The sequence below is a fragment of the Salvelinus alpinus genome, chromosome 3, assembly GCF_045679555.1.
Source record: "Salvelinus alpinus chromosome 3, SLU_Salpinus.1, whole genome shotgun sequence".
Taxonomy (NCBI): Eukaryota; Metazoa; Chordata; class Actinopteri; order Salmoniformes; family Salmonidae; genus Salvelinus; species Salvelinus alpinus.
This window is the reverse complement of record NC_092088.1, coordinates 109,709,179-109,915,778: the sequence shown is the minus strand read 5'-3', so window position 1 is coordinate 109,915,778 and position 206,600 is coordinate 109,709,179. Positions and strand designations below refer to the sequence as shown.

General features: G+C 39.0%; 1 protein-coding gene, 1 long non-coding RNA gene and 110 other non-coding genes across 114 annotated transcripts in view; 90 read left to right on the top strand and 22 right to left on the bottom strand.

The window, feature by feature from the left end:
* Window positions 1-10,200: 10,200 nt before the first annotated feature.
* On the bottom strand, window positions 10,201-10,273 carry trnag-ccc (transfer RNA glycine (anticodon CCC)). The gene has a single exon. It is a non-coding gene; the product is annotated as a tRNA-Gly (tRNA).
* A 4,395-nt stretch (window positions 10,274-14,668) lies between these two features.
* trnav-cac (transfer RNA valine (anticodon CAC)) lies at window positions 14,669-14,741 on the bottom strand. Its single transcript has one exon. It is a non-coding gene; the product is annotated as a tRNA-Val (tRNA).
* Window positions 14,742-15,295: 554 nt separating this feature from the next.
* Window positions 15,296-15,368, top strand: trnav-aac (transfer RNA valine (anticodon AAC)). Its single transcript has one exon. It is a non-coding gene; the product is annotated as a tRNA-Val (tRNA).
* A 928-nt stretch (window positions 15,369-16,296) lies between these two features.
* trnav-aac (transfer RNA valine (anticodon AAC)) lies at window positions 16,297-16,369 on the top strand. Its single transcript has one exon. It is a non-coding gene; the product is annotated as a tRNA-Val (tRNA).
* Window positions 16,370-19,343: 2,974 nt separating this feature from the next.
* Window positions 19,344-19,416, bottom strand: trnav-aac (transfer RNA valine (anticodon AAC)). The gene has a single exon. It is a non-coding gene; the product is annotated as a tRNA-Val (tRNA).
* Window positions 19,417-23,773: 4,357 nt separating this feature from the next.
* Window positions 23,774-23,846, bottom strand: trnav-cac (transfer RNA valine (anticodon CAC)). Its single transcript has one exon. It is a non-coding gene; the product is annotated as a tRNA-Val (tRNA).
* A 141-nt stretch (window positions 23,847-23,987) lies between these two features.
* trnag-acc (transfer RNA glycine (anticodon ACC)) lies at window positions 23,988-24,060 on the bottom strand. Its single transcript has one exon. It is a non-coding gene; the product is annotated as a tRNA-Gly (tRNA).
* Window positions 24,061-24,560: 500 nt separating this feature from the next.
* On the bottom strand, window positions 24,561-24,633 carry trnag-ccc (transfer RNA glycine (anticodon CCC)). The gene has a single exon. It is a non-coding gene; the product is annotated as a tRNA-Gly (tRNA).
* Window positions 24,634-24,774: 141 nt separating this feature from the next.
* Window positions 24,775-24,847, bottom strand: trnav-aac (transfer RNA valine (anticodon AAC)). Its single transcript has one exon. It is a non-coding gene; the product is annotated as a tRNA-Val (tRNA).
* Window positions 24,848-25,775: 928 nt separating this feature from the next.
* trnav-aac (transfer RNA valine (anticodon AAC)) lies at window positions 25,776-25,848 on the bottom strand. The gene has a single exon. It is a non-coding gene; the product is annotated as a tRNA-Val (tRNA).
* Window positions 25,849-28,625: 2,777 nt separating this feature from the next.
* On the bottom strand, window positions 28,626-28,698 carry trnav-aac (transfer RNA valine (anticodon AAC)). The gene has a single exon. It is a non-coding gene; the product is annotated as a tRNA-Val (tRNA).
* A 928-nt stretch (window positions 28,699-29,626) lies between these two features.
* Window positions 29,627-29,699, bottom strand: trnav-aac (transfer RNA valine (anticodon AAC)). Its single transcript has one exon. It is a non-coding gene; the product is annotated as a tRNA-Val (tRNA).
* A 4,357-nt stretch (window positions 29,700-34,056) lies between these two features.
* Window positions 34,057-34,129, bottom strand: trnav-cac (transfer RNA valine (anticodon CAC)). The gene has a single exon. It is a non-coding gene; the product is annotated as a tRNA-Val (tRNA).
* A 141-nt stretch (window positions 34,130-34,270) lies between these two features.
* trnav-aac (transfer RNA valine (anticodon AAC)) lies at window positions 34,271-34,343 on the bottom strand. The gene has a single exon. It is a non-coding gene; the product is annotated as a tRNA-Val (tRNA).
* A 1,616-nt stretch (window positions 34,344-35,959) lies between these two features.
* Window positions 35,960-36,032, bottom strand: trnav-aac (transfer RNA valine (anticodon AAC)). Its single transcript has one exon. It is a non-coding gene; the product is annotated as a tRNA-Val (tRNA).
* An 8,239-nt stretch (window positions 36,033-44,271) lies between these two features.
* On the bottom strand, window positions 44,272-44,344 carry trnav-cac (transfer RNA valine (anticodon CAC)). Its single transcript has one exon. It is a non-coding gene; the product is annotated as a tRNA-Val (tRNA).
* Window positions 44,345-44,868: 524 nt separating this feature from the next.
* Window positions 44,869-44,941, bottom strand: trnav-aac (transfer RNA valine (anticodon AAC)). The gene has a single exon. It is a non-coding gene; the product is annotated as a tRNA-Val (tRNA).
* A 1,321-nt stretch (window positions 44,942-46,262) lies between these two features.
* Window positions 46,263-46,335, bottom strand: trnav-aac (transfer RNA valine (anticodon AAC)). The gene has a single exon. It is a non-coding gene; the product is annotated as a tRNA-Val (tRNA).
* Window positions 46,336-49,155: 2,820 nt separating this feature from the next.
* Window positions 49,156-49,228, bottom strand: trnag-ucc (transfer RNA glycine (anticodon UCC)). Its single transcript has one exon. It is a non-coding gene; the product is annotated as a tRNA-Gly (tRNA).
* A 1,322-nt stretch (window positions 49,229-50,550) lies between these two features.
* Window positions 50,551-50,623, bottom strand: trnag-ucc (transfer RNA glycine (anticodon UCC)). The gene has a single exon. It is a non-coding gene; the product is annotated as a tRNA-Gly (tRNA).
* A 2,976-nt stretch (window positions 50,624-53,599) lies between these two features.
* trnag-ucc (transfer RNA glycine (anticodon UCC)) lies at window positions 53,600-53,672 on the bottom strand. Its single transcript has one exon. It is a non-coding gene; the product is annotated as a tRNA-Gly (tRNA).
* Window positions 53,673-59,847: 6,175 nt separating this feature from the next.
* trnav-aac (transfer RNA valine (anticodon AAC)) lies at window positions 59,848-59,920 on the bottom strand. The gene has a single exon. It is a non-coding gene; the product is annotated as a tRNA-Val (tRNA).
* Window positions 59,921-62,525: 2,605 nt separating this feature from the next.
* On the bottom strand, window positions 62,526-62,598 carry trnag-ucc (transfer RNA glycine (anticodon UCC)). Its single transcript has one exon. It is a non-coding gene; the product is annotated as a tRNA-Gly (tRNA).
* Window positions 62,599-63,810: 1,212 nt separating this feature from the next.
* LOC139571691 (uncharacterized) lies at window positions 63,811-64,203 on the top strand. The gene is made up of 2 exons (XR_011674332.1): window positions 63,811-63,939; window positions 64,052-64,203. It is a non-coding gene; the product is annotated as an uncharacterized lncRNA (long non-coding RNA).
* A 6,936-nt stretch (window positions 64,204-71,139) lies between these two features.
* On the bottom strand, window positions 71,140-71,212 carry trnav-aac (transfer RNA valine (anticodon AAC)). The gene has a single exon. It is a non-coding gene; the product is annotated as a tRNA-Val (tRNA).
* Window positions 71,213-75,298: 4,086 nt separating this feature from the next.
* On the top strand, window positions 75,299-75,371 carry trnav-uac (transfer RNA valine (anticodon UAC)). Its single transcript has one exon. It is a non-coding gene; the product is annotated as a tRNA-Val (tRNA).
* Window positions 75,372-76,324: 953 nt separating this feature from the next.
* Window positions 76,325-76,397, top strand: trnav-uac (transfer RNA valine (anticodon UAC)). Its single transcript has one exon. It is a non-coding gene; the product is annotated as a tRNA-Val (tRNA).
* Window positions 76,398-78,286: 1,889 nt separating this feature from the next.
* trnav-cac (transfer RNA valine (anticodon CAC)) lies at window positions 78,287-78,359 on the top strand. The gene has a single exon. It is a non-coding gene; the product is annotated as a tRNA-Val (tRNA).
* A 1,889-nt stretch (window positions 78,360-80,248) lies between these two features.
* Window positions 80,249-80,321, top strand: trnav-cac (transfer RNA valine (anticodon CAC)). The gene has a single exon. It is a non-coding gene; the product is annotated as a tRNA-Val (tRNA).
* Window positions 80,322-85,325: 5,004 nt separating this feature from the next.
* On the top strand, window positions 85,326-85,398 carry trnag-acc (transfer RNA glycine (anticodon ACC)). Its single transcript has one exon. It is a non-coding gene; the product is annotated as a tRNA-Gly (tRNA).
* A 2,072-nt stretch (window positions 85,399-87,470) lies between these two features.
* trnav-aac (transfer RNA valine (anticodon AAC)) lies at window positions 87,471-87,543 on the top strand. Its single transcript has one exon. It is a non-coding gene; the product is annotated as a tRNA-Val (tRNA).
* A 721-nt stretch (window positions 87,544-88,264) lies between these two features.
* trnav-uac (transfer RNA valine (anticodon UAC)) lies at window positions 88,265-88,337 on the top strand. Its single transcript has one exon. It is a non-coding gene; the product is annotated as a tRNA-Val (tRNA).
* A 1,099-nt stretch (window positions 88,338-89,436) lies between these two features.
* On the top strand, window positions 89,437-89,509 carry trnav-aac (transfer RNA valine (anticodon AAC)). The gene has a single exon. It is a non-coding gene; the product is annotated as a tRNA-Val (tRNA).
* A 141-nt stretch (window positions 89,510-89,650) lies between these two features.
* On the top strand, window positions 89,651-89,723 carry trnav-cac (transfer RNA valine (anticodon CAC)). The gene has a single exon. It is a non-coding gene; the product is annotated as a tRNA-Val (tRNA).
* Window positions 89,724-92,958: 3,235 nt separating this feature from the next.
* trnav-aac (transfer RNA valine (anticodon AAC)) lies at window positions 92,959-93,031 on the top strand. Its single transcript has one exon. It is a non-coding gene; the product is annotated as a tRNA-Val (tRNA).
* Window positions 93,032-95,726: 2,695 nt separating this feature from the next.
* Window positions 95,727-95,799, top strand: trnav-uac (transfer RNA valine (anticodon UAC)). The gene has a single exon. It is a non-coding gene; the product is annotated as a tRNA-Val (tRNA).
* A 116-nt stretch (window positions 95,800-95,915) lies between these two features.
* On the top strand, window positions 95,916-95,988 carry trnav-aac (transfer RNA valine (anticodon AAC)). The gene has a single exon. It is a non-coding gene; the product is annotated as a tRNA-Val (tRNA).
* Window positions 95,989-96,129: 141 nt separating this feature from the next.
* Window positions 96,130-96,202, top strand: trnav-cac (transfer RNA valine (anticodon CAC)). The gene has a single exon. It is a non-coding gene; the product is annotated as a tRNA-Val (tRNA).
* Window positions 96,203-97,735: 1,533 nt separating this feature from the next.
* On the top strand, window positions 97,736-97,808 carry trnag-ucc (transfer RNA glycine (anticodon UCC)). Its single transcript has one exon. It is a non-coding gene; the product is annotated as a tRNA-Gly (tRNA).
* Window positions 97,809-98,352: 544 nt separating this feature from the next.
* On the top strand, window positions 98,353-98,425 carry trnav-cac (transfer RNA valine (anticodon CAC)). Its single transcript has one exon. It is a non-coding gene; the product is annotated as a tRNA-Val (tRNA).
* A 355-nt stretch (window positions 98,426-98,780) lies between these two features.
* Window positions 98,781-98,853, top strand: trnav-cac (transfer RNA valine (anticodon CAC)). The gene has a single exon. It is a non-coding gene; the product is annotated as a tRNA-Val (tRNA).
* A 1,703-nt stretch (window positions 98,854-100,556) lies between these two features.
* On the top strand, window positions 100,557-100,629 carry trnav-uac (transfer RNA valine (anticodon UAC)). Its single transcript has one exon. It is a non-coding gene; the product is annotated as a tRNA-Val (tRNA).
* A 1,954-nt stretch (window positions 100,630-102,583) lies between these two features.
* trnav-cac (transfer RNA valine (anticodon CAC)) lies at window positions 102,584-102,656 on the top strand. Its single transcript has one exon. It is a non-coding gene; the product is annotated as a tRNA-Val (tRNA).
* A 2,973-nt stretch (window positions 102,657-105,629) lies between these two features.
* trnav-uac (transfer RNA valine (anticodon UAC)) lies at window positions 105,630-105,702 on the top strand. The gene has a single exon. It is a non-coding gene; the product is annotated as a tRNA-Val (tRNA).
* Window positions 105,703-106,826: 1,124 nt separating this feature from the next.
* trnav-uac (transfer RNA valine (anticodon UAC)) lies at window positions 106,827-106,899 on the top strand. The gene has a single exon. It is a non-coding gene; the product is annotated as a tRNA-Val (tRNA).
* A 141-nt stretch (window positions 106,900-107,040) lies between these two features.
* On the top strand, window positions 107,041-107,113 carry trnav-cac (transfer RNA valine (anticodon CAC)). The gene has a single exon. It is a non-coding gene; the product is annotated as a tRNA-Val (tRNA).
* A 330-nt stretch (window positions 107,114-107,443) lies between these two features.
* trnav-cac (transfer RNA valine (anticodon CAC)) lies at window positions 107,444-107,516 on the top strand. Its single transcript has one exon. It is a non-coding gene; the product is annotated as a tRNA-Val (tRNA).
* Window positions 107,517-108,060: 544 nt separating this feature from the next.
* Window positions 108,061-108,133, top strand: trnav-cac (transfer RNA valine (anticodon CAC)). The gene has a single exon. It is a non-coding gene; the product is annotated as a tRNA-Val (tRNA).
* Window positions 108,134-109,452: 1,319 nt separating this feature from the next.
* trnav-uac (transfer RNA valine (anticodon UAC)) lies at window positions 109,453-109,525 on the top strand. The gene has a single exon. It is a non-coding gene; the product is annotated as a tRNA-Val (tRNA).
* A 116-nt stretch (window positions 109,526-109,641) lies between these two features.
* On the top strand, window positions 109,642-109,714 carry trnav-aac (transfer RNA valine (anticodon AAC)). Its single transcript has one exon. It is a non-coding gene; the product is annotated as a tRNA-Val (tRNA).
* Window positions 109,715-110,051: 337 nt separating this feature from the next.
* trnav-uac (transfer RNA valine (anticodon UAC)) lies at window positions 110,052-110,124 on the top strand. The gene has a single exon. It is a non-coding gene; the product is annotated as a tRNA-Val (tRNA).
* A 482-nt stretch (window positions 110,125-110,606) lies between these two features.
* trnav-uac (transfer RNA valine (anticodon UAC)) lies at window positions 110,607-110,679 on the top strand. The gene has a single exon. It is a non-coding gene; the product is annotated as a tRNA-Val (tRNA).
* A 116-nt stretch (window positions 110,680-110,795) lies between these two features.
* trnav-aac (transfer RNA valine (anticodon AAC)) lies at window positions 110,796-110,868 on the top strand. Its single transcript has one exon. It is a non-coding gene; the product is annotated as a tRNA-Val (tRNA).
* A 141-nt stretch (window positions 110,869-111,009) lies between these two features.
* trnav-cac (transfer RNA valine (anticodon CAC)) lies at window positions 111,010-111,082 on the top strand. Its single transcript has one exon. It is a non-coding gene; the product is annotated as a tRNA-Val (tRNA).
* Window positions 111,083-111,803: 721 nt separating this feature from the next.
* Window positions 111,804-111,876, top strand: trnav-uac (transfer RNA valine (anticodon UAC)). The gene has a single exon. It is a non-coding gene; the product is annotated as a tRNA-Val (tRNA).
* A 116-nt stretch (window positions 111,877-111,992) lies between these two features.
* On the top strand, window positions 111,993-112,065 carry trnav-aac (transfer RNA valine (anticodon AAC)). The gene has a single exon. It is a non-coding gene; the product is annotated as a tRNA-Val (tRNA).
* Window positions 112,066-112,206: 141 nt separating this feature from the next.
* trnav-cac (transfer RNA valine (anticodon CAC)) lies at window positions 112,207-112,279 on the top strand. Its single transcript has one exon. It is a non-coding gene; the product is annotated as a tRNA-Val (tRNA).
* Window positions 112,280-112,609: 330 nt separating this feature from the next.
* trnav-aac (transfer RNA valine (anticodon AAC)) lies at window positions 112,610-112,682 on the top strand. The gene has a single exon. It is a non-coding gene; the product is annotated as a tRNA-Val (tRNA).
* Window positions 112,683-113,019: 337 nt separating this feature from the next.
* trnav-uac (transfer RNA valine (anticodon UAC)) lies at window positions 113,020-113,092 on the top strand. The gene has a single exon. It is a non-coding gene; the product is annotated as a tRNA-Val (tRNA).
* Window positions 113,093-114,027: 935 nt separating this feature from the next.
* trnav-uac (transfer RNA valine (anticodon UAC)) lies at window positions 114,028-114,100 on the top strand. The gene has a single exon. It is a non-coding gene; the product is annotated as a tRNA-Val (tRNA).
* A 116-nt stretch (window positions 114,101-114,216) lies between these two features.
* On the top strand, window positions 114,217-114,289 carry trnav-aac (transfer RNA valine (anticodon AAC)). Its single transcript has one exon. It is a non-coding gene; the product is annotated as a tRNA-Val (tRNA).
* Window positions 114,290-114,430: 141 nt separating this feature from the next.
* trnav-cac (transfer RNA valine (anticodon CAC)) lies at window positions 114,431-114,503 on the top strand. Its single transcript has one exon. It is a non-coding gene; the product is annotated as a tRNA-Val (tRNA).
* A 1,704-nt stretch (window positions 114,504-116,207) lies between these two features.
* trnav-uac (transfer RNA valine (anticodon UAC)) lies at window positions 116,208-116,280 on the top strand. The gene has a single exon. It is a non-coding gene; the product is annotated as a tRNA-Val (tRNA).
* A 1,715-nt stretch (window positions 116,281-117,995) lies between these two features.
* trnav-aac (transfer RNA valine (anticodon AAC)) lies at window positions 117,996-118,068 on the top strand. The gene has a single exon. It is a non-coding gene; the product is annotated as a tRNA-Val (tRNA).
* Window positions 118,069-118,379: 311 nt separating this feature from the next.
* On the top strand, window positions 118,380-118,452 carry trnav-cac (transfer RNA valine (anticodon CAC)). Its single transcript has one exon. It is a non-coding gene; the product is annotated as a tRNA-Val (tRNA).
* A 784-nt stretch (window positions 118,453-119,236) lies between these two features.
* Window positions 119,237-119,309, top strand: trnav-aac (transfer RNA valine (anticodon AAC)). The gene has a single exon. It is a non-coding gene; the product is annotated as a tRNA-Val (tRNA).
* A 526-nt stretch (window positions 119,310-119,835) lies between these two features.
* On the top strand, window positions 119,836-119,908 carry trnav-cac (transfer RNA valine (anticodon CAC)). The gene has a single exon. It is a non-coding gene; the product is annotated as a tRNA-Val (tRNA).
* Window positions 119,909-120,049: 141 nt separating this feature from the next.
* Window positions 120,050-120,122, top strand: trnav-cac (transfer RNA valine (anticodon CAC)). The gene has a single exon. It is a non-coding gene; the product is annotated as a tRNA-Val (tRNA).
* A 1,423-nt stretch (window positions 120,123-121,545) lies between these two features.
* trnav-uac (transfer RNA valine (anticodon UAC)) lies at window positions 121,546-121,618 on the top strand. Its single transcript has one exon. It is a non-coding gene; the product is annotated as a tRNA-Val (tRNA).
* A 141-nt stretch (window positions 121,619-121,759) lies between these two features.
* Window positions 121,760-121,832, top strand: trnav-aac (transfer RNA valine (anticodon AAC)). The gene has a single exon. It is a non-coding gene; the product is annotated as a tRNA-Val (tRNA).
* Window positions 121,833-123,448: 1,616 nt separating this feature from the next.
* trnav-cac (transfer RNA valine (anticodon CAC)) lies at window positions 123,449-123,521 on the top strand. The gene has a single exon. It is a non-coding gene; the product is annotated as a tRNA-Val (tRNA).
* Window positions 123,522-123,832: 311 nt separating this feature from the next.
* On the top strand, window positions 123,833-123,905 carry trnag-ccc (transfer RNA glycine (anticodon CCC)). Its single transcript has one exon. It is a non-coding gene; the product is annotated as a tRNA-Gly (tRNA).
* Window positions 123,906-124,644: 739 nt separating this feature from the next.
* Window positions 124,645-124,717, top strand: trnav-aac (transfer RNA valine (anticodon AAC)). The gene has a single exon. It is a non-coding gene; the product is annotated as a tRNA-Val (tRNA).
* A 1,446-nt stretch (window positions 124,718-126,163) lies between these two features.
* trnav-cac (transfer RNA valine (anticodon CAC)) lies at window positions 126,164-126,236 on the top strand. The gene has a single exon. It is a non-coding gene; the product is annotated as a tRNA-Val (tRNA).
* Window positions 126,237-127,489: 1,253 nt separating this feature from the next.
* On the top strand, window positions 127,490-127,562 carry trnav-uac (transfer RNA valine (anticodon UAC)). Its single transcript has one exon. It is a non-coding gene; the product is annotated as a tRNA-Val (tRNA).
* Window positions 127,563-128,667: 1,105 nt separating this feature from the next.
* trnav-cac (transfer RNA valine (anticodon CAC)) lies at window positions 128,668-128,740 on the top strand. The gene has a single exon. It is a non-coding gene; the product is annotated as a tRNA-Val (tRNA).
* Window positions 128,741-129,051: 311 nt separating this feature from the next.
* trnag-ccc (transfer RNA glycine (anticodon CCC)) lies at window positions 129,052-129,124 on the top strand. The gene has a single exon. It is a non-coding gene; the product is annotated as a tRNA-Gly (tRNA).
* A 3,743-nt stretch (window positions 129,125-132,867) lies between these two features.
* On the top strand, window positions 132,868-132,940 carry trnav-uac (transfer RNA valine (anticodon UAC)). Its single transcript has one exon. It is a non-coding gene; the product is annotated as a tRNA-Val (tRNA).
* Window positions 132,941-133,081: 141 nt separating this feature from the next.
* trnav-cac (transfer RNA valine (anticodon CAC)) lies at window positions 133,082-133,154 on the top strand. Its single transcript has one exon. It is a non-coding gene; the product is annotated as a tRNA-Val (tRNA).
* A 1,488-nt stretch (window positions 133,155-134,642) lies between these two features.
* trnav-cac (transfer RNA valine (anticodon CAC)) lies at window positions 134,643-134,715 on the top strand. Its single transcript has one exon. It is a non-coding gene; the product is annotated as a tRNA-Val (tRNA).
* Window positions 134,716-135,026: 311 nt separating this feature from the next.
* trnag-ccc (transfer RNA glycine (anticodon CCC)) lies at window positions 135,027-135,099 on the top strand. Its single transcript has one exon. It is a non-coding gene; the product is annotated as a tRNA-Gly (tRNA).
* A 696-nt stretch (window positions 135,100-135,795) lies between these two features.
* trnav-cac (transfer RNA valine (anticodon CAC)) lies at window positions 135,796-135,868 on the top strand. Its single transcript has one exon. It is a non-coding gene; the product is annotated as a tRNA-Val (tRNA).
* Window positions 135,869-136,179: 311 nt separating this feature from the next.
* trnag-ccc (transfer RNA glycine (anticodon CCC)) lies at window positions 136,180-136,252 on the top strand. The gene has a single exon. It is a non-coding gene; the product is annotated as a tRNA-Gly (tRNA).
* A 721-nt stretch (window positions 136,253-136,973) lies between these two features.
* trnav-cac (transfer RNA valine (anticodon CAC)) lies at window positions 136,974-137,046 on the top strand. Its single transcript has one exon. It is a non-coding gene; the product is annotated as a tRNA-Val (tRNA).
* A 1,478-nt stretch (window positions 137,047-138,524) lies between these two features.
* On the top strand, window positions 138,525-138,597 carry trnav-cac (transfer RNA valine (anticodon CAC)). Its single transcript has one exon. It is a non-coding gene; the product is annotated as a tRNA-Val (tRNA).
* Window positions 138,598-138,908: 311 nt separating this feature from the next.
* trnag-ccc (transfer RNA glycine (anticodon CCC)) lies at window positions 138,909-138,981 on the top strand. Its single transcript has one exon. It is a non-coding gene; the product is annotated as a tRNA-Gly (tRNA).
* Window positions 138,982-140,086: 1,105 nt separating this feature from the next.
* trnav-cac (transfer RNA valine (anticodon CAC)) lies at window positions 140,087-140,159 on the top strand. Its single transcript has one exon. It is a non-coding gene; the product is annotated as a tRNA-Val (tRNA).
* Window positions 140,160-140,282: 123 nt separating this feature from the next.
* On the top strand, window positions 140,283-140,355 carry trnav-uac (transfer RNA valine (anticodon UAC)). The gene has a single exon. It is a non-coding gene; the product is annotated as a tRNA-Val (tRNA).
* A 1,523-nt stretch (window positions 140,356-141,878) lies between these two features.
* On the top strand, window positions 141,879-141,951 carry trnav-uac (transfer RNA valine (anticodon UAC)). The gene has a single exon. It is a non-coding gene; the product is annotated as a tRNA-Val (tRNA).
* A 5,282-nt stretch (window positions 141,952-147,233) lies between these two features.
* Window positions 147,234-147,306, top strand: trnav-aac (transfer RNA valine (anticodon AAC)). The gene has a single exon. It is a non-coding gene; the product is annotated as a tRNA-Val (tRNA).
* Window positions 147,307-148,429: 1,123 nt separating this feature from the next.
* trnav-aac (transfer RNA valine (anticodon AAC)) lies at window positions 148,430-148,502 on the top strand. Its single transcript has one exon. It is a non-coding gene; the product is annotated as a tRNA-Val (tRNA).
* A 1,167-nt stretch (window positions 148,503-149,669) lies between these two features.
* Window positions 149,670-149,742, top strand: trnav-aac (transfer RNA valine (anticodon AAC)). The gene has a single exon. It is a non-coding gene; the product is annotated as a tRNA-Val (tRNA).
* A 1,551-nt stretch (window positions 149,743-151,293) lies between these two features.
* trnav-aac (transfer RNA valine (anticodon AAC)) lies at window positions 151,294-151,366 on the top strand. Its single transcript has one exon. It is a non-coding gene; the product is annotated as a tRNA-Val (tRNA).
* Window positions 151,367-151,891: 525 nt separating this feature from the next.
* On the top strand, window positions 151,892-151,964 carry trnav-aac (transfer RNA valine (anticodon AAC)). Its single transcript has one exon. It is a non-coding gene; the product is annotated as a tRNA-Val (tRNA).
* A 1,551-nt stretch (window positions 151,965-153,515) lies between these two features.
* On the top strand, window positions 153,516-153,588 carry trnav-aac (transfer RNA valine (anticodon AAC)). The gene has a single exon. It is a non-coding gene; the product is annotated as a tRNA-Val (tRNA).
* Window positions 153,589-154,113: 525 nt separating this feature from the next.
* On the top strand, window positions 154,114-154,186 carry trnav-aac (transfer RNA valine (anticodon AAC)). The gene has a single exon. It is a non-coding gene; the product is annotated as a tRNA-Val (tRNA).
* Window positions 154,187-156,042: 1,856 nt separating this feature from the next.
* On the top strand, window positions 156,043-156,115 carry trnav-cac (transfer RNA valine (anticodon CAC)). Its single transcript has one exon. It is a non-coding gene; the product is annotated as a tRNA-Val (tRNA).
* Window positions 156,116-157,564: 1,449 nt separating this feature from the next.
* On the top strand, window positions 157,565-157,637 carry trnav-cac (transfer RNA valine (anticodon CAC)). Its single transcript has one exon. It is a non-coding gene; the product is annotated as a tRNA-Val (tRNA).
* Window positions 157,638-158,746: 1,109 nt separating this feature from the next.
* Window positions 158,747-158,819, top strand: trnav-aac (transfer RNA valine (anticodon AAC)). Its single transcript has one exon. It is a non-coding gene; the product is annotated as a tRNA-Val (tRNA).
* A 2,259-nt stretch (window positions 158,820-161,078) lies between these two features.
* trnav-cac (transfer RNA valine (anticodon CAC)) lies at window positions 161,079-161,151 on the top strand. Its single transcript has one exon. It is a non-coding gene; the product is annotated as a tRNA-Val (tRNA).
* Window positions 161,152-162,443: 1,292 nt separating this feature from the next.
* Window positions 162,444-162,516, top strand: trnav-cac (transfer RNA valine (anticodon CAC)). Its single transcript has one exon. It is a non-coding gene; the product is annotated as a tRNA-Val (tRNA).
* Window positions 162,517-163,453: 937 nt separating this feature from the next.
* On the top strand, window positions 163,454-163,526 carry trnav-cac (transfer RNA valine (anticodon CAC)). Its single transcript has one exon. It is a non-coding gene; the product is annotated as a tRNA-Val (tRNA).
* A 1,292-nt stretch (window positions 163,527-164,818) lies between these two features.
* trnav-cac (transfer RNA valine (anticodon CAC)) lies at window positions 164,819-164,891 on the top strand. The gene has a single exon. It is a non-coding gene; the product is annotated as a tRNA-Val (tRNA).
* A 2,200-nt stretch (window positions 164,892-167,091) lies between these two features.
* Window positions 167,092-167,164, top strand: trnav-cac (transfer RNA valine (anticodon CAC)). Its single transcript has one exon. It is a non-coding gene; the product is annotated as a tRNA-Val (tRNA).
* Window positions 167,165-167,829: 665 nt separating this feature from the next.
* trnav-cac (transfer RNA valine (anticodon CAC)) lies at window positions 167,830-167,902 on the top strand. Its single transcript has one exon. It is a non-coding gene; the product is annotated as a tRNA-Val (tRNA).
* Window positions 167,903-169,194: 1,292 nt separating this feature from the next.
* Window positions 169,195-169,267, top strand: trnav-cac (transfer RNA valine (anticodon CAC)). The gene has a single exon. It is a non-coding gene; the product is annotated as a tRNA-Val (tRNA).
* Window positions 169,268-170,928: 1,661 nt separating this feature from the next.
* On the top strand, window positions 170,929-171,001 carry trnav-cac (transfer RNA valine (anticodon CAC)). Its single transcript has one exon. It is a non-coding gene; the product is annotated as a tRNA-Val (tRNA).
* A 1,277-nt stretch (window positions 171,002-172,278) lies between these two features.
* trnav-aac (transfer RNA valine (anticodon AAC)) lies at window positions 172,279-172,351 on the top strand. Its single transcript has one exon. It is a non-coding gene; the product is annotated as a tRNA-Val (tRNA).
* Window positions 172,352-172,448: 97 nt separating this feature from the next.
* trnav-aac (transfer RNA valine (anticodon AAC)) lies at window positions 172,449-172,521 on the top strand. The gene has a single exon. It is a non-coding gene; the product is annotated as a tRNA-Val (tRNA).
* Window positions 172,522-173,983: 1,462 nt separating this feature from the next.
* On the top strand, window positions 173,984-174,056 carry trnav-cac (transfer RNA valine (anticodon CAC)). Its single transcript has one exon. It is a non-coding gene; the product is annotated as a tRNA-Val (tRNA).
* A 724-nt stretch (window positions 174,057-174,780) lies between these two features.
* trnav-cac (transfer RNA valine (anticodon CAC)) lies at window positions 174,781-174,853 on the top strand. Its single transcript has one exon. It is a non-coding gene; the product is annotated as a tRNA-Val (tRNA).
* Window positions 174,854-197,380: 22,527 nt separating this feature from the next.
* Window positions 197,381-206,600, top strand: part of entpd1 (ectonucleoside triphosphate diphosphohydrolase 1) — a 96,057-nt gene continuing 86,837 nt past the window's right edge. For all 3 annotated transcript variants that reach the window (XM_071394836.1, XM_071394838.1, XM_071394837.1), the window contains exon 1: window positions 197,381-197,925. In XM_071394836.1, coding sequence (XP_071250937.1) covers window positions 197,910-197,925 — 16 coding nt within the window. In that variant the 5' untranslated portion in view covers window positions 197,381-197,909. The remainder of the gene's footprint in view (window positions 197,926-206,600) is intronic.

Below are 206,600 nucleotides of genomic sequence, written 5' to 3'. Positions count from 1 at the left end.
AAGCGAATGTGATGATCACTACATTACAGAAATCGCTGCATGTGGTTTTTGCAAGGACTAAACCAAATTTTACTGATATTCACTGCATGTATTTGAATTTCCAATATAAGGCATTTATGAAAGAAAGCACTTTTACCACCCGGTTTCAAACCAGGGACCTTTCGCGTGTTAAGCGAACGTGATAACCACTACACTACAGAAACTGCCGCATGTGATTTTTGCAAGGACTAAACCAAATTTTACTGATATTCACATCATTTATTTGAATTTCCAAAATAAGGCATTTATGAAAGCAACTATTCACTGTTATAAATACAGTTCTTACTGAATGTGTCAAAGAGCACTGTTTCCACCCGGTTTCGAACCGGGGACCTTTCGCGTGTGAAGCAAATGTGATAACCACTACACTACAGAAACTGCTTCGTGTGGTTTTTGCAAGGACTAAACCAAATTTTACTGATATTCACTGCATGTATTTGAATTTCCAAAATATTATTATCTGTTATAAATACAGTTCTTACTGAATGTGTCAAAGAGCACTGTTTCCACCCGGTTTCGAACCGGGGACCTTTCGCGTGTGAAGCGAATGTGATAACCACTACACTACAGAAACTGCCGCATGTGATTTTTGCAAGGACTAAACCAAATTTTACTGCTATTCACTGCATGTATTTGAATTTCCAAAATATTATTATCTGTTATAAATACAGTTCTTACTGAATGTGTCAAAGAGCACTGTTTCCACCCGGTTTCGAACCGGGGACCTTTCGCGTGTGAAGCGAATGTGATAACCACTACACTACAGAAACTGCTTCATGTGGTTTTTGCAAGGACTAAACCAAATTTTACTGATATTCACTGCATGTATTTGAATTTCCAAAATAAGGCATTTATGAAAGAAAGCACTTTTTCCACCCGGTTTCAAACCAGGTACCTTTCGCGTGTTAAGCGAACGTGGAAACCACTACACTACAGAAACTGCTGCATGTGATTTTTGCAAGGACTAAACCAAATTTTACTGATATTCACATCATTTATTTGAATTTCCAAAATAAGGCATTTATGAAAGCAACTATTCACTGTTATAAATTCAGTTCTTACTGAATGTGTCAAAGAGCACTGTTTCCACCCGGTTTCGAACCGGGGACCTTTCGCGTGTAAAGCGAACGTGATAACCACTACACTACAGAAACTGCCGCATGTGATTTTTGCAAGGACTAAACCAAATTTTACTGCTATTCACTGCATGTATTTGAATTTCCAAAATATTATTATCTGTTATAAATACAGTTCTTACTGAATGTGTCAAAGAGCACTGTTTCCACCCGGTTTCGAACCGGGGACCTTTCGCGTGTGAAGCAAATGTGATAACCACTACACTACAGAAACTGCTTCATGTGATTTTTGCAAGGACTAAACCAAATTTTACTGATATTCACTGCATGTATTTGAATTTCCAAAATAAGGCATTTATGAAAGAATGCACTGTTTCCACCCTATTTCGAACCGGGGACCTTTCGCGTGTTAAGCGAACGTGATAACCACTACACTACAGAAACTGCTGCATGTGGTTTTTGCAAGGTCTAAACCAAATTTTACTGATATTCACTGCATGTCTTTGAATTTCCAAAATAAGGCATTTATGAAAGCAACTATTCACTGTTATAAATACAGTTCTTACTGAATGTGTCAAAGAGCACTGTTTCCACCCGGTTTCAAACCGGGGACCTTTCGCGTGTGAAGCGAATGTGATAACCACTACACTACAGAAACTGCTGCATGCGGTTTTTGCAAGTACTAAACCAAATTTTACTGATATTCACATCATTTATTTGAATTTCCAAAATAAGGCATTTATGAAAGAATGCACTGTTTCCAACCGGTTTCGAACCGGGGACCTTTCGCATGTTAAGCGAACGTGATAACCACTACACTACAGAAACTGCTGCATGTGATTTTTGCAAGGACTAAACCAAATTTTACTGATATTCACTGCATGTCTTTGAATTTCCAAAATAAGGCATTTATGAAAGCAACTATTCACTGTTATAAATACAGTTCTTACTGAATGTGTCAAAGAGCACTGTTTCCACCCGGTTTCGAACCGGGGACCTTTCGCGTGTAAAGCGAACGTGATAACCACTACACTACAGAAACTGCCGCATGTGATTTTTGCAAGTACTAAACCAAATTTTACTGCTATTCACTGCATGTATTTGAATTTCCAAAATATTATTATCTGTTATAAATACAGTTCTTACTGAATGTGTCAAAGAGCACTGTTTCCACCCGGTTTCGAACCGGGGACCTTTCGCGTGTGAAGCGAATGTGATAACCACTACATTACAGAAATCGCTGCATGTGGTTTTTGCAAGGTATTTGAATTTCCAAAATAAGGCATTTATGAAAGAAAGCACGTTTTCCACCCGGTTTCAAACCAGGGACCTTTTGCGTGTTAAGCGAACGTGATAACCACTTCACTACAGAAACTGCTGCATGTGATTTTTGCAAGGACTAAACCAAATTTTACTGATATTCACTGCATGTCTTTGAATTTCCAAAATACGGCATTTATGAAAGCATCTATTCACTGTTATAAATACAGTTCTTACTGAATGTGTCAATGAGCACTGTTTCCACCCTGTTTTGAACCGAGGACCTTTCGCGTGTGAAGCAAATGTGATAACCACTACACTACAGAAACTGCTGCATGTAGTTTTTGCAAGGTCTAAACCAAATTTTACTGATATTCACTGCATGTCTTTGAGTTTCCAAAATAAGGCATTTATGAAAGCAACTATTCACTGTTATAAATACAGTTCTTACTGAATGTGTCAAAGAGCACTGTTTCCACCCGTTTTTGAACCGGGGACCTTTCGCGTGTTAAGCGAACGTGATAACCACTACACTACAGAAACTGCTGCATGTGGTTTTTGCAAGGACTAAACCAAATTTTACTGATATTCACATCATTTATTTGAATTTCCAAAATAAGGCATTTATGAAAGCAACTATTCACTGTTATAAATACAGTTCTTACTGAATGTGTCAAAGAGCACTGTTTCCACCCGGTTTCGAACCGGGGACCTTTTGCGTGTGAAGCGAATGTGATAACCACTACACTATAGAAACTGCTGCATGTGGTTTTTGCAAGGACTAAACCAAATTTTACTGATATTCACTGCATGTATTTGAATTTCCAAAATAAGGTATTTATGAAAGAATGCACTGTTTCCACCCTATTTCAAACCGGGGACCTTTCGCGTGTTAAGCGAACGTGATAACCACTACACTATAGAAACTGCCGCATGTGATTTTTGCAAGGACTGAACCAAATTTTACTGATATTCACTGCATGTCTTTGAATTTCCAAAATAAGGCATTTATGAAAGCAACTATTCACTGTTATAAATACAGTTCTTACTGAATGTGTCAAAGAGCACTGTTTCCACGCGGTTTCAAACCGGGGACCTTTCGCGTGTGAAGCAAAAGTGATAACCACTACACTACAGAAACTGCTGCATGTGGTTTTTGCAAGGACTAAACCAAATTTTACTGATATTCACATCATTTATTTGAATTTCCAAAATAAGGCATTTATGAAAGCAACTATTTACTGTTATAAATACAGTTCTTACTGAATGTGTCAAAGAGCACTGTTTCCACCCGGTTTCTAACCGGGGACCTTTCGCGTGTAAAGCGAACGTGATAACCACTACACTACAGAAACTGCCGCATGTGATTTTTGCAAGGACTAAACCAAATTTTACTGCTATTCACTGCATGTATTTGAATTTCCAAAATATTATTATCTGTTATAAATACAGTTCTTACTGAATGTGTCAAAGAGCACTGTTTCCACCCGGTTTCGAACCGGGGACCTTTCGCGTGTGAAGCAAATGTGATAACCACTACACTACAGAAACTGCTTCATGTGTTTTTTGCAAGGACTAAACCAAATTTTACTGATATTCACTGCATGTATTTGAATTTCCAAAATAAGGCATTTATGAAAGAATGCACTGTTTCCACCCTATTTCGAACCGGGGACCTTTCGCGTGTTAAGCGAACGTGATAACCACTACACTACAGAAACTGCTGCATGTGGTTTTTGCAAGGTCTAAACCAAATTTTACTGATATTCACTGCATGTCTTTGAATTTCCAAAATAAGGCATTTATGAAAGCAACTATTCACTGTTATAAATACAGTTCTTACTGAATGTGTCAAAGAGCACTGTTTCCACCCGGTTTCGAACCGGGGACCTTTCGCGTGTGAAGCGAATGTGATAACCACTACACTACAGAAACTGCTGCATGCGGTTTTTGCAAGTACTAAACCAAATTTTACTGATATTCACATCATTTATTTGAATTTCCAAAATAAGGCATTTATGAAAGAATGCAATGTTTCCAACCGGTTTCGAACCGGGGACCTTTCGCATGTTAAGCGAACGTGATAACCACTACACTACAGAAACTGCTGCATGTGATTTTTGCAAGGACTAAACCAAATTTTACTGATATTCACTGCATGTCTTTGAATTTCCAAAATAAGGCATTTATGAAAGCAACTATTCACTGTTATAAATACAGTTCTTACTGAATGTGTCAAAGAGCACTGTTTCCACCCGGTTTCGAACCGGGGACCTTTCGCGTGTAAAGCGAACGTGATAACCACTACACTACAGAAACTGCCGCATGTGATTTTTGCAAGTACTAAACCAAATTTTACTGCTATTCACTGCATGTATTTGAATTTCCAAAATATTATTATCTGTTATAAATACAGTTCTTACTGAATGTGTCAAAGAGCACTGTTTCCACCCGGTTTCGAACCGGGGACCTTTCGCGTGTGAAGCGAATGTGATAACCACTACATTACAGAAATCGCTGCATGTGGTTTTTGCAAGGTATTTGAATTTCCAAAATAAGGCATTTATGAAAGAAAGCACGTTTTCCACCCGGTTTCAAACCAGGGACCTTTTGCGTGTTAAGCGAACGTGATAACCACTTCACTACAGAAACTGCTGCATGTAATTTTGCAAGGACTAAACCAAATTTTACTGATATTCACTGCTTGTCTTTGAATTTCCAAAATACGGCATTTATGAAAGCATCTATTCACTGTTATAAATACAGTTCTTACTGAATGTGTCAATGAGCACTGTTTCCACCCTGTTTTGAACCGAGGACCTTTCGCGTGTGAAGCAAATGTGATAACCACTACACTACAGAAACTGCTGCATGTAATTTTTGCAAGGTCTAAACAAAATTTTACTGATATTCACTGCATGTCTTTGAGTTTCCAAAATAAGGCATTTATGAAAGCAACTATTCACTGTTATAAATACAGTTCTTACTGAATGTGTCAAAGAGCACTGTTTCCACCCGTTTTTGAACCGGGGACCTTTCGCGTGTTAAGCGAACGTGATAACCACTACACTACAGAAACTGCTGCATGTGGTTTTTGCAAGGACTAAACCAAATTTTACTGATATTCACATCATTTATTTGAATTTCCAAAATAAGGCATTTATGAAAGCAACTATTCACTGTTATAAATACAGTTCTTACTGAATGTGTCAAAGAGCACTGTTTCCACCCGGTTTCGAACCGGGGACCTTTTGCGTGTGAAGCGAATGTGATAACCACTACACTATAGAAACTGCTGCATGTGGTTTTTGCAAGGACTAAACCAAATTTTACTGATATTCACTGCATGTATTTGAATTTCCAAAATAAGGTATTTATGAAAGAATGCACTGTTTCCACCCTATTTCAAACCGGGGACCTTTCGCGTGTTAAGCGAACGTGATAACCACTATACTACAGAAACTGCCGCATGTGATTTTTGCAAGGACTGAACCAAATTTTACTGATATTCACTGCATGTCTTTGAATTTCCAAAATAAGGCATTTATGAAAGCAACTATTCACTGTTATAAATACAGTTCTTACTGAATGTGTCAAAGAGCACTGTTTCCACGCGGTTTCAAACCGGGGACCTTTCGCGTGTGAAGCAAATGTGATAACCACTACACTACAGAAACTGCTGCATGTGGTTTTTGCAAGGACTAAACCAAATTTTACTGATATTCACATCATTTATTTGAATTTCCAAAATAAGGCATTTATGAAAGCAACTATTTACTGTTATAAATACAGTTCTTACTGAATGTGTCAAAGAGCACTGTTTCCACCCGGTTTCTAACCGGGGACCTTTCGCCTGTGAAGCGAACGTGATAACCACTACACTACAGAAACTGCTGCATGTGGTTTTTGCAAGGACTAAACCAAATTTTACTGATATTCACTGCATGTCTTTGAATTTCCAAAATAAGGCATTTATGAAAGCAACTATTCACTGTTATAAATACAGTTCTTACTGAATGTGTCAATGAGCACTGTTTCCACCCTGTTTTGAACCGAGGACCTTTCGCGTGTGAAGCAAATGTGATAACCACTACACTACAGAAACTGCTGCATGTAGGTTTTGCAAGGTCTAAACCAAATTTTACTGATATTCACTGCATGTCTTTGAATTTCCAAAATAAGGCATTTATGAAAGCAACTATTCACTGTTATAAATACAGTTCTTACTGAATGTGTGAAAGAGCACTGTTTCCACCCGTTTTTGAACCAGGGACCTTTCGCGTGTTAAGCGAACGTGATAACCACTACACTACAAAAACTGCTGCATGTGGTTTTTGCAAGGACTAAACCAAATTTTACTGATATTCACATCATTTATTTGACTTTCCAAAATAAGGCATTTATGAAAGCAACTATTCACTGTTATAAATACAGTTCTTACTGAATGTGTCAAAGAGCACTGTTTCCACCCGGTTTCGAACCGGGGACCTTTTGCGTGTGAAGCGAATGTGATAACCACTACACTACAGAAATCGCTGCATTTGGTTTTTGCAAGGACTAAACCAAATTTTACTGATATTCACTGCATGTATTTGAATTTCCAAAATAAGGCATTTATGAAAGAAAGCACTTTTTCCACCCTGTTTCAAACCAGGGACCTTTTGCGTGTTAAGCGAACGTGATAACCACTACACTACAGAAACTGCTGCATGTGATTTTTGCAAGGACTAAACCAAATTTTACTGATATTCACTGCATGTCTTTGAATTTCCAAAATAAGGCATTTATGAAAGCAACTATTCACTGTTATAAATACAGTTCTTACTGAATGTGTCAAAGAGCACTGTTTCCACCCGGGGACCTTTCGCGTGTGAAGCGAATGTGATAACCACTACACTACAGAAACTGCTGCATGTGGTTTTTGCAAGGACTAAACCAAATTTTACTGATATTCACATCATTTATTTGAATTTCCAAAATAAGGCATTTATGAAAGCAACTATTCACTGTTATAAATACAGTTCTTACTGAATGTGTCAAAGAGCACTGTTTCCACCAAGTTTCGAACCGGGGACCTTTCGCATGTAAAGCGAATGTGATAACCAATACACTACAGAAACTACTGCATGTGGTTTTTGCAAGGACTAAACCAAATTTTACTGATATTCACTGCATGTCTTTGAATTTCCAAAATAAGGCATTTATGAAAGCAACTATTCTCTGTTATAAATACAGTTCTTACTGAATGTGTCAAAGAGCACTGTTTCCACCCGGTTTCGAAACGGGGATCTTTCGCGTGTTAAGCGAACGTGATAACCACTACACTACAGAAACTGCTGCTTGTGATTTTCGCAAGGACTAAACCAAATTTTACTGATATTCACTGCATGAATTTGAATTTCCAAAATAAGGCATTTATGAAAGAATGCACTGTTTCCACCCGGTTTCGAACCGGGGACCTTTCGCGTGTAAAGCAAACGTAATAACCACTACACTACAGAAACTGCCGCATGTGATTTTTGCAAGGACTAAACCAAATTTTATTGCTATTCACTGCATGTATTTGAATTTCCAAAATATTATTATTCTCTGTTATAAATACAGTTCTTACTGAATGTGTCAAAGAGCACTGTTTCCACCCGGTTTCGAACCGGGGACCTTTAGCGTGTGAAGCAAATGTGATAACCACTACACTACAGAAACTGCTGCATGTGGTTTTTGCAAGGACTAAACCAAATTTTACTGATATTGACTGCATGTATTTGAATTTCCAAAATAAGGCATTTATGAAAGCAACTATTCACTGTTATAAATACAGTTCTTACTGAATATGTCAAAGAGCAGTGTTTCCACCCAGTTTCGAACCGGGGACCTTTCGCATGTAAAGCGAATGTGATAACCAATACACTACAGAAACTACTGCATGTGGTTTTTGCAAGGACTAAACCAAATTTTACTGATATTCACTGCATGTATTTGAATTTCCAAAATATTATTATCTGTTATAAATACAGTTCTTACTGAATGTGTCAAAGAGCACTGTTTCCACCCGGTTTCTAACCGGGGACCTTTCGCGTGTGAAGCGAATGTGATAACCACTACACTACAGAAACTGCTTCATGTGGTTTTTGCAAGGACTAAACCAAATTTTACTGATATTCACTGCATGTCTTTGAATTTCCAAAATAAGGCATTTATGAAAGCAAGTATTCACTGTTATAAATACAGTTCTTACTGAATGTGTCAAAGAGCATTGTTTCCACACGGTTTCGAACCGGGGACCTTTCGCGTGTAAAGCGAACGTGATAACCACTACACTACAGAAACTGCCGCATGTGATTTTTGCAAGGACTAAACCAAATTTTACTGATATTCACATCATTTATTTGAATTTCCAAAATAAGGCATTTATGAAAGCAACTATTCACTGTTATAAATACAGTTCTTACTGAATGTGTCAAAGGGCACTGTTTCCACCCAGGTTTCGAACCGGGGACCTTTCGCGTGTGAAGCGAATGTGATGATCACTACATTACAGAAATCGCTGCATGTGGTTTTTGCAAGGACTAAACCAAATTTTACTGATATTCACTGCATGTATTTGAATTTCCAATATAAGGCATTTAGGAAAGAAAGCACTTTTACCACCCGGTTTCAAACCAGGGACCTTTCGCGTGTTAAGCGAACGTGATAACCACTACACTACAGAAACTGCCGCATGTGATTTTTGCAAGGACTAAACCAAATTTTACTGATATTCACATCATTTATTTGAATTTCCAAAATAAGGCATTTATGAAAGCAACTATTCACTGTTATAAATACAGTTCTTACTGAATGTGTCAAAGAGCACTGTTTCCACCCGGTTTCGAACCGGGGACCTTTCGCGTGTGAAGCAAATGTGATAACCACTACACTACAGAAACTGCTTCGTGTGGTTTTTGCAAGGACTAAACCAAATTTTACTGATATTCACTGCATGTATTTGAATTTCCAAAATATTATTATCTGTTATAAATACAGTTCTTACTGAATGTGTCAAAGAGCACTGTTTCCACCCGGTTTCGAACCGGGGACCTTTCGCGTGTGAAGCGAATGTGATAACCACTACACTACAGAAACTGCCGCATGTGATTTTTGCAAGGACTAAACCAAATTTTACTGCTATTCACTGCATGTATTTGAATTTCCAAAATATTATTATCTGTTATAAATACAGTTCTTACTGAATGTGTCAAAGAGCACTGTTTCCACCCGGTTTCGAACCGGGGACCTTTCGCGTGTGAAGCGAATGTGATAACCACTACACTACAGAAACTGCGTCATGTGGTTTTTGCAAGGACTAAACCAAATTTTACTGATATTCACTGCATGTATTTGAATTTCCAAAATAAGGCATTTATGAAAGAAAGCACTTTTTCCACCCGGTTTCAAACCAGGTACCTTTCGCGTGTTAAGCGAACGTGGAAACCACTACACTACAGAAACTGCTGCATGTGATTTTTGCAAGGACTAAACCAAATTTTACTGATATTCACATCATTTATTTGAATTTCCAAAATAAGGCATTTATGAAAGCAACTATTCACTGTTATAAATTCAGTTCTTACTGAATGTGTCAAAGAGCACTGTTTCCACCCGGTTTCAAACCGGGGACCTTTCGCGTGTAAAGCGAACGTGATAACCACTACACTACAGAAACTGCCGCATGTGATTTTTGCAAGGACTAAACCAAATTTTACTGCTATTCACTGCATGTATTTGAATTTCCAAAATATTATTATCTGTTATAAATACAGTTCTTACTGAATGTGTCAAAGAGCACTGTTTCCACCCGGTTTCAAACCGGGGACCTTTCGCGTGGGAAGCAAATGTGATAACCACTACACTACAGAAACTGCTTCATGTGATTTTTGCAAGGACTAAACCAAATTTTACTGATATTCACTGCATGTATTTGAATTTCCAAAATAAGGCATTTATGAAAGAATGCACTGTTTCCACCCTATTTCGAACCAGGGACCTTTCGCGTGTTAAGCGAACGTGATAACCACTACACTACAGAAACTGCTGCATGTGGTTTTTGCAAGGCCTAAACCAAATTTTACTGATATTCACTGCATGTCTTTGAATTTCCAAAATAAGGCATTTATGAAAGCAACTATTCACTGTTATAAATACAGTTCTTACTGAATGTGTCAAAGAGCACTGTTTCCACCCGGTTTCGAACCGGGGACCTTTCGCGTGTGAAGCGAATGTGATAACCACTACACTACAGAAACTGCTGCATGCGGTTTTTGCAAGTACTAAACCAAATTTTACTGATATTCACATCATTTATTTGAATTTCCAAAATAAGGCATTTATGAAAGAATGCACTGTTTCCAACCGGTTTCGAACCGGGGACCTTTCGCATGTTAAGCGAACGTGATAACCACTACACTACAGAAACTGCTGCATGTGATTTTTGCAAGGACTAAACCAAATTTTACTGATATTCACTGCATGTCTTTGAATTTCCAAAATAAGGCATTTATGAAAGCAACTATTCACTGTTATAAATACAGTTCTTACTGAATGTGTCAAAGAGCACTGTTTCCACCCGGTTTCGAACCGGGGACCTTTCGCGTGTGAAGCGAATGTGATAACCACTACATTACAGAAATCGCTGCATGTGGTTTTTGCAAGGTATTTGAATTTCCAAAATAAGGCATTTATGAAAGAAAGCACGTTTTCCACCCGGTTTCAAACCAGGGACCTTTTGCGTGTTAAGCGAACGTGATAACCACTTCACTACAGAAACTGCTGCATGTGATTTTTGCAAGGACTAAACCAAATTTTACTGATATTCACTGCATGTCTTTGAATTTCCAAAATACGGCATTTATGAAAGCATCTATTCACTGTTATAAATACAGTTCTTACTGAATGTGTCAATGAGCACTGTTTCCACCCTGTTTTGAACCGAGGACCTTTCGCGTGTGAAGCAAATGTGATAACCACTACACTACAGAAACTGCTGCATGTAGTTTTTGCAAGGTCTAAACCAAATTTTACTGATATTCACTGCATGTCTTTGAGTTTCCAAAATAAGGCATTTATGAAAGCAACTATTCACTGTTATAAATACAGTTCTTACTGAATGTGTCAAAGAGCACTGTTTCCACCCGTTTTTGAACCGGGGACCTTTCGCGTGTTAAGCGAACGTGATAACCACTACACTACAGAAACTGCTGCATGTGGTTTTTGCAAGGACTAAACCAAATTTTACTGATATTCACATCATTTATTTGAATTTCCAAAATAAGGCATTTATGAAAGCAACTATTCACTGTTATAAATACAGTTCTTACTGAATGTGTCAAAGAGCACTGTTTCCACCCGGTTTCGAACCGGGGACCTTTTGCGTGTGAAGCGAATGTGATAACCACTACACTATAGAAACTGCTGCATGTGGTTTTTGCAAGGACTAAACCAAATTTTACTGATATTCACTGCATGTATTTGAATTTCCAAAATAAGGTATTTATGAAAGAATGCACTGTTTCCACCCTATTTCAAACCGGGGACCTTTCGCGTGTTAAGCGAACGTGATAACCACTACACTATAGAAACTGCCGCATGTGATTTTTGCAAGGACTGAACCAAATTTTACTGATATTCACTGCATGTCTTTGAATTTCCAAAATAAGGCATTTATGAAAGCAACTATTCACTGTTATAAATACAGTTCTTACTGAATGTGTCAAAGAGCACTGTTTCCACGCGGTTTCAAACCGGGGACCTTTCGCGTGTGAAGCAAATGTGATAACCACTACACTACAGAAACTGCTGCATGTGGTTTTTGCAAGGACTAAACCAAATTTTACTGATATTCACTGCATGTATTTGAATTTCCAAAATATTATTATCTGTTATAAATACAGTTCTTACTGAATGTGTCAAAGAGCACTGTTTCCACCCGGTTTCAAACCGGGGACCTTTCGCGTGTGAAGCAAATGTGATAACCACTACACTACAGAAACTGCTTCATGTGATTTTTGCAAGGACTAAACCAAATTTTACTGATATTCACTGCATGTATTTGAATTTCCAAAATAAGGCATTTATGAAAGAATGCACTGTTTCCACCCTATTTCGAACCGGGGACCTTTCGCGTGTTAAGCGAACGTGATAACCACTACACTACAGAAACTGCTGCATGTGGTTTTTGCAAGGTCTAAACCAAATTTTACTGATATTCACTGCATGTCTTTGAATTTCCAAAATAAGGCATTTATGAAAGCAACTATTCACTGTTATAAATACAGTTCTTACTGAATGTGTCAAAGAGCACTGTTTCCACCCGGTTTCGAACCGGGGACCTTTCGCGTGTGAAGCGAATGTGATAACCACTACACTACAGAAACTGCTGCATGCGGTTTTTGCAAGTACTAAACCAAATTTTACTGATATTCACATCATTTATTTGAATTTCCAAAATAAGGCATTTATGAAAGAATGCACTGTTTCCAACCGGTTTCGAACCGGGGACCTTTCGCATGTTAAGCGAACGTGATAACCACTACACTACAGAAACTGCTGCATGTAATTTTTGCAAGGACTAAACCAAATTTTACTGATATTCACTGCATGTCTTTGAATTTCCAAAATAAGGCATTTATGAAAGCAACTATTCACTGTTATAAATACAGTTCTTACTGAATGTGTCAAAGAGCACTGTTTCCACCCGGTTTCGAACCGGGGACCTTTCGTGTGTAAAGCGAACGTGATAACCACTACACTACAGAAACTGCCGCATGTGATTTTTGCAAGTACTAAACCAAATTTTACTGCTATTCACTGCATGTATTTGAATTTCCAAAATATTATTATCTGTTATAAATACAGTTCTTACTGAATGTGTCAAAGAGCACTGTTTCCACCCGGTTTCGAACCGGGGACCTTTCGCGTGTGAAGCGAATGTGATAACCACTACATTACAGAAATCGCTGCATGTGGTTTTTGCAAGGTATTTGAATTTCCAAAATAAGGCATTTATGAAAGAAAGCACGTTTTCCACCCGGTTTCAAACCAGGGACCTTTTGCGTGTTAAGCGAACGTGATAACCACTTCACTACAGAAACTGCTGCATGTGATTTTTGCAAGGACTAAACCAAATTTTACTGATATTCACTGCATGTCTTTGAATTTCCAAAATACGGCATTTATGAAAGCATCTATTCACTGTTATAAATACAGTTCTTACTGAATGTGTCAATGAGCACTGTTTCCACCCTGTTTTGAACCGAGGACCTTTCGCGTGTGAAGCAAATGTGATAACCACTACACTACAGAAACTGCTGCATGTATTTTTTGCAAGGTCTAAACAAAATTTTACTGATATTCACTGCATGTCTTTGAGTTTCCAAAATAAGGCATTTATGAAAGCAACTATTCACTGTTATAAATACAGTTCTTACTGAATGTGTCAAAGAGCACTGTTTCCACCCGTTTTTGAACCGGGGACCTTTCGCGTGTGAAGCGAATGTGATAACCACTACACTACAGAAACTGCTGCATGTGGTTTTTGCAAGGACTAAACCAAATTTTACTGATATTCACATCATTTATTTGAATTTCCAAAATAAGGCATTTATGAAAGCAACTATTCACTGTTATAAATACAGTTCTTACTGAATGTGTCAAAGAGCACTGTTTCCACCCGGTTTCGAACCGGGGACCTTTTGCGTGTGAAGCGAATGTGATAACCACTACACTATAGAAACTGCTGCATGTGGTTTTTGCAAGGACTAAACCAAATTTTACTGATATTCACTGCATGTATTTGAATTTCCAAAATAAGGTATTTATGAAAGAATGCACTGTTTCCACCCTATTTCAAACCGGGGACCTTTCGCGTGTTAAGCGAACGTGATAACCACTATACTACAGAAACTGCCGCATGTGATTTTTGCAAGGACTGAACCAAATTTTACTGATATTCACTGCATGTCTTTGAATTTCCAAAATAAGGCATTTATGAAAGCAACTATTCACTGTTATAAATACAGTTCTTACTGAATGTGTCAAAGAGCACTGTTTCCACGCGGTTTCAAACCGGGGACCTTTCGCGTGTGAAGCAAATGTGATAACCACTACACTACAGAAACTGCTGCATGTGGTTTTTGCAAGGACTAAACCAAATTTTACTGATATTCACATCATTTATTTGAATTTCCAAAATAAGGCATTTATGAAAGCAACTATTTACTGTTATAAATACAGTTCTTACTGAATGTGTCAAAGAGCACTGTTTCCACCCGGTTTCGAACCGGGGACCTTTCGCTTGTGAAGCGAATGTGATAACCACTACACTACAGAAACTACTGCATGTGATTTTTGCAAGGACTAAACCAAATTTTACTGATATTCACATCATTTATTTGAATTTCCAAAATAAGGCATTTATGAAAGCAACTATTTACTGTTATAAAAACAGTTCTTACTGAATGTGTCAAAGAGCACTGTTTCCACCCGGTTTCGAACCGGGGACCTTTCGCCTGTGAAGCGAATGTGATAACCACTACACTACTGAAACTGCTGCATGTTGTTTTTGCAAGGACTAAACCAAATTTTACTGATATTCACTGCATGTATTTGAATTTCCAAAATAAGGCATTTATGAAAGAATGCACTGTTTCCACCCGGTTTCGAACCGGGGAATATCAGTAAAATTTGGTTTAGTCCTTGCAAAAATCACATGCAGCAGTTTCTGTAGTGTAGTGGTTATCACGTTCGCTTAACACGCGAAAGGTCCCTGGTTTGAAACCGGGTGGAAAAAGTGCTTTCTTTCATAAATGCCTTATTTTGGAAATTCAAATACATGCAGTGAATATCAGTAAAATTTGGTTTAGTCCTTGCAAAAACCACATGAAGCAGTTTCTGTAGTGTAGTGGTTATCACGTTCGCTTAACACGCGAAAGGTCCCCGGTTCGAAACCGGGTGGAAACAGTGCTCTTTCACACATTCAGTAAAAACTGTATTTATAACAGTAAATAGTTGCTTTCATAAATGCCTTATTTTGGAAATTCAAATAAATGATGTGAATATCAGTAAAATTTGGTTTAGTCCTTGCAAAAATCACATGCAGTAGTTTCTGTAGTGTAGTGGTTATCACATTCGCTTCACACGCGAAAGGTCCCCGGTTTGAAACCGGGTGGAAACAGTACTCTTTGACACATTCAGTAAGAACTGTATTTATAACAGTGAATAGTTGCTTTCATAATTGCCTTATTTTGGAAATTCAAAGACATGCAGTGAATATCAGTAAAATTTGGTTTAGTCCTTGCAAAAATCACATGCAGCAGTTTCTGTAGTGTAGTGGTTATCACGTTCGCTTAACACGCGAAAGGTCCCGGTTTCGAAACCGGGTGGAAACAGTGCATTCTTTCGTAAATGCCTTATTTTGGAAATTCAAATACATGCAGTGAATACCAGTAAAATTTGGTTTAGTCCTTGCAAAAATCACATGCAGCAGTTTCTGTAGTGTAGTGGTTATCACGTTCGCTTAACACGCGAAAGGTCCCCGCTTCGAAAACGGGTGGAAACAGTGCTCTTTGACACATTCAGTAAGAACTGTATTTATAACAGTGAATAGTTGCTTTCATAAATGCCTTATTTTGGAAATTCAAAGACATGCAGTGAATATCAGTGAAATTTGGTTTAGTCCTTGCAAAAATCACATGCAGCAGTTTCTGTAGTGTAGTGGTTATCACGTTTGCTTCACACGCGAAAGGTCCCCGGTTCGAAACCGGGTGGAAACAGTGCTCTTTGACACATTCAGCAAGAACTGTATTTATAACAGTAAATAGTTGCTTTCATAAATGCCGTATTTTGGAAATTCAAATAAATGATGTGAATATCAGTAAAACATGCAGCAGTTTCTGTAGTGTAGTGGTTATCACGTTCGCTTAACACGCGAAAGGTCCCCGGTTCGAAACCGGGTGGAAACAGTGCTCTTTGACACATTCAGTAAGAACTTTATTTATAACAGTAAATAGTTGCTTTCATAAATGCCTAATTTTGGAAATTCAAATAAATGATGTGAATATCAGTAAAATTTGGTTTAGTCCTTGCAAAAATCACATGCAGTAGTTTCTGTAGTGTAGTGGTTATCACGTTCGCTTCACAGGCGAAAGGTCCCCGGTTCGAAACCGGGTGGAAACAGTGCTCTTTGACACATTCAGTAAGAACTGTATTTATAACAGTAAATAGTTGCTTTCATAAATGCCTTATTTTGGAAATTCAAATAAATGATGTGAATATCAGTAAAATTTGGTTTAGTCCTTGCAAAAACCACATGCAGCAGTTTCTGTAGTGTAGTGGTTATCACATTCGCTTCACACGCGAAAGGTCCCCGGTTCGAAACCGGATGGAAACAGTGCTCTTTGACACATTCAGTAAGAACTGTATTTATAACAGTGAATAGTTGCTTTCATAAATGCCTTATTTTGGAAATTCAAAGACATGCAGTGAATATCAGTAAAATTTGGTTTAGTCCTTGCAAAAACCACATGAAGCAGTTTCTGTAGTGTAGTGGTTATCACGTTCGCTTAACTTCTTGCAACTATAGGGGGTGCTGTTCCGCATTAGCATATTTGGGTCTCCAAATTAAACTGCCTCGTGCTAAATTCTTGATCGTACAATATGCATATTATTGTTATTATTGGATAGAAAACACCTTCTAGTTTCTATAGAAGTTGGAATTTTGTCTCTGAGTGGTACAGAACAATATCTACAGCACTTTTCATGACAGGGGTCAGATTTCAGAATTTTTTACCCCTGATCTGGAGTCTGTTTTTAAGGCGACAGTGAATGCTATGAAGAAACCGACACTGCCTACGTCTTCCTCTGGGTGTCTGTACGTCATCACGTTTTGAATGGAGTCTATTGCACAATCCCAGCCCATATAAAACCACAAAACGTGGGACTACCTTTCTCTCTCTCGCGCGCCACAAGCAAGATGGGCATCGGACCTGCCTCATTCCAAATCGTTGTTTAACTAGTTAGATTTCTCCGGTCATGTTTTCAGTCGTTATAGTTGTTAAAAACATCATAATGTAGTTAATTTGAACCGTTTTATAGCAATTTATATCCGTTTAGTGCGATTTTGAGGAATTTCTTTGTCGTGCCCTTTTTAGCTTTGGAAACGTTTCGGGGTGTCGGTCGTTGGTGGTGGACATTTCGAAGGACAGAGGACATCTATCGACCAAAAGACGTTTATAACATAGAAAGGATACATTGCCCAAGAATCTGATGGAAGAACAGCTCAAAGTAACCAATATTTAATATGATAAATCGTTGTTCTGTCGAAATATTTTAAACGCATATTTCGCCATTTTGTTTGTTATCGCGTCACTTGGCGAACCCTGTATTGAAAAGTAAGGATAATTTTAAAAATGTAAGTCAGCGGTTGCATTAAGAACTAATTTGTCTTTCGATTCCTGTCAACCCTGTATTTTTTTGTCAAGTATATGATTAGCTTTCAATTAAACTAGATCACTCTGATAGATGACGTCAGACATATTGAGGCTTGATTTCCTAGTATTTTTATTGTGTAACCACGGTTTTGTATGGCTAAATATGCACCTTTTCGAACAAACTGTATATGTATGTTGTAAAATGATGTTACAGGAGTGTCATCTGAAGAATTCTGAGAAGGTTAGTGAAAAAATTAATATATTTTGGCGGTGATTACGTTATAGCGCTCTTTGGCTGGAATCGATGCTCTGGTAACGTTTGCACATGTGGTATGCTAACTTATCGATTTATTGTGTTTTCGCTGAAAAACGCTTAGAAAATCTGAAATATGATCTGAAATCACAAGAACTGGGTCTTTCCATTGCTATGCTTTGTCTATTTTTATGAAATGTTTTATGATGAGTAAATTGGTCATACACGTTGCTCTATCTAGTAATTCTAGTCGATTTGTGATGGTCGGTGCAATTGTAAACTGTGATTTCTACCTGAAATATGCACTTTTTTTCTAACAACACCTATCCTATACCATAAATATGTTATCAGACTGTCATCTGAAGAGGTTTTTTATAGGTTATTGGCTATCAATATCTTAGTTTAGCCGAATTGGTGATAGCACCTGAAGGAGTAAGAAACTGATGGAGTTAGAAAAGTGGTGTATTTTGCTAACGTGTTTAGCTAATAGATTTACATATTGTGTCTTCCCTGTAAAACATTTTAAAAATCTGAAATGGTGGCTTTATTCACAAGATCTGTATCTTTCATCTGGTGTCTTGGACTTGTGATTTAATGATATTTAGATGCTACTATCTACTTGTGAAGCTATGCTAGCTATGCTAATCAGTGTGTGGGGGGGGTGGGGGGTGATCCCGGACCCGGGGTAGAGGCTCGTGAAAGGTTAACACGCGAAAGGTCCCTGGTTCGAAACCGGGTGTTTACTGGTGTTTACTGTTTACTATTTTACTGGTATTCACTGCATGTATTTGAATTTCCAAAATAAGGCATTTACGAAAGAATGCACTGTTTCCACCCGGTTTCGAAACCGGGACCTTTCGCGTGTTAAGCGAACGTGATAACCACTACACTACAGAAACTGCTGCATGTGATTTTTGCAAGGACTAAACCAAATTTTACTGATATTCACTGCATGTCTTTGAATTTCCAAAATAAGGCAATTATGAAAGCAACTATTCACTGTTAGAAATACAGTTCTGACTGAATGTGGCAAAGAGTACTGTTTCCACCCGGTTTCAAACCGGGGACCTTTCGCGTGTGAAGCGAATGTGATAACCACTACACTACAGAAACTACTGCATGTGATTTTTGCAAGGACTAAACCAAATTTTACTGATATTCACATCATTTATTTGAATTTCCAAAATAAGGCATTTATGAAAGCAACTATTTACTGTTATAAATACAGTTTTTACTGAATGTGTGAAAGAGCACTGTTTCCACCCGGTTTCGAACCGGGGACCTTTCGCGTGTTAAGCGAACGTGATAACCACTACACTACAGAAACTGCTTCATGTGGTTTTTGCAAGGACTAAACCAAATTTTACTGATATTCACTGCATGTATTTGAATTTCCAAAATAAGGCATTTATGAAAGAAAGCACTTTTTCCACCCGGTTTCAAACCAGGGACCTTTCGCGTGTTAAGCGAACGTGATAACCACTACACTACAGAAACTGCTGCATGTGATTTTTGCAAGGACTAAACCAAATTTTACTGATATTCACATCATTTATTTGAATTTCCAAAATAAGGCATTTATGAAAGCAACTATTTACTGTTATAAATACAGTTCTTACTGAATGTGTCAAAGAGCACTGTTTCCACCCGGTTTCGAACCAGGGACCTTTCGCGTGTTAACCTTTCACGAGCCTCTACCCCGGGTCCGGGATCACCCCCCACCCCCCCCACACACTGATTAGCATAGCTAGCATAGCTTCACAAGTAGATAGTAGCATCTAAATATCATTAAATCACAAGTCCAAGACACCAGATGAAAGATACAGATCTTGTGAATAAAGCCACCATTTCAGATTTTTAAAATGTTTTACAGGGAAGACACAATATGTAAATCTATTAGCTAAACACGTTAGCAAAATACACCACTTTTCTAACTCCATCAGTTTCTTACTCCTTCAGGTGCTATCACCAATTCGGCTAAACTAAGATATTGATAGCCAATAACCTATAAAAAAACTCTTCAGATGACAGTCTGATAACATATTTATGGTATAGGATAGGTGTTGTTAGAAAAAAGTGCATATTTCAGGTAGAAATCACAGTTTACAATTGCACCGACCATCACAAATCGACTAGAATTACTAGATAGAGCAACGTGTATGACCAATTTACTCATCATAAAACATTTCATAAAAATAGACAAAGCATAGCAATGGAAAGACCCAGTTTTTGTGATTTCAGACCATATTTCAGATTTTCTAAGCGTTTTTCAGCGAAAACACAATAAATCGATAAGTTAGCATACCACATGTGCAAACGTTACCAGAGCATCGATTCCAGCCAAAGAGCGCTATAACGTAATCACCGCCAAAATATATTAATTTTTTCACTAACCTTCTCAGAATTCTTCAGATGACACTCCTGTAACATCATTTTACAACATACATATACAGTTTGTTCGAAAAGGTGCATATTTAGCCATACAAAACCGTGGTTACACAATAAAAATACTAGGAAATCAAGCCTCAATATGTCTGACGTCATCTATCAGAGTGATCTAGTTTAATTGAAAGCTAATCATATACTTGACAAAAAAATACAGGGTTGACAGGAATCGAAAGACAAATTAGTTCTTAATGCAACCGCTGACTTACATTTTTAAAATTATCCTTACTTTTCAATACAGGGTTCGCCAAGTGACGCGATAACAAACAAAATGGCGAAATATGCGTTTAAAATATTTCGACAGAACAACGATTTATCATATTAAATATTGGTTACTTTGAGCTGTTCTTCCATCAGATTCTTGGGCAATGTATCCTTTCTATGTTATAAACGTCTTTTGGTCGATAGATGTCCTCTGTCCTTCGAAATGTCCACCACCAACGACCGACACCCCGAAACGTTTCCAAAGCTAAAAAGGGCACGACAAAGAAATTCCTCAAAATCGCACTAAACGGATATAAATTGCTATAAAACGGTTCAAATTAACTACATTATGATGTTTTTAACAACTATAACGACTGAAAACATGACCGGAGAAATCTAACTAGTTAAACAACGATTTGGAATGAGGCAGGTCCGATGCCCATCTTGCTTGTGGCGCGCGGAGAGAGAGAAAGGTAGTCCCACGTTTTGTGGTTTTATATGGGCTGGGATTGTGCAATAGACTCCATTCAAAACGTGATGACGTACAGACACCCAGAGGAAGACGTAGGCAGTGTCGGTTTCTTCATAGCATTCACTGTCGCCTTAAAAACAGACTCCAGATCAGGGGTAAAAAATTCTGAAATCTGACCCCTGTCATGAAAAGTGCTGTAGATATTGTTCTGTACCACTCAGAGACAAAATTCCAACTTCTATAGAAACTAGAAGGTGTTTTCTATCCAATAATAACAATAATATGCATATTGTACGATCAAGAATTTAGCACGAGGCAGTTTAATTTGGAGACCCAAATATGCTAATGCGGAACAGCACCCCCTATAGTTGCAAGAAGTTAAGCGAACGTGATAACCACTACACTACAGAAACTGCTTCATGTGGTTTTTGCAAGGACTAAACCAAATTTTACTGATATTCACTGCATGTCTTTGAATTTCCAAAATAAGGCATTTATGAAAGCAACTATTCACTGTTATAAATACAGTTCTTACTGAATGTGTCAAAGAGCACTGTTTCCATCCGGTTTCGAACCGGGGACCTTTCGCGTGTGAAGCGAATGTGATAACCACTACACTACAGAAACTGCTGCATGTGGTTTTTGCAAGGACTAAACCAAATTTTACTGATATTCACATCATTTATTTGAATTTCCAAAATAAGGCATTTATGAAAGCAACTATTTACTGTTATAAATACAGTTCTTGCTGAATGTGTCAAAGAGCACTGTTTCCACCCGGTTTCGAACCGGGGACCTTTCGCGTGTGAAGCAAACGTGATAACCACTACACTACAGAAACTGCTGCATGTGATTTTTGCAAGGACTAAACCAAATTTTACTGATATTCACTGCATGTCTTTGAATTTCCAAAATAAGGCATTTATGAAAGCAACTATTCACTGTTATAAATACAGTTCTTACTGAATGTGTCAAAGAGCACTGTTTCCACCCGTTTTCGAAGCGGGGACCTTTCGCGTGTTAAGCGAACGTGATAACCACTACACTACAGAAACTGCTGCATGTGATTTTTGCAAGGACTAAACCAAATTTTACTGGTATTCACTGCATGTATTTGAATTTCCAAAATAAGGCATTTACGAAAGAATGCACTGTTTCCACCCGGTTTCGAACCCGGGACCTTTCGCGTGTTAAGCGAACGTGATAACCACTACACTACAGAAACTGCTGCATGTGATTTTTGCAAGGACTAAACCAAATTTTACTGATATTCACTGCATGTCTTTGAATTTCCAAAATAAGGCAATTATGAAAGCAACTATTCACTGTTATAAATACAGTTCTTACTGAATGTGTCAAAGAGCACTGTTTCCACCCGGTTTCAAACCGGGGACCTTTCGCGTGTGAAGCGAATGTGATAACCACTACACTACAGAAACTACTGCATGTGATTTTTGCAAGGACTAAACCAAATTTTACTGATATTCACATAATTTATTTGAATTTCCAAAATAAGGCATTTATGAAAGCAACTATTTACTGTTATAAATACAGTTCTTAATGAATGTGTCAAAGTGCACTGTTTCCACCCGGTTTCGAACCGCGGACCTTTCGCATGTTAAGCGAACTTGATAACCACTACACTACAGAAACTGCTGCATGTTTTACTGATATTCACATCATTTATTTGAATTTCCAAAATAAGGCATTTATGAAAGCAACTATTCACTGTTATAAATACAGTTCTTACTGAATGTGTCAAAGAGCACTGTTTCCACCCGGTTTCGAACCGGGGACCTTTCGCGTGTAAAGCGAACGTGATAACCACAACCCTACAGAAACTGCCGCATGTGATTTTTGCAAGTACTAAACCAAATTTTACTGCTATTCACTGCATGTATTTGAATTTCCAAAATATTATTATCTGTTATAAATACAGTTCTTACTGAATGTGTCAAAGAGCACTGTTCCCACCCGGTTTCGAACCGGGGACCTTTCGCGTGTGAAGCGAATGTGATAACCACTACACTACAGAAACTACTGCATGTGATTTTTGCAAGGACTAAACCAAATTTTACTGATATTCACATCATTTATTTGAATTTCCAAAATAAGGCATTTATGAAAGCAACTATTTACTGTTATAAATACAGTTCTTACTGAATGTGTCAAAGAGCACTGTTTCCACCCGGTTTCGAACCGGGGACCTTTCACGTGTTAAGCGAACGTGATAACCACTACACTACAGAAACTGCTTCATGTGGTTTTTGCAAGGACTAAACCAAATTTTACTGATATTCACTGCATGTATTTGAATTTCCAAAATAAGGCATTTATGAAAGAAAGCACTTTTTCCACCCGGTTTCAAACCAGGGACCTTTCGCGTGTTAAGCGAACGTGATAACCACTACACTACAGAAACTGCTGCATGTGTTTTTTGCAAGGACTAAACCAAATTTTACTGATATTCACTGCATGTCTTTGAATTTCCAAAATAAGGCATTTATGAAAGCAACTATTCACTGTTATAAATACAGTTCTTACTGAATGTGTCAAAGAGCACTGTTTCCACCCGGTTTCGAACCGGGGACCTTTCGCGTGTGAGGCGAACGTGATAACCACTACACTACAGAAACTACTGCATGTGATTTTTGCAAGGACTAAACCAAATTTTACTGATATTCACATCATTTATTTGAATTTCCAAAATAAGGCATTTATGAAAGCAACTATTTACTGTTATAAATACAGTTCTTACTGAATGTGTCAAAGAGCACTGTTTCCACCCGGTTTCGAACCGGGGACCTTTCGCGTGGTAAGCGAACGTGATAACCACTACACTACAGAAACTGCTGCATGTTTTACTGATATTCACATCATTTATTTGAATTTCCAAAATAAGGCATTTATGAAAGCAACTATTCACTGTTATAAATACAGTTCTTACTGAATGTGTCAAAGAGCACTGTTTCCACCCGGTTTCGAACCGGGGACCTTTCGCGTGTAAAGCGAACGTGATAACCACTACACTACAGAAACTGCCGCATGTGATTTTTGCAAGTACTAAACCAAATTTTACTGATATTCACTGCATGTATTTGAATTTCCAAAATAAGGCATTTATGAAAGAATGCACTGTTTCCACCCGGTTTCGAACCGGGGACCTTTCGCGTGTAAAGCGAACGTGATAACCACTACACTACAGAAACTGCTGCATGTGGTTTTTGCAAGGACTAAACCAAATTTTACTGATATTCACATCATTTATTTGAATTTCCAAAATAAGGCATTTATGAAAGCAACTATTTACTGTTATAAATACAGTTCTTACTGAATGTGTCAAAGAGCACTGTTTCCACCCGGTTTCGAACCGGGGACCTTTCGCTTGGGAAGCGAACGTGATAACCACTACACTACAGAAACTACTGCATGTGATTTTTGCAAGGACTAAACCAAATTTTACTGATATTCACATCATTTATTTGAATTTCCAAAATAAGGCATTTATGAAAGCAACTATTTACTGTTATAAATACAGTTCTTACTGAATGTGTCAAAGAGCACTGTTTCCACCCGGTTTCGAACCGGGGACCTTTCGCGTGTTAAGCGAACGTGATAACCACTACACTACAGAAACTGCTGCATGTTTTACTGATATTCACATCATTTATTTGAATTTCCAAAATACGGCATTTATGAAAGCAACTATTTACTGTTATAAATACAGTTCTTGCTGAATGTGTCAAAGAGCACTGTTTACACCCGGTTTCGAACCGGGGACCTTTCGCGTGTGAAGCAAACGTGATAACCACTACACTACAGAAACTGCTGCATGTGATTTTTGCAAGGACTAAACCAAATTTTACTGATATTCACTGCATGTCTTTGAATTTCCAAAATAAGGCATTTATGAAAGCAACTATTCACTGTTATAAATACAGTTCTTACTGAATGTGTCAAAGAGCACTGTTTCCACCCGTTTTCGAAGCGGGGACCTTTCGCGTGTGAAGCGAACGTGATAACCACTACACTACAGAAACTGCTGCATGTGATTTTTGCAAGGACTAAACCAAATTTTACTGGTATTCACTGCATGTATTTGAATTTCCAAAATAAGGCATTTACGAAAGAATGCACTGTTTCCACCCGGTTTCGAAACCGGGACCTTTCGCGTGTTAAGCGAACGTGATAACCACTACACTACAGAAACTGCTGCATGTGATTTTTGCAAGGACTAAACCAAATTTTACTGATATTCACTGCATGTCTTTGAATTTCCAAAATAAGGCAATTATGAAAGCAACTATTCACTGTTATAAATACAGTTCTTACTGAATGTGTCAAAGAGTACTGTTTCCACCCGGTTTCAAACCGGGGACCTTTCGCGTGTGAAGCGAATGTGATAACCACTACACTACAGAAACTACTGCATGTGATTTTTGCAAGGACTAAACCAAATTTTACTGATATTCACATCATTTATTTGAATTTCCAAAATAAGGCATTTATGAAAGCAACTATTTACTGTTATAAATACAGTTTTTACTGAATGTGTGAAAGAGCACTGTTTCCACCCGGTTTCGAACCGGGGACCTTTCGCGTGTTAAGCGAACGTGATAACCACTACACTACAGAAACTGCTTCATGTGGTTTTTGCAAGGACTAAACCAAATTTTACTGATATTCACTGCATGTATTTGAATTTCCAAAATAAGGCATTTATGAAAGAAAGCACTTTTTCCACCCGGTTTCAAACCAGGGACCTTTCGCGTGTTAAGCGAACGTGATAACCACTACACTACAGAAACTGCTGCATGTGATTTTTGCAAGGACTAAACCAAATTTTACTGATATTCACATCATTTATTTGAATTTCCAAAATAAGGCATTTATGAAAGCAACTATTTACTGTTATAAATACAGTTCTTACTGAATGTGTCAAAGAGCACTGTTTCCACCCGGTTTCGAACCAGGGACCTTTCGCGTGTTAACCTTTCACGAGCCTCTACCCCGGGTCCGGGATCACCCCCCACCCCCCCCACACACTGATTAGCATAGCTAGCATAGCTTCACAAGTAGATAGTAGCATCTAAATATCATTAAATCACAAGTCCAAGACACCAGATGAAAGATACAGATCTTGTGAATAAAGCCACCATTTCAGATTTTTAAAATGTTTTACAGGGAAGACACAATATGTAAATCTATTAGCTAAACACGTTAGCAAAATACACCACTTTTCTAACTCCATCAGTTTCTTACTCCTTCAGGTGCTATCACCAATTCGGCTAAACTAAGATATTGATAGCCAATAACCTATAAAAAACCTCTTCAGATGACAGTCTGATAACATATTTATGGTATAGGATAGGTGTTGTTAGAAAAAAAGTGCATATTTCAGGTAGAAATCACAGTTTACAATTGCACCGACCATCACAAATCGACTAGAATTACTAGATAGAGCAACGTGTATGACCAATTTACTCATCATAAAACATTTCATAAAAATAGACAAAGCATAGCAATGGAAAGACCCAGTTCTTGTGATTTCAGATCATATTTCAGATTTTCTAAGCGTTTTTCAGCGAAAACACAATAAATCGATAAGTTAGCATACCACATGTGCAAACGTTACCAGAGCATCGATTCCAGCCAAAGAGCGCTATAACGTAATCACCGCCAAAATATATTAATTTTTTCACTAACCTTCTCAGAATTCTTCAGATGACACTCCTGTAACATCATTTTACAACATACATATACAGTTTGTTCGAAAAGGTGCATATTTAGCCATACAAAACCGTGGTTACACAATAAAAATACTAGGAAATCAAGCCTCAATATGTCTGACGTCATCTATCAGAGTGATCTAGTTTAATTGAAAGCTAATCATATACTTGACAAAAAAATACAGGGTTGACAGGAATCGAAAGACAAATTAGTTCTTAATGCAACCGCTGACTTACATTTTTAAAATTATCCTTACTTTTCAATACAGGGTTCGCCAAGTGACGCGATAACAAACAAAATGGCGAAATATGCGTTTAAAATATTTCGACAGAACAACGATTTATCATATTAAATATTGGTTACTTTGAGCTGTTCTTCCATCAGATTCTTGGGCAATGTATCCTTTCTATGTTATAAACGTCTTTTGGTCGATAGATGTCCTCTGTCCTTCGAAATGTCCACCACCAACGACCGACACCCCGAAACGTTTCCAAAGCTAAAAAGGGCACGACAAAGAAATTCCTCAAAATCGCACTAAACGGATATAAATTGCTATAAAACGGTTCAAATTAACTACATTATGATGTTTTTAACAACTATAACGACTGAAAACATGACCGGAGAAATCTAACTAGTTAAACAACGATTTGGAATGAGGCAGGTCCGATGCCCATCTTGCTTGTGGCGCGCGGAGAGAGAGAAAGGTAGTCCCACGTTTTGTGGTTTTATATGGGCTGGGATTGTGCAATAGACTCCATTCAAAACGTGATGACGTACAGACACCCAGAGGAAGACGTAGGCAGTGTCGGTTTCTTCATAGCATTCACTGTCGCCTTAAAAACAGACTCCAGATCAGGGGTAAAAAATTCTGAAATCTGACCCCTGTCATGAAAAGTGCTGTAGATATTGTTCTGTACCACTCAGAGACAAAATTCCAACTTCTATAGAAACTAGAAGGTGTTTTCTATCCAATAATAACAATAATATGCATATTGTACGATCAAGAATTTAGCACGAGGCAGTTTAATTTGGAGACCCAAATATGCTAATGCGGAACAGCACCCCCTATAGTTGCAAGAAGTTAAGCGAACGTGATAACCACTACACTACAGAAACTGCTTCATGTGGTTTTTGCAAGGACTAAACCAAATTTTACTGATATTCACTGCATGTCTTTGAATTTCCAAAATAAGGCATTTATGAAAGCAACTATTCACTGTTATAAATACAGTTCTTACTGAATGTGTCAAAGAGCACTGTTTCCATCCGGTTTCGAACCGGGGACCTTTCGCGTGTGAAGCGAATGTGATAACCACTACACTACAGAAACTGCTGCATGTGGTTTTTGCAAGGACTAAACCAAATTTTACTGATATTCACATCATTTATTTGAATTTCCAAAATAAGGCATTTATGAAAGCAACTATTTACTGTTATAAATACAGTTCTTACTGAATGTGTCAAAGAGCACTGTTTCCACCCGGTTTCGAACCGGGGACCTTTCGCCTGTGAAGCGAACGTGATAACCACTACACTACAGAAACTACTGCATGTGATTTTTGCAAGGACTAAACCAAATTTTACTGATATTCACATCATTTATTTGAATTTCCAAAATTAGGCATTTATGAAAGCAACTATTTACTGTTATAAATAAAGTTCTTACTGAATGTGTCAAAGAGCACTGTTTCCACCCGGTTTCGAACCGGGGACCTTTCGCGTGTTAAGCGAACGTGATAACCACTACACTACAGAAACTGCTGCATGTTTTACTGATATTCACATCATTTATTTGAATTTCCAAAATACGGCATTTATGAAAGCAACTATTTACTGTTATAAATACAGTTCTTGCTGAATGTGTCAAAGAGCACTGTTCACACCCGGTTTCGAACCGGGGACCTTTCGCGTGTGAAGCAAACGTGATAACCACTACACTACAGAAACTGCTGCATGTGATTTTTGCAAGGACTAAACCAAATTTCACTGATATTCACTGCATGTCTTTGAATTTCCAAAATAAGGCATTTATGAAAGCAACTATTCACTGTTATAAATACAGTTCTTACTGAATGTGTCAAAGAGCACTGTTTCCACCCGTTTTCGAAGCGGGGACCTTTCGCGTGTGAAGCGAACGTGATAACCACTACACTACAGAAACTGCTGCATGTGATTTTTGCAAGGACTAAACCAAATTTTACTGGTATTCACTGCATGTATTTGAATTTCCAAAATAAGGCATTTACGAAAGAATGCACTGTTTCCACCCGGTTTCGAAACCGGGACCTTTCGCGTGTTAAGCGAACGTGATAACCACTACACTACAGAAACTGCTGCATGTGATTTTTGCAAGGACTAAACCAAATTTTACTGATATTCACTGCATGTCTTTGAATTTCCAAAATAAGGCAATTATGAAAGCAACTATTCACTGTTATAAATACAGTTCTTACTGAATGTGTCAAAGAGTACTGTTTCCACCCGGTTTCAAACCGGGGACCTTTCGCGTGTGAAGCGAATGTGATAACCACTACACTACAGAAACTACTGCATGTGATTTTTGCAAGGACTAAACCAAATTTTACTGATATTCACATCATTTATTTGAATTTCCAAAATAAGGCATTTATGAAAGCAACTATTTACTGTTATAAATACAGTTTTTACTGAATGTGTGAAAGAGCACTGTTTCCACCCGGTTTCGAACCGGGGACCTTTCGCGTGTTAAGCGAACGTGATAACCACTACACTACAGAAACTGCTTCATGTGGTTTTTGCAAGGACTAAACCAAATTTTACTGATATTCACTGCATGTATTTGAATTTCCAAAATAAGGCATTTATGAAAGAAAGCACTTTTTCCACCCGGTTTCAAACCAGGGACCTTTCGCGTGTTAAGCGAACGTGATAACCACTACACTACAGAAACTGCTGCATGTGATTTTTGCAAGGACTAAACCAAATTTTACTGATATTCACATCATTTATTTGAATTTCCAAAATAAGGCATTTATGAAAGCAACTATTTACTGTTATAAATACAGTTCTTACTGAATGTGTCAAAGAGCACTGTTTCCACCCGGTTTCGAACCAGGGACCTTTCGCGTGTTAACCTTTCACGAGCCTCTACCCCGGGTCCGGGATCACCCCCCACCCCCCCCACACACTGATTAGCATAGCTAGCATAGCTTCACAAGTAGATAGTAGCATCTAAATATCATTAAATCACAAGTCCAAGACACCAGATGAAAGATACAGATCTTGTGAATAAAGCCACCATTTCAGATTTTTAAAATGTTTTACAGGGAAGACACAATATGTAAATCTATTAGCTAAACACGTTAGCAAAATACACCACTTTTCTAACTCCATCAGTTTCTTACTCCTTCAGGTGCTATCACCAATTCGGCTAAACTAAGATATTGATAGCCAATAACCTATAAAAAAACTCTTCAGATGACAGTCTGATAACATATTTATGGTATAGGATAGGTGTTGTTAGAAAAAAGTGCATATTTCAGGTAGAAATCACAGTTTACAATTGCACCGACCATCACAAATCGACTAGAATTACTAGATAGAGCAACGTGTATGACCAATTTACTCATCATAAAACATTTCATAAAAATAGACAAAGCATAGCAATGGAAAGACCCAGTTTTTGTGATTTCAGACCATATTTCAGATTTTCTAAGCGTTTTTCAGCGAAAACACAATAAATCGATAAGTTAGCATACCACATGTGCAAACGTTACCAGAGCATCGATTCCAGCCAAAGAGCGCTATAACGTAATCACCGCCAAAATATATTAATTTTTTCACTAACCTTCTCAGAATTCTTCAGATGACACTCCTGTAACATCATTTTACAACATACATATACAGTTTGTTCGAAAAGGTGCATATTTAGCCATACAAAACCGTGGTTACACAATAAAAATACTAGGAAATCAAGCCTCAATATGTCTGACGTCATCTATCAGAGTGATCTAGTTTAATTGAAAGCTAATCATATACTTGACAAAAAAATACAGGGTTGACAGGAATCGAAAGACAAATTAGTTCTTAATGCAACCGCTGACTTACATTTTTAAAATTATCCTTACTTTTCAATACAGGGTTCGCCAAGTGACGCGATAACAAACAAAATGGCGAAATATGCGTTTAAAATATTTCGACAGAACAACGATTTATCATATTAAATATTGGTTACTTTGAGCTGTTCTTCCATCAGATTCTTGGGCAATGTATCCTTTCTATGTTATAAACGTCTTTTGGTCGATAGATGTCCTCTGTCCTTCGAAATGTCCACCACCAACGACCGACACCCCGAAACGTTTCCAAAGCTAAAAAGGGCACGACAAAGAAATTCCTCAAAATCGCACTAAACGGATATAAATTGCTATAAAACGGTTCAAATTAACTACATTATGATGTTTTTAACAACTATAACGACTGAAAACATGACCGGAGAAATCTAACTAGTTAAACAACGATTTGGAATGAGGCAGGTCCGATGCCCATCTTGCTTGTGGCGCGCGGAGAGAGAGAAAGGTAGTCCCACGTTTTGTGGTTTTATATGGGCTGGGATTGTGCAATAGACTCCATTCAAAACGTGATGACGTACAGACACCCAGAGGAAGACGTAGGCAGTGTCGGTTTCTTCATAGCATTCACTGTCGCCTTAAAAACAGACTCCAGATCAGGGGTAAAAAATTCTGAAATCTGACCCCTGTCATGAAAAGTGCTGTAGATATTGTTCTGTACCACTCAGAGACAAAATTCCAACTTCTATAGAAACTAGAAGGTGTTTTCTATCCAATAATAACAATAATATGCATATTGTACGATCAAGAATTTAGCACGAGGCAGTTTAATTTGGAGACCCAAATATGCTAATGCGGAACAGCACCCCCTATAGTTGCAAGAAGTTAAGCGAACGTGATAACCACTACACTACAGAAACTGCTTCATGTGGTTTTTGCAAGGACTAAACCAAATTTTACTGATATTCACTGCATGTCTTTGAATTTCCAAAATAAGGCATTTATGAAAGCAACTATTCACTGTTATAAATACAGTTCTTACTGAATGTGTCAAAGAGCACTGTTTCCATCCGGTTTCGAACCGGGGACCTTTCGCGTGTGAAGCGAATGTGATAACCACTACACTACAGAAACTGCTGCATGTGGTTTTTGCAAGGACTAAACCAAATTTTACTGATATTCACATCATTTATTTGAATTTCCAAAATAAGGCATTTATGAAAGCAACTATTTACTGTTATAAATACAGTTCTTGCTGAATGTGTCAAAGAGCACTGTTTCCACCCGGTTTCGAACCGGGGACCTTTCGCGTGTGAAGCAAACGTGATAACCACTACACTACAGAAACTGCTGCATGTGATTTTTGCAAGGACTAAACCAAATTTTACTGATATTCACTGCATGTCTTTGAATTTCCAAAATAAGGCATTTATGAAAGCAACTATTCACTGTTATAAATACAGTTCTTACTGAATGTGTCAAAGAGCACTGTTTCCACCCGTTTTCGAAGCGGGGACCTTTCGCGTGTTAAGCGAACGTGATAACCACTACACTACAGAAACTGCTGCATGTGATTTTTGCAAGGACTAAACCAAATTTTACTGGTATTCACTGCATGTATTTGAATTTCCAAAATAAGGCATTTACGAAAGAATGCACTGTTTCCACCCGGTTTCGAACCCGGGACCTTTCGCGTGTTAAGCGAACGTGATAACCACTACACTACAGAAACTGCTGCATGTGATTTTTGCAAGGACTAAACCAAATTTTACTGATATTCACTGCATGTCTTTGAATTTCCAAAATAAGGCAATTATGAAAGCAACTATTCACTGTTATAAATACAGTTCTTACTGAATGTGTCAAAGAGCACTGTTTCCACCCGGTTTCAAACCGGGGACCTTTCGCGTGTGAAGCGAATGTGATAACCACTACACTACAGAAACTACTGCATGTGATTTTTGCAAGGACTAAACCAAATTTTACTGATATTCACATAATTTATTTGAATTTCCAAAATAAGGCATTTATGAAAGCAACTATTTACTGTTATAAATACAGTTCTTAATGAATGTGTCAAAGAGCACTGTTTCCACCCGGTTTCGAACCGCGGACCTTTCGCATGTTAAGCGAACTTGATAACCACTACACTACAGAAACAGCTGCATGTTTTACTGATATTCACATCATTTATTTGAATTTCCAAAATAAGGCATTTATGAAAGCAACTATTCACTGTTATAAATACAGTTCTTACTGAATGTGTCAAAGAGCACTGTTTCCACCCGGTTTCGAACCGGGGACCTTTCGCGTGTAAAGCGAACGTGATAACCACAACCCTACAGAAACTGCCGCATGTGATTTTTGCAAGTACTAAACCAAATTTTACTGCTATTCACTGCATGTATTTGAATTTCCAAAATATTATTATCTGTTATAAATACAGTTCTTACTGAATGTGTCAAAGAGCACTGTTCCCACCCGGTTTCGAACCGGGGACCTTTCGCGTGTGAAGCGAATGTGATAACCACTACACTACAGAAACTACTGCATGTGATTTTTGCAAGGACTAAACCAAATTTTACTGATATTCACATCATTTATTTGAATTTCCAAAATAAGGCATTTATGAAAGCAACTATTTACTGTTATAAATACAGTTCTTACTGAATGTGTCAAAGAGCACTGTTTCCACCCGGTTTCGAACCGGGGACCTTTCACGTGTTAAGCGAACGTGATAACCACTACACTACAGAAACTGCTTCATGTGGTTTTTGCAAGGACTAAACCAAATTTTACTGATATTCACTGCATGTATTTGAATTTCCAAAATAAGGCATTTATGAAAGAAAGCACTTTTTCCACCCGGTTTCAAACCAGGGACCTTTCGCGTGTTAAGCGAACGTGATAACCACTACACTACAGAAACTGCTGCATGTGTTTTTTGCAAGGACTAAACCAAATTTTACTGATATTCACTGCATGTCTTTGAATTTCCAAAATAAGGCATTTATGAAAGCAACTATTCACTGTTATAAATACAGTTCTTACTGAATGTGTCAAAGAGCACTGTTTCCACCCGGTTTCGAACCGGGGACCTTTCGCGTGTGAGGCGAACGTGATAACCACTACACTACAGAAACTACTGCATGTGATTTTTGCAAGGACTAAACCAAATTTTACTGATATTCACATCATTTATTTGAATTTCCAAAATAAGGCATTTATGAAAGCAACTATTTACTGTTATAAATACAGTTCTTACTGAATGTGTCAAAGAGCACTGTTTCCACCCGGTTTCGAACCGGGGACCTTTCGCGTGTTAAGCGAACGTGATAACCACTACACTACAGAAACTGCTGCATGTTTTACTGATATTCACATCATTTATTTGAATTTCCAAAATAAGGCATTTATGAAAGCAACTATTCACTGTTATAAATACAGTTCTTACTGAATGTGTCAAAGAGCACTGTTTCCACCCGGTTTCGAACCGGGGACCTTTCGCGTGTAAAGCGAACGTGATAACCACTACACTACAGAAACTGCCGCATGTGATTTTTGCAAGTACTAAACCAAATTTTACTGATATTCACTGCATGTATTTGAATTTCCAAAATAAGGCATTTATGAAAGAATGCACTGTTTCCACCCGGTTTCGAACCGGGGACCTTTCGCGTGTAAAGCGAACGTGATAACCACTACACTACAGAAACTGCCGCATGTGAATTTTGCAAGGACTAAACCAAATTTTACTGCTATTCACTGCATGTATTTGAATTTCCAAAATATTATTATCTGTTATAAATACAGTTCTTACTGAATGTGTCAAAGAGCACTGTTTCCACCCGGTTTCGAACCGCGGACCTTTCGCGTGTGAAGCGAATGTGATAACCACTACATTACAGAAATCGCTGCATGTGGTTTTTGCAAGGACTAAACCAAATTTTACTGATATTCTCTGCATGTATTTGAATTTCCAATATAAGGCATTTATGAAAGAAAGCACTTTTTCCACCCGGTTTCAAACCAGGGACCTTTCGCGTGTTAAGCGAACGTGATAACCACTACACTACAGAAACTGCCGCATGTGATTTTTGCAAGGACTAAACCAAATTTTACTGATATTCACATCATTTATTTGAATTTCCAAAATAAGGCATTTATGAAAGCAACTATTTACTGTTATAATTACAGTTCTTACTGAATGTGTCAAAGAGCACTGTTTCCACCCGGTTTCGAACCGGGGACCTTTTGCGTGTTAAGCGAACGTGATAACCACTACACTACAGAAACTGCTTCATGTGGTTTTTGCAAGGACTAAACCAAATTTTACTGATATTCACTGCATGTATTTGAATTTCCAAAATAAGGCATTTATGAAAGAAAGCACTTTTTCCACCCGGTTTCAAACCAGGGACCTTTCGCGTGTTAAGCGAACGTGATAACCACTACACTACAGAAACTGCTGCATGTGATTTTTGCAAGGACTAAACCAAATTTTACTGATATTCACTGCATGTCTTTGAATTTCCAAAATAAGGCATTTATGAAAGCAACTATTCACTGTTATAAATACAGTTCTTACTGAATGTGTCAAAGAGCACTGTTTCCACCCGGTTTCGAACCGGGGACCTTTCGCGTGTGAAGCAAATGTGATAACCACTTCACTACAGAAACTGCTGCATGTGGTTTTTGCAAGGACTAAACCAAATTTTACTGCTATTCACTGCATGTATTTGAATTTCCAAAATATTATTATCTGTTATAAATACAGTTCTTACTGAATGTGTCAAAGAGCACTGTTTCCACCCGGTTTCGAACCAGGGACCTTTCGCGTGTGAAGAGAATGTGATAACCACTACACTACCGAAACTGCTGCATGTGATTTTTGCAAGGACTAAACCAAATTTTACTGATATTCACATCATTTATTTGAATTTCCAAAATAAGGCATTTATGAAAGAATTCACTGTTTCCACCCGGTTTCGAACCGGGGACCTTTCGCGTGTTAAGCGAACGTGATAACCACTACACTACAGAAACTGCTGCATGTGATTTTTGCAAGGACTAAACCAAATTTTACTGATATTCACATCATTTATTTGAATTTCCAAAATAAGGCATTTATGAAAGCAACTATTCACTGTTATAAATACAGTTCTTACTGAATGTGTCAAAGAGCACTGTTTCCACCCGGTTTCGAACCGGGGACCTTTCGCGTGTGAAGCAAATGTGATAACCACTACACTACAGAAACTGCTGCATGTGGTTTTTGCAAGGACTAAACCAAATTTTACTGCTATTCACTGCATGTATTTGAATTTCCAAAATATTATTATCTGTTATAAATACAGTTCTTACTGAATGTGTCAAAGAGCACTGTTTCCACCCGGTTTCGAACCGGGGACCTTTCGCGTGTGAAGCGAATGTGATAACCACTACATTACAGAAATCGCTGCATGTGGTTTTTGCAAGGACTAAACCAAATTTTACTGATATTCACTGCATGTATTTGAATTTCCAATATAAGGCATTTATGAAAGAAAGCACTTTTCCCACCAGGTTTCAAACCAGGGACCTTTCGCGTGTTAAGCGAACGTGATAACCACTACACTACAGAAACTGCCGCATGTGATTTTTGCAAGGACTAAACCAAATTTTACTGATATTCACATCATTTATTTGAATTTCAAAATAAAGCATTTATGAAAGCAACTATTCACTGTTATAAATACAGTTCTTACTGAATGTGTCAAAGAGCACTGTTTCCACCCGGTTTTGAACCGGGGACCTTTCGCATGTTAAGCGAACGTGATAACCACTACACTACAGAAACTGCTGCATGCGATTTCTGCAAGGACTAAACCAAATTTTACTGATATTCACTGCATGTCTTTGAATTTCCAAAATAAGGCATTTATGAAAGCAACTATTCACTGTTATAAATACAGTTCTTACTGAATGTGTCAAAGAGCACTGTTTCCACCCGGTTTCGAACCGGGGACCTTTCGCGTGTAAAGCGAACGTGAAAACCACTACACTACAGAAACTGCCGCATGTGCTTTTTGCAAGGACTAAACCAAATTTTACTGCTATTCACTGCATGTATTTGAATTTCCAAAATATTATTATTCTCTGTTATAAATACAGTTCTTACTGAATGTGTCAAAGAGCACTGTTTCCACCCGGTTTCGAACCGGGGACCTTTCGCGTGTGAAGCGAATGTGATAACCACTACACTACAGAAACTGCTGCATGTGGTTTTTGCAAGGACTAAACCAAATTTTACTGATATTCACTGCATGTTTTTGAATTTCCAAAATAAGGCATTTATGAAAGCAACTATTCACTGTTATAAATACAGTTCTTACTGAATGTGTCAAAGAGCACTGTTTCCACACGGTTTCGAACCGGGGACCTTTCGCGTGTAAAGCGAACGTGAAAACCACTACACTACAGAAACTGCCGCATGTGCTTTTTGCAAGGACTAAACCAAATTTTACTGCTATTCACTGCATGTATTTGAATTTCCAAAATATTATTATTCTCTGTTATAAATACAGTCCTTACTGAATGTGTCAAAGAGCACTGTTTCCACCCGGTTTCGAACCGGGGACCTTTCGCGTGTTAAGCGAAAGTGATAACCACTACACTACAGAAACTGCCGCATGTGATTTTTGCAAGGACTAAACCAAATTTTACTGATATTCACTGCATGTCTTTGAATTTCCAAAATAAGGCATTTATGAAAGCAACTATTCACTGTTATGAATACAGTTCTTACTGAATGTGTCAAAGAGCACTGTTTCCACCCGGGGACCTTTCGCGTGTAAAGCGAACGTGATAACCACTACACTACAGAAACTGCCGCATGTGATTTTTGCAAGGACTAAACCAAATTTTACTGATATTCACTGCATGTCTTTGAATTTCCAAAATAAGGCATTTATGAAAGCAACTATTCACTGTTATAAATACAGTTCTTACTGAATGTGTCAAAGAGCACTGTTTCCACCCGGGGACCTTTCGCGTGTAAAGCGAACGTGATAACCACTACACTACAGAAACTGCCGCATGTGATTTTTGCAAGGACTAAACCAAATTTTACTGATATTCACTGCATGTCTTTGAATTTCCAAAATAAGGCATTTATGAAAGCAACTATTCACTGTTATAAATACAGTTCTTACTGAATGTGTCAAAGAGCACTGTTTCCACCCGGTTTTGAACCGGGGACCTTTCACGTGTTAAGCGAACGTGATAACCACTACACTACAGAAACTGCTGCATGAGTTTTCTGCAAGGACTAAACCAAATTTGACTGATATTCACTGCATGTCTTTGAATTTCCAAAATAAGGCATTTATGAAAGCAACTATTCACTGTTATAAATACAGTTCTTACTGAATGTGTCAAAGAGTACTGTTTCCACCCGGTTTCGAACCGGGGACCTTTCGCGTGTAAAGCGAACGTGAAAACCACTACACTACAGAAACTGCCGTATGTGCTGTTTGCAAGGACTAAACCAAATTTTACTGCTATTCACTGCATGTATTTGAATTTCCAAAATATTATTATTCTCTGTTATAAATACAGTTCTTACTGAATGTGTCAAAGAGCACTGTTTCCACCCGGTTTCGAACCGGGGACCTTTCGCGTGTGAAGCGAATGTGATAACCACTACACTACAGAAACTGCAGCATGTGGTTTTTGCAAGGACTAAACCAAATTTTACTGATATTCACTGCATGTTTTTGAATTTCCAAAATAAGGCATTTATGAAAGAATGCACTGTTTCCACCCGGTTTTGAACCGGGGACCTTTCGCGTGTTAAGCGAACGTGATAACCACTACACTACAGAAACTGCCGCATGTGATTTTTGCAAGGACTAAACCAAATTTTACTGATATTCACTGCATGTCTTTGAATTTCCAAAATAAGGCATTTATGAAAGCAACTATTCACTGTTATGAATACAGTTCTTACTGAATGTGTCAAAGAGCACTGTTTCCACCCGGGGACCTTTCGCGTGTAAAGCGAACGTGATAACCACTACACTACAGAAACTGCCGCATGTGATTTTTGCAAGGACTAAACCAAATTTTACTGATATTCACTGCATGTCTTTGAATTTCCAAAATAAGGCATTTATGAAAGCAACTATTCACTGTTATGAATACAGTTCTTACTGAATGTGTCAAAGAGCACTGTTTCCACCCGGTGACCTTTCGCGTGTAAAGCGAACGTGATAACCACTACACTACAGAAACTGCCGCATGTGATTTTTGCAAGGACTAAACCAAATTTTACTGATATTCACTGCATGTCTTTGAATTTCCAAAATAAGGCATTTATGAAAGCAACTATTCACTGTTATAAATACAGTTCTTACTGAATGTGTCAAAGAGCACTGTTTCTACCCGGTTTCGAACCGGGGACCTTTCGCGTGTGAAGCGAATGTGATAACCACTACATTACAGAAATCGCTGCATGTGGTTTTTGCAAGGACTAAACCAAATTTTACTGATATTCACTGCATGTATTTGAATTTCCAATATAAGGCATTTATGAAAGAAAGCACTTTTTCCACCCGGTTTCAAACCAGGGACCTTTCGCGTGTTAAGCGAACGTGATAACCACTACACTACAGAAACTGCCGCATGTGATTTTTGCAAGGACTAAACCAAATTTGACTGATATTCACTGCATGTCTTTGAATTTCCAAAATAAGGCATTTATGAAAGCAACTATTCACTGTTATAAATACAGTTCTTACTGAATGTGTCAAAGAGCACTGTTTCCACCCGGTTTCGAACCGGGGACCTTTCGCGTGTAAAGCGAACGTGAAAACCACTACACTACAGAAACTGCCGTATGTGCTTTTTGCAAGGACTAAACCAAATTTTACTGCTATTCACTGCATGTATTTGAATTTCCAAAATATTATTATTCTCTGTTATAAATACAGTTCTTACTGAATGTGTCAAAGAGCACTGTTTCCACCCGGTTTCGAACCGGGGACCTTTCGCGTGTGAAGCGAATGTGATAACCACTACACTACAGAAACTGCTGCATGTGGTTTTTGCAAGGACTAAACCAAATTTTACTGATATTCACTGCATGTTTTTGAATTTCCAAAATAAGGCATTTATGAAAGAATGCACTGTTTCCACCCGGTTTTGAACCGGGGACCTTTCGCGTGTTAAGCGAACGTGATAACCACTACACTACAGAAACTGCCGCATGTGATTTTTGCAAGGACTAAACCAAATTTGACTGATATTCACTGCATGTCTTTGAATTTCCAAAATAAGGCATTTATGAAAGCAACTATTCACTGTTATGAATACAGTTCTTACTGAATGTGTCAAAGAGCACTGTTTCCACCCGGGGACCTTTCGCGTGTAAAGCGAACGTGATAACCACTACACTACAGAAACTGCCGCATGTGATTTTTGCAAGGACTAAACCAAATTTTACTGATATTCACTGCATGTCTTTGAATTTCCAAAATAAGGCATTTATGAAAGCAACTATTCACTGTTATGAATACAGTTCTTACTGAATGTGTCAAAGAGCACTGTTTCCACCCGGTGACCTTTCGCGTGTAAAGCGAACGTGATAACCACTACACTACAGAAACTGCCGCATGTGATTTTTGCAAGGACTAAACCAAATTTTACTGATATTCACTGCATGTCTTTGAATTTCCAAAATAAGGCATTTATGAAAGCAACTATTCACTGTTATAAATACAGTTCTTACTGAATGTGTCAAAGAGCACTGTTTCTACCCGGTTTCGAACCGGGGACCTTTCGCGTGTGAAGCGAATGTGATAACCACTACATTACAGAAATCGCTGCATGTGGTTTTTGCAAGGACTAAACCAAATTTTACTGATATTCACTGCATGTATTTGAATTTCCAATATAAGGCATTTATGAAAGAAAGCACTTTTTCCACCCGGTTTCAAACCAGGGACCTTTCGCGTGTTAAGCGAACGTGATAACCACTACACTACAGAAACTGCCGCATGTGATTTTTGCAAGGACTAAACCAAATTTTACTGATATTCACATCATTTATTTGAATTTCAAAATAAAGCATTTATGAAAGCAACTATTCACTGTTATAAATACAGTTCTTACTGAATGTGTCAAAGAGCACTGTTTCCACCCGGTTTCGAACCGGGGACCTTTCGCGTGTAAAGCGAACGTGAAAACCACTACACTACAGAAACTGCCGTATGTGCTGTTTGCAAGGACTAAACCAAATTTTACTGCTATTCACTGCATGTATTTGAATTTCCAAAATATTATTATTCTCTGTTATAAATACAGTTCTTACTGAATGTGTCAAAGAGCACTGTTTCCACCCGGTTTCGAACCGGGGACCTTTCGCGTGTGAAGCAAATGTGATAACCACTACACTACAGAAACTGCAGCATGTGGTTTTTGCAAGGACTAAACCAAATTTTACTGATATTCACTGCATGTTTTTGAATTTCCAAAATAAGGCATTTATGAAAGAATGCACTGTTTCCACCCGGTTTTGAACTGGGGACCTTTCGCGTGTTAAGCGAATGTGATAACCACTACACTACAGAAACTGCCGCATGTGATTTTTGCAAGGACTAAACCAAATTTTACTGATATTCACTGCATGTCTTTGAATTTCCAAAATAAGGCATTTATGAAAGCAACTATTCACTGTTATGAATACAGTTCTTACTGAATGTGTCAAAGAGCACTGTTTCCACCCGGGGACCTTTCGCGTGTAAAGCGAACGTGATAACCACTACACTACAGAAACTGCCGCATGTGATTTTTGCAAGGACTAAACCAAATTTTACTGATATTCACTGCATGTCTTTGAATTTCCAAAATAAGGCATTTATGAAAGCAACTATTCACTGTTATGAATACAGTTCTTACTGAATGTGTCAAAGAGCACTGTTTCCACCCGGTGACCTTTCGCGTGTAAAGCGAACGTGATAACCACTACACTACAGAAACTGCCGCATGTGATTTTTGCAAGGACTAAACCAAATTTTACTGATATTCACTGCATGTCTTTGAATTTCCAAAATAAGGCATTTATGAAAGCAACTATTCACTGTTATAAATACAGTTCTTACTGAATGTGTCAAAGAGCACTGTTTCTACCCGGTTTCGAACCGGGGACCTTTCGCGTGTGAAGCGAATGTGATAACCACTACATTACAGAAATCGCTGCATGTGGTTTTTGCAAGGACTAAACCAAATTTTACTGATATTCACTGCATGTATTTGAATTTCCAATATAAGGCATTTATGAAAGAAAGCACTTTTTCCACCCGGTTTCAAACCAGGGACCTTTCGCGTGTTAAGCGAACGTGATAACCACTACACTACAGAAACTGCCGCATGTGATTTTTGCAAGGACTAAACCAAATTTGACTGATATTCACTGCATGTCTTTGAATTTCCAAAATAAGGCATTTATGAAAGCAACTATTCACTGTTATAAATACAGTTCTTACTGAATGTGTCAAAGAGCACTGTTTCCACCCGGTTTCGAACCGGGGACCTTTCGCGTGTAAAGCGAACGTGAAAACCACTACACTACAGAAACTGCCGTATGTGCTTTTTGCAAGGACTAAACCAAATTTTACTGCTATTCACTGCATGTATTTGAATTTCCAAAATATTATTATTCTCTGTTATAAATACAGTTCTTACTGAATGTGTCAAAGAGCACTGTTTCCACCCGGTTTCGAACCGGGGACCTTTCGCGTGTGAAGCGAATGTGATAACCACTACACTACAGAAACTGCTGCATGTGGTTTTTGCAAGGACTAAACCAAATTTGACTGATATTCACTGCATGTTTTTGAATTTCCAAAATAAGGCATTTATGAAAGAATGCACTGTTTCCACCCGGTTTTGAACCGGGGACCTTTCGCGTGTTAAGCGAACGTGATAACCACTACACTACAGAAACTGCCGCATGTGATTTTTGCAAGGACTAAACCAAATTTGACTGATATTCACTGCATGTCTTTGAATTTCCAAAATAAGGCATTTATGAAAGCAACTATTCACTGTTATGAATACAGTTCTTACTGAATGTGTCAAAGAGCACTGTTTCCACCCGGGGACCTTTCGCGTGTAAAGCGAACGTGATAACCACTACACTACAGAAACTGCCGCATGTGATTTTTGCAAGGACTAAACCAAATTTTACTGATATTCACTGCATGTCTTTGAATTTCCAAAATAAGGCATTTATGAAAGCAACTATTCACTGTTATGAATACAGTTCTTACTGAATGTGTCAAAGAGCACTGTTTCCACCCGGTGACCTTTCGCGTGTAAAGCGAACGTGATAACCACTACACTACAGAAACTGCCGCATGTGATTTTTGCAAGGACTAAACCAAATTTTACTGATATTCACTGCATGTCTTTGAATTTCCAAAATAAGGCATTTATGAAAGCAACTATTCACTGTTATAAATACAGTTCTTACTGAATGTGTCAAAGAGCACTGTTTCTACCCGGTTTCGAACCGGGGACCTTTCGCGTGTGAAGCGAATGTGATAACCACTACATTACAGAAATCGCTGCATGTGGTTTTTGCAAGGACTAAACCAAATTTTACTGATATTCACTGCATGTATTTGAATTTCCAATATAAGGCATTTATGAAAGAAAGCACTTTTTCCACCCGGTTTCAAACCAGGGACCTTTCGCGTGTTAAGCGAACGTGATAACCACTACACTACAGAAACTGCCGCATGTGATTTTTGCAAGGACTAAACCAAATTTTACTGATATTCACATCATTTATTTGAATTTCAAAATAAAGCATTTATGAAAGCAACTATTCACTGTTATAAATACAGTTCTTACTGAATGTGTCAAAGAGCACTGTTTCCACCCGGTTTCGAACCGGGGACCTTTCGCATGTAAAGCGAACGTGAAAACCACTACACTACAGAAACTGCCGCATGTGCTTTTTGCAAGGACTAAACCAAATTTTACTGCTATTCACTGCATGTATTTGAATTTCCAAAATATTATTATTCTCTGTTATAAATACAGTTCTTACTGAATGTGTCAAAGAGCACTGTTTCCACCCGGTTTCGAACCGGGGACCTTTCGCGTGTGAAGCAAATGTGATAACCACTACACTACAGAAACTGCTGCATGTGGTTTTTGCAAGGACTAAACCAAATTTTACTGATATTCACTGCATGTTTTTGAATTTCCTAAATAAGGCATTTATGAAAGAATGCACTGTTTCCACCCGGTTTTGAACCGGGGACCTTTCGCGTGTGAAGCGAACGTGATAACCACTACACTACAGAAACTGCTGCATGTGGTTTTTGCAAGGACTAAACCAAATTTTACTGATATTCACTGCATGTATTTGAATTTCCAAAATAAGGCATTTATGAAAGAAAGCACTGTTTCCACCCGGTTTTGACCGGGGACCTTTCGCGTGTGAAGCAAACGTGATAACCACTACACTACAGAAACTGCTGCATGTGATTTTTGCAAGGACTAAACCAAATTTTACTGATATTCACATCATTTATTTGAATTTCCAAAATAAGGCATTTATGAAAGCAACTATTCACTGTTATAAATACAGTTCGTACTGAATGTGCCAAAGATCACTGTTTCCACCCGGTTTCGAACCGGGGACCTTTCGCGTGTGAAGCGAATGTGATAACCACTACACTACAGAAACTGCTGCATGTGGTTTTTGCAAGGACTAAACCAAATTTTACTGATATTCACATCATTTATTTGAATTTCCAAAATAAGGCATTTATGAAAGCAACTATTCACTGTTATAAATACAGTTCTTACTGAATGTGTCAAAGAGCACTGTTTCCACCCGGTTTCGAACCGGGGACCTTTCGCGTGTTAAGCGAACGTGATAACCACTACACTACAGAAACTGCTGCATGTGATTTTTGCAAGGACTAAACCAAATTTTACTGATATTCACTGCATGTCTTTGAATTTCCTAAATAAGGCACTTATGAAAGCAACTATTCACTGTTATAAATACAGTTCTTACTGAATGTGTCAAAGAGCACTGTTTCCACCCGGTTTCGAACTGGGGACCTTTCGTGTGTAAAGCGAACATGATAACCACTACACTACAGAAACTGCCACGTATTATTTTTGCAAGGACTAAACCAAATTTTACTGATATTCACTGCATGTCTTTGAATTTCCAAAATAAGGCATTTATGAAAGCAACTATTCACTGTTATAAATACAGTTCGTACTGAATGTGTCAAAGAGCACTGTTTCCACCCGGTTTCGAACCGGGGACCTTTCGCGTGTAAAGCGAACGTGATAACCACTACACTACAGAAACTGCCGCATGTGCTTTTTGCAAGGACTAAACCAAATTTTACTGCTATTCACTGCATGTATTTGAATTTCCAAAATATTATTATTCTCTGTTATAAATACAGTTCTTACTGAATGTGTCAAAGAGCACTGTTTCCACCCGGTTTCGAACCGGGGACCTTTCGCGTGTGAAGCAAATGTGATAACCACTACACTACAGAAACTGCTGCATGTGGTTTTTGCAAGGACTAAACCAAATTTTACTGATATTCACTGCATGTTTTTGAATTTCCAAAATAAGGCATTTATGAAAGAATGCACTGTTTCCACCCGGTTTTGAACCGGGGACCTTCCGCGTGTGAAGCGAACGTGATAACCACTACACTACAGAAACTGCTGCATGTGGTTTTTGCAAGGACTAAACCAAATTTTACTGATATTCACTGCATGTATTTGAATTTCCAAAATAAGGCATTTATGAAAGAAAGCACTGTTTCCACCCGGTTTTGACCGGGGACCTTTCGCGTGTTAAGCAAACGTGATAACCACTACACTACAGAAACTGCTGCATGTGATTTTTGCAAGGACTAAACCAAATTTTACTGATATTCACATCATTTATTTGAATTTCCAAAATAAGGCATTTATGAAAGCAACTATTCACTGTTATAAATACAGTTCTTACTGAATGTGTCAAAGATCACTGTTTCCACCCGGTTTCGAACCGGTGACCTTTCGCGTGTGAAGCGAATGTGATAACCACTACACTACAGAAACTGCTGCATGTGGTTTTTGCAAGGACTAAACCAAATTTTACTGATATTCACATCATTTATTTGAATTTCCAAAATAAGGCATTTATGAAAGCAACTATTCACTGTTATAAATACAGTTCTTACTGAATGTGTCAAAGAACACTGTTTCCACCCGGTTTCGAACCGGGGACCTTTCGCGTGTTAAGCGAACGTGATAACCACTACACTACAGAAACTGCTGCATGTGATTTTTGCAAGGACTAAACCAAATTTTACTGATATTCACTGCATGTCTTTGAATTTCCTAAATAAGGCACTTATGAAAGCAACTATTCACTGTTATAAATACAGTTCTTACTGAATGTGTCAAAGAGCACTGTTTCCAACCGGTTTCGAACTGGGGACCTTTCGTGTGTAAAGCGAACATGATAACCACTACACTACAGAAACTGCCGCGTATTATTTTTGCAAGGACTAAACCAAATTTTACTGATATTCACTGCATGTCTTTGAATTTCCAAAATAAGGCATTTATGAAAGCAACTATTCACTGTTATAAATACAGTTCTTACTGAATGTGTCAAAGAGCACTGTTTCCACCCGGTTTCGAACCGGGGACCTTTCGCGTGTAAAGCGAACGCGATAACCACTACACTACAGAAACTGCCACATGTGATTTTTGCAAGGACTAAACCAAATTTTACTGCTATTCACTGCATGTATTTGAATTTCCAAAATATTATTATTCTCTGTTATAAATACAGTTCTTACTGAATGTGTCAAAGAGCACTGTTTCCACCCGGTTTCGAACCGGGGACCTTTCGCGTGTGAAGCAAATGAGATAACCACTACACTACAGAAACTGCTGCATGTGGTTTTTGCAAGGACTAAACCAAATTTTACTGATATTCACTGCATGTTTTTGAATTTCCAAAATAAGGCATTTATGAAAGAATGCACTGTTTCCACCCGGTTTTGAACCGGGGGACCTTTCGCGTGTGAAGCGAACGTGATAACCACTACACTACAGAAACTGCTGCATGTGATTTTTGCAAGGACTAAACCAAATTTTACTGATATTCACATCATTTATTTGAATTTCCAAAATAAGGCATTTATGAAAGCAACTATTCACTGTTATAAATACAGTTCTTACTGAATGTGTCAAAGAGCACTGTTTCCACCCGGTTTCGAACCGGTGACCTTTCGCGTGTTAAGCGAACGTGATAACCACTACACTACAGAAAATGCTGCATGTGATTTTTGCAAGGACTAAACCAAATTTTACTGATATTCACTGCATGTCTTTGAATTTCCAAAATCAGGCATTTATGAAAGCAACTATTCACTGTTATAAATACAGTTCTTACTGAATGTGTCAAAGAGCACTGTTTCCACCCGGTTTCGAACCGGGGACCTTTCGCGTGTAAAGCGAACGTGATAAACACTACACTACAGAAACTGCCGCATATGATTTTTGCAAGGACTAAACCAAATTTTACTGATATTCACTGCATGTCTTTGAATTTCCAAAATAAGGCATTTATGAAAGCAACTATTCACTGTTATAAATACAGTTCTTACTGAATGTGTCAAAGAGCACTGTTTCCACCCGGTTTCGAACCAGGGACCTTTCGCGTGTAAAGCGAACGTGATAACCACTACACTACAGAAACTGCCGCACGTGATTTTTGCAAGGACTAAACCAAATTTTACTGCTATTCACTGCATGTATTTGAATTTCCAAAATAAGGCATTTATGAAAGCAACTATTCACTGTTATAAATACAGTTCTTACTGAATGTGTCAAAGAGCACTGTTTCCACCCGGTTTCGAACCTGTGACCTTTCGCGTGTAAAGCGAACGTGATAACCACTACACTACAGAAACTGCCTCATATGATTTTTGCAAGGACTAAACCAAATTTTACTGATATTCACTGCATGTCTTTGAATTTCCAAAATAAGGCATTTAAGAAAGCAACTATTCACTGTTATAAATACAGTTCTTACTGAATGTGTCAAAGAGCACTGTTTCCACCCGGTTTCGAACCGGGGACTTTTCGCGTGTGAAGCGAATGTGATAACCACTACACTACAGAAACTGCTGCTTGTGGTTTTTCAAGGACTAAACCAAATTTTACTGATATTCACATCATTTATTTGAATTTCCAAAATAAGGCATTTATGAAAGCAACTATTCACTGTGATAAATACAGTTCTTACTGAATGTGTTAAACAGCACTGTTTACACCCGGTTTCGAACCGGGGACCTTTCGCGTGTTAAGCAAACGTGATAACCACTACACTACAGAAACTGCTGCATGTGATTCTTGCAAGGACTAAACCAAATTTTACTGATATTCAATTCATGTCTTTGAATTTCCAAAATAAGGCATTTATGAAAGCAACTATTCACTGTTATGAATAGAGTTCTTACTGAATGTGTCAAAGAGCACTGTTTCCACCCGGTTTCGAACCTGGGACCTTTCGCGTGTGAAGCGAATGTGATAACCACTACTCTACAAAAACTGCTTCATGTGGTTTTTGCAAGGACTAAACCAAATTTTACTGATATTCACTGCATGTATTTGAATTTCCAAAATAAGGCATTTATGAAAGAAAGCACTTTTTCCACCCGGTTTCAAACCAGGGACCTTTCGCGTGTTAAGCGAACGTGATAACCACTACACTACAGAAACTGCTGCATGTGATTTTTGCAAGGACTAAACCAAATTTTACTGATATTCACTGCATGTCTTTGAATTTCCAAAATAAGGCTTTTATGAAAGCAACTATTCACTGTTATAAATACAGTTCTTACTGAATGTGTCAAAGAGCACTGTTTCCACCCGGTTTCAAACCGGGGACCTTTCGCGTGTAAAGCGAAAGTGATAACCACTACACTACAGAAACTGCCGCATGTGATTTTTGCAAGGACTAAACCAAATTTTACTGATATTCACTGCATGTCTTTGAATTTCCAAAATAAGGCATTTATGAAAGCAACTATTCACTGTTAGAAATACAGTTCTTTCTGAATGTGGAAAAGAGCACTGTTTCCACCCGGTTTCGAACCGGGGACCTTTCGCGTGGAAAGCGAACGTGATAACCACTACACTACAGAAACTGCTGCATGTGGTTTTTGCAAGGACTAAACCAAATTTTACTGATATTCACTGCATGTATTTGAATTTCCAAAATAAGGCATTTATGAAAGAAAGCACTGTTTCCACCCGGTTTTGACCGGGGACCTTTCGCGTGTTAAGCAAACGTGATAACCACTACACTACAGAAACTGCCGCATGTGATTTTTGCAAGGACTAAACCAAATTTTACTGATATTCACTGCATGTCTTTGAATTTCCTAAATAAGGCACTTATGAAAGCAACTATTCACTGTTATAAATACAGTTCTTACTGAATGTGTCAAAGAGCACTGTTTCCAACCGGTTTCGAACTGGGGACCTTTCGTGTGTAAAGCGAACATGATAACCACTACACTACAGAAACTGCCGCGTATTATTTTTGCAAGGACTAAACCAAATTTTACTGATATTCACTGCATGTCTTTGAATTTCCAAAACAAGGCATTTATGAAAGCAACTATTCACTGTTATAAATACAGTTCTTACTGAATGTGTCAAAGAGCACTGTTTCCACCCGGTTTCGAACCGGGGACCTTTCGCGTGTAAAGCGAACGTGATAACCACTACACTACAGAAACTGCCACATGTGATTTTTGCAAGGACTAAACCAAATTTTACTGCTATTCACTGCATGTATTTGAATTTCCAAAATATTATTATTCTCTGTTATAAATACAGTTCTTACTGAATGTGTCAAAGAGCACTGTTTCCACCCGGTTTCGAACCGGGGACCTTTCGCGTGTAAAGCGAACGTGATAACCACTACACTACAGAAACTGCCACATGTGATTTTTGCAAGGACTAAACCAAATTTTACTGATATTCACTGCATGTTTTTGAATTTCCAAAATAAGGCATTTATGAAAGAATGCACTGTTTCCACCCGGTTTTGAACCGGGGGACCTTTCGCGTGTTAAGCGAACATGATAACCACTACACTACAGAAACTGCTGCATGTGATTTTTGCAAGGACTAAACCAAATTTTACTGATATTCACTGCATGTCTTTGAATTTCCAAAATAAGGCTTTTATGAAAGCAACTATTCACTGTTATAAATACAGTTCTTACTGAATGTGTCAAAGAGCACTGTTTCCACCCGGTTTCAAACCGGGGACCTTTCGCGTGTAAAGCGAAAGTGATAACCACTACACTACAGAAACTGCCGCATGTGATTTTTGCAAGGACTAAACCAAATTTTACTGATATTCACTGCATGTCTTTGAATTTCCAAAATAAGGCATTTATGAAAGCAACTATTCACTGTTATAAATACAGTTCTTACTGAATGTGTCAAAGAGCACTGTTTCCACCCGGTTTTGAACCGGGGACCTTTCGCGTGGAAAGCGAACGTGATAACCACTACACTACAGAAACTGCTGCATGTGGTTTTTGCAAGGACTAAACCAAATTTTACTGATATTCACTGCATGTATTTGAATTTCCAAAATAAGGCATTTATGAAAGAAAGCACTGTTTCCACCCGGTTTTGACCGGGGACCTTTCGCGTGTTAAGCAAACGTGATAACCACTACACTACAGAAACTGCCGCATGTGATTTTTGCAAGGACTAAACCAAATTTTACTGATATTCACTGCATGTCTTTGAATTTCCTAAATAAGGCACTTATGAAAGCAACTATTCACTGTTATAAATACAGTTCTTACTGAATGTGTCAAAGAGCACTGTTTCCAACCGGTTTCGAACTGGGGACCTTTCGTGTGTAAAGCGAACATGATAACCACTACACTACAGAAACTGCCGCGTATTATTTTTGCAAGGACTAAACCAAATTTTACTGATATTCACTGCATGTCTTTGAATTTCCAAAACAAGGCATTTATGAAAGCAACTATTCACTGTTATAAATACAGTTCTTACTGAATGTGTCAAAGAGCACTGTTTCCACCCGGTTTCGAACCGGGGACCTTTCGCGTGTAAAGCGAACGTGATAACCACTACACTACAGAAACTGCCACATGTGATTTTTGCAAGGACTAAACCAAATTTTACTGCTATTCACTGCATGTATTTGAATTTCCAAAATATTATTATTCTCTGTTATAAATACAGTTCTTACTGAATGTGTCAAAGAGCACTGTTTCCACCCGGTTTCGAACCGGGGACCTTTCGCGTGTAAAGCGAACGTGATAACCACTACACTACAGAAACTGCCACATGTGATTTTTGCAAGGACTAAACCAAATTTTACTGATATTCACTGCATGTTTTTGAATTTCCAAAATAAGGCATTTATGAAAGAATGCACTGTTTCCACCCGGTTTTGAACCGGGGGACCTTTCGCGTGTTAAGCGAACATGATAACCACTACACTACAGAAACTGCTGCATGTGATTTTTGCAAGGACTAAACCAAATTTTACTGATATTCACATCATTTATTTGAATTTCCAAAATAAGGCATTTATGAAAGCAACTATTCACTGTTATAAATACAGTTCTTACTGAATGTGTCAAACAGCACTGTTTCCACCCGGTTTCGAACCGGTGACCTTTCGCGTGTTAAGCGAACGTGATAACCACTACACTACAGAAAATGCTGCATGTGATTTTTGCAAGGACTAAACCAAATTTTACTGATATTCACTGCATGTCTTTGAATTTCCAAAATCAGGCATTTATGAAAGCAACTATTCACTGTTATAAATACAGTTCTTACTGAATGTGTCAAAGAGCACTGTTTCCACCCGGTTTCGAACCGGGGACCTTTCGCGTGTAAAGCGAACGTGATAAACACTACACTACAGAAACTGCCGCATATGATTTTTGCAAGGACTAAACCAAATTTTACTGATATTCACTGCATGTCTTTGAATTTCCAAAATAAGGCATTTATGAAAGCAACTATTCACTGTTATAAATACAGTTCTTACTGAATGTGTCAAAGAGCACTGTTTCCACCCGGTTTCGAACCAGGGACCTTTCGCGTGTAAAGCGAACGTGATAACCACTACACTACAGAAACTAACGCACGTGATTTTTGCAAGGACTAAACCAAATTTTACTGCTATTCACTGCATGTATTTGAATTTCCAAAATAAGGCATTTATGAAAGCAACTATTCACTGTTATAAATACAGTTCTTACTGAATGTGTCAAAGAGCACTGTTTCCACCCGGTTTCGAACCGGTGACCTTTCGCGTGTTAAGCGAACGTGATAACCACTACACTACAGAAACTGCTGCATGTGATTCTTGCAAGGACTAAACCAAATTTTACTGATATTCAATTCATGTCTTTGAATTTCCAAAATAAGGCATTTATGAAAGCAACTATTCACTGTTATGAATAGAGTTCTTACTGAATGTGTCAAAGAGCACTGTTTTCACCCGGTTTCGAACCTGGGACCTTTCGCGTGTGAAGCGAATGTGATAACCACTACTCTACAAAAACTGCTTCATGTGGTTTTTGCAAGGACTAAACCAAATTTTACTGATATTCACTGCATGTCTTTGAATTTCCAAAACAAGGCATTTATGAAAGCAACTATTCACTGTTATAAATACAGTTCTTACTGAATGTGTCAAAGAGCACTGTTTCCACCCGGTTTCGAACCGGGGACCTTTCGCGTGTAAAGCGAACGTGATAACCACTACACTACAGAAACTGCCACATGTGATTTTTGCAAGGACTAAACCAAATTTTACTGCTATTCACTGCATGTATTTGAATTTCCAAAATATTATTATTCTCTGTTATAAATACAGTTCTTACTGAATGTGTCAAAGAGCACTGTTTCCACCCGGTTTCGAACCGGGGACCTTTCGCGTGTAAAGCGAACGTGATAACCACTACACTACAGAAACTGCCACATGTGATTTTTGCAAGGACTAAACCAAATTTTACTGATATTCACTGCATGTTTTTGAATTTCCAAAATAAGGCATTTATGAAAGAATGCACTGTTTCCACCCGGTTTTGAACCGGGGGACCTTTCGCGTGTTAAGCGAACATGATAACCACTACACTACAGAAACTGCTGCATGTGATTTTTGCAAGGACTAAACCAAATTTTACTGATATTCACTGCATGTCTTTGAATTTCCAAAATAAGGCTTTTATGAAAGCAACTATTCACTGTTATAAATACAGTTCTTACTGAATGTGTCAAAGAGCACTGTTTCCACCCGGTTTCAAACCGGGGACCTTTCGCGTGTAAAGCGAAAGTGATAACCACTACACTACAGAAACTGCCGCATGTGATTTTTGCAAGGACTAAACCAAATTTTACTGATATTCACTGCATGTCTTTGAATTTCCAAAATAAGGCATTTATGAAAGCAACTATTCACTGTTATAAATACAGTTCTTACTGAATGTGTCAAAGAGCACTGTTTCCACCCGGTTTTGAACCGGGGACCTTTCGCGTGGAAAGCGAACGTGATAACCACTACACTACAGAAACTGCTGCATGTGGTTTTTGCAAGGACTAAACCAAATTTTACTGATATTCACTGCATGTATTTGAATTTCCAAAATAAGGCATTTATGAAAGAAAGCACTGTTTCCACCCGGTTTTGACCGGGGACCTTTCGCGTGTTAAGCAAACGTGATAACCACTACACTACAGAAACTGCCGCATGTGATTTTTGCAAGGACTAAACCAAATTTTACTGATATTCACTGCATGTCTTTGAATTTCCTAAATAAGGCACTTATGAAAGCAACTATTCACTGTTATAAATACAGTTCTTACTGAATGTGTCAAAGAGCACTGTTTCCAACCGGTTTCGAACTGGGGACCTTTCGTGTGTAAAGCGAACATGATAACCACTACACTACAGAAACTGCCGCGTATTATTTTTGCAAGGACTAAACCAAATTTTACTGATATTCACTGCATGTCTTTGAATTTCCAAAACAAGGCATTTATGAAAGCAACTATTCACTGTTATAAATACAGTTCTTACTGAATGTGTCAAAGAGCACTGTTTCCACCCGGTTTCGAACCGGGGACCTTTCGCGTGTAAAGCGAACGTGATAACCACTACACTACAGAAACTGCCACATGTGATTTTTGCAAGGACTAAACCAAATTTTACTGCTATTCACTGCATGTATTTGAATTTCCAAAATATTATTATTCTCTGTTATAAATACAGTTCTTACTGAATGTGTCAAAGAGCACTGTTTCCACCCGGTTTCGAACCGGGGACCTTTCGCGTGTAAAGCGAACGTGATAACCACTACACTACAGAAACTGCCACATGTGATTTTTGCAAGGACTAAACCAAATTTTACTGATATTCACTGCATGTTTTTGAATTTCCAAAATAAGGCATTTATGAAAGAATGCACTGTTTCCACCCGGTTTTGAACCGGGGGACCTTTCGCGTGTTAAGCGAACATGATAACCACTACACTACAGAAACTGCTGCATGTGATTTTTGCAAGGACTAAACCAAATTTTACTGATATTCACATCATTTATTTGAATTTCCAAAATAAGGCATTTATGAAAGCAACTATTCACTGTTATAAATACAGTTCTTACTGAATGTGTCAAACAGCACTGTTTCCACCCGGTTTCGAACCGGTGACCTTTCGCGTGTTAAGCGAACGTGATAACCACTACACTACAGAAAATGCTGCATGTGATTTTTGCAAGGACTAAACCAAATTTTACTGATATTCACTGCATGTCTTTGAATTTCCAAAATCAGGCATTTATGAAAGCAACTATTCACTGTTATAAATACAGTTCTTACTGAATGTGTCAAAGAGCACTGTTTCCACCCGGTTTCGAACCGGGGACCTTTCGCGTGTAAAGCGAACGTGATAAACACTACACTACAGAAACTGCCGCATATGATTTTTGCAAGGACTAAACCAAATTTTACTGATATTCACTGCATGTCTTTGAATTTCCAAAATAAGGCATTTATGAAAGCAACTATTCACTGTTATAAATACAGTTCTTACTGAATGTGTCAAAGAGCACTGTTTCCACCCGGTTTCGAACCAGGGACCTTTCGCGTGTAAAGCGAACGTGATAACCACTACACTACAGAAACTAACGCACGTGATTTTTGCAAGGACTAAACCAAATTTTACTGCTATTCACTGCATGTATTTGAATTTCCAAAATAAGGCATTTATGAAAGCAACTATTCACTGTTATAAATACAGTTCTTACTGAATGTGTCAAAGAGCACTGTTTCCACCCGGTTTCGAACCGGTGACCTTTCGCGTGTTAAGCGAACGTGATAACCACTACACTACAGAAACTGCTGCATGTGATTCTTGCAAGGACTAAACCAAATTTTACTGATATTCAATTCATGTCTTTGAATTTCCAAAATAAGGCATTTATGAAAGCAACTATTCACTGTTATGAATAGAGTTCTTACTGAATGTGTCAAAGAGCACTGTTTTCACCCGGTTTCGAACCTGGGACCTTTCGCGTGTGAAGCGAATGTGATAACCACTACTCTACAAAAACTGCTTCATGTGGTTTTTGCAAGGACTAAACCAAATTTTACTGATATTCACTGCATGTATTTGAATTTCCAAAATAAGGCATTTATGAAAGAAAGCACTTTTTCCACCCGGTTTCAAACCAGGGACCTTTCGCGTGTTAAGCGAACGTGATAACCACTACACTACAGAAACTGCTGCATGTGATTTTTGCAAGGACTAAACCAAATTTTACTGATATTCACTGCATGTCTTTGAATTTCCAAAATAAGGCTTTTATGAAAGCAACTATTCACTGTTATAAATACAGTTCTTACTGAATGTGTCAAAGAGCACTGTTTCCACCCGGTTTCAAACCGGGGACCTTTCGCGTGTAAAGCGAAAGTGATAACCACTACACTACAGAAACTGCCGCATGTGATTTTTGCAAGGACTAAACCAAATTTTACTGATATTCACTGCATGTCTTTGAATTTCCAAAATAAGGCATTTATGAAAGCAACTATTCACTGTTATAAATACAGTTCTTACTGAATGTGTCAAAGAGCACTGTTTCCACCCGGTTTTGAACCGGGGACCTTTCGCGTGTTAAGCGAACGTGATAACCACTACATGACAGAAACTGCCGCATGTGATTTTTGCAAGGACTAAACCAAATTTTACTGCTATTCACTGCATGTATTTGAATATCCAAAATATTATTATTCTCTGTTATAAATACAGTTCTTACTGAATGTGTCAAAGAGCACTGTTTCCACCCGGTTTCGAACCGGGGACCTTTCGCGTGTGAAGCAAATGTGATAACCACTACACTACAGAAACAGCTGCATGTGGTTTTTAGAAGGACTAAACCAAATTTTACTGATATTCACTGCATGTATTTGAATTTCCAAAATAAGGCATTTATGAAAGAAAGCACTGTTTCCACCCGGTTTTGACCGGGGACCTTTCGCGTGTTAAGCAAACGTGATAACCACTACACTACAGAAACTGCCGCATGTGATTTTTGCAAGGACTAAACGAAATTTTACTGCTATTCACTGCATGTATTTGAATTTCCAAAATATTATTATTCTCTGTTATAAATACAGTTCTTACTGAATGTGTCAAAGAGCACTGTTTCCACCCGGTTTCAAACCGGGGACCTTTCGCGTGTGAAGCGAATGTGAGAACCACTACACTACAGAAACTGCTGCATGTGGTTTTTGCAAGGACTAAACCAAATTTTACTGATATTCACTGCATGTTTTTGAATTTCCAAAATAAGGCATTTATGAAAGAATGCACTGTTTCCACCCGGTTTTGAACCGGGGACCTTTCACGTGTTAAGCGAACGTGATAACCACTACACTACAGAAACTGCCGCATGTGATTTTTGCAAGGACTAAACCAAATTTTACTGCTATTCACTGCATGTATTTGAATATCCAAAATATTATTATTCTCTGTTATAAATACAGTTCTTACTGAATGTGTCAAAGAGCACTGTTTCCACCCGGTTTCGAACCGGGGACCTTTCGCGTGTGAAGCAAATGTGATAACCACTACACTACAGAAACTGCTGCATGTGGTTTTTGCAAGTACTAAACCAAATTTTACTGATATTCACTGCATGTATTTGAAATTCCAAAATAAGGCATTTATGAAAGAAAGCACTGTTTCCACCCGGTTTTGACCGGGGACCTTTCGCGTGTTAAGCAAACGTGATAACCACTACACTACAGAAACTGCCGCGTATTATTTTTGCAAGGACTAAACCAAATTTTACTGATATTCACTGCATGTCTTTGAATTTCCAAAATAAGGCATTTATGAAAGCAACTATTCACTGTTATAAATACAGTTCTTACTGAATGTGTCAAAGAGCACTGTTTCCACCCGGTTTCGAACCGGGGACCTTTCGCGTGTAAAGCGAACGTGATAACCACTACACTACAGAAACTGCCGCATGTGATTTTTGCAAGGACTAAACCAAATTTTACTGCTATTCACTGCATGTATTTGAATTTCCAAAATATTATTATTCTCTGTTATAAATACAGTTCTTACTGAATGTGTCAAAGAGCACTGTTTCCACCCGGTTTCGAACCGGGGACCTTTCGCGTGTGAAGCAAATGTGATAACCACTACACTACAGAAACTGCTGCATGTGGTTTTTGCAAGGACTAAACCAAATTTTACTGATATTCACATCATTTATTTGAATTTCCAAAATAAGGCATTTATGAAAGCAACTATTCACTGTTATAAATACAGTTCTTACTGAATGTGTCAAAGAGCACTGTTTCCACCCGGTTTCGAACCGGTGACCTTTCGCGTGTTAAGCGAACGTGATAACCACTACACTACAGAAAATGCTGCATGTGATTTTTGCAAGGACTAAACCAAATTTTACTGATATTCACTGCATGTCTTTGAATTTCCAAAATCAGGCATTTATGAAAGCAACTATTCACTGTTATAAATACAGTTCTTACTGAATGTGTCAAAGAGCACTGTTTCCACCCGGTTTCGAACCGGTGACCTTTCGCGTGTTAAGCGAACGTGATAACCACTACACTACAGAAAATGCTGCATGTGATTTTTGCAAGGACTAAACCAAATTTTACTGATATTCACTGCATGTTTTTGAATTTCCAAAATAAGGCATTTATGAAAGAATGCACTGTTTCCACCCGGTTTTGAACCGGGGACCTTTCGCGTGTTAAGCGAACGTGATAACCACTACACTACAGAAACTGCTGCATGTGATTTTTGCAAGGACTAAACCAAATTTTACTGATATTCACATCATTTATTTGAATTTCCAAAATAAGGCATTTATGAAAGCAACTATTCACTGTTATAAATACAGTTCTTACTGAATGTGTCAAAGAGCACTGTTTCCACCCGGTTTCGAACCGGTGACCTTTCGCGTGTTAAGCGAACGTGATAACCACTACACTACAGAAAATGCTGCATGTGATTTTTGCAAGGACTAAACCAAATTTTACTGATATTCACTGCATGTCTTTGAATTTCCAAAATCAGGCATTTATGAAAGCAACTATTCACTGTTATAAATACAGTTCTTACTGAATGTGTCAAAGAGCACTGTTTCCACCCGGTTTCGAACCGGGGACCTTTCGCGTGTAAAGCGAACGTGATAAACACTACACTACAGAAACTGCCGCATATGATTTTTGCAAGGACTAAACCAAATTTTACTGATATTCACTGCATGTCTTTGAATTTCCAAAATAAGGCATTTATGAAAGCAACTATTCACTGTTATAAATACAGTTCTTACTGAATGTGTCAAAGAGCACTGTTTCCACCCGGTTTCGAACCAGGGACCTTTCGCGTGTAAAGCGAACGTGATAACCACTACACTACAGAAACTGCCGCATGTGATTTTTGCAAGGACTAAACCAAATTTTACTGCTATTCACTGCATGTATTTGAATTTCCAAAATAAGGCATTTATGAAAGCAACTATTCACTGTTATAAATACCGTTCTTACTGAATGTGTCAAAGAGCACTGTTTCCACCCGGTTTCGAACCGGTGACCTTTCGCGTGTTAAGCGAACGTGATAACCACTACACTACAGAAACTGCTGCATGTGATTTTTGCAAGGACTAAACCAAATTTTACTGATATTCACTACATGTCTTTGAATTTCCAAAATAAGGCATTTATGAAAGCAACTATTCACTGTTATAAATACAGTTCTTACTGAATGTGTCAAAGAGCACTGTTTCCACCCGGTTTCGAACCGGGGACTTTTCGCGTGTGAAGCGAATGTGATAACCACTACACTACAGAAACTGCTGCTTGTGGTTTTTCAAGGACTAAACCAAATTTTACTGATATTCACATCATTTATTTGAATTTCCAAAATAAGGCATTTATGAAAGCAACTATTCACTGTGATAAATACAGTTCTTACTGAATGTGTTAAACAGCACTGTTTACACCCGGTTTCGAACCGGGGACCTTTCGCGTGTTAAGCAAACGTGATAACCACTACACTACAGAAACTGCTGCATGTGATTCTTGCAAGGACTAAACCAAATTTTACTGATATTCAATTCATGTCTTTGAATTTCCAAAATAAGGCATTTATGAAAGCAACTATTCACTGTTATGAATAGAGTTCTTACTGAATGTGTCAAAGAGCACTGTTTCCACCCGGTTTCGAACCGGGGACCTTTCGCGTGTTAAGCGAACGTGATAACCACTACACTACAGAAACTGCTGCATGTGATTTTTGCAAGGACTAAACCAAATTTTACTGATATTCACTGCATGTCTTTGAATTTCCTAAATAAGGCACTTATGAAAGCAGCTATTCACTGTTATAAATACAGTTCTTACTGAATGTGTCAAAGAGCACTGTTTCCACCCGGTTTCGAACTGGGGACCTTTCGTGTGTAAAGCGAACATGATAACCACTACACTACAGAAACTGCCGCGTATTATTTTTGCAAGGACTAAACCAAATTTTACTGATATTCACTGCATGTCTTTGAATTTCCAAAATAAGGCATTTATGAAAGCAACTATTCACTGTTATAAATACAGTTCTTACTGAATGTGTCAAAGAGCACTGTTTCCACCCGGTTTCGAACCGGGGACCTTTCACGTGTAAAGCGAACGTGATAACCACTACACTACAGAAACTGCCGCATGTGATTTTTGCAAGGACTAAACCAAATTTTACTGCTATTCACTGCATGTATTTGAATTTCCAAAATATTATTATTCTCTGTTATAAACACAGTTCTTACTGAATGTGTCAAAGAACACTGTTTCCACCCGGTTTCGAACCGGGGACCTTTCGCGTGTGAAGCGAATGTGATAACCACTACACTACAGAAACTGCTGCATGTGGTTTTTGCAAGGACTAAACCAAATTTTACTGATATTCACTGCATGTTTTTGAATTTCCAAAATAAGGCATTTATGAAAGAATGCACTGTTTCCACCCGGTTTTGAACCGGGGACCTTTCGCGTGTTAAGCGAACGTGATAACCACTACACTACAGAAACTGCTGCATGTGATTTTTGCAAGGACTAAACCAAATTTTACTGATATTCACATCATTTATTTGAATTTCCAAAATAAGGCATTTATGAAAGCAACTATTCACTGTTATAAATACAGTTCTTACTGAATGTGTCAAAGAGCACTGTTTCCACCCGGTTTCGAACCGGTGACCTTTCGCGTGTTAAGCGAACGTGATAACCACTACACTACAGAAAATGCTGCATGTGGTTTTTGCAAGGACTAAACCAAATTTTACTGATATTCACTGCATGTCTTTGAATTTCCAAAATCAGGCATTTATGAAAGCAACTATTCACTGTTATAAATACAGTTCTTACTGAATGTGTCAAAGAGCACTGTTTCCACCCGGTTTCGAACCGGGGACCTTTCGCGTGTAAAGCGAACGTGATAAACACTACACTACAGAAACTGCCGCATATGATTTTTGCAAGGACTAAACCAAATTTTACTGATATTCACTGCATGTCTTTGAATTTCCAAAATAAGGCATTTATGAAAGCAACTATTCACTGTTATAAATACAGTTCTTACTGAATGTGTCAAACAGCACTGTTTCCACCCGGTTTCGAACCAGGGACCTTTCGCGTGTAAAGCGAACATGATAACCACTACACTACAGAAACTGCCGCATGTGATTTTTGCAAGGACTAAACCAAATTTTACTGCTATTCACTGCATGTATTTGAATTTCCAAAATAAGGCATTTATGAAAGCAACTATTCACTGTTATAAATACAGTTCTTACTGAATGTGTCAAAGAGCACTGTTTCCACCCGGTTTCGAACCGGTGACCTTTCGCGTGTTAAGCAAACGTGATAACCACTACACTACAGAAACTGCTGCTTGTGGTTTTTCAAGGACTAAACCAAATTTTACTGATATTCACATCATTTATTTGAATTTCCAAAATAAGGCATTTATGAAAGCAACTATTCACTGTGATAAATAGAGTTCTTACTGAATGTGTTAAACAGCACTGTTTACACCCGGTTTCGAACCGGGGACCTTTCGCGTGTTAAGCAAACGTGATAACCACTACACTACAGAAACTGCTGCATGTGATTCTTGCAAGGACTAAACCAAATTTTACTGATATTCAATTCATGTCTTTGAATTTCCAAAATAAGGCATTTATGAAAGCAACTATTCACTGTTATGAATAGAGTTCTTACTGAATGTGTCAAAGAGCACTGTTTTCACCCGGTTTCGAACCTGGGACCTTTCGCGTGTGAAGCGAATGTGATAACCACTACTCTACAAAAACTGCTTCATGTGGTTTTTGCAAGGACTAAACCAAATTTTACTGATATTCACTGCATGTATTTGAATTTCCAAAATAAGGCATTTATGAAAGAAAGCACTTTTTCCACCCGGTTTCAAACCAGGGACCTTTCGCGTGTTAAGCGAACGGGATAACCACTACACTACAGAAACTGCTGCATGTGATTTTTGCAAGGACTAAACCAAATTTTACTGATATTCACTGCATGTCTTTGAATTTCCAAAATAAGGCATTTATGAAAGCAACTATTCACTGTTATAAATACAGTTCTTACTGAATGTGTCAAAGAGCACTGTTTCCACCCGGTTTCAAACCGGGGACCTTTCGCGTGTAAAGCGAAAGTGATAACCACTACACTACAGAAACTGCCGCATGTGATTTTTGCAAGGACTAAACCAAATTTTACTGATATTCACTGCATGTCTTTGAATTTCCAAAATAAGGCATTTATGAAAGCAACTATTCACTGTTATAAATACAGTTCTTACTGAATGTGTCAAAGAGCACTGTTTCCACCCGGTTTTGAACCGGGGACCTTTCGCGTGGAAAGCGAACGTGAAAACCACTACATTACAGAAACTGCCGCATGTGATTTTTGCAAGGACTAAACAAAATTTTACTGATATTCACTGCATGTTTTTGAATTTCCAAAATAAGGCATTTATGAAAGAATGCACTGTTTCCACCCGGTTTTGAACCGGGGACCTTTCGCGTGTTAAGCGAACGTGATAACCACTACACTACAGAAACTGCCGCATGTGATTTTTGCAAGGACTAAACCAAATTTTACTGCTATTCACTGCATGTATTTGAATATCCAAAATATTATTATTCTCTGTTATAAATACAGTTCTTACTGAATGTGTCAAAGAGCACTGTTTCCACCCGGTTTCGAACCGGGGACCTTTCGCGTGTGAAGCGAATGTGATAACCACTACATTACAGAAATCGCTGCATGTGGTTTTTGCAAGGACTAAACCAAATTTTACTGATATTCACTGCATGTATTTGAATTTCCAATATAAGGCATTTATGAAAGAAAGCACTTTTTCCACCCGGTTTCAAACCAGGGACCTTTCGCATGTTAAGCGAACGTGATAACCACTACACTACAGAAACTGCCGCATGTGATTTTTGCAAGGACTAAACCAAATTTTACTGATATTCACTGCATGTATTTGAATTTCCAATATAAGGCATTTATGAATTAAAGCACTTTTTCCACCCGGTTTCAAACCAGGGACCTTTCGCGTGTTAAGCGAACGTGATAACCACTACACTACAGAAACTGCCGCATGTGATTTTTGCAAGGACTAAACCAAATTTTACCGATATTCACATCATTTATTTGAATTTCCAAAATAAAGCATTTATGAAAGCAACTATTCACTGTTATAAATACAGTTCTTACTGAATGTGTCAAAGAGCACTGTTTCCACCCGGTTTTGAACCGGGGACCTTTCGCGTGTTAACCTCTTATGGCTCAAAAATCAGCAGTAAGTATAAGCAGTGGAAAGAGGTGGCCATTTCAAACGGCCTCGTACTCAATTCTTGCTCGTACAATATGCATATTATTTATTACCTTTGGATAGAAAACACCTTCTAGTTTCTAAAACAGGTTTAATTATTTCTCTAAGTGAAACATAACTCTTTTTACAGCCCATTTTCTGTAAAAAGTGACATTTCCAAGAAGCTATGTCTCTCTTCAAGATACTCTCTATAAAAGGCCTTGGCACTTAGGACTGTACAAACACGTCACACATCTTCCCCTGGTTGTCATGCGGAAGTGAGAGAAAAAATGACTTGATTATCTCTGTCAGGGACTGAAAAGAACCTCTTTGAGTGATAAGTGCGCACTTTATATTTTTTTCTGGGCGCGAAGTAGGAACTGGACTGCGCTCCTGGAAAACACTCGTTATAGGTGAATATGACCTCCAGCTTCGATTTTCTTTGATACATGTCACAAAATCATCCTAAAGTATGTTTTTTCAATATACTTTAATTATATTATTGAAATTTATTCTGGACTTTAGACGTGATGCGACGCAAGAATTTTGTCAAGACGGAGAGGTTAGCACGGCATGGCCAGTGTGTCATGCTAATTCAACAGGGACATCGTTCGTTCTAGGTCCAAATGAACACGGTTCTGAACAAAGGACCCTTTGGAGAACATTCTGATGGAAAATCAACAAAGATAAGGACCCAATTTGGGATGCTTTTTCATATATCTGTCGAACTGTGCTATCGCTAGCGTTTGACTAGAATCAATGCTGCTGTGTGTTAGCTATTGTAGTAAGCTAATATAACGATATATTGTGTTTTCGCTGTAAAACACTTCAGAAATCGGAAATATTGTCTGTATTCACAAGATCTTTCTCTTTCATTAGCGATCCACCATATATTTTTCTGAAATCTTTTCTGATGTGAAATTAGTAGTTGACGTTGGTGTCTGTTTTCTCTGGCTACTGCCGTGCGATTTCTGACTGTAGCTATGATGGTGGCTAAGATGGTAGCAGTAATGTAAAACTGATTTATAGCTAAAATATTCAACTTTTTCGAACAAAACATAGATTTATTGTGTAACATGTTATAGGACTGTCATCTGAGGGAGTTTTTTCTAGGTTATTTAGGTTAGTTCTAGGTTAGTTAGGTTGGCTTTGCATGCTAGCTGCATGCTAGCTGCATGCTACCGGTGCTGTGAAAAATATCTGTCTCTCTTTTTGTATTTGGTGGTGAGCTAACATGAATATATGTGGTGTTTTCGCTGTAAAACATTTAAAGAATCTGAAATATTGTCTGTATTCACAAGATCTTTCTCTTTCATTAGCTATCCACCATATATTTCTCTGAAATCTTTTCTGATGTGAAATTAGTAGTTGACGTTGGTGTCTGTTTTCTCTGGCTACTGCCGTGCGATTTCTGACTGTAGCTATGATGGTGGCTAAGATGGTAGCAGTAATGTAAAACTGATTTATAGCTAAAATATGCATTTTTTTTGAACAAAACATAGATTTATTGTGTAACATGTTATAGGACTGTCATCTGAGGTAGTTTTTTCTAGGTTATTTAGGTTGGTTTTAGGTTAGTTAGGTTGGCTTGTGCATGCTACTTCATCCTACTTGTGCTGTGAAAAATGTCTGTCCTCTTTTTTATTTGGTGGTGAGCTAACATAAATATATGTGGTGTTTTCTCTGTAAAACATTTAAAAAATCGGACATGTTGGCTGGATTGACAAGATGTTTATCTTTCAAATGCTGTATTGGACTTGTTAATGTGTGAAAGTTAAATATTTTACAAAAATAGATTTTGAATTTCGCGCCCTGCACTTGCAGTGGCTGTTGTCATATTAATCCCGATGTCGGGCTTGCAGCCTGAAGAAGTTTTTAAGCAAACGTGATAACCACTACACTACAGAAACTGCTGCATGTGATTTCTGCAAGGACTAAACCAAATTTTACTGATATTCACTGCATGTCTTTGAATTTCCAAAATAAGGCATTTATGAAAGCAACTATTCACTGTTATGAATACAGTTCTTACTGAATGTGTCAAAGAGCACTCTTTCCACCCGGGGACCTTTCGCGTGTAAAGCGAACGTGATAACCACTACACTACAGAAACTGCCGCATGTGATTTTTGCAAGGACTAAACCAAATTTTACTGATATTCACTGCATGTCTTTGAATTTCCAAAATAAGGCATTTATGAAAGCAACTATTCACTGTTATAAATACAGTTCTTACTGAATGTGTCAAAGAGCACTGTTTCCACCCGGTTTCGAACCGGGGACCTTTCGCGTGTGAAGCGAATGTGATAACCACTACATTACAGAAATCGCTGCATGTGGTTTTTGCAAGGACTAAACCAAATTTTACTGATATTCACTGCATGTATTTGAATTTCCAATATAAGGCATTTATGAAAGAAAGCACTTTTTCCACCCGGTTTCAAACCAGGGACCTTTCGCGTGTTAAGCGAACGTGATAACCACTACACTACAGAAACTGCTGCATGTGATTTTTGCAAGGACTAAACCAAATTTTACTGATATTCACATCATTTATTTGAATTTCAAAATAAAGCATTTATGAAAGCAACTATTCACTGTTATAAATACAGTTCTTACTGAATGTGTCAAAGAGCACTGTTTCCACCCGGTTTCGAACCGGGGACCTTTCGCGTGTGAAGCGAATGTGATAACCACTACACTACAGAAACTGCTGCATGCAAATTCTGCAAGGACTAAACCAAATTTTACTGATATTCACTGCATGTCTTTGAATTTCCAAAATAAGGCATTTATGAAAGCAACTATTCACTGTTATAAATACAGTTCTTACTGAATGTGTCAAAGAGCACTGTTTCCACCCGGTTTCGAACCGGGGACCTTTCGCGTGTAAAGCGAAAGTGATAACCACTACACTACAGAAACTGCCGCATGTGATTTTTGCAAGGACTAAACCAAATTTTACTGATATTCACTGCATGTCTTTGAATTTCCAAAATAAGGCATTTATGAAAGCAACTATTCACTGTTATGAATACAGTTCTTACTGAATGTGTCAAAGAGCACTGTTTCCACCCGGGGACCTTTCGCGTGTAAAGCGAACGTGATAACCACTACACTACAGAAACTGCCGCATGTGATTTTTGCAAGGACTAAACCAAATTTTAATGATATTCACTGCATGTCTTTGAATTTCCAAAATAAGGCATTTATGAAAGCAACTATTCACTGTTATAAATACAGTTCTTACTGAATGTGTCAAAGAGCACTGTTTCCACCCGGGGACCTTTCGCGTGTAAAGCGAAAGTGATAACCACTACACTACAGAAACTGCCGCATGTGATTTTTGCAAGGACTAAACCAAATTTTACTGATATTCACTGCATGTCTTTGAATTTCCAAAATAAGGCATTTATGAAAGCAACTATTCACTGTTATGAATACAGTTCTTACTGAATGTGTCAAAGAGCACTGTTTCCACCCGGGGACCTTTCGCGTGTAAAGCGAACGTGATAACCACTACACTACAGAAACTGCCGCATGTGATTTTTGCAAGGACTAAACCAAATTTTACTGATATTCACTGCATGTCTTTGAATTTCCAAAATAAGGCATTTATGAAAGCAACTATTCACTGTTATAAATACAGTTCTTACTGAATGTGTCAAAGAGCACTGTTTCCACCCGGTTTCGAACCGGGGACCTTTCGCGTGTGAAGCGAATGTGATAACCACTACATTACAGAAATCGCTGCATGTGGTTTTTGCAAGGACTAAACCAAATTTTACTGATATTCACTGCATGTATTTGAATTTCCAATATAAGGCATTTATGAAAGAAAGCACTTTTTCCACCCGGTTTCAAACCAGGGACCTTTCGCGTGTTAAGCGAACGTGATAACCACTACACTACAGAAACTGCCGCATGTGATTTTTGCAAGGACTAAACCAAATTTTACTGATATTCACATCATTTATTTGAATTTCAAAATAAAGCATTTATGAAAGCAACTATTCACTGTTATAAATACAGTTCTTACTGAATGTGTCAAAGAGCACTGTTTCCACCCGGTTTTGAACCGGGGACCTTTCGCATGTTAAGCGAACGTGATAACCACTACACTACAGAAACTGCTGCATGCGATTTCTGCAAGGACTAAACCAAATTTTACTGATATTCACTGCATGTTTTTGAATTTCCAAAATAAGGCATTTATGAAAGAATGCACTGTTTCCACCCGGTTTTGAACCGGGGACCTTTCGCGTGTTAAGCGAACGTGATAACCACTACACTACAGAAACTGCCGCATGTGATTTTTGCAAGGACTAAACCAAATTTTACTGATATTCACTGCATGTCTTTGAATTTCCAAAATAAGGCATTTATGAAAGCAACTATTCACTGTTATAAATACAGTTCTTACTGAATGTGTCAAAGAGCACTGTTTCCACACGGTTTCGAACCGGGGACCTTTCGCGTGTAAAGCGAACGTGAAAACCACTACACTACAGAAACTGCCGCATGTGCTTTTTGCAAGGACTAAACCAAATTTTACTGCTATTCACTGCATGTATTTGAATTTCCAAAATATTATTATTCTCTGTTATAAATACAGTCCTTACTGAATGTGTCAAAGAGCACTGTTTCCACCCGGTTTTGAACCGGGGACCTTTCGCGTGTGAAGCGAATGTGATAACCACTACACTACAGAAACTGCTGCATGTGGTTTTTGCAAGGACTAAACCAAATTTTACTGATATTCACTGCATGTTTTTGAATTTCCAAAATAAGGCATTTATGAAAGAATGCACTGTTTCCACCCGGTTTTGAACCGGAGGACCTTTCGCGTGTTAAGCGAACGTGATAACCACTACACTACAGAAACTGCCGCATGTGATTTTTGCAAGGACTAAACCAAATTTTACTGATATTCACTGCATGTCTTTGAATTTCCAAAATAAGGCATTTATGAAAGCAACTATTCACTGTTATGAATACAGTTCTTACTGAATGTGTCAAAGAGCACTGTTTCCACCCGGGGACCTTTCGCGTGTAAAGCGAACGTGATAACCACTACACTACAGAAACTGCCGCATGTGATTTTTGCAAGGACTAAACCAAATTTTACTGATATTCACTGCATGTCTTTGAATTTCCAAAATAAGGCATTTATGAAAGCAACTATTCACTGTTATAAATACAGTTCTTACTGAATGTGTCAAAGAGCACTGTTTCCACCCGGGGACCTTTCGCGTGTAAAGCGAACGTGATAACCACTACACTACAGAAACTGCCGCATGTGATTTTTGCAAGGACTAAACCAAATTTTACTGATATTCACTGCATGTCTTTGAATTTCCAAAATAAGGCATTTATGAAAGCAACTATTCACTGTTATAAATACAGTTCTTACTGAATGTGTCAAAGAGCACTGTTTCCACACGGTTTCGAACCGGGGACCTTTCGCGTGTAAAGCGAACGTGAAAACCACTACACTACAGAAACTGCCGCATGTGCTTTTTGCAAGGACTAAACCAAATTTTACTGCTATTCACTGCATGTATTTGAATTTCCAAGATATTATTATTCTCTGTTATAAATACAGTCCTTACTGAATGTGTCAAAGAGCACTGTTTCCACCCGGTTTTGAACCGGGGACCTTTCGCGTGTGAAGCGAATGTGATAACCACTACACTACAGAAACTGCTGCATGTGGTTTTTGCAAGGACTAAACCAAATTTTACTGATATTCACTGCATGTTTTTGAATTTCCAAAATAAGGCATTTATGAAAGAATGCACTGTTTCCACCCGGTTTTGAACCGGAGGACCTTTCGCGTGTTAAGCGAACGTGATAACCACTACACTACAGAAACTGCCGCATGTGATTTTTGCAAGGACTAAACCAAATTTTACTGATATTCACTGCATGTCTTTGAATTTCCAAAATAAGGCATTTATGAAAGCAACTATTCACTGTTATGAATACAGTTCTTACTGAATGTGTCAAAGAGCACTGTTTCCACCCGGGGACCTTTCGCGTGTAAAGCGAACGTGATAACCACTACACTACAGAAACTGCCGCATGTGATTTTTGCAAGGACTAAACCAAATTTTACTGATATTCACTGCATGTCTTTGAATTTCCAAAATAAGGCATTTATGAAAGCAACTATTCACTGTTATAAATACAGTTCTTACTGAATGTGTCAAAGACCACTGTTTCCACCCGGTTTTGAACCGGGGACCTTTCACGTGTTAAGCGAACGTGATAACCACTACACTACAGAAACTGCTGCATGCGTTTTCTGCAAGGACTAAACCAAATTTTACTGATATTCACTGCATGTCTTTGAATTTCCAAAATAAGGCATTTATGAAAGCAACTATTCACTGTTATAAATACAGTTCTTACTGAATGTGTCAAAGAGCACTGTTTCCACCCGGTTTCGAACCGGGGACCTTTCGCGTGTAAAGCGAACGTGAAAACCACTACACTACAGAAACTGCCGTATGTGCTTTTTGCAAGGACTAAACCAAATTTTACTGCTATTCGCTGCATGTATTTGAATTTCCAAAATATTATTATTCTCTGTTATAAATACAGTTCTTACTGAATGTGTCAAAGATCACTGTTTCCACCCGGTTTCGAACCGGGGACCTTTCGCGTGTGAAGCGAATGTGATATCCACTACACTACAGAAACTGCAGCATGTGGTTTTTGCAAGGACTAAACCAAATTTTACTGATATTCACTGCATGTTTTTGAATTTCCAAAATAAGGCATTTATGAAAGAATGCACTGTTTCCACCCGGTTTTGAACCGGGGACCTTTCGCGTGTTAAGCGAACGTGATAACCACTACACTACAGAAACTGCCGCATGTGATTTTTGCAAGGACTAAACCAAATTTTACTGATATTCACTGCATGTCTTTGAATTTCCAAAATAAGGCATTTATGAAAGCAACTATTCACTGTTATAAATACAGTTCTTACTGAATGTGTCAAAGAGCACTGTTTCTACCCGGTTTCGAACCGGGGACCTTTCGCGTGTGAAGCGAATGTGATAACCACTACATTACAGAAATCGCTGCATGTGGTTTTTGCAAGGACTAAACCAAATTTTACTGATATTCACTGCATGTATTTGAATTTCCAATATAAGGCATTTATGAAAGAAAGCACTTTTTCCACCCGGTTTCAAACCAGGGACCTTTCGCGTGTGAAGCGAACGTGATAACCACTACACTACAGAAACTGCTGCATGTGATTTTTGCAAGGACTAAACCAAATTTTACTGATATTCACATCATTTATTTGAATTTCCAAAATAAGGCATTTATGAAAGCAACTATTCACTGTTATAAATACAGTTCTTACTGAATGTGTCAAAGATCACTGTTTCCACCCGGTTTCGAACCGGTGACCTTTCGCGTGTGAAGCGAATGTGATAACCACTACACTACAGAAACTGCTGCATGTGGTTTTTGCAAGGACTAAACCAAATTTTACTGATATTCACATCATTTATTTGAATTTCCAAAATAAGGCATTTATGAAAGCAACTATTCACTGTTATAAATACAGTTCTTACTGAATGTGTCAAAGAGCACTGTTTCCACCCGGTTTCGAACCGGGGACCTTTCGCGTGTTAAGCGAACGTGATAACCACTACACTACAGAAACTGCTGCATGTGATTTTTGCAAGGACTAAACCAAATTTTACTGATATTCACTGCATGTCTTTGAATTTCCTAAATAAGGCACTTATGAAAGCAACTATTCACTGTTATAAATACAGTTCTTACTGAATGTGTCAAAGAGCACTGTTTCCACCCGGTATCGAACTGGGGACCTTTCGTGTGTAAAGCGAACATGATAACCACTACACTACAGAAACTGCCGCGTATTATTTTTGCAAGGACTAAACCAAATTTTACTGATATTCACTGCATGTCTTTGAATTTCCAAAATAAGGCATTTATGAAAGCAACTATTCACTTTTATAAATACAGTTCTTACTGAATGTGTCAAAGAGCACTGTTTCCACCCGGTTTCGAACCGGGGACCTTTCGCGTGTAAAGCGAACGTGATAACCACTACACTACAGAAACTGCCGCATGTGATTTTTGCAAGGACTAAACCAAATTTTACTGCTATTCACTGCATGTACTTGAATTTCCAAAATATTATTATTCTCTGTTATAAATACAGTTCTTACTGAATGTGTCAAAGAGCACTGTTTCCACTCGGTTTCGAACCGGGGACCTTTCGCGTGTGAAGCAAATGTGATAACCACTACACTACAGAAACTGCTGCATGTGGTTTTTGCAAGGACTAAACCAAATTTTACTGATATTCACTGCATGTTTTTGAATTTCCAAAATAAGGCATTTATGAAAGAATGCACTGTTTCCACCCGGTTTTGAACCGGGGACCTTTCGCATGTTAAGCGAACGTGATAACCACTACACTACAGAAACTGCTGCATGTGATTTTTGCAAGGACTAAACCAAATTTTACTGATATTCACATCATTTATTTGAATTTCCAAAATAAGGTATTTATGAAAGCAACTATTCACTGTTAGAAATACAGTTCTTACTGAATGTGTCAAAGAGCACTGTTTCCACCCGGTTTCGAACCGGTGACCTTTCGCGTGTTAAGCGAACGTGATAACCACTACACTACAGAAAATGCTGCATGTGATTTTTGCAAGGACTAAACCAAATTTTACTGATATTCACTGCATGTCTTTGAATTTCCAAAATCAGGCATTTATGAAAGCAACTATTCACTGTTATAAATACAGTTCTTACTGAATGTGTCAAAGAGCACTGTTTCCACCCGGTTTCGAACCGGGGACCTTTCGCGTGTAAAGCGAACGTGATAAACACTACACTACAGAAACTGCCGCATATGATTTTTGCAAGGACTAAACCAAATTTTACTGATATTCACTGCATGTCTTTGAATTTCCAAAATAAGGCATTTATGAAAGCAACTATTCACTGTTATAAATACAGTTCTTACTGAATGTGTCAAAGAGCACTGTTTCCACCCGGTTTCGAACCAGGGACCTTTCGCGTGTAATGCGAACGTGATAACCACTACACTACAGAAACTGCCGCATGTGATTTTTGCAAGGACTAAACCAAATTTTACTGCTATTCACTGCATGTATATGAATTTCCAAAATAAGGCATTTATGAAAGCAACTATTCACTGTTATAAATACAGTTCTTACTGAATGTGTCAAAGAGCAGTGTTTCCACCAGGTTTCGAACCGGTGACCTTTCGCGTGTTAAGCGAACGTGATAACCACTACACTACAGAAACTGCTGCATGTGATTTTTGCAAGGACTAAACCAAATTTTACTGATATTCACTACATGTCTTTGAATTTCCAAAATCAGCCAATTATGAAAGCAACTATTCACTGTTATAAATACAGTTCTTACTGAATGTGTCAAAGAGCACTGTTTCCACCCGGTTTCGAAACGGGGACCTTTCGCGTGTAAAGCGAACGTGATAACCACTACACTACAGAAACTGCCTCATATGATTTTTGCAAGGACTAAACCAAATTTTACTGATATTCACTGCATGTCTTTGAATTTCCAAAATAAGGCATTTAAGAAAGCAACTATTCACTGTTATAAATACAGTTCTTACTGAATGTGTCAAAGAGCACTGTTTCCACCCGGTTTCGAACCGGGGACTTTTCGCGTGTGAAGCGAATGTGATAACCACTACACTACAGAAACTGCTGCTTGTGGTTTTTCAAGGACTAAACCAAATTTTACTGATATTCACATCATTTATTTGAATTTCCAAAATAAGGCATTTATGAAAGCAACTATTCACTGTGATAAATACAGTTCTTACTGAATGTGTTAAACAGCACTGTTTACACCCGGTTTCGAACCGGGGACCTTTCGCGTGTTAAGCAAACGTGATAACCACTACACTACAGAAACTGCTGCATGTGATTCTTGCAAGGACTAAACCAAATTTTACTGATATTCAATTCATGTCTTTGAATTTCCAAAATAAGGCATTTATGAAAGCAACTATTCACTGTTATGAATAGAGTTCTTACTGAATGTGTCAAAGAGCACTGTTTTCACCCGGTTTCGAACCTGGGACCTTTCGCGTGTGAAGCAAATGTGATAACCACTACTCTACAAAAACTGCTTCATGTGGTTTTTGCAAGGACTAAACCAAATTTTACTGATATTCACTGCATGTATTTGAATTTCCAAAATAAGGCATTTATGAAAGAAAGCACTTTTTCCACCCGGTTTCAAACCAGGGACCTTTCGCGTGTTAAGCAAACGTGATAACCACTACACTACAGAAACTGCTGCATGTGATTTTTGCAAGGACTAAACCAAATTTTACTGATATTCACTGCATGTCTTTGAATTTCCAAAATAAGGCATTTATGAAAGCAACTATTCACTTCAAGATGGCGTGGCAGTCGGACGTGTGTTTTGTCTTGTCCCGTGTAAATAATCGTTTTCCTCGTTTTTTCCGTTTATATTTTAATCTCACTTTCCATCTACGGACTGAATATACTCTCCTGCAACCCCCAACACCCAATGTGGTACGGATCTGCTATTTTTATACTTTAGAACCGGAACCCCCATCAGAAGCTAGCCAGCTAACTAACTACTAGCTAGTTATCAGTTAGTCACTGCTAGTGGTCTTTACCGTTAACTCGGACACCAGCCAGCCTCAGCTTGGTCAATACATGCCAGCCTGCACAGCGCAAACCACATGCAGCAGTTTCTGTAGTGTAGTGGTTATCACGTTCGCTTAACACGCGAAAGGTCCCCGGTTCGAAGCCGGGTGGAAGCAGTGCTCTTTGACACATTCAGTAAGAACTGTATTTATAACAGTGAATAGTTGCTTTCATAAATGCCTTATTTTGGAAATTCAAATAAATGATGTGAATATCAGTAAAATTTGGTTTAGTCCTTGCAAAAACCAAATGCAGCAGTTTCTGTAGTGTAGTGGTTATCACGTTCGCTTAACACGCGAAAGGTCCCTGGTTTGAAACCGGGTGGAAAAAGTGCTTTCTTTCATAAATGCCTTATATTGGAAATTCAAATACATGCAGTGAATATCAATAAAATTTGGTTTAGTCCTTGCAAAAACCACATGCAGCAGTTTCTGTAGTGTAGTGGTTATCACATTCGCTTCACACGTGAAAGGTCCCTGGTTTGAAACCGGGTGGAAACAGTGCATTCTTTCATAAATGCCTTACTTTGGAAATTCAAAGACATGCAGTGAATATCAGTAAAATTTGGTTTAGTCCTTGCAAAAACCACATGCAGCAGTTTCTGTAGTGTAGTGGTTATCACGTTAGCTTAACATGCGAAAGGTCCCCGGTTCGAAACCGGGTGGAAGCAGTGCTCTTTGACACATTCAGTAAGAACTGTATTTATAACAGTGAATAGTTGCTTTCATAAATGCCTTATTTTGGAAATTCAAATAAATGATGTGAATATCAGTAAAATTTGGTTTAGTCCTTGCAAAAACCAAATGCAGCAGTTTCTGTAGTGTAGTGGTTATCACGTTCGCTTAACACGCGAAAGGTCCCCGGTTCGAAACAGGGTGGAAACAGTGCTCTTTGACACATTCAGTAAGAACTGTATTTATAACAGTGAATAGTTGCTTTCATAAATGCCTTATTTAGGAAATTCAAAGACATGCAGTGAATATCAGTAAAATTTGGTTTAGTCCTTGCAAAAATCACATGCAGCAGTTTCTGTAGTGTAGTGGTTATCACGTTCGCTTTACACGCGAAAGGTCCCCGGTTCGAAACCGGGTGGAAACAGTGCTCTTTGACACATTCAGTAAGAACTGTATTTATAACAGTGAATAGCTGCTTTCATAAATGCCTTATTTTGGAAATTCAAATAAATGATGTGAATATCAGTAAAATTTGGTTTAGTCCTTGCAAAAACCAAATGCAGCAGTTTCTGTAGTGTAGTAGTTATCACGTTCGCTTAACACGCGAAAGGTCCCCGGTTCGAAACCGGGTGGAAACAGTGCTCTTTGACACATTCAGTAAGAACTGTATTTATAACAGTGAATAGTTGCTTTCATAACTGCCTTATTTTGGAAATTCAAAGACATGCAGTGAATATCAGTAAAATTTGGTTTAGTCCTTGCAAAAATCACATGCAGCAGTTTCTGTAGTGTAGTGGTTATCACATTTGCTTCACACGCGAAAGGTCCCCGGTTCGAAACCGGGTGGAAACAGTGCTCTTTGACACATTCAGTAAGAACTGTATTTATAACAGTGAATAGTTGCTTTCATAAAAGCCTTATTTTGGAAATTCAAAGACATGCAGTGAATATCAGTAAAATTTGGTTTAGTCCTTGCAAAAACCACATGCTGCAGTTTCTGTAGTGTAGTGGTTATCACATTCGCTTCACACGCGAAAGGTCCCTGGTTTGAAACCGGGTGGAAACAGTGCATTCTTTCATAAATGCCTTATTTTGGAAATTCAAATACATGCAGTGAATAGCAGTAAAATTTGGTTTAGTTCTTGCAAAAACCACATGCAGCAGTTTCTGTAATGTAGTGGTTATCACATTCGCTTCACACGCGAATGGTCCCCGGTACGAAACCGTGTGGAAACAGTGCTCTTTGACACATTCAGTAAGAACTGTATTTATAACAGTGAATAGTTGCTTTCATAAATGCCTTATTTAGGAAATTCAAAGACATGCAGTGAATATCAGTAAAATTTGGTTTAGTCCTTGCAAAAATCACATGCAGCAGTTTCTGTAGTGTAGTGGTTATCACGTTCGCTTTACACGCGAAAGGTCCCCGGTTCGAAACCGGGTGGAAACAGTGCTCTTTGACACATTCAGTAAGAACTGTATTTATAACAGTGAATAGTTGCTTTCATAAATGCCTTATTTTGGAAATTCAAATAAATGATGTGAATATCAGTAAAATTTGGTTTAGTCCTTGCAAAAACCACATGCAGCAGTTTCTGTAGTGTAGTGGTTATCACGTTCGCTTAACACGCGAAAGGTCCCCGGTTCGAAACCGGGTGGAAGCAGTGCTCTTTGACACATTCAGTAAGAACTGTATTTATAACAGTGAATAGTTGCTTTCATAAATGCCTTATTTTGGAAATTCAAATAAATTATGTGAATATCAGTAAAATTTGGTTTAGTCCTTGCAAAAACCACATGCAGCAGTTTCTGTAGTGTAGTGGTTATCACATTCGCTTCACACGTGAAAGGTCCCTGGTTTGAAACCGGGTGGAAACAGTGCATTCTTTCATAAATGCCTTATTTTGGAAATTCAAATACATGCAGTGAATAGCAGTAAAATTTGGTTTAGTCCTTGCAAAAACCACATGCAGCAGTTTCTGTAGTGTAGTGGTTGTCACATTTGCTTCACACGCGAAAGGTCCCCGGTTCGAAACCGGGTGGAAACAGTGCTCTTTGACACATTCAGTAAGAACTGTATTTATAACAGTGAATAGTTGCTTTCATAAATGCCTTATTTTGGAAATTCAAAGACATGCAGTGAATATCAGTAAAATTTGGTTTAGTCCTTGCAAAAACCACATGCTGCAGTTTCTGTAGTGTAGTGGTTATCACGTTCGCTTAACACGCGAAAGGTCCCTGGTTTGAAACCGGGTGGAAAAAGTGCTTTCTTTCATAAATGCCTTATATTGGAAATTCAAATACATGCAGTGAATATCAGTAAAATTTGGTTTAGTCCTTGCAAAAACCACATGCAGCAGTTTCTGTAGTGTAGTGGTTATCACATTCGCTTCACACGTGAAAGGTCCCTGGTTTGAAACCGGTTGGAAACAGTGCATTCTTTCATAAATGCCTTATTTTGGAAATTCAAATACATGCAGTGAATAGCAGTAAAATTTGGTTTAGTCCTTGCAAAAACCACATGCAGCAGTTTCAGTAGTGTAGTGGTTGTCACATTTGCTTCACACGCGAAAGGTCCCCGGTTCGAAACCGGGTGGAAACAGTGCTCTTTGACACATTCAGTAAGAACTGTATTTATAACAGTGAATAGTTGCTTTCATAAATGCCTTATTTTGGAAATTCAAAGACATGCAGTGAATATCAGTAAAATTTGGTTTAGTCCTTGCAAAAATCACATGCAGCATTTTCTGTAGTGTAGTGGTTATCACATTCGCTTCACACGCGAAAGGTCCCCGGTTCGAAACCGGGTGGAAACAGTGCTCTTTGACACATTCAGTAAGAACTGTATTTATAACAGTGAATAGTTGCTTTCATAAAAGCCTTATTTTGGAAATTCAAAGACATGCAGTGAATATCAGTAAAATTTGGTTTAGTCCTTGCAAAAACCACATGCTGCAGTTTCTGTAGTGTAGTGGTTATCACATTCGCTTCACACGCGAAAGTCCCTGGTTTGAAACCGGGTGGAAACAGTGCATTCTTTCATAAATGCCTTATTTTGGAAATTCAAATACATGCAGTGAATATCAGTAAAATTTGGTTTAGTCCTTGCAAGAATCACATGCAGCAGTTTCTGTAGTGTAGTGGTTATCACGTTTGATTAACACGCGAAAGGTCCCCGTTTCGAAACCGGGTGGAAACAGTGCTCTTTAACACATTCAGTAAGAACTGTATTTATCACAGTGAATAGTTGCTTTCATAAATCCCTTATTTTGGAAATTCAAATAAATGATGTGAATATCAGTAAAATTTGGTTTAGTCCTTGAAAAACCACAAGCAGCAGTTTCTGTAGTGTAGTGGTTATCACATTCGCTTCACACGCGAAAGGTCCCCGGTTCGAAACCGGGTGGAAACAGTGCTCTTTGACACATTCAGTAAGAACTGTATTAATAACAGTGAATAGTTGCTTTCATAAATGCCTTATTTTGGAAATTCAAATAAATGATGTGAATATCAGTAAAATTTGGTTTAGTCCTTGCAAAAATCACATGCGGCAGTTTCTGTAGTGTAGTGGTTATCACGTTCGCTTAACACGCGAAAGGTCCCTGGTTTGAAACCGGGTGGAAAGAGTGCTTTCTTTCATAAATGCCTTATATTGGAAATTCAAATACATGCAGTGAATATCAGTAAAATTTGGTTTAGTCCTTGCAAAAACCACATGCGGCGATTTCTGTAGTGTAGTGGTTATCACGTTTGCTTTACACGCGAAAGGTCCCCGGTTCGAAACCGGGTGGAAGCAGTGCTCTTTGACACATTCAGTAAGAACTGTATTTATAACAGTGAATAGTTGCTTTCATAAATGCCTTATTTTGGAAATTCAAAGACATGCAGTGAATAGCAGTAAAATTTGGTTTAGTCCTTGCAAAAACCACATGCAGCAGTTTCTGTAGTGTAGTGGTTGTCACATTTGCTTCACACGCGAAAGGTCCCCGGTTCGAAACCGGGTGGAAACAGTGCTCTTTGACACATTCAGTAAGAACTGTATTTATAACAGTGAATAGTTGCTTTCATAAATGCCTTATTTTGGAAATTCAAAGACATGCAGTGAATATCAGTAAAATTTGGTTTAGTCCTTGCAAAAACCACATGCTGCAGTTTCTGTAGTGTAGTGGTTATCACGTTCGCTTAACACGCGAAAGGTCCCTGGTTTGAAACCGGGTGGAAAAAGTGCTTTCTTTCATAAATGCCTTATATTGGAAATTCAAATACATGCAGTGAATATCAGTAAAATTTGGTTTAGTCCTTGCAAAAACCACATGCAGCAGTTTCTGTAGTGTAGTGGTTATCACATTCGCTTCACACGTGAAAGGTCCCTGGTTTGAAACCGGTTGGAAACAGTGCATTCTTTCATAAATGCCTTATTTTGGAAATTCAAATACATGCAGTGAATAGCAGTAAAATTTGGTTTAGTCCTTGCAAAAACCACATGCAGCAGTTTCTGTAGTGTAGTGGTTGTCACATTTGCTTCACACGCGAAAGGTCCCCGGTTCGAAACCGGGTGGAAACAGTGCTCTTTGACACATTCAGTAAGAACTGTATTTATAACAGTGAATAGTTGCTTTCATAAATGCCTTATTTTGGAAATTCAAAGACATGCAGTGAATATCAGTAAAATTTGGTTTAGTCCTTGCAAAAATCACATGCAGCATTTTCTGTAGTGTAGTGGTTATCACATTCGCTTCACACGCGAAAGGTCCCCGGTTCGAAACCGGGTGGAAACAGTGCTCTTTGACACATTCAGTAAGAACTGTATTTATAACAGTGAATAGTTGCTTTCATAAAAGCCTTATTTTGGAAATTCAAAGACATGCAGTGAATATCAGTAAAATCTGGTTTAGTCCTTGCAAAAACCACATGCTGCAGTTTCTGTAGTGTAGTGGTTATCACATTCGCTTCACACGCGAAAGTCCCTGGTTTGAAACCGGGTGGAAACAGTGCATTCTTTCATAAATGCCTTATTTTGGAAATTCAAATACATGAATTGAATATCAGTAAAATTTGGTTTAGTCCTTGCAAGAATCACATGCAGCAGTTTCTGTAGTGTAGTGGTTATCACGTTTGATTAACACGCGAAAGGTCCCCGGTTCGAAACCGGGTGGAAACAGTGCTCTTTAACACATTCAGTAAGAACTGTATTTATCACAGTGAATAGTTGCTTTCATAAATCCCTTATTTTGGAAATTCAAATAAATGATGTGAATATCAGTAAAATTTGGTTTAGTCCTTGAAAAACCACAAGCAGCAGTTTCTGTAGTGTAGTGGTTATCACATTCGCTTCACACGCGAAAGGTCCCCGGTTCGAAACCGGGTGGAAACAGTGCTCTTTGACACATTCAGTAAGAACTGTATTAATAACAGTGAATAGTTGCTTTCATAAATGCCTTATTTTGGAAATTCAAATAAATGATGTGAATATCAGTAAAATTTGGTTTAGTCCTTGCAAAAATCACATGCGGCAGTTTCTGTAGTGTAGTGGTTATCACGTTCGCTTAACACGCGAAAGGTCCCTGGTTTGAAACCGGGTGGAAAAAGTGCTTTCTTTCATAAATGCCTTATATTGGAAATTCAAATACATGCAGTGAATATCAGTAAAATTTGGTTTAGTCCTTGCAAAAAACACATGCAGCGATTTCTGTAGTGTAGTGGTTATCACGTTCGCTTTACACGCGAAAGGTCCCCGGTTCGAAACCGGGTGGAAACAGTGCTCTTTGACACATTCAGTAAGAACTGTATTTATAACAGTGAATAGTTGCTTTCATAAATGCCTTATTTTGGAAATTCAAAGACATGCAGTGAATATCAGTAAAATTTGGTTTAGTCCTTGCAAAAATCACATGCGGCAGTTTCTGTAGTGTAGTGGTTATCACTTTCGCTTTACACGCGAAAGGTCCCCGGTTCGAAACCGGGTGGTAACAGTGCTCTTTGACACATTCAGTAAGAACTGTATTTATAACAGTGAATAGTTGCTTTCATAAATGCCTTATTTTGGAAATTCAAAGACATGCAGTGAATATCAGTAAAATTTGGTTTAGTCCTTGCAAAAATCACATGCGGCAGTTTCTGTAGTGTAGTGGTTATCACTTTCGCTTTACACGCGAAAGGTCCCCGGTTCGAAACCGGGTGGTAACAGTGCTCTTTGACACATTCAGTAAGAACTGTATTTATAACAGTGAATAGTTGCTTTCATAAATGCCTTATTTTGGAAATTCAAAGACATGCAGTGAATATCAGTGAAATTTGGTTTAGTCCTTGCAAAAATCACATGCAGCAGTTTCTGTAGTGAAGTGGTTATCACGTTCGCTTAACACGCGAAAGGTCCCTGGTTTGAAACCGGGTGGAAAAAGTGCTTTCTTTCATAAATGCCTTATTTTGGAAATTCAAATACATGCAGTGAATATCAGTAAAATTTGGTTTAGTCCTTGCAAAAATCACATGAAGCAGTTTCTGTAGTGTAGTGGTTATCACATTCGCTTCACACGCGAAAGGTCCCCGTTTCGAAACCGGGTGGGAACAGTGCTCTTTGACACATTCAGTAAGAACTGTATTTATAACAGATAATAATATTTTGGAAATTCAAATACATGCAGTGAATAGCAGTAAAATTTGGTTTAGTACTTGCAAAAATCACATGCGGCAGTTTCTGTAGTCTAGTGGTTATCACGTTCGCTTTACACGCGAAAGGTCCCAGGTTCGAAACCGGGTGGAAACAGTGCTCTTTGACACATTCAGTAAGAACTGTATTTATAACAGTGAATAGTTGCTTTCATAAATGCCTTATTTTGGAAATTCAAATAAATGATGTGAATATCAGTAAAATATGCAGCAGTTTCTGTAGTGTAGTGGTTATCACGTTCGCTTAACATGCGAAAGGTCCCCGGTTCGAAAACGGGTGGAAACAGTGCTCTTTGACACATTCAGTAAGAACTGTATTTATAACAGATAATAATATTTTGGAAATTCAAATACATGCAGTGAATAGCAGTAAAATTTGGTTTAGTCCTTGCAAAAATCACATGCGGAAGTTTCTGTAGTGTAGTGGTTATCACGTTTGCTTTACACACGAAAGGTCCCCGGTTCGGAACCGGGTGGAAACAGTGCATTCTTTCATAAATGCCTTATTTTGGAAATTCAAATACATGCAGTGAATATCAGTAAAATTTGGTTTAGTCCTTGCAAAAACGACATGCAGCAGTTTCAGTAGTGTAGTGGTTATCACATTCGCTTCACACGCGAAAGGTCCCCGGTTCGAAACCGGGTGGAAACAGTGCTCTTTGACACATTCAGTAAGAACTGTATTTATAACAGTGAATAGTTGCTTTCATAAATGCCTTATTTTGGAAATTCAAATAAATGATGTGAATATCAGTAAAATTTGGTTTAGTCCTTGCAAAAATCACATGCAGTAGTTTCTGTAGTGTAGTGGTTATCACATTCGCTTCACATGCGAAAGGTCCCCGGTTCGAAACCGGGTGGGAACAGTGCTCTTTGACACATTCAGTAAGAACTCTATTTATAACAGTGAATAGTTGCTTTCATAAATGCCTTATTTTGGAAATTCAAATAAATGATGTGAATATCAGTAAAATATGCAGCAGTTTCTGTAGTGTAGTGGTTATCACGTTCGCTTAACATGCGAAAGGTCCCCGGTTCGAAAACGGGTGGAAACAGTGCTCTTTGACACATTCAGTAAGAACTGTATTTATAACAGATAATAATATTTTGGAAATTCAAATACATGCAGTGAATAGCAGTAAAATTTGGTTTAGTCCTTGCAAAAATCACATGCGGAAGTTTCTGTAGTGTAGTGGTTATCACGTTTGCTTTACACACGAAAGGTCCCCGGTTCGGAACCGGGTGGAAACAGTGCATTCTTTCATAAATGCCTTATTTTGGAAATTCAAATACATGCAGTGAATATCAGTAAAATTTGGTTTAGTCCTTGCAAAAACGACATGCAGCAGTTTCAGTAGTGTAGTGGTTATCACATTCACTTCACACGCGAAAGGTCCCCGATTCGAAAACGGGTGGAAACAGTGCTCTTTGACACATTCAGTAAGAACTGTATTTATAACAGTGAATAGTTGCTTTCATAAATGCCTTATTTTGGAAATTCAAATAAATGATGTGAATATCAGTAAAATTTGGTTTAGTCCTTGCAAAAATCACATGCAGTAGTTTCTGTAGTGTAGTGGTTATCACATTCGCTTCACATGCGAAAGGTCCCCGGTTCGAAACCGGGTGGGAACAGTGCTCTTTGACACATTCAGTAAGAACTCTATTTATAACAGTGAATAGTTGCTTTCATAAATGCCTTATTTTGGAAATTCAAATAAATGATGTGAATATCAGTAAAATATGCAGCAGTTTCTGTAGTGTAGTGGTTATCACGTTCGCTTAACATGCGAAAGGTCCCCGGTTCGAAAACGGGTGGAAACAGTGCTCTTTGACACATTCAGTAAGAACTGTATTTATAACAGTGAATAGTTGCTTTCATAAATGCCTTATTTTGGAAATTCAAAGACATGCAGTGAATATCAGTAAAATTTGGTTTAGTCCTTGCAAAAATCACATGCAGCAGTTTCTGTAGTGTAGTGGTTATCACGTTTGCTTCACACGCGAAAGGTCCCCGGTTCGAAACCGGGTGGTAACAGTGCATTCTTTCATAAGAAAGAATACGCAAAAACGACATGCAGCAGTTTCAGTAGTGTAGTGGTTATCACATTCACTTCACACGCGAAAGGTCCCCGGTTCGAAACCGGGTGGAAACAGTGCTCTTTGACACATTCAGTAAGAACTGTATTTATAACAGTAAATAGTTGCTTTCATAAATGCCTTATTTTGGAAATTCAAATAAATGATGTGAATATCAGTAAAATTTGGTTTAGTCCTTGCAAAAATCACATGCGGAAGTTTCTGTAGTGTAGTGGTTATCACGTTTACTTTACACACGAAAGGTCCCCGGTTCGAAACCGGGTGGAAACAGTGCTCTTTGACACATTCAGAAAGAACTGTATTTATAACAGTGAATAGTTGCTTTCATAAATGCCTTATTTTGGAAATTCAAAGACATGCAGTGAATATCAGTAAAATTTGGTTTAGTCCTTGCAAAAACCACATGCAGCAGTTTCTGTAGTGTAGTGGTTATCACGTTCGCTTAACACGCGAAAGGTCCCCGGTTCGAAAACGGGTGGAAACAGTGCTCTTTGACACATTCAGTAAGAACTGTATTTATAACAGTGAATAGTTGCTTTCATAAATGCCTTATTTTGGAAATTCAAAGACATGCAGTGAATATCAGTAAAATTTGGTTTAGACCTTGCAAAAACTACATACAGCAGTTTCTGTAGTGTAGTGGTTATCACATATGCTTCACACGCGAAAGGTCCTCGGTTCAAAACAGGGTGGAAACAGTGCTCATTGACACATTCAGTAAGAACTGTATTTATAACAGTGAATAGTTGCTTTCATAAATGCCTTATTTTGGAAATTCAAAGACATGCAGTGAATATCAGTGAAATTTGGTTTAGTCCTTGCAAAAATCACATGCAGCAGTTTCTGTAGTGAAGTGGTTATCACGTTCGCTTAACACGCGAAAGGTCCCTGGTTTGAAACCGGGTGGAAAAAGTGCTTTCTTTCATAAATGCCTTATTTTGGAAATTCAAATACATGCAGTGAATATCAGTAAAATTTGGTTTAGTCCTTGCAAAAATCACATGAAGCAGTTTCTGTAGTGTAGTGGTTATCACATTCGCTTCACACGCGAAAGGTCCCCGTTTCGAAACCGGGTGGGAACAGTGCTCTTTGACACATTCAGTAAGAACTGTATTTATAACAGATAATAATATTTTGGAAATTCAAGTACATGCAGTGAATAGCAGTAAAATTTGGTTTAGTACTTGCAAAAATCACATGCGGCAGTTTCTGTAGTGTAGTGGTTATCACGTTCGCTTTACACGCGAAAGGTCCCCGGTTAGAAACCGGGTGGAAACAGTGCTCTTTGACACATTCAGTAAGAACTGTATTTATAACAGTAAATAGTTGCTTTCATAAATGCCTTACTTTTGGAAATTCAAATAAATGATGTGAATATCAGTAAAATTTGGTTTAGTCCTTGCAAAAATCACATGCAGTAGTTTCTGTAGTGTAGTGGTTATCACATTCGCTTCACACGCGAAAGGTCCCCGGTTCGAAACCGGGTGGGAACAGTTCTCTTTGACACATTCAGTAAGAACTGTATTTATAACAGTGAATAGTTGCTTTCATAAATGCCTTATTTTGGAAATTCAAATAAATGATGTGAATATCAGTAAAACATGCAGCAGTTTCTGTAGTGTAGTGGTTATCACGTTCGCTTACCACGCGAAAGGTCCCCGGTTCGAAACCGGGTGGAAACAGTGCTCTTTGACACATTCTGTAAGAACTGTATTTATAACAGTGAATAGTTGCTTTCATAATTGCTTTATTTTGGAAATTCAAAGACATGCAGTGAATATCAGTAAAATTTGGTTTAGTCCTTGCAAAAATCACATGCAGCAGTTTCTGTAGTGTAGTGGTTATCACGTTCGCTTAACACGCGAAAGGTCCCCGGTTCGAAAACGGGTGGAAACAGTGCATTCTTTCGTAAATGCCTTATTTTGGAAATTCAAATACATGCAGTGAATATCAGTAAAATTTGGTTTAGTCCTTGCAAAAAGCACATGCAGCAGTTTCTGTAGTGTAGTGGTTATCACGTTCGCTTAACATGCGAAAGGTCCCCGGTTCGAAAACGGGTGGAAACAGTGCTCTTTGACACATTCAGTAAGAACTGTATTTATAACAGTGAATAGTTGCTTTCATAAATGCCTTATTTTGGAAATTCAAAGACATGCAGTGAATATCAGTAAAATTTGGTTTAGTCCTTGCAAAAATAACATGCAGCAGTTTCTGTAGTGTAGTGGTTATCACGTTTGCTTCACACGCGAAAGGTCCCCGGTTCGAAACCGGGTGGAAACAGTGCATTCTTTCAAAAATGCCTTATTTTGGAAATTCAAATACATGCAGTGAATATCAGTAAAATTTGGTTTAGTCCTTGCAAAAACGACATGCAGCAGTTTCAGTAGTGTAGTGGTTATCACATTCACTTCACACGCGAAAGGTCCCCGATTCGAAACCGGGTGGAAACAGTGCTCTTTGACACATTCAGTAAGAACTGTATTTATAACAGTAAATAGTTGCTTTCATAAATGCCTTATTTTGGAAATTCAAATAAATGATGTGAATATCAGTAAAATTTGGTTTAGTCCTTGCAAAAATCACATGCAGTAGTTTCTGTAGTGTAGTGGTTATCACGTTCGCTTCACAGGCGAAAGGTCCCCGGTTCGAAACCGGGTGGAAACAGTACTCTTTGACACAGTAAATAGTTGCTTTCATAAATGCCTTATTTTGGAAATTCAAATAAATGATGTGAATATCAGTAAAATTTGGTTTAGTCCTTGCAAAAATCACATGCAGTAGTTTCTGTAGTGTAGTGGTTATCACGTTCGCTTAACACGCGAAAGGTCCCTGGTTTGAAACCGGGTGGAAAAAGTGCTTTCTTTCATAAATGCCTTATTATGGAAATTCAAATAAATGATGTGAATATCAGTAAAATTTGGTTTAGTCCTTGCAAAAATCACATGCAGTAGTTTCTGTAGTGTAGTGGTTATCACGTTCGCTTCACAGGCGAAAGGTCCCCGGTTCGAAACCGGGTGGAAACAGTGCTCTTTGACACATTCAGTAAGAACTGTATTTATAACAGTGAATAGTTGCTTTCATAAATATAACAGATAATAATATTTTGGAAATTCAAATACATGCAGTGAATAGCAGTAAAATTTGGTTTAGTACTTGCAAAAATCCCATGCGGTAGTTTCTGTAGTGTAGTGGTTATCACGTTTGCTTTACACTCGAAAGGTCCCCGGTTCGAAACCGGGTGGAAACAGTGCTCTTTGACACATTCAGAAAGAACTGTATTTATAACAGTGAATAGTTGCTTTCATAAATGCCTTATTTTGGAAATTCAAAGACATGCAGTGAATATCAGTAAAATTTGGTTTAGTCCTTGCAAAAATCACATGCAGCAGTTTCTGTAGTGAAGTGGTTATCACGTTCGCTTAACACGCGAAAGGTCCCTGGTTTGAAACCGGGTGGAAAAAGTGCTTTCTTTCATAAATGCCTTATTTTGGAAATTCAAATACATGCAGTGAATATCAGTAAAATTTGGTTTAGTCCTTGCAAAAATCACATGAAGCAGTTTCTGTAGTGTAGTGGTTATCACATTTGCTTCACACGCGAAAGGTCCCCGGTTCGAAACCGGGTGGGAACAGTGCTCTTTGACACATTCAGTAAGAACTGTATTTATAACAGATAATAATATTTTGGAAATTCAAATACATGCAGTGAATAGCAGTAAAATTTGGTTTAGTACTTGCAAAAATCACATGCGGCAGTTTCTGTAGTGTAGTGGTTATCACGTTCGCTTAACACGCGAAAGGTCCCCGGTTCGAAACCGGGTGGAAACAGTGCTCTTTGACACATTCAGTAAGAACTGTATTTATAACAGTAAATATTTGCTTTCATAAATGCCTTATTTTGGAAATTCAAAGACATGCAGTGAATATCAGTAAAATTTGGTTTAGACCTTGCAAAAACTACATGCAGCAGTTTCTGTAGTGTAGTGGTTATCACATATGCTTCACACGCGAAAGGTCCTCGGTTCAAAACAGGGTGGAAACAGTGCTCATTGACACATTCAGTAAGAACTGTATTTATAACAGTGAATAGTTGCTTTCATAAATGCCTTATTTTGGAAATTCAAAGACATGCAGTGAATATCAGTAAAATTTGGTTTAGTCCTTGCAAAAATCACATGCAGCAGTTTCTGTAGTGAAGTGGTTATCACGTTCGCTTAACACGCGAAAGGTCCCTGGTTTGAAACCGGGTGGAAAAAGTGCTTTCTTTCATAAATGCCTTATTTTGGAAATTCAAATACATGCAGTGAATATCAGTAAAATTTGGTTTAGTCCTTGCAAAAATCACATGAAGCAGTTTCTGTAGTGTAGTGGTTATCACATTCGCTTCACACGCGAAAGGTCCCCGGTTCGAAACCGGGTGGGAACAGTGCTCTTTGACACATTCAGTAAGAACTGTATTTATAACAGATAATAATATTTTGGAAATTCAAATACATGCAGTGAATAGCAGTAAAATTTGGTTTAGTACTTGCAAAAATCACATGCGGCAGTTTCTGTAGTGTAGTGGTTATCACGTTCGCTTTACACGCGAAAGGTCCCCGGTTCGAAACCGGGTGGAAACAGTGCTCTTTGACACATTCAGTAAGAACTGTATTTATAACAGTGAATAGTTGCTTTCATAAATGCCTTATTTTGGAAATTCAAATAAATGATGTGAATATCAGTAAAACATGCAGCAGTTTCTGTAGTGTAGTGGTTATCACGTTCACTTAACACGCGAAAGGTCCCCGGTTCGAAACCGGGTGGAAACAGTGCTCTTTGACACATTCAGTAAGAACTGTATTTATAACAGTAAATTTTTGCTTTCATAAATGCCTTATTTTGGAAATTCAAAGACATGCAGTGAATATCAGTAAAATTTGGTTTAGACCTTGCAAAAACTACATGCAGCAGTTTCTGTAGTGTAGTGGTTATCACATATGCTTCACACGCGAACGGTCCTCGGTTCAAAACAGGGTGGAAACAGTGCTCATTGACACATTCAGTAAGAACTGTATTTATAACAGTGAATAGTTGCTTTCATAAATGCCTTATTTTGGAAATTCAAAGACATGCAGTGAATATCAGTAAAATTTGGTTTAGTCCTTGCAAAAATCACATGCAGCAGTTTCTGTAGTGAAGTGGTTATCACGTTCGCTTAACACGCGAAAGGTCCCTGGTTTGAAACCGGGTGGAAAAAGTGCTTTCTTTCATAAATGCCTTATTTTGGAAATTCAAATACATGCAGTGAATATCAGTAAAATTTGGTTTAGTCCTTGCAAAAATCACATGAAGCAGTTTCTGTAGTGTAGTGGTTATCACATTTGCTTCACACGCGAAAGGTCCCCGGTTCAAAACCGGGTGGGAACAGTGCTCTTTGACACATTCAGTAAGAACTGTATTTATAACAGATAATAATATTTTGGAAATTCAAATACATGCAGTGAATAGCAGTAAAATTTGGTTTAGTACTTGCAAAAATCACATGCGGGAGTTTCTGTAGTGTTGTGGTTATCACGTTCGCTTTACACGCGAAAGGTCCCCGGTTCGAAACCGGGTGGAAACAGTGCTCTTTGACACATTCAGTAAGAACTGTATTTATAACAGTGAATAGTTGCTTTCATAAATGCCTTATTTTGGAAATTCAAATAAATGATGTGAATATCAGTAAAACATGCAGCAGTTTCTGTAGTGTAGTGGTTATCACGTTCGCTTAACACGCGAAAGGTCCCCGGTTCGAAACCGGGTGGAAACAGTGCTCTTTGACACATTCAGTAAGAACTGTATTTATAACAGTAAATAGTTGCTTTCATAAATGCCTTATTTTGGAAATTCAAATAAATTATGTGAATATCAGTAAAATTTGGTTTAGTCCTTGCAAAAATCACATGCAGTAGTTTCTGTAGTGTAGTGGTTATCACGTTCGCCTCACACGCGAAAGGTCCCCGGTTCGAAACCGGGTGGAAACAGTGCTCTTTGACACATTCAGTAAGAACTGTATGTATAACAGTAAATAGTTGCTTTCATAAATGCCTTATTATGGAAATTCAAATAAATGATGTGAATATCAGTAAAATTTGGTTTAGTCCTTGCAAAAACCACATGCAGCACTTTCTGTAGTGTAGTGGTTATCACATTCGCTTCACACGCGAAAGGTCCCCGGTTTGAAACCGGGTGGAAACAGTGCTCTTTGACACATTCAGTAAGAACTGTATTTATAACAGTAAATAGTTGCTTTCATAATTGCCTTATTTTGGAAATTCAAAGACATGCAGTGAATATCAGTAAAATTTGGTTTAGTCCTTGCAAAAATCACATGCAGGAGTTTCTGTAGTGTAGTGGTTATCACATTCGCTTAACACGCGAAAGGTCCCCGGTTCGAAACCGGGTGGAAACAGTGCATTCTTTCGTAAATGCCTTATTTTGGAAATTCAAATACATGCAGTGAATATCAGTAAAATTTGGTTTAGTCCTTGCAAAAATCACATGCAGCAGTTTCTGTAGTGTAGTGGTTATCACATTCGCTTCACACGCGAAAGGTCCTCGGTTCAAAACAGGGTGGAAACAGTGCTCATTGACACATTCAGTAAGAACTGTATTTATAACAGTGAATAGTTGCTTTCATAAATGCCTTATTTTGGAAATTCAAAGACATGCAGTGAATATCAGTAAAATTTGGTTTAGTCCTTGCAAAAATCACATGCAGCAGTTTCTGTAGTGAAGTGGTTATCACGTTCGCTTAATAACACGCGAAAGGTCCCTGGTTTGAAACCGGGTGGAAAAAGTGCTTTCTTTCATAAATGCCTTATTATGGAAATTCAAATAAATGATGTGAATATCAGTAAAATTTGGTTTAGTCCTTGCAAAAACCACATGCAGCAGTTTCTGTAGTGTAGTGGTTATCACATTCGCTTCACACGCGAAAGGTCCCCGGTTTGAAACCGGGTGGAAACAGTGCTCTTTGACACATTCAGTAAGAACTGTATTTATAACAGTGAATAGTTGCTTTCATAATTGCCTTATTTTTTAAATTCAAAGACATGCAGTGAATATCAGTAAAATTTGGTTTAGTCCTTGCAAAAATCACATGCAGCAGTTTCTGTAGTGAAGTGGTTATCACGTTCGCTTAACACGCGAAAGGTCCCTGGTTTGAAACCGGGTGGAAAACGTGCTTTCTTTCATAAATGCCTTATTTTGGAAATTCAAATACCTTGCAAAAACCACATGCAGCGATTTCTGTAATGTAGTGGTTATCACATTCGCTTCACACGCGAAAGGTCCCCGGTTCGAAACCGGGTGGAAACAGTGCTCTTTGACACATTCAGTAAGAACTGTATTTATAACAGATAATAATATTTTGGAAATTCAAATACATGCAGTGAATAGCAGTAAAATTTGGTTTAGTCCTTGCAAAAATCACATGCGGCAGTTTCTGTAGTGTAGTGGTTATCACGTTCGCTTTACACGCGAAAGGTCCCCGGTTCAAAACCGGGTGGAAACAGTGCTCTTTGACACATTCAGTAAGAACTGTATTTATAACAGTGAATAGTTGCTTTCATAAATGCCTTATTTTGGAAATTCAAAGACATGCAGTGAATATCAGTAAAATTTGGTTTAGTACTTGCAAAAATCACATGCAGCAGTTTCTGTAGTGTAGTGGTTATCACGTTCGCTTAACACGCGAAAGGTCCCCAGTTCGAAACCGGGTGGAAACAGTGCATTCTTTCATAAATGCCTTATTTTCGAAATTCAAATACATGCAGTGAATATCAGTCAAATTTGGTTTAGTCCTTGCAAAAATCACATGCAGCAGTTTCTGTAGTGTAGTGGTTATCACGTTCGCTTAACACGCGAAAGGTCCCCGGTTCGAAAACGGGTGGAAACAGTGCTCTTTGACACATTCAGTAAGAACTGTATTTATAACAGTGAATAGTTGCTTTCATAAATGCCTTATTTTGGAAATTCAAATAAATGATGTGAATATCAGTAAAATTTGGTTTAGTACTTGCAAAAACCGCATGCAGCAGTTTCTGTAGTGTAGTGGTTATCACATTCGCTTAACACGCGAAAGGTCCCCGGTTCGAAATAGGGTGGAAACAGTGCATTCTTTCATAAATGCCTTATTTTGGAAATTCAAATACATGCAGTGAATATCAGTAAAATTTGGTTTAGTCCTTGCAAAAATCACATGCAGCAGTTTCTGTAGTGTAGTGGTTATCACGTTCGCTTAACACGCGAAAGGTCCCCGGTTCAAAACCCGGTGGAAACAGTGCTCTTTGACACATTCAGTAAGAACTGTATTTATAACAGTGAATAGTTGCTTTCATAAATGCCTTATTTTGGAAATTCAAAGACATGCAGTGAATATCAGTAAAATTTGGTTTAGACCTTGCAAAAAACACATGCAGCAGTTTCTGTAGTGTAGTGGTTATCACGTTCGCTTAACACGCGAAAGGTCCCCGGTTCGAAATAGGGTGGAAACAGTGCATTCTTTCATAAATGCCTTATTTTGGAAATTCAAATACATGCAGTGAATATCAGTAAAATTTGGTTTAGTCCTTGCAAAAATCACATGAAGCAGTTTCTGTAGTGTAGTGGTTATCACATTTGCTTCACACGCGAAAGGTCCCCGGTTCGAAACCGGGTGGAAACAGTGCTCTTTGACACATTCAGTAAGAACTGTATTTATAACAGATAATAATATTTTGGAAATTCAAATACATGCAGTGAATAGCAGTAAAATTTGGTTTAGTCCTTGCAAAAATCACATGCGGCAGTTTCTGTAGTGTAGTGGTTATCAAGTTCGCTTTACACGCGAAAGGTCCCCGGTTCGAAACCGGGTGGAAACAGTGCTCTTTGACACATTCAGTAAGAACTGTATTTATAACAGTAAATAGTTGCTTTCATAAATGCCTTATTTTGGAAATTCAAATAAATGATGTGAATATCAGTAAAATTTGGTTTAGTCCTTGCAAAAACCACATGCAGCAGTTTCTGTAGTGTAGTGGTTATCACATTCGCTTCACACGCGAAAGGTCCCCGGTTCGAAACCGGATGGAAACAGTGCTCTTTGACACATTCAGTAAGAACTGTATTTATAACAGTGAATAGTTGCTTTCATAAATGCCTTATTTTGGAAATTCAAAGACATGCAGTGAATATCAGTAAAATTTGGTTTAGTCCTTGCAAAAACCACATGAAGCAGTTTCTGTAGTGTAGTGGTTATCACGTTCGCTTAACACGCGAAAGGTCCCCGGTTCGAAACCGGGTGGAAACAGTGCATTCTTTCATAAATGCCTTGTTTTGGAAATTCAAATACATGCAGTGAATATCAGTAAAATTTGGTTTAGTCCTTGCAAAAACAACATGCAGCAGTTTCAGTAGTGTAGTGGTTATCACATTCCCTTCACAGGCGAAAGGTCCCCGGTTCGAAACCGGGTGGAAACAGTGCTCTTTGACACATTCAGTAAGAACTGTTTTTATAACAGTAAATAGTTGCTTTCATAAATGCCTTATTTTGGAAATTCAAATAAATGATGTGAATATCAGTAAAATTTGGTTTAGTCCTTGCAAAAACAACATGCAGCAGTTTCTGTAGTGTAGTGGTTATCACATTCGCTTCACACGCGAAAGGTCCCCGGTTTGAAACCGGGAGGAAACAGTGCTCTTTGACACATTCAGTAAGAACTGTATTTATAACAGTGAATAGTTGCTTTCATAAATATAACAGATAATAATATTTTGGAAATTCAAATACATGCAGTGAATAGCAGTAAAATTTGGTTTAGTCCTTGCAAAAATCACATGCAGCAGTTTCTGTAGTGTAGTGGTTATCACGTTCGCTTAACACGCGAAAGGTCCCCGGTTCGAAAACGGGTGGAAACAGTGCATTCTTTCATAAATGCCTTATTTTGGAAATTCAAATACATGCAGTGAATATCAGTAAAATTTGGTTTAGTCCTTGCAAAAATCACATGCAGCAGTTTCTGTAGTGTAGTGGTTATCACGTTCGCTTAACACGCGAAAGGTCCCCGGTTCGAAAACGGGTGGAAACAGTGCTCTTTGACACATTCAGTAAGAACTGTATTTATAACAGTGAATAGTTGCTTTCATAAATGCCTTATTTTGGAAATTCAAATAAATGATGTGAATATCAGTAAAATTTGGTTTAGTCCTTGCAAAAATCACATGCAGCAGTTTCTGTAGTGTAGTGGTTATCACGTTCGCTTAACACGCGAAAGGTCCCTGGTTTGAAACCGGGTGGAAAAAGTGCTTTCTTTCATAAATGCCTTATTTTGGAAATTCAAATACATGCAGTGAATATCAGTAAAATTTGGTTTAGTCCTTGCAAAAATCACATTAAGCGGTTTCTGTAGTGTAGTGGTTATCACATTCGCTTCACACGCAAAAGGTCCCCGGTTCGAAACCGGGTGGAAACAGTGATCTTTGACACATTCAGTAAGAACTGTATTTATAACAGTAAATAGTTGCTTTCATAAATGCCTTATTTTGGAAATTCAAATAAATGATGTGAATATCAGTAAAATTTGGTTTAGTCCTTGCAAAAATCACATGCAGTAGTTTCTGTAGTGTAGTGGTTATCACGTTCGCCTCACACGCGAAAGGTCCCCGGTTCGAAACCGGGTGGAAATAGTGCTCTTTGACACATTCAGTAAGAACTGTATGTATAACAGTAAATAGTTGCTTTCATAAATGCCTTATTATGGAAATTCAAATAAATGATGTGAATATCAGTAAAATTTGGTTTAGTCCTTGCAAAAACCACATGCAGCAGTTTCTGTAGTGTAGTGGTTATCACATTTGCTTCACACGCGATAGGTCCCCGGTTTGAAACCGGGTGGAAACAGTGCTCTTTGACACATTCAGTAAGAACTGTATTTATAACAGTAAATAGTTGCTTTCATAATTGCCTTATTTTGGAAATTCAAAGACATGCAGTGAATATCAGTAAAATTTGGTTTAGTCCTTGCAAAAATCACATGCAGGAGTTTCTGTAGTGTAGTGGTTATCACATTCGCTTAACACGCGAAAGGTCCCCGGTTTGAAACCGGGTGGAAACAGTGCTCTTTGACACATTCAGTAAGAACTGTATTTATAACAGTAAATAGTTGCTTTCATAATTGCCTTATTTTGGAAATTCAAAGACATGCAGTGAATATCAGTAAAATTTGGTTTAGTCCTTGCAAAAATCACATGCAGGAGTTTCTGTAGTGTAGTGGTTATCACATTCGCTTAACACGCGAAAGGTCCCCGGTTCGAAACCGGGTGGAAACAGTGCATTCTTTCGTAAATGCCTTATTTTGGAAATTCAAATACATGCAGTGAATATCAGTAAAATTTGGTTTAGTCCTTGCAAAAATCACATGCAGCAGTTTCTGTAGTGTAGTGGTTATCACATTCGCTTCATACGCGAAAGGTCCCCGGTTCGAAACCGGGTGGGAACAGTGCTCTTTGACACATTCAGTAAGAACTGTATTTATAACTGTGAATAGTTGCTTTCATAAATGCCTTATTTTGGAAATTCAAAGACATGCAGTGAATATCAGTAAAATTTGGTTTAGTCCTTGCAAAAATCACATGCAGCAGTTTCTGTAGTGAAGTGGTTATCACGTTCGCTTAACACGCGAAAGGTCCCTGGTTTGAAACCGGGTGGAAAAAGTGCTTTCTTTCATAAATGCCTTATTTTGGAAATTCAAATACATGCAGTGAATATCAGTAAAATTTGGTTTAGTCCTTGCAAAAATCACATGAAGCAGTTTCTGTAGTGTAGTGGTTATCACATTTGCTTCACACGCGAAAGGTCCCCGGTTCGAAACCGGGTGGGAACAGTGCTCTTTGACACATTCAGTAAGAACTGTATTTATAACAGATAATAATATTTTGGAAATTCAAATACATGCAGTGAATAGCAGTAAAATTTGGTTTAGTACTTGCAAAAATCACATGCGGCAGTTTCTGTAGTGTAGTGGTTATCACGTTCGCTTTACACGCGAAAGGTCCCCGGTTCGAAACCGGGTGGAAACAGTGCTCTTTGACACATTCAGTAAGAACTGTATTTATAACAGTGAATAGTTGCTTTCATAAATGCCTTATTATGGAAATTCAAATAAATGATGTGAATATCAGTAAAACATGCAGCAGTTTCTGTAGTGTAGTGGTTATCACGTTCGCTTAACACGCGAAAGGTCCCCGGTTCGAAACCGGGTGGAAACAGTGCTCTTTGACACATTCAGTAAGAACTGTATTTATAACAGTAAATAGTTGCTTTCATAAATGCCTTATTTTGGAAATTCAAATAAATGATGTGAATATCAGTAAAATTTGGTTTAGTCCTTGCAAAAATCACATGCAGTAGTTTCTGTAGTGTAGTGGTTATCACGTTCGCCTCACACGCGAAAGGTCCCCGGTTCGAAACCGGGTGGAAACAGTGCTCTTTGACACATTCAGTAAGAACTGTATGTATAACAGTAAATAGTTGCTTTCATAAATGCCTTATTATGGAAATTCAAATAAATGATGTGAATATCAGTAAAATTTGGTTTAGTCCTTGCAAAAACCACATGCAGCAGTTTCTGTAGTGTAGTGGTTATCACATTCGCTTCACACGCGAAAGGTCCCCGGTTTGAAACCGGGTGGAAACAGTGCTCTTTGACACATTCAGTAAGAACTGTATTTATAACAGTAAATAGTTGCTTTCATAATTGCCTTATTTTGGAAATTCAAAGACATGCAGTGAATATCAGTAAAATTTGGTTTAGTCCTTGCAAAAATCACATGCAGGAGTTTCTGTAGTGTAGTGGTTATCACATTCGCTTAACACGCGAAAGGTCCCCGGTTTGAAACCGGGTGGAAACAGTGCTCTTTGACACATTCAGTAAGAACTGTATTTATAACAGTAAATAGTTGCTTTCATAATTGCCTTATTTTGGAAATTCAAAGACATGCAGTGAATATCAGTAAAATTTGGTTTAGTCCTTGCAAAAATCACATGCAGGAGTTTCTGTAGTGTAGTGGTTATCACATTCGCTTAACACGCGAAAGGTCCCCGGTTCGAAACCGGGTGGAAACAGTGCATTCTTTCGTAAATGCCTTATTTTGGAAATTCAAATACATGCAGTGAATATCAGTAAAATTTGGTTTAGTCCTTGCAAAAATCACATGCAGCAGTTTCTGTAGTGTAGTGGTTATCACATTCGCTTCACACGCGAAAGGTCCCCGGTTCGAAACCGGGTGGGAACAGTGCTCTTTGACACATTCAGTAAGAACTGTATTTATAACAGTGAATAGTTGCTTTCATAAATGCCTTATTTTGGAAATTCAAAGACATGCAGTGAATATCAGTAAAATTTGGTTTAGACCTTGCAAAAACTACATGCAGCAGTTTCTGTAGTGTAGTGGTTATCACATATGCTTCACACGCGAAAGGTCCTCGGTTCAAAACAGGGTGGAAACAGTGCTCATTGACACATTCAGTAAGAACTGTATTTATAACAGTGAATAGTTGCTTTCATAAATGCCTTATTTTGGAAATTCAAAGACATGCAGTGAATATCAGTAAAATTTGGTTTAGTCCTTGCAAAAATCACATGCAGCAGTTTCTGTAGTGAAGTGGTTATCACGTTCGCTTAACACGCGAAAGGTCCCTGGTTTGAAACCGGGTGGAAAAAGTGCTTTCTTTCATAAATGCCTTATTTTGGAAATTCAAATACATGCAGTGAATATCAGTAAAATTTGGTTTAGTCCTTGCAAAAATCACATGAAGCAGTTTCTGTAGTGTAGTGGTTATCACATTTGCTTCACACGCGAAAGGTCCCCGGTTCGAAACCGGGTGGGAACAGTGCTCTTTGACACATTCAGTAAGAACTGTATTTATAACAGATAATAATATTTTGGAAATTCAAATACATGCAGTGAATAGCAGTAAAATTTGGTTTAGTACTTGCAAAAATCACATGCGGCAGTTTCTGTAGTGTAGTGGTTATCCCATTCGCTTTCCACGCGAAAGGTCCCCGGTTCGAAACCGGGTGGAAACAGTGCTCTTTGACACATTCAGTAAGAACTGTATTTATAACAGTGAATAGTTGCTTTCATAAATGCCTTATTTTGGAAATTCAAATAAATGATGTGAATATCAGTAAAATTTGGTTTAGTCCTTGCAAAAATCACATGCAGGAGTTTCTGTAGTGTAGTGGTTATCACATTCGCTTAATACGCGAAAGGTCCCCGGTTCGAAACCGGGTGGAAACAGTGCTCTTTGACACATTCAGTAAGAACTGTATTTATAACAGTGAATAGTTGCTTTCATAAATGCCTTATTTTGGAAATTCAAATAAATGATGTGAATATCAGTAAAACATGCAGCAGTTTCTGTAGTGTAGTGGTTATCACGTTAGCTTAACACGCGAAAGGTCCACGGTTCGAAACCGGGTGGAAACAGTGCTCTTTGACACATTCAGTAAGAACTGTATTTATAACAGTAAATAGTTGCTTTCATAAATGCCTTATTTTGGAAATTCAAATAAATGATGTGAATATCAGTAAAATTTGGTTTAGTCCTTGCAAAAATCACATGCAGTAGTTTCTGTAGTGTAGTGGTTATCACGTTCGCCTCACACGCGAAAGGTCCCCGGTTCGAAACCGGGTGGAAACAGTGCTCTTTGACACATTCAGTGAGAACTGTATGTATAACAGTAAATAGTTGCTTTCATAAATGCCTTATTATGGAAATTCAAATAAATGATGTGAATATCAGTAAAATTTGGTTTAGTCCTTGCAAAAACCACATGCAGCAGTTTCTGTAGTGTAGTGGTTATCACATTCGCTTCACACGCGAAAGGTCCCCGGTTTGAAACCGGGTGGAAACAGTGCTCTTTTACACATTCAGTAAGAACTGTATTTATAACAGTGAATAGTTGCTTTCATAATTGCCTTATTTTGGAAATTCAAAGACATGCAGTGAATATCAGTAAAATTTGGTTTAGTCCTTGCAAAAATCACATGCAGGAGTTTCTGTAGTGTAGTGGTTATCACATTCGCTTCACACGCGAAAGGTCCCCGGTTCGAAACCGGGTGGAAACAGTGCATTCTTTCGTAAATGCCTTATTTTGGAAATTCAAATACATGCAGTGAATATCAGTAAAATTTGGTTTAGTCCTTGCAAAAATCACATGCAGCAGTTTCTGTAGTGTAGTGGTTATCACATTCGCTTCACACGCGAAAGGTCCCCGGTTTGAAACCGGGTGGAAACAGTGCTCTTTGACACATTCAGTAAGAACTGTATGTATAACAGTAAATAGTTGCTTTCATAAATGCCTTATTATGGAAATTCAAATAAATGATGTGAATATCAGTAAAATTTGGTTTAGTCCTTGCAAAAACCACATGCAGCAGTTTCTGTAGTGTAGTGGTTATCACATTCGCTTCACACGCGAAAGGTCCCCGGTTTGAAACCGGGTGGAAACAGTGCTCTTTGACACATTCAGTAAGAACTGTATTTATAACAGTAAATAGTTGCTTTCATAATTGCCTTATTTTGGAAATTCAAAGACATGCAGTGAATATCAGTAAAATTTGGTTTAGTCCTTGCAAAAATCACATGCAGGAGTTTCTGTAGTGTAGTGGTTATCACATTCGCTTAACACGCGAAAGGTCCCCGGTTTGCAACCGGGTGGAAACAGTGCTCTTTGACACATTCAGTAAGAACTGTATTTATAACAGTAAATAGTTGCTTTCATAATTGCCTTATTTTGGAAATTCAAAGACATGCAGTGAATATCAGTAAAATTTGGTTTAGTCCTTGCAAAAATCACATGCAGGAGTTTCTGTAGTGTAGTGGTTATCACATTCGCTTAACACGCGAAAGGTCCCCGGTTCGAAACCGGGTGGAAACAGTGCATTCTTTCGTAAATGCCTTATTTTGGAAATTCAAATACATGCAGTGAATATCAGTAAAATTTGGTTTAGTCCTTGCAAAAATCACATGCAGCAGTTTCTGTAGTGTAGTGGTTATCACATTCGCTTCACACGCGAAAGGTCCCCGGTTCGAAACCGGGTGGGAACAGTGCTCTTTGACACATTCAGTAAGAACTGTATTTATAACAGTGAATAGTTGCTTTCATAAATGCCTTATTTTGGAAATTCAAAGACATGCAGTGAATATCAGTAAAATTTGGTTTAGACCTTGCAAAAACTACATGCAGCAGTTTCTGTAGTGTAGTGGTTATCACATATGCTTCACACGCGAAAGGTCCTCGGTTCAAAACAGGGTGGAAACAGTGCTCATTGACACATTCAGTAAGAACTGTATTTATAACAGTGAATAGTTGCTTTCATAAATGCCTTATTTTGGAAATTCAAAGACATGCAGTGAATATCAGTAAAATTTGGTTTAGTCCTTGCAAAAATCACATGCAGCAGTTTCTGTAGTGAAGTGGTTATCACGTTCGCTTAACACGCGAAAGGTCCCTGGTTTGAAACCGGGTGGAAAAAGTGCTTTCTTTCATAAATGCCTTATTTTGGAAATTCAAATACATGCAGTGAATATCAGTAAAATTTGGTTTAGTCCTTGCAAAAATCACATGAAGAAGTTTCTGTAGTGTAGTGGTTATCACATTTGCTTCACACGCGAAAGGTCCCCGGTTCGAAACCGGGTGGGAACAGTGCTCTTTGACACATTCAGTAAGAACTGTATTTATAACAGATAATAATATTTTGGAAATTCAAATACATGCAGTGAATAGCAGTAAAATTTGGTTTAGTACTTGCAAAAATCACATGCGGCAGTTTCTGTAGTGTAGTGGTTATCACGTTCGCTTTACACGCGAAAGGTCCCCGGTTCGAAACCGGGTGGAAACAGTGCTCTTTGACACATTCAGTAAGAACTGTATTTATAACAGTGAATAGTTGCTTTCATAAATGCCTTATTTTGGAAATTCAAATAAATGATGTGAATATCAGTAAAATTTGGTTTAGTCCTTGCAAAAATCACATGCAGGTGTTTCTGTAGTGTAGTGGTTATCACATTCGCTTAATACGCGAAAGGTCCCCGGTTCGAAACCGGGTGGAAACAGTGCTCTTTGACACATTCAGTAAGAACTGTATTTATAACAGTGAATAGTTGCTTTCATAAATGCCTTATTTTGGAAATTCAAATAAATGATGTGAATATCAGGAAAACATGCAGCAGTTTCTGTAGTGTAGTGGTTATCACGTTAGCTTAACACGCGAAAGGTCCACGGTTCGAAACCGGGTGGAAACAGTGCTCTTTGACACATTCAGTAAGAACTGTATTTATAACAGTAAATAGTTGCTTTCATAAATGCCTTATTTTGGAAATTCAAATAAATGATGTGAATATCAGTAAAATTTGGTTTAGTCCTTGCAAAAATCACATGCAGTAGTTTCTGTAGTGTAGTGGTTATCACGTTCGCCTCACACGCGAAAGGTCCCCAGTTCGAAACCGGGTGGAAACAGTGCTCTTTGACACATTCAGTGAGAACTGTATGTATAACAGTAAATAGTTGCTTTCATAAATGCCTTATTATGGAAATTCAAATAAATGATGTGAATATCAGTAAAATTTGGTTTAGTCCTTGCAAAAACCACATGCAGCAGTTTCTGTAGTGTAGTGGTTATCACATTCGCTTCACACGCGAAAGGTCCCCGGTTTGAAACCGGGTGGAAACAGTGCTCTTTGACACATTCAGTAAGAACTGTATTTATAACAGTGAATAGTTGCTTTCATAATTGCCTTATTTTGGAAATTCAAAGACATGCAGTGAATATCAGTAAAATTTGGTTTAGTCCTTGCAAAAATCACATGCAGGAGTTTCTGTAGTGTAGTGGTTATCACATTCGCTTCACACGCGAAAGGTCCCCAGTTCGAAACCGGGTGGAAACAGTGCATTCTTTCGTAAATGCCTTATTTTGGAAATTCAAATACATGCAGTGAATATCAGTAAAATTTGGTTTAGTCCTTGCAAAAATCACATGCAGCAGTTTCTGTAGTGTAGTGGTTATCACATTCGCTTCACACGCGAAAGGTCCCCGGTTCGAAACCGGGTGGGAACAGTGCTCTTTGACACATTCAGTAAGAACTGTATTTATAACAGTGAATAGTTGCTTTCATAAATGCCTTATTTTGGAAATTCAAAGACATGCAGTGAATATCAGTAAAATTTGGTTTAGACCTTGCAAAAACTACATGCAGCAGTTTCTGTAGTGTAGTGGTTATCACATATGCTTCACACGCGAAAGGTCCTCGGTTCAAAACAGGGTGGAAACAGTGCTCATTGACACATTCAGTAAGAACTGTATTTATAACAGTGAATAGTTGCTTTCATAAATGCCTTATTTTGGAAATTCAAAGACATGCAGTGAATATCAGTCAAATTTGGTTTAGTCCTTGCAAAAATTACATGCAGCAGTTTCTGTAGTGAAGTGGTTATCACGTTCGCTTAACACGCGAAAGGTCCCTGGTTTGAAACCGGGTGGAAAAAGTGCTTTCTTTCATAAATGCCATATTTTGGAAATTCAAATACATGCAGTGAATATCAGTAAAATTTGGTTTAGTCCTTGCAAAAATCACAAGAAGCAGTTTCTGTAGTGTAGTGGTTATCACATTCGCTTCACACGCGAAAGGTCCCCGGTTCGAAACCGGGTGGGAACAGTGCTCTTTGACACATTCAGTAAGAACTGTATTTATAACAGTGAATAGTTGCTTTCATAAATGCCTTATTTTGGAAATTCAAAGACATACAGTGAATATCAGTAAAATTTGGTTTAGACCTTGCAAAAACTACATGCAGCAGTTTCTGTAGTGTAGTGGTTATCACATTCGCCTCACACGCGAAAGGTCCCCGGTTCGAAACCGGGTGGAAACAGTGCTCTTTGACACATTCAGTAAGAACTGTATTTATAACAGTGAATAGTTGCTTTCATAAATGCCTTATTATGGAAATTCAAATAAATTATGTGAATATCAGTAAAATTTGGTTTAGTCCTTGCAAAAACCACATGCAGCAGTTTCTGTAGTGTAGTGGTTATCACATTCGCTTCACACGCGAAAGGTCCCCGGTTTGAAACCGGGTGGAAACAGTGCTCTTTGACACATTCAGTAAGAACTGTATTTATAACAGTGAATAGTTGCTTTCATAATTGCCTTATTTTGGAAATTCAAAGACATGCAGTGAATATCAGTAAAATTTGGTTTAGTCCTTGCAAAAATCACATGCAGGAGTTTCTGTAGTGTAGTGGTTATCACATTCGCTTAACACGCGAAAGGTCCCCGGTTCGAAACCGGGTGGAAACAGTGCTCTTTGACACATTCAGTAAGAACTGTATTTATAACAGTGAATAGTTGCTTTCATAAATGCCTTATTTTGGAAATTCAAAGACATGCAGTGAATATCAGTAAAATTTGGTTTAGACCTTGCAAAAACTACATGCAGCAGTTTCTGTAGTGTAGTGGTTATCACATATGCTTCACACGCGAAAGGTCCTCGGTTCAAAACAGGGTGGAAACAGTGCTCATTGACACATTCAGTAAGAACTGTATTTATAACAGTGAATAGTTGCTTTCATAAATGCCTTATTTTGGAAATTCAAAGACATGCAGTGAATATCAGTAAAATTTGGTTTAGTCCTTGCAAAAATTACATGCAGCAGTTTCTGTAGTGAAGTGGTTATCACGTTCGCTTAACTTCTTGCGACTACAGGGGGTGCTGTTTTCTCATTAGCATAATTGCATTACAGATTAAACGGCTTCCTACTAAATTCTTGCTCGTACAATATGCATATTATTACTATTATTGGATAGAAAACAGTCTCCAGTTTCTATAGGCGTTGGAATTTTGTCTCTGAGTGGAACAGAACAAATTCTAGAGCAATTTCCCTGACATGGAGTCAGATTTCACACATTTTGGCCCCTGATCTGGAGTCAGTTTAAAGGCCACTGTTATTGCTATGAGGATACGGACACTGCTTACGTCTTCCCCTGGATGTCAGTACGTGATGACGCTTTGAATGGTATCGATTGCGCAATCAGGGGCTGCATAAAAGAGCAAATACCGGAAGTAGCATCCCTTTGCTGCCTGCCTCTTGCGCACGGAGGACGTCGGACTCGCCTCCTTCCAAGCGTTTGTTTAGCCAGTAATATTTCTCCGGTCATGTTTTTACTCGTTAGAGGTGTTAAAAACATCATAAGGTAGTTAATTTAAACCGTTTTATAGCAATTTATATCCGTTTAGTGCGATTTTGACCCATTTATTTCTGACGCACTTTGAACAGCTGGGCACGTTTCCAGTTCATGCCGAACGCAGTGGGCATTTCCACATGGCAAGAGGACAGCTTTCGACCAAAAGACGATTAGACCCAAGAAAGGATTCTTTGCCCAAGATTCTAATGGAAGAACAGCTCACAGTAAGAACAATTTATGATGATAAATCGTGTTTCTGTCGATAAATGTTAAACGTTTATGTCGCCATCTTGTTTGCTATAGCTTCGCTTGGCGCAACCTGTATTGAAAAGTAAGGATAATTAAAAAAATGTAAATCAGCGATTGCATTAAGAACTAATTTGTCTTTCGATTCCTGTCAACCCTGTATTTTTTAGTCAAGTATATGATTAGCTTTCAATTAAACTAGATCACTCTGATAGATGACGTCAGACATATTGAGGCTTGATTTCCTAGTATTTTTATTGTGTAACCACGGTTTTGTATGGCTAAATATGCACCTTTTCGAACAAACTGTATATGTATGTTGTAAAATGATGTTACAGGAGTGTCATCTGAAGAATTCTGAGAAGGTTAGTGAAAAAATTAATATATTTTGGCGGTGATTACGTTATAGCGCTCTTTGGCTGGAATCGATGCTCTGGTAACGTTTGCACATGTGGTATGCTAACTTATCGATTTATTGTGTTTTCGCTGAAAAACGCTTAGAAAATCTGAAATATGGTCTGAAATCACAAGAACTGGGTCTTTCCATTGCTATGCTTTGTCTATTTTTATGAAATGTTTTATGATGAGTAAATTGGTCATACACGTTGCTCTATCTAGTAATTCTAGTCGATTTGTGATGGTCGGTGCAATTGTAAACTGTGATTTCTACCTGAAATATGCACTTTTTTCTAACAACACCTATCCTATACCATAAATATGTTATCAGACTGTCATCTGAAGAGGTTTTTTATAGGTTATTGGCTATCAATATCTTAGTTGAGCCGAATTGGTGATAGCACCTGAAGGAGTAAGAAACTGATGGAGTTAGAAAAGTGGTGTATTTTGCTAACGTGTTTAGCTAATAGATTTACATATTGTTTCTTCCCTGTAAAACATTTTAAAAATCTGAAATGGTGGCTTTATTCACAAGATCTGTATCTTTCATCTGGTGTCTTGGACTTGTGATTTAATGATATTTAGATGCTACTATCTACTTGTGAAGCTATGCTAGCTATGCTAATCAGTGTGTGGGGGGGGTGGGGGGTGATCCCGGACCCGGGGTAGAGGCTCGTGAAAGGTTAACACGCGAAAGGTCCCTGGTTTGAAACCGGGTGGAAAAAGTGCTTTCTTTCATAAATGCCTTATTTTGGAAATTCAAATACATGCAGTGAATATCAGTAAAATTTGGTTTAGTCCTTGCAAAAATCACAAGAAGCAGTTTCTGTAGTGTAGTGGTTATCACATTCGCTTCACACGCGAAAGGTCCCCGGTTCGAAACCGGGTGGGAACAGTGCTCTTTGACACATTCAGTAAGAACTGTATTTATAACAGATAATAATATTTTGGAAATTCAAATACATGCAGTGAATAGCAGTAAAATTTGGTTTAGTACTTGCAAAAATCACATGCGGCAGTTTCTGTAGTGTAGTGGTTATCACGTTCGCTTTACACGCGAAAGGTCCCCGGTTCGAAACCGGGTGGAAACAGTGCTCTTTGACACATTCAGTAAGAACTGTATTTATAACAGTGAATATTTGCTTTCATAAATGCCTTATTTTGGAAATTCAAATAAATGATGTGAATATCAGTAAAACATGCAGCAGTTTCTGTAGTGTAGTGGTTATCACGTTCGCTTAACATGCGAAAGGTCCCCGTTTCGAAACCGGGTGGAAACAGTGCTCTTTGACACATTCAGTAAGAACTGTATTTATAACAGTAAATAGTTGCTTTCATAAATGCCTTATTTTGGAAATTCAAATACATGCAGTGAATATCAGTAAAATTTGGTTTAGTCCTTGCAAAAATCACATGAAGCAGTTTCTGTAGTGTAGTGGTTATCACATTCGCTTCACACGCGAAAGGTCCCCGGTTCAAAACCGGGTGGGAACAGTGCTCTTTGACACATTCAGTAAGAACTGTATTTATAACAGTGAATAGTTGCTTTCATAAATGCCTTATTTTGGAAATTCAAAGACATGCAGTGAATATCAGTAAAATTTGGTTTAGACCTTGCAAAAACTACATGCAGCAGTTTCTGTAGTGTAGTGGTTATCACATATGCTTCACACGCGAAAGGTCCTCGGTTCAAAACAGGGTGGAAACAGTGCTCATTGACACATTCAGTAAGAACTGTATTTATAACAGTGAATAGTTGCTTTCATAAATGCCTTATTTTGGAAATTCAAAGACATGCAGTGAATATCAGTAAAATTTGGTTTAGTCCTTGCAAAAATCACATGCAGCAGTTTCTGTAGTGAAGTGGTTATCACGTTCGCTTAACACGCGAAAGGTCCCTGGTTTGAAACCGGGTGGAAAAAGTGCTTTCTTTCATAAATGCCTTATTTTGGAAATTCAAATACATGCAGTGAATATCAGTAAAATTTGGTTTAGTCCTTGCAAAAATCACATGAAGCAGTTTCTGTAGTGTAGTGGTTATCACATTTGCTTCACACGCGAAAGGTCCCCGGTTCGAAACCGGGTGGGAACAGTGCTCTTTGACACATTCAGTAAGAACTGTATTTATAACAGATAATAATATTTTGGAAATTCAAATACATGCAGTGAATAGCAGTAAAATTTGGTTTAGTACTTGCAAAAATCACATGCGGCAGTTTCTGTAGTGTAGTGGTTATCACGTTCGCTTTACACGCGAAAGGTCCCCGGTTCGAAACCGGGTGGAAACAGTGCTCTTTGACACATTCAGTAAGAACTGTATTTATAACAGTAAATAGTTGCTTTCATAAATGCCTTATTTTGGAAATTCAAATAAATGATGTGAATATCAGTAAAATTTGGTTTAGTCCTTGCAAAAATCACATGCAGTAGTTTCTGTAGTGTAGTGGTTATCACGTTCGCCTCACACGCGAAAGGTCCCCGGTTCGAAACCGGGTGGAAACAGTGCTCTTTGACACATTCAGTAAGAACTGTATTTATAACAGTGAATAGTTGCTTTCATAAATGCCTTATTTTGGAAATTCAAATAAATGATGTGAATATCAGTAAAACATGCAGCAGTTTCTGTAGTGTAGTGGTTGTCACGTTCGCTTAACACGCGAAAGGTCCCCGGTTCGAAACCGGGTGGAAACAGTGCTCTTTGACACATTCAGTAAGAACTGTATTTATAACAGTAAATAGTTGCTTTCATAAATGCCTTATTTTGGAAATTCAAATAAATGATGTGAATATCAGTAAAATTTGGTTTAGTCCTTGCAAAAATCACATGCAGTAGTTTCTGTAGTGTAGTGGTTATCACGTTCGCCTCACACGCGAAAGGTCCCCGGTTCGAAACCGGGTGGAAACAGTGCTCTTTGACACATTCAGTAAGAACTGTATTTATAACAGTAAATAGTTGCTTTCATAATTGCCTTATTTTGGAAATTCAAAGACATGCAGTGAATATCAGTAAAATTTGGTTTAGTCCTTGCAAAAATCACATGCAGGAGTTTCTGTAGTGTAGTGGTTATCACATTCGCTTAACACGCGAAAGGTCCCCGGTTCGAAACCGGGTGGAAACAGTGCTCTTTGACACATTCAGTAAGAACTGTATTTATAACAGTGAATAGTTGCTTTCATAAATGCCTTATTTTGGAAATTCAAATAAATGATGTGAATATCAGTAAAACATGCAGCAGTTTCTGTAGTGTAGTGGTTATCACGATCGCTTAACACGCGAAAGGTCCACGGTTCGAAACCGGGTGGAAACAGTGCTCTTTGACACATTCAGTAAGAACTGTATTTATAACAGTAAATAGTTGCTTTCATAGATGCCTTATTTTGGAAATTCAAATAAATGATGTGAATATCAGTAAAATTTGGTTTAGTCCTTGCAAAAATCACATGCAGTAGTTTCTGTAGTGTAGTGGTTATCACGTTCGCCTCACACGCGAAAGGTCCCCGGTTCGAAACCGGGTGGAAACAGTGCTCTTTGACACATTCAGTGAGAACTGTATGTATAACAGTAAATAGTTGCTTTCATAAATGCCTTATTATGGAAATTCAAATAAATGATGTGAATATCAGTAAAATTTGGTTTAGTCCTTGCAAAAACCACATGCAGCAGTTTCTGTAGTGTAGTGGTTATCACATTCGCTTCACACGCGAAAGGTCCCCGGTTTGAAACCGGGTGGAAACAGTGCTCTTTGACACATTCAGTAAGAACTGTATTTATAACAGTGAATAGTTGCTTTCATAATTGCCTTATTTTGGAAATTCAAAGACATGCAGTGAATATCAGTAAAATTTGGTTTAGTCCTTGCAAAAATCACATGCAGGAGTTTCTGTAGTGTAGTGGTTATCACATTCGCTTAACACGCGAAAGGTCCCCGGTTCGAAACCGGGTGGAAACAGTGCATTCTTTCGTAAATGCCTTATTTTGGAAATTCAAATACATGCAGTGAATATCAGTAAAATTTGGTTTAGTCCTTGCAAAAATCACATGCAGCAGTTTCTGTAGTGTAGTGGTTATCACATTCGCTTCACATGCGAAAGGTCCCCGGTTCGAAACCGGGTGGGAACAGTGCTCTTTGACACATTCAGTAAGAACTGTATTTATAACAGTGAATAGTTGCTTTCATAAATGCCTTATTTTGGAAATTCAAAGACATGCAGTGAATATCAGTAAAATTTGGTTTAGACCTTGCAAAAACTACATGCAGCAGTTTCTGTAGTGTAGTGGTTATCACATATGCTTCACACGCGAAAGGTCCTCGGTTCAAAACAGGGTGGAAACAGTGCTCATTGACAAATTCAGTAAGAACTGTATTTATAACAGTGAATAGTTGCTTTCATAAATGCCTTATTTTGGAAATTCAAAGACATGCAGTGAATATCAGTCAAATTTGGTTTAGTCCTTGCAAAAATTACATGCAGCAGTTTCTGTAGTGAAGTGGTTATCACGTTCGCTTAACACGCGAAAGGTCCCTGGTTTGAAACCGGGTGGAAAAAGTGCTTTCTTTCATAAATGCCTTATTTTGGAAATTCAAATACATGCAGTGAATATCAGTAAAATTTGGTTTAGTCCTTGCAAAAATCACAAGAAGCAGTTTCTGTAGTGTAGTGGTTATCACATTCGCTTCACACGCGAAAGGTCCCCGGTTCGAAACCGGGTGGGAACAGTGCTCTTTGACACATTCAGTAAGAACTGTATTTATAACAGATAATAATATTTTGGAAATTCAAATACATGCAGTGAATAGCAGTAAAATTTGGTTTAGTACTTGCAAAAATCACATGCGGCAGTTTCTGTAGTGTAGTGGTTATCACGTTCGCTTTACACGCGAAAGGTCCCCGGTTCGAAACCGGGTGGAAACAGTGCTCTTTGACACATTCAGTAAGAACTGTATTTATAACAGTGAATATTTGCTTTCATAAATGCCTTATTTTGGAAATTCAAATAAATGATGTGAATATTAGTAAAACATGCAGCAGTTTCTGTAGTGTAGTGGTTATCACGTTCGCTTAACATGCGAAAGGTCCCCGGTTCGAAACCGGGTGGAAACAGTGCTATTTGACACATTCAGTAAGAACTGTATATATAACAGTAAATAGTTGCTTTCATAAATGCCTTATTTTGGAAATTCAAATACATGCAGTGAATATCAGTAAAATTTGGTTTAGTCCTTGCAAAAATCACATGAAGCAGTTTCTGTAGTGTAGTGGTTATCACATTCGCTTCACACGCGAAAGGTCCCCGGTTCGAAACCGGGTGGGAACAGTGCTCTTTGACACATTCAGTAAGAACTGTATTTATAACAGATAATAATATTTTGGAAATTCAAATACATGCAGTGAATAGCAGTAAAATTTGGTTTAGTACTTGCAATAATCACATGCGGCAGTTTCTGTAGTGTAGTGGTTATCACGTTCGCTTTACACGCGAAAGGTCCCCGGTTCGAAACCGGGTGGAAACAGTGCTCTTTGACACATTCAGTAAGAACTGTATTTATAACAGTGAATATTTGCTTTCATAAATGCCTTATTTTGGAAATTCAAATAAATGATGTGAATATCAGTAAAACATGCAGCAGTTTCTGTAGTGAAGTGGTTATCACGTTCGCTTAACACGCGAAAGGTCCCTGGTTTGAAACCGGGTGGAAAAAGTGCTTTCTTTCATAAATGCCTTATTTTGGAAATTCAAATACATGCAGTGAATATCAGTAAAATTTGGTTTAGTCCTTGCAAAAATCACATGAAGCAGTTTCTGTAGTGTAGTGGTTATCACATTTGCTTCACACGCGAAAGGTCCCCGGTTCGAAACCGGGTGGGAACAGTGCTCTTTGACACATTCAGTAAGAACTGTATTTATAACAGATAATAATATTTTGGAAATTCAAATACATGCAGTGAATAGCAGTAAAATTTGGTTTAGTACTTGCAAAAATCACATGCGGCAGTTTCTGTAGTGTAGTGGTTATCACGTTCGCTTTACACGCGAAAGGTCCCCGGTTCGAAACCGGGTGGAAACAGTGCTCTTTGACACATTCAGTAAGAACTGTAATTATAACAGTGAATATTTGCTTTCATAAATGCCTTATTTTGGAAATTCAAATAAATGATGTGAATATCAGTAAAACATGCAGCAGTTTCTGTAGTGTAGTGGTTATCACGTTCGCTTAACATGCGAAAGGTCCCCGGTTCGAAACCGGGTGGAAACAGTGCTCTTTGACACATTCAGTAAGAACTGTATTTATAACAGTAAATAGTTGCTTTCATAAATGCCTTATTTTGGAAATTCAAATAAATGATGTGAATATCAGTAAAATTTGGTTTAGTCCTTGCAAAAATCGCATGCAGTAGTTTCTGTAGTGTAGTGGTTATCACATTCGCCTCACACGCGAAAGGTCCCCGGTTCGAAACCGGGTGGAAACAGTGCTCTTTGACACATTCAGTAAGAACTGTATGTATAACAGTAAATAGTTGCTTTCATAAATGCCTTATTATGGAAATTCAAATAAATTATGTGAATATCAGTAAAATTTGGTTTAGTCCTTGCAAAAACCACATGCAGCAGTTTCTGTAGTGTAGTGGTTATCACATTCGCTTCACACGCGAAAGGTCCCCGGTTCGAAACCGGGTGGGAACAGTGCTCTTTGACACATTCAGTAAGAACTGTATTTATAACAGTGAATAGTTGCTTTCATAAATGCCTTATTTTGGAAATTCAAAGACATGCAGTGAATATCAGTCAAATTTGGTTTAGTCCTTGCAAAAATTACATGCAGCAGTTTCTGTAGTGAAGTGGTTATCACGTTCGCTTAACACGCGAAAGGTCCCTGGTTTGAAACCGGGTGGAAAAAGTGCTTTCTTTCATAAATGCCTTATTTTGGAAATTCAAATACATGCAGTGAATATCAGTAAAATTTGGTTTAGTCCTTGCAAAAATCACATGAAGCAGTTTCTGTAGTGTAGTGGTTATCACATTCGCTTCACACGCGAAAGGTCCCCGGTTCGAAACCGGGTGGGAACAGTGCTCTTTGACACATTCAGTAAGAACTGTATTTATAACAGATAATAATATTTTGGAAATTCAAATACATGCAGTGAATAGCAGTAAAATTTGGTTTAGTACTTGCAAAAATCACATGCGGCAGTTTCTGTAGTGTAGTGGTTATCACGTTCGCTTTACACGCGAAAGGTCCCCGGTTCGAAACCGGGTGGAAACAGTGCTCTTTGACACATTCAGTAAGAACTGTAATTATAACAGTGAATATTTGCTTTCATAAATGCCTTATTTTGGAAATTCAAATAAATGATGTGAATATCAGTAAAACATGCAGCAGTTTCTGTAGTGTAGTGGTTATCACGTTCGCTTAACATGCGAAAGGTCCCCGGTTCGAAACCGGGTGGAAACAGTGCTCTTTGACACATTCAGTAAGAACTGTATTTATAACAGTAAATAGTTGCTTTCATAAATGCCTTATTTTGGAAATTCAAATAAATGATGTGAATATCAGTAAAATTTGGTTTAGTCCTTGCAAAAATCACATGCAGTAGTTTCTGTAGTGTAGTGGTTATCACATTCGCCTCACACGCGAAAGGTCCCCGGTTCGAAACCGGGTGGAAACAGTGCTCTTTGACACATTCAGTAAGAACTGTATGTATAACAGTAAATAGTTGCTTTCATAAATGCCTTATTATGGAAATTCAAATAAATTATGTGAATATCAGTAAAATTTGGTTTAGTCCTTGCAAAAACCACATGCAGCAGTTTCTGTAGTGTAGTGGTTATCACATTCGCTTCACATGCGAAAGGTCCCCGGTTCGAAACCGGGTGGGAACAGTGCTCTTTGACACATTCAGTAAGAACTGTATTTATAACAGTGAATAGTTGCTTTCATAAATGCCTTATTTTGGAAATTCAAAGACATGCAGTGAATATCAGTAAAACATGCAGCAGTTTCTGTAGTGTAGTGGTTATCACGTTCGCTTAACATGCGAAAGGTCCCCGGTTCGAAACCGGGTGGAAACAGTGCTCTTTGACACATTCAGTAAGAACTGTATTTATAACAGTAAATAGTTGCTTTCATAAATGCCTTATTTTGGAAATTCAAATACATGCAGTGAATATCAGTAAAATTTGGTTTAGTCCTTGCAAAAATCACATGAAGCAGTTTCTGTAGTGTAGTGGTTATCACATTCGCTTCACACGCGAAAGGTCCCCGGTTCGAAACCGGGTGGGAACAGTGCTCTTTGACACATTCAGTAAGAACTGTATTTATAACAGATAATAATATTTTGGAAATTCAAATACATGCAGTGAATAGCAGTAAAATTTGGTTTAGTACTTGCAAAATTCACATGCGGCAGTTTCTGTAGTGTAGTGGTTATCACGTTCGCTTTACACGCGAAAGGTCCCCGGTTCGAAACCGGGTGGAAACAGTGCTCTTTGACACATTCAGTAAGAACTGTATGTATAACAGTAAATAGTTGCTTTCATAAATGCCTTATTATGGAAATTCAAATAAATTATGTGAATATCAGTAAAATTTGGTTTAGTCCTTGCAAAAACCACATGCAGCAGTTTCTGTAGTGTAGTGGTTATCACATTCGCTTCACATGCGAAAGGTCCCCGGTTCGAAACCGGGTGGGAACAGTGCTCTTTGACACATTCAGTAAGAACTGTATTTATAACAGTGAATAGTTGCTTTCATAAATGCCTTATTTTGGAAATTCAAAGACATGCAGTGAATATCAGTAAAATTTGGTTTAGACCTTGCAAAAACTACATGCAGCAGTTTCTGTAGTGTAGTGGTTATCACATATGCTTCACACGCGAAAGGTCCTCGGTTCAAAACAGGGTGGAAACAGTGCTCATTGACAAATTCAGTAAGAACTGTATTTATAACAGTGAATAGTTGCTTTCATAAATGCCTTATTTTGGAAATTCAAAGACATGCAGTGAATATCAGTCAAATTTGGTTTAGTCCTTGCAAAAATTACATGCAGCAGTTTCTGTAGTGAAGTGGTTATCACGTTCGCTTAACACGCGAAAGGTCCCTGGTTTGAAACCGGGTGGAAAAAGTGCTTTCTTTCATAAATGCCTTATTTTGGAAATTCAAATACATGCAGTGAATATCAGTCAAATTTGGTTTAGTCCTTGCAAAAATCACATGAAGCAGTTTCTGTAGTGTAGTGGTTATCACATTCGCTTCACACGCGAAAGGTCCCCGGTTCGAAACCGGGTGGGAACAGTGCTCTTTGACACATTCAGTAAGAACTGTATTTATAACAGATAATAATATTTTGGAAATTCAAATACATGCAGTGAATAGCAGTAAAATTTGGTTTAGTACTTGCAAAAATCACATGCGGCAGTTTCTGTAGTGTAGTGGTTATCACGTTCGCTTTACACGCGAAAGGTCCCCGGTTCGAAACCGGGTGGAAACAGTGCTCTTTGACACATTCAGTAAGAACTGTAATTATAACAGTGAATATTTGCTTTCATAAATGCCTTATTTTGGAAATTCAAATAAATGATGTGAATATCAGTAAAACATGCAGCAGTTTCTGTAGTGTAGTGGTTATCACGTTCGCTTAACATGCGAAAGGTCCCCGGTTCGAAACCGGGTGGAAACAGTGCTCTTTGACACATTCAGTAAGAACTGTATTTATAACAGTAAATAGTTGCTTTCATAAATGCCTTATTTTGGAAATTCAAATAAATGATGTGAATATCAGTAAAATTTGGTTTAGTCCTTGCAAAAATCACATGCAGTAGTTTCTGTAGTGTAGTGGTTATCACATTCGCCTCACACGCGAAAGGTCCCCGGTTCGAAACCGGGTGGAAACAGTGCTCTTTGACACATTCAGTAAGAACTGTATGTATAACAGTAAATAGTTGCTTTCATAAATGCCTTATTATGGAAATTCAAATAAATTATGTGAATATCAGTAAAATTTGGTTTAGTCCTTGCAAAAACCACATGCAGCAGTTTCTGTAGTGTAGTGGTTATCACATTCGCTTCACACGCGAAAGGTCCCCGGTTTGAAACCGGGTGGAAACAGTGCTCTTTGACACATTCAGTAAGAACTGTATTTATAACAGTGAATAGTTCCTTTCATAATTGCCTTATTTTGGAAATTCAAAGACATGCAGTGAATATCAGTAAAATTTGGTTTAGTCCTTGCAAAAATCACATGCAGGAGTTTCTGTAGTGTAGTGGTTATCACATTCGCTTAACACGCGAAAGGTCCCCGGTTCGAAACCGGGTGGAAACAGTGCTCTTTGACACATTCAGTAAGAACTGTATTTATAACAGTGAATAGTTGCTTTCATAAATGCCTTATTTTGGAAATTCAAAGACATGCAGTGAATATCAGTAAAATTTGGTTTAGACCTTGCAAAAACTACATGCAGCAGTTTCTGTAGTGTAGTGGTTATCACATATGCTTCACACGCGAAAGGTCCTCGGTTCAAAACAGGGTGGAAACAGTGCTCATTGACACATTCAGTAAGAACTGTATTTATAACAGTGAATAGTTGCTTTCATAAATGCCTTATTTTGGAAATTCAAAGACATGCAGTGAATATCAGTAAAATTTGGTTTAGTCCTTGCAAAATTTACATGCAGCAGTTTCTGTAGTGAAGTGGTTATCACGTTCGCTTAACACGCGAAAGGTCCCTGGTTTGAAACCGGGTGGAAAAAGTGCTTTCTTTCATAAATGCCTTATTTTGGAAATTCAAACACATGCAGTGAATATCAGTAAAATTTGGTTTAGTCCTTGCAAAAATCACATGAAGCAGTTTCTGTAGTGTAGTGGTTATCACATTCGCTTCACACGCGAAAGGTCCCCGGTTCGAAACCGGGTGGGAACAGTGCTCTTTGACACATTCAGTAAGAACTGTATTTATAACAGATAATAATATTTTGGAAATTCAAATACATGCAGTGAATAGCAGTAAAATTTGGTTTAGTACTTGCAAAAATCACATGCGGCAGTTTCTGTAGTGTAGTGGTTATCACGTTCGCTTTACACGCGAAAGGTCCCCTGTTCGAAACCGGGTGGAAACAGTGCTCTTTGACACATTCAGTAAGAACTGTATTTATAACAGTGAGTATTTGCTTTCATAAATGCCTTATTTTGGAAATTCAAATAAATGATGTGAATATCAGTAAAACATGCAGCAGTTTCTGTAGTGAAGTGGTTATCACGTTCGCTTAACACGCGAAAGGTCCCTGGTTTGAAACCGGGTGGAAAAAGTGCTTTCTTTCATAAATGCCTTATTTTGGAAATTCAAATACATGCAGTGAATATCAGTAAAATTTGGTTTAGTCCTTGCAAAAATCACATGAAGCAGTTTCTGTAGTGTAGTGGTTATCACATTCGCTTCACACGCGAAAGGTCCCCGGTTCGAAACCGGGTGGGAACAGTGCTCTTTGACACATTCAGTAAGAACTGTATTTATAACAGATAATAATATTTTGGAAATTCAAATACATGCAGTGAATAGCAGTAAAATTTGGTTTAGTACTTGCAAAAATCACATGCGGCAGTTTCTGTAGTGTAGTGGTTATCACGTTCGCTTTACACGCGAAAGGTCCCCGGTTCGAAACCGGGTGGAAACAGTGCTCTTTGACACATTCAGTAAGAACTGTATTTATAACAGTGAATATTTGCTTTCATAAATGCCTTATTTTGGAAATTCAAATAAATGATGTGAATATCAGTAAAACATGCAGCAGTTTCTGTAGTGTAGTGGTTAACACGTTCGCTTAACATGCGAAAGGTCCCCGGTTCGAAACCGGGTGGAAACAGTGCTCTTTGACACATTCAGTAAGAACTGTATGTATAACAGTAAATAGTTGCTTTCATAAATGCCTTATTATGGAAATTCAAATAAATTATGTGAATATCAGTAAAATTTGGTTTAGTCCTTGCAAAAACCACATGCAGCAGTTTCTGTAGTGTAGTGGTTATCACATTCGCTTCACACGCGAAAGGTCCCCGGTTTGAAACCGGGTGGAAACAGTGCTCTTTGACACATTCAGTAAGAACTGTATTTATAACAGTGAATAGTTGCTTTCATAATTGCCTTATTTTGGAAATTCAAAGACATGCAGTGAATATCAGTAAAATTTGGTTTAGTCCTTGCAAAAATCACATGCAGGAGTTTCTGTAGTGTAGTGGTTATCACATTCGCTTAACATGCGAAAGGTCCCCGGTTCGAAACCGGGTGGAAACAGTGCATTCTTTCATGAATGCCTTATTTTGGAAATTCAAATACATGCAGTGAATATCAGTCAAATTTGGTTTAGTCCTTGCAAAAACGACATGCAGCAGTTTCAGTAGTGTAGTGGTTATCACATTCGCTTCACACGCGAAAGGTCCCCGGTTCGAAACCGGGTGGAAACAGTGCTCTTTGACACATTCAGTAAGAACTGTATTTATAACAGTAAATAGTTGCTTTCATAAATGCCTTATTTTGGAAATTCAAATAAATGATGTGAATATCAGTAAAACATGCAGCAGTTTCTGTAGTGTAGTGCTTATCACGTTCGCTTAACATGCGAAAGGTCCCCGGTTCTAAACCGGGTGGAAACAGTGCTCTTTGACACATTCAGTAAGAACTGTATTTATAACAGTAAATAGTTGCTTTCATAAATACCTTATTTTGGAAATTCAAATAAATGATGTGAATATCAGTAAAATTTGGTTTAGTCCTTGCAAAAACCACATGCAGCAGTTTCTGTAGTGTAGTGGTTATCACGTTCGCTTAACACGCGAAAGGTCCCCGGTTCGAAACCGGTTGGAAACAGTGCATTCTTTCGTAAATGCCTTATTTTGGAAATTCAAATACATGCAGTGAATATCAGTAAAATTTGGTTTAGTCCTTGCAAAAATCACATGCAGCAGTTTCTGTAGTGTAGTGGTTATCACGTTTGCTTAACACGCGAAAGGTCCCCGGTTCGAAACCGGGTGGAAACAGTGCTCTTTGACACATTCTGTAAGAACTGTATTTATAACAGTGAATAGTTGCTTTCATAAATGCCTTATTTTGGAAATTCAAAGACATGCAGTGAATATCAGTAAAATTTGGTTTAGTCCTTGCAAAAACGACATGCAGCAGTTTCAGTAGTGTAGTGGTTATCACATTCGCTTCACACGCGAAAGGTCCCCGGTTCGAAACCGGGTGGAAACAGTGCTCTTTGACTCATTCAGTAAGAACTGTATTTATAACAGTAAATAGTTGCTTTCATAAATGCCTTATTTTGGAAATTCAAATAAATGATGTGAATATCAGTAAAATTTGGTTTAGTCCTTGCAAAAACCACATGCAGCAGTTTCTGTAGTGTAGTGGTTATCACGTTCGCTTAACACGCGAAAGGTCCCCGGTTCGAAACCGGGTGGAAACAGTGCATTCTTTCGTAAATGCCATATTTTGGAAATTCAAATACATGCAGTGAATATCAGTAAAATTTGATTTAGTCCTTGCAAAAACGACATGCAGCAGTTTCTGTAGTGTAGTGGTTATCACGTTCGCTTAACACGCGAAAGTTCCCCGGTTCGAAAACGGGTGGAAACAGTGCTCTTTGACACATTCAGTAAGAACTCTATTTATAACAGTGAATAGTTGCTTTCATAAATGCCTTATTTTGGAAATTCAAAGACATGCAGTGAATATCAGTAAAATTTGGTTTAGCCCTTGCAAAAATCACATGCAGCAGTTTCTGTAGTGTAGTGGTTATCACGTTCGCTTCACACGCGAAAGGTCCCCGGTTCGAAACCGGGTGGAAACAGTGCATTCTTTCATAAATGCCTTATTTTGGAAATTCAAATACATGCAGTGAATATCAGTAAAATTTGGTTTAGTCCTTGCAAAAACGACATGCAGCAGTTTCAGTAGTGTAGTGGTTATCACATTCGCTTCACACGCGAAAGGTCCCCGGTTCGAAACCGGGTGGAAACAGTGCTCTTTGACACACTTCACACGCGGTTTAGTCCTTGCAAAAACTACATTCAGCAGTTTCTGTAGTGTAGTGGTTATCACATTTGCTTCACACGCGAAAGGTCCTCGGTTCAAAACAGGGTGGAAACAGTGCTCATTGACACATTCAGTAAGAACTGTATTTATAACAGTGAATAGTTGCTTTCATAAATGCCTTATTTTGGAAATTCAAATACATGCAGTGAATATCAGTAAAATTTGGTTTAGTCCTTGCAAAAATCACATGAAGCAGTTTCTGTAGTGTAGTGGTTATCACATTCGCTTCACACGCGAAAGGTCCCCGGTTCGAAACCGGGTGGGAACCGGGTGGAAAAAGTGCTTTCTTTCATAAATACCTTATATTGGAAATTCAAATACCTTGCAAAAACCACATGCAGCGATTTCTGTAATGTAGTGGTTATCACATTCGCTTCACACGCGAAAGGTCCCCGGTTCGAAACCGGGTGGAAACAGTGCTCTTTGACACATTCAGTAAGAACTGTATTTATAACAGATAATAATATTTTGGAAATTCAAATACATGCAGTGAATAGCAGTAAAATTTGGTTTAGTACTTGCAAAAATCACATGCGGCAGTTTCTGTAGTGTAGTGGTTATCACGTTCGCTTAACATGCGAAAGGTCCCCGGTTCGAAACCGGGTGGAAACAGTGCATTCTTTCATAAATGCCTTATTTTCGAAATTCAAATACATGCAGTGAATATCAGTCAAATTTGGTTTAGTCCTTGCAAAAATCACATGCAGCAGTTTCTGTAGTGTAGTGGTTATCACGTTCGCTTAACACGTGAAAGGTCCCCGGTTCGAAACCGGGTGGAAACAGTGCTCTTTGAACACATTCAGTAAGAACTGTATTTATAACAGTGAATAGTTGCTTTCATAAATGCCTTATTTTGGAAATTCAAAGACATGCAGTGAATATCAGTAAAATTTGGTTTAGTCCTTGCAAAAATCAAATGCAGCAGTTTCTGTAGTGTAGTGGTTATCACGTTCGCTTAACATGCGAAAGGTCCCCGGTTTGAAACCGGGTGGAAACAGTGCTCTTTGACACATTCAGTAAGAACTCTATTTATAACAGTGAATAGTTGCTTTCATAAATGCCTTATTTTGGAAATTCAAAGACATGCAGTGAATATCAGTAAAATTTGGTTTAGACCTTGCAAAAACCACATGCAGCAGTTTCTGTAGTGTAGTGGTTATCACATTCGCTTCACACGCGAAAGGTCCCCGGTTCGAAACCGGGTGGAAACAGTGCTCATTGACACATTCATTAAGAACTGTATTTATAATAGTGAATAGTTGCTTTCATAAATGCCTTATTTTGGAAATTCAAAGACATGCAGTGAATATCAGTAAAATTTGGTTTAGCCCTTGCAAAAATCACATGCAGCAGTTTCTGTAGTGTAGTGGTTATCACGTTCGCTTCACACGCGAAAGGTCCCCGGTTCGAAACCGGGTGGAAACAGTGCATTCTTTCATAAATGCCTTATTTTGGAAATTCAAATACATGCAGTGAATATCAGTAAAATTTGGTTTAGTCCTTGCAAAAACGACATGCAGCAGTTTCAGTAGTGTAGTGGTTATCACATTCGCTTCACACGCGAAAGGTCCCCGGTTCGAAACCGGGTGGAAACAGTGCTCTTTGACACATTCAGTAAGAACTGTATTTGTAACAGTAAATAGTTGCTTTCATAAATGCCTTATTTTGGAAATTCAAATAAATGATGTGAATATCATTAAAATTTGGTTTAGTCCTTGCAAAAATCACATGCAGCAGTTTCTTTAGTGTAGTGGTTATCACGTTCGCTTAACACGCGAAAGGTCCCCGGTTCGAAACCGGGTGGAAACAGTGCATTCTTTCATAAATGCCTTATTTTGGAAATTCAAATACATGCAGTGAATATCAGTAAAATTTGGTTTAGTCCTTGCAAAAACAACATGCAGCAGTTTCAGTAGTGTAGTGGTTATCACATTCGCTTCACACGCAAAAGGTCCCCGGTTCGAAACCGGGTGGAAACAGTGCTCTTTGACACATTCAGTAAGAACTGTATTTGTAACAGTGAATAGTTGCTTTCATAAATGCCTTGTTTTGGAAATTCAAAGACATGCAGTGAATATCAGTAAAATTTGGTTTAGTCCTTGCAAAAACTACATTCAGCAGTTTCTGTAGTGTAGTGGTTATCACATTTGCTTCACACGCGAAAGGTCCTCGGTTCAAAACAGGGTGGAAACAGTGCTCATTGACACATTCAGTAAGAACTGTATTTATAACAGTGAATAGTTGCTTTCATAAATGCCTTATTTTGGAAATTCAAAGACATGCAGTGAATATCAGTAAAATTTGGTTTAGTCCTTGCAAAAACCACATGCAGCAGTTTCTGTAGTGAAGTGGTTATCACGTTCGCTTAACACGCGAAAGGTCCCTGGTTTGAAACCGGGTGGAAAAAGTGCTTTCTTTCATAAATGCCTTATTTTGGAAATTCAAATACCTGCAGTGAATATCAGCAAAATTTGGTTTAGTCCTTGCAAAAATCACATGAAGCAGTTTGTGTAGTGTAGTGGTTATCACTTACGCTTCACACGCGAAAGGTCCCCGGTTCGAAACCGGGTGGGAACCGGGTGGAAAAAGTGCTTTCTTTCATAAATACCTTATATTGGAAATTCAAATACCTTGCAAAAACCACATGCAGCGATTTCTGTAATGTAGTGGTTATCACATTCGCTTCACACGCGAAAGGTCCCCGGTTCGAAACCGGGTGGAAACTGTGCTCTTTGACACATTCAGTAAGAACTGTATTTATAACAGATAACAATATTTTGGAAATTCAAATACATGCAGTGAATAGCAGTAAAATTTGGTTTAGTACTTGCAAAAATCACATGCGGCAGTTTCTGTAGTGTAGTGGTTATCACGTTCGCTTTACACGCGAAAGGTCCCCGGTTCGAAACCGGGTGGAAACAGTGCTCTTTGACACATTCAGTAAGAACTGTATTTATAACAGTGAATAGTTGCTTTCATAAATGCCTTATTTTGGAAATTCAAAGACATGCAGTGAATATCAGTAAAATTTGGTTTAGTCCTTGCAAAAATCACATGCAGCAGTTTCTGTAGTGTAGTGGTTATCACGTTCGCTTAACATGCGAAAGGTCCCCGGTTCGAAACCGGGTGGAAACAGTGCATTCTTTCATAAATGCCTTATTTTCGAAATTCAAATACATGCAGTGAATATCAGTCAAATTTGGTTTAGTCCTTGCAAAAATCACATGCAGCAGTTTCTGTAGTGTAGTGGTTATCACGTTCGCTTAACATGTGAAAGGTCCCCGGTTCGAAACCGGGTGGAAACAGTGCTCTTTGAACACATTCAGTAAGAACTGTATTTATAACAGTGAATAGTTGCTTTCATAAATGCCTTATTTTGGAAATTCAAAGACATGCAGTGAATATCAGTAAAATTTGGTTTAGTCCTTGCAAAAATCAAATGCAGCAGTTTCTGTAGTGTAGTGGTTATCACGTTCGCTTAACATGCGAAAGGTCCCCGGTTCGAAACCGGTTGGAAACAGTGCATTCTTTCATAAATGCCTTATTTTCGAAATTCAAATACATGCAGTGAATATCAGTAAAATTTGGTTTAGTCCTTGCAAAAATCACATGCAGCAGTTTCTGTAGTGTAGTGGTTATCACGTTCGCTTAACACGCGAAAGGTCCCCGGTTCGAAAACTGGTGGAAACAGTGCATTCTTTCATAAATGCCTTATATTGGAAATTCAAATAAATGATGTGAATATCAGTAAAATTTGGTTTAGTCCTTGCAAAAACCGCATTCAGCAGTTTCTGTAGTGTAGTGGTTATCACATTCGCTTCACACGCGAAAGGTCCCCGGTTTGAAATAGGGTGGAAACAGTGCATTCTTTCATAAATGCCTTATTTTGGAAATTCAAAGACATGCAGTGAATATCAGTAAAATTTGGTTTAGTCCTTGCAAAAATCACATGCAGCAGTTTCTGTAGTGTAGTGGTTATCACATTTGCTTCACCCGCGAAAGGTCCCCGGTTCGAAACCGGGTGGAAACAGTGCTCTTTGCCACATTCAGTAAGAACTGAATTTATAACAGTGAATAGTTGCTTTCATAAATGCCTTATTTTGGAAATTCAAATAAATGATGTGAATATCAGTAAAATTTGGTTTAGTCCTTGCAAAAATCACATGCAGCAGTTTCTGTAGTGTAGTGGTTATCACGTTCGCTTAACACGCGAAAGGTCCCTGGTTTGAAACCGGGTGGAAAAAGTGCTTTCTTTCATAAATGCCTTAGTTTGGAAATTCAAATACATGCAGTGAATATCAGTCAAATTTGGTTTAGTCCTTGCAAAAACCACATGAAGCAGTTTCTGTAGTGTAGTGGTTATCACATTTGCTTCACACGCGAAAGGTCCCCGGTTCGAAACCGGGTGGAAACAGTACTCTTTGACACATTCAGTAAGAACTGTATTCATAACAGATAATAATATTTTGGAAATTCAAATACATGCAGTGAATATCAGTAAAATTTGGTTTAGTCCTTGCAAAAACCACATGCAGCAGTTTCTGTAGTGTAGTGGTTATCACATTCGCTTCACACGCGAAAGGTCCCCGGTTTGAAACCGGGTGGAAACAGTGCTCTTTGACACATTCAGTAAGAACTCTATTTATAACAGTGAATAGTTGCTTTCATAAATGCCTTATTTTGGAAATTCAAAGACATGCAGTGAATATCAGTAAAATTTGGTTTAGACCTTGCAAAAACCACATGCAGCAGTTTCTGTAGTGTAGTGGTTATCACATTCGCTTCACACGCGAAAGGTCCCCGGTTCGAAACCGGGTGGAAACAGTGCTCATTGACACATTCATTAAGAACTGTATTTATAACAGTGAATAGTTGCTTTCATAAATGCCTTATTTTGGTAATTCAAAGACATGCAGTGAATATCAGTAAAATTTGGTTTAGTCCTTGCAAAAATCACATGCAGCAGTTTCTGTAGTGTAGTGGTTATCACGTTCGCTTAACACGCGAAAGGTCCCCGGTTCGAAATAGGGTGGAAACAGTGCATTCTTTCATAAATGCCTTATTTTGGAAATTCAAATACATGCAGTGAATATCAGTAAAATTTGGTTTAGTCCTTGCAAAAATCACATGAAGCAGTTTCTGTAGTGTAGTGGTTATCACATTCGCTTCCCACGCGAAAGGTCCCCGGTTCGAATCCGGGTGGAAACAGTGCTCTTTGACACATTCAGTAAGAACTGTATTTATAACAGTGAATAGTTGCTTTCATAAATGCCTTATTTTGGAAATTCAAAGACATGCAGTGAATATCAGTAAAATTTGGTTTAGTCCTTGCAAAAATCACATGCGGCAGTTTCTGTAGTGTAGTGGTTATCACATTCGCTTAACACGCGAAAGGTCCCCGGTTTGAAATAGGGTGGAAACAGTGCATTCTTTCATAAATACCTTATTTTGGAAATTCAAATACATGCAGTGAATATCAGTAAAATTTGGTTTAGTCCTTGCAAAAACCACATGCAGCAGTTTCTGTAGTGTAGTGGTTATCACATTCGCTTCACATGCAAATGGTCCCCGGTTCGAAACCGGGTGGAAACAGTGCTCTTTGACACATTCATTAAGAACTGTATTTATAACAGTGAATAGTTGCTTTCATAAATGCCTTATTTTGGAAATTCAAATAAATGATGTGAATATCAGTAAAATTTGGTTTAGTCCTTGCAAAAATCACATGCAGCAGTTTCTGTAGTGTAGTGGTTATCACATTCGCTTCACTCGCGAAAGGTCCCTGGTTCGAAACCGGGTGGAAACAGTGCTCTTTGACACATTCAGTAAGAACTGTATTTATAACAGTGAATAGTTGCTTTCATAAATGCCTTATTTTGGAAATTCAAAGACATGCAGTGAATATCAGTAAAATTTGGTTTAGTCCTTGCAAAAATCACATGCAGCAGTTTCTGTAGTGTAGTGGTTATCACGTTCGCTTAACATGCGAAAGGTCCCCGGTTCGAAACCGGGTGGAAACAGTGCATTCTTTCATAAATGCCTTATTTTCGAAATTCAAATACATGCAGTGAATATCAGTCAAATTTGGTTTAGTCCTTGCAAAAATCACATGCAGCAGTTTCTGTAGTGTAGTGGTTATCACGTTCGCTTAACACGTGAAAGGTCCCCGGTTCGAAACCGGGTGGAAACAGTGCTCTTTGAACACATTCAGTAAGAACTGTATTTATAACAGTGAATAGTTGCTTTCATAAATGCCTTATTTTGGAAATTCAAAGACATGCAGTGAATATCAGTAAAATTTGGTTTAGTCCTTGCAAAAATCAAATGCAGCAGTTTCTGCAGTGTAGTGGTTATCACGTTCGCTTAACATGCGAAAGGTCCCCGGTTCGAAACCGGTTGGAAACAGTGCATTCTTTCATAAATGCCTTATTTTCGAAATTCAAATACATGCAGTGAATATCAGTAAAATTTGGTTTAGTCCTTGCAAAAATCACATGCAGCAGTTTCTGTAGTGTAGTGGTTATCACATTCGCTTCACACGCGAAAGGTCCCCGGTTTGAAATAGGGTGGAAACAGTGCATTCTTTCATAAATGCCTTATTTTGGAAATTCAAAGACATGCAGTGAATATCAGTAAAATTTGGTTTAGTCCTTGCAAAAATCACATGCAGCAGTTTCTGTAGTGTAGTGGTTATCACATTTGCTTCACACGCGAAAGGTCCCCGGTTCGAAACCGGGTGGAAACAGTGCTCTTTGACACATTCAGTAAGAACTGAATTTATAACAGTGAATAGTTGCTTTCATAAATGCCTTATTTTGGAAATTCAAATAAATGATGTGAATATCAGTAAAATTTGGTTTAGTCCTTGCAAAAATCACATGCAGCAGTTTCTGTAGTGTAGTGGTTATCACGTTCGCTTAACACGCGAAAGGTCCCTGGTTTGAAACCGGGTGGAAAAAGTGCTTTCTTTCATAAATGCCTTAGTTTGGAAATTCAAATACATGCAGTGAATATCAGTCAAATTTGGTTTAGTCCTTGCAAAAACCACATGAAGCAGTTTCTGTAGTGTAGTGGTTATCACATTTGCTTCACACGCGAAAGGTCCCCGGTTCGAAACCGGGTGGAAACAGTACTCTTTGACACATTCAGTAAGAACTGTATTCATAACAGATAATAATATTTTGGAAATTCAAATACATGCAGTGAATATCAGTAAAATTTGGTTTAGTCCTTGCAAAAACCACATGCAGCAGTTTCTGTAGTGTAGTGGTTATCACATTCGCTTCACACGCGAAAGGTCCCCGGTTTGAAACCGGGTGGAAACAGTGCTCTTTGACACATTCAGTAAGAACTCTATTTATAACAGTGAATAGTTGCTTTCATAAATGCCTTATTTTGGAAATTCAAAGACATGCAGTGAACATCAGTAAAATTTGGTTTAGACCTTGCAAAAACCACATGCAGCAGTTTCTGTAGTGTAGTGGTTATCACATTCGCTTCACACGCGAAAGGTCCCCGGTTCGAAACCGGGTGGAAACAGTGCTCATTGACACATTCATTAAGAACTGTATTTATAACAGTGAATAGTTGCTTTCATAAATGCCTTATTTTGGTAATTCAAAGACATGCAGTGAATATCAGTAAAATTTGGTTTAGTCCTTGCAAAAATCACATGCGGCAGTTTCTGTAGTGTAGTGGTTATCACGTTCGCTTAACACGCGAAAGGTCCCCGGTTTGAAATAGGGTGGAAACAGTGCATTCTTTCATAAATACCTTATTTTGGAAATTCAAATACATGCAGTGAATATCAGTAAAATTTGGTTTAGTCCTTGCAAAAACCACATGCAGCAGTTTCTGTAGTGTAGTGGTTATCACATTCGCTTCACATGCAAAAGGTCCCCGGTTCGAAACCGGATGGAAACAGTGCTCTTTGACACATTCATTAAGAACTGTATTTATAACAGTGAATAGTTGCTTTCATAAATGCCTTATTTTGGAAATTCAAATAAATGATGTGAATATCAGTAAAATTTGGTTTAGTCCTTGCAAAAATCACATGCAGCAGTTTCTGTAGTGTAGTGGTTATCACATTCGCTTCACTCGCGAAAGGTCCCTGGTTCGAAACCGGGTGGAAACAGTGCTCTTTGACACATTCAGTAAGAACTGTATTTATAACAGTGAATTGTTGCTTTCATAAATGCCTTATTTTGGAAATTCAAAGACATGCAGTGAATATCAGTAAAATTTGGTTTAGTCCTTGCAAAAACCACATGCAGCAGTTTCTGTAGTGAAGTGGTTATCACGTTCGCTTAACACGCGAAAGGTCCCTGGTTTGAAACCGGGTGGAAAAAGTGCTTTCTTTCATAAATGCCTTATTTTGGAAATTCAAATACATGCAGTGAATATCAGTAAAATTTGGTTTAGTCCTTGCAAAAATCACATGCAGCAGTTTCTGTAGTGAAGTGGTTATCACGTTCGCTTAACACGCGAAAGGTCCCCGGTTCGAAACCGGGTGGGAACCGGGTGGAAAAAGTGCTTTCTTTCATAAATGCCTTATATTGGAAATTCAAATACCTTGCAAAAACCACATGCAGCGATTTCTGTAATGTAGTGGTTATCACATTCGCTTCACACGCGAAAGGTCCCCGGTTCGAAACCGGGTGGAAACAGTGCTCTTTGACACATTCAGTAAGAACTGTATTTATAACAGATAATAATATTTTGGAAATTCAAATACATGCAGTGAATAGCAGTAAAATTTGGTTTAGTACTTGCAAAAATCACATGCGGCAGTTTCTGTAGTGTAGTGGTTATCACGTTCGCTTTACACGCGAAAGGTCCCCGGTTCGAAACCGGGTGGAAACAGTGCTCTTTGACACATTCAGTAAGAACTGTATTTATAACAGTGAATAGTTGCTTTCATAAATGCCTTATTTTGGAAATTCAAAGACATGCAGTGAATATCAGTAAAATTTGGTTTAGTCCTTGCAAAAATCAAATGCAGCAGTTTCTGTAGTGTAGTGGTTATCACGTTCGCTTAACATGCGAAAGGTCCCTGGTTTGAAACCGGGTGGAAAAAGTGCTTTCTTTCATAAATGCCTTAGTTTGGAAATTCAAATACATGCAGTGAATATCAGTCAAATTTGGTTTAGTCCTTGCAAAAACCACATGAAGCAGTTTCTGTAGTGTAGTGGTTATCACATTTGCTTCACACGCGAAAGGTCCCCGGTTCGAAACCGGGTGGAAACAGTGCTCTTTGACACATTCAGTAAGAACTGAATTTATAACAGTGAATAGTTGCTTTCATAAATGCCTTATTTTGGAAATTCAAATAAATGATGTGAATATCAGTAAAATTTGGTTTAGTCCTTGCAAAAATCACATGCAGCAGTTTCTGTAGTGTAGTGGTTATCACGTTCGCTTAACACGCGAAAGGTCCCTGGTTTGAAACCGGGTGGAAAAAGTGCTTTCTTTCATAAATGCCTTAGTTTGGAAATTCAAATACATGCAGTGAATATCAGTCAAATTTGGTTTAGTCCTTGCAAAAACCACATGAAGCAGTTTCTGTAGTGTAGTGGTTATCACATTTGCTTCACACGCGAAAGGTCCCCGGTTCGAAACCGGGTGGAAACAGTACTCTTTGACACATTCAGTAAGAACTGTATTCATAACAGATAATAATATTTTGGAAATTCAAATACATGCAGTGAATATCAGTAAAATTTGGTTTAGTCCTTGCAAAAACCACACGCAGCAGTTTCTGTAGTGTAGTGGTTATCACATTCGCTTCACACGCGAAAGGTCCCCGGTTTGAAACCGGGTGGAAACAGTGCTCTTTGACACATTCAGTAAGAACTCTATTTATAACAGTGAATAGTTGCTTTCATAAATGCCTTATTTTGGAAATTCAAAGACATGCAGTGAATATCAGTAAAATTTGGTTTAGACCTTGCAAAAACCACATGCAGCAGTTTCTGTAGTGTAGTGGTTATCACATTCGCTTCACACGCGAAAGGTCCCCGGTTCGAAACCGGGTGGAAACAGTACTCATTGACACATTCATTAAGAACTGTATTTATAACAGTGAATAGTTGCTTTCATAAATGCCTTATTTTGGTAATTCAAAGACATGCAGTGAATATCAGTAAAATTTGGTTTAGTCCTTGCAAAAATCACATGCAGCAGTTTCTGTAGTGAAGTGGTTATCACGTTCGCTTAACACGCGAAAGGTCCCCGGTTCGAAATAGGGTGGAAACAGTGCATTCTTTCATAAATGCCTTATTTTGGAAATTCAAATACATGCAGTGAATATCAGTAAAATTTGGTTTAGTCCTTGCAAAAATCACATGAAGCAGTTTCTGTAGTGTAGTGGTTATCACATTCGCTTCCCACGTGAAAGGTCCCCGGTTCGAATCCGGGTGGAAACAGTGCTCTTTGACACATTCAGTAAGAACTGTATTTATAACAGTGAATAGTTGCTTTCATAAATGCCTTATTTTGGAAATTCAAAGACATGCAGTGAATATCAGTAAAATTTGGTTTAGTCCTTGCAAAAATCACATGCGGCAGTTTCTGTAGTGTAGTGGTTATCACGTTCGCTTAACACGCGAAAGGTCCCCGGTTTGAAATAGGGTGGAAACAGTGCATTCTTTCATAAATACCTTATTTTGGAAATTCAAATACATGCAGTGAATATCAGTAAAATTTGGTTTAGTCCTTGCAAAAACCACATGCAGCAGTTTCTGTAGTGTAGTGGTTATCACATTCGCTTCACATGCAAAAGGTCCCCGGTTCGAAACCGGGTGGAAACAGTGCTCTTTGACACATTCATTAAGAACTGTATTTATAACAGTGAATAGTTGCTTTCATAAATGCCTTATTTTGGAAATTCAAATAAATGATGTGAATATCAGTAAAATTTGGTTTAGTCCTTGCAAAAATCACATGCAGCAGTTTCTGTAGTGTAGTGGTTATCACATTCGCTTCACTCGCGAAAGGTCCCCGGTTCGAAACCGGGTGGAAACAGTGCTCTTTGACACATTCAGTAAGAACTGTATTTATAACAGTGAATAGTTGCTTTCATAAATGCCTTATTTTGGAAATTCAAAGACATGCAGTGAATATCAGTAAAATTTGGTTTAGTCCTTGCAAAAATCACATGCAGCAGTTTCTGTAGTGTAGTGGTTATCACATTTGCTTCACACGCGAAAGGTCCCCGGTTCGAAACCGGGTGGAAACAGTGCTCTTTGACACATTCAGTAAGAACTGAATTTATAACAGTGAATAGTTGCTTTCATAAATGCCTTATTTTGGAAATTCAAATAAATGATGTGAATATCAGTAAAATTTGGTTTAGTCCTTGCAAAAATCACATGCAGCAGTTTCTGTAGTGTAGTGGTTATCACGTTCGCTTAACACGCGAAAGGTCCCTGGTTTGAAACCGGGTGGAAAAAGTGCTTTCTTTCATAAATGCCTTAGTTTGGAAATTCAAATACATGCAGTGAATATCAGTCAAATTTGGTTTAGTCCTTGCAAAAACCACATGAAGCAGTTTCTGTAGTGTAGTGGTTATCACATTTGCTTCACACGCGAAAGGTCCCCGGTTCGAAACCGGGTGGAAACAGTACTCTTTGACACATTCAGTAAGAACTGTATTCATAACAGATAATAATATTTTGGAAATTCAAATACATGCAGTGAATATCAGTAAAATTTGGTTTAGTCCTTGCAAAAACCACATGCAGCAGTTTCTGTAGTGTAGTGGTTATCACATTCGCTTCACACGCGAAAGGTCCCCGGTTTGAAACCGGGTGGAAACAGTGCTCTTTGACACATTCAGTAAGAACTCTATTTATAACAGTGAATAGTTGCTTTCATAAATGCCTTATTTTGGAAATTCAAAGACATGCAGTGAATATCAGTAAAATTTGGTTTAGACCTTGCAAAAACCACATGCAGCAGTTTCTGTAGTGTAGTGGTTATCACATTCGCTTCACACGCGAAAGGTCCCCGGTTTGAAACCGGGTGGAAACAGTGCTCATTGACACATTCATTAAGAACTGTATTTATAACAGTGAATAGTTGCTTTCATAAATGCCTTATTTTGGTAATTCAAAGACATGCAGTGAATATCAGTAAAATTTGGTTTAGTCCTTGCAAAAATCACATGCGGCAGTTTCTGTAGTGTAGTGGTTATCACGTTCGCTTAACACGCGAAAGGTCCCCGGTTTGAAATAGGGTGGAAACAGTGCATTCTTTCATAAATACCTTATTTTGGAAATTCAAATACATGCAGTGAATATCAGTAAAATTCGGTTTAGTCCTTGCAAAAACCACATGCAGCAGTTTCTGTAGTGTAGTGGTTATCACATTCGCTTCACATGCAAAAGGTCCCCGGTTCGAAACCGGGTGGAAACAGTGCTCTTTGACACATTCATTAAGAACTGTATTTATAACAGTGAATAGTTGCTTTCATAAATGCCTTATTTTGGAAATTCAAATAAATGATGTGAATATCAGTAAAATTTGGTTTAGTCCTTGCAAAAATCACATGCAGCAGTTTCTGTAGTGTAGTGGTTATCACATTCGCTTCACTCGCGAAAGGTCCCTGGTTCGAAACCGGGTGGAAACAGTGCTCTTTGACACATTCAGTAAGAACTGTATTTATAACAGTGAATTGTTGCTTTCATAAATGCCTTATTTTGGAAATTCAGACATGCAGTGAATATCAGTAAAATTTGGTTTAGTCCTTGCAAAAATCACATGCGGCAGTTTCTGTAGTGTAGTGGTTATCACGTTCGCTTTACATGCGAAAGGTCCCCGGTTCGAAACCGGGTGGAAACAGTGCTCTTTGACACATTCAGTAAGAACTGAATTTATAACAGTGAATAGTTGCTTTCATAAATGCCTTATTTTGGAAATTCAAATAAATGATGTGAATATCAGTAAAATTTGGTTTAGTCCTTGCAAAAATCACATGCAGCAGTTTCTGTAGTGTAGTGGTTATCACGTTCGCTTAACACGCGAAAGGTCCCTGTTTTGAAACCGGGTGGAAAAAGTGCTTTCTTTCATAAATGCCTTAGTTTGGAAATTCAAATACATGCAGTGAATATCAGTAAAATTTGGTTTAGTCCTTGCAAAAATCACATGCAGCAGTTTCTGTAGTGTAGTGGTTATCACATTTGCTTCACACGCGAAAGGTCCCCGGTTCGAAACCGGGTGGAAACAGTACTCTTTGACACATTCAGTAAGAACTGTATTCATAACAGATAATAATATTTTGGAAATTCAAATACATGCAGTGAATATCAGTAAAATTTGGTTTAGTCCTTGCAAAAATCACATGCGGCAGTTTCTGTAGTGTAGTGGTTATCACGTTCGCTTTACATGCGAAAGGTCCCCGGTTCGAAACCGGGTGGAAACAGTGCTCTTTGACACATTCAGTAAGAACTGAATTTATAACAGTGAATAGTTGCTTTCATAAATGCCTTTTTTTGGAAATTCAAATAAATGATGTGAATATCAGTAAAATTTGGTTTAGTCCTTGCAAAAATCACATGCAGCAGTTTCTGTAGTGTAGTGGTTATCACGTTCGCTTTACATGCGAAAGGTCCCCGGTTCGAAACCGGGTGGAAACAATGCTCTTTGACACATTCAGTAAGAACTGTATTTATAACAGTGAATAGTTGCTTTCATAAATGACTTATTTTGGAAATTCAAAGACATGCAGTGAATATCAGTAAAATTTGGTTTAGTCCTTGCAAAAACCACATGAAGCAGTTTCTGTAGTGTAGTGGTTATCACATTTGCTTCACACGCGAAAGGTCCCCGGTTCGAAACCGGGTGGAAACAGTGCTCTTTGACACATTCAGTAAGAACTGTATTTATAACAGATAATAATATTTTGGAAATTCAAATACATGCAGTGAATATCAGTAAAATTTGGTTTAGTCCTTGCAAAAACCACACAAAGCAGTTTCTGTAGTGTAGTGGTTATCACATTCGCTTCACACGCGAAAGGTCCCCGGTTTGAAACCGGGTGGAAACAGTGCTCTTTGACACATTCAGTAAGAACTGTATTTATAACAGATAATAATATTTTGGAAATTCAAATACATGCAGTGAATAGCAGTAAAATTTGGTTTAGTCCTTGCAAAAATCACATGCGGCAGTTTCTGTAGTGTAGTGGTTATCACGTTCGCTTTACACGCGAAAGGTCCCCGGTTCGAAACCGGGTGGAAACAGTGCTCTTTGACACATTCAGTAAGAACTGTATTTATAACAGTGAATAGTTGCTTTCATAAATGCCTTATTTTGGAAATTCAAATAAATGATGTGAATATCAGTAAAATTTGGTTTAGTCCTTGCAAAAATCACATGCAGTAGTTTCTGTAGTGTAGTGGTTATCACGTTCGCCTCACACGCGAAAGGTCCCCGGTTCGAAACCGGGTGGAAACAGTGCTCTTTGACACATTCAGTAAGAACTGTATTTATAACAGTAAATAGTTGCTTTCATAATTGCCTTATTTTGGAAATTCAAAGACATGCAGTGAATATCAGTAAAATTTAATTTAGTCCTTGCAAAAATCACATGCAGGAGTTTCTGTAGTGTAGTGGTTATCACATTCGCTTAACACGCGAAAGGTCCCCGGTTCGAAACCGGGTGGAAACAATGCTCTTTGACACATTCAGTAAGAACTGTATTTATAACAGATAATAATATTTTGGAAATTCAAATACATGCAGTGAATAGCAGTAAAATTTGGTTTAGTCCTTGCAAAAATCACATGAGGCAGTTTCTGTAGTGTATTGGTTATCACGTTCGCTTTACACGCGAAAGGTCCCCGGTTCGAAACCGTGTGGAAACAATGCTCTTTGACACATTCAGTAAGAACTGTATTTATAACAGTGAATAGTTGCTTTCATAAATGCCTTATTTTGGAAATTCAAAGACATGCAGTGAATATCAGTAAAATTTGGTTTAGTCCTTGCAAAAACCACATGAAGCAGTTTCTGTAGTGTAGTGGTTATCACATTTGCTTCACACGCGAAAGGTCCCCGGTTCGAAACCGGGTGGAAACAGTGCTCTTTGACACATTCAGTAAGAACTGTATTTATAACAGTGAATAGTTGCTTTCATAAATGCCTTATTTTGGAAATTCAAAGACATGCAGTGAATATCAGTAAAATTTGGTTTAGTCCTTGCAAAAATTACATGCAGTAGTTTCTGTGGTGTAGTGGTTATCACGTTCGCTTAACATGCGAAAGGTCCCCGGTTTGAAACCGGGTGGAAACAGTGCATTCTTTCATAAATGCCTTATTTTCGAAATTCAAATACATGCAGTGAATATCAGTCAAATTTGGTTTAGTCCTTGCAAAAATCACATGCAGCAGTTTCTGTAGTGTAGTGGTTATCACGTTCGCTTAACACGTGAAAGGTCCCCGGTTCGAAACCGGGTGGAAACAGTGCTCTTTGAACACATTCAGTAAGAACTGTATTTATAACAGTGAATAGTTGCTTTCATAAATGCCTTATTTTGGAAATTCAAAGACATGCAGTGAATATCAGTAAAATTTGGTTTAGTCCTTGCAAAAATCACATGCAGCAGTTTCTGTAGTGTAGTGGTTATCACGTTCGCTTAACATGCGAAAGGTCCCCGGTTCGAAGCCGGTTGGAGACAGTGCATTCTTTCATAAATGCCATATTTTCGAAATTCAAATACATGCAGTGAATATCAGTAAAATTTGGTTTAGTCCTTGCAAAAATCACATGCAGCAGTTTCTGTAGTGTAGTGGTTATCACGTTCGCTTAACACGCGAAAGGTCCCCGGTTCGAAAACGGGTGGAAACAGTGCATTCTTTCATAAATGCCTTATATTGGAAATTCAAATAAAATGTGAATATCAGTAAAATTTGGTTTAGACCTTGCAAAAACCACATGCAGCAGTTTCTGTAGTGTAGTGGTTATCACATTCGCTTCACACGCGAAAGGTCCCCGGTTCGAAACCGGGTGGAAACAGTGCTCATTGACACATTCAGTAAGAACTTTATTTATAACAGTGAATAGTTGCTTTCATAAATGCCTTATTTTGGTAATTCAAAGACATGCAGTGAATATCAGTAAAATTTGGTTTAGTCCTTGCAAAAATCACATGCAGCAGTTTCTGTAGTGAAGTGGTTATTACGTTTGCTTAACACGCGAAAGGTCCCCGGTTCGAAATAGGGTGGAAACAGTGCATTCTTTCATAAATGCCTTATTTTGGTAATTCAAATACATGCAGTGAATATCAGTAAAATTTGGTTTAGTCCTTGCAAAAATCACATGAAGCAGTTTCTGTAGTGTAGTGGTTATCACATTCGCTTCCCACGCGAAAGGTCCCCGGTTCGAATCCGGGTGGAAACAGTGCTCTTTGACACATTCAGTAAGAACTGTATTTATAACAGTGAATAGTTGCTTTCATAAATGCCTTATTTTGGAAATTCAAAGACATGCAGTGAATATCAGTAAAATTTGGTTTAGTCCTTGCAAAAATCACATGCGGCAGTTTCTGTAGTGTAGTGGTTATCACGTTCGCTTAACACGTGAAAGGTCCCCGGTTCGAAACCGGGTGGAAACAGTGCTCTTTGAACACATTCAGTAAGAACTGTATTTATAACAGTGAATAGTTGCTTTCATAAATGCCTTATTTTGGAAATTCAAAGACATGCAGTGAATATCAGTAAAATTTGGTTTAGTCCTTGCAAAAATCACATGCAGCAGTTTCTGTAGTGTAGTGGTTATCACGTTCGCTTAACATGCGAAAGGTCCCCGTTTCGAAACCGGTTGGAAACAGTGCATTCTTTCATAAATGCCATATTTTCGAAATTCAAATACATGCAGTGAATATCAGTAAAATTTGGTTTAGTCCTTGCAAAAATCACATGCAGCAGTTTCTGTAGTGTAGTGGTTATCACGTTCGCTTAACACGCGAAAGGTCCCCGGTTCGAAAACGGGTGGAAACAGTGCATTCTTTCATAAATGCCTTATATTGGAAATTCAAATAAATGATGTGAATATCAGTAAAATTTGGTTTAGACCTTGCAAAAACCACATGCAGCAGTTTCTGTAGTGTAGTGGTTATCACATTCGCTTCACACGCGAAAGGTCCCCGGTTCGAAACCGGGTGGAAACAGTGCTCATTGACACATTCAGTAAGAACTTTATTTATAACAGTGAATAGTTGCTTTCATAAATGCCTTATTTTGGTAATTCAAAGACATGCAGTGAATATCAGTAAAATTTGGTTTAGTCCTTGCAAAAATCACATGCAGCAGTTTCTGTAGTGAAGTGGTTATTACGTTCGCTTAACACGCGAAAGGTCCCCGGTTCGAAATAGGGTGGAAACAGTGCATTCTTTCATAAATGCCTTATTATGGAAATTCAAATACATGCAGTGAATATCAGTAAAATTTGGTTTAGTCCTTGCAAAAATCACATGAAGCAGTTTCTGTAGTGTAGTGGTTATCACATTCGCTTCCCACGCGAAAGGTCCCCGGTTCGAATCCGGGTGGAAACAGTGCTCTTTGACACATTCAGTAAGAACTGTATTTATAACAGTGAATAGTTGCTTTCATAAATGCCTTATTTTGGAAATTCAAAGACATGCAGTGAATATCAGTAAAATTTGGTTTAGTCCTTGCAAAAATCACATGCGGCAGTTTCTGTAGTGTAGTGGTTATCACGTTCGCTTAACACGCGAAAGGTCCCTGGTTTGAAACCGGGTGGAAAAAGTGCTCTTTGACACATTCAGTAAGAACTGTATTCATAACAGATAATAATATTTTGGAAATTCAAATACATGCAGTGAATAGCAGTAAAATTTGGTTTAGTCCTTGCAAAAATCACATGCGGCAGTTTCTGTAGTGTAGTGGTTATCACGTTCGCTTTACATGTGAAAGGTCCCCGGTTCGAAACCGGGTGGAAACAGTGCTCTTTGACACATTCAGTAAGAACTGAATTTATAACAGTGAAAAGTTGCTTTCATAAATGCCTTATTTTGGAAATTCAAATAAATGATGTGAATATCAGTAAAATTTGGTTTAGTCCTTGCAAAAATCACATGCAGCAGTTTCTGTAGTGTAGTGGTTATCACGTTCGCTTAACACGCGAAAGGTACCTGGTTTGAAACCGGGTGGAAAAAGTGCTTTCTTTCATAAATGCCTTATTTTGGAAATTCAAATACATGCAGTGAATATCAGTAAAATTTGGTTTAGTCCTTGCAAAAACCACATGAAGCAGTTTCTGTAGTGTAGTGGTTATCACATTCGCTTCACACGCGAAAGGTCCCCGGTTCGAAACCGGGTGGAAACAGTGCTCTTTGACACATTCAGTAAGAACTGTTTTTATAACAGATAATAATATTTTGGAAATTCAAATACATGCAGTGAATAGCAGTAAAATTTGGTTTAGTCCTTGCAAAAATCACATGCGGCAGTTTCTGTAGTGTAGTGGTTATCACGTTCGCTTTACACGCGAAAGGTCCCCGGTTCGCAACCGGGTGGAAACAGTGCTCTTTGACACATTCAGTAAGAACTGTATTTATAACAGTGAATAGTTGCTTTCATAAATGCCTTATTTTGGAAATTCAAATAAATGATGGGAATATCAGTAAAATTTGGTTTAGTCCTTGCAAAAATCACATGCGGCAGTTTCTGTAGTGTAGTGGTTATCACGTTCGCTTAACACGCGAAAGGTCCCTGGTTTGAAACCGGGTGGAAAAAGTGCTTTCTTTCATAAATGCCTTATATTGGAAATTCAAATACATGCAGTGAATATCAGTAAAATTTGGTTTAGTCTTGCAAAAACCACATGCAGCGATTTCTGTAATGTAGTGATTATCACATTCGCTTCACACGCGAAAGGTCCCCGGTTCGAAACCTGGGTGGAAACAGTGCTCTTTGACACATTCAGTAAGAACTGTATTTATAACAGATAATAATATTTTGGAAATTCAAATACATGCAGTGAATAGCAGTAAAATTTGGTTTAGTCCTTGCAAAAATCACATGAGGCAGTTTCTGTAGTGTAGTGGTTATCATGTTCGCTTTACACGCGAAAGGTCCCCGGTTCGAAACCGTGTGGAAACAATGCTCTTTGACACATTCAGTAAGAACTGTATTCATAACAGTGAATAGTTGCTTTCATAAATGCCTTATTTTGGAAATTCAAAGACATGCAGTGAATATCAGTAAAATTTGGTTTAGTCCTTGCAAAAATCACATGAAGCAGTTTCTGTAGTGTAGTGGTTATCACATTTGCTTCACACGCGAACGGTCCCCGGTTCGAAACCGGGTGGAAACAGTGCTCTTTGACACATTCAGTAAGAACTGTATTTATAACAGATAATAATATTTTGGAAATTCAAATACATGCAGTGAATATCAGTAAAATTTGGTTTAGTCCTTGCAAAAACCACATGAAGCAGTTTCTGTAGTGTAGTGGTTATCACATTCGCTTCACACGCGAAACGTCCCCGGTTCGAACCGGGTGGAAACAGTCCTCTTTGACACATTCAGTAAGAAGTGTATTTATAACAGATAATAATATTTTGGAAATTCAAATACATGCAGTGAATATCAGTAAAATTTGGTTTAGTCCTTGCAAAAATCACATGCAGCAGTTTCTGTAGTGTAGTTGTTATCACGTTCGCTTAACACGCGAAAGGTCCCCGGTTCGAAAACGGGTGGAAACAGTGCATTCTTTCATAAATGCCTTATATTGGAAATTCAAATAAATGATGTGAATATCAGTAAAATTTGGTTTAGACCTTGCAAAAACCACATGCAGCAGTTTCTGTAGTGTAGTGGTTATCACATTCGCTTCACACGCGAAAGGTCCCCGGTTCGAAACCGGGTGGAAACAGTGCTCATTGACACATTCAGTAAGAACTCTATTTATAACAGTGAATAGTTGCTTTCATAAATGCCTTATTTTGGTAATTCAAAGACATGCAGTGAATATCAGTAAAATTTGGTTTAGTCCTTGCAAAAATCACATGCAGCAGTTTCTGTAGTGAAGTGGTTATCACGTTCGCTTAACACGCGAACGGTCCCCGGTTCGAAATAGGGTGGAAACAGTGCATTCTTTCATAAATGCCTTATTTTGGAAATTCAAATACATGCAGTGAATATCAGTAAAATTTGGTTTAGTCCTTGCAAAAATCACATGAAGCAGTTTCTGTAGTGTAGTGGTTATCACATTTGCTTCCCACGCGAAAGGTCCCCGGTTCGAATCCGGGTGGAAACAGTGCTCTTTGACACATTCAGTAAGAACTGTATTTATAACAGTGAATAGTTGCTTTCATAAATGCCTTATTTTGGAAATTCAAAGACATGCAGTGAATATCAGTAAAATTTGGTTTAGTCCTTGCAAAAATCACATGCGGCAGTTTCTGTAGTGTAGTGGTTATCACGTTAGCTTAACACGCGAAAGGTCCCCGGTTTGAAATAGGTTGGAAACAGTGCATTCTTTCATAAATACCTTATTTTGGAAATTCAAATACATGCAGTGAATATCAGTAAAATTTGGTTTAGTCCTTGCAAAAATCACATGCAGCAGTTTCTGTAGTGTAGTGGTTATCACATTTGCTTCACACGCGAAAGGTCCCCGGTTCGAAACCGGGTGGAAACAGTGCTCTTTGACACATTCAGTAAAAACTGAATTTATAACAGTGAATAGTTGCTTTCATAAATGCCTTATTTTGGAAATTCAAATAAATGATGTGAATATCAGTAAAATTTGGTTTAGTCCTTGCAAAAATCACATGCAGCAGTTTCTGTAGTGTAGTGGTTATCACGTTCGCTTAACACGCGAAAGGTCCCTGGTTTGAAACCGGGTGGAAAAAGTGCTCTTTGACACATTCAGTAAGAACTGTATTCATAACAGATAATAATATTTTGGAAATTCAAATACATGCAGTGAATAGCAGTAAAATTTGGTTTAGTCCTTGCAAAAATCACATGCGGCAGTTTCTGTAGTGTAGTTGTTATCACGTTCGCTTTACATGCGAAAGGTCCCCGGTTCGAAACCGGGTGGAAACAGTGCTCTTTGACACATTCAGTAAGAACTGAATTTATAACAGTGAATAGTTGCTTTCATAAATGCCTTATTTTGGAAATTCAAATAAATGATGTGAATATCAGTAAAATTTGGTTTAGTCCTTGCAAAAATCACATGCAGCAGTTTCTGTAGTGTAGTGGTTATCACGTTCGCTTAACACGCGAAAGGTACCTGGTTTGAAACCGGGTGGAAAAAGTGCTTTCTTTCATAAATGCCTTATTTTGGAAATTCAAATACATGCAGTGAATATCAGTAAAATTTGGTTTAGTCCTTGCAAAAACCACATGAAGCAGTTTCTGTAGTGTAGTGGTTATCACATTCGCCTCACACGCGAAAGGTCCCCGGTTCGAAACCGGGTGGAAACAGTGCTCTTTGACACATTCAGTAAGAACTGTATTTATAACAGATAATAATATTTTGGAAATTCAAATACATGCAGTGAATAGCAGTAAAATTTGGTTTAGTCCTTGCAAAAATCACATGCGGCAGTTTCTGTAGTGTAGTGGTTATCACGTTCGCTTTACACGCGAAAGGTCCCCGGTTCGAAACCGGGTGGAAACAGTGCTCTTTGACACATTCAGTAAGAACTGTATTTATAACAGTGAATAGTTGCTTTCATAAATGCCTTATTTTGGAAATTCAAATAAATGATGGGAATATCAGTAAAATTTGGTTTAGTCCTTGCAAAAATCACATGCGGCAGTTTCTGTAGTGTAGTGGTTATCACGTTCGCTTAACACGCGAAAGGTCCCTGGTTTGAAACCGGGTGGAAAAAGTGCTTTCTTTCATAAATGCCTTATATTGGAAATTCAAATACATGCAGTGAATATCAGTAAAATATGGTTTAGTCCTTGCAAAAACCACATGCAGCGATTTCTGTAATGTAGTGATTATCACATTCGCTTCACACGCGAAAGGTCCCCGGTTCGAAACCTGGGTGGAAACAGTGCTCTTTGACACATTCAGTAAGAACTGTATTTATAACAGATAATAATATTTTGGAAATTCAAATACATGCAGTGAATAGCAGTAAAATTTGGTTTAGTCCTTGCAAAAATCACATGAGGCAGTTTCTGTAGTGTAGTGGTTATCACGTTCGCTTTACACGCGAAAGGTCCCCGGTTCGAAACCGTGTGGAAACAATGCTCTTTGACACATTCAGTAAGAACTGTATTTATAACAGTGAATAGTTGCTTTCATAAATGCCTTATTTTGGAAATTCAAAGACATGCAGTGAATATCAGTAAAATTTGGTTTAGTCCTTGCAAAAACCACATGAAGCAGTTTCTGTAGTGTAGTGGTTATCACATTTGCTTCACACGCGAAAGGTCCCCGGTTCGAAACCGGGTGGAAACAGTGCTCTTTGACACATTCAGTAAGAACTGTATTTATAACAGATAATAATATTTTGGAAATTCAAATACATGCAGTGAATATCAGTAAAATTTGGTTTAGTCCTTGCAAAAATCACATGCGGCAGTTTCTGTAGTGTAGTGGTTATCACGTTTGCTTTACACGAGAAAGGTCCCCGGCTCGAAACCGGGTGGAAACAATGCTCTTTGACACATTCAGTAAGAACTGTATTTATAACAGTGAATAGTTGCTTTCATAAATGCCTTATTTTGGAAATTCAAAGACATGGAGTGAATATCATTAAAATTTGGTTTAGTCCTTGCAAAAACCACATGAAGCAGTTTCTGTAGTGTAGTGGTTATCACATTTGCTTCACACGCGAAAGGTCCCCGGTTCGAAACCGGGTGGAAACAGTGCTCTTTGACACATTCAGTAAGAACTGTATTTATAATAGATAATAATATTTTGGAAATTCAAATACATGCAGTGAATATCAGTAAAATTTGGTTTAGTCCTTGCAAAAACCACATGAAGCAGTTTCTGTAGTGTAGTGGTTATCACATTCGCTTCACACGCGAAACGTCCCCGGTTCGAACTGGGTGGAAACAGTCCTCTTTGACACATTCAGTAAGAAGTGTATTTATAACAGATAATAATATTTTGGAAATTCAAATAGATGCAGTGAATAGCAGTAAAATTTGGTTTAGTCCTTGCAAAAATCACATGTGGCAGTTTCTGTAGTGTAGTGGTTATCACGTTCGCTTTACACGCGAAAGGTCCCCGGTTCGAAACCGGGTGGAAACAGTGCTCTTTGACTCATTCAGTAAGAACTGTATTTATAACAGTGAATAGTTGCTTTCATAAATGCCTTATTTTGGAAATTCAAATAAATGATGTGAATATCAGTAAAATTTGGTTTAGTCCTTGCAAAAATCACATGCGGCAGTTTCTGTAGTGTAGTGGTTATCACGTTCGCTTAACACGCGAAAGGTCCCTGGTTTGAAACCGGGTGGAAAAAGTGCTTTCTTTCATAAATGCCTTATATTGGAAATTCAAATACATGCAGTGAATATCAGTAAAATTTGGTTTAGTCCTTGCAAAAACCACATGCAGCGATTTCTGTAATGTAGTGATTATCACATTCGCTTCACACGCGAAAGGTCCCCGGTTCGAAACCTGGGTGGAAACAGTGCTCTTTGACACATTCAGTAAGAACTGTATTTATAACAGATAATAATATTTTGGAAATTCAAATACATGCAGTGAATAGCAGTTAAATTTTGTTTAGTCCTTGCAAAAATCACATGCGGCAGTTTCTGTAGTGTAGTGGTTATCACGTTTGCTTTACACGAGAAAGGTCCCCGGTTCGAAACCGGGTGGAAACAATGCTCTTTGACACATTCAGTAAGAACTGTATTTATAACAGTGAATAGTTGCTTTCATAAATGCCTTATTTTGGAAATTCAAAGACATGGAGTGAATATCATTAAAATTTGGTTTAGTCCTTGCAAAAACCACATGAAGCAGTTTCTGTAGTGTAGTGGTTATCACATTTGCTTCACACGTGAAAGGTCCCCGGTTCGAAACCGGGTGGAAACAGTGCTCTTTGACACATTCAGTAAGAACTGTATTTATAACAGATAATAATATTTTGGAAATTCAAATACATGCAGTGAATATCAGTAAAATTTGGTTTAGTCCTTGCAAAAACCACATGCAGTAGTTTCTGTAGTGTAGTGGTTATCACATTCGCTTCACACGCGAAAGGTCACAGGTTCGAAACCGGGTGGGAACAGTGCTTTCTTTCATAAATGCCTTATTTTGGAAATTAAAATACATGCAGTGAATATCAGTAAAATTTGGTTTAGTCCTTGCAAAAATCACATGCAGCAGTTTCTGTAGTGTAGTGGTTATCACTTTCGCTTTACACGCCAAAGGTCCCCGGTTCCAAACCGGGTGTAAACAGTGCTCTTTGACACATTCAGTAAGAACTGTATTTATAACAGTGAATAGTTGCTTTCATAAATGCCTTATTTTGGAAATTCAAAGACATGCAGTGAATATCAGTAAAATTTGGTTTAGTCCTTGCAAAAACCACATGCAGTATTTTCTGTAGTGTAGTGGTTATCACATTTGCTTCACACGCGAAAGGTCACAGGTTCGAAACCGGGTGGAAACAGTGCTCTTTGACACATTCAGTAAGAACTGTATTTATAACAGAGAATAGTTGCTTTCATAAAAGCCTAATTTTGGAAATTCAAATACATGCAGTGAATATCAGTAAGAACTGTATTTATAACAGTGAATAGTTGCTTTCATAAATGCCTTATTTTGGAAATTCAAATAAATGATGTGAATATCAGTAAAATTTGGTTTAGTCCTTGCAAAAAACACATGAAGCAGTTTCTGTAGTGTAGTGGTTATCACGTTCGCTTCACACGTGAAAGGTCCCCGGTTCTAAACCGGGTGGAAACAGTGCTCTTTGACACATTCAGTAAGAACTGTATTTATAACAGTGAATAGTTGCTTTCATAAATATATAATTTTGGAAATTCAAATAAATGATGTGAATATCAGTAAAATTTGGTTTAGTCCTTGCAAAAAACACATGCAGTAGTTTCTGTAGTGTAGTGGTTAAGAAGTTCGCTTAACACGCGAAAGGTCCCCGGTTCGAAACCGGGTGGAAACAGTGCTCTTTGACACATTCAGTAAGAACTGTATTTATAACAGTGAATAGTTGCTTTCATAAATGCCTTATTTTGGAAATTCAAATAAATGATGTGAATATCAGTAAAATTTGGTTTAGTCCTTGCAAAAACCACATGCAGCAGTTTCTGTAGTGTAGTGGTTATCACATTCGCTTCACACCAGAAAGTTCCCCGGTTAGAAACCGGGTGGAAACAGTGCTCTTTGACCAATTCAGTAAGAACTGTATTTATAACAGTGAATAGTTGCTTTCATAAATATCTTATTTTGGAAATTCAAATAAATGATGTGAATATCAGTCAAATTTGGTTTAGTCCTTGCAAAACTCACATGCAGCAGTTTCTGTAGTGTAGTGGTTAAGACGTTCGCTTAACATGCGAAAGGTCCCCGGTTCGAAACCGGGTGGAAACAGTGCTCTTTGACACATTCAGTAAGAACTGTATTTATAACAGTGAATAGTTGCTTTCATAAATGCCTTATTTTGGAAATTCAAAGACATGCAGTGAATATCAGTAAAATTTGGTTTAGTCCTTGCAAAAAACACATGCAGCAGTTTCTGTAGTGTAGTGGTTATCACATTCGCTTCACATGCGAAAGGTCCCCGGTTCGAAACCGGGTGGAAACAGTGCTCTTTGACACATTCAGTAAGAACTGTATTTATAACAGAGAATAATAATATTTTGGAAATTCAAATAAATGATGTGAATATCAGTAAAATTTGGTTTAGTCCTTGCAAAAACCACATGCAGTAGTTTCTGTAGTGTAGTGGTTATCACATTCGCTTCACACGCGAAAGGTCACAGGTTCGAAACCGGGTGGGAACAGTGCTTTCTTTCATAAATGCCTTATTTTGGAAATTAAAATACATGCAGTGAATATCAGTAAAATTTGGTTTAGTCCTTGCAAAAATCACATGCAGCAGTTTCTGTAGTGTAGTGGTTATCACTTTCGCTTTACACGCCAAAGGTCCCCGGTTCCAAACCGGGTGTAAACAGTGCTCTTTGACACATTCAGTAAGAACTGTATTTATAACAGTGAATAGTTGCTTTCATAAATGCCTTATTTTGGAAATTCAAAGACATGCAGTGAATATCAGTAAAATTTGGTTTAGTCCTTGCAAAAACCACATGCAGTAGTTTCTGTAGTGTAGTGGTTATCACATTTGCTTCACACGCGAAAGGTCACAGGTTCGAAACCGGGTGGAAACAGTGCTCTTTGACACATTCAGTAAGAACTGTATTTATAACAGAGAATAGTTGCTTTCATAAAAGCCTAATTTTGGAAATTCAAATACATGCAGTGAATATCAGTAAGAACTGTATTTATAACAGTGAATAGTTGCTTTCATAAATGCATTATTTTGGAAATTCAAATAAATGATGTGAATATCAGTAAAATTTGGTTTAGTCCTTGCAAAAAACACATGAAGCAGTTTCTGTAGTGTAGTGGTTATCACGTTCGCTTCACACGTGAAAGGTCCCCGGTTCTAAACCGGGTGGAAACAGTGCTCTTTGACACATTCAGTAAGAACTGTATTTATAACAGTGAATAGTTGCTTTCATAAATATATAATTTTGGAAATTCAAATAAATGATGTGAATATCAGTAAAATTTGGTTTAGTCCTTGCAAAAAACACATGCAGTAGTTTCTGTAGTGTAGTGGTTAAGAAGTTCGCTTAACACGCGAAAGGTCCCTGGTTTGAAACCAGGTGGAAAAAGTGCTTTCTTTCATAAATGCCTTATTTTGGAAATTCAAATACATGCAGTGAATATCAGTAAAATTTGGTTTAGTCCTTGCAAAAACCACACGAAGCAGTTTCTGTAGTGTAGTGGTTATCATGTTTGCTTTACACGCGAAAGGTCCCCGGTTCGAAACCGGGTGGAAACAGTGCTCTTTGACACATTCAGTAAGAACTGTATTTATAACAGTGAATAGTTGCTTTCATAAATGCCTTATTTTGAAAATTCAAAGACATGCAGTGAATATCAGTAAAATTTGGTTTAGTCCTTGCAAAAATCACATGCAGCAGTTTCTGTAGTGTAGTTGTTATCACGTTCGCTTAACACGCGAAAGGTCCCTGGTTTGAAACCGGGTGGAAAAAGTGCTTTCTTTCATAAATGCCTTATATTGGAAATTCAAATACATGCAGTAAATATCAGTAAAATTTGGTTTAGTCCTTGCAAAAACCAAATGCAGCGATTTCTGTAGTGTAGTGGTTATCACATTCGCTTCACACCAGAAAGTTCCCCGGTTCGAAACCGGGTGGAAACAGTGCTCTTTGACACATTCAGTAAGAACTGTATTTATAACAGTGAATAGTTGCTTTCATTAATGCCTTATTTTGGAAATTCAAAGACATGCAGTGAATATCAGTAAAATTTGGTTTAGTCCTTGCAAAAAACACATGCAGCAGTTTCTGTAGTGTAGTGGTTATCACATTCGCTTCACATGCGAAAGGTCCCCGGTTCGAAACCGGGTGGAAACAGTGCTCTTTGACACATTCAGTAAGAACTGTATTTATAACAGAGAATAATAATATTTTGGAAATTCAAATAAATGATGTGAATATCAGTAAAATTTGGTTTAGTCCTTGCAAAAATCACATGCAGAAGTTTCTGTAGTGTAGTGGTTATCACATTCGCTTCACACGCGAGAGGACTTCTGTTCGAAACCGGGTGGAAACAGTGCTCTTTGACACATTCAGTAAGAAATGTATTTATAACAGAGAATAGTTGCTTTCATAAATGCCTTATATTGGAAATTCAAATACATGCAGTGAATATCAGTAAAATTTGGTTTAGTCCTTGCAAAAACCACATGCAGTAGTTTCTGTAGTGTAGTGGTTATCACATTTGCTTCACACGCGAAAGGTCACAGGTTCGAAACCGGGTGGGAACAGTGCTTTCTTTCATAAATGCCTTATTTTGGAAATTAAAATACATGCAGTGAATATCAGTAAAATTTGGTTTAGTCCTTGCAAAAATCACATGCAGCAGTTTCTGTAGTGTAGTGGTTATCACGTTCGCTTAACATGCGAAAGGTCCCTGGTTTGAAACCGGGTGGAAAAAGTGCTTTCTTTCATAAAAGCCTTATTTTGGAAATTCAAATACATGCAGTGAATATCAGTAATATTTGGTTTAGTCCTTGCAAAAGCCACATGCAGCAGTTTCTGTAGTGTAGTGGTTATCACGTTCGCTTCACACGCAAAAGGTCCCAGGTTCGAAACCCGGTGGAAACAGTGTTATTTGACACATTCAGTAAGAACTGTATTTATAACAGAGAATAGTTGCTTTCATAAATGCCTTATTTTGGAAATTCAAATACATGCAGTGAATATCAGTAAAATTTGGTTTAGTCCTTGCAAAGACCACATGCAGCAGTTTCTGTAGTGTAGTGGTTATCACGTTCGCTTAACACGCGAAAGGTCCCCGGTTCGAAACCGGGTGGAAACAGTGCTCTTTGACACATTCAGTAAGAACTGTATTTATAACAGTGAATAGTTGCTTTCATAAATGCCTTATTTTGGAAATTCAAATAAATGATGTGAATATCAGTCAAATTTGGTTTAGTCCTTGCAAAACTCACATGCAGCAGTTTCTGTAGTGTAGTGGTTATCACATTCGCTTCACACGCGAAAGGTCACAGGTTCGAAACCGGGTGGGAACAGTGCTTTCTTTCATAAATGCCTTATTTTGGAAATTAAAATACATGCAGTGAATATCAGTAAAATTTGGTTTAGTCCTTGCAAAAATCACATGCAGCAGTTTCTGTAGTGTAGTGGTTATCACTTTCGCTTTACACGCCAAAGGTCCCCGGTTCCAAACCGGGTGTAAACAGTGCTCTTTGACACATTCAGTAAGAACTGTATTTATAACAGTGAATAGTTGCTTTCATAAATGCCTTATTTTGGAAATTCAAAGACATGCAGTGAATATCAGTAAAATTTGGTTTAGTCCTTGCAAAAACCACATGCAGTAGTTTCTGTAGTGTAGTGGTTATCACATTTGCTTCACACGCGAAAGGTCACAGGTTCGAAACCGGGTGGAAACAGTGCTCTTTGACACATTCAGTAAGAACTGTATTTATAACAGTGAATAGTTGCTTTCATAAATGCCTTATTTTGGAAATTCAAAGACATGCAGTGAATATCAGTAATATTTGGTTTAGTCCTTGCAAAATTCACATGCGGCAGTTTCTGTAGTGTAGTGGTTATCACGTTCGCTTAACATGCGAAAGGTCCCTGGTTTGAAACCGGGTGGAAAAAGTGCTTTCTTTCATAAAAGCCTTATTTTGGAAATTCAAATACATGCAGTGAATATCAGTAATATTTGGTTTAGTCCTTGCAAAAGCCACATGCAGCAGTTTCTGTAGTGTAGTGGTTATCACGTTCGCTTCACACGCAAAAGGTCCCAGGTTCGAAACCCGGTGGAAACAGTGTTATTTGACACATTCAGTAAGAACTGTATTTATAAGAGTGAATAGTTGCTTTCATAAATGCCTTATTTTGGAAATTCAAAGACATGCAGTGAATATCAGTAAAATTTGGTTTAGTCCTTGCAAAAATCACATGCAGCAGTTTCTGTAGTGTAGTGGTTATCACGTTCGCTTAACACGCGAAAGGTCCCCGGTTCGAAACCGGGTGGAAACAGTGCATTCTTACATAAATGCCTTATTTTGGAAATTCAAATACATGCAGTGAATATCAGTAAAATTTGGTTTAGTCCTTGCAAAAACCACATCCAGCAGTTTCTGTAGTGTAGTGGTTATCACATTCGCTTCACATGCGAAAGGTCCCCGGTTCGAAACCGGGTGGAAACAGTGCTCTTTGACACATTCAGTAAGAACTGTATTTATAACAGAGAATAGTTGCTTTCATAAAAGCCTTATTTTGGAAATTCAAATACATGCAGTGAATATCAGTAATATTTGGTTTAGTCCTTGCAAAAACCACATGCAGCAGTTTCTGTAGTGTAGTGGTTATCACGTTCGCTTAACACGCTAAAGGTCCCCGGTTCGAAACCGGGTGGAAACAGTGCTCTTTGACACATTCAGTAAGAACTGTATTTATAACAGTGAATAGTTGCTTTCATAAATGCCTTATTTTGGAAATTCAAATAAATGATGTGAATATCAGTCAAATTTGGTTTAGTCCTTGCAAAACTCACATGCAGCAGTTTCTGTAGTGTAGTGGTTATCACGTTTGCTTAACATGCAAAAGGTCCCCGGTTCGAAACCGTGTGGAAACAGTGCCCTTTGACACATTCAGTAAGAACTGTATTTATAACAGTGAATAGTTGCTTTCATAAATGCCTTTTTTTGGAAATTCAAAGACATGCAGTGAATATCAGTAAAATTTGGTTTAGTCCTTGCAAAAACCACATGCAGTAGTTTCTGTAGTGTAGTGGTTATCAAATTCGCTTCACACGCGAAAGGTCACCGGTTCGAAACCGGGTGGAAACAGTGCTCTTTGACACATTCAGTAAGAACTGTATTTATAACAGTGAATAGTTGCTTTCATAAATGCCTTATTTTGGAAATTCAAAGACATGCAGTGAATATCAGTAAAATTTGGTTTAGTCCTTGCAAAAACCACATGCAGCAGTTTCTGTAGTGTAGTGGTTATCACATTCGCTTCACACATGAAAGGTCCCCGGTTCGAAACCGGGTGGAAACAGTGCTCTTTGACACATTCAGTAAGAACTGTATTTATAACAGTGAATAGTTGCTTTCATAAATGCCTTATTTTGGAAATTCAAATAAATGATGTGAATATCAGTCAAATTTGGTTTAGTCCTTGCAAAACTCACATGCAGCAGTTTCTGTAGTGTAGTGGTTATCACGTTTGCTTAACATGCAAAAGGTCCCCGGTTCGAAACCGGGTGGAAACAGTGCCCTTTGACACATTCAGTAAGAACTGTATTTATAACAGTGAATAGTTGCTTTCATAAATGCCTTTTTTTGGAAATTCAAAGACATGCAGTGAATATCAGTAAAATTTGGTTTAGTCCTTGCAAAAACCACATGCAGTAGTTTCTGTAGTGTAGTGGTTATCAAATTCGCTTCACACGCGAAAGGTCACCGGTTCGAAACCGGGTGGAAACAGTGCTCTTTGACACATTCAGTAAGAACTGTATTTATAACAGTGAATAGTTGCTTTCATAAATGCCTTATTTTGGAAATTCAAAGACATGCAGTGAATATCAGTAAAATTTGGTTTAGTCCTTGCAAAAACCACATGCAGCAGTTTCTGTAGTGTAGTGGTTATCACATTCGCTTCACACGTGAAAGGTCCCCGGTTCGAAACCGGGTGGAAACAGTGCTCTTTGACACATTCTGTAAGAACTGTATTTATAACAGTGAATAGTTGCTTTCATAAATGCCTTATTTTGGAAATTCAAAGACATGCAGTGAATATCACTAAAATTTGGTTTAGTCCTTGCAAAAACCACATGCAGCAGTTACTGTAGTGTAGTGGTTATCAAATTCGCTTCACATGTGAAATGTCCCTGGTTCGAAACCGGGTGGAAACAGTGCTCTTTGACACATTCAGTAAGAACTGTATTTATAACAGAGAATAGTTGCTTTCATAAAAGCCTTATTTTGGAAATTCAAATACATGCAGTGAATATCAGTAAAATTTGGTTTAGTCCTTGCAAAAATCACATGCTGCAGTTTCTGTAGTGTAGTGGTTATCACATTCGCTTAACACGCGAAAGGTTCCTGGTTCGAAACCGGGTGGAAACAATGGTTTCTTTCATAAATGCCTTATTTTGGAAATTCTAATATATGCAGTGAATATCAGTAAAATTTGGTTTAGTCCCTGCAAAAATCACATGTAGCAGTTTCTGTAGTATAGTGGTTATCACATGCGCTCAACACGCGAAAGGTCCCTTGTTCGAAACCGGTTGGGAACAGTGCTTTCTTTCATAAATGCCTTATTTTGGAAATTAAAATACATGCAGTGAATATCAGTAAAATTTGGTTTAGTCCTTGCAAAAATCACATGCAGCAGTTTCTGTAGTGTAGTGGTTATCACTTTCGCTTTACAAGCCAAAGGTCCCCGGTTCCAAACCGGGTGTAAACAGTGCTCTTTGACACATTCAGTAAGAACTGTATTTATAAGAGTGAATAGTTGCTTTCATAAATGCCTTATTTTGGAAATTCAAAGACATGCAGTGAATATCAGTAAAATTTGGTTTAGTCCTTGCAAAAACCACATGCAGTAGTTTCTGTAGTGTAGTGGTTATCACATTCGCTTCACACGCGAAAGGATACAGGTTCGAAACCAGGTGGAAACAGTGCTCTTTGACACATTCAGTAAGAACTGTATTTATAACAGTGAATAGTTGCTTTCATAAATGCCTTATTTTGGAAATTCAAAGACATGCAGTGAATATCAGTAAAATTTGGTTTAGTCCTTGCAAAAATCACATGCAGCAGTTTCTGTAGTGTAGTGGTTATCACGTTCGCTTAACACGCGAAAGGTCCCCGGTTCGAAACCGGGTGGAAACAGTGCATTCTTACATAAATGCCTTATTTTGGAAATTCAAATACATGCAGTGAATATCAGTAAAATTTGGTTTAGTCCTTGCAAAAACCACATCCAGCAGTTTCTGTAGTGTAGTGGTTATCACATTCGCTTCACATGCGAAAGGTCCCCGGTTCGAAACCGGGTGGAAACAGTGCACTTTGACACATTCAGTAAGAACTGTATTTATAACAGAGAATAGTTGCTTTCATAAAAGCCTTATTTTGGAAATTCAAATACATGCAGTGAATATCAGTAATATTTGGTTTAGTCCTTGCAAAAACCACATGCAGCAGTTTCTGTAGTGTAGTGGTTATCACGTTTGCTTAACACGCTAAAGGTCCCCGGTTCGAAACCGGGTGGAAACAGTGCTCTTTGACACATTCAGTAAGAACTGTATTTATAACAGTGAATAGTTGCTTTCATAAATGCCTTATTTTGGAAATTCAAATAAATGATGTGAATATCAGTCAAATTTGGTTTAGTCCTTGCAAAACTCACATGCAGCAGTTTCTGTAGTGTAGTGGTTATCACGTTTGCTTAACATGCAAAAGGTCCCCGGTTCGAAACCGGGTGGAAACAGTGCCCTTTGACACATTCAGTAAGAACTGTATTTATAACAGTGAATAGTTGCTTTCATAAATGCCTTTTTTTGGAAATTCAAAGACATGCAGTGAATATCAGTAAAATTTGGTTTAGTCCTTGCAAAAACCACATGCAGTAGTTTCGGTAGTGTAGTGGTTATCAAATTCGCCTCATACGCGAAAGGTCACCGGTTCGAAAACGGGTGGAAACAGTGCTCTTTGACACATTCAGTAAGAACTGTATTTATAACAGTGAATAGTTGCTTTCATAAATGCCTTATTTTGGAAATTCAAAGACATGCAGTGAATATCAGTAAAATTTGGTTTAGTCCTTGCAAAAACCACATGCAGCAGTTTCTGTAGTGTAGTGGTTATCACATTCGCTTCACACGTGAAAGGTCCCCGGTTCGAAACCGGGTGGAAACATTGCTCTTTGACACATTCTGTAAGAACTGTATTTATAACAGTGAATAGTTGCTTTCATAAATGCCTTATTTTGGAAATTCAAAGACATGCAGTGAATATCACTAAAATTTGGTTTAGTCCTTGCAAAAACCACATGCAGCAGTTTCTGTAGTGTAGTGGTTATCAAATTCGCTTCACATGTGAAATGTCCCTGGTTCGAAACCGGGTGGAAACAGTGCTCTTTGACACATTCAGTAAGAACTGTATTTATAACAGAGAATAGTTGCTTTCATAAAAGCCTTATTTTGGAAATTCAAATACATGCAGTGAATATCAGTAAAATTTGGTTTAGTCCTTGCAAAAATCACATGCTGCAGTTTCTGTAGTGTAGTGGTTATCACATTCGCTTAACACGCGAAAGGTTCCTGGTTCGAAACCGGGTGGAAACAATGGTTTCTTTCATAAATGCCTTATTTTGGAAATTCTAATATATGCAGTGAATATCAGTAAAATTTGGTTTAGTCCTTGCAAAAATCACATGTAGCAGTTTCTGTAGTATAGTGGTTATCACATGCGCTCAACACGCGAAAGGTCCCTGGTTCGAAACCGGTTGGGAACAGTGCTTTCTTTCATAAATGCCTTATTTTGGAAATTAAAATACATGCAGTGAATATCAGTAAAATTTGGTTTAGTCCTTGCAAAAATCACATGCAGCAGTTTCTGTAGTGTAGTGGTTATCACTTTCGCTTTACACGCCAAAGGTCCCCGGTTCCAAACCGGGTGTAAACAGTGCTCTTTGACACATTCAGTAAGAACTGTATTTATAAGAGTGAATAGTTGCTTTCATAAATGCCTTATTTTGGAAATTCAAAGACATGCAGTGAATATCAGTAAAATTTGGTTTAGTCCTTGCAAAAACCACATGCAGTAGTTTCTGTAGTGTAGTGGTTATCACATTCGCTTCACACGCGAAAGGATACAGGTTCGAAACCGGGTGGAAACAGTGCTCTTTGACACATTCAGTAAGAACTGTATTTATAACAGTGAATAGTTGCTTTCATAAATGCCTTATTTTGGAAATTCAAAGACATGCAGTGAATATCAGTAAAATTTGGTTTAGTCCTTGCAAAAATCACATGCAGCAGTTTCTGTAGTGTAGTGGTTATCACGTTCGCTTAACACGCGAAAGGTCCCTGGTTCGAAACCGGGTGGAAACAGTGCATTCTTACATAAATGCCTTATTTTGGAAATTCAAATACATGCAGTGAATATCAGTAAAATTTGGTTTAGTCCTTGCAAAAATCACATGCAGCAGTTTCTGTAGTGTAGTGGTTATCACTTTCGCTTTACACGCCAAAGGTCCCCGGTTCCAAACCGGGTGTAAACAGTGCTCTTTGACACATTCAGTAAGAACTGTATTTATAAGAGTGAATAGTTGCTTTCATAAATGCCTTATTTTGGAAATTCAAAGACATGCAGTGAATATCAGTAAAATTTGGTTTAGTCCTTGCAAAAACCACATGCAGTAGTTTCTGTAGTGTAGTGGTTATCACATTCGCTTCACACGCGAAAGGATACAGGTTCGAAACCGGGTGGAAACAGTGCTCTTTGACACATTCAGTAAGAACTGTATTTATAACAGTGAATAGTTGCTTTCATAAATGCCTTATTTTGGAAATTCAAATAAATGATGTGAATATCAGTCAAATTTGGTTTAGTCCTTGCAAAACTCACATGCAGCAGTTTCTGTAGTGTAGTGGTTATCACGTTTGCTTAACATGCAAAAGGTCCCCGGTTCGAAACCGGGTGGAAACAGTGCCCTTTGACACATTCAGTAAGAACTGTATTTATAACAGTGAATAGTTGCTTTCATAAATGGCTTTTTTTTGAAATTCAAAGACATGCAGTGAATATCAGTAAAATTTGGTTTAGTCCTTGCAAAAACCACTTGCAGTAGTTTCTGTAGTGTAGTGGTTATCAAATTCGCTTCACACGCGAAAGGTCACCGGTTCGAAACCGGGTGGAAACAGTGCTCTTTGACACATTCAGTAAGAACTGTATTTATAACAGTGAATAGTTGCTTTCATAAATGCCTTATTTTGGAAATTCAAAGACATGCAGTGAATATCAGTAAAATTTGGTTTAGTCCTTGCAAAAACCACATGCAGCAGTTTCTGTAGTGTAGTGGTTATCACATTCGCTTCACACGTGAAAGGTCCCCGGTTCGAAACCGGGTGGAAACAGTGCTCTTTGACACATTCTGTAAGAACTGTATTTATAACAGTGAATAGTTGCTTTCATAAATGCCTTATTTTGGAAATTCAAAGACATGCAGTGAATATCACTAAAATTTGGTTTAGTCCTTGCAAAAACCACATGCAGCAGTTTCTGTAGTGTAGTGGTTATCAAATTCGCTTCACATGTGAAATGTCCCTGGTTCGAAACCGGGTGGAAACAGTGCTCTTTGACACATTCAGTAAGAACTGTATTTATAACAGAGAATAGTTGCTTTCATAAAAGCCTTATTTTGGAAATTCAAATACATGCAGTGAATATCAGTAAAATTTGGTTTAGTCCTTGCAAAAATCACATGCTGCAGTTTCTGTAGTGTAGTGGTTATCACATTCGCTTAACACGCGAAAGGTTCCTGGTTCGAAACCGGGTGGAAACAATGGTTTCTTTCATAAATGCCTTATTTTGGAAATTCTAATATATGCAGTGAATATCAGTAAAATTTGGTTTAGTCCTTGCAAAAATCACATGTAGCAGTTTCTGTAGTATAGTGGTTATCACATGCGCTCAACACGCGAAAGGTCCCTGGTTCGAAACCGGGTGGAAACAGTGCATTCTTACATAAATGCCTTATTTTGGAAATTCAAATACATGCAGTGAATATCAGTAAAATTTGGTTTAGTCCTTGCAAAAACCACATGCAGCAGTTTCTGTAGTGTAGTGGTTATCACATTCGCTTCACATGCGAAAGGTCCCTGGTTCGAAACCGGGTGGAAACAGTGCTATTTGACACATTCAGTAAGAACTGTATTTATAACAGAGAATAGTTGCTTTCATAAAAGCCTTATTTTTCCACCCAAAACTGTAGTTATAACAGAGAATAGTTGCTTTCATAAATGCCTTCAGTAAGAACTTTATTTATAACAGTGAATAGTTGCTTTCATAAATGCGTTATTTTGGAAATTCAAATAAATGATGTGAATATCAGTAAAATTTGGTTTAGTCCTTGCAAAATCACATTCAACAGTTTCTGTAGTGTAGTGGTTATCACGTTCGCTTAACATTGGAAAGGTCCCCGGTTCGAAACCGGGTGCAAACAGTGCTCTTTGACACATGCAGTAAGAACTGTATTGTTAACAGTGAATAGTTGCTTTCATAAATGCCTTATTTTGGAAATTCAAATACATGCAGTGAATATCAGTAAAATTTGGTTTAGTCCTTGCAAAAAACACATTCAGCAGTTTCTGTAGTGTGGTGGTTATCACATTCGCTTTACACGCGAAAGGTCCCCGGTTCGAAACCGGGTGGAAACAGTGCTCTTTGACATATTCAGTAAGAACTGTATTCATAACAGAGAATAATAGTATTTTGGAAATTCAAATACATGCAGTGAATATCAGTGAAATTTGGTTTAGTCCTTACAGAATTCACATGCAGCAGTTTCTGTAGTGTAGTGGTTATCACATTTGCTTCACACGCAAAAGGTCCCCGGTTCGAAACCGGGTGGAAACAGTGCTCTTTGACACATTAAGTAAGAACTGTATTTATAACAGAGAATAGTTGCTTTCATAAATGCCTTCAGTAAGAACTGTATTTATAACAGTGAATAGTTGCTTTCATAAATGCCTTAATTTGGAAATTCAAATAAATGATGTGAATATCAGTAAAATTTGGTTTAGTCCTTGCAAAATCACATTCAACAGTTTCTGTAGTGTAGTGGTTATCACGTTCGCTTCACACGCAAAAGGTCCCAGGTTCGAAACCCGTTGGAAACAGTGCTCTTTGACACATTCAGTAAGAACTGTATTTATAACAGAGAATAGTTGCTTTCATAAATGGCTGATTTTGGAAATTCAAATACATGCAGTGAATATCAGTAAAATTTGGTTTAGTCCTTGCAAAGACCACATGCAGCAGTTTCTGTAGTGTAGTGGTTATCACGTTCGCTTAACACGCGGAAGGTTCCTGGTTCGTAACCGAGTGGAAACAGTGCACTTTGACACATTCAGTAAGAACTGTATTTATAACAGAGAATAATAATATTTTGGAAATTCAAATACATGCAGTGAATAGCAGTAAAATTTGGTTTAGTCCTTACAAAAATCACATGCAGCAGTTTCTGTAGTGTAGTGGTTATCACGTTAGCTTAACACGCGAAAGGTCCCCGGTTTGAAACCGGGTGGAAACAGTGCTTTCTTTCATAAATGCCTTATTTTGGAACTTCAAATACATGCAGTGAATATCAGTAAAATTTGGTTTAGTCCTTGCAAAAAACACATTCAGCAGTTTCTGTAGTGTGGTGGTTATCACATTCGCTTTACACGCGAAAGGTCCCCGGTTCGAAACCGGGTGGAAACAGTGCTCTTTGACATATTCAGTAAGAACTGTATTCATAACAGAGAATAATAGTATTTTGGAAATTCAAATACATGCAGTGAATATCAGTGAAATTTGGTTTAGTCCTTACAGAATTCACATGCAGCAGTTTCTGTAGTGTAATGGTTATCACATTTGCTTCACACGCAAAAGGTCCCCGGTTCGAAACCGGGTGGAAACAGTGCTCTTTGACACATTAAGTAAGAACTGTATTTATAACAGAGAATAGTTGCTTTCATAAATGCCTTCAGTAAGAACTGTATTTATAACAGTGAATAGTTGCTTTCATAAATGCCTTAATTTGGAAATTCAAATAAATGATGTGAATATCAGTAAAATTTGGTTTAGTCCTTGCAAAATCACATTCAACAGTTTCTGTAGTGTAGTGGTTATCACGTTCGCTTAACATTGGAAAGGTCCCCGGTTCAAAACCGGGTGGAAACAGTGCTCTTTGCCACATGCAGTAAGAACTGTATTGTTAACAGTGAATAGTTACTTTCATAAATGCCTTATTTTGGAAATTCAAATACATGCAGTGAATATCAGTAAAATTTGGTTTAGTCCTTGCAAAAACCACATGCAGCAGTTTCTGTAGTGTAGTGGTTATCACATTCGCTTCACACGCGAAAGGTCCCCGGTTCGAAACCGGGTGGAAACAGTGCTCTTTGACACATTCAGTAAGAACTGTGTTTATAACAGAGAATAATAATATTTGGGAAATTCAAATACATGCAGTGAATATCAGTAAAATTTGGTTTAGTCCTTGCAAAAACCAAATGCAGCAGTTTCTGTAGTGTAGTGGTTATCACATTCGCTTCACACGTGAAAGGTCCCCGGTTCGAAACCGGGTGGAAACAGTGCTCTTTGACACATTCAGTAAGAACTGTATTTATAACAGAGAATAGTTACTTTCATAAATGACTTATTTTGGAAATTCAAATACATGCAGTGAATATCAGAAAATATTTGGTTTAGTCCTTGCAAAAACCACATCCAGCAGTTTCTGTAGTGTAGTGGTTATCACATTTGCTTCACACGCGAAAGGTCCCCGGTTCGAAACCCGGGTGGAAACAGTGCTCTTTGACACATTCAGTAAGAACTGTATTTATAACAGAGAATAATAATATTTTGGAAATTCAAATACATGCAGTGAATATCAGTAAAATTTGGTTTAGTCCTTGCAAAAACCACATGCAGCAGGTTCTGTAGTGTAGTGGTTATCACATTCGCTTCACACGCGAAAGGTCCCCTGTTCGAAACCGGGTGGAAACAGTGCTCTTTGACACATTCAGTAAGAACTGTTTTTATAACAGAGAATAATAATATTTTGGAAATTCAAATACATGCATTGAATAGCAGTAAAATTTGGTTTAGTCCTTGCAAAATCCACATGCAGCAGTTTCTGTAGTGTAGTGGTTATCACTTTCGCTTAACACGCGAAAGGTCCCCGTTTCGAAACCAGGTGGAAACAGTGCTTTCTTTCATAAATGCCTTATTTTGGAAATTCAAATACATGCAGTGAATATCAGTAAAATTTTGTTTAGTCCTTGCAAAAATCACATGCAGCAGTTTCTGTAGTGTAGTGGTTATCACATTCGCTCAACACGTGAAAGGTCCCCGGTTCGAAACCGGGTGGAAACATTGCTCTTTGACACATTCAGTAAGAACTGTATTTATAACAGAGAATAATAATATTTTGGAAATTCAAATACATGCAGTGAATAGCAGTAAAATTTGGTTTAGTCCTTGCAAAATCCACATGCAGCAGTTTCTGTAGTGTAGTGGTTATCACGTTCGCTTAACACGCGAAAGGTCCCCGGTTCGAAACCGGGTGGAAACAGTGATTTCTTTCATAACTGCCTTATTTTGGAAATTCAAATACATGCAGTGAATATCAGTCAAATTTGGTTTAGTCCTTGCAAAAATCACATGCGGCAGTTTCTGTAGTGTAGAGGTTATCACATTCGCTTCACACGCGAAAGGTCCCCGGTTTGAAACCGGGTGGAAAAAGTGCTTCCTTTCATAAATGCCTTATTTTGGAAATTCAAATACATGCAGTGAATATCAGTAAAATTTGGTTTAGTCCTTGCAAAAAACACATTCAGCAGTTTCTGTAGTGTGGTGGTTATCACGTTCGCTTTACACGCGAAAGGTCCCCGGTTCGAAACCGGGTGGAAACAGTGCTCTTTGACATATTCAGTAAGAACTGTATTCATGACAGAGAATAATAGTATTTTGGAAATTCAAATACATGCAGTGAATATCAGGGTAAATTTGGTTTAGTCCTTACAGAATTCACATGCAGCAGTTTCTGTAGTGTAGTGGTTATCACATTCGCTTCACAAGCAAAAGGTCCCCGGTTCGAAACCGGGTGGAAACAGTGATCTTTGACACATTAAGTAAGAACTGTATTTATAACAGAGAATAGTTGCTTTCATAAATGCCTTAATTTGGAAATTCAAATAAATGATGTGAATATCAGTAAAATTTGGTTTAGTCCTTGCAAAATCACATTCAACAGTTTCTGTAGTGTAGTGGTTATCACGTTTGCTTAACATTGGAAAGGTCCCCGGTTCAAAACCGGGTGGAAACAGTGCTCTTTGACACATGCAGTAAGAACTGTATTGTTAACAGTGAATAGTTGCTTTCATAAATGCCTTATTTTGGAAATTCAAATACATGCAGTGAATATCAGTAAAATTTGGTTTAGTCCTTGCAAAATCCACATGCAGCAGTTTCTGTAGTGTAGTGGTTATCACATTCGCTTCACACGCGAAAGGTCCCCGGTTCGAAACCGGGTGTAAACAGTGCTCTTTGACACATTCAGTAAGAACTGTATTTATAACAGAGAATAATAATATTTTGGAAATTCAAATACATGCAGTGAATATCAGTAAAATTTGGTTTAGTCCTTGCAAAAACCAAATGCAGCAGTTTCTGTAGTGTAGTGGTTATCACATTCGCTTCACATGTGAAAGGTCCCCGGTTCGAAACCGGGTGGAAACAGTGCTCTTTGACACATTCAGTAAGAACTGTATTTATAACAGAGAATAGTTGCTTTCATAAATGCCTTATATTGGAAATTCAAATACATGCAGTGAATATCAGTAAAATTTGGTTTAGTCCTTGCAAAAATCACATGCGGCAGTTTCTGTAGTGTAGAGGTTATCACATTCGCTTCACACGCGAAAGGTCCCCGGTTTGAAACCGGGTGGAAAAAGTGCTTCCTTTCATAAATGCCTTATTTTGGAAATTCAAATACATGCAGTGAATATCAGTAAAATTTGGTTTAGTCCTTGCAAAAACCACATGCAGCACTTTCTGTAGTGTAGTGGTTATCAAATTCGCTTCACACGCGAAAGGTCCCCGGTTCGAAACCGGGTGGAAACAGTGCTCTTTCACACATTCAGTAAGAACTGTATTTATAACAGAGAATAGTTGCTTTCATAAATGACTTATTTTGGAAATTCAAATACATGCAGTGAATATCAGTAATATTTGGTTTAGTCCTTGCAAAAACCACATGCAGCAGTTTCTGTAGTGTAGTGGTTATCACATTCGCTTCACACGCGAAAGGTCCCCGTTTCGAAACCGGGTGGAAACAGTGCTCTTTGACACATTCAGTAATAACTGTATTTATAACAGAGAATAATAATATTTTGGAAATTCAAAGACATGCAATGAATAGCAGTAAAATTTGGATTAGTCCTTGCAAAAATCACATGCAGCAGTTTCTGTAGTGTAGTGGTTATCACATTCGCTTCACACGCGAAAGGTCCCAGGTTCGAAACCGTGTGTAAACAGTGCTCTTTGACACATTCAGTAAGAACTGTATTTATAACAGAGAATAATAATATTTTGGAAATTCAAATACATGCAATGAATAGCAGTAAAATTTGGTTTAGTCCTTGCAAAAATCACATGCAGCAGTTTCTGTAGTGTAGTGGTTATCACGTTCGCTTAACACGCGAAAGCTCCCCGGTTAGAAACCGGGTGGAAAAAGTGCTTTCTTTCATAAATGCCTTATTTTGGAAATTCAAATACATGCAGTGAATATCAGTAAAATTTGGTTTAGTCCTTGCAAAAACCACATGCAGCAGTTTCTGTAGTGTAGTGGTTATCACATTCGCTTCACACGCGAAAGGTCCCCGGTTCGAAACCGGGTGGAAACAGTGCTCTTTGACAAATTCAGTAAGAACTGAATTTATAACAGAGAATAATAATATTTTGGAAATTCAAATACATGCAGTGAATATCAGTAAAATTTGGTTTAGTCCTTGCAAAAACCACATGCAGCAGTTTCTGTAGTGTAGTGGTTATCACATTCGCTTAACAAGCGAAAGGTCCCCGGTTCGAAACCGGGTGGAAGCAGTGATTTCTTTCATAAATGCCTTATTTTGGAAATTCAAATACATGCAGTGAATATCAGTCAAATTTGGTTTAGTCCTTGCAAAATCCACATGCAGCAGTTTCTGTAGTGTAGTGGTTATCACTTTCGCTTAACACGCGAAAGGTCCCCGTTTCGAAACCAGGTGGAAACAGTGCTTTCTTTCATAAATGCCTTATTTTGGAAATTCAAATACATGCAGTGAATATCAGTAAAATTTTGTTTAGTCCTTGCAAAAATCACATGCAGCAGTTTCTGTAGTGTAGTGGTTATCACATTCGCTCAACACGTGAAAGGTCCCCGGTTCGAAACCGGGTGGAAACAGTGCTCTTTGACACATTCAGTAAGAACTGTATTTATAACAGAGAATAATAATATTTTGGAAATTCAAATACATGCAGTGAATAGCAGTAAAATTTGGTTTAGTCCTTGCAAAAAACACATTCAGCAGTTTCTGTAGTGTGGTGGTTATCACGTTCGCTTTACACGCGAAAGGTCCCCGGTTCGAAACCGGGTGGAAACAGTGCTCTTTGACATATTCAGTAAGAACTGTATTCATGACAGAGAATAATAGTATTTTGGAAATTCAAATACATGCAGTGAATATCAGGGTAAATTTGGTTTAGTCCTTACAGAATTCACATGCAGCAGTTTCTGTAGTGTAGTGGTTATCACAGTCGCTTCACAAGCAAAAGGTCCCCGGTTCGAAACCGGGTGGAAACAGTGCTCTTTGACACATTAAGTAAGAACTGTATTTATAACAGAGAATAGTTGCTTTCATAAATGCCTTAATTTGGAAATTCAAATAAATGATGTGAATATCAGTAAAATTTGGTTTAGTCCTTGCAAAATCACATTCAACAGTTTCTGTAGTGTAGTGGTTATCACGTTTGCTTAACATTGGAAAGGTCCCCGGTTCAAAACCGGGTGGAAACAGTGCTCTTTGACACATGCAGTAAGAACTGTATTGTTAACAGTGAATAGTTGCTTTCATAAATGCCTTATTTTGGAAATTCAAATACATGCAGTGAATATCAGTAAAATTTGGTTTAGTCCTTGCAAAATCCACATGCAGCAGTTTCTGTAGTGTAGTGGTTATCACATTCGCTTCACACGCGAAAGGTCCCCGGTTCGAAACCGGGTGGAAACAGTGCTCTTTGACACATTCAGTAAGAACTGTATTTATAACAGAGAATAATAATATTTTGGAAATTCAAATACATGCAGTGAATATCAGTAAAATTTGGTTTAGTCCTTGCAAAAACCAGATGCAGCAGTTTCTGTAGTGTAGTGGTTATCACATTCGCTTCACATGTGAAAGGTCCCCGGTTCGAAACCGGGTGGAAACAGTGCTCTTTGACACATTCAGTAAGAACTGTATTTATAACAGAGAATAGTTGCTTTCATAAATGCCTTATATTGGAAATTCAAATACATGCAGTGAATATCAGTAAAATTTGGTTTAGTCCTTGCAAAAATCACATGCGGCAGTTTCTGTAGTGTAGAGGTTATCACATTCGCTTCACACGCGAAAGGTCCCCGGTTTGAAACCGGGTGGAAAAAGTGCTTCCTTTCATAAATGCCTTATTTTGGAAATTCAAATACATGCAGTGAATATCAGTAAAATTTGGTTTAGTCCTTGCAAAAACCACATGCAGCACTTTCTGTAGTGTAGTGGTTATCAAATTCGCTTCACAAGCAAAAGGTCCCCGGTTCGAAACCGGGTGGAAACAGTGCTCTTTGACACATTAAGTAAGAACTGTATTTATAACAGAGAATAGTTGCTTTCATAAATGCCTTAATTTGGAAATTCAAATAAATGATGTGAATATCAGTAAAATTTGGTTTAGTCCTTGCAAAATCACATTCAACAGTTTCTGTAGTGTAGTGGTTATCACGTTTGCTTAACATTGGAAAGGTCCCCGGTTCAAAACCGGGTGGAAACAGTGCTCTTTGACACATGCAGTAAGAACTGTATTGTTAACAGTGAATAGTTGCTTTCATAAATGCCTTATTTTGGAAATTCAAATACATGCAGTGAATATCAGTAAAATTTGGTTTAGTCCTTGCAAAATCCACATGCAGCAGTTTCTGTAGTGTAGTGGTTATCACATTCGCTTCACACGCGAAAGGTCCCCGGTTCGAAACCGGGTGGAAACAGTGCTCTTTGACACATTCAGTAAGAACTGTATTTATAACAGAGAATAATAATATTTTGGAAATTCAAATACATGCAGTGAATATCAGTAAAATTTGGTTTAGTCCTTGCAAAAACCAGATGCAGCAGTTTCTGTAGTGTAGTGGTTATCACATTCGCTTCACATGTGAAAGGTCCCCGGTTCGAAACCGGGTGGAAACAGTGCTCTTTGACACATTCAGTAAGAACTGTATTTATAACAGAGAATAGTTGCTTTCATAAATGCCTTATATTGGAAATTCAAATACATGCAGTGAATATCAGTAAAATTTGGTTTAGTCCTTGCAAAAATCACATGCGGCAGTTTCTGTAGTGTAGAGGTTATCACATTCGCTTCACACGCGAAAGGTCCCCGGTTTGAAACCGGGTGGAAAAAGTGCTTCCTTTCATAAATGCCTTATTTTGGAAATTCAAATACATGCAGTGAATATCAGTAAAATTTGGTTTAGTCCTTGCAAAAACCACATGCAGCACTTTCTGTAGTGTAGTGGTTATCAAATTCGCTTCACACGCGAAAGGTCCCCGGTTCGAAACCGGGTGGAAACAGTGCTCTTTCACACATTCAGTAAGAACTGTATTTATAACAGAGAATAGTTGCTTTCATAAATGACTTATTTTGGAAATTCAAATACATGCAGTGAATATCAGTAATATTTGGTTTAGTCCTTGCAAAAACCACATGCAGCAGTTTCTGTAGTGTAGTGGTTATCACATTCGCTTCACACGCGAAAGGTCCCCGTTTCGAAACCGGGTGGAAACAGTGCTCTTTGACACATTCAGTAATAACTGTATTTATAACAGAGAATAATAATATTTTGGAAATTCAAAGACATGCAATGAATAGCAGTAAAATTTGGATTAGTCCTTGCAAAAATCACATGCAGCAGTTTCTGTAGTGTAGTGGTTATCACATTCGCTTCACACGCGAAAGGTCCCAGGTTCGAAACCGGGTGTAAACAGTGCTCTTTGACACATTCAGTAAGAACTGTATTTATAACAGAGAATAATAATATTTTGGAAATTCAAATACATGCAATGAATAGCAGTAAAATTTGGTTTAGTCCTTGCAAAAATCACATGCAGCAGTTTCTGTAGTGTAGTGGTTATCACGTTCGCTTAACACGCGAAAGCTCCCCGGTTAGAAACCGGGTGGAAAAAGTGCTTTCTTTCATAAATGCCTTATTTTGGAAATTCAAATACATGCAGTGAATATCAGTAAAATTTGGTTTAGTCCTTGCAAAAACCACATGCAGCAGTTTCTGTAGTGTAGTGGTTATCACATTCGCTTCACACGCGAAAGGTCCCCGGTTCGAAACCGGGTGGAAACAGTGCTCTTTGACAAATTCAGTAAGAACTGAATTTATAACAGAGAATAATAATATTTTGGAAATTCAAATACATGCAGTGAATAGCAGTAAAATTTGGTTTAGTCCTTGCAAAATCCACATGCAGCAGTTTCTGTAGTGTAGTGGTTATCACTTTCGCTTAACACGCGAAAGGTCCCTGGTTCGAAACCAGGTGGAAACAGTGCTTTCTTTCATAAATGCCTTATTTTGGAAATTCAAATACATGCAGTGAATATCAGTAAAATTTTGTTTAGTCCTTGCAAAAATCACATGCAGCAGTTTCTGTAGTGTAGTGGTTATCACATTCGCTCAACACGTGAAAGGTCCCCGGTTTGAAACCGGGTGGAAACAGTGCTCTTTGACACATTCAGTAAGAACTGTATTTATAACAGAGAATAATAATATTTTGGAAATTCAAATACATGCAGTGAATAGCAGTAAAATTTGGTTTAGTCCTTGCAAAATCCACATGCAGCAGTTTCTGTAGTGTAGTGGTTATCACGTTCGCTTAACACGCGAAAGGTCCCCGGTTCGAAACCGGGTGGAAGCAGTGATTTCTTTCATAAATGCCTTATTTTGGAAATTCAAATACATGCAGTGAATATCAGTAAAATTTGGTTTAGTCCTTGCAAAATCCACATGCAGCAGTTTCTGTAGTGTAGTGGTTATCACATTCGCTTCACATGCGAAAGGTCCCCGGTTCGAAACCGGGTGGAAACAGTGCTCTTTGACACATTCAGTAAGAACTGTATTTATAACAGAGAATAATAATATTTTGGAAATTCAAATACATGCAGTGAATAGCAGTAAAATTTGGTTTAGTCCTTGCAAAATCCACATGCAGCAGTTTCTGTAGTGTAGTGGTTATCACGTTCGCTTAACACGCGAAAGGTCCCCGGTTCGAAACCGGGTGGAAGCAGTGATTTCTTTCATAAATGCCTTATTTTGGAAATTCAAATACATGCAGTGAATATCAGTAAAATTTGGTTTAGTCCTTGCAAAATCCACATGCAGCAGTTTCTGTAGTGTAGTGGTTATCACATTCGCTTCACATGCGAAAGGTCCCCGGTTCGAAACCGGGTGGAAACAGTGCTCTTTGACACATTCAGTAAGAACTGTATTTATAACAGAGAATAGTTGCTTTCATAAATGCCTTATATTGGAAATTCAAATACATGCAGTGAATATCAGTAAAATTTGGTTTAGTCCTTGCAAAAATCACATGCGGCAGTTTCTGTAGTGTAGAGGTTATCACATTCGCTTCACACGCGAAAGGTCCCCGGTTTGAAACCGGGTGGAAAAAGTGCTTCCTTTCATAAATGCCTTATTTTGGAAATTCAAATACATGCAGTGAATATCAGTAAAATTTGGTTTAGTCCTTGCAAAAACCACATGCAGCACTTTCTGTAGTGTAGTGGTTATCAAATTCGCTTCACACGCGAAAGGTCCCCGGTTCGAAACCGGGTGGAAACAGTGCTCTTTCACACATTCAGTAAGAACTGTATTTATAACAGAGAATAGTTGCTTTCATAAATGACTTATTTTGGAAATTCAAATACATGCAGTGAATATCAGTAATATTTGGTTTAGTCCTTGCAAAAACCACATGCAGCAGTTTCTGTAGTGTAGTGGTTATCACATTCGCTTCACACGCGAAAGGTCCCCGTTTCGAAACCGGGTGGAAACAGTGCTCTTTGACACATTCAGTAATAACTGTATTTATAACAGAGAATAATAATATTTTGGAAATTCAAAGACATGCAATGAATAGCAGTAAAATTTGGATTAGTCCTTGCAAAAATCACATGCAGCAGTTTCTGTAGTGTAGTGGTTATCACATTCGCTTCACACGCGAAAGGTCCCAGGTTCGAAACCGGGTGTAAACAGTGCTCTTTGACACATTCAGTAAGAACTGTATTTATAACAGAGAATAATAATATTTTGGAAATTCAAATACATGCAATGAATAGCAGTAAAATTTGGTTTAGTCCTTGCAAAAATCACATGCAGCAGTTTCTGTAGTGTAGTGGTTATCACGTTCGCTTAACACGCGAAAGCTCCCCGGTTAGAAACCGGGTGGAAAAAGTGCTTTCTTTCATAAATGCCTTATTTTGGAAATTCAAATACATGCAGTGAATATCAGTAAAATTTGGTTTAGTCCTTGCAAAAACCACATGCAGCAGTTTCTGTAGTGTAGTGGTTATCACATTCGCTTCACACGCGAAAGGTCCCCGGTTCGAAACCGGGTGGAAACAGTGCTCTTTGACAAATTCAGTAAGAACTGAATTTATAACAGAGAATAATAATATTTTGGAAATTCAAATACATGCAGTGAATAGCAGTAAAATTTGGTTTAGTCCTTGCAAAATCCACATGCAGCAGTTTCTGTAGTGTAGTGGTTATCACTTTCGCTTAACACGCGAAAGGTCCCTGGTTCGAAACCAGGTGGAAACAGTGCTTTCTTTCATAAATGCCTTATTTTGGAAATTCAAATACATGCAGTGAATATCAGTAAAATTTTGTTTAGTCCTTGCAAAAATCACATGCAGCAGTTTCTGTAGTGTAGTGGTTATCACATTCGCTCAACACGTGAAAGGTCCCCGGTTTGAAACCGGGTGGAAACAGTGCTCTTTGACACATTCAGTAAGAACTGTATTTATAACAGAGAATAATAATATTTTGGAAATTCAAATACATGCAGTGAATAGCAGTAAAATTTGGTTTAGTCCTTGCAAAATCCACATGCAGCAGTTTCTGTAGTGTAGTGGTTATCACATTCGCTTCACACGCGAAAGGTCCCCGGTTCGAAACCGGGTGGAAGCAGTGATTTCTTTCATAAATGCCTTATTTTGGAAATTCAAATACATGCAGTGAATATCAGTAAAATTTGGTTTAGTCCTTGCAAAATCCACATGCAGCAGTTTCTGTAGTGTAGTGGTTATCACATTCGCTTCACACGCGAAAGGTCCCCGGTTCGAAACCGGGTGGAAACAGTGCTCTTTGACACATTCAGTAAGAACTGTATTTATAACAGAGAATAATAATATTTTGGAAATTCAAATACATGCAGTGAATATCAGTAAAATTTGGTTTAGTCCTTGCAAAAACCAAATGCAGCAGTTTCTGTAGTGTAGTGGTTATCACATTCGCTTCACATGTGAAAGGTCCCCGGTTCGAAACCGGGTGGAAACAGTGCTCTTTGACACATTCAGTAAGAACTGTATTTATAACAGAGAATAGTTGCTTTCATAAATGCCTTATATTGGAAATTCAAATACATGCAGTGAATATCAGTAAAATTTGGTTTAGTCCTTGCAAAAATCACATGCGGCAGTTTCTGTAGTGTAGAGGTTATCACATTCGCTTCACACGCGAAAGGTCCCCGGTTTGAAACCGGGTGGAAAAAGTGCTTCCTTTCATAAATGCCTTATTTTGGAAATTCAAATACATGCAGTGAATATCAGTAAAATTTGGTTTAGTCCTTGCAAAAACCACATGCAGCACTTTCTGTAGTGTAGTGGTTATCAAATTCGCTTCACACGCGAAAGGTCCCCGGTTCGAAACCGGGTGGAAACAGTGCTCTTTCACACATTCAGTAAGAACTGTATTTATAACAGAGAATAGTTGCTTTCATAAATGACTTATTTTGGAAATTCAAATACATGCAGTGAATATCAGTAATATTTGGTTTAGTCCTTGCAAAAACCACATGCAGCAGTTTCTGTAGTGTAGTGGTTATCACATTCGCTTCACACGCGAAAGGTCCCCGTTTCGAAACCGGGTGGAAACAGTGCTCTTTGACACATTCAGTAATAACTGTATTTATAACAGAGAATAATAATATTTTGGAAATTCAAAGACATGCAATGAATAGCAGTAAAATTTGGATTAGTCCTTGCAAAAATCACATGCAGCAGTTTCTGTAGTGTAGTGGTTATCACATTCGCTTCACACGTGAAAGGTCCCAGGTTCGAAACCGGGTGTAAACAGTGCTCTTTGACACATTCAGTAAGAACTGTATTTATAACAGAGAATAATAATATTTTGGAAATTCAAATACATGCAATGAATAGCAGTAAAATTTGGTTTAGTCCTTGCAAAAATCACATGCAGCAGTTTCTGTAGTGTAGTGGTTATCACGTTCGCTTAACACGCGAAAGCTCCCCGGTTAGAAACCGGGTGGAAAAAGTGCTTTCTTTCATAAATGCCTTATTTTGGAAATTCAAATACATGCAGTGAATATCAGTAAAATTTGGTTTAGTCCTTGCAAAAACCACATGCAGCAGTTTCTGTAGTGTAGTGGTTATCACATTCGCTTCACACGCGAAAGGTCCCCGGTTCGAAACCGGGTGGAAACAGTGCTCTTTGACAAATTCAGTAAGAACTGAATTTATAACAGAGAATAATAATATTTTGGAAATTCAAATACATGCAGTGAATAGCAGTAAAATTTGGTTTAGTCCTTGCAAAATCCACATGCAGCAGTTTCTGTAGTGTAGTGGTTATCACTTTCGCTTAACACGCGAAAGGTCCCTGGTTCGAAACCAGGTGGAAACAGTGCTTTCTTTCATAAATGCCTTATTTTGGAAATTCAAATACATGCAGTGAATATCAGTAAAATTTTGTTTAGTCCTTGCAAAAATCACATGCAGCAGTTTCTGTAGTGTAGTGGTTATCACATTCGCTCAACACGTGAAAGGTCCCCGGTTTGAAACCGGGTGGAAACAGTGCTCTTTGACACATTCAGTAAGAACTGTATTTATAACAGAGAATAATAATATTTTGGAAATTCAAATACATGCAGTGAATAGCAGTAAAATTTGGTTTAGTCCTTGCAAAATCCACATGCAGCAGTTTCTGTAGTGTAGTGGTTATCACGTTCGCTTAACACGCGAAAGGTCCCCGGTTCGAAACCGGGTGGAAGCAGTGATTTCTTTCATAAATGCCTTATTTTGGAAATTCAAATACATGCAGTGAATATCAGTCAAATTTGGTTTAGTCCTTGCAAAATCCACATGCAGCAGTTTCTGTAGTGTAGTGGTTATCACTTTCGCTTAACACGCGAAAGGTCCCCGTTTCGAAACCAGGTGGAAACAGTGCTTTCTTTCATAAATGCCTTATTTTGGAAATTCAAATACATGCAGTGAATATCAGTAAAATTTTGTTTAGTCCTTGCAAAAATCACATGCAGCAGTTTCTGTAGTGTAGTGGTTATCACATTCGCTCAACACGTGAAAGGTCCCCGGTTCGAAACCGGGTGGAAACAGTGCTCTTTGACACATTCAGTAAGAACTGTATTTATAACAGAGAATAATAATATTTTGGAAATTCAAATACATGCAGTGAATAGCAGTAAAATTTGGTTTAGTCCTTGCAAAAAACACATTCAGCAGTTTCTGTAGTGTGGTGGTTATCACATTCGCTTTACACGCGAAAGGTCCCCGGTTCGAAACCGGGTGAAAACAGTGCTCTTTGACATATTCAGTAAGAACTGTATTCATGACAGAGAATAATAGTATTTTGGAAATTCAAATACATGCAGTGAATATCAGGGTAAATTTGGTTTAGTCCTTACAGAATTCACATGCAGCAGTTTCTGTAGTGTAGTGGTTATCACATTCGCTTCACAAGCAAAAGGTCCCCGGTTCGAAACCGGGTGGAAACAGTGCTCTTTGACACATTAAGTAAGAACTGTATTTATAACAGAGAATAGTTGCTTTCATAAATGCCTTAATTTGGAAATTCAAATAAATGATGTGAATATCAGTAAAATTTGGTTTAGTCCTTGCAAAATCACATTCAACAGTTTCTGTAGTGTAGTGGTTATCACGTTCGCTTAACATTGGAAAGGTCCCCGGTTCAAAACCGGGTGGAAACAGTGCTCTTTGACACATGCAGTAAGAACTGTATTGTTAACAGTGAATAGTTGCTTTCATAAATGCCTTCTTTTGGAAATTCAAATACATGCAGTGAATATCAGTAAAATTTGGTTTAGTCCTTGCAAAAACCACATGCAGCAGTTTCTGTAGTGTAGTGGTTATCACATTCGCTTCACACGCGAAAGGTCCCCGGTTCGAAACCGGGTGGAAACAGTGCTCTTTGACACATTCAGTAAGAACTGTATTTATAACAGAGAATAATAATATTTTGGAAATTCAAATACATGCAGTGAATATCAGTAAAATTTGGTTTAGTCCTTGCAAAAACCAAATGCAGCAGTTTCTGTAGTGTAGTGGTTATCACATTCGCTTCACATGTGAAAGGTCCCCGGTTTGAAACCGGGTGGAAAAAGTGCTTCCTTTCATAAATGCCTTATTTTGGAAATTCAAATACATGCAGTGAATATCAGTAAAATTTGGTTTAGTCCTTGCAAAAACCACATGCAGCAGTTTCTGTAGTGTAGTGGTTATCAAATTCGCTTCACACGCGAAAGGTCCCCGGTTCGAAACCGGGTGGAAACAGTGCTCTTTCCCACATTCAGTAAGAACTGTATTTATAACAGAGAATAGTTGCTTTCATAAATGACTTATTTTGGAAATTCAAATACATGCAGTGAATATCAGTAATATTTGGTTTAGTCCTTGCAAAAACCACATGCAGCAGTTTCTGTAGTGTAGTGGTTATCACATTCGCTTCACACGCGAAAGGTCCCCGTTTCGAAACCGGGTGGAAACAGTGCTCTTTGACACATTCAGTAATAACTGTATTTATAACAGAGAATAATAATATTTTGGAAATTCAAAGACATGCAATGAATAGCAGTAAAATTTGGATTAGTCCTTGCAAAAATCACATGCAGCAGTTTCTGTAGTGTAGTGGTTATCACATTCGCTTCACACGCGAAAGGTCCCAGGTTCGAAACCGGGTGTAAACAGTGCTCTTTGACACATTCAGTAAGAACTGTATTTATAACAAAGAATAATAATATTTTGGAAATTCAAATACATGCAATGAATAGCAGTAAAATTTGGATTAGTCCTTGCAAAAATCACATGCAGCAGTTTCTGTAGTGTAGTGGTTATCACCTTCGCTTAACACGCGAAAGCTCCCCGGTTAGAAACCGGGTGGAAAAAGTGCTTTCTTTCATAAATGCCTTATTTTGGAAATTCAAATACATGCAGTGAATATCAGTAAAATTTGGTTTAGTCCTTGCAAAAACCACATGCAGCAGTGTCTGTAGTGTAGTGGTTATCACATTCGCTTCACACGCGAAAGGTCCCCGGTTCGAAACCGGGTGGAAACAGTGCTCTTTGACAAATTCAGTAAGAACTGAATTTATAACAGAGAATAATAATATTTTGGAAATTCAAATACATGCAGTGAATAGCAGTAAAATTTGGTTTAGTCCTTGCAAAATCCACATGCAGCAGTTTCTGTAGTGTAGTGGTTATCACGTTCGCTTAACACGCGAAAGGTCCCCGGTTCGAAACCGGGTGGAAACAGTGATTTCTTTCATAAATGCCTTATTTCGGAAATTCAAATACATGCAGTGAATATCAGTCAAATTTGGTTTAGTCCTTGCAAAAATCACATGCGGCAGTTTCTGTAGTGTAGTGGTTATCACGTTCGCTTAACACGCGAAAGGTCCCCGGTTCGAAACCGGGTGGAAACAGTGATTTCTTTCATAAATGCCTTATTTTGGAAATTCAAATACATGCAGTGAATATCAGTCAAATTTGGTTTAGTCCTTGCAAAATCCACATGGAGCAGTTTCTGTAGTGTAGTGGTTATCACTTTCGCTTAACACGCGAAAGGTCCCCGTTTCGAAACCAGGTGGAAACAGTGCTTTCTTTCATAAATGCCTTATTTTGGAAATTCAAATACATGCAGTGAATATCAGTAAAATTTTGTTTAGTCCTTGCAAAAATCACATGCAGCAGTTTCTGTAGTGTAGTGGTTATCACATTCGCTCAACACGTGAAAGGTCCCCGGTTCGAAACCGGGTGGAAACAGTGCTCTTTGACACATTCAGTAAGAACTGTATTTATAACAGAGAATAATAATATTTTGGAAATTCAAATACATGCAGTGAATAGCAGTAAAATTTGGTTTAGTCCTTGCAAAAAACACATTCAGCAGTTTCTGTAGTGTGGTGGTTATCACGTTCGCTTTACACGCGAAAGGTCCCCGGTTCGAAACCGGGTGGAAACAGTGCTCTTTGACATATTCAGTAAGAACTGTATTCATGACAGAGAATAATAGTATTTTGGAAATTCAAATACATGCAGTGAATATCAGGGTAAATTTGGTTTAGTCCTTACAGAATTCACATGCAGCAGTTTCTGTAGTGTAGTGGTTATCACATTCGCTTCACAAGCAAAAGGTCCCCGGTTCGAAACCGGGTGGAAACAGTGCTCTTTGACACATTAAGTAAGAACTGTATTTATAACAGAGAATAGTTGCTTTCATAAATGCCTTAATTTGGAAATTCAAATAAATGATGTGAATATCAGTAAAATTTGGTTTAGTCCTTGCAAAATCACATTCAACAGTTTCTGTAGTGTAGTGGTTATCACGTTCGCTTAACATTGGAAAGGTCCCAGGTTCAAAACCGGGTGGAAACAGTGCTCTTTGACACATGCAGTAAGAACTGTATTGTTAACAGTGAATAGTTGCTTTCATAAATGCCTTATTTTGGAAATTCAAATACATGCAGTGAATATCAGTAAAATTTGGTTTAGTCCTTGCAAAAACCACATGCAGCAGTTTCTGTAGTGTAGTGGTTATCACATTTGCTTCACACGCGAAAGGTCCCCGGTTCGAAACCGGGTGGAAACAGTGCTCTTTGACACATTCAGTAAGAACTGTATTTATAACAGAGAATAATAATATTTTGGAAATTCAAATACATGCAATGAATAGCAGTAAAATTTGGTTTAGTCCTTGCAAAAATCACATGCAGCAGTTTCTGTAGTGTAGTGGTTATCACGTTCGCTTAACACGCGAAAGCTCCCCGGTTAGAAACCGGGTGGAAAAAGTGCATTCTTTCATAAATGCCTTATTTTGGAAATTCAAATACATGCAGTGAATATCAGTAAAATTTGGTTTAGTCCTTGCAAAAACCACATGCAGCAGTTTCTGTAGTGTAGTGGTTATCACATTCGCTTCACACGCGAAAGGTCCCCGGTTCGAAACCGGGTGGAAACAGTGCTCTTTGACAAATTCAGTAAGAACTGAATTTATAACAGAGAATAATAATATTTTGGAAATTCAAATACATGCAGTGAATAGCAGTAGAATTTGGTTTAGTCCTTGCAAAATCCACATGCAGCAGTTTCTGTAGTGTAGTGGTTATCACGTTCGCTTAACACGCGAAAGGTCCCCGGTTCGAAACTGGGTGGAAACAGTGATTTCTTTCATAAATGCCTTATTTCGGAAATTCAAATACATGCAGTGAATATCAGTGAAATTTGGTTTAGTCCTTACAGAAATCACATGCAGAAGTTTCTGTAGTGTAGTGGTTATCACATTCGCTTCACAAGCAAAAGGTCCCCGGTTTGAAACTGGGTGGAAACAGTGCTCTTTGACACATTAAGTAAGAACTGTATTGTTAACAGTGAATAGTTACTTTCATAAATGCCTTATTTTGGAAATTCAAATACATGCAGTGAATATCAGTAAAATTTGGTTTAGTCCTTGCAAAAACCACATGCAGCAGTTTCTGTAGTGTAGTGGTTATCACGTTCGCTTAACATTGGAAAGGTCCCCGGTTCAAAACCGGGTGGAAACAGTGCTCTTTGACACATGCAGTAAGAACTGTATTGTTAACAGTGAATAGTTACTTTCATAAATGCCTTATTTTGGAAATTCAAATACATGCAGTGAATATCAGTAAAATTTGGTTTAGTCCTTGCAAAAACCACATGCAGCAGTTTCTGTAGTGTAGTGGTTATCACATTCGCTTCACACGCGAAAGGTCCCCGGTTCGAAACCGGGTGGAAACAGTGCTCTTTGACACATTCAGTAAGAACTGTATTTATAACAGAGAATAATAATATTTTGGAAATTCAAATACATGCAGTGAATATCAGTAAAATTTGGTTTAGTCCTTGCAATAACCAAATGCAGCAGTTTCTGTAGTGTAGTGGTTATCACATTCGCTTCACACGTGAAAGGTCCCCGGTTCGAAACCGGGTGGAAACAGTGCTCTTTGACACATTCAGTAAGAACTGTATTTATAACAGAGAATAGTTGCTTTCATAAATGACTTATTTTGGAAATTCAAATACATGCAGTGAATAGCAGTAAAATGTGGTTTAGTCCTTGCAAAAACCACATGCAGCAGGTTCTGTAGTGTAGTGGTTATCACATTCGCTTCACACGCGAAAGGTCCCCGGTTTGAAACCGGGTGGAAAAAGTGCTTCCTTTCATAAATGCCTTATTTTGGAAATTCAAATACATGCAGTGAATATCAGTAAAATTTGGTTTAGTCCTTGCAAAAACCACATGCAGCAGTTTCTGTAGTTTAGTGGTTATCAAATTCGCTTCACACGCGAAAGGTCCCCGGTTCGAAACCGGGTGGAAACAGTGATCTTTCACACATTCAGTAAGAACTGTATTTATAACAGAGAATAGTTGCTTTCATAAATGACTTATTTTGGAAATTCAAATACATGCAGTGAATATCAGTAATATTTGGTTTAGTCCTTGCAAAAACCACATGCAGCAGTTTCTGTAGTGTAGTGGTTTACACATTCGCTTCACACGCGAAAGGTCCCCGTTTCGAAACCGGGTGGAAACAGTGCTCTTTGACACATTCAGTAATAACTGTATTTATAACAGAGAATAATAATATTTTGGAAATTCAAAGACATGCAATGAATAGCAGTAAAATTTGGATTAGTCCTTGCAAAAACCACATGCAGCAGTTTCTGTAGTGTAGTGGTTATCACATTCGCTTCACACGCGAAAGGTCCCAGGTTCGAAACCGGGTGTAAACAGTGCTCTTTGACACATTCAGTAAGAACTGTATTTATAACAGAGAATAATAATATTTTGGAAATTCAAATACATGCAATGAATAGCAGTAAAATTTGGTTTAGTCCTTGCAAAAATCACATGCAGCAGTTTCTGTAGTGTAGTGGTTATCACGTTCGCTTAACACGCGAAAGCTCCCCGGTTAGAAACCGGGTGGAAAAAGTGCTTTCTTTCATAAATGCCTTATTTTGGAAATTCAAATACATGCAGTGAATATCAGTAAAATTTGGTTTAGTCCTTGCAAAAACCACATGCAGCAGTTTCTGTAGTGTAGTAGTTATTACATTCGCTTCACACGCGAAAGGTCCCCGGTTCGAAACCGGGTGGAAACAGTGCTCTTTGACAAATTCAGTAAGAACTGAATTTATAACAGTGAATAATTGCTTTCATAAATGCCTTATTTTGGAAATTCAAAGACATGCAGTGAATATCAGTAAAATTTGGTTTAGTCCTTGCAAAAATCACATGCAGCAGTTTCTGTACTGTAGTGGTTATCACATTCGCTTCACACGCGAAAGGTCCCCGGTTTGAAACCGGGTGGAAAAAGTGCTTCTTTTCATAAATGCCTTATTTTGGAAATTCAAATACATGCAGTGAATATCAGTAAAATTTGGTTTAGTCCTTGCAAAAACCACATGCAGCGGTTTCTGTAGTCTAGTGGTTATCACGTTCGCTTAAGGGATGACAGGTAGCCTAGTGGTTAGAGTGTTGGCCCAGTAACCAAAAGGTTGCTAGATTGAATCCCCAAGCTGACAAGGTAAAAATCTGTCAACTGCCCCTGAACAAGGCAGTTAACCCACTGTGCCCCTGAACAAGGCAGTTAACCCAATGTTCCCCTGAACAAGGCAGTTAACCCACTGTTCCCCTGAACAAGGCAGTTAACCCACTGTTCCCCTGAACAAGGCAGTTAACCCACTGTTCCCCTGAACAAGGCAGTTAACCCACTGTTCCCCTGAACAAGGCAGTTAACCCACTGCTACTAGTCTGTCATTGTAAATAAGAATTTGATTAAATTATTAAATTAAATAAAGCAACATGGCACAACACCTCTCCCATACATGACCCAGATAGTTTGTGTGTATGTATTGATATGTAGGCTACACGTGCCTTTAAAAAAAATCTATTTTGTGATATTGTTTTGTGTGGACCCCAGGAAGAGGAAGATGACACAGTACCTGGACACAGTACCTGGACCACCTATTGAGATGTGTCATGACACAGTAACTGGACCACCTATTGAGATGTGTCATGACACAGTAACTGGACCACCTATTGAGATGTGTCATGACACAGTACTTGGACCACCTATTGAGATGTGTCATGACACAGTAACTGGACCACCTATTGAGATGTGTCATGACACAGTACCTGGACCACTTATTGAGATGTGCCATGACACAGTAACTGGACCACCTATTGAGATGTGTCGTGACACAGTACCTGGACCACTTATTGAGATGTGCCATGACACAGTAACTGGACCACCTATTGAGATGTGTCATGACACAGTACCTGGACCACCTATTGAGATGTGTCATGACACAGTACCTGGACCACCTATTGAGATGTGTCATGACACAGTAACTGGACCACTTATTGAGATGTGCCATGACACAGTAACTGGACCACCTATTGAGATGTGCCATGACACAGTAACTGGACCACCTATTGAGATGTGCCGTGTCATGACACAGTACCTGGACCACCTATTGAGATGTGTCATGACACAGTACCTGGACCACCTATTGAGATGTGTCATGACACAGTACCTGGACCACCTATTGAGATGTGTCATGACACAGTAACTGGACCACCTATTGAGATGTGCCATGACACAGTACCTGGACCACCTATTGAGATGTGTCATGACACAGTAACTGGACCACCTATTGAGATGTGCCATGACACAGTACCTGGACCACCTATTGAGATGTGTCATGACACAGTAACTGGACCACCTATTGAGATGTGCCATGACACAGTACCTGGACCACCTATTGAGATGTGTCATGACACAGTACCTGGACCACCTATTGAGATGTGTCATGACACAGTACCTGGACCACCTATTGAGATGTGTCATGACACAGTACCTGGACCACCTATTGAGATGTGTCATGACACAGTAACTGGACCACCTATTGAGATGTGTCATGACACAGTACCTGGACCACCTATTGAGATGTGCCGTGTCATGACACAGTACCTGGACCACCTATTGAGATGTGCCATGACACAGTACCTGGACCACCTATTGAGATGTGCCGTGTCATGACACAGTACCTGGACCACCTATTGAGATGTGCCATGACACAGTACCTGGACCACCTATTGAGATGTGTCATGACACAGTAACTGGACCACCTATTGAGATGTGCCGTGTCATGACACAGTACCTGGACCACCTATTGAGATGTGTCATGACACAGTACCTGGACCACCTATTGAGATGTGTCATGACACAGTAACTGGACCACCTATTGAGATGTGTCATGACACAGTACCTGGACCACCTATTGAGATGTGCCATGACACAGTACCTGGACCACCTATTGAGATGTGCCGTGCCATGACACAGTACCTGGACCACCTATTGAGATGTGCCGTGTCATGACACAGTACCTGGACCACCTATTGAGATGTGCCATGACACAGTACCTGGACCACCTATTGAGATGTGTCATGACACAGTACCTGGACCACCTATTGAGATGTGTCATGACACAGTAACTGGACCACCTATTGAGATGTGCCGTGTCATGACACAGTACCTGGACCACCTATTGAGATGTGCCGTGTCATGACACAGTACCTGGACCACCTATTGAGATGTGCCATGACACAGTACCTGGACCACCTATTGAGATGTGTCATGACACAGTACCTGGACCACCTATTGAGATGTGCCATGACACAGTACCTGGACCACCTATTGAGATGTGTCATGACACAGTAACTGGACAACCTATTGAGATGTGCCATGTCATGACACAGTACCTGGACCACCTATTGAGATGTGTCATGACACAGTAACTGGACCACCTATTGAGATGTGTCATGACACAGTACCTGGACCACCTATTGAGATGTGTCATGACACAGTACCTGGACCACCTATTGAGATGTGTCATGACACAGTACCTGGACCACCTATTGAGATGTGTCATGACACAGTAACTGGACCACCTATTGAGATGTGCCGTGTCATGACACAGTACCTGGACCACCTATTGAGATGTGCCGTGTCATGACACAGTACCTGGACCACCTATTGAGATGTGTCATGACACAGTAACTGGACCACCTATTGAGATGTGCCATTTCATGACACAGTACCTGGACCACCTATTGAGATGTGCCGTGTCATGACACAGTAACTGGACCACCTATTGAGATGTGTCAAGACACAGTAACTGGACCACCTATTGAGATGTGCCGTGTCATGACACAGTACCTGGACCACCTATTGAGATGTGTCGTGTCATGACACAGTACCTGGACCACCTATTGAGATGTGCCGTGTCATGACACAGTACCTGGACCACCTATTGAGATGTGTCATGACACAGTAACTGGACCACCTATTGAGATGTGCCGTGTCATGACACAGTACCTGGACCACCTATTGAGATGTGCCATATCATGACACAGTAACTGGACCACCTATTGAGATGTGTCATGACACAGTAACTGGACCACCTATTGAGATGTGCCGTGTCATGACACAGTACCTGAACCACCTATTGAGATGTGTCATGACACAGTAACTGGACCACCTATTGAGATGTGTCATGACACAGTAACTGGACCACCTATTGAGATGTGGCATGACACAGTACCTGGACCACCTATTGAGATGTGGCATGACACAGTACCTGGACCACCTATTGAGATGTGTCATGACACAGTACCTGGACCACCTATTGAGATGTGTCATGACACAGTACCTGGACCACCTATTGAGATGTGTCATGACACAGTAACTGGACCACCTATTGAGATGTGTCATGACCCAGTAACTGGACCACCTATTGAGATGTGTCATGACACAGTACCTGGACCACCTATTGAGATGTGCCATGACACAGTACCTGGACCACCTATTGAGATGTGTCATGACACAGTAACTGGACCACCTATTGAGATGTGCCGTGTCATGACACAGTACCTGGACCACCTATTGAGATGTGTCATGACACAGTAACTGGACCACCTATTGAGATGTGTCATGACACAGTAACTGGACCACCTATTGAGATGTGTCATGACACAGTACCTGGACCACCTATTGAGATGTGTCATGACACAGTACCTGGACCACCTATTGAGATGTGTCGTGTCATGACACAGTAACTGGACCACCTATTGAGATGTGTCATGACACAGTAACTGGACCACCTATTGAGATGTGCCGTGTCATGACACAGTACCTGGACCACCTATTGAGATGTGCCGTGTCATGACACAGTACCTGGACCACCTATTGAGATGTGCCATGACACAGTACCTGGACCACCTATTGAGATGTGTCATGACACAGTAACTGGACCACCTATTGAGATGTGCCGTGTCATGACACAGTACCTGGACCACCTATTGAGATGTGTCGTGTCATGACACAGTACCTGGACCACCTATTGAGATGTGCCATGACACAGTACCTGGACCACCTATTGAGATGTGCCGTGTCATGACACAGTACCTGGACCACCTATTGAGATGTGTCATGACACAGTAACTGGACCACCTATTGAGATGTGTCATGACACAGTAACTGGACCACCTATTGAGATGTGCCGTGTCATGACACAGTACCTGGACCACCTATTGAGATGTGTCGTGTCATGACACAGTACCTGGACCACCTATTGAGATGTGTCGTGTCATGACACAGTACCTGGACCACCTATTGAGATGTGCCGTGTCATGACACAGTACCTGGACCACCTATTGAGATGTGCCGTGTCATGACACAGTACCTGGACCACCTATTGAGATGTGTCATGACACAGTACCTGGACCACCTATTGAGATGTGTCATGACACAGTACCTGGACCACCTATTGAGATGCGCCGTGTCATGACACAGTACCTGGACCACCTATTGAGATGTGCCGTGTCATGACACAGTACCTGGACCACCTATTGAGATGTGTCATGACACAGTAACTGGACCACCTATTGAGATGTGTCGTGTCATGACACAGTACCTGGACCACCTATTGAGATGTGCCGTGTCATGACACAGTACCTGGACCACCTATTGAGATGTGCCGTGTCATGACACAGTAACTGGACCACCTATTGAGATGTGTCATGACACAGTACCTGGACTACCTATTGAGATGTGCCATATCATGACACAGTAACTGGACCACCTATTGAGATGTGTCATGACACAGTAACTGGACCACCTATTGAGATGTGTCATGACACAGTAACTGGACCACCTATTGAGATGTGTCGTGTCATGACACAGTAACTGGACCACCTATTGAGATGTGTCATGACACAGTAACTGGACCACCTATTGAGATGTGCCGTGTCATGACACAGTACCTGGACCACCTATTGAGATGTGCCGTGTCATGACACAGTACCTGGACCACCTATTGAGATGTGCCATGACACAGTACCTGGACCAACTATTGAGATGTGCCATGACACAGTACCTGGACCACCTATTGAGATGTGTCATGACACAGTAACTGGACCACCTATTGAGATGTGTCATGACACAGTAACTGGACCACCTATTGAGATGTGCCGTGTCATGACACAGTACCTGGACCACCTATTGAGATGTGTCGTGTCATGACACAGTACCTGGACCACCTATTGAGATGTGTCGTGTCATGACACAGTACCTGGACCACCTATTGAGATGTGCCGTGTCATGACACAGTACCTGGACCACCTATTGAGATGTGCCGTGTCATGACACAGTACCTGGACCACCTATTGAGATGTGTCATGACACAGTAACTGGACCACCTATTGAGATGTGTCGTGTCATGACACAGTACCTGGACCACCTATTGAGATGTGCCGTGTCATGACACAGTACCTGGACCACCTATTGAGATGTGTCATGACACAGTAACTGGACCACCTATTGAGATGTGTCATGACACAGTACCTGGACCACCTATTGAGATGTGTCGTGTCATGACACAGTAACTGGACCACCTATTGAGATGTGTCATGACACAGTAACTGGACCACCTATTGAGATGTGCCGTGTCATGACACAGTACCTGGACCACCTATTGAGATGTGTCATGACACAGTACCTGGACCACCTATTGAGATGTGCCGTGTCATGATACAGTACCTGGACCACCTATTGAGATGTGTCGTGTCATGACACAGTACCTGGACCACCTATTGAGATGTGTCGTGTCATGACACAGTACCTGGACCACCTATTGAGATGTGTCGTGTCATGACACAGTACCTGGACCACCTATTGAGATGTGTCGTGTCGTGTCATGACACAGTACCTGGACCACCTATTGAGATGTGCCATATCATGACACAGTAACTGGACCACCTATTGAGATGTGCCGTGTCATGACACAGTACCTGGACCACCTATTGAGATGTGTCGTGTCATGACACAGTAACTGGACCACCTATTGAGATGTGTCGTGTCATGACACAGTACCTGGACCACCTATTGAGATGTGTCGTGTCATGACACAGTACCTGGACCACCTATTGAGATGTGTCATGACACAGTACCTGGACCACCTATTGAGATGTGTCGTGTCATGACACAGTAACTGGACCACCTATTGCGATGTGTCATGACACAGTACCTGGACCACCTATTGAGATGTGCCGTGTCATGACACAGTACCTGGACCACCTATTGAGATGTGTCATGACACAGTACCTGGACCAACTATTGAGATGTGTCATGACACAGTAACTGGACCACCTATTGAGATGTGTCATGACACAGTACCTGGACCACCTATTGAGATGTGTCATGACACAGTACCTGGACCACCTATTGAGATGTGCCATGACACAGTAACTGGACCACCTATTGAGATGTGTCATGACACAGTAACTGGACCACCTATTGAGATGTCATGACACAGTAACTGGACCACCTATTGAGATGTGCCATATCATGACACAGTAACTGGACCACCTATTGAGATGTGTCGTGTCATGACACAGTACCTGGACCACCTATTGAGATGTGTCGTGTCATGACACAGTACCTGGACCACCTATTGAGATGTGCCATGTCATGACACGATGCCGAATGATAATTCTTTTCCTGACACTGGTCATAGACCCAAACAAGATTATTTTGAATATAGCCAAAGGGAGCGTGATAAGATCATTGTTTAGGAGTCCCTTTTTGACATGCCGGGAGGTAATTCTCACCTCTCGAAAGAACTGTTACATTTATCTAATCGCCAGATGAGGACGCATCTACATATAGTCACTCTTAGTGATTATGTGCGTCAAGGCATTATTCCCCCCGGACTCATAAATAACCATCATTGGGATAGCGCACAGATGATTTCTGTGAGCGCTGGTGTGCCATCCTGAACAAATGCTCTATTGATTTAATGATATGAATTGTTGACCAGTTGAAAAAGGATCTTATTGAAATGGATAACATGATTAAAGACAAACGCACAGCTCTACAAATAGCTGATAATGATGATGGCATATTCAATGAACTGATGAAAACTAACCAAGCGCTCCAGGACAAGTTGTCTACAGAAATAAAGGAACTTAAAATCAAGAAATTCAACCAAGACAAAAAAGACAAGGCCGAGGATAAAGTCTACTTCTGGAGAAACCCTGACAAAGGAGGTCCTGTTCCTCCTCTCCATGACAGACGCAGGAGGGATGCCGCTTACTTCGATCCACCCCCGTCTGACCAACACTCTACAACCAGCGCCTCATCGGCTTCCAGTGGTAGTTTTTTATTCAACGAGAGACTGGGCCGACGGAGGGGCGGAGGTGGCGGAAGGGCGGAAGGGCGGAGGTGGCGGAGGCACGCGCACCGACGAGATGCCCGACGGGGTAAGAAGAAACGACTACCAGAGGAGACCGCTCACACGGTCCCAGAACCCACGGGACTGAGTGTCTTTAATTTATCAAGCAAGATATTGAGCCCTGCCCATGTCTCTTTGCTTAATAAAGGGTTATATTTTGTGCCTACAAGTCAGAGCAACGACTTTGATGTGAAGGTAGACATGTTTAAGTGTTTTTAGAAACATCCGTTTAAGGGAATACTTTAGCTCCCCTAATCGGGATGTTTCTATTGAACCAGTATGTTGCTCACCTGCACAGACTCCGACTCCTTTTAGAAGCAAGAGTTATTTTATACCTCCAGCCAAACGCAGTCACTCTATTGAGACATATTGCAGACTTGTTGAAAAATATGTTGCTCATCTCCTTAAGAACAAACAGGAGTCCAAATCTTTCCATAATTTACCTAAGTTGTAAAACAAGCTTTGCTGATAAGGGTGGGTCGGTTGTACTCCTGGATAGGACAGCTTATTTAAATGATTGTCATAGACAACACCTTTTACAAGAAACTCAGAGGTGACTCCACTTCCCAATTACAGAATACTAGCTTTACTGTCTTCGATGGGTATTTAAGTTCTGGTCAGTTAACCAAAAAAGAACATGACTTTTTGGCTATTCAACACCATAAAATTGCCACTTTCTATACTTTGCCGAAATTACACAAGAATGTTACAAAACCTCCAGGGCCCCCTATTGTAGCGTGCATTGATGCAGTAACGGCCCTATTGTAGTGGGCATTGATGCAGTAACAGCCCTATTGTAGTGGGCATTGATGCAGTAACAGCCCCTATTGTAGTGGGCATTGATGCAGTATCAGCCCCTATTGTAGCGGGCATTGATGCAGTAACAGCCCTATTGTAGTGGGCATTGATGCAGTAACAGCCCCTATTGTAGTGGGCATTGATGCAGTAACAGCCCTATTGTAGTGGGCATTGATGCAGTAACAGTCCCTATTGTAGAGGGCATTGATGCAGTAACAGCCCTATTGTAGTGGGCATTGATGCAGTAACAGTCCCTATTGTAGAGGGCATTGATGCAGTAACTGCCCCTATTGTAGTGGGCATTGATGCAGTAACAGCCCCTATTGTAGTGGGCATTGATGCAGTAACGGCCCTATTGTAGTGGGCATTGATGCAGTAACAGCCCCTATTGTAGTGGGCATTGATGCAGTAACAGTCCATATTGTAGTGGGCATTGATGCAGTAACAGTCCTATTGTAGTGGGCATTGATGCAGTAACAGACCTATTGTAGTGGGCATTGATGCAGTAACAGTCCCTATTGTAGTGGGCATTGATGCAGTAACAGCCCTATTGTAGTGGGCATTGATGCAGTAACGTCCCGGGCATTGATGCAGTAACAGCCCCTATTGTAGTGGGCATTGATGCAGTAACGGCCCTATTGTAGTGGGCATTGATGCAGTAACGGCCCGGGCATTGATGCAGTAACAGCCCCTATTGTAGTGGGCATTGATGCAGTAACATCCCCTATTGTAGTGGGCATTGATGCAGTAACAGCCCCTATTGTAGTGGGCATTGATGCAGTAACGGCCCTATTGTAGTGGGCATTGATGCAGTAACAGCCCCTATTGTAGCGGGCATTGATGCAGTAACAGCCCCTATTGTAGCGGGCATTGATGCAGTAACAGTCCTATTGTAGCGGGCATTGATGCAGTAACAGCCCCTATTGTAGTGGGCATTGATGCAGTAACTGCCCCTATTGTAGCGGGCATTGATGCAGTAACAGCCCCTATTGTAGCGGGCATTGATGCAGTAACAGCCCCTATTGTAGCGGGCATTGATGCAGTAACAGACCCTATTGTAGTGGGCATTGATGCAGTAACAGACCCTATTGTAGTGGGCATTGATGCAGTAACAGCCCTATTGTAGTGGGCATTGATGCAGTAACAGTCCCTATTGTAGCGGGCATTGATGCAGTAACAGCCCCTATTGTAGCGGGCATTGATGCAGTAACAGCCCCTATTGTAGCGGGCATTGATGCAGTAACAGACCCTATTGTAGTGGGCATTGATGCAGTAACAGTCCTATTGTAGTGGGCATTGATGCAGTAACGGCCCCTATTGTAGTGGGCATTGATGCAGTAACAGCCCCTATTGTAGTGGGCATTGATGCAGTAACAGACCCTATTGTAGTGGGCATTGATGCAGTAACAGTCCCTATTGTAGTGGGCATTGATGCAGTAACGGCCCCTATTGTAGTGGGCATTGATGCAGTAACAGCCCTATTGTAGTGGGCATTGATGCAGTAACAGCCCCTATTGTAGTGGGCATTGATGCAGTAACAGCCCCTATTGTAGTGGGCATTGATGCAGTAACAGCCCCTATTGTAGTGGGCATTGATGCAGTAACAGCCCTATTGTAGTGGGCATTGATGCAGTAACAGCCCCTATTGTAGCGGGCATTGATGCAGTAACAGCCCTATTGTAGTGGGCATTGATGCAGTAACAGCCCTATTGTAGTGGGCATTGATGCAGTAACAGCCCCTATTGTAGCGGGCATTGATGCAGTAACAGCCCCTATTGTAGTGGGCATTGATGCAGTAACAGCCCTATTGTAGTGGGCATTGATGCAGTAACAGTCCCTATTGTAGAGGGCATTGATGCAGTAACAGCCCTATTGTAGTGGGCATTGATGCAGTAACAGTCCCTATTGTAGAGGGCATTGATGCAGTAACTGCCCCTATTGTAGTGGGCATTGATGCAGTAACAGCCCCTATTGTAGTGGGCATTGATGCAGTAACAGCCCCTATTGTAGTGGGCATTGATGCAGTAACGGCCCCTATTGTAGCGGGAATTGATGCAGTAACAGCCCTATTGTAGTGGGCATTGATGCAGTAACAGTCCTATTGTAGCGGGCATTGATGCAGTAACAGCCCCTATTGTAGTGGGCATTGATGCAGTAACGGCCCCTATTGTAGCGGGAATTGATGCAGTAACAGCCCTATTGTAGTGGGCATTGATGCAGTAACAGCCCTATTGTAGTGGGCATTGATGCAGTAACAGCCCCTATTGTAGTGGGCATTGATGCAGTAACGGCCCCTATTGTAGCGGGAATTGATGCAGTAACAGCCCTATTGTAGTGGGCATTGATGCAGTAACAGCCCCTATTGTAGCGGGCATTGATGCAGTAACAGCCCTATTGTAGTGGGCATTGATGCAGTAACAGCCCCTATTGTAGCGGGAATTGATGCAGTAACAGCCCTATTGTAGTGGGCATTGATGCAGTAACGGCCCCTATTATAGCGGGAATTGATGCAGTAACAGCCCTATTGTAGTGGGCATTGATGCAGTAACAGTCCTATTGTAGCGGGCATTGATGCAGTAACAGCCCCTATTGTAGTGGGCATTGATGCAGTAACAGCCCTATTGTAGTGGGCATTGATGCAGTAACAGCCCCTATTGTAGCGGGCATTGATGCAGTAACAGCCCTATTGTAGTGGGCATTGATGCAGTAACAGCCCTATTGTAGTGGGCATTGATGCAGTAACAGCCCCTATTGTAGCGGGCATTGATGCAGTAACAGCCCCTATTGTAGTGGGCATTGATGCAGTAACGGCCCTATTGTAGTGGGCATTGATGCAGTAACAGCCCCTATTGTAGTGGGCATTGATGCAGTAAGAGCCCTATTGTAGCGGGCATTGGTGCAGTAACGGCCCTATTGTAGTGGGCATTGATGCAGTAACAGCCCCTATTGTAGTGGGCATTGATGCAGTAACGGCCCCTATTGTAGTGGGCATTGATGCAGTAACAGCCCTATTGTAGTGGGCATTGATGCAGTAACAGCCCCTATTGTAGTGGGCATTGATGCAGTAACAGCCCCTATTGTAGTGGGCATTGATGCAGTAACAGCCCCTATTGTAGTGGGCATTGATGCAGTAACAGCCCCTATTGTAGTGGGCATTGATGCAGTAACAGTCCATATTGTAGTGGGCATTGATGCAGTAACAGTCCTATTGTAGTGGGCATTGATGCAGTAACAGACCTATTGTAGTGGGCATTGATGCAGTAACAGTCCCTATTGTAGTGGGCATTGATGCAGTAACGTCCCGGGCATTGATGCAGTAACAGCCCCTATTGTAGTGGGCATTGATGCAGTAACGGCCCGGGCATTGATGCAGTAACAGCCCCTATTGTAGTGGGCATTGATGCAGTAACATCCCCTATTGTAGTGGGCATTGATGCAGTAACAGCCCCTATTGTAGTGGGCATTGATGCAGTAACGGCCCTATTGTAGTGGGCATTGATGCAGTAACAGCCCCTATTGTAGCGGGCATTGATGCAGTAACAGTCCTATTGTAGCGGGCATTGATGCAGTAACAGCCCCTATTGTAGTGGGCATTGATGCAGTAACTGCCCCTATTGTAGCGGGCATTGATGCAGTAACAGCCCCTATTGTAGCGGGCATTGATGCAGTAACAGTCCTATTGTAGCGGGCATTGATGCAGTAACAGCCCCTATTGTAGTGGGCATTGATGCAGTAACTGCCCCTATTGTAGCGGGCATTGATGCAGTAACAGCCCCTATTGTAGCGGGCATTGATGCAGTAACAGCCCCTATTGTAGCGGGCATTGATGCAGTAACAGACCCTATTGTAGTGGGCATTGATGCAGTAACAGACCCTATTGTAGTGGGCATTGATGCAGTAACAGCCCTATTGTAGTGGGCATTGATGCAGTAACAGTCCCTATTGTAGCGGGCATTGATGCAGTAACAGCCCCTATTGTAGCGGGCATTGATGCAGTAACAGACCCTATTGTAGTGGGCATTGATGCAGTAACAGTCCTATTGTAGTGGGCATTGATGCAGTAACGGCCCCTATTGTAGTGGGCATTGATGCAGTAACAGCCCCTATTGTAGTGGGCATTGATGCAGTAACAGCCCCTATTGTAGTGGGCATTGATGCAGTAACAGTCCCTATTGTAGTGGGCATTGATGCAGTAACGGCCCCTATTGTAGTGGGCATTGATGCAGTAACAGCCCTATTGTAGTGGGCATTGATGCAGTAATACCCCTATTGTAGTGGGCATTGATGCAGTAACAGCCCCTATTGTAGTGGGCATTGATGCAGTAATACCCCTATTGTAGTGGGAATTGATGCAGTAACAGCCCCTATTGTAGCGGGCATTGATGCAGTAACAGCCCCTATTGTAGTGGGCATTGATGCAGTAACAGCCCCTATTGTAGTGGGCATTGATGCAGTAACAGCCCTATTGTAGTGGGCATTGATGCAGTAACAGCCCCTATTGTAGCGGGCATTGATGCAGTAACAGCCCTATTGTAGTGGGCATTGATGCAGTAACAGCCCTATTGTAGTGGGCATTGATGCAGTAACAGCCCCTATTGTAGCGGGCATTGATGCAGTAACAGCCCCTCTATCTACTTCTGGTGACTTTTTAGACCACTCGCAGAACAGCTCCCCTCCTAAAGGACACCAGCAGTATGATCTCAGAACAGCTAAAGGACACCAGCAGTATGGTCTCAGAACAGCTCCCCTCCTAAAGGACACCAGCAGTATGGTCTCAGAACAGCTCCCCTCCTTTGTAAAGGACACCAGCAGTATGGTCTCAGAACAGCTCCCCTCCTACAGGACACCAGCAGTATGATCTCAGAACAGCTCCCCTCCTAAAGGACACCAGCAGTATGGTCTCAGAACAGCTCCCCTCCTAAAGGACACCAGCAGTATGATCTCAGAACAGCTCCCCTCCTAAAGGACACCAGCAGTATGGTCTCAGAACAGCTCCCCTCCTTTGTAAAGGACACCAGCAGTATGGTCTCAGAACAGCTCTCCTCCTTTGTAAAGGACACCAGCAGTATGGTCTCAGAACAGCTCTCCTCCTTTGTAAAGGACACCAGCAGTATGGTCTCAGAACAGCTCCCCTCCTAAAGGACACCAGCAGTATGGTCTCAGAACAGCTCTCCTCCTTTGTAAAGGACACCAGCAGTATGATCTCAGAACAGCTCCCCTCCTTTGTAAAGGACACCAGCAGTATGATCTCAGTGCAGCTCTCCCCCTAAAGGACACCAGCAGTATGATCTCAGAACAGCTCCCCTCCTAAAGGACACCAGCAGTATGATCTCAGAACAGCTCCCCTCCTAAAGGACACCAGCAGTATGATCTCAGAACAGCTCCCCTCCTAAAGGACACCAGCAGTATGATCTCAGAACAGCTCTCCTCCTTTGTAAAGGACACCAGCAGTATGATCTCAGAACAGCTCCCCTCCTTTGTAAAGGACACCAGCAGTATGATCTCAGAACAGCTCTCCTTCTTTGTTAAAGGACACCAGCAGTATGATCTCAGAACAGCTCCCATCCTTTGTAAAGGACACCAGCAGTATGATCTCAGAACAGCTCTCCTTCTTTGTTAAAGGACACCAGCAGTATGATCTCAGAACAGCTCCCCTCCTTTGTAAAGGACACCAGCAGTATGATCTCAGAACAGCTCCCCTCCTTTGTAAAGGACACCAGCAGTATGATCTCAGTGCAGCTCTCCTCCTAAAGGACACCAGCAGTATGATCTCAGAACAGCTCCCCTCCTAAAGGACACCAGCAGTATGATCTCAGAACAGCTCCCCTCCTAAAGGACACCAGCAGTATGATCTCAGAACAGCTCTCCTCCTTTGTAAAGGACACCAGCAGTATGATCTCAGAACAGCTCCCCTCCTTTGTAAAGGACACCAGCAGTATGATCTCAGAACAGCTCCCCTCCTTTGTAAAGGACACCAGCAGTATGATCTCAGAACAGCTCCCCTACTAAAGGACACCAGCAGTATGATCTCAGAACAGCTCCCCTCCTAAAGGACACCAGCAGTATGATCTCAGAACAGCTCCCCTCCTAAAGGACACCAGCAGTATGGTCTCAGAACAGCTCCCCTCCTAAAGGACACCAGCAGTATGATCTCAGAACAGCTCCCCTCCTAAAGGACACCAGCAGTATGGTCTCAGAACAGCTCCCCTCCTTTGTAAAGGACACCAGCAGTATGATCTCAGAACAGCTCCCCTCCTAAAGGACACCAGCAGTATGGTCTCAGAACAGCTCCCCTCCTAAAGGACACCAGCAGTATGGTCTCAGAACAGCTCCCCTCCTAAAGGACACCAGCAGTATGGTCTCAGAACAGCTCCCCTCCTAAAGGACACCAGCAGTATGGTCTCAGAACAGCTCCCCTCCTAAAGGACACCAGCAGTATTGTCTCAGAACAGCTCCCCTCCTAAAGGACACCAGCAGTATGGTCTCAGAACAGCTCCCCTCCTAAAGGACACCAGCAGTATGGTCTCAGAACAGCTCCCCTCCTAAAGGACACCAGCAGTATGGTCTCAGAACAGCTCCCCTCCTAAAGGACACCAGCAGTATGGTCTCAGAACAGCTCCCCTCCTAAAGGACACCAGCAGTATGGTCTCAGAACAGCTCCCCTCCTAAAGGACACCAGCAGTATGGTCTCAGAACAGCTCCCCTCCTAAAGGACACCAGCAGTATGGTCTCAGAACAGCTCCCCTCCTAAAGGACACCAGCAGTATGATCTCAGAACAGCTCCCCTCCTAAAGGACACCAGCAGTATGGTCTCAGAACAGCTCCCCTCCTTTGTAAAGGACACCAGCAGTATGATCTCTATCATAGAATCTCTTGAACCTCTCCCTTGTTACTTTTGATGTTGAGTTGTTATTCACTAATATTCCACACGAGGGCGGTATTGAAGCTTTGGAACATTTTCTTTTCCAACGTGACCCTAATGAACTATCTTCCGGTGCATGCATTATAACATTGGCTGAAATAGTACTCACACAACTATTTCATGTTTCTAAATGATTTCTTTATTCAGACGAAGGGTATTGCTATGGGATCCCCTATGGCTCCTAACTATGCTAATTTGTATTTGTGTTACATGGAGAAACAGTCTATTTTCAATCCTCTCAACAAAATAAATCTTGCCTAACATCATTATGTGGAAACGGTACGTTGATGATATGTTTGTTCTATGGAGGAGTGATGCAGAACGGCTCCAGGCGTTCCATGCTTTTCTTAACTCCTGTTCTGATCACCTGAGATTTACTATGCAATCTGATACACGTCAAATCAGTTTCCTTGATCTTCTGATCTTGTGTGAAGATAATGTTCTATACACTGATATTTACAGGAAACCTACTGAGCGTAAGTTTGTTGAGGGCTGACAGTTGTCACCCGCTTCCCTTGTAAAATAGTTTGCCCTACAGGCAATTCTGTCAAATCAAAAGAATTTGCAAAAAACATTCAGATTTCGACAGAAATATGGCTAGGACGCAAAGTAAATTCAAGGAGAGGGGGTACAAAAATGATCAGATTAATATTGCCATTGAGAAAATTCTAAACAAAAAGAGGACAGTCTCGCAAAAAGACGCTTTCTTGCGTTCTAACTACCCGCTATTCAAAGCGCTCTGAACAAATTAAGGGAATTGTTCACAAACATTGGCACATTCTAAAATCCGATGATAGTCTCGGTAATGTGTTTTCTGACCTTCCCTTGGTCTTATTCTCGCGGGGCAGAAATCTGAGAGACGAATTAGTACACTCTGATTTACCACACCAAGATATTCCTGAACAACGTCTATTTACACCCCTACTGGATGGAAACTACAAGTGTAATGGCTGTACTCAATGCAATGGCACTTATAAATGCAGATCCTTCAAACACCCCCAAACAGGGAAACAGATCCCAATCAAAGGTGTTATTACGTGCTCCACTAAGGCAGTTATTTATCTTATAACTTGTCCTTGTGGTAAAAATGATGTGGGTAAAACAAAGCACAAATTAAAAGTACGTATCTCAGAGCATCGTAGAACCATTAGGTGCAAAAACTCGACTTACCCAGTTGGGGTCCACTTTTTGGAAGCAAACCACTCGATTTCGTCTCTGCGTTATATCGGCATCGAACATGTCACCCTCCCTGGGAGAGGGGGTGACCTTGATAATTTGTTGTTAAAACGAGAGGCTGCCTGGATCTTTAATGTCATGATGTCATGACACAGTAACTGGAGCACCTATTGAGATGTGTTTGACTCTCCATCTCTCTTGTTCTTTAGAGGCACTCAGTTAATCACAGTGGTTCCCCTCCTCTCCATCTCTCAGGATATAGATGCCTTGTTCTGATGAGGCACTCAGTTATTCACAGTTGGTCCCCCCCCTTCTCCATCTCTCATGATATAGATGCCTTGTTCTTTAGAGGCACTCAGTTAATCACAGTGGGTCCCCCCCCTTCTCCATCTCTCATGATATAGATGCCTTGTTCTTTAGAGGCACTCAGTTAATCACAGTGGGTCCCCCCCTTCTCCATCTCTCATGATATAGATGTCTTGTTCTTTAGAGGCACTCAGTTAATCACAGTGGTTCCCCTCCTCTCCATCTCTCATGTTCTTTAGAGGCACTCAGTTAATCACAGTGGGTCCCCTCCTCTCCATCTCTCAGGATATAGATGCCTTGTTCTTTAGAGGCACTCAGTTAATCACAGTGGTTCCCCTCCTCTCCATCTCTCATGTTCTTTAGAGGCACTCAGTTAATCACAGTGGGTCCCCTCCTCTCCATCTCTCAGGATATAGATGCCTTGTTCTTTAGAGGCACTCAGTTAATCACAGTGGGTCCCCTCCTCTCCATCTCTCTTGTTCTGAAGAGGCACTCAGTTAATCACAGTGGTTCCCCTCCTCTCCATCTCTCAGGATATAGATGCCTTGTTCTTTAGAGGCACTCAGTTAATCACAGTGGTTCCCCTCCTCTCCATCTCTCTTGTTCTGAAGAGGCACTCAGTTAATCACAGTGGTTCCCCTCCTCTCCATCTCTCAGGATATTGATGCCTTGTTCTGAAGAGGCACTCAGTTAATCACAGTGGTTCCCCTCCTCTCCATCTCTCTTGTTCTGAAGAGGCACTCAGTTAATCACAGTGGTTCCCCTCCTCTCCATCTCTCAGGATATTGATGCCTTGTTCTGAAGAGGCACTCAGTTAATCACAGTGGTTCCCCTCCTCTCCATCTCTCTTGTTCTGAAGAGGCACTCAGTTAATCACAGTGGGTCCCCTCCTTTCCTGTACAACTAGTTCATCAGAGTGGGCAGCCTTCCTCTTGTAATGAAGACGAGGGGAGACCGAGAGCTGGTGTCAAGCGCACGGCGCAGCAGGTGTTTATTGCAAAGGACCATAGGAGGAGGCAGGTAGCTGGGTCAGAGGCAGGCAGAAGGTCATACACAGAGGGTCCAAAAAGGGCAACAGTACAGGCAGGGAAAAGGCTAGTAAGGTAGTCCAGGAGATCAGGCAATGGGTAGATAACAGGAAATCCAATAGGCTAAAGTACAGACAGGGAATAGGCAAAAACTATCCTACACGGGAGGAGTACATCACGGGAGAACCAGCGCTCTGAAAGCCGTGTGTCACAAAACACACAATACCTCACAGTAATGGGGTGCAAAGAACTGAACTAAATAGTGTGTGATAATGATATACAGGTGTGTGAACAGGTGATTAGAATTCAGGTGATTGGGATCTGGAAAGGGAGCTGCTTTCAGGGGATCTCGGTGTTTGAGAGTGTGAGTTGGAAGCAGACGTTACACCACTCCTGTAAAACTAGTTAATCACAGTGGGTCCTCTCCTCTCCTGTAAAACTAGTTAATCACAGTGAGTCCCATCCTCTCCTGTAAAACTAGTTAATCACAGTGAGTCCCATCCTCTCCTGTAAAACTAGTTAATCACAGTGGATCCCCTCCACTCCTCTCCTGTAAAACTAGTTAATCACAGTGGGTCCCCTCCACTCCTCTCCTGTAAAACGAGTTAATCACAGTGGGTCCTCTCCTCTCCTGTAAAATTAATTAATCACAGTGGGTCCTCTCCTCTCCTGTAAAACTAGTTCATCACAGTGGGTCCTCTCCTCTCCTGTAAAACTAGTTCATCACAGTGGGTCCCATCCTCTCCTGTAAAACTAGTTCATCACAGTGGGTCCCCTCCTCTCCTCTCCTGTAAAACTAGTTAATCACAGTGGATCCCCTCCACTCCTCTCCTGTAAAACTAGTTAATCACAGTGGGTCCCCTCCTCTCCTCTCCTGTAAAACTAGTTAATCACAGTGGGTCCCCTCCACTCCTCTCCTGTAAAACTAGTTAATCACAGTGGGTCTTCTCCTCTCCTGTAAAACTAGTTAATCACAGTGGGTCCCCTCCTCTCCTGTAAAACTAGTTAATCACAGTGGGTCCCCTCCTCTCCTGTAAAACTAGTTAATCACAGTGGGTCCTCTCCTGTAAAACTAGTTAATCACAGTGGGTCCTCTCCTCTCCTGTAAAACTAGTTAATCACAGTGGGTCCCCTCCACTCCTCTCCTGTAAAACTAGTTAATCACAGTGGGTCCCCTCCTCTCCTGTAAAACTAGTTAATCACAGTGGGTCCTCTCCTCTCCTGTAAAACTAGTTAATCACAGTGGGTCCCAGCCTCTCCTGTAAAACTAGTTAATCACAGTGGGTCCCCTCCTCTCCTGTAAAACGAGTTAAACTAGTTAATCACAGTGGGTCCTCTCCTCTCCTGTAAAACAAGTTAATCACAGTGGGTCCCATCCTCTCCTGTAAAACTAGTTAATCACAGTGGGTCCCCTCCTCTCCTGTAAAACTAGTTAATCACAGTAGGTCCTCTCCTCTCCTGTAAAACTAGTTAATCACAGTGGGTCCTCTCCTCTCCTGTAAAACTAGTTAATCACAGTGAGTCCCATCCTCTCCTGTAAAACTAGTTAATCACAGTGGATCCCCTCCACTCCTCTCCTGTAAAACTGGTTAATCACAGTGGGTCCCCTCCACTCCTCTCCTGTAAAACTAGTTAATCACAGTGGGTCCTCTCCTCTCTTGTAAAATGATAAGGGAATAAACCTTATTATAATAAAGAATTGAAGACAATTGAAAAAAATCCATAAACGGATTAAACTTTATTAAACTTTTCATGTAATTATTGTTTTAAGTACAGTGTACCAAATCCTGAGGGAATAAAGTGTTTATTTTAATTAACAGGGTAACTGTGCTGTCATGTGATCCCTGTTTTAACTATAGTGTAACAATGTGTTATAAATATTAATGTGTCCCTGGGTGTGATTCAACCATGTCTCAAAATGGCAGAAAAGGTCATCAAAATTGTGCTACGGTTTTACACTACACCAAGGTGATAACCACTACACTACAGAAACTGCTGCTTGAAGCATCTACAAGGAGTAAACACATGCAACGAATATCAGTAAAAATCTATTTGAATTCCTATAATAAGGCACTCATGAAAAGCGGAGCTTTCTGTTTCAGCCCGGTTTCTAACCGTGGACATTTTGTTTGTGAGGCGAACACGATAGGCACCACACTAACAATGTTCTCTCCTCTCTGTATCTCTGTCTCTCATCTCCCCCACCCACCCTCTCTGTCTCAATCTGTCTGCCTCTCTCTCACCATCTCTCTCTCTGTCTGTCTCCCGAACCCTTCCCCTTTTGTTATTAGTCAACCAGTCTGTGTGTTTGAGGAACTAAAAGAGCTGATTAATCACTTTCAGACTATCAAAATGAAAAATTAGGAAACATTGAAGAAACACGAAAGAGAAAGGGTCAAAATATGATTATATATGTACACACACACACACATTTAGATGTACCCAGCTCTCCTTGAACCCAGAGAGAGAAACAGAGAGGAGGGTGTGTTGAGGGGTGGTTGGAGGGGGGGAGATGGGGGAGGAGAGAGAGAGAGAGGGGGAGGAGAGAAGAGAGGAGGAGGAGGGAAGAGAGAGGGGGAGTGTTGAGGTGAGGTGGGAGGGGGAGGAGGGCATAGAGAGGGGGAGTGTTGAGGTGGGGTTGGAGTGGGAGGAGAGAGGGGGAGGAGGGTAGAGAGAGGGGGAGGAGGGTAGAGAAAGGGGGAGAGAGAAGAGAGAGGAGGGGAGGAGGGTAGAGAAGAGAGAGGGGGATGAGAGAGGGGAGGAGAGAAGTGAGTGTTGGAGTGGGAGGAGAGAGGAGGAGGTGGAGGGAAGAGAAAGGGGGGATTGTTGAGGTGAGATTGGAGTGGGAGGAGAGAAGAGAAGCGAGACGTGAGGAGAAAAGAGAGAGGGGATGAGGGAAGAGAGGGGGAGGAGGGGAGGGGGAGGAGGGTAGAGAAGAGGGGGAGGAGGGTAGAGAAAGGGGGAGAGAGAAGAGAGAGGAGGGGAGGAGGGTAGAGAAGAGAGAGGGGGATGAGAGAGGGGAGGAGAGAAGTGAGTGTTGGAGTGGGAGGAGAGAGGAGGAGGTGGAGGGAAGAGAAAGGGGGGATTGTTGAGGTGAGATTGGAGTGGGAGGAGAGAAGAGAAGCGAGACGTGAGGAGAAAAGAGAGAGGGGATGAGGGAAGAGAGGGCGGGGAGGGTAGAGAAAGGGGGGATTGTTGAGGTGAGATTGGAGTGGGAGGAGAGAAGAGAAGCGAGATGTGAGGAGAAAAGCGAGAGGGGGGAGTGTTGAGGTGAGGGTAGCGTGGGAGGAGAGAAAAGAGAGGAGAGAGAGAGAGAGGGAGGAGAGAAGAGAGAGGGAGGAGTTGAGAGGTTGGAGTGGGAGGAGAGAAAAGAGAGGAGGAGGGTAGAGAGAGGAAGAGGGAGGAGAGAAAAGAGAGGGGGAGGAGGGTAGAGAGAGAGGAGGCTGGCAGCTTGTTCTAATAAAGAGCCTGTTGATAGATAGAGGTGCAGCGTAAGGGTGGAGGAGAGAGCAGTGTGTGTGAAAGAGAGCAAGGTAGGGAAGGAGGGGAGAGAAAGGGAGGAGAGAGAGAGAGAGGAAAGGAAGGAAGATAGAGAGCAAAGAGAGCCGTTTGTGTCAGAGAGAAGAGGGGAGAGAGAGAGAGGGAGGGGGAAGGTTATAGAGAGCAAGAGGGGGGAGAGAGGGAGGGGGAAGGTTATAGAGAGCAAGAGGGGGGAGAGGGAGAGAGAATAGAAAGACTATTATACCACTGCTAAGTGATACAGACCATGGCTGAACAGAGAGGTAGGATTACAGCTCTGCCTGACACACACACACACACACATACACGCACACACACACACACACACCACTTTCTTTGGTGTGACATTACCGTGACAACGTTACAATTGATGCAGTAAAGGTCAATGGAACGCAGGATACTGTTCTAAATAGTCCCTGAATGTTCTAAATAGTCCCTGAATGTTCTAAATAGTGTCTGAATGTTCTAAATAGTCCCTGAATGTTCTAAATAGTCCCTGAATGTTCTAAATAGTCCCTGAATGTTCTAAATAGTGTCTGAATGTTCTAAATAGTGTCTGAATGTTCTAAATAGTGTCTGAATGTTCTAAATAGTGTCTGAATGTTGTAAATACAGTCTGAATGTTCTAAATAGTGTCTGAATGTTCTAAATAGTGTATGAATCTTCTAAATAGTGTATGAATCTTCTAAATAGTGTATGAATTTTCTAAATAGTGTCTGAATGTTCTAAATAGTGTCTGAATGTTCTAAATAGTGTCTGAATGTTCTAAATAGTGTCTGAATGTTCTAAATAGTGTCTGAATGTTCTAAATACAGTCTGAATGTTGTAAATACAGTCTGAATGTTCTAAATAGTGTCTGAATCTTCTAAATAGTGTCTGAATCTTCTAAATAGTGTCTGAATCTTCTAAATAGTGTCTGAATCTTCTAAATAGTGTCTGAATCTTCTAAATAGTGTCTGAATGTTCTAAATAGTGTCTGAATGTTCTAAATACAGTCTGAATGTTCTAAATACAGTCTGAATGTTTTAAATAGTGTCTGAATGTTCTAAATCATACCAGAATGTTCTAAATACAGTCTGAATGTTCTAAATACAGTCTGAATGTTCTAAATCATACCAGAATGTTCTAAATACAGTCTGAATGTTCTAAATATAGTCTGAATGTTCTAAATATAGTCTGAATGTTCTAAATACAGTCTGAATGTTCTAAATAGTGTCTGAATGTTGTAAATAGTGTCTGAATGTTGTAAATAGTGTCTGAATGTTCTAAATACAGTCTGAATGTTCTAAATAGTGTCTGAATGTTCTAAATAGTGTCTGAATGTTGTAAATAGTGTCTGAATGTTCTAAATAGTGTCTGAATGTTCTAAATACAGTCTGAATGTTCTAAATAGTGTCTGAATGTTCTAAATAGTGTCTGAATGTTCTAAATAGTGTCTGAATGTTCTAAATAGTGTCTGAATGTTCTAAATACAGTCTGAATGTTCTAAATAGTGTCTGAATGTTCTAAATAGTGTCTGAATGTTCTAAATAGTGTCTGAATGTTGTAAATACAGTCTGAATGTTGTAAATACAGTCTGAATGTTGTAAATACAGTCTGAATGTTCTAAATACAGTCTGAATGTTCTAAATAGTGTCTGAATGTTCTAAATAGTGTCTGAATGTTGTAAATACAGTCTGAATGTTCTAAATACAGTCTGAATGTTGTAAATACAGTCTGAATGTTGTAAATACAGTCTGAATGTTGTAAATAGTGTCTGAATGTTGTAAATAGTGTCTGAATGTTCTAAATACAGTCTGAATGTTCTAAATACAGTCTGAATGTTCTAAATATAGTCTGAATGTTCTAAATAGTCTGAATGTTCTAAATACAGTCTGAATGTTCTAAATACAGTCTGAATGTTCTAAATACAGTCTGAATGTTCTAAATACAGTCTGAATGTTCTAAATAGTGTCTGAATATTCTAAATAGTGTCTGAATATTCTAAATAGTGTCTGAATGTTCTAAATACAGTCTGAATGTTCTAAATACAGTCTGAATGTTCTAAATAGTGTCTGAATGTTCTAAATAGTGTCTGAATGTTCTAAATAGTGTCTGAATGTTGTAAATAGTGTCTGAATGTTGTAAATAGTCTCTGAATGTTGTAAATAGTCTCTGAATGTTGTAAATAGTCTCTGAATGTTGTAAATAGTGTCTGAATGTTGTAAATAGTGTCTGAATGTTGTAAATACAGTCTGAATGTTGTAAATAGTGTCTGAATGTTCTAAATACAGTCTGAATGTTCTAAATAGTGTCTGAATGTTCTAAATACAGTCTGAATGTTCTAAATACAGTCTGAATGTTCTAAATCATACCAGAATGTTCTAAATAGTGTCTGAGTGTTCTACAGCAGGTGCCTGAGGGTTCTAATGAATGTAGAGTTAGGTTTAGTGTCTGGTTTTGTGTTAGGGTTAGCTGTTAGTTCTAAGGGGCTTCAGAGATTTGAGGATCGTTTTAGGTTAGTATGTGTGGTATGATGTCTGTCCTCCAAGCTACCATAATGCTTTGCTTTCTCAAAGAGGAAGCCAACATCCTGTTGCTGAGTCATGTCAGTCAGTGTCCTGTTTTAACAGGAAGTGACTAGATGAGAGACCCTGTGAGGGTTGAGGTTAGTTTCTTTAGGTTCAGGATTCTTTTAATAAGGGTGTTCAGTCTCAGAGAGCAGTGGAAGGGTTAGACGACAGTGGAATTTGATGTATTTATTATGGATACATTTATTATGCCAAAGCAGCAGCTACTCTTCCTGGGGTCCAGTAAAATTAAGGCAGTTTATACAGTTTTAAAAACATTACAATACATTCACAGATTTCACAACACACTGTGTTCCCTCAGGCCCCTACTCCACCACTACCACATATCTACAGTACTAAATCCACGTGTTTGTTGTGTGTGTGTGTGTATGCATGTGTTTGTGCCAATGTTTGTGTGGCTTCACAGTCCCCGCTGTTCCATAAGGTGTTTTTTATCTATTTTTAAATCTGTTTCTACTGCTGCATCAGTTACTTGATGTGGAATAGAGTTCCATGTAGTCATGGCTCTATGTAGTACTGTGCACCTCCCATAGTCTGTTCTGGACTTGGGGACTGTGAAGAGACCTCTTGTGGCATGTCTTGTGGGGTATGCATGGGTGTCTGAGCTGTGTGCCAGTAGTTTAGACAGACAGCTCGGTGCATTCAACATGTCAATACCTCTCATAAATAAAAGTAGTGATGAAGTCAATCTCTCCTCCACTTTCAGCCAGGAGATATTGACATGCATAGTATTAATATTAGCTCTCTGTGTACATCCAAGGGCCAGCCGTGCTGCCCTGTTGTGAGCCAATTGCAATTTTCCTAAGTCCTTTTTTGTGGCACCTGACCACACGACTGAACAGTAGTCTAGGTGCGACAAAACTAGGGCCTGTAGGACCTGCCTTGTTGATAGTGTTGTTAAGAAGATAGAGCAGCGCTTTATTATGGACAGACTTTTCACCATCTTAGATACTGTTGAATCAATATGTTTTGACCATGACAGTTTACAATCCAGGGTTACTCCAAGCAGTTTAGGCACCTCAACTTGCTCAATTTCTACATTATTCATTACAAGATTTGGGTGAGGTTTAGGGTTTTATGAATGATTTGTCCCAAATACTACTAGTTTTAGAAATATTTAGGACTAACTTATTCCTTGCCATCCACTCTGAAACTAACTGCAGCTCTTTGTTAAATGCTGCAGTCATTTCAGTCTCTAGTAGCTGACCTGTATAGTGTTGAGTCATCCACATACATAGACACTCTGGCTTTACTCAAAGCCAGTGGCATGTCATTAGTAAATATTGAAAAAGTAAGGGGCCTAGACAGCTGCCCTGGGGAATTCCTGATTCTACCAGGATTATGTTGGAGAGGCTTCCATTAAAGAACACCCTCTGTGTTCTGTTAGACAGGTAACTCTTTATCCACAATATAGCAGGGGGTGTAAAGCCATAACACGTTTTTCCAGCAGCAGACTATGATTGATAATATCAAAAGCCGCATTGAAGTATAACAAAACAGCCCCCACAATCTGTTTATCATCAATTTCTCTCAGCCAATCATCAGTAATCTGTGTACAGTAAGTGCTGTGCTTGTTGAATGTCTATACCTATAATTCAAATCAAATCAAATGTTATTTGTCACATGCGCCGAATACAACAGGTAGACCTTACAGTAAAATGCTTATTTACGAGCCCCGAACCAAGAATGCGGTTTTAAAAAATATGGATAAGAATAAGAAATAAAAGAACAAGTAGTTAAAGAGCAGCAATAAAATAACAATAGCGAGACTATATACAGGGGGGTACCGGTACAGAGTCAATGTGCAAGGGCACGGGTTAGTTGAGGAAATATGTACATGTAGGCAGAGTTACTAAAGCAATTTTACGTCCAAGTTGTCAGACCCCGGTGGCATGTCACTGTTGACTTTTGTGCCTTGTTGCAAACAGGAAGCATGAATTGGAATATTTTTATTCTTTACAGGCTTTCTATTTTCACTCTATCATTTAGGTTAGTATTGCTCATGTTGTTGATCCATCCTCAGTTTTCTCCCATCACAGCCATTAAACTCTGTTTTAAAGTCCCTGAGTGGTTTCCTTCCTCTGGAAGGAGAGATAATGTTTCTATAATTTGAAAGGGCTTTAGAGGACAGTAGAAGTTGATAAATAGTTGAAGTCGGAAGTTTACCAACACCTTAACCAAATAGATTTAAACTGAGTTTTTACAATTCCTGACATATAATATACATGGAGATATACATGGATACAAATTCCCTGTCTTAGGTATGTTAGGATCACCACTTTATTTTAAGAATGTGAAATGTCAGAATAATAGTAGAGAGAATTATTTATTTCAGCTTTTCTTTCTTTCTTTCATCACATTCCCAGTGGGTCAGAAGTTTACACACACTCAATTAGTATTTGGTAGCATTGCCTTTAAATTGTTTAACTTGGGTCAAACGTTTCGGGTAGCTTTCCACAAGTAGCTTACCACAATAAGTTGGGTGAATTTTGGCCCATTCCTCCTGACAGAGCTGGTGTAACTGAGTCAGGTTTGTAGGCCTCCTTGCTCGCACACACTTTCAGTTCTGCCCACAAATTTTCTATGGGATTGAGGTCAGGGCTTTGTGATGGCCACTCCAATACCTTGACTTTGTTGTCCTTAAATCAGTTTGCCACAACTTTGGAAGTATGCTTGGGGTCATTGTTCATTTGGAAGACCCATTTGCGACCAAGCTTTAACTTCCTGACTGATGTCTTGAGATGTTTCTTCAAGATATCCACATACATTTCCTACTTCATGATGCCATCTATTTTACGTATTGGGACAGTGACACCATTTTTGTTGTTTTGAGATAAATTCACTTAGTGCCAACAGAATGTCAGAATTCCCCCCCTTTTCCCCAAAAAAAGTCTGTTACTGTCACACTCCCTCACCCGCTCCGGCATTCAACATCGCCTATCTACTAACCACCGGCCCTGGCAATCATCATTACACACACCTGATCCCCATCATTACACACACCTGATCCCCATCATTACACACACCTGGTCCCCATCATTACACACACCTGGTCCCCATCATTACACACACCTGGTCCCCATCATTACACACACCTGGTCCCCATCATTACACACACCTGGTCCCCATCATTACACACACCTGGTCCCCATCATTACACACACCTGGTCCCCATCATTACACACACCTGGTCCCCATCATTACACACACCTGGTCCCCATCATTACACACACCTGGTCCCCATCGTTACACACACCTGGTCCCCATCATTACACACACCTGGTCCCCATCGTTACACACACCTGATCCCCATCGTTACGCACACCTGATCCCCATCGTTACGCACACCTGGTCCCCATCGTTACGCAAAACCTGGTCCCCGTCGTTACACACACCTGGTCCCCGTCGTTACACACACCTGGTACCATCATTACACACACCTGGACGTCATCATTACACACACCTGGACTTCATCATCACATTGATTACCTTCCCTTTATTTACTCCTCAGTAGCCTCAGTCATCAGGCAGTGTTGTTTTTTTCCCATTCACTTTCTGTATGCTTCTCATGTTTCATTTAACTGCGTTCTTCATTATTACAAGGACCTTCTGCACCTGCTTCTTGACACCTGGCCTATATGTGACAGTCTACGATCTACACAAAATACTCTGGAATGTCAAAGTGGAAGAAAAATTCTAACATTTGTAAAATAATATGAAAAAATAAATATGTCTTGATTAGATAAGTATTCAAACATCTGAGACAATACATGTTAGAATCACCTTTGGCAGCGATTACAGCTGTGAGTCTTTGGGGGTAAGTCTCTAATAGCTTTCCACACCTGCATTGTGCAACATTTGCCCATTATTTTTTCTAAATTCTTTAAGCTCTGTCAAATTGGTTGTTGATCATTGCTAGGAAACCATTTTCAGGTGTTGCCATACATTTTTAAGCATATTTAATTCAACACTGTAACTAGGCCACTCAGGAACATTCCCTGTCTTCTTGATAAGCAACTCCAGTGTAGATTTGGCTTTGTGTTTTAGGTTATTGTCCTACTGAAAGGCGAATTCAACTCTCAGTGTCTGGTGGAAAGCAGACTGAACCAGGTTTTCCTCTAGGATTGTTCCTGTGCTTAGCACCATTCCATTTCTTTTTTATCCTGAAAAACTCCCCAGGCCAGAACGATTACAGGCATACCAATAACATGATGCAGCCACCACTATGCTCGATAATATGTAGAGTGGTACTCAGTGATGTTTGGTATTGGATTTGCCCCAAGCATAACACTTTGTATTCAGGACGAAAGGTTAATTGCTTTGCCATATTTTTTGCAGAATTAGTTTCTTTTTGCAAACAGGATGCATGTTTTGGAATATTTGTATTCTGTACAGGCTTCCATCTTTTCACTCTGTGAATTAGGTTACTATTGTGGATTAACTAAGTGGTCAAATCTAATTTTATTTTTCAAATACGCCGAATACAACAGGTGTACAGTGAAATGCTTACTTACAAGCCTTTAACCAACAATACAGTTTTAAGAAAAATAAGTGTTAAGTGTGACTAAAATCAACTGATGTAAAAAGAAGAAAATAGAAAAATAACTAGAAAAATAACAGTAGCAAGGCTATATACAGGGGGTACCGGTGCGGGGACACAGGTTAGTCGAGGTAATTGAGGTAATATGGACATGTAGGTAGAGGTAAAGTGACTATGCATAGATAATAAACAGAGAGTAGCAGCAGCGTAAAAAGTTTGGGGGGGTCAATGCAAATAGTCCGGGTAGCCATTTGATTTGCTGTTCAGGAGCCTTATGGCTTGGGGGTAGAAGCTGGTTAGAAGCCTTTTGGACCTATACTTGGTGCTCCGGTACCGCTTGCCGTGCGGTAGCAGAGAGAACAGTCTGTGACTAGGGTGTCTGGACTCTTTGGCAATTTTTAGGCCCTTCCTCTGACAGCGCCTGGTATATAGATCCTGGATGGCAGGAAGCTTGGTCCCAGTGATGTACTTGGCCCGTCAGGAAGTCCAGTATCCAGTTGCAGAAGAAGGTGTTTAGTCCCAGGGTCCTTAGCTTAATAATTTAGCTTTTCTCCTTTGACATTATTTGTTGTTTGTGTAGGTCATCGACTACATATATAAATGTAATTCATTTTAAATGCAGGTTGCAAAACAACAAAATGTGGAAAAAGTCAAGGGGTGTGGATACTTTCTGAAGGTACCCTAAAACATGCTAAACTCTCACCATTACAATAACAGGGGAGGTTAGCATTTTATATCATTCCCCTAAAACATGCTAACCTCTCACCATTACAATAACAGGGGAGGTTAGCATTTTATATCATTCCCCTAAAACATGCTAACCTCTCAACATTACAATAACAGGGGAGGTTAGCATTTTATATCATACCCCTAAAACATGCTCAACTCTCACCATTACAATAACAGGGGAGGTTAGCATTTTATATCATTCCCCTAAAACATGCTAAACTCTCACCATTACAATAACAGGGGAGGTTAGCATTTTATATCATACCCCTAAAACATGCTAAACTCTCACCATTACAATAACAGGGGAGGTTAGCATTTTATATCATTCCCCTAAAACATGCTAACCTCTCACCATTACAATAACAGGCGAGGTTGGCATTTTATATCATTCCCCTAAAACATGCTAACCTCTCACCATTACAATAACAGGGGAGGTTAGCATTTTATATCATAACCCCAAGACATGCTAACCTCTCACCATTACAATAACAGGGGAGGTTAGCATTTTATATCATTCCCCTAAAACATGCTAACCTCTCACCATTACAATAACAGGGGAGGTTAGCATTTTATATAATTTCCCCTAAAACATGCTAACCTCTCACCATTACACCATTACAATAACAGGGGTAAATGACTAAATGACTTAAATGTAAATGTAAATGAGGTTAGCATTTTATATCATTCCCCTAAAACATGCTAACCTCTCACCATTACAATAACAGGGGAGGTTAGCATTTTATATCATACCCCTAAAACATGCTAAACTCTCACCATTACAATAACAGGGGAGGTTAGCATTTTATATCATTCCCCTAAAACATGCTAAACTCTCACCATTACAATAACAGGGGAGGTTAGCATTTTTGGGGGGTTTGATATTTATGCCTCTGTAACGTTCTCACTCATCATGTAGTCATTGCTTGCTATTAATATGGGACCCAATATTTAACTGTTTACTACTTGAATACATATATAACTGAATTTGGGGGACTGTGTACAAAAATATTTATAAACGGTTCACCCGACATGGTTGAAAATAGCCTCAAATGAAAGCTAATAGTCTGCTGTTTCACCTCATATTCATTGTATCATTTCA